General features: G+C 48.0%; 3 protein-coding genes across 8 annotated transcripts; 2 read left to right on the top strand and 1 right to left on the bottom strand.

Annotated features, from left to right (window-relative positions):
• The first annotated feature begins 53,609 nt into the window (after positions 1 to 53,609).
• On the top strand, positions 53,610 to 151,201 carry LOC144822046 (uncharacterized). Of its 3 annotated transcripts, XR_013608542.1 has the most exons (11): positions 53,610 to 53,792; positions 62,340 to 62,466; positions 66,972 to 67,082; positions 76,461 to 76,562; positions 86,680 to 86,793; positions 133,312 to 133,422; positions 136,338 to 136,448; positions 137,839 to 137,949; positions 145,828 to 149,055; positions 149,139 to 149,329; positions 149,427 to 151,201. XR_013608542.1 is itself a non-coding variant. In XM_078679114.1 (9 exons), exons 1-9 carry the CDS (start codon positions 53,751 to 53,753, stop codon positions 146,553 to 146,555), a joined length of 1,557 nt encoding a protein of 518 aa, XP_078535240.1. In that variant the 5' UTR covers positions 53,610 to 53,750; the 3' UTR covers positions 146,556 to 151,201. The 3 variants fall into 3 exon arrangements, 1 of the variants encoding a protein (XP_078535240.1); XR_013608541.1 differs by having other exon boundaries at positions 145,828 to 149,185; XM_078679114.1 differs by having other exon boundaries at positions 145,828 to 151,201.
• A 30,531-nt stretch (positions 151,202 to 181,732) lies between these two features.
• On the bottom strand, positions 181,733 to 196,642 carry LOC144822053 (uncharacterized). The gene is made up of 2 exons (XM_078679128.1): positions 196,505 to 196,642; positions 181,733 to 185,894 (listed from the first exon to the last, which is right to left on the bottom strand). Exon 2 carries the CDS (start codon positions 185,758 to 185,760, stop codon positions 184,735 to 184,737), a length of 1,026 nt encoding a protein of 341 aa, XP_078535254.1. The 5' UTR covers positions 185,761 to 185,894; positions 196,505 to 196,642; the 3' UTR covers positions 181,733 to 184,734.
• Positions 196,643 to 222,140: 25,498 nt separating this feature from the next.
• LOC144822051 (uncharacterized) lies at positions 222,141 to 287,069 on the top strand. 4 transcript variants are annotated; one of them, XM_078679122.1, is made up of 7 exons: positions 222,141 to 222,220; positions 233,053 to 233,179; positions 235,452 to 235,562; positions 240,545 to 240,658; positions 254,612 to 254,728; positions 265,431 to 265,529; positions 285,843 to 287,069. In XM_078679122.1, exons 1-7 carry the CDS (start codon positions 222,197 to 222,199, stop codon positions 286,502 to 286,504), a joined length of 1,254 nt encoding a protein of 417 aa, XP_078535248.1. In that variant the 5' UTR covers positions 222,141 to 222,196; the 3' UTR covers positions 286,505 to 287,069. The 4 variants fall into 4 exon arrangements, with proteins under 4 accessions (XP_078535248.1, XP_078535250.1, XP_078535251.1 ...); XM_078679123.1 differs by lacking the exon at positions 222,141 to 222,220 and adding an exon at positions 232,585 to 232,959; XM_078679124.1 differs by lacking the exon at positions 265,431 to 265,529 and having other exon boundaries at positions 222,147 to 222,220.
• Positions 287,070 to 288,358: the final 1,289 nt, after the last annotated feature.

Consider the following 288,358-nt stretch of genomic DNA (forward strand, 5'->3'; position numbering starts at 1 on the left):
TGAAACTAAATGCAAATTAAACTAATGTAGGGGACACATAGCAATGCATTAAGATGGTAGTGTATTATAGCTATCAAAAAGGGCCACGTTCATTAATTTACAAATAGCCACTTTCCTAAGTGATTGGGATAACTGTCACACGCTATTCTAAAGGGCAGCTTGCATTGGGAAAAATATTCTGTAGAAACATTCCTATTTTTAAAAAAAACACACGGTTGCAGTACACTAATTAAAAGCACATTCTCTAATGGGTCTATTCTATAATTTCTTCTCAACCGTGAAAAACATTAAAGCACTCTCCGTGTAAAAACCCTTATCTCAATAAGACTGGTTTATTTACAACTACCGACCTCTGAGCCAAACACATTAAATCAAGTGTTCCAAGGCAAACCCTTTACAAATACACTTCTTTACTCTCCATGCAAGTTTTTACCATTCAATCTGCAAGCTGACAAAGCACATAGGCAGACCCAGAATGAAAAGTCAAAGAAACCTTTATCTCAATTTTCAGAAATACGCCCATTGGATAACATGGCAAATCGCACCTCCACACAAAACATGCTTTTTCCACCACTTCCACAGCTCGGATCCCTTTCAAATTTTGCATCACAGTAGTCCAAGCTATTCCCTAAATCCTCACCAAAAAACAACCAAATCCCTCCACTGGAACGGGTACGAATTTCCGCTCAAAAACACGCCCCCCGCAAACACCAAAAAACGCCAAAATCCCTCAACACTTTGTTAAACAGCATGTTAAAACAAATTCTGCCCTCTCAGTACAAGATATTAACTCTTTGGCAGCTGAAGCACAATCATTCCCCAATGACTGCAGTACATGGGAAAGTCATGAACTCATCTCTCCACGTTATCACATAACACGTACGCACATCTTCAAAACATTTTCTCCAAGCACTTGAAAGAGATCCAGCTCTCTCCTGACTAACGTAATGATAACAAGCTCTGCACAAAACATAACCATATGGCGCTATTCACAAGCCATATTTACAAGCAACTCAACAAGTCACGAAAATGACACGCTATTCACAAGGCATATTTACAAGGCGCTATTTACAAGGAACTCCACAGTAAACTTATAGCTCCAACTCTAACTCTAGCTAGTTCTTCTGAGAGGACGTGATTCTTTTTCTTTGGCTTTTTCCTCTGCTAGTTTATTTCTCTCTACTTTGTTGAATTCTTTCTCTGTTCTTCTATGTGACTCTTTGCGCCATAACTCAATAGCGTCTTTCTGAGAGGGTCTTGACTTCTTGTATACATATCATGACCAGGTGTATCTCTTGGCGGGATGTTAACTGACTCTTCTAGTATACCTTTCCTGGTCCCTATCTGACGTAATTTTGAGAACAGTGGCATGTTTGAAATCAATACAATGAAAACACAATACACAAGAATAGACTGAAACAATCAACAATCATTCATACAAGAAACATTATAACACTAAAACAGACACAGTCTAACCTGATACATGGAATAAAACATGTACTTGAAAACAATAAACTTTGTGCACTGGAATACAGTACAACCATACCGGTCCCAAAAAATGAGACACGTCTTTACCGGGCCCACGTTTAACCGTGGACCCGTCTTGACCGTTCTCATTTAAAATGAGCCCGTCTTGAAACTTGATGCATTCCCCATAGTGGTACTCACCGGGAAAGCAGAACTTGAAACTTGAAGGCCTCGGAAACTTGACTTGACTACGCTTGCGCCTTGGAACAGGTGGACCTCTGGAGACCTCGGACCTTGCTCTCTCACGGGCTGGGCTCTGGTTGAGACGATCCGCGTTCCTCACCGCCTCGCATGGATGCCTGGTCGCAGTCCGTCCTCCTCCTGGGCCTGAGGGAGTAGCGGGAAATCCCGATGGCGTGCGCACTTTGAAGTCCGTCACGGCTGTAGAAGGGGGCAAAGACTAGACCCACAACTCCGGCGAGTGAGGAAAGGGATATGTACCTGTTCGGGCGCCAAATTATGTGGTAAATAAAATATTACCCTGGCAGAATTTCTAGGCATTAACAAAGTATCATGCATCAAATGAGAGACAGGATCCGTGGTGTCCAAGTTAAATGGGCTTTATTCTAATAACTCGAGTCAAAGGGAGAATCAGTTCCATCACCACAGAGGTTCAGGAAGGGTCATCTAACAATTATTTACTGAACATGGGTTATATACATTTTATCTTGTACATAGGACGTAGGAAGGAACGCTCGAGGCAGAGCAGAGAAAGAAAGAGATAAGAACATGTGGGTGTACACTTTGATGAGTCATAGGTAGGTGATAGGTAGGTGTCATAGGTGGGTGGGTACTTAGAGGAGGAGTTTGGATAGCTAGCTGGAACTATGCCCTAATTGTGCAACTTTGAGCATGACGTGCAATTGACGTGTAACTGGGAGGAAGCTGACTTTCAACCTAGTAGAGAGATCTCTTGTGTCAAGGCGACCAGCACATCTAGTACAACTGATATCTAGAGTCAAGGGATGTATTATCTGATTATTCGTTCATTGCATGAGCTTTCTATGGATGCAAGCACTGTAATCCACTTAAACAGAGACAGAATGGCTGGGCCCTATCTATGCAGATGGGTTCTGTGTACCTTCTTCACCAGACTGTAATGCGATTCTGTAAAGCAACAGATAACTGTTATTCATAATACTGTCTTGGCAGGCCTCTTGCTGGGCTTCTTGCGGCTTTCAGTGTGTCAGGAGTCATGAAATGCAAATACATGGGCCTTATGCTACCTTAACGTTTGGGAGACTTTGATGACTGGCATTTCTAATGCAGGACATGAATGCAGAGGCCTAGTGATTCAGGCCACTACAAGGAAATATGCATGGATGACATGCACACACATGTAACATAGGGTATACGTAGGAGGCATCTTGGTCAGGCAGAATTTCATTTTCCTCAGGGCTGGCCAGGGAGCGGCAACACAGTAAACTGGACTTGTGCTTCTTGGTGCCTGTAGACTGCAGGGGAGTAGCTCCTCTAGTCCAAGGAAGATTGCTGGCAATTTACTAAGTCACTTGGTAGAGGCTTAGCCACAGTACGAGGCGCTGGGCCATGATTGTCGGGGCTTGGTGCAGGCAGGTAGGGTTTGGCACCAAAAATTCACAGAAGTCTTTGGTTCTCACTTTTCACACAGCTCTTCTTTGTCCTTTTCTTTTGGATCTGTAGAATCTAAGTTGCTGGCATCGGAGGTGCCACCTAAATAAATATGTTTGGGGTATTGAGGAAAATAACAGGTACTAATTAATGGGGTACTTAACTTTAGGGTGTGTACACCCTCTATATGACCACTTCCTGTGGGAAGTGGGTATAACCCTGACTCAGTAAACCTAATCCCACCAAAACTAAGATGGTAGAACTCTACGTTTTGTATTCACTTCAGGCAGCCCACCTTAGGGGTGGAACTTGCTGGATGCGGAACATGCCCCTTGATTAGCTAATTTTCCCACCTGTCTTGGTGCCAAATTAGGAATATAAAGGGGGTCCGTGACAAATTTGTCATGAGTTAAATTCAGTTCTATGTACAGTTTGTATTGTGTACACTACTACAACACTGATACTTAATATCTCAATGAACATTGTAAATCATGCATTCAATACTAAATCAAGAATACATGTATTGAGAAACCACACACGTTGAGGTGCCAAAACAACAAAAAATACTTTCACAAAATATTTATTTGTTCACTAATAATTCTTCAAAGTCATCATTCAAAGAATCAAGGTTGCGCTCAGAAGAGGAAAGAAGGTTAGGGAGTGGTAGTGGTGGGTAGTAAAGGTGCAAATCAAAGGAATAAGGAACATAACAATTCAATGCTTTAGACACACTGGCAGTCAAGACCAGTTAAAGAAGACATGTCCGATGTACAACATTCATTTACATTTAATCTGTAAATTTTTCAATGTGCACACAATGCATGTTCAGGTAGGGAGCAGGTACAGGTCTTGTACAGTGGAAGGCGTCGACGTTTCGACTCGGCTGATGCAGGGATGGGAACTTGAGCCTCAGCTGAGAGTCTTCATCAGGACAGGGTATGGCAACCTACGGGTTGAAGGGCTAATTAGATGTGGCGTTAAGTGTGTGTTTATAAACGTGAGGTCAAATTGGGGAACACTGACCTATTCCTGGTGCCAGGCCTGGCTACTCAGGTAAGCTGTAAAATCGCGAAAACCAATGGCCAAGTTGCGCCAGAGGCCCAGAATTCCAAAGGTGTGCAGTCACTTCAACACCATTCACTAGGTGCATCCGTAAATGACGAGTGTGAAATTAATCACTGTCCTATGGAACAGATGGAAATGTGTGTCAGCCTATCATAGATACAGGGAATCAGTTACATGAGTAAACTATACAGTGCTGAAGGATTAAGGCTAGTGTGCTTGATCAGCGTGTTGTATTAACCGAGAGAGAGACTGCCCTCAAAGGAGTACTGAAAGGTGATCAGTCTCAGCCCAGTAACAAACGCGGGGCAATAGACTAGGAGCTCGTGAAGGAGCTCGGGCTGAGTGGTGGAGCCAAGTCAGCGTGTGGTGCTGCAGTAGTTAAAATAAGGATAGTCCGCTTCGTGACAAGCCCATGGTTGCAAAAGTTAAAAACTCAATAAGAATGGTCCGCTTCGTGACATGTAGCCTAATTTCACGAAGACCGCAGCGCGTGGTCTTAACAGGCGCCTAGCTCGGGAGGCCTATTTAGACATGGCTCATCTGCCGGGTACGAGGCATACCTTATTAGTGGAGACCGCCGTGAAGTCCATGTTGCCTCTGATACTCGCGGGCAAGGACTGAGGGAACTCACACGCCGGTAGATAAGCCGGTGCGAGAAACATGCATAACGTGCACATTGGCAGCGCGCTATCGTACAATCGAGCCCCGTGGCTCCGATCGGCATCGGGGTGTATGTGTGTCTCCAAGGGGATGGTGGTGTACAAGACCCATCTCTTCCGTGGCGCACATAACGCGATGTACGCTGTGAACAAGGATTATTCTTTAAACAGCCAGATTCGTTTGTACAGGGTTAGTGTGCATCCATATAACAGGCTTGTAGGCCGTGGTGTAACCAGATTAATTAGCACCATGTAAACAATACGGGCACACTTGTACTGATAACTGTGCAGTGCGGTAATGACCATCCTGTGTCAGCCATGATGACAACACTCGTTTCCAGCACAAGAACATAATTACATACAGTGTGGCGAAGTTTGCTGTACCGATAAAAACATATTTACGGAGTATATGACAGTGCCAACATATAAAAATCACATGTAAACAAGTGAAAATACATTCGCCAATATGTATAAAGCTACCCCCTTAACACATCATTGAAGGTCGTCATGTGTGTGCAAAAAAAGGGAGGTGTATCTGTGAATGACATATTTACAAGGTGGGAGACTATCCCAACAAATGAATACTGCATATATACAATACTATGTACACGTGGAACCACATTCGCCAATGTGTCATACAAGGTGCCCCTTTATGCTACATACAAGGTACTAATGTGTGTGCACAAGAATTCAAAGGAGAGGCGATTTGATCATATACAATTATATGTACAAGTATTTATAAGTTCTTGGAACTTGTGTGTTCCAAGAACACCCCTCTAATGCAACCTGGAAAAAGGGGTCCAGGGGTGACGAGGTATGGGATAGTATAGGAGGAAGGGGGCATTAAGATTTACCCAATGCACAGTCTTGCTGCCTGTCTGGCGATTTCCTCATACTCATTTAACCCCTTGTGTATTGTGTCGAAAGTGTGGATCCATTCACATTCACGGTAGTTGAGATCGTGGGAGAGGCAGCCTCCTCTTGGATTGGTGTGTACCTTCTCGATCATCCACCATCTAAGATTTTCTGCAGTGTGCCCAAATTTTGTCAAGTGTTCCACTAAAGGGGCTCCCTGTGTGGCACATCTTATTTTGCTGCAATGTTGCAAAATCCGGCATTTTATTCTCTGAGTAGTCTGACCTATGTATAGGAATCTGCAAGGACATTGAATGGCATATATGACTCCAGAAGAGTTACAATTAGTATGTTCTTTGACGGTGTGTGTGTGTGTGTGTGGTCATTGTGTGTGAAGGATTTAGTTTCTTTGGTCAAAGGGCATGCCTTGCAATTCCCACATTTATAGTGGCCCTTATTGGGCGGCATATTCCATAAATGGGTATGTGCATTTAATTCCATGGATGGAAGTAGGGATTTGGCCAATGCGTTTCTGAGACTCTTTCCTTTACGGAATGCATGCAGGGGAGTTTCATGCATATTGAGATCGTCTGCAACCATGTGCCAGTGTTTGTTGATCGTCTTCTTGATCTGGTTGCTCTTGGTGCAAAATGTGGTGACACAAGCGAGCCTATCTTGGGTAGTATGGGTCCTCTCTTTAAGTGTCAATAGAAATTCTCTGTGGTTGTACCAGGATCTCTTACGTGCTTTTTTAAGGAGCCTGATAGGATAGCCTCCATCTCTGAGTCTGTTGAGAAGATCTGCTGATTCAGAAAAATAATCTTCTCTTTTGGAGCAGTTGCGCCTAACCCTCAAAAATTGGCCATAGGGCAAATTATCTTTAAGGCTGCGCGGATCGTGTCTAGAGTATCTGAGTAGTGTGTTTCTTTCGCTAGCTTTCCTATAGAGTGTGGTATGGAATTTGTCTTCCTCAACTCTAATGGTAATATCTAGGAAGTGAATGTCATTGGTGCTGTGATCCAAGGAGAATTGGATGTCTGTAGATTGTGCATTGAGCCAGCAGTGAAAGTCATTGAGTTGTGTTTCCGTCCCCTGCCAGATCATCAGCACATCATCGATGTACCTGCGCCATAGAACGATGCTATTCCTGTATGGGTTATGAGTGTTAAGGACATATCATTTTTCGTAAGCGTCCATGAAAATAATAGCCAAATTAGGGGCAAAACTTGCTCCCATGGCCACGCCTTTGGTCTGATAGTAGTATCTGTCTTGGAACATAAAGACATTTCTGCTCATGGCAATGTCTAAGAGTGTAAGGATGAATTAATTGGGGACTCTGGTGGGTCTGGGTCTTTTCTCCAATACCTCCCTGATGACCTCCAAGGCTGCCTCTTGGGGGATGCTCGTATATAACGAGGAGATATCCATGGTCATCAATATTTCTTTACTGGGGTCGAATGAAAGGTTATCGGCTACGTTTATGGCTTCCTTAGTGTCCCTAATGTTGGTAGGGGGATCAATCGCAATGGGCTGAAGAAAATGGTCAATGAATTTGCACAACGGTTTTAACAATGAGCCACATCCTGATATGATGGGTCTCCCGGGGGGTTTGTTCGTCTGTTTATGGATTTTTGGCAAAGTATATATTGTTGACATGCGGGGTTGTTTGTTGTTCAGATATTCGTGCTCGTGTTTGCTCAAAAAACATTCGTTCAGGCCAATGCTTGTGGCATCTTTAATGAGTTGGTTGCCATACCCCGTCCTGATGAAGACTCGCAGCTGAGGCTCAAGTTTCCCTCTCTGCATCAGCCGAGTCGAAACGTCGATGCCTTCCACTGCACAAGACCTGTACCTGCTCCCTACCTGATATCCCTTGAACATGCATTATGTGCACATGTAAATGAATGTTACATCGGACAAGTCTTCTTTGACTGGTCTTGACTACCAGTGTGTCTAAAGCATTGAATTGTTATGTTCCTTATTCCTTTGATTTGCACCTTTACTACCCACCACTACCACTCCCTAACCTTCTTTCCTCTTCTGAGCGCAACCTTGATTCTTTGAATGATGACTTTGAAGAATTATTAGTGAACAAATAAATATTTGGTGAAAGTATTTTTTGTTGTTTTGGCACTTCTACGTGTGTGGTTTCTCAATACATGTATTCTTGATTTAGTATTGAATGCATGATTTAGAATGTTCATTGAGATGTTAAGTATCAGTGTTGTAGTAGTGTACACAATACAAACTGTTCATAGAACTGAATTTAACTCATGACAAATTTGTCACAGACCCCCATTATATTCCTGTACTGTACCCAGGTCTGTCTTGACTTATTGGGTTACCCCATTATCTATAATGATTATCTTGGTGCCAAATTAACCTGGGACAGGTGGTGGCTTTTCCCCGGTCTGTGGAAACCTTGAGTCACAGGGCAGTGGATGTGGCACAGTGGCCACAGCTCCTGACTTAGGAGCTGGGGATCCGGGTTCGAGTCTCGGCGTAACATCCTGCCATTCTGGGCAAATCACTTAATCTCTCTGTGCCAATGGACAGTGCCTGGATACCCTCACAATTCATAAGCCACGCTATATAAATCTAAAAAATAAAATAAAGGGTGGCAGAGGCTTTGAAGTATTCTGCCTTGATATGCAGATTACTTAGCCATCCTGCTTGGAGGAGGTTACAACACCTCTGTCCGAAGCAGGCATTGTTTCTGACCTGAGAGAGCCCGGGCTCTCACCTGCAGAGGGTCAGAAACCTGTCTGTGGTGGCAGGCTGGTCTATACCAGTCAGCCAGCACATTATTAGTTGGTAGATTTTTAGGGGGTACCTCTAAGGTGCTCTCTGGGTGCATGTATTAATCAACCCATCACTAGTATCAGTGTGGCTTATTAATACGAGATGTTTGATACTGAACATCTTGGTTGTCACTAAATCCCTCACGTAGCTGGGGAACTTGTCATTACCAGTGTCCAGCACATGTACTCTGTTCACTTATAATATCTAAGAATCGACTTAGACATCACAGGGGCATATCTGCCCATGCAGATATGTCCACACAAGTAGCATAGTGCACCTTGTCTTAGGACTGTAAGGCCCTCTGTAGGGGTGAATTACCTATATTGCATGTAGTGTTTGCAAGCATGGCACACACGAGGTGTGCCATGTCGTGTCACTTTTCTCTGCACCAAGACATGCAGTCTGCAATGGCAGGTAGTACGAGTGTGCTGAGGAGTGGCACAGTATGTGCTGCAGTCCTTAGGGACCCTCTTAAGAACCCCTGCCCTAGGAACCTGGGGTACCATTTACTAGGGTCTTCCAGGGTTTCTAGAGGTATTGCCAATTGGGGGAACAATTGTACAGTTTTAGGGAAAGAGATAGGCACTCTGGCTTGGATAGCAGGGATCCGGTGCACTTTTGGTCAAAATTGCATCCATTTTTTTTTTAAATGTATTTTATTCACAGGATACAATGTGTACAGAGCCGCTCGCCTACAACCCTTCTCAGGCCGGCATTACATCAAAACTTTACTGTAAAGTACACAACAGAAAGGCGAAAACCTTCCCTGATACACATTCAATTTGACTCTGCCGGCGTATTCCACCGTACCATCATATGGTTGAGAACATATATCATTTTATTTTAACTTTTTCAACCCCACCCCCCCCTCCCCCACAACAACTCCCTGCCCCAACACCCTGCTGTCCCTCTGGGATTCATTCATTGTGGCCGTCTATCAGTCCTGCGCGTTGTACCTAACCTTAACTAAGCGTACCAGATGTCTATTCGTGTGTTTCCCCAACCCAAACCTACCCTCCGTCGCTTCCTCCCCAGAAGTTGCCCCTATCCTGCACCTCTGTGTGTGTAGCACCACCCTCAGGGCCACCCACCGTGTTCCATACCAAGTCGACTCTACGGCTCTGCCCCACTACTCCTGCATTGCATGGTGATCTATATCTTCCTGGTCCGACTGCACTTCCTGTACCTGTTCCGGAGTCTCCACCCCCGAATCCTTTGTGTGTATGTAGGTTTGGTACAGACCCCAGAAGTTCTTAGGTCGGCTCCGGGGTGGCAGCAGCTCACCGAATGCTTCAGATTGCGTGTTACAAAATAACATGTCACTGGACCATCTTTTCAGAGTGGGCAAGGGGCCCCTCATCCAGTATATCGCCACAACCCTTTTTGCTATAAGCAGGCCCATGTCCACCAGCCTGCGCAGTGCTGCTGGCACCCTTTTCAAGTATCCCAGTAAGGCCAGTGCCGGGTCCGCTGACAGCTCAGTATCTACTATAGTGCTCAGTTTTGTGAATACCAATCGCCAGAATTTCTGTATGCCTGGGCAATCCCAGGCCATATGCATAAAGTCTGCTACTGGGGCATGACGCTTCTCACACTCCGGGCTTACACGGAGACCATATCTGTGCAGTCTCTCCGGCGTATAGTATACACGCTGTAGATATTTAAAGTGCACCAGACGATGTCTCCCGTTCAGCGAAATTCTTCTAGAGTTAGCACAGCAGTATGCCCACATGCTATCGTCTCTGTGTGTATTTAAGTTACTTTGCCATGCCAATCGTGCCTTGGTGTATCGTAGTGCTGTATGACTATGACCTATTTTGTATAGATTCGTGATAAGTTTTTGTGGCGCGGCTGTTTTAATGACATACGTCAGTTCCGGGATCTCTGGAGGCTCCTCCAGGTCCGTTCCTAATAGTTCCAGTAATGCACTACGTACCCTGTAGAACTGGAATTGCTGCAGCAATGTGGGGTACGCCCCCCCAGCTTGATTTGTTCCCAGGTCTTAACACGTCCTTGTTCAAACAAATCTCCCATATTGTGTATACCCAGCTTGCGGAGGGCTCTGAAGACCCCTGTTTCCACCAAGGTAGGCAGCCAGGTCACCTAGTTTATAGGCATGTGTGGAGAGTATAGCAGTTCTTTATCCTGCATCCGCAGTAGGCAGTGCCAGGCATGGTTAGTGGTCATTATAGAGTCAAGTGTCCCCACTCTGCGATCCATGGGGCCACATATCATGGCTGGGAGAGGAGTGGGGTCGGCAAAGAGCCGCTCCATTATCACATGCGGGATATCTGGGTTCCCATGTATCCAGGTGTGTAGGTGAGCCGCCTGCGCAATTCTGTAATATCTCTCCATGTCCGGGGCCCCCAGTCCCCCCTGCTCATACGGCAACTTTAGTACGTCCCACTTCACTCTGGGTTGTTTGCCGCCCAAGGCTAAGCGAATGAGCAGTGTGGTCAATGTATTGAAAAAGGTTTTAGATAACACTATCGGGATATTATTGAAGAGAAATAGAAAGCGGGGAAGTACTACCATTTTCATTATGGCAATTCGTCCCATTAGGGACAATGGTAGTTTGCACCAGGTCTCTACATCGTCGGCCAGTTTGCTGTAAGCCACCCCATAGTTCTCCCTGACCATAATTTCCGGGTCGGTGTGCAGCATGATGCCTAGGTAACGCACCGGCTCTGTAGACCACTGCAGAGGGTACTCCATTGCGAAATGCTCGGTAACAGGGGTCAGTGGGAACGCCACCGATTTCGACCAGTTCACCTTCAGCCCTGATAGCGCACCGAAGTGCACTACTTCCCTCAGTACCGAAGAGAGATTGTTAACCGGATCCCTGACATATAGCAGCGTGTCGTCGGCGTAGGTGGATATCCCGATCTTATACGTTGGGTAGCTGATGGCTTCGTATCTATGGTATTCTCTGATCGCACAGGCCAGAGGTTCAGCTATCAGTGCGTATAGTAGGGGCGAGAGCAGGCATCCCTGTCTAGTGCCTCTGCTAATGTCAAACGGTTCCGAAACCCTATCTCCCAGCCGAACCCGTGCCGTCTGTGGTATAGCGCTCCCAGCATCTGTAGATATGGTTCACCCAGACCCGATTTCTGGAGGACTCTCAGCATAAATGGCCACTCTACGGAATCAAAAGCTTTTTCCATGTCTAGGAAAACCGCTATTGCCTTGGTATCCTGGCGCGTATGTTGTATGGTCCCCATCACCATGCGTATATTATAAGTGAGGTTGCGCGCAGGGATAAACCCCGCTTGTTCTGGGGCTACCAGTTCCGGGGCTACCAACGCTAACCGTGTGGCCAGCACCTTAGCGTATATATTTTTTTCACAACAGATTTTATTGAGTGAATCAAGCAAAGCAATTAATGTGGCGCCCCACAGTCAGGAGAAACCACCAAACATGTTGATACAAGGTATATCTCAGGTTCTGAGTCCAAACTAGGACCGTGGCATAACATGTATATTGTAAACTACCCCCCCTCCACCCCTACCCCAACACCCACCACCCACAGCCCATCCCTCCCCGGTGTCCCTCCCTAACCCCGTGCACGTGTGTAAAGGAACAACTGTATGCGAGCATGGTGCGGCGGGCATGGTGTAAGTCATAGGCCCATGCACAAGTGGATGCCTAGAGCTCTTCCTCAGGTTCGACTGGGGGATCCAGCGTCAAATCTCTATAATCAGCCCACCTCTTCCATATCTTAAAGTGTTTGCGTGGGCACCCTCGTGCTTCGAATATAGGTCGCTCCAGCCCCATGCAAAAATCCAATCCTGCTTTCTATGCACACAAAGGAGGGGCCCTAACGTCCTTCCAAGCTCGTGCCAGGTCTCTTTTGGCTAGAACCAGCCCCAGTAGTAATAAATGACGTTTATAAACATTTCCCCCACCCCCTCAAGAATATGAAGCATGCCTAATCGATTGGTGCGCGGCAGGTCCCAATTCAACACTTCAGACAGGCAGCTCCACACACCTCTCCAAAACCCAGCTATCCTCGGACACATCCATACAGTATGGAGCAGTGAGCCTACCTCCACCCCACAGCGCAGGCATTCCGGCGACTCAATCAGTCCAGCCTTCCACAATCGCTCGCGGGTGTAGTAAGCCCTGTGGAGAATTTTAAATTGGATGAATCTGAGCCGCATTGCTATTGCAGTCCCACGTGGGGACTCCAGGGCTTCCCGCCAATCGTCCTCGTCCATGGGGCCAATGTCTGCCTCCCAAGCCGTCCGCAGGGGAAGGAGGTCAGAAGAGCAGTGGGTGACCACCGTTTGATATATGTGGCACACTTTTTTGTCTCCGAGATCTCCCATAAACAACTTCGCCTCAATGGGGCTAAATTCGGGGAGCGAGTCTAAGTTAGCAATGCTAGGTGTGAGCGCATGCCGAAGCTGCAGGTACCGAAAGAACTGGGTCCGTGGCATGTGGAACTCCGCACTGAGGTCCTGGAACGACCTGAGGGTAACCCCGGACATCAAATGTCCCAGCGACGAGATCCCAATCGCGTCCCAGCCATCGAAGCCCGATAGTGAGGCCAGTGCAGGCAGTCGACCATTGTGCCATAGTGGCGTCTCCGCCGTTAGCCTACCCCACCAGCCCATGCGCCGCAGCGCTTGTCGCCATACGACGAAGACAGTCTTCGTGACTCTAGGCAACCCCCGTCGTAGCCGAGCCGAGTAAAGGAGTGTGTGAAGCGTATTTTCACTCATCAAGACCCGCTCCAGAGCATAGGCCGGATCACTATGATCGCCATACCACCAGTCATGTAGGATGAGCAATTGAGCAGCTTGATAGTAGGACATGAGGTCCGAGGTGGCGAGCCCTCCACTATACGTAGATAGGAAGCACGTACGCAACGCCACCCTGGCGGAGCCCCCAGCCCACAGGAACCGTCCCAGGACGGAGTTTACCTGCCGAAACTATGAGGAGGGGACCGGATGGGGGTAGTTCTGTAGCTGATACAGAAGGCGCAGAAGCGCCACCATCTTGAAGATGGCAGACCGGCCAAAAATATTAAGGGGCATCCGAGTCCAGGTTTTCACATCAGCCTGCACCCTCTCCCAAACCGGCAGCACGGTGCGTTCCCACGTGAGGCTCAGCGATTCCGAAAGGAACACTCCTAGGTATTTCAACCCACCATCTGCTGCCCGCAGTTCCGACGTCCAGGGGTCAACCACTGTATCACCCCCAAGGACCCACAGGGTGGACTTGCGCAAGTTCAGGTACAGGCCCGAGACCTCTCCAAAGACCCGCATTATTTCCAATACCCGTGGCCCTGAGCGCCGCAGGTCGGTGAGGAAGAAAAGGACATCATCGGCGTATAACGCAATCCTATCAGAGAGGCCACCGGGCCACACAAATCCCCGCATCTGTGCATCTATACGCACCCAGGCTGCCAGAGGCTCCATGGCCAGGGCGATCAGGTACGGGGAGAAAGGGCATCCCTGTCGGGTTCCCCGACCAATGCGGAAGGTCCCCGATACCGCCCCGGCAATACGCACAGCAGCCGTGATATCGGTATAAAGCAGCTTAACATAAGACAGAAACACCGGGCCCAGATTAAGACGGGGCAGGAGCTCAAAGAGGTATGCCCAGCCTACCGAGTCGAATGCCCTATTGATATCGGCAAGCAACAAAGCCGCCTGTTCACCTGTGGCCCCCATAGCATCCACCGCCGCCCAAGCACGCCAAATATTATGGCGTGTGGCCCTGCGAGGCATAAATCCGGATTGGTCCGGGTGTACGAGATCCGTCATGTACGGAAGCAACCGATTCGCCAGGGCCTTGGCCAGTATTTTGGCTTCTATATTGAGTAATGAAATGGGACGATACGAGTCGTGTCTATCAGGGGGTCGACCTGGTTTCGGGAGAACCACCACCTCGGCATGACGCCAATCTGGAGGCATCTTACCCTGTGTACGTGCTGCCTCGAGCGCATGGCGATAGTGGGACCCTAGTTGCACATGAAACTTTTTATAAAATTCACATGGGAATCCACTCGGCCCGGGGGCCTTACCTACATTAAGCTGTCCCAGGGCCTCCCCCAGTTCCTCCGCCGTCAGGGGAGCCTCCAAGGAATCCCGGGTCTCATCCGACACTGCTTTAGGGGGCAAGTCGTCAAGGAATTTAGCCACCTCGTCCACCAACAAGCTGTCACACGGAGCATATTGTGTCTCAAAGTAGGTAGCGAAGTTCGCCGCTAACTCAGTAGGATCAGTGATAGCTACCCCGTCAGCGTCCAGTAGGCCAGGCAGCGTAATGGGTTGAACGCTATATTGACATAGTTTATGAAGCAGGGAACTCGATTTATCCCCCCACTGATATATCCTGCTCCGCGTGGCAAGCCACGCCTGTCTGGCCTCATCCAGTAAGACCGACGCATAGGATTGTTGTGCCTGGAGGAGCAGCCGTATGTCCACCGCACTCCCTCCCTCCCGACTCTGGCGCTCTAATGTTGCTACCATTGCCGCAGCTGCTGTGATCGCTTCGCGCCGACCACGACGGGCCGCAGTGCTCCATGCAATGTCTACCCCTCGCACCGTAGGCTTCAGCGCCTCCCACACCACCACTGCGTCAATGTCATCAACCAGGTTCTCCCGCCAATAATGGTCTATGGCCTCTCGAAGGTGCTTGACATAACCAGGTTGTTGGAGATGCCACGAGGACATCCTCCATCTGAAAGGTTGACGTTTCCTAATGAGTTCCACCTCAATTGACACTGGGGAGTGGTCAGATAGACCTCTCGGTAAAATCTCAGCTGCTCGCACCCTGCACATACATACCGTGGGAACAAACACATAATACAGCCGTGAAAAGGAACCATGTACAGCAGACACATATGTATATTCGCGCACTGTAGGGTGCATATGTCGCCAGGCATCGGTCCAGCCCATACCGTCACTCATCGCATGCAGCCTGGTAGGGGGGGGGAAAGGGGCCGGCCCACCCAGGTCCTGGCGCCTCTGACGGTCCATCCCCACGTCCATCACCTCATTGCAGTCTCCTCCAATCATCGCCAGGGATTCAGGGATATCCTCCCATATCTGGAACAGTTTCTCAGCCAGGGCCCACTGCAGAGGGGGGGGGAGCATATACACTCCCCAAGACCACGGGTTCTGTGCCCACTACGCCCTTGACAAATATATAGCGGCCCTGCGGGTCCGCCCACGTCTTCTCATGGACGTAGGCCACTCTACGATGAATTAACCGCATGCGTGCGGGCGGAATTCCGCCCGTACGCTGGGATTTACTCATTCCCATGTTTCATGACGAGCTGGGCTCGTCATGAGCGTGCGAGGAGGCTAACTCATGACGAGCCCAGCTCGTCATGAGCGTCGAAGGGGTTAAGACAGCCACCCCTCTGGATCCCCTGGAGAAGCCAGCGTGGAATACCTGCTGATAACCGAACCGCTGCATGCTGAGCACCTTTGAACCCATCATGTGGGTCTCCTGAAGCAGGAGCACGTCCGCAGCCGCTCCCTTTCCCCAACGGAGGACCGCCCCACGTTTCACCTTGTCCAGCATCCCCCTGACATTCCATGTAATCACTCGCAGAGACTCCGCTGGGAGTTTATGTACTATATCAGCCATAGTCAGGTGTATCCCACCACAAAGGCCTTCTGCACCCACACCACCCACCACGCCTCAGCATCTGCCGCTTTGTAAAGATCACGTGCATCCCCCCCATCTGCCCCAAAACCCAAAAACCTCAAGAAAAGCAACAGCTGTCTCTGCCCTCGTACCCCGAACCTCCCCAACCCCAACTCCCTCTATACCTACTACCCGCTCCCCCCAACCCCCCCCCACACCTCACAAAACTATGAAGCATCTGTCGCGGCATGGGCAGTCCCAAGCCCAAAATGGAGGGCCTAAGACCAACCATGCCAATGGATCCCAACACCCTCAAACCCATTTGTCACATCCCCCCCCCCAAAAAACAACTCCTACGAAGGTAGGAGAGGGATAGCCCCCAATCGGCTGTCCCCGAGCCATTTCCCACCACCCCCTTCAAATCCCAGAATACAGTCTCGAGCTGACGCTGAGGCATCAATAAAGCGTTCAGTTCGCTGGGCCACCGCCCTTACCGCTCCAGTCCCCGGGAGCCATACCATCAAAGAGTACCTGAAAGCATTAGTGTCACTTCCCAGATTGGTCCGAATCTTCGGTTCTGCCGCCACCCTGTGCCCCAGAGACAGAGGTCGACCGCTTTCGTGATCTGGATCTCCGGTGTCTCCTACTCTTGGTCGGTTGATCTCCTCGTTCCGGCGAGGAACCCCTCGAAGATCCCGGATTCAGTCCCGGCTGGGCATGTGGCCTGAGCGCCACTGTTTCATCCGTCCATTTAAACAAATCTTCTGGAGAGTCAAAAAACAGCGTCTTGGATTGGAAGATCACTCTCAGGCGAGCCGGGTACAGCAGGGAGTATTGGAGCCCCAAACCACGGAGCTTCGCCTTAGCATTCATGAAGGACTGTCGCCTCTGCTGCACGAGTTTGGTATAGTCTGGGAAAACCATGATCTTGTGGTTTTCATAGAGGATGGCATCCCTGGTCCTCGCTTCCCGCAGGATAACATCGCGGTCATGGTAGTTCAACAGTCTAGCGATCACCGCCCTGGGCCGCTCACCCTCCGGCGGCCTCTGGGTCAAGGCGCGATGTGCGCGTTCAATGACGAAGCAAGCGGACAGAATCCCCGGAGGCAGCCAGCTCTGCAGCCACTGAGCAAGGAACTGTTCCATGTTCCCCTTCTCACAGCGTTCCGGAAAGCCAACAAAGCGGAGATTATTACGACGAGCGCGTCCTTCCGCATCCTCAGCCCTAAGCGCCAGATTCTTCTGCACCGATTCCACTACCGCTAGGCGTTTCTTCAAGGATCCCACATCGTCTTCCACCACAGAGATTCTGGATTCCGCGTCGGTAATCCGCGCCACAGCATTCCGTAGGTCTTGGCGTATCAAGGTAACATCCGCGCCCACCGCGCCGATTTTGGCGTCCAGCATGTCCCTGGACTGGGTGATGGCGGCCATAAGAGCTGTATTATCCGGGGGGGGTGGTTGTTGCTGTCCCCCACCCGAGGTGCCTGGGCCTCCAGTAGGTCCCGTGAACTTGTCTATGGTCGGCTGCTTGGTTTGATTGCCGCCTCCACCTCGGGTCATGATCGCCACCTGCCCGTGGGCCACCGACAGTCAATACAGGCGTGGCAGTATGGGGTCTCCCACTCCGTCTGTCCAGCCCAACGGGGACCCCTTCCGCCGATCACTTCCCACTGCCAGACGTGCTCTCACGGGCACCCAATCCAGTATCGCAGTTCAAATGAGTCAAGGTAGGCCTCGGGATCCACCCCCACGTCACCAGTGGCCCGTAAATCACTCAATGTATAGGTTGGGCCGTGTTTCACCCTCTCTGCGCCCTTAGTTCTGCCGCCACCACTGGGAATGCCCTGGGTCCAGATGCGGGTACTCACTATGTGTCGTCCGCTGTATTCAGGCCGTCGTTTGTAGAGGAGCAGTGGTGAGGCGTCGTCCAGTCCCGGAAGCGGCCACAGCCTGCCGCAATCCCCGGGCGGGAGCCGCGAAACTCGAGGCCCCCGGCCCCGCTGGCTCCGCTAGGCCGCCGCAACCAATGGAGCGAGCCTCGCCCCTCCGGACCCGTAGATTAGTGGCTGGGCTCCCGGGGGGGGACAGCGTCAGTCGTTGCTCACCCCACCGGGTTGTCTCAACGCCGGAGAAGCGGCAAGGCGGCCGCGCCACGCAGATGCTCCCCGGACGGGGAGCGCCAAAATCGACGTCCCGGCTCTCGGCCGCACGTCAGGCCGCACTCCTCTCCCTGCCACCCAGCCGGGGGCAACGCACCAGAATCGCCGCCAACCACACCGGAGGAGGCCCGGTGCCCTCAGCTACAAACGCCTCACTTGGGGTGTGTTGGAGAGGCTCGGAGACCAGGATAATTGAACGGATGTATCGCGGGCAAGCGAGAGCTCTAGAAAGCTGCGACCGCCATTGCCGCTCTCGAAGCCACGCCCCCAGCGTATATTTTGGCATCCACGTTCAACAGTGACAGTGGCCTGTATGAACCGCAGTGTGTTGGGGGTTTTCCTGGTTTAAGTATGGCAACCAGTAGTGCCTCCCGCATAGATGGCGGCATGGAACCCACCTCACATATGTCATCGAAAAGTGTGGACAGGTGCGGGAGAAGCTTGTCTTTGAATGCCTTATAAAAGCTCACCGTCAGACCGTCTGCGCCAGGTGCACTTCCGGGTCTCATACTCTCCAGAGCGTCTGAGATCTCCTCCCTCTGTATGGGTGACTTCATGAACTCCCTCTGCCAATTCAATAGAAATGGCATCTTGATATTACTCAAGTAGTTATCTATCTGCTCCTCCCCCCCTGTGGACCTAGTTGTGTACAGACCTGAGTAAAAGTTTTTGAATTCTGCTAGTATCTCGTCTTCCTCTGTGAGTCGCAAACCTGCTTCCGACTCTAATTCGTCAATCGCGTGCCGTCGCCTGCTCCCTTTCACTATCTTGGCCAAAAAAGGGAGCCTGGACGCTCCCCCTCCCCATATGTATTGCGACTTATATAGCGCACGTATCACCCGAAGGTATCAAGGCGCTTGCTTAGGGAACCCGTCCTGGTATTCCCCTGTGAGATACCCCGGTAGGGTATCCACAAGGTGAAAGCCAGGCATCCCGCTGCGAGGGGCCGTAGTGGAGATTAAGCAAGCTACTGCCCAGAGTCGCAGAGTGTGACCCCGTGAGTTGAGTAGGCACCGGAGCGAGAATTGTTGAGTCCGTGGAATTTTTGAGCCCGAGACCCGCCGAGGCGGGGAATCGAACCCTGGTCCACGGCAGATCTCAGCTTCCGGGTCTGCCGCCTCTAACCACTGAGCCACGCTTCTCCACATATGTACGTGCAGTGGCGTACTTGCCCCTGTGGCACACTTCTCTGTCTGCCTCGTCATTAAATTCTTTGAGTAGCTCTTGGAGTTCCCTAGTGTCAACTGCAACTATGCTCTCCAGTTGTTGCTTCTCCAGGTCGGCTATCTGTCGTTCTAAGTGCGTCAGCCTCTGTCGTATAGATTTCAGCACACTGGAGTGCTTTGCCATTGCCACTCGCCTAATGCAAACCTTAAATGCTTCCCAGACAGTTTGGAAACTGTTTACCGTGCCTACATTTGCGTCAAAGAATATATCTATCTCCTCTCCCAGTTCCCCTCTAAACACCTCATCCAGCAGTGAGTAAGGGGGGAAGCGCCATGTGTATGGAGGAATTCTCCTACTCGGGGAAACAAGTGTCAGCAATATCGGGGAGTGGTCCGATAGGGTGCGTGGTAATATCTTGCAGGTCCGCACGTGTCTCAGGAGATAGCGCGTTGCCAGCCAGTAATCTATTCTCGTGTGTATATTGTGGTAAGCTGAGTAGTGAGTGTATCCCCCTCTGCCTTGGTGTTTATCCCTCCAGACGTCCACCAGATCCAGCGTTATCATTTCTGCCTGCATTTGTATGGCCGCCGCTGCCGGTCGTCGGGGGGGCCCCGCTGATCTGTCCAGTTCAGGGTTGAAGACCAGGTTAAAATCCCCCCCCCCCCAGAGCATCCTAGAGTAGTTACTCGCGCTGCAGTGTCTGGCCATCGCCGCGTAAAAGCCAGGGGAGTCATAATTGGGGCCATACACATTCATTAGTATGAAGTCATGTCCTTTACCCACACACCTGGAGAGCACATACCGCCCCTCTGGGTCAGCACTAAGTAGCGAGAGGTGCAATTTGGACCTAGGGTTCACCCATGTAAGAACGCCCCTGGAGTGTGTCGTGAAGCCTGCCTGTGTGATATTACCCACCAATCCCCTGGCAGAAAGCATCTTGCTCGTAGGGGGCAGATGCGTTTCCTGAAGAAGAGCCAAGTCTACATGATGTCTCTGTAAGTATTGTAACACTTTGCGCAGCTTGCGATAGTCATTGAGCCCCCTAACATTCCATGTCATAGCTGTGAAGGACTCTACTGCATCAACCGCGCCCCCTTGGTGCTCTTCAGCCATATTCACCGTGAGACTGTGTAATGGGAAGCGATGGAGCATCCGCCACAATGATAACGTATAAACTTGCTATACGCGCAGCAAAGGCCTCCTTTTTTAGGGAGAGAGTGAGTCATGCTGCGTCCTCATCCAGGGAAGCCTTTCTAGTGATGAAGGAGCTTCTTAAACCACAGGATCCCATTCTTGTCCACGACAGACCACAGGAAAAATGTCTGGAATTGGCCACTTACTTCAAAGATAAAATTGACACCATTATTAGTTCTCTCCCTCCGGTGATGGGAACCCCGACTCCGTCTGAGGACTTAAGCATGTCGGAAAATTTATTGACGTCTTTTGGCCCCGTAACCTCAGGCGAAGTACTGAAGGTCCTCGGGAGCTTGAAGAGTGGCTCGCCTCGAGATCCAGTCCCAATGCGGTATTTAAAGCAGGCTGCCCCATCGATAGGAGAGCCTTTGACCGATTTGGTCAATCTCTCCTTCGCTCATGGCACGGTACCGCCAGACTGGAAGAGCGCAGTCGTTAAAGCGCTTCTGAAGAAGCCTGGCTTAGATCCACAGAACTTAGCCAATTTCAGGCCCATCTCCTTGCTACCAGGGATTAGTAAGGTTGCCGAGAAACTGGTTAACCGCCAACTGTCCAACTTTCTCGAGGAGAATGGTCGGTTGAGAGACTCCCAGACGGGATTCCGACCGGGTCATGGAACCGACACGGCTCTGCTAGCAGTTGTAGAGGAGGCCAGAAGCACTTTGGATACAGGGGAGTCAGTGGCAGTGATCCTCCTGGACCTAAGTGCGGCCTGCGATACTGTCAACCATGGAGTGTTGACACAACGCCTAGCAGAGACAGGAGTCGCAGGAGCGGCCCTGGAATGGCTGGCCTCTTTTCTGGAGGGGCGTACCTTCGAGGTTTGGGAAGGCAACGCAAAATCTCCTCCCCTTCCACTTCACTGTGGGGTGCCTCAGGGCTCATCCTTGAGCCCTACGTTATTTAACGTGTATATGGCACCCCTGGAGGGTGTGGTGTCTCCGTTTGGCTTTAAGACCATAAGCTATGCGGACGACACTCAGCTAGTGGTGGGTCTGACACAGCTGGAGAAACAGCCTGAAACGCTCCATTCATGCCTAAGAGAGGTGTTTGACTGGATGACCAGGTCATCGCTCAAATTGAATGGCTCAAAAACTGAGCTGATGATCTTGGGCCACTCAAGCTTTGCCCTCTCGCCGAGCAGCTGGCCCAACTGTATGGGCACTCCGCCTGACCCAAAGAAGGAGATTAAGAGCCTGGGGGTCTGGCTGGAGCCTGATCTGTCCTTTAGGACACACGCCAAGAAGATCGCTGGCGTGTGTTATGGACTGCTCCGTTCGGCCCGTAAGGTTCTCCCCCTCTTACCTGAACTCTCCCGGAAGCTGTTAGTCCAAGGTCTAATCATCTCACGCCTGGACTACAGTAATGCACTCTTTCTCGGAGCACCGGAATCAACGTTCAAAATCCTGGAACAAGTGCAGAACGCGGCAGCCAGGCTGCTGCGGAACGTTCCGGCCAGGCAATCAGCCAGGCCCGCTCTAAAGGCACTCCATTGGCTCCCGGTCAAAGAGAGAGTGACCTTCAAAGCCCTCTGTATTGCTCACAAGAGCATGCAGGGGAAAGGACCTGCTATTCTGAAGGACATGATTCAGCCATATAAGCCCACCAGAGCCTTACGCTCCAATAATAAACACCTCCTTCAGATAAAGAGAATTAGGAGAGCCCGTTCAGGTGGCAGGAGCTTCTCTATTCATACTGCACACGCCTGGAACTCCCTCCCACTCTCACTACGCTCTGAACCAAACCTGCTCAGGTTCAGGAAACATTTGAAAACTTATCTATTTCCAGAATAATTCTAAATCTGTTCTGTTTCACATAGGCAACTTGCTCTGATTCTCTATAAGCGCTGGGATGCCTCTGGGTAACCGTGCGCGGTACAAAATTCGTTAATAATAATAATAATAATAATAATAACGTACAACCAAGACATCTCAATATGTACAGTCCCCCCAGAACCACTGCTAGTAGGTGCTGGTGTGTGCTGTGTGGTAAGGATTTCACTTGATTCTATAGGCCCCATAACCGCAGAGGTGGGGAGCACAACCACAGGCATAGTGTTCAACAAGCCTGTCGTCAGTAACCCCCTAGAGTCCCCAGTGCCCTGCAGTGTTACAGTGCGGACCCGATCGGCCTCCGACTCCACTACAACAACCAGCCATATCCTAGATCGCAATCGCGCATGCAAGGTAGACAAGACTATTTCCACGATAGGGAAAATTGCAGACATGGAGGCACCATACGGGCTCGCATTCATGTTAAGTCTTTTTCGATTAGTAGGTACTCGCACTCCAGCTTTCAAATGTCTTAGGGCACCCAACAAGAAAATAACAGCCAACAGTCCCTGAGTCTCCCACCCTCCCGCCGACTCCCCCTTGCCAAGAATAGGCAGCAACAGAACACCCAGTTCCCCCCTCCTCCCACAGCCGACCTCCCCCAACCTGGTCAGGCCGATACCTCTACCTCCCCCCCCCTCCTCCCCTTGCAGCACCCATAACCAATCCCCAAATAGGGTCTATAATGGACAACAAGTGCTAATAGCGCTAGGGCAGAGGTCGCCAAACATGTCCTGGAGTCGTGCTCTGTCAGTATGGCCCTCCGAAGGAAACTTATACACTTACCCCTGCACCATCACCCTTCCCATCCGTACTAATGTAGGCCATGAATGTTCCTTAGTAACTTGTAAAACAGAAACCTCTCTTACCCCACCCCTGCTCACAAGCGTATGAGAGTTCTATTCCATTGTAAGAGACACAGTGTACTGCAAGCGCCTCGTAGTCTCCAATTTTCGGATGTTGCGCCCCTTCAATAATGCTGCAACAGCACGAGACAGTCTCCCTCAGCCCTGTCACTGTTGACTGCCCCTTGATCCCCGGCTTGTAAGTGACGCACCACAGGCCGTCCTCCAGGTAGTCGCCAACAATAGGCCATTAGAGAAGCCCTCCCCCTCTGTATCGTGCTGATATGCATCTCCCTCCTAGTCGTCAAGGTCGTTGTTGGTGATCTCAGGCTCCACGGCCTGACTTTTCGGGCTGTTTCTCTGCTCCTTGGCCCATACCTTCAGCGATTTCTGAAGTTCTTTGGGATCTGGGAAGAAATGCGAGTACCCCTGTCTGTTTATACGCAGCCTCGCCGGGTACAGCATTGCATAGTCCAGACCAAGATCCCGGAGCTGTTTTTTGTACGGGGCGAAGTGTCTTCTCTCCTCTTGCACTTTTGCCGTGAAGTCTGGGTACAGCGAGATGTCCATGCCCTCGTACTGCAGCTTCCCCTTCTCCCGGGCCGTTCTCAGTGCCGCGTCCCTGTCCCTCAACAATTTCGCAATTATCGGCCTTGGGGGTGCCCCCGTGCGCGCGCGCGGGCCCAGCGTGTGGTGCGCTCGTTCCACAATGAACATCGGTGAAAAGACACCTTCCCCCAGTAGGGCGACTAGCAGTTTCTCGACAAACAGCTCCATCTTCCCAGTTTGAGTCGTTTCTGCCACCCCCGTGATTCGAATGTTCGAGCGCCTCAAGCGCGCTTCCAAGTCCTCAGACTTGTCCTGGATAACCTGGAGTAGCCTGCTGAATTGTTTACGATCCTTATCCCATTCTGTTTGGGCTTCCTCTACTTAGATATGCGGTCCATGCGGTATGTGAGTGCATCTATTTTGGAACCAATCGCCGTCATGCTTTCCTGTAGCCCTTTCTCCATCGTTGTCAGTATATCTTTAATCTCCGAGCACAGTGAACCCTCCGGTCCACCACCTCGCGGCGCGGTAGCTTCTGCCGGTGTCTCTGGCGTCTTCTGCCGGCGTTGGTCAAACATTAACTTTGTTTGGGTTCTGTCCCCCTTGCCCATAATTGCTCAGTCTTAGTAGGGGTGCCCTGTCTCCCGGTATCTCCACCGGAGGGTACAGCCTCAGTGATGCCTCTGTTCGTCTGGCGTTCGGTATTGTTGAATGACTCGCCCGTGGCAGCGTACCCCCTCACACTGCGCCACTCTCCGAAGGCCAACCACAATCCTCCACCCGGCGCCTACTTCAGGGAGTGCAGTGTGCCACCTTGCAATACTCCAGAAATGGCCCGCACGTGGCGCTCCCTCCCGCAGCTCTTACAAGGGTCTCCCGGGTGTCAGCATCGAGTCTAGGTCCAGGGTCACCCGATCACGCCGTTGGTCTGTGCGTACCAATTCTGGCTGGTGTCCCCACACACTGGCAGTCGCAACCGATGTGCTCCAGGCGAGAGCAGGCCTTGATGGTGTGCCGCCGCGACGGCGGGCCAGGCCCGCAGGTTCAGGCGTTCTAGTTTGGGCGCCCTCGCTCCAAGATTTCTCCTCACCTCCAATACAGGGTTAAGTCGTGCCTTGGATTCCCCCGGGAGCTTCCTACTCGCAATTCTGTTGGTCTCGTCCCGCTGGGCCGCGAGTCCGGGCCACAACTCCAAATGCAATTGAAGAGGGGGGGACCTCAGGTGCCGCTGCCACTCCGTCTAAGGGTGCACGTCTCCCCACACAACCACCGGGCGGCAGATATCACCAGGTCCTCTCTGCCTCACCGGTCCTGTGCGCCGCGCACTATGTGTCCGTTATTTATATACAGGGCCCACCGCACAGCAGGTCGTTCTTCGTGGCGCCTGCCCCCCCCCCCACCACAGCAGCGTGGGCGCAGTTCAGTCTAGGGCAAAAGTCCCGAACCCAGGGTCCGTCCCGCTTACCAGTCTGCACACCGTTCTGGAGGGACAGCGGGGGATCTCTGGCGCCGCACCGGTCCTTGGGCGCACACCCGGTCGCTGAGCCCGCGCCCCCTCTCCCGGGCGTTTCGAGCCGGTTTCCGAGTGTGTTGGTCCCTCAGTCAGTCGCTAGCGTCTTCACTTCTCAGTCGGATCAGTGCTCTTCAAAATCGCGCTGTTCCGGCGCCTCTTCGACAGGCCTTCGCGGTGACCCGGGCTCGGGCCCTATCACAGTCCGCACGCAGACTGACGCACGGCGGTTCTCTTTACAGGAAAGGCCGGGGACTGTGGCCTGGTCTGCCGCCTGACGGGTTCACCTTGTTGTGTCGGCTGTGGGTGTTACCGCTTCCCGCGGTCTTTACCGATGCAGCAGCGGGGCTTCCTGAGGCGTCTCCCGTTTCTTTCACTGCTCAGCCACGTTATAGGGAGGATAATTAACAGGATATTCTCTGGTGATGGTGCGGAGCCTCACGCTTACGCGTCCACCATCGACGCTGGCAAGCTCCGCCCATCCCAAAATTGCATCAATGTCTAGGCAAAAAGTGTGGGAGACCATTTCAAAAAGGGGCACTTCCCTACAACATCCCCCAAATATCTATAATGAGAGAAACACATATTTGAGAGTACAATTTAAAATGACATGCCAATTGAAGTAACTGAAAAGACAACTATAGTGTCTTGAATTAACTTACCCGATGGCTTGTGAGCAGTATAGTATTGCTTATTCCAAAACACAGATTTAAAAACAGGACGCCCCATGTGAGTTAAAAACGGTGATGGATCAAGCCCTGATCTTTTGACTGGGTATGAGTGTTCTGTTTAACTCAGATGCTCTGTCCATCACCGCCCCCTTTTCTGAATCATTTTGGTCACTATAGGAGTGGCAGGGTATGCTCAGATGTGAGTCCCTTGCTCACTGCACCATTAGGATTCAAGCAAGCCGGGCCGAAGACGGCTGCAATGCCAGAAACCGGTCCCCGGAAGCTTGTTTCCTTTCCAGTAAAGAATTGGCTTGGTAGTTTGGTCTGCCCTGTTCCCATGATGTACTGGGCCAGGGACAGACTAATTTGCAAGTAGCCAGGTTCTGAACTGGGATGGTGCAGTGAGCTAAAAAACGGTGATGGATCAAGCCCTGATCTTTTGACTGGGTATGAGTGTTCTGTTTAACTCAGATGCTCTGTCCATCACCACCCCCTTTTCTGAATTGTTTTGGCCACTATAGGAGTGGCAGGGTATGCTCAGATGTGAGTCCCTTTCTCACTGCACCATTAGGATTCAAGCAAGCCGGGCCGAAGACGGCTGCAATGCCAGAAACCGGTCCCCGGAAGCTTGTTTCCTTTCCAGTAAAGAATTGGCTTGGTAGTTTGGTCTGCCCTGTTCCCATGATGTACTGGGCCAGGGACAGACTAATTTGCATGTAGCCAGGTTCTGAACTGGGATGGTGCAGTGAGCTAAAAAACGGTGATGGATCAAGCCCTGATCTTTGGACTGGGTAAGAGTGGTCTGCTTAACTCAGATGCTCTGTCCATCACCACCCCCTTTTCTGAATCCCTGTGAGTTAAAGGCCTGTTCTTTGTAGTAAAACCACATGAGCAGCACATAATATGCCCATGTACTCACCAACCAAGGTGTGTATCGGGCCAACAACTCCCATGATAATTAGACAAATAGGGCCTGATTACAAGTTGGGTGGTTAATTCCGTCCCACGTGTAACTCCCTGTTTATGCATGAAACGGAATCATGAGTTTGGTTTTATTTTAAAACATTCAATAGTTATTGGATGTGTTAAATAACCCAACCTTCGTTACATTTAAGCAGGTTGAACCTGCCAAGATGTAACGGGGGGAAAGGAGACAGTATTTAGCGTAGCATGTGGATTTTGGTGTGTTAAACATCAAAATCCGTATGTTATTCCCCATAAACTTGTAATAGGTGGTATTTATCGCACCAGAGAAATAGCGTACACTGTGGAATTGTTCTTTTACCAGGGGCGATAAATAACACCTGAACTTGTGATCAGGCCCATAGAAGGGAATAGCCATGAGACGTAGGATCAATCGATGATCTAAAATACAGTGGATGAGGGTATAACATCCCGCACCTGTCTGAAAGGGTTCTGAATTGAGCTGCACCTGGCGCCCGTATGCACGGTACATCTTATAATGAACAAAGTGCTGTAGTGTGCACGCTTTTGCCAGCGCCACTATGTTTTTAAATAGAAATTATTAGAACAAGACCCGGAAAAAATACCTGTTATGAAGTAATCACTGCTAAATCTAACATTATTATTATCTTTTTTTAAACATGTTGATTTGAAAAAACGGAATAATTCTTGAGCATAGAAAATAATGATGTGATCATGACTAGGGATTCAACACACTAGAATGCTCACCCCAAATGGTATACATTGTTATAACAACCCTGTTGTCCTGGTGATAGGTAGGGGTCTGTTATCTTTTTTTCCTAGCTCTTAAAATCTTTTACCAGTATTCCTAGCTTCTTTTGTAGTGTATAGGTTTTAAAATCCTGTTCTGATTTTTCCAACTTAAGTCAAAGTTCTCTCGCATTCGTGAAACCTTGGTCACCAAGGTTCTGTTGTTTGAGTTCAGCAATCTCCTCTAGTTTACATATTTTTGCAGCTGGTGTCTATCCCTAACACCATACAGTGTCCAGAGCAATTGTTTGTGACAAAACTAAAGTTTTCCCTGCCAATCAGTTTCCATGCCAATTCAAAAACTTCAGTGGCTATTCCAGAGGACTTGGATATAGGCAGAAATAATCTCCCCAATGGGACTGCAGTCACCCTAGTCCTTTCTGGGTTGTGGACGGGGGTCTGGCAGACGACATAGGCCAGCAGGGGTGTAAGTCCTCCCATTCCTCTAACCTGCTGCAACAGCCACCAAACCGCTTTAGTTTGCACTTGGGGGCGCGTGCATATCCAGTGCAGGGTAGAATCCATGATGTCCTCCAAGGATGTCGATCTCTCACGTCTAACAGATGCATCTTACAAAACGTTTAACACTGTTATGCAGAGCCTTTTTGTTTTTCTGACCAATATTCCCCCCACATCAGAGTGAATTCCACACTAGCACCTGACCATTGTACTGCAATGAGTGTGAGCAATTCTATCTAAGGGTGTTACCTAGAGAGTACCAGACTTGGAAAGATGAGAAGGTTGTTACTATTGCTATTTCTTTGTCCTGAAGAAGGACAGGATTTCAGGCCTATTTTGGACCTTTGGCCTCTGAATTTCAGTTTCACAATTAACGAGCCGAAGTTGAACCTGACTCCTACCCAGAAACGTCAATTCATTAGAACTATCCCGAACGCAGTGCAGTTTAAAGCCTTCCCTCCGACGCACAGAGTCCAGGACATTCGGACAATGATTCTAATGCTTCAGCCTCGGTTCTGTATCTCTGTAAGAGCAGCTGTAAGGCATCTTAATCTTGTGCATCCTCTGTGTCGGCTACGCTATGTCGCACATGCAAAATCTGTAATGAAACCTGAAGTTCCGGTGGGCCCAACACCAAGAACATCTGATAGATGTCAATAACATCTTGAAGGAGGTGGCTCATGATCTGCAGGGGTGGCTTTGGTCCAGCGGCAAGCTCCTCTCACGTGCCCACCGAGCTGATGGTGGTGACAGACGTGTCCCTGCTCTGTTGATTTCAGCTAGGGAAGGTGGAGATCAGAGGATCTGGTCTCCGACAGAAGCCCTGCTCACCATCAATCTGTTTAAATTGTGAGCCATTCATCAGGCTATGAAGCCCTTCCTGGCATCCATCAAGGAGAGGCTGGTGCTGGTTCTCACAGACATCATCAATGATATGTGTTACTGCAACAAGTAGGGCGGAGTGGGGTCCTGGGTAACCATGCCATATGGCTGTGCCTCTTGAGATGGTTGGAGCACCAGAGCATTTCCTTGATCAAGAATCCCCTGGCAGGGGCCCTGCATGCTAGAGCGAACAAGCTGCGCAGGCTACATCTGGCAGATTACTTTACATCCAGAGGTGGTGCAGGGCATTTTCCAATAGTGGGAAGAACCGTGGCTAGATTGCCACACTCAACCACTAAAAATGTTCAATGTCGGACATTTTGTGTGTTGGAGTTTTCCCAACAATAATCCATATAAGATGCGCTCCAGCTGGAATGGAATATGGGACTTCTGTACGGCTTCCAGCCCCTGCCCCAAGTTCTGAAAAAGATTAAGAACGGCAAGGCCTAAGTCATCCTAGTAGCTCCATACTGGGCCATGAAAGTACAGTACCTGGAACTTCTGGGAATGACTATCTGTCATCCGATCAGCCTGCTGCTTTAGGAGGGTCTTTCATTGAAACAACAGGGCGGGGTCCTCCACATGAATCTGCACTGTCTACACCTACATGCATGGAGATTAAGCTGTGGTGAATTCCTGCATTTGATCTGCCGCCTGAGGTGGTGGATGTCATCCTTGTTGCCAGGCGCTCTTCCATGAAATTAGTTTATGTCTGGCGATGGGACAGATTTGTGGCCTGGTGTTGTGCTGGTAAAACTGACAAGAAATACACAGCACATATCCTCCTGCCACTGAGTCTCCACGCCTGCAAGTTCTTCTGCTCCTCCTATGGAGGCAAAGGGCTGTTGTGTTTTGACTTATGTAGCGCCTTGCGAGTTAACAATTATGAGCTCCGTAGAACTATGACATAATGGATAGAGTGTATTGCAGTGAAGGTTGCTTTGGAATGTTGAGACACATAAAGACGTGTGATACCAAGCTTCGTGTATGGCATAGTCATTTACGAGATGGGAATATGAAGATTGGTAGCTCCTTCTCAGAGAGTTTGCCGTGTGCTGTTGTCGAAGAACGAAATCAATGTTTAATGCATGTGGAGTCAAAGCACAGTTCCAGCCACTGTGAAGCAGTTGAAAATAAAAGCATTTACAGAAAATCTACACAATGTTGGTCTAGAACCTGGCGGTCAGGCCGTACATAAAGGTACTGCTCTTCTACGCAGCATAGAGCCATGCCTAGAACGGAGTGATAACGCTGCGATTACAAGTGCTGTCAGGAGAGATCAACCCAGGGTCAAAAAGTACAACGCAACAGCCAAGTGTGCAAGATAAGGCTATGGTTACAAGTGATGCGAGGCAGAGATCAACCAGGTGTAAGCAAGTGTATAGAGACGCCAAATGCAAAGCTGCCCAGATGCAAGAAAAGGATGTCTCCTTACCAGAGGTAATTAAAGAGAGTCTTCATACCGCAGAACTGTGCAAAGCAGCCCAAGGAACAGTGCCCAGGGTTGTGCTTACGGAGCTGTCCATACCTGGAGAGGCAAACCACCAAAGCCACTGAGTGTGGCACAGAACAACTCTACAGGTCGTTAAAGAGTGCAAATCTGCGAGGGGTTCGGAATAGTGGCAGGTTGTTGTTCCGATGGAGACCAAGAAGATCATGTTTCCAGTCACCATCAAGGAGGATCCAGAGGCCATTATGTCACAAGGTCTCAGAGAGACTGAACTAGAAACAATGGCTACAAGACCGCCACGTCTTGCCTCATTAGGTTCCATACTGGTCTACAACTCAGCTGCTTTCTTGAAACCACTATCATCATTCAATACCGCCAAAAAGCAAAATAATGGTGACAATGGACTATGGGGATAGAAACATTTGAAGACTTTGTTGATTCACTTCAAGAGACTGATAAAAAGATGGTCAAATACCTCAAAAATCTTGCTGGTAATGGTGTAAAGGAAGTTGTAAAGAATGTGCCATGAACTGACGAAGAAATCACATACCGTCAGATTAAAGAAACATTGAATATATTTTCAATGAAGAACGACAGAAAGTTGGCGAAACCATAGATGATTTTGTAGGAAGACTTGACACACTCATCAAACACTAAGTTCAATTAATTTAATGACAAAGTAGCCAAATATCACACTGTCATTGATGGATAGTTGTCCGATTCATCCAGACAGCGAATGCTGAAAGAAACTCTGAGTCTAGAATGAGTGTTAATGGCTGCTAGTGCTGAAGACCATGCCGATTGACAAGCTGCTGACATGGAGGCCAGAGGGGTCCAGAATGAATCAGTCATGAGTGTGAAAAGCAAGTCAAAGCAAAAGACTGAAGGGCAAAAGGTGATGTCCGCAAGTAAAACAAAGTTATGTTTTAGATGTGGATTTTCATTTCCATACAAAGACAAATGTCCGCCATTGGACAGATATGTAAGGGCTATGGGAAGGAGAACCATTTCCTGGAAGTTTACAAAGCAGAGGGAAGTGTCTCACTGTGCAAAGGCAAAATGATTGCTGGAACATTCCAAAAGCAATGTTTGACGCTCACACAGAAGGCCCAGCGGAGGCGTCAGATAAGACAAATCGACATTGAACGAAGACGATTGTCATCTAAATCTTTGTCAAACAGTTCCTCCATATCAGTATCAAGTGAAAGTGAAGAAGATGGTTGTGCCATGTCGATGTTTACTTCGGAAAAGTGTGTGCACGTTAGACTGGCCACATGTGAAGAAAAATGTCCATCAAAGAAAAGTCGGCATGCCAAAGCACCAAAGTCAGTTTCAGTTTACATTTTCAAAATTCTTTATTCGGTATATATACATATATAACCATATAGCAGCAAAATAACAAGTCATAAAATATTACATGTACCAAATATATTTAACCCGACAATATCAACATCAAATCCTAAATCATCAAATTCCATGTCCTAAACAAATATTGTGTCCTGAACAAATATTGCTCCTTCTTAAGCCAAAAGTACACATAGTAAAGTGCAGTTTATCTTTATGATGCATGTGCAAAGTCCGCAATAAAGTGACATGTGCTTGCAATCAATAAAGATATGTGCCAAATTAGCATTCAAAAGTGCAATCTTCGCCTTTCGGTGCATGTGCAAAGCTAGTAATGATCAAGTACGTATAGATTTGAGACACAAATTGAGAATTTAAAATTCACAATGTCACTAGTGCACCGAATCCATAATAAATTTAAAACACAGATTTAAAATTCATAATGTTATAGTGTACCGAACACATAATATGGCCCGAAACAGTTGTCATCTTTTCCAGTTACAATAACATAAAAATTATTTATACAGCTTATTCATACAATCATCGATTTCCGTGCGGATATGCATTTTAAAATATATGTAGCTACATAAAAACATATGTCTGGGCTCTGCAGGTTAAACATTATCTGCATAGCTGTCTTAGTACGTCGTAGCTCGTAATTTAAAAAGATGGGCTTTAAATAACATTTCCTAAATGGAATATAAAATTTGCAAAACAGCATAAAATGACAGCTACTCTGCTTAGAAGTACCATCACAAGGGCATGGGGAGGTGCTGTGCTGGTTAACCAAAGGGAATGCCACTAAGTAGTGCACAGTGCCCAAGCGTAAGCGAGTTAATACAAAACGATGTGAGCTTTTTGTAACTACTGTTAGGTACGGTTGAAAGCCTTCGCTTACGCTATACTCCTGATAAAGAGTAAACGTTCTTTGTTTCGAGCATTCAATGGTTCTAGTGTTTCTTTTATGTTTTAAAAAGGATTCTACAAGCTCTTTTTTAGGTATACAAGCCGCCAACTCAGGTTCATGAAAAGCATCGAATTCATAAAGTATTTTATACCAATGTGGGATGTGGCTAAGCCATGGTATACGCGAACAATAATCGAGCTCTAAACAGTCATTTATCACGTCCTGGGTAAATTTAGTTTCGGTTTTTGACCAAATTGATCGTCATAAGGCCAATGGGCACAGAGCTGTTAAATCCTTGAAATGATTTAGGCCTACTTCCCTATGGATTATCTCGGTAGAGGCTGAGGCCGGGGTACAGAGCAAGCGTTTCAGAAATGAGTTCTCCTCATTCTGAATTAGCTTGCCACTTTGTGTATGGTAACCCCATACCCCCGCCCCATATAAGGCTGATGACGGACACCTTGAATTACAGATCGACACCATCTCCTTCATTCTGCGGCCCCCTAATTTAGCAGCAAATCTAAAAACACTACTAGTGTTCCTCACCATTTTAAAACGTACTCTTTCCTGTTCGTTGTCCCACCTTCCGTCTCCAGAGAATGTAATGCCAAGGTAGCAGAACTTTTTGACGGTTTCTAATTTCTCCCCATCTAGAAAAAAAGTCCTGTTTTTTCTGGTCTTCTTCCCACATGACATTACAAATGTTTTGCCTTTATTTATTATCAATTTCCTACTAGTTGTTAAGGTCTGGAATTTATTATTAAGGCATTGCAGACCATTTTTGGTACGAGACAGGAGGACCGCGTCATCCGCGTACAGCAGTATTGGGATGGGGTTACCATTAATAATAGGGGCATCCGCTGGGGTTAATCTGAGGGTTTGGTCAATTTGATTTATAAATAGAGAAAATGAAAGGGGTGCCAAAACGCATCCTTGCCGGATGCCTCTATTAATCTTAAAAAACGGGGTACATTCACCAGCAGTACCAAATCGAACTTTACTGGACACATTTTCATAAAGTCTTGCCCGGAAATGAATGATCTCTGTTGGTGCTCCCATTTCCAAGAAAACTGGCCATAAAAGAGAATGTTCAACTAAATCAAATGCAGAACTTAAATCGGCGAAACATAAAAATAAGTTACCTTCCTTAGCTTTTGTGTATTTGCTCATAATAAGCTCGAGGTTTACGCACTGCTCCATCGTTCCCAACCCCCTTCTGAACCCGTACTGCACTGGTGATAAAATATTGTTTTCCTCAGCCCAGGTTTCTAATCTCTCTAAAAGTACTCTACTTAGAACCTTGATTGACGAGTCCAGGAGGGAGATGGGACGATAATTGCAGGCCTCTGACCTCGAGCCCTTCTTAAAAAGGGGGACAATGATCGACTGACCCCATGTCGGTGGTAACCTATCTTCAACAGCAGCATTAAATAAACGTGTCAATATGGGTGCCCATAAATCCATCTCATGCTTATAGGGGCCCGGAGCTTACCACCCTTGCTCTTTCTTAGTCCCTCATAAACCTCAGTCAAACCGATAGATAACTGCTTTTTCTGCCTTTTCGATTTATTTATTTATTTGCTTATAAAGCGCCTGATTCAATTCCCGAAGGGATATCTCTGCGCTTTTGCTTCCACTGTATAGTCACTATTAACTTTCCGCTGTAAGTAAGGAGGGTTAGTTTAGGGCAATGTGAAGAGATATGTTTTGAGTTTTTTCCTGAAAGATTCAAGGCTGGTTTTCCTTAGTTGTATCTAAAATCAACCCATCTGAGTTAAAAATCCTAGAAAAGTGAGCTATCCAACCACTACAACTTACATGGGAGGTGATATCGGGGAAATTTTCATTTTTTTAAAAAGGACAATTAATGGTTTCCCAGAATAACTTGTGATTTTTGGTAGCTGCCGCCATATCCAGGTTAGACCAAGCCTCGTTTTGTAATGTCTTTTTCCGCTTTGCTAACCAGGTCTTATAGTTATGGCGCTCCTCCCTGATTTTTACTGTATCTCTGGGCTTGATATCTAGGGCCAGTTTTAGTTTAGTTAATGCCAAAGCACAATTTTTGTCAAACCAAACCACCTGGGTTTTCCTCATCTTTCGACTCCTAGCAGTCAGTAAGTCCTCAATTACCATATTTTTTTTTTTTAAGTTGGTAAGCAAATTACCAGGAATCACCACGGTAACTAGACAGTAGCTTATTTCTGCAGTACATTTAGAATGAACATCTGCCAAAAGTTGGTCGGGTTAGTATTAGCCCATTTTATTCTCATGCCGTTCGGTCTTTCGTCTGTAATCCCTTGAATAGGTCTCCCATGAGTATAGGTTTTACGCCCCCATCCATACAATGTCAGTGAAATGCTGTTATGATCACTCACAGTCTGCTCGACTACCCAAAGTTTAGAGTAAGCTGAACCACAGGACACAAGAATATGGTCAATATTGGAATGGGCATCCCTTCCTTTGAATGATGGACACTCTCTGTTGTCACTAATTTTTGTGCAGTCCAGCAACTCCAAGTCCAATTTAGCAACTAAGTTGTTCAAGGCATTTCCATAGTGGGTGTGAGGGAAATGATTATGTGGAGTGCCGTCTCTACTATCCTGCTCACCTAGGTGACCACAAATCCCCTTTTGTGCATATTTACAGGCTTGTATATTGAAATCTCCTACCCAGACGATGACCGGTAAATCTCTAGATTGGGCTAAAGTTCCCTCTATTGCCCTCCCTATGTCTTGTATTATCAGTCCCCGATTAACTCCTAAAATATTATTATAAAAATGTATTATAACCAGGTCCCTACCTTTATCATGCTCCAAACGCAATATCTGTGCGTAAGGGGCAACCTCAGAACAACTCCCAAATTTAAACTCAGGTAGCATGGTTGACACCAATGTTAAAAGCCCCCCTTTTGCCCTGCCCGCTGCGGGGATTGCTGCATCTACACGATAAGATATATACCCCTCAACATGGATTTGTTCTCTATGCCATGTCTCCTGGAGACAAATTATATCATACCCTTGTGTAGTAAAGGTCTTCCAGAATGGGGTAATTAGTTTACCAGCAATACCCGCTATATTCCATGTGGTGATGTTAAGACCTTTGTCAGTTACGTCATATGGAATAATGTAAGGTTGAGCTATTACTAAGCGGTCAGTTGAGCTGGCATCTATAGCAGAGGTGGTATCGCGTTGTGCTGTCATTACAGTTGTGTGCATGCCATCTCTCGCTAACCCCTCTTTAGTGTCCCCACATGCCCTCTTTAAACCGGCCACCTCAGGGTCAATTTCGGATCTAAGCAATGTCTCCTTGGAGGCGGCTATGCATCCCTGATAGGCCTTTCCCCTGCTGTCAGCTGTTACATAGTCTGCATGCAGAGGTTCAGATTGGTCCCTAAGTCAATCAATCTCATCTATTGAATTAAATACCTGAAATCTATTATAAGTGGGAATTGAAAAGCTGTCCCAAAGCTTGGGTAAAGGGGTAAAGTTGTGGACTGTATTGTAATGGTTAGCTCTGGAGCGGTCGATCGTTCGCACTTTGTGTTGATTGCCTGACTGGCCCCTATAAAAATAATCTAACGGGAGTAAAGGTGTATTATATTCCCAGTTAGAAGGCAAAGGTGCATTAAGAATTGAGTCCCTGGCCCAGTCTGGTGTCCTGAAGTTGATAATGATGCAGTCACCATCTATTTCCTTTTTACTGGGGCCCAACCAACCTACTCTCTGAGTCATGATTATCTGATTTGCCCCGTGCATGGGGAAGCCACAGTTTCTTGAGAGCCAATATAATGTTTTGTTTTTTGAGTGTTTCTTGATTTTCGGGTTGAGTAGTCTTTAGCTTTGGTACATTAGCAAGAATAGCTACGTAAGCACTGCTTTCAGGGGGTAAATTTATCACCGCAGGAATTACATTATATGTTTTTTGCCCAGGAACAGGAACTGCCCTACTCATGTTTGTAAGTTCTAAGCTACCTTTCTTTATTTGTTCTACTAAACCTATATGCCCTGTGATCATAGTAGGGCCATTAGGGGCTACTTTTTCCGGGACTGTGGATGTGCTAGTTGGTGCTGGGTGACTGTTTTCTCTCGATCCGCCACTAGCCGGTTTATTTGTAGATTTTTCCTTGGGGACATTTACTTGAGCTGGCTTAACTTGTGTATTCATGTTTTTCAGCATATCTGAGTTGGCTATGCCCAACTTTTTTAGGTTCCCTACTTTATCTACTAGGACCTTTAGTCTTTCCACTATCGGCAAAGTGAGTGACTTCAGTAACTGCTCAAGTTGGGTCATGAGGTCTGCTACAATTGCGGATGATATTTCTTGTTGGGCAATGCACCTATCTTCATTAAGCTGCAGATCAGTACTATGATGTGGCTTACTCTTGTCACCTTTTTGTTTAGAAAAGATGGGTTCTATTTTCTTCTGTTTACCCCTTCGTTTCCCCCGATATTTATTTACAATCAGCAATTTCCTGCAAGGTGCCGGTTTACCTTTGGAACCTTTGCCACTTGGGCTTTGTGGGGGAATCATGTTATCTGTCTTGTCTGTTAAGTTAGTATTATTATTACTACATTCATCCAACCCCTCAATATCATCGGACACATTAATTAAGAGAGGGGATTCCTCATTTGACCGCATATTCGGGGTCAGTGACAACCTACTTTCCCGACATGTAAAATCGATGGGGGATGTTTGTTGTAGTATAGTGACACAGTTAGAATCTTTCCCCGGAAAATCCGCGTATGTTTCCATAAGAATGGAATCCTGTGAATATGCCGTTGCTGTAGATGTATTTACATGTATATTTATGTCTTGAGTGGGTTGATGTACATATAATACTACAGTTTGTTTTCAGTCTGATTTTTCAACACAATTTACCTGATACAAAGTCCCGACCAAAGAGCCTGGAGAGGTGGCCCTGCCCTGCCCCGGACGGCCACAGACGGCCCGCCCTTTGCCCGGGCTTAGCCCGGCGGCCGCCCGCGCGCATCCCGCGACGCGGGAGGAGCGGCTTAGTTTTATGCGCATCCGGACGCGGAAGTAGGGGGAAGCAGGCGGCGTCCCAGTTCCAGCAAAGGATGCTGGATGCTGGAGTTCCACACTCCCCACTCGGTGGCCGCGTTAACTGCATCGGCAGCGGGGGAGGGCAGCGACGTCCACGGGACCCCCGCAAGTAAGTGGCTGCTAGCGCTGCTAGCTCTGGTGCTGGGTCAATCTGGCCCCAAAAATGCTGGTAACCCCGCTCCACCGGAGGAGTGGCTTAGTTTTATGCGCCTCCGGGCGCGGAAGTAGGGGGAAGCAGGCGGAGTCCCGGTTCCAGCAAAGGATGCTGGATGCTGTAGTTCCACACTCCCCACTCGGTGGCCGCGTTGACTGCAGCGGCAGCGGGGGAGGGCAGCGACGTCCACGGGACCCCTGCAAGTAAGTGGCTGCTAGCGCTGCTAGCACTGGTGCTGGTTCAATCTGCCCCCAAAAATGCTGGTAACCCCAGCAAGCACCAAAGTCATTCTAATATTGTCTGAAAATGACATTGAAAGTAAATGGGTGTTCGAAACCTTTCAGCATTGACAATGGTGCATCAATAAACATTATGCATGAGAAGAAATATAATGAATTGCATCCCTTTCCACAACTTATGCTGTCGAAAACCTAAGTGTATATATGGGCTTCATCGACACCCATAAAAAGTCAAGGTTAATTTGTAACGACGATGAAACACTATTCATTTGCTTCAAGGGACAGCGTCAAGTACGTACAACATGAATGCTTACCATGAAATAGTAAGTCAGTTCAGTTCATTTAGTCTTTATTTCGAATAAAAAATTCATAAAAGACAATATACAAACCATTCACAATATAAAAATTCACTGATTATTCCCTGGTACAAATAAAATACAATACAACAAGCGCATAAATTAATACTGCTAATATCCACATTATGCTGAAGAACATGATACAAAAATACATCTGGATAAAACAATCAATGCAAAGGTATATTCAGTCTCTTAGTTCGAATCAACCAGGCCCAACCCAAAAATTTAGCAACACAAACCACAACTGTTTCTGTTCTAATTTCTTGTAGTTTTGTGAGTGCATCTCGGTAACCACTACAATTCAGGGATGTACATATGGGTTTTAGCCATTTGCTTCTAGGCGATCGATAAACAGGACAACCAAAGAAAAGATGGCCAACACTTTCTTCCTGATCAGGACACCAGAAGCATTTGTTTCCTGTCTTCGTGTCCCACTTTGCAGTAAAGGAATTGACAGGCAAGGTGCCAGTACGGAACTGATGATATAGTTTACGGTCTAACACCTTGGAAATCAAATCCCAGTACTGCTCAAGGGAAGGAATAACCTTGTGCATTAGAAATAAACCAGTTAAATTTGCATCCAGGGATTGGGTTACTAAAATAGATCGTTTCCAGGCCCAAAAAAGCGCCTTAAACTCAGATTTTGATGGAAAAATTGACCCCCCTGGGTTGGACCATAACTCTGGAAGGCCCATCATATGCAGGATGTTTTTAACTTCCCTAAGCCATGGTATTTTTTGCGCGCCCCACAGTGATTTTACCTCGTCTAATTCACGGGAGAAAAGACTAAGCTCTGGGGTAGTCCAGAGACGACGCCATAGTGCCACTAGGCGATACTGTGCCATCTCGTTGATAGGTCTACAACCAAGATCTAGTAACAAAGGTTTTATAGGTGCAGACTGCGGGAGACCTACCAGGTTCCGTAGGAACCTATTCTGCGCAATAGCCAAGCATGATAAATCCTTGTAGCCCCAGACATCAGCTCCATATAGGGTTGCAGCAATAACCTTGGCGTCATAGATCTTTAGGGCTGGAGTGATGCGTTTTGTTAGGGAATTTCTTTGTTCATGGACCAGACATCCAGCCAGTCGGTTAAATTTAAGTTTTGTTGTCTCCAGTTGGGGGTTCCAGTTGAGTTGGTGATCAAGGGTCACACCTAGATATGTCATGACCTTGACCTGCTCAACTAGAACACCGTTTAAAGTGACAGAACAATTAGGGGGGGGTTTCTTGCAAAAAACCATAAATTTGGTTTTCTCAACATTTATCTGCAAGTCATTTGTTTTACAAAACTCTGAGAATCTGTTCAGGGCTACCTGAAGCCCACCTCTTGTTTTCGAAAGGAGAAGGGTATCGTCCGCGAAGATTAACATGGGAAATTTAAAACCGCCCAGAGTGGGTGCGTCGGACTGTGTATTATTAAAATATTGGACCACCTGATTAATAAACAGAAGGAACAAGGTGGGGGCCAAGACGCAGCCTTGGCGCACCCCACGTTGAACAGGGAAGCTTTTGGTCACCTGTCCCTGGCTCCCCCACCTTACCTGAGCAAAATTATCCTCATGTAAGCGCTGGACTAAGCTCAATAGCTCTAATGGAAGAAACATTAGTCTAAGAGCCTCCCATAGTTTCTTCCTTGGGACTAGATCAAAAGCCGACTTGAGGTCGACAAATGCGGCGTATAAAACACCGCCACCCAAAAAAACCACCTTCCAAAAAAGCAGTGAAAAACGGAACACCTGATCTATAGTGCTGGTACCAAACCTAAACCCTGCCTGCATAGGGGAAAGTATGTTGTTTGATTCGATCCAACCCTGAATTCTTACTAAAACCATCCTAGATACTATTTTCTGGATCGAATCGATCAGACTAATGGGCCGGTAATTATTTGGGATGGAGCGGTCGCCTTTTTTGTATACTGGCAGAATTTCCGCCCCTTTCCAAGATTTGGGGATCTCAGCCCCAGCAGCGATGTTATTAGCCAGTAGCGTGATGTAGGGAACCCATAGGTCAGGGTTTAGTTTGAAGAGGTCTGCTGGTATAGCATCTAGGCCAGGAGCTTTACCAGACTGTACTGACTCAAGGGCGTGTACAGTATCAGATTCTAAGAATGTAAGTCTGTCTCCTATTTGTGGTAGGGTACACAGTGGCGTAATTGCAGTGGTTTGATCCAGTGCTACACTTGGATCTTTAAATTGTGCCGAAAAAAATTCCACCCAAGACTGAGCCGAGACGTGATTGTCCGGTGTTTGGGCAACTGGGTCCCTACCCCGCCTGACAATCAACCAAAATTCAGTTAGGTTAGAGGATTCACAGGCTCTGAGGAGATCAAGCCAGTAAGAATCATCCCAGTCCCGCTTGGCTGCCCAAAGAGTATGCTTATAGCGCTGCCTAGCTGTCCTAATATCATCAGTGTTCCGGGCCTTAACAGCAGCTATTAAGTTGCTGTGAGCGTTTCTGCAACTCTTGTTGTACCATTTTTTGTGCACCTTTGCAATATCAGACTTTGAGGGTTTGGTAAGAAGGTTTTTAAGGCCCAAAAAACACTCCTCGTGGAGATTGGTGATTATAGAATCAACGTCACCAGAGGGGGGTAATGGTGGCATCCTACTCCACACATTCAGAACCTGCTCCTCGATCTTAGAAATAAGCGCTGAGTCAACTAAAACCCTGGACCATTTTACTCGCCGTCTGTTGTCGCACAAAACTACATCAGACGTTAAGCAATTAGTTCCCATGACTGGAGCACCCAAACCGGGGACCAAGATCTCCAGGGAAAGAGGATTATGGTCACTCTCTGGTCTGGACTCTACCACCATATCTCTCACAATAGACCATGATTCGATATTAATCAATATATAGTCGATACGGCTAGAGCTCAGACCGTTGTCAAAGGTTTTAGTCCCTAAACTGTCAGAGCGTGCACGCCCATTAACTGCCCGAAGGCCCCATTCCAGACAGAGACCCAACCAATGTAAAGCTGCCTCGGTGCCCCTAACTCCCTTGGTAATGGTTAGCGGGGGGATATTCCAGGCTGTATCCTCCTCAGATCCCACATCCTCTGCCAAGGTAAGTATGGGCTCAAAAGATGTATTCATGTCACCCGCTACTATGACAGTCTGATCGACTTTAGAGTTCTTAAAAAGTTGATCGAGGTCATTCAGGACAGTTTGTTTCCTCCCACCCTGACAGCCACGGGCATAGACATCAATTAGGAGGAAATCCTTGGTGTTGGCTTTGCTCAAGATAATACATAAGAGGTCTGCACTCTCTACCAAAATTTCCTTAGCGTGAAAGCCCAGAATGTTTTTAATCCAAATGGTAAGGCCACCAGAGGCCCTACCCTTGGGACTCTGGATAGCAGGTTTGGTAAAGTTAAGATAACCCAATCTAAATAAGGGGACTGTTGACCATGTTTCCTGGAAAACAACGATATCATAAGAGTCAATGAAATTGACCCAATCATCGTTGTCCAAGCGTCCCCGTAACCCTGCAATGTTCCAGGAGGCCACTCTTAGTGGATTGTCCGGGCCGTTGGCGTGGGGTATCTGTGCCAGGCCCATTTCCCCTGTCCCAGTCTTAACTAAAGTATTAGTAGGATCTGAGATTGGACCTATATTTTTAGGAGGAATTAAGCCATTAGTAGGTGTTATTAAAGTAGTGGGTAAGACAATCCCCCGTAAGTGAAGAGAGTCCATAGTAGGCATTATATCACCAGGCCCCCCAAGTCAATCAACCTCCTCCAAACAGCCAAAACTGTTGGAGATGGGTGCCCCTTGCCACCAATTATGCTGGCTATGTCCATCAATCCTGTGAGTTGTCCGTCTAGCATTCTGGACAATTGACCATAAACCCTCCTTCGCGGGTTGGTGTCTTGGAGGATAGAAAAAAGTAAGGGGTCTCACAACTATTGTGGAGTTAGCTTCGTAGGATGGCCATGCACAAAGGTGCTGTGCTGTGTGGGGGTCTGCAAAAGATACCACAACACAGTCACCGGCTAAGGACTTGTGTGTGGGGCCTATCCAAGGCACTCTACGTACCATTAGTACACTGCTTCTTTGGTGGACGGGAAGCTGTTTGTTTGAATTAAGCCAATGAATGACTTTGTTTTTCAGAGAATGATGGTTCTCCTGAGAATGCAGGCCCAATTCAGGGACTCCAGTTAATATAATAACATAAGGCCCAGCTTCCGGTGGAAGGTCAATAAACCCTCCACGAAAGTTGGGACGACTAGCCGGCCGGTGAGAGTTATTCACAAAGTCTGGCCTTATGGCGTGGTGTGGTACAGCTTGTGAGTTGGGTTTCTGCCTGTGGTGGGCTGGATTTTGCGAAGGAAGAGAGTTTGGTGCAACAGAACTAGGGGTGGGTACAGTATGGTTTACAACAGTGGTGCGGGGCTTTGGTATGGGTTTGGGTATTGGTGGGGTCGCAGGAATATTTTGAGGTATTTGTGGGGGTAGTAATATGGGTTCTGGTGCCTTAGTCTGAAGGGTTGGGTCGATTTCACGTGGAAGCTTAGCTTCCATTTCCTTTAAACTCAGGCTAGCCAGGGTGACTATAGTCCTATCCATTTCTAACAAATTATTCTCTATACGAGAAAGCCTTAGTTCCAAGGGGGTGAGTAATTGTTTTAACGTACCCCAAACTATTTTAAGGAATTCCTCGTCACCCCCCCTATCTTTCTCAGATCCACTCAACCGACCCTCCTGTTGATTCGCTCTATTCGTCCCTGGGGAGGCAACCAAAATATTGTCATCCACAGGGCTATGTAAACCAAGAGCAACTTCCCCGCCCAAAGTGCAGGGATTAGTTTTAGAACTATCGTCCTTCAACCCAAGAGAACCCAAAGCCCTTCTACTGTTAAAAAACTGTGATCTGGCAATTTTAGCTTTTTTCCGTGCATGTATAGACCTAGCAAGGCATTTCTTTTTATAAATGGCAGCTTTCTTAACACTGCTTGATCTCGTGGGTAAATTAGTTTTGGAAGGAAAGGAGGTGCCTGTCACGCAGGTAGGTGGGACAGGATCCTTATTTGGTTTCACGGGAGTGGGTTGGGGGTTGGGAGGAAATATTGGAGAGGTAGTAGAAGGGGCAGGATGGATGGCTGCCGTTATTAACAATGGCCGAGGACCTACTGTATGCTCGGGGGTACGAGCAGAGGCAATGTTCCCCAGGGAAGATTTTTTTGTGCTCGCTAAGTGCTCAGATAACCTTCGTGCAGCTTCAAGATCCAAAGAGACCCTGTGCTGCATTTTACTAATTTCCTCGTCAATAGCCAAATTGGTTTTGATTAGGAATTCATCCAGGGTCCTATTGGAATTGCTCGCAGCCATAAGGGTTTTACTCCGACTACCCCGTGAGCACATTATACAGGATATATAAATAACAATAAATACAGAAACAATAAAACTGTATAATGCACCAGCAAGGGGGGGTGGCCCAGCCCAGCCCTCTTAGTCCTCGAACGGCCTCAAACGGCCCGCTCTTTGCCCGGTCTTCGCCCCGGGCTGCGTCCCGCGCTGCGGGAGGTTTTCTAAAAGATAAAGGGGCGTGTAGGGCGGTGGGCGGGCCAGCAGGGAGAGCGGACCGGAAGCTGATGGTTGGTCTCGCAGGGACTCCTGGTTCCTGGAGTCCCTGCACGCTCGCAGCCCCGCTAGCACCTCGCGCCTCAGACCGCCCTGCAGCTGTGGGTCCTCCTTGATTGCCCCCTGCGCCTCTCCAAACGAAGCGGCACCCGCGGAGCGGGTGCGGCGAGATGTAGAGTTCGGGCGGTGAAAGAAAAGGAGCCGCTGCTGTCCTGGTCAGTAAAAGTGCCTCCGTGCAATATAGTAACCCACAGAAAGGATAGCGAGGAACGTTCTTAAAGCCTCAGCAGGGCGGGGGGGCGGGCCAGCAGGGAGAGCGGACCGGAAGCTGATGGTTGGTCTCGCAGGGACTCCTGGTTCCTTGAGTGTTCTACTGGTCCACAGCAGTGGGTTTCTCCCATTGTGGTAGTGCCCAAAAAGGATAGTGAAGGAGCGGTACGCATATGCGTTGCCATGCGCCAGACAAACAAGGCAATTGAACGAGAACGAAATTCAGGTTCACATATTGCTGATATGATAACACAATTAAATGGCGCAAAGGTTTTCTCTCACTTTGATTTGAATAAAGATTATCATCAGTTGGAACTCAAAAGAAACTGCAGGTACATTACAGTCTTTTCTACACATGTTGGTCTGTTTCGATATGTGGTGTGTCAGCAGCCGCAAAACTTTTTTAAGATGTCATTTGACATATCATACAGGCTGCCGCGAATGGGTTCAATTATAGTGATGGCATATTGATTTTTTGGAGCTACCCAAAACGAGCATTTAAGGCTGATGCATGTTGGACTTTAAATGCGGATAAATGTGAGTTCCATAAGACAACGTAAAAAATATTTGGCCATATCTTTTCTGATGGGGCTATGACACCAATCTGCTAAAGTATATACACGTTTAAATGCTGATCCCCAGAAGATGTTTCAATGGTATGTTCATTTCTTGGCATGGCCAGCTACTTTTCTAGATATATACGAGCCTTTGCCACTGTACGTTCTCCATTAAGAGTATTGACAAAAAAGAATGTTTAATTTCAGTGGTGTCATGAATGTGAGAACAGTTTAATCGCATGCGCGCTAGCGGTTTTCCCGCTGCGCGCTGCGTTTTCGAAATTACCGTGTTACATGACGAGCTCAGCTCGTCATCAGCGTAGGGCACGTTACGCTCATGACGAGCACAAACCAGCCATTGCGAATGCTACTGAAATGGCTTATTTAAATCCAACATCTCATACAGAGGTTGTTGATGCTAGCCCCATTGGATTAGGTGCTATCCTGGCACAGCACGGCAGCCAATCGAATGCTCAAAGGCATATTGTGGCATATGCAAGTAGGATTTTTCCCCCAACCAGAACGTGCTTGCTCACAGCCTGAAAAAGAAACTTTAGCCATGATATGGGAGTCTGAACAATTCCATGTATTCCTGTATGGAAAGCCTTTTAAGCTGGTAACTGATCATCAAACTTTACTAACAATATTTGGCAATTCAAAGGCCAAAATACTTCCACGCATTGAACATTGAGGACTATGGCTACATGAGTACAATTATAACATTGTGCATCGTCTAGGAAAGGATAAGAACCCTGCTGACTACTTTTCTAGAGTGCCCATTCAAGGTCACGGCACTACAAGTCAGGTAAAGATTATATTAACTTCATTGTAAAATCAAACGCACCAGCTGCCATTTCGTGAGCCCAGATTACCACTGCCATGAGCCATGATAGTGACATGCTAAAGTTGAAAGATATAATATCTCATCTGTTGTGGAACCAGCACACTCGACCTCTCACCAGTGAGGGTGAATTTCAAAACTACAGAAATGTCAAAGGTGAACGGTCCATAACTCAATAGGAAGTTTTATGCGAGGGTCGAGAATCTTGATTCTAGAGAGTGTGCGACAGAAAATTATTGAAGTGACCCACGAATGATATAGGGGAATTGTTGCCACAAAACGATCTCTCTGAGACGAAGTCTGGTTTCCATATTGCGATAAGTAAGTTCCGAAGAAACTGCCTATCTACAAAAGTTACTCAACACACTCTAAACATGTCCGAACTCCCGAAGCATGCATGGGAGAGAACAGCCATTGACTTTTTCGGTTCACTAGACAATGGACATCACTTGACGGTGATTGTGAACAAATACTTGTGATTTCCATTAATTGAGGATGTAGGAAACTGGGTTTTTGTTGCGGCACCCCCCCCCCCACACACACACTTTTTGCCTGTTATTTGAATCAACTTTGATTGAAGTTTACTGGCTTCCTATCAGCCTGGTCCCCAGTACCAGTGTTCTTTCCCAAAACTGTACAATTGTTTTCCCCAATTATCAAAACCTTTAGCATCCTCTGTAAGTCCTTAGTAAATGGTTCCCTGGTACCTAGGGCCTGAGGTACTAAAGAGGGTCCGTAAGAGCTGCAGCACGGATTGTGCCACTCTCAGTAACCCCTCACCTAGCACATGCAGGACTGCCATTACAAGCTGCGTGTCTTAGTACACACAAAAGTGAAAACCCGACCTATCACAAATCCCTTTGTACCATGTCCCCTATCACTGCATGTAATATTAGTAAGTCACCTCTACAGCAGGCCTAACAGCCTTAAGACACGGTGCTGAATATTTCATGTGTGGGCATACCTGCATGAGCAGATATGACCCTGTGCTGGTCAATCCTATTACTGCCAGTACAAGTGACTAGGGAAGCCAGCTTAAGACATGTGCTGTCCACTGGTGAAAACGAGTTCCCAAGCTACGTGATGGCTTCACCGAAAATAGGGATGTTTGGTATCAAACATCTCATATTGGTAGACCTACACTGATGCCAGTGTTGGATTTACCAATACATGCACCCAGAGGGCACCTTAGAGGTGCTCCCTGAAAACCTACCAGCCTCTGGTGTATTTGCTCACTGGTTACTGCCACCCGAGACACTGTTCTGGTCTCCTAGGATGAGAGCCTCTGCGCTCAGGAGACCCAGAACAAAAGCCTATCTGGGAAGAGGGTGTGACATTCCCTCCCACAGGACAATCTGCTTATTAGTCTTCCTTGGACGGCAAGCCTCAAAGGGCTGCTGCCTTTGAAACGCGAATCTGGCTCCCCCTCACAGGAGAGGAAGCTGACTCCTTTGTGCAGAGCCCCCTTGGTACCGGGACAGGTGGGAAAATTAGCTTGTCAGGTAGGCGTGCCACCCCCAAGCTACTACCACCCATAAGAAGGGCTAAACTGAGGTAGACACCATTTTTCAGAAGTAGCCATCTCTGTGATGGCATACTTAGGAATTCTGAGAGGTATGCCCACTTCCTACAGGAAGTAGTCACATAGGGGGCGTACTGACCCCAAAGGTCAGTTGTCGGGTGGAGACTGATTCCCCAGGCTGAAGTACCCTTTCCCCAGGAGCGAAAAGGGAGCCCCTCTCTTCCCCAGAGATACAGCCCCCTCAGTGCCCTGCAAAACACACTAGAGGAACGCAAATATCTCCAGAAAATGAAGAGACCAAGGAGGACAAACAGAAAGCTCTCAAGTGCAACCACTTTAACATCTAGGTTAAGGGAGGCAGGGGTAGTAGGTCCGGCTCTGAGTCTCCTGAACTCCTTTTTACATCAGAGAGAGCAGCGAGTGATGCTTGGGGATTACCTCTCCCCTGTTAAGTCGTTGCAATGTGGGGTGCCACAGGGGTCGGCATTGAGTCCGACCCTGTTTAATATCTACGTGGCCCCCCTTGCAAGACTAGTAAGATCTCAGGGGATGGAGGTAGTGTCGTATGCCGACGACACGCAGATTATGGTGTCCCTGACCCACTCCGTGAATGTCACCTCGTCCAGCTTTAAAGCCTGTATGCAACTTGTTGCAGAATGGATGGTTTTCAACTCACTAAAGTTGAACGGTGACAAAACGGAGGTCCTGGTCTTCGGCAAAGACCAGGGTATGTGGTCAGGTGAGTGGTGGCCCTCATCGCTAGGCATCTGCCCCACACCCACACAATCTGCTAGGAACCTAGGCGTCATTTTTGACACTCGGCTCTCCATGGAGCTTCAGGTAAATAGGACAGTGGCCACCTGTTGGGGGGTCATTGGAATTCTGAAAAGAATTGCTCACTATCTGTCCCCACAGGCACGCAAACAGGTTGTGATTGCCCTTGTTGGCTCAAGGCTTGATTATTGTAATTCTCTCTATGCCGGGGCCAACAAGGGTATTCTACAACGCCTGCAGGTTGTTCAAAACGCCGCGGCACGTTTTGTTCTGGCTCTCCCGTGGCGGTCCTCTGCAACCCTGGCAAGGAAGAGTCTCCACTGGTTGCCCATCCCTTCCAGAGTGTTGTTTAAACTTCTCTGCCTTACCTACAGCGCCCTGAGGGCTGGCCCGAATGATGCTTTGGGGTCTTTGTTAACCAGGTATGTCCCAAATAGATGCCTCCGCTCTCTCGAGCTTAACCAACTGGTTGTCCCGCGCGCCAGGATGGCGAGATGGGGGAGCAAAGCCTTCTCCATTCTTGCACCACAACTGTGGAACACTCTCCCCTTAGAGATAAAATTACAGCCCTCACTGGATCTCTTCAGGAGAGCATTGAAAACTTGGTACTTTATTAAAGCCTACCAGTGAGCTCCTGGTTTCTGTTTGCCGTCAGCTAGTTTTGGAGTTAGGCGCCTTGACGCCCATTGGGCATAGTTGCGCGTAGACAAATAACAATTCATTCATTCATTCATTCAGTAGGGAGAAGGTCCAGCCCAATTAGACACTGAAATCCTACATAAAAACGACAAAGAGATAAAAAGGATACAATTAACCAAATGGACTTATATCTAGGGATTATACAGCACACTCAAGACTTAAACAAGGGACATAGGTTGTGTACTATCCCACACTTACTTGATTCAAGACTGGTTGTTGTCTCAGAAGACGATTCATAGATGTCCCAGAAGACGGTCTCTTGTTTAAAAATAAAAAAGGGGAAAGGCTGGAGGGTAGTCTTTCACTCATCCAGCTTTATAAAAAAAATGAAAACAATACTAGGGCATACTTCTGCCCATATTCCAAGGCGCAGTTCTTGAATAGAGAAATGAACACCAACAGATCCTGGGACTAGTGTAAAACAGAATGGTCCTTACTGACAGACTGGCCTTGGGCGGACAGTAAAAAATGTGGCAGCACAACAAAAGTTAGCGATATATATTGCGGTATAAAATCAGAGGATTTTTTAATGCTCTGGTGCTACAATATAACTTTATTGACATCAAACAAGGAAATGAAATAGAGAGGCTGACTCAGCGCTTAATAACGCTTCTGGGAAGGCGAGAAAGGTGGGGGAAGGTAGTGCGTCCTGAACTGGAGACGGCAGCGTGAAGGGAATCAACGCGTCCTTGCGTTGACTGAGAGTGAAATGGCTGCGCGTACAATTGGGAAAAGAAAAATGATACGATAAGGTTTGCAGCGCGTCCTCGCGCTGTTGAGAGGTATGAATTGAAGCGTAGTCTGCGTGCAGGAAAAAACAGCTGTGAAGAGAAGCGCGACAACAAACTTCTTGAAGCACCAGCACCAGCAGAACCGCTAGTGACTATCAGGGAACAGGAATCAAAAAAGGTAATCCAGACAAGGGGCAGGGCAAGGTTCAAACGCATGAAAGCCACGCACTGAGACACAGCAGCTGAAGGCTTAAGAACCTCCCAGTCACCTGACCAATCCTTAAGCAGTATGGGAGGGCACAGAACCAACACCTCTCTCTGAGTATTCTTGGAGATGTAGTTTAAACACGGTGCATGAAGCCTGACGCCTAACATCAGTAGCCCATTGGCTACTACACTACAGTGCCCTAACATCTCTGAATTCAGTACTTAGGGGCGCCCCTGGTACCAGAAAAACGGATCCTGATGCCCTAAGAAGAGTAAGGGCACCGAAGAGCCTTAAAAGTAGAGAGGGGCGAAGAAGCAGCCAACCTTGTACCAACCCTGCCGGCCTGTCTGCATCCCTCATCTGAAACTGTGCCAAAGTCAACTCGTCCAACAGCTGTTGACTCCAGAAACCTGGGAGGACTGCCTGCCTTTAATAAAGACCCAAGAACTCCTGTGAACCATGGACCTGATCTCTTGCATCCTTCAGAAACTCGGAAGTAAAGACTCTGAGGCTTCCAGAACCGCAAAAACCTGGAACCTGAAGCAACCACTGCACCCAACGCCCTCGGTCCGAGTTGAAGTGAGCCAATGCTGTCAACAAGGTCCCCCAGCACTCGAGTCTATTGTGGTTTCACCCCTCGTGGACTTCCCAATGTCGCCTGCATGCTTGCCCCTTGACTGCTCCCTGTAAGAAAACCCGGTGTCTAAAGTCATCTCTGTATATGTCGCCCCCGGGCCATGGAGAGGAGGACCCCAGGTGTCCCTACAATCCCGAGCATCGCAAGCCTTGAACCTCCCCCTGTTGGTTAAACACGATTGGCCTTCTGGCCAGAGCCTGCAGCCTCTTTTTGCAGTGACCGATCTCCATAGAAACCTTTTGGGTTCCTGACGGTGTTTTGCACCCTACACCTGCCCACCCGTGCCGCCGTGGTGTACTGCTGGTGCTGCCTGGGACCTTGCCCACCACTCACCTTAACTCCTGGAGATTGGTCCTGTAAATACCTGTACTGTACCTGTTTGCAGAACTTTTTCTTCCTTTCATAGCATAACATTACAGAACTAAAACATTGTACTGTCTACTTTTTTAAATGAAAATAATTTATATTTAAAAATGTACTTACCTGAACTGTTTGTATCTGATGCCTAAAGATACATGAAAATACTTGCTATTTTTTATAAATTGGTGTGGATCGCCTTCTTGAGTTGTGTGTGTCATTTATGAATCATTGTGTGTATTTGCAAATATCTTGCGATCCTCTGTGTTAAGCCTAAGGCTGCTCAACGACTATGGGATTGCCCAAGCAAGCCCCTAACCACTCATAAGGGAAACCCTTGACTCTTTACACAGTATATTAGATTTTTGATATATCACTTAAAAAAACAGTTTCCTATAGAAGATCTCTCATCCACCACTCAAGAACAAATCGTTGGGAAACTGAGAGTACCTTTAAAACATGGGGAGTTCCAGCCATCCTAAAATCCGGCAATGGCTGTCCTTTTAATAGTCTGGAGTCCAAAGCCTTCTGAGATCATCTTAGTATAAAGCATCAAAAGAGCAGTCTTCTGTGTCCGCAGGTGAATTGACTGGTTGCGAGATTTATGATTATGTTAAAGAAAGCTGAGCAGTGTGCTACACTTGAGATGCTCAACTTACAAACTGTGTTAAACTCTACATTGACAGCTCACCATTCACACCTCACTAGACCACCGGCGGAGGCGCATCCAGAACGCCTCCGCCCGACTCATCCTGGATGTCCCCCGACGCAGCCACATCTCCAGCCACCTGAGGAACCTGCACTGGCTCCCCGTCGACAAGAGGATCACGTTCCGGCTCCTCACCCACGCACACAAGTCTCTCCACGACCTGGGCCCCAAGTACCTCAACGACCGCCTGACCTTCTACACGCCCACCCGCCAGCTACGGTCCACCAGCCTCGCCCTCGCAGTCGCACCACGCATCCGAAGAGCCACCGCCGGAGGAAGATCCTTCTCTTACCTGGCTGCCAAGACTTGGAACTCCCTCCCCTTCCACCTTCGGCTGACCCAGGACCATCTCGCCTTCAGGAAACAACTCAAGACCTGGCTGTTCGAGCAGTAGCATACCCCTCCCCCCAAGCGCCTTGAGACCCTCCCGGGTGAGTAGTGCGCTATACAAATGGCATGATTGATTGATTGAAAGTCCAGCAACATTTATGTCCGGGAGAGCAATGACAACCAAGATATCCTAAATGACCAATCAGAGACAAAGAGATGAGAATGCAACTCGTACAAGGGACTTGGTTCAGAAACATAAGACAAACAGATATGGTGACCGAAACCGACTGACATGCAAAAACATAATCTTCCAGAGAAGAGACCGAGTGCTTGCATGTCAGATGCGGAAAAGTAAATGTAATGCCCCCTTTGATGCAGAAGCTTTTTAGGTGGTGTTGACCAAAGGGCACATGGTGACTGTCCAGCTTTGTGGGAAGTTTATTACCAGAGACTCTTCTCACTTTCTGCATTTGAGTCATAGATCACCAGATGTCCATGGTTTAGGAGAGACTGATTCTGGAGCACCAGTGACTGTTACTGCCTTTTCTCCATTTGAGTAGATCTTAAATCATGCTGCTGGCAGGTCTCAACTTTGTATAACACATTCAGGTCAAACAATTGCAGCGCCAAGGAGATTTAAATGTATACATATTTTATAAAACTGGTACGTTTTCAATTATCAAAGGGTCTTGCGAGTTAACAATGACGGAACCCTTTTGGCTCCTGCTGAACTCCGTAGAGCTATGACCTAATGGATAGAGAGTATTGCAGTGAAGGTTGCTTTCGAATGTTGAGTTCGCAGTTCCACGTAGACGAATAAAGACGTGTGGCGCAGTCATTTACAGGGACCGCGGCTGGAAGACGCTACGATTCCAGTGTGGGAACAGAACTCACGCTTCACCGCTCTGCATCAATCAGTGATAAGAATGACAAGGAGAGTGGGCACTGTGTGGCCTCCATAAAGACTGCTCCAGCCAGAACATCTCAAATCTCTTTTATTCCAAAGACACTTTCAGAACTAATTCCCTCCTTCTCAGACCCCGCCAGGAAGTTCTTTAGTCGTTGTAAATTTGCCACATATGTTTATTTTTTTTGCTTATACATCCTGTGCTTGCTGCGTTTGAAATTGTGTTCCTTTTGCCTGCGTTGTTTTGATTCTATGGCCTGCTATTGCTCACAAGAAAGTTCTTTAGTCATTGTAAAATTTGTCATATTTATTCTTACTTTTGCTTGTACAGTCTGTTCATGCTATTTTTGTTTGTTTTATTCCTGCAACAGTTCTCTCGTGTAACGTAACTGGTTCTATTGTACAGCGCTCTGACACCTTCCGCGCTTTATAAGAATGCATTAAATAAATAAATGAATAAAATAAAGTGCCCCTGCCCTTCACGCCCTGCAGTCTCTGTCACCACACTGGGGCGGGTCCCGCCTCTATGTCCTCCCAGTGTCCACGTCAGGGGCAGAAACGAAAATGAAACGCGCTGAAGGGATTTTCTTTTGTGCGCATGCGGTAATGTGCCGTTTGTGTTCGTGCGCATGCGCACCTTGGCCTTGAGCCCGTCCCGCCGTGGGCCGTCCGTGCGCATGCTCACTTTCTGTGGAAGGCCCTCCGCGCGCGGCCTCACCTGGAGTGCCCCATGTGGGGGCATGCTCGGCATCGGTGTGAGCCATCTCTGCGCATGCGCCACGCGGAAGCGCTCATCACTGCGCATGCTCAGCGTCGGAGTGACCCGCCAGTGCGCATGCGCATGCTCCTCGTCTCGGGTCAGGATGACCCCGCCCGCCCTTTGACCCGTGCAGCGAGCGCCTGGAGCTGAGGGCGGCGCTGTGGCGGGGCGTCTGTCTCCGGGCCTCGCACACCCTGCCCGTCCCCGCGGCCCCGGCTCTGACCCCGTCCGCGGAGCGAGAATGAAGTCCAGGCCGGAGATGTCCCAGCGGGACGCTGCCGAGGTGAGGGGGCGCCGGGGGTCACGGGGTCACTGCTGTGCGTGCTCTGAGAGCGCCCTCGTGTCTGTGCCTGAACGGAGGTCAGTCTCTGCACAGTACTGGTCTGAGGGCCGTCCGGTGCAGAGAGCGCGGGGGTCAAAGGTCACCACATGCAAAGTGCACGCGCCTTCCATTAGTGCCCACGGAGGGGCGCGTGCATCAGTGTACACGCCCCTCCAGGAGCTACTGCCCTTCTGATCTCAGCACCCCTCCCATGCAGAGCCCCCACTGGCCAACATGAGCCATTGGGACACTCATGCACCCCCTCACTCACTCACTCACTCACTCATAAACCCTTTCCATGCATCCCCCTCACTCACTCATAAACCCTTTCCATGCCCCCTCACTCATAAACCCTTTCCATGCCCCACTCACTCATAAACCCTTTCCATGCCCCACTCACTCATAAACCCTTTCCATGCACCCTCACTCACTCATAAACCCTTTCCATGCCCCCTCACTCACTCACTCATAAACCCTTTCCATGCCCCCTCACTCATAAACCCTTTCCATGCCCCACTCACTCATAAACCCTTTCCATGCCCCACTCACTCATAAACCCTTTCCATGCACCCTCACTCACTCACTCATAAACCCTTTCCATGCCCCCTCACTCATAAACCCTTTCCATGCACCCTCACTCATAAACCCTTTCCATGCCCCACTCACTCATAAACCCTTTCCATGCCCCACTCACTCATAAACCCTTTCCATGCACCCTCACTCACTCACTCATAAACCCTTTCCATGCCCCCTCACTCATAAACCCTTTCCATGCCCCACTCACTCATAAACCCTTTCCATGCCCCACTCACTCTTAAACCCTTTCCATGCACCCTCACTCACTCACTCATAAACCCTTTCCATGCCCCCTCACTCACTCACTCATAAACCCTTTCCATGCACCCTCACTCATAAACCCTTTCCATGCCCCCTCACTCACTCACTCATAAACCCTTTCCATGCCCCCTCACTCACTCACTCACTCACTTATAAACCCTATCCATGCCCCACTCACTCATAAACCCTTTCCATGCACCCTCACCCACTCACTCACTCATAAACCCTTTCCATGAACCCTCACTCACTCACTCATAAATCCTTTCCATGCCCCGTCACTCACTCATAAACCCTTTCCATGCACCCCGTTACTCACTCACTCATAAACCCTTTCCATGCCCCCCTCTCTCACTCACAAACCCTTTCCATGCATCCCCCTCACTCACTCACTCATAAACCCTTTCCATGCCCCACTCACTCATAAACCCTTTCCATGCCCCACTCACTCATAAACCCTTTCCATGCACCCACTCACTCACTCATAAACCCTTTCCATGAACCCTCACTCACTCACTCATAAATCCTTTCCATGTCCCGTCACTCACTCATAAACCCTTTCCATGCACCCCGTTACTCACTCACTCATAAACCCTTTCCATGCCCCCCCTCTCTCACTCATAAACCCTTTCCATGCCCCCCTCTCTCACTCACAAACCCTTTCCATGCCCCCTCACCCACTCACTCATAAATCCTTTCCATGCACCCACTCACTCACTCATAAACCCTTTCCATGAACCCTCACTCACTCACTCATAAATCCTTTCCATGCCCCGTCACTCACTCATAAACCCTTTCCATGCCCCGTCACTCACTCATAAATCCTTTCCATGCCCCCTCACTCACTCACTCACTCACTCATAAACCCTTTCCATGCCCCACTCACTCATAAACCCTTTCCATGCACCCACTCACTCACTCATAAACCCTTTCCATGAACCCTCACTCACTCACTCATAAATCCTTTCCATGCCCCGTCACTCACTCATAAACCCTTTCCATGCACCCCGTTACTCACTCACTCATAAACCCTTTCCATGCCCCCCTCTCTCACTCATAAACCCTTTCCATGCACCCCGTTACTCACTCACTCATAAACCCTTTCCATGCCCCCCTCTCTCACTCATAAACCCTTTCCATGCCCCCCTCTCTCACTCACAAACCCTTTCCATGCCCCCTCACTCACCCACTCACTTATAAACCCTATCCATGCCCCCCTCACTCACTCATAAACCCTTTCCATGCATCCCCCTCACTCACTCACTCATAAACTCTTTCCATGCCCCCCCGCTCACTCATAAACCCTTTCCATGCACCCACTCACTCACTCATAAACCCTTTCCATGAACCCTCACTCACTCATAAATCCTTTCCATGCCCCGTCACTCACTCATAAACCCTTTCCATGCACCCCGTTAGTCACTCACAAACCCTTTCCATGCCCCCTCTCTCACTCATAAACCCTTTCCATGCACCCCGTTACTCACTCATAAACCCTTTCCATGCCTACTCACTCACAAACCCTTTCCATGCACCTGTCACTCACTCATGAAGCCTTTCCATGCCCCCTCACTCACAAACCCTTTCCACGCAACCCGTCACGTACTCATAAACCCTTTCCATGCCCCGTCACTCACTCATAAACCCTTTCCATGCAACCCGTCACACTCATAAACCCTTTCCATGCAACCTGTCACGCACTCCTAAACCCTTTCCATGCACCTCATCATTCACTCACTCATAAACCCTTTCCATGCACCCCATCATTCACTCACTCATGACTCCTTTCCATGCACCCCGTCACTTACTCATAAACCCTTTCCATACACCCCATCACTCACTCACTCATAAACCCTTTCCATGCACCCCGTCACTCAGTCATGAAGCCTTTACATGCACCCTGTCACCCACTCACTCATAAACCCCTTTCCATGCACCCTGTCACTCACTCACAAACCCTTACCATGCACCCCGTTACTCGCTCACTCACTCATAAACCCTTTTCATGCACCAAATCACTCAGTCATGAAGCCTTTACATGCCCCGTCACTTAATTAATCAATCAGGGGTGTATATACAGCGCGCTACTCACCCGTGAGGGTCTCAAGGCACTGGGGGGGAGCGTCTCCGGATCAGTCGAAGAGCCAGGTCTTGAGATCCTTCACAAACGTGTGCAGGGTCGGGGAGCGTCTGATGTTCGCAGGGAGATCGTTCCAGGTCTTGGCTGCGATGTAGGAGAAGGCTCTCCCACAGTTTCTGCTGATGTGGGGGGTCTTTGCCAGGGTGAGGTCGGCAGAGCAAATGTTCCTCTTGGGTACTTGGAAGGATACTCTGTTGTTGAGGTATTTGGGTCCGATGTTGAGGGATTTGTAGGTGTGCGTTAGGAGTTTGAAGGTGATCCTCTTCTCGACGGGACGCCAGTGGAGGCCTCATAGGAGTTTGAAGGTGATCCTCTTCTCGACGGGACGCCAGTGGAGGCCTCATAGGTGTTGGGTCATGCGAAGGCAGTTGAAGCCGGTGGAGGCGACATCGTTGATCTGGCGGTTTATGGAGAGGGAGGAGTCAAGGATGATGCTGAAATTCCGAGCGTGGTCAGTTGGGGTGGGCGGGCTCCAGAGGGCCACCAGGTGTTGTCCCAGGCGGATGTGCAGGGCCCGTGGATGAGGACTGAGGTCTTCTCAGAGTTGAGCTTCAGACAGCTGTCCTCCATCCAAGCTGCCACGTTCTTCATTCCTTCCTGGTAGCAGAGTCTGGTGTCTTTGGGATTCTTCGTGAGCGAGAGGATGAGCTGGGTGTCGTCAGCGTAGGATACTATGCTGAGCCCATGCTGTCTAACGATGGCGGCGAGGGGGGCCATTTAGATGTTGAAGAACGTTGGGCTAAGCGATGATCTTTGGGGTACTCTGCAGTTGATGTCAGTGGGTTTCAAGAGGAAGGGAGGGAGTCTGATCCTCTGGGTTCTGCCGGAGAGGAAGGATTGGATCCAGTTGAGGGCTTTTCCTTGTATCCCAGCGACGTGGAGTCTGTCTGATGATGTGAGACAGTGTCGAAGGCTGCAGAGAGGTCTACAAGGATGAGGGCCGCGATGTGTCTCTAATCTAGTAGCATGCGGGTGTCGTCAGTGGCGGCGGCGGCGAGGAGGTGCTGTGGTGGCTGCCGAATCCAGACTGGGAGGTGTCTAAGGTGGAGTTCTCTTCGATGAAGGCGGTCAGCTGGACGTTCACGAGTCTCTCGGTAACTTTGGCTGCGAAGGGGAGGAGAGAGATGGGCTGGTAGTTTTTCAGGTCCGTTGGGTCGACCGTTGGTTTCTTGAGGAGGAAGAGGAGGAGGAGGACTCAGTCATAAAGCCTTTCCATGCACCCGTCACTCACTCGTTAACCCTTTCCATGCACCCCGTCACTCACTCATGAAGCCTTTCCATGCACCCCATCGCTTAGTCATGCAGCCTTTCCATGCACCCCCTCACTCACTCATGAAGCCTTTACATGCACCCACCACTCACTCATGAAGCCTTTACATGCACCCGTCACTCAGTCATGAAGCCTTTAAATGCACCTGTCACTCACTCATGAAGCCTTTACGTGCACCGGTCACTCACCCATGAACCCTTTCCATGCACCTGTCACTCACTCATGAAGCCTTTACATGCACCCACCACTCACTCATGAAGCCTTTACATGCACCGTCACTCACTCATGAAGCCTTTACGTGCACCGGTCACTCACCCATGAACCCTTTCCATGCACCTGTCACTCACTCATGAAGCCTTTACATGCACCCACCACTCACTCATGAAGCCTTTACATGCACCCGTCACTCACTCATGAAGCCTTTCCATGCACCCCTTCACTCACTCTTAAACCCTTTCTATGCACCCCCTCACTCACTCATACACCCTTTCCATGCACCCCTCACTCACTCATAAAACCTTTCCATGCACCCCTTCACTCACTCATGAAGCCTTTCCATGCACCCCCTCACTCACTCTTAAACCCTTTCCATGCAACCCCTCACTCACTCATAAACCCTTTACATGAACCTGTCACTCGCTCATAAAGCTTTTCCATGCACCCCCTCACTCACAAACCCTTTCCATGCACCCGGTCACTCAGTCATGAAGCCTTTCCATGCACCTGTCACTCAGTCATGAAGCCTTTCCATGCACCCGTCACTCACTCATGAAGCCTTTACATGCACCTGTCACTCACTCATAAACCCTTTCCAGGCACCCGGTCACTCAGTCATGAAGCCTTTCCATGCACCCTCAATCACTCATAAACCATTTCCATGTACCCCCTCACTCACTCATAAACCCTTTCCATGCACCCCCTCACTCACTCATAAACCCTTTCCATGCACCCCTCACTCACTCATAATCACTTTCCCTGCACCCCCTCACTCACTCATGACGCCTTTACATGTACCCTGTCACTCACTCATGACGCCTTTACATGCACCCGTCACTCACTCATGAAACCTATACGTGCACTGGTCACTCACTCATTAACCCTTTCCATTCACCCCGTCACTCAGTCATGAATCTTTTACATGCACCCCGTCACTCACGACGCCTTTACATGCACCCCGTCACTCACTCATGAAACCTATACATGCAGCGGTCACTCACTCATGAACCCTTTCCATGCACCCGTCACTCACTCATGAAGCCTTTACATGCACCGACACTCACTCATGAAGCCTTTACATGCACCCGTCACTCACTCATGAACAATTTCCATGCACCCCGTCACTCACTCATGAAGCCTTTCCATGCACCCGTCACTAAGTCATGAAGCCTTTCCATGCACCTTGTGATTCAGTCATGGAGCCTTTCCGTGCACACGTGACTCAGTCATGAAGCCTTTCCATGGATGGTTGCACTGTACTGCAGCATGTGTATATAGTGCTTGTCCTGTGGGGTGCTGACACGCTTGCCTGCGTGGGCAGAGGCGCACATGCTTTACTGTGCAAGGTGGGTGTCCTGAAGCGTGTTGTATGCGGATCCTGGGTGGTAAGTGATTCCATGTTGTGTGTGATGATCACAGAGGTGGGGTTATTGTGTTGTGTGAGGGACAGGCACTCAGTTTATTGTTTTCAGTCAGCTGGCAGCTTTGAGGCACTCTGCAGGCCCTGCACAGTATGGTTCATGATCCTGGTCCATGGAGCTGCTTACAGCGCTGGGTTCTCCATTCTGAGATATTTTGTTTAAAGTTTACGTCTCGAGGACACTTAAGATGGACTTAGTTATTATCAACCCATAATGATTGTTATTGTGAGATGTCAAAAAGTGACTGTGGTTTGTCGCTTCTCTGGACCTGCAGTGGTGACTCTGTTAGAGTCCTCCGTTAACTAGCGGTCTGTGGCAGACCTCTTCAGTTATCCCATGTCTGCTCAGTCAGTGATGGGTAACTGTTTATTGTTGTGAATTGGCGCATGAGTTACAGCAGTTCTGTCTTATGTGAGTGGACGGTGAAGCTCTCTTGGAACTAGCCACGTTTCAACTTTATTCTCAAGTGCATCGGCTTCTGAATGCTTACAATCTTGGTTGGTGGTGAACTTCAGAGCTTGGTGGCTTGAACTGAAAATGTGTTGTTGTCAGAGAATTTTATTGAGACAACAAGACTAAACCTAGACCTTTTTGTGATGTTACATTGATGATACGGATCCGCCTTGCGCTACTGCCGATTTACTCTCAGCTCCTGTAAACTGTGTGAATGAAGTGAAAGGGATAACACGTGGGCCCTTTAGCTCTTCCTCAATTTTCCAGTCCAAGTAGTTCTGGGATGGGTTCCAGAAGAATAGAAGAACACAATTACCCTTAGTCATTATCCTCTTTGGGAAGGATTGGAACGTATAATTTAAGTATATAGTGTCCATATATCTTTAAATTGAATTCTTTATGATTCAGTAACCATCAATAGTCCTCTGTCCAAAAATTAGATAATAAAATTACTCACTGTGTTGAGGATAATTTTATATTTCCTCTACACTAGGTTTGAGGTTGAATATAAAATATTAACCCCCTTTTCAATAACAACTTGAGACAGAAGTGTACTAAGAAACGTCCTCAAGTAGCAACTACTACTTTTGCCTCATTCAAGGTGGATTTTAAGAACTCCACGACTACTAGCACGCGCTGTATCCAATTTGGGTTGTTTTTTGAGTTCTATACTCAGCAAACACCTCGCTACGGAAAAGGCAGAGATATGACTAATGTGACCTTCTGATGCAGAAACACTTTACACCACATCTCTAGCTACATTACACCAAGCAGAACACCTCAGCACACAACACAGAGAACAAATGTACAGTTACACTCCTCCATCCTGCTCAGGCTTGTAGCAAAACCTGCACTCCAGGAACTCTATATCTCAGTCTGACATGAGCTACAACAGCACTTCTTAACGCGCCCCCTCTTAATTATCACTGGAACCCAGGTACCCCCACTGAGTCATTATTAGAAGCTGGGGACCCGGCCGAAGCATTTTCAATGATTTACAACACAAAACAATGCACCAAACATACAGACACCAACATCAAACAATTACACAATTGATCAAACATTTGATCTAATTTGCAAACAAATATAACATAATCAACATTTTAGTAGGATGGTTAGAGCTTTTCTAAATTCAATTGAAGCCAGTCATTGTCCATGCTATGTTCTGTTTAATGCACTTTCACTGCTCCTATGAATCAATCTGCGGATACTAATGGCATTTTTATCCTCCAATTTCTAATTCTTTCGTATTTACAGACCGTTTAAACTTTTTTGGTTGTACATTTTTCTTCTTTATTCATATACACTTTATTAAATCTTTTAATATTGAATCACCTGATAAGGCTTTTGGGACCCCCATGGCGCCCTGGACCCCAGGTTAAAAACTACTGAACTACATAACATCACAACAAATTATTTTGTTGTATGTTGCTCACACCTGCTTTGTAGTAGTGCATGTAAAAGGACTCTGTTCCTCAAATTAGCACAGCACAACATAAGTGTGCGGCCTCAGGGTTGCCACACCTCACTGGTCTGGGTCCTCCATAACCCTCCCAGCCTCATCTAATCCCAGTACAGATATTTAATTACAGAGACCACGGTACCCAAGCTAACATCACAAGAAAACATACATTAACTGAGACTCCTATCTCCACCACCCATCTCAAAGACGTAATCATATTATCACACCACCAGATGATACTCGACGTCCACTCAAGCTTCACACAGTCACGTTCACACCTCAACAAAAGAACTGTCAATTTGCACAGGCGCCACATGGTTGCAAGCACACACACATGCATTCGCTCAGTGTGGTGAAAATCACTGTGTGCACGTGTGGGTTGGTTATCTGTGTTCAGGTGCATGCGTGTTCTCCACAAACACAAGAGCAAATGGTCTCCCTGCGCCCACCTGCCCTTCCACTGACTCCTCCAGAGGACTCTTGGTGGGACATTCAGTCAGATCAAACCCTGTGCCAACAAACACTCCTTCACTTAGTAAAGGCCCCTTCCATACAGAGCCTGCAGATAGTACACAGAGCAATAGAGGCTTCACCCATCACCCCTGTGTCACTGTACAGATGAGCGTCTATCACATCCTGCTACCTTTGTTCCTTAGGATGTATCACAGTTACTGAAGTTATTAAATCAGTGTTTTCACATTTATTGTTGCAGGTTCCATTTACATTTTACGACGTTGCTGCCTGTTTCTCGGAAGAGGAGTGGAAACTCTTACACCAGTGGCAGAAAGAACTTTACAGAAGTGTCATGCAGGACATACACCAAGCGTTCAGTTCCCTGGGTAATGTCCTCTTTCTGTCCTTGTGTTGGTGATTAAATTGTCCAGTGTGGTCCATTCCCAGTTCTCTTACAATTACGTGTATTTATTATGTTTAAATGAGCGGTCAGATAAAGGCCTACACAGCATTTTTCAACTTAACGTAGCTTTCTTAACACAATTTGCCCCCTGTTCACTGATGACGCGAGCATTCAGATTTGGGCAGATCAGTGTAGTTCAGAGAGAACCAGTGCCCCCTAAAATGTCGGACTGCGGGCCCAGTTTTAAGTCCTTTGAAAGTAAGACCTGGCTCAGTGGATGTGTGCTTGGTTGCCCTATCTACCACGGGCTCATCCCTATTATTGTAACAACCCCTGTCTCCGAGACTTACCCGTGAGCGTGTTGAGCCTGCACAGTCGGGGCAATCACTCCGTCCGCTATCACAGGATGCCTGCAGGAAAACTAGCATGTGAACCGCGTGGTAGCCAAAATGTTACAGGGAGATATTTTGTGGTCCTAGGGCACTGGACCAAGGCAGGTTAATTTGAGGGGGAGCTTCTGGAAAGTTTGAGAAAATACATGTGTCAGAGACAGGTATTTGAGTCAGGCTTTGGTGCAGTTTATTACAAAGAAACCACTTCCAACATGAAGTGAAAAAGAAACACTTTAAAATTCAATAATGAGCCTGGAAGCCCTAGCAAAGACTTGCCATTTAAAGACACATTTCTGGAGGGAAGAACAAACTCATGCAATGCAAATGTAAATATATTTGAGATAAATGAAAATGCAGAGTAGAGAGAGAGACAATTTCAAAATATAATAAGCATTTATAGCTTCTGCCAAAGATGCTAGATAGATGGCTGAAGGGAACCACACATACGTCATGACCCGGGGTAGTTCGACGAGTGGACATTGGTCAGATGTTTTGTAGTGATTTAATGCAGAACCGTTAGACCACAAGTTCATGTTTTGACATCTCATATACGTAAAGGGTACGTCACTGATACGCAAATCCTGTCTCTATTTAGCTATTGTTTATCAAAATCGGTTAGTATAATTTCTCAGAATCCTTAAAAAAAGCAGAAGATGTACAAATGTTATTGGCACGCAGCTGTCGTAAGTTTCAATAAGGCAAGCTCGCGAAAACAATTACGATAAATTGAGAAATTTAGAAAATGTGAAAACAACTGTTGCCCCACGTTTTCCTCTTGCGCTAATAAGTTCCTATAGTTTCTATGGGTAAGCGCAAGACATGAGAGAGGATTATTTGGCCTGTTGTTGACCAAGATGAGCCGATTGGTACAAAGAGGGGGCGGGGGTAGGCATGGGGGGAGCTGCGCTTCGCTGAGGAGATGTCCTGTGAGAGAAACACTTTGAGGCCTAGCAAGAAAAGAACAGCTGGGACAGTATGGTCCACTTAACAGATTCCTATATGCTAGCTGGTTAGGCCTTATCTGGGCCTTATGCCCCAGGTGTGGGCAGAATGGGCCTGGGGTACTTTATGATAAAATAGACCCTGCTTCAGTTAGGAAGGGACAGAGTGCACTGCTGAGTAAATATATATAGTTGGCCAGTCCCTTGAGCTGATCGTCACAGGAGAATTGGTTACAGTTTGGTTAAAGTTTCTATGTGACCTAATAATAATCAGTTCACACAGGGCTTCCATTATGTGGAACTGGGCAAGGGGCCTACTATCTGCTCATGTCTGGACCTGTGTGGGCACAGACAGACAGACACACACCCGCACACACCACAGACAGACACACTAAAAGTAATAGAAGTAACTTAACACTGAGACAGTAAGGAACAGACTGGAAGGAAGGGATTAGAAGCAGCCGCAATAGGACATATATTTCCTAACCAGTGCATACTAATGTGCTTCCTTGTTGGAAGGGTAGGATTGTCATTCAAGCCCGGCTAAATTATGCTAAAGCAATTTGATTGACAGACACTTACTCGCACGCACAATCACATTTATTAGTTATTTGGAATATGATCAGCACATCAGGAACATGCCATTCGATCAAGATGAGACCAACAACATATGAAACTGCACAGATCCAAACACCAGATTTGCATCCCTGAGCAAAATAAATGCTGGCTGCTCGGGATCAATGCACAGTGAGCAGTGATGTCCGCTCCGTGGAACCTGCTCGGGTGTGTAAGACACATCAATTGACATCTTGTATTGGCAATGTGCTCCCTATCTCATGCAGAACCCCCCACGGTAAATACTAGAGGTTGGTGTCAAGATTCCAAATGTTAGGCATAATCCCAACAAACAGAGGGCATTCTGGCATCTGCATTATTAGTTAAGCATGGGATTTTCTAGATATTTCAGTGTTTATACAAAATCTCGAAGTCTGATGCATGGAGGGTGATTCTTTGTCTGGCTCTGACCACATTCTGGAAGTTTGGAATCATTGAATTTGTGGATCCCTAAATAAACACTGCCCTAGCCATAATTTGTAAGATTTGAAGATTAAAACCTAGGTCTATCAAACATTTCCCCCAGTAAAAAAACACACCCGCTGGTTTCGACAAACAAGGGTGCTCCAATTGTAGACTCAAAGCTGAAGTGATTTAGCAAACCCAGGTGAAAAAGTACGAAATGGCAAAGTTGAATGCCAGAAGTATCAATTTCAGTTTAGAACTGATTTAGCTTGTAATGTTGTATTTGTGATTACAGCATTAACCAGTTGGTGCAGAGTTATTGCTGGAAAGCTTACCTTTCTGAAGATCTGAAAAGGCAATTAAACGCACATAAGAAGATGACATATATAACGTGATACTGACATAAACATGGAGAGGCTTATAAAAGACTTGGGTGAAAGGCGGCACTAGGGCCGACTTGGTACCAGCATCTGAAGTCAGTAAATATGAAAGCCGCCTTATCTGACATGACACCGCGCTCTTTACACGCATGTAGTTGGTGCCCTGGGGATCCCAACGGCCTAAAGCCAAGGTATAGGTATCAGAATGTCCTAGGGGTCACTCACTAGGAGCCAACAAGTGTAAGCTGTAACTATTGAACCTGCCATCTCTGAGCGTGATCACAAACCTCCTTTTTAGGAAGAAAAGGCATTAATAGTTACTCACTGGTTTAATTTTTTTTGTTTTGAAGATATCTTTTCATTTGTAAGTATTGTGAAATATTTGAAACTTTCCATAATATACACTTTCACTTCATCATGGGTGAATTAGAAGCAACTCTATCCATTCCTAAGGCTCAAGAGACAAGTGCACTAAAGTTTGTGGCTCGGTTTAAACCCTTCAATGGGTGATTTAGTAATTAGCTAGAAAACCTTTCTGCGCAGATTGTCTTCACTGCTGAACTTGTTAACAATTTTTTTAAACTAATTTGTATTTGGATAAGATGTTCATTGAAGATGCTAGTCAGCATATATTCCACACTCCGCACCTCATATATTCTAAAATATGACCCCGCGTAAGGAATGTGATGATCTGATTATGCAAAAATGACCCTTTGAATAAGCTTTTTAACTGGTGGTGTCTGTGGTACACCTCAATGAAATTGATTCCTTAATATAGTCTAGCCAATTATGTCCAATCACCAATAGATTACTAAATGGTGTGAGGGGATATGCACTACTTTTAGGAGGCCCCAGTTCTCTGATAAGACAATTTCAGCGGATCCAGAATATGGCAGCCAAACTGGCTCTGTCACGTGCGCGTTCTGCATCATCATCTTTGGCACTTAAAGGACCTTCATTGGCTGCCTATTCATCAGCGGATCTGCTTCAAGGCTTCCTGCATTGTCTTCAGAGCACTTCACGGATTGGAACCTGTTGTTCTTCAGAATAAATTTAAAGGGTACTCGGCAGTTAGGCCTTTGCGCTCCTTTTGGTTGTGGTCCCTTGTATTCAGAGGATACGAATGGGCGGCCGTTCCTTCAGCTTTACTGCCGCTAAATTGTGGAATGCTCTTCCACTCTCTTTAAGGAAGATGAGTGAGCTGACTCCTTTTGAAAAGGGTCTGAAGTCCCACCTCTTTCCCAGGGCTGTGTGATCCTCCTCTGCTTGAGCCGTAATGTTGGAGTCAAAGCGCCAGGATACCCTAAGGGTGATAGTTCGCGCTATATAAGTATGCCATACATACATACATATGTGTTTTATGCAATCAATCACGGTGGGCATTATAATGCACTCTGATGCAATTTGGGACTTTTTGGACAAACATATTTATCCAGTACATGTTAATGAGGTGTCTCATGTAAATCATCCATGATTTATATTGCATCTCCCAGGTTTCCTTTTTTTGGGATTGACGCACTTGCTTTTTGTTAAGCTGCATCATACTTTTCTGGCAACAATCGATGAGCTAACGGTACAAGATCAGACCGCACCCCTGGAGGTACCACCTTCAAACCTCTACCTTGCTATCTGTCTCCAACACACACTGATTAGAGCTGAGTGGTCTCATGTGATTTTGTTCTTTAAGGATAATGTTGTTTCCGTATCATGTTTTCGCAGTGAATGATGTTGACGTTGGTTTATGTCCCACGGTAGGTCCTTTGATTGCCACCTCCATCTTTTCACTGAGACCAAAAGAGAAGGATGATCTGCTGTCGATGGAGAATCAGGACCTGGAGATCCACAGCAGGATCACCGCACGCTCAAGTGAGTATGAAACTAGGAGGGGCTCTTCGAGAGAGAAAAGAAGTAGTTCAGAGTTGTTTCCACGTTTATGTATCTATTAACAGTTTCATGGCGTGTGGACCAAAATATCCTGGGCAGCAGAGCTCTTTACTTATTTCACAAGAACACAGTGAGCTGTGTATATCAATAGCGTATCACATCTCACTCTAGGTCAACATAACCTTCACTATCCATGAAGTTATTGTTCTAACATCTAATAGGTAGATTTGATGCTGAAATCCTACAGTTGCCTTCAAAACATATCATCGAATCATGTGCTCCTAGCAGGAGGTTTGGAATCCCATTCTTTCCTTGCACTCTCTGTGAAAGCTTGCTTTAAAGTTCTTGATGTTTTGAAGAGTTTAAAGACCGAGTGTGTTAGGAGTTCGGTGTGAGCAAGAACCACGTGAGCACTGAAGCCTGAGTCAAAACAGGTGGTTCAAGCCACAGTGCACAGAAACGTTCGTTCGACCTCTCTTAAACAGCAGTTTTTCTTCCTCAAATGAACCACATTGTTGTTGCCTTTCTGCCCTCCCATGTTCTAACGGTTATCTGGCTTACCCGTCATTTTACCACTTGTAAAAATAATGGGCACATTAACACACTAATGGATCGCCACTAGCTTTCCTTGCTGGCCCGCAACATCTTCCAAACCAGCTGCTTTTTAGGTCGAGGACTGCGTCGCACTGTGTAGCAGTGTGGGCAGAGCCCGAAGATTTAATGTTTCTTCGAGGGCGCTTGGAACCCGCCCTCTTCTCCATTGGCTGGCTTCCTAAACGGAGGCCAGCCATTGGAGGAGAGGGGCGTCACTCGGTTCAAGCCCCGTCTTTTTCGGATTCGGGGGCGTTTTTTTAAGCTTTCTTGTTTTCTTTCTCTCCTCTTCCCATTGGCTGGAATTTTACCTTCCAGCCAATGGGAAGAGGAGAGAACGAAAACCACGCCCCCGAATCTGAAAAAGACGCTGGTTTCTCCGAGGCATTCCTGCCTCGCCTCGGAGAAACGTGGTCGTGTGGAGCGCTCCTCTCTCTTGAAGTAATTTCTGCCCTCTGTTCTCTCGTTTTTCTTGGTTTTTTTTAGTACCCATTTTCCAGCCCTCTCTAAAAAAGCAATCGAAAAAGTCAACTACGTGGAGTTTGAGTCCCGCTGCTGTCAGGAGGGCTTTATACCTGATCAACGTGTATGTGACAAAAGAAAGAACAACCATTGAGTTCCCCTTACTTAACGCTCGGCCCTTCAAAAACAGTGTTTCTCTGTTGGATAAAGAGCCCTGTTTATTTGTGGGCTGGCCCAGAACCTGCAGTGCAAAGTTTGTGACCGGTATTAATTTGGTTAATGCACGATTTACGGCGCGGTGGAACTCTTGTGGGCGGTTCAGACTGGAGAAAGGTTGAGTCACGAGGAGACTCATCAATGGCGGAAAGAAAGTTCTTAGATATATAGCACAATTCTATTAGGCGGCATGTAACCAATGGCTGCGGTTGTCTTTAGGGGGCAAGTTTCTGGCAAAATTGTTTGACGTGATGCTCCTGAATGCGCTTAAAATCACTGCGTCTCTGGGACAGTATCATAGATGAGTTGCCTCGGATCACACAGTGCACTTTAATGGCCGTCTGGATTTCGGCTCCGTTCGCCTGGGGCCAACGTTGAGAATTTAGCAGCAATGTGTTTCCCGCTGAGAAGATTGCAGCGCTGCACAGACAAACCAAATAGTTCCTTTCTCGCTAGGTCAGGTATGTCTATTGTATTATTATTGCTTTTACGTAGCGCTTCATGCCACCGACGAGGTATCGAAGCGTATCAGCAGATGGACCCTTTACACAATAAGAGAGTGCTTGCTGGCGGCAAAAGGTAACCGTTAAAACCCCGCTTCCTTCTGCAGATAACTGGTTGTTTCGGGGAATTAGAAGGATGCATTTGTACGGTTTCTTTAAAGAGCGGTAGACCCGAAGAAAGGAACTCGTAGAAAGTGTCCATTTGATAATGGCGCAGGCAGGCCTGTAGAGCAGGGCCCCGTTTGTCCCCTCCAACACAGGCTCTCATTTCACAAGAGGCGGTAATTTCCAGTTACGGTCATTTCTTTTACAAGGATGTCTCCCACAAGGTGCTAGTATTGCATTACAGTGACAAGTGAACATGACAAACGGTGTCCCCTTCACGGATCCCCTGGCTCAAATCTTCCTCACACAGGGGGACGGAGTCTGGGGTGAGGGTAGGGGGTTGCAGCTACTCAAGTCTGGAGAGAATCTGTGGCTGATGGGCACCCGAGGTAGGAGCATTGACTCACAGTAATGCAAAACTCATCGTTTCAGAATGGAACCATTTTCAATATTATATACAACAAAGCCACAGTTGTTGCTTATTTATTTTATGCAACTAACAAACATTGACAAAGCTATTAGTTCCGGCTTGTTGTAGCTATAATGTTTCGTGTGGTATCACATATCTGGATTCAATGACAGAAACAGCATAATACCAGTCAGGCAACACACTATACTAAAGTCAGATTTTTAGTTTGTGTTTTAAGCCACGCCCCTAATTACACCGGCCACGCCCCTTTGAAAGACCACTAGTTTTTCCTCCCACTTATAGCCCTGCACCTAGGCTCTGGCAAATGGCAGGAGATGGCTGCTTTGATACATTATCATTTCACTAAACAGCAGCGTGCATCTGTGCGCTCTTCTCTCTGAAAGGGAAAAGGAGGGGGTGTGGCGTCTCAGCTTGGTAGTTTAAATCTGCTCCTGACAGAGAGGAGCGTAGCTGTGAAATAAAATTGTTTACAATAGTGTGGGCAGCCGACTATTTCTAAGGCAGCACTAAAATGTGTACCTCTGCATTTCCACAGAACAGCGCTTTAGCATGCAGATTCCTTCTTATTAGCGCCAAGCAACCACATGGGTTTGACCACTACTCTTTACACCACTTCCCCAAAAACACAATATTTGTTCTTCCCCAGCACTGCTGGTTTGGTAGATGAGAAGTGTGAAGGGCGGGGCTGTAGTTTCTATTGCTCAGATGAAGAAGTTTTGAAGAAGTTTTTAGACAGGGCTTCTGTGTGTCTTGATTAGTGTTACAGGAAGGCTGAATGACGGCCAGATGCAGGATCTAATACTTAATTGTGGTATGTTGTAAGTGCGCTACATGAATGCTCTGTCACAGACACATTCTGCACTTTGGCTAGACAGGGTCTCTTTCTTAACGGACCGGACCTCTCCAGCCCATTTGAAGCCCCTCTCGACCCCGACACCTGCTTCTCTTCACAGGAGGACGCCGGCGCCTCGAAGCGGGTGTTCCTGTTGGCAGTGGTTGGGATGCTGGGCACAACTGGCAGCGTCCGGACAGGCTGTGTCGCGGGGGGCTCTGCCCATCGTCGTATGTAGGATGCAAATCAGAGGCCCCCTCACCTCTAAACACCTGAATTGTGAGGAGGGGTGAGGGATGCTCGGGTGGAATCCCATCCTCGTGACGTCACGGACGGGCCCCTCCTCCCGGGCCCGGCGGGGGTCCTCGTTGGCACGCGCGGGGGGATTCCCCCATCTGTTGCTTGTCAGCTTCCCAGGGTCGGAGCGCTGCAGGGGAGGAGGGTTGCAGATCCGCGGAGCGGACCACTGTGCGTCCCGCCGCGGGGGAGGAGTGCCCTGAGTCTGCCAGCGCTAGGTGCCAGCCTCTGCTCTTCGCCTCGGTGGCACACATCCCTCTGCCACCAGGTTCACCAGCTGCCTCTCTCCGCCTTCCCGGGGCCAATGTGAGTACAGAAAAGTTATGGAGCAGAAGTGATGGGAACTGAGGGTGGTGGGGAGGAGGTGAGGAAGAGGGGAGGGGAGGGGAGGGGGAGAGTGACCCGAGCATACTCCGAGTGCTTCCTGTGCAGGAGTGAGGGATATAGCTTAGCTGGGTCGTGAACACTGCTACTGCACACTGCATACCCCAGGTGGATATCCATTAGTGCAGCCGGTGCAGTGGCACCAGGGGCCAGAAGCCTGATTATTGGAAGGAGGCTGAGGAGGTTTGGCAATGGAACAAGTGTGTACCGAAGTTTAATACTTTGTATGCAGTGTCAGGTGAACAGTACCGTGCGCATACATGCGTACACTATGGAAAACGTATGCGCCTCTGAAAGGCAGGTGGGGGTCAGCGCATCACATGTCAAGGACAGACTGACCCTGCCCCAGCTCCGCCGCAGTGTCTCAGAGGCACCGCTCTCTTGTACAAACTCACCGTTAGCTCGCTTCTCCACCTCTGCTCTCTCCGTTCTTTTTTCGTGTACCCTCCATGACGTCCTACTCACTTGACTATAGAAATCCCCCTCCCACCTATAAAGGGCTGCACAACTTTTCTTTAATTCTGAGAAGTGCTGAAGCGGGAACTTGTGACCTCACAAAGAATACTAAACAATGCCGCCTGAAAGGAGGATCGGATCACTGCCCAGGACGCCAACGCCTCCTACGTGCAGCATTGACTTCTGTGGTCCAATTGACCTCACCATTCCACTCTTTAACCACACGTGCCCAGGCCTATAGGAAGCGGCCTTAACAAATGTCCGAGATATGATGAAGACCGAGGCCTGTGTGTGTCTGTGTGTGTGTGTGTGGGGCTCTGTGTGTGTGTGTGTGTGGGGGGGGCTCTGTGTGTGTGTGGGGGGCTCTGTGTGTGGGGGGGGGGCTCTGTGTGTGTGTGGGGGGCTCTGTGTGTGTGTGGGGGGCTCTGTGTGTGGGGGGGGCTCTGTGTGTGTGTGGGGGGCTCTGTGTGTGTGTGTGTGTCTGGGGCTCTGTGTGTGTGTGGGGGGCTCTGTGTGTGTGTGTGGGTGCAAATGCAATAGGTCTCGCATATGCAAGCGATTAACTTATTGGCAATATAAATGACAATCCCATTTATTTATGATTTAAAAAAAAAAATGTCATGAGCAATGCCAATAGCTCTACCTTTAGTAATGCAGAGACTATTGCATTGTAAATGCTTGTTTACAAAGCCATCAAAGCCTATTTTTCTGACAAGCTTACAATGTCCAGTCTAGTCAGGCACGCCTGCAGCCGGGACATCATCAGACCGGAGACAAAGAAGTGCGAAAAAGAAAATTAAGATGACGGACCTTATCAATTTATCTACCCAGGATCTAGAACAATATCCCTGTATCAATTGGGACTGCTACAGGCCTACTCCAATGGAGGAAAGCCGAAGTCCCCTTTCTCTGAAGAAAACAAAATATAGCAGTGTGAGAGGCTGGCTTAATATATTGTGCTCACTTATGTAAGTGTAGCACCCTGCACTAATCCATACAAACCTTGTGGTGATTTTAGTGGTCTTAGACAACCTTAGAAAGCTCTCTAAGTGTTAGCTGTGGAGAGCAGCCTTTCGGCTTAGTCCAGATAGAGTGTAAAGCAGCTTGTTTTATCAGTGATTAATCTTATGGTATAGGCTAAGTGAAAAAGAATCAGACAGTGTAGTTATAAAAATATAGATTTTTTTTTACAATCTAACACAATGTATTATGTCCTACCTAGAAATATAAACACAATGCACACAATACGTAGGAAATACCAGCACGTAAGTAGCACAAACCTGGACCAACTCCATGTCCACCAACACCACCGCCATCCCGGATAGATACAAGATCCAGAGGAAGGACAGCCCCAACAGCCCAGGAGGAGGACTTGCCATTGCACACGAGCACCCTCCGACTCACAACCTCCAGCGTGAGCGACAGCCTGCTCAACACCGAACAGCCCCATTTCCAGATCCAGACCACCCCCAGAACGACCCCAAGAGGCACCCTCGTCTACAGACTTCCCGTACCTCGAACCGCGTTCACCAGCATTGCCAACCTTATCGCACCCCACGCCATCGGCTCCATGGGCTACATACTCATCGAGACCTCAACTTCCACCTCGACAACCTCAGCGAGCCCCAACTCCGCCACCCTCCTGGGCAGCCTTGCCAACCTCTGCCTGAAACAACTTGTTGCCACCCCCACCCACAAGGTAGGACACACCCTCAACCCCGTCTTTGCAGGAGGTAACATCCACTTCTACCACACCACGCAACCCCATGGACGGACCACACCTGCGTACACTTCCACATCGCCATACCCACGGCACCCAAACCTGTACCCCACCCCCCACGAAGAAACTGGAGCAAAATCACAGAAGGGCAACTCAACTCCACCCTCAACTGCGACACCCCCGCTACCTCAGCTTATGCCAACTTCGCAGCCAAATAACTCCACAGATGGATGACCAACTGCGCAGACGAGCTCGCACCCCTACGTAACCCCGACAGACAGCGCCCCAGGAAGGCCGCCTGGTTCACCGCCGCCCTCCAAGAAGCCAGACGCACCTGCAGACGTCTCGAGAAGAACTGGAGAAACAACAAATCCTCAGAAGACCGGACCACCTACAAGAACGCCATGACAGAATACCACCAACGCATCAGATCAACCAAAAGGACCTTCATCCAAAACAATATCCTCGCCAACGCCAGCAACTCCAAGGAACTCTTCAGCGTCATCCAGGAATTCACCAGACACCCCTCCCCCCCAGCAAAACCACAGACATCACCCCCTCCCAGGACTTCTGCAAACAAGCTCAGCTCCTACTTCCATCTGACGATCAAGGGCCTCTACCACTCCATCCTCCAGCAACACCAGCCAACCCACCTCCTCCTGGACCCCAATCACAACTGAAGACACCGCATCAAGCATGAAAGGCATCCACTCAGGAGCCCCCATGGACCCCTGACCCCGCACATCTTCCACAGATCCTCCGCCACCATCTCTCGAGATCTACGATGAACCATCAACGCCACCTTTGAATCTGGCATCTTTCCCGACAACTGGAAACGTGAAGAAGTCAGACCTCTACTCAAGAAGCCCTCAGCTGATCCCATGGACCTCAAGAACTACCGACCCATCTCCCTCCTCCTCTTCGCGGCAAAGTCACCGAGAAGACCGTCAACGTCCAACTAATGAAATTCATCTAAGAAAGCTCCATCCTCGACCCCTCCCAATCAGGATTACGCAGCAACCACAGCACCGAGACTAGCCTACTCGCTGCCACAGATGACATCCGCACCCTCCTCAACCAAGGACAAGCCGTAGCCCTGATCCTACTCGACCTCTCTGCAGCCTTCGACACCATCTCCCTGCGCACACTCGCTGCCAGACTCCACGAAGCCAGCATACAGGGGACCGCTCTCGACTGGCTCTGCTCCTTCCTCGCCGACAGAACCCAAGAAATCACACTTCCAACCTTCCTTGCCGAACCCACGGAAATCAACTGCAGAGTACACCAAGAATTGTCACTCAGCCCCACGCTCTTCAACATCTACAAGGCCCCCCTCGCCGCCATCATCAGACAGCACGGACTCAGTATTATTTCCTACACCGACGACACACAGCTGATCCTCTCCCTCACCAAGCACCCCCATCATCACCAGACTCAACTTCCAGGAAGGAATGAAAGACGTCACATTCTGGATGAGCAGCAGCTGCCTGAAGCTCAACTCAGGGAAGACCGAGGTCCTCGTCCTCAGACCCTCCCCCTCTGCATGAGACAACACCTGGTTACTCACCGCCCTCTGCACCACCCTAACCCCACGGACCACGCCCGAAACCTCTGCATCATACTAGACTCCTCCCTCTCCACGACCCGATAGGTCAACACCGTCGCCTCGACCTGCTTCAAAACCCTCCACATCCTCCGAAAGGCCTTCAAATGGATCCCCCCGAATCAAGGAAAACCGTCACCCACGCACTCATAACCAGCTGACTGGTCTACGGAAACGCCCTCTATGCCGAGATCAACAAGTCTCTGCTCTCCAAACTCCAGACTATCGAGGACACCTCAACCAGACTCATCCTTGGCATTCTCCGACACAAACCCTTCACCCAGCACCTGCGTAACCTCCAATGTCTCCCCGTCGAGAAAAGAGTAACCTTCAAGATACTTGCCCACGCCTACAAATGCTTCCACCGGACTCCAATACCTCAATGACAGAATTTCCTTCCACGTACCCAAGAAGAACCTCCGATCCGCCGACCTCGCCCTCGCCAAACCCATACGCATTCGCAGAGCAAGAACGGGTGGAAGAACCTCTTCCTACATTGCGGCCAATACCTAGAACAGGCTGCCGATTAACATCAGATGATCCCCCACCCTGCACATCTTCAGGAAGACCCTCAAGACCTGGCTCTTCGACTGATCGAAGCTGTCCCAACCCCCCCAGTGCCTTGAGACCCTCACGGGTGAGTAGTGTGCTTATAATTTCCCTGATTGATTGGTTTTTGCCTGGGGATAGTCGTTCCCCCCTGATTGTGGCGGATATGTCGCTCGGCCGGCAGACCCCACTCAGGGTGCGGCCATCTTGCTGCCGGTGAGACCACGGCCCGTGATCTAATCTTTGTATATGGTTGGATCGAGCTCTTTCAATGTGTTATGTGAGATTAAAATAGTCTATGTACATTATTGATTTTGAATGAAGTATAGATGCATTATAGAAAAATGACCTGCAAAGATATTGGTTTTTAAATCACAGTTTATTGATGTATGTTTTTAATCTGTGTAGAATATATGATTTATGAAAGATATATTCTATTGTTTTTATGTAAATAAATATGAATTTCCTTGTATAATGAGAGTCAATGAGTTATTGAAATTAATTTGATGAGTTTATACGGTTATTGAATGCTTTTCCATTTAGCCTCAGGTAGTATAATTGGGGTTCCACGGAATTGAGTCCACACAAAAGGGAATTGTTTCTGGTTTAAGCATAAGACTACCCTGTCCCTTCCGGCAGTGAAGGGTGACTCAACAGACAGTGCCTGTTCATAATCACACACTCTCTCCCTCACACACTTTCACTCTTCCTCTCACACACAACCTGAAACTCACAACAATGTTCTACTACAAATGAAATAAGCCAGAGAAGACTGAGAGGTGATTTGGCGCCAGTAAAAGAAAACAAGCAGTTGTATTTTTTTCTTGCATTTTCCTGGATCCCAGGCCAGGGTTTTTGGGGTTATTCATGCGGTGGAAAGTGTTTCTAGCGCCATCTTTAGACCAAACCTTCTGACCAGGGCAGTGGGAATCAGCTGTGGTCTCCCTTCTAATAGACAAAGTATTCTGCAGCTGTAGCCTGTCTGCAATTGTGTTTCACTCAATATTTCACATTCTTCACTTCCTTTTGACATACTTCCCTTTTAATATATCTATGATGTACATTTTAGTTCATGCTTAATTACATTTGTGAATGTTAATGGTCTGTTTACAGTTCTATAGCCGTTGTTTGAGTATTTGTTATAAGCTGAATGCCAGCACCAATTCATACTCCTAAGAGTGAAAATGATGTAATCTGTTTGTTTAATAATAGGAACTGCGGCTGCAGAGTCCGAAGCATTGTCCGGCGGAAACCAGCATTTGAGGGATGCTGCGGAGAGGGGTGAAGCTGCAAGCAGTGATGGCCCCAGCACAGGTCAGGAAGAGTCCATTGCAACTGTTTTATTCTCTGATTTCTAAGTATGGTAACTAATCTAGCATGGCATGTTGACAGTAAAACCCTCTGGGGGCTTATCTGTGCCAGTAAGGTTGCATTCTCTCACATATATTTTCTGAGTGTGTTACTGAGGAAAGTGTGTGGGATGGTGACTTTTATTTGAAAATCAGAAACTAGATTCAACAGCATGGGGCTTGATCACAAAGATGGGACAGGGTTCTGGATCCTGTGCTAAAGCGTGCTTACACCGGGATTGAGTGTCGCGCCCTGCAGGGGTCACTTCACAGGGTGCTTACCAGATAGTGTAACTCTCGTGCCCCCACAGCGTCCCTTGGCCAATTTCACAGGAGGAAAAATTAATTACGGGGACAAGCAGTTAGTATTCAGTTCTTCAAGCACTGATTTCCACGTTATGCTCCATTTCCAAGAGAAAACCAAAATAGGAGGTATTTACCAGACCAATGTGTGTTCAAAAGTAAACTGCAGAGGTAAATGCTGAGTTGGACATGTCGTTTTTTTTTACTTCAAAGGGTGATGAGTATAGAAATAATACTTTAATAACCTGTTAGTATGACCCTATCTGAGTGGTGCAGTTCTCTCTCTCTCTCTCTCTCTCTCTCTCTCTCACCAATCTGACGCGTTTCGGCGGTCTGCCTTTTTCAAAGGTTAAAAAATTACATGTGCAAAGTCTCAGGTGTTTTAAGTTGCGATAAAGTCGCATGTCTGCATTCTGCCACACTACAGACACCATAATCCACTCCAAATTGCAGGAACTGCCAATTGACATGCTAAAAGAAAACAAAGCCCATGGCCTGAATGGCTTGGCGGGAAAATTCTACCAAACATTTTCCCAGTCACTCCAACCGACCATACTAAAACTGTTTAACCACTTCTCAAATGCTGGTGTAATTACAGGAACCACAGTAGAAGCCAACATTGTAGTAATCCCGAAGGGAGGGAAAGACCTAACATCACCCAAAAATTACAGGCCCATTTCTTTGATTAATTTGGACTGTAAAATCTACGCCAAGATCCTAGCCAAACGCCTTAACCTATTAATCAGTCATTCCCAAGTTGGCCTCCTTAAACATCACATGTCAAATGACGACACTCGTCTTCTGTGCCATGTCCTTCGGAAAGCTTCACCAGCTAACTCAGCCTCTGTCACGATCACAATATACGCCGAAAAAGCGTTTGACATAGCATCAAGGACTTTCCTCGAACATTCCCTTAACGCTTTTAACCTATGGGACGGATATATAAAAAATGACCATGGCTCTATATACTAAATCCAAGTGCCCGTATCTGCACCAATGGCTCCCTACACACCTGCTTAAGCTACACAAAGGCACCAAAGAGAGATGCCCGTTCTAACCACTACTAGCGTTGCAACCTTTTATTCTAAACATTAAAGGCAACCCTGGTATCTCTGGAATCAATTTCAATGGCAAAATAGTGAACATTTCAGCTCATGCAGACTATGTCTGATATATTTTCTGACATATACTGCAGGTATTTTGCACTCCGAATGCCCTTATTGGAGCGATGGTTCTGGTGATATTTGTATATTTGGTCCCTGGAGCTATTCCTCATTTAGCTTACTTATTATTTTTCTAGCTGATATCTACCTCGTTGCCCCGCCCCCTTCCACCACCTCCTTAGCCATAGTTACTTGTCCTCTTTTGATCTTTTAAAACTGGGTACACGTGTGATTTAGGTGTTCTCCCAGACGTTCAGTTGAATAATGGACAGATCATGAATGGACGAAGGAGCCTTTGTTCCCAGTGTCGACTCCTTTCTGTATTCTTTGCTCAATGAGACTCAGATCTGTGAATCCTCATTTGAAACTCGTAATACATTTTGCAAAAAAACCTCAGTAGAAGGGAACACCAAAAATGGCACATTACCTGTTCCCGCTTCTCTGTGCTCTCATTTAAAGAGGGGAAAACAGCTTTGTTTCTGACGAAGGGGCCTCATCTGACTTTGCTAGCCGAAGCACTGGCAGTTGCCAGTGAACCACCAACTATGTGGTATAATTCTTTTCCCTTCCTGGGACAGACCCTGCTGGGAAAAACATGAATGTAGGGGTATTGCTTTTTTTTTCTCCCAGAAGTGAATCCCAGATGTGGGGTTTTCTTTCCCAAAATCAGGAGTGCCGAACAGTAATCATGATATGACAGGCCAGTCGACATTGCCAAGTTTCTCCAGAAGTGATGCAGCTGTGTCGGTGGGAACACTTTAGCGAATACACCCCATTTATTCTACTGAGAAATCTAACTATGACAGATCAGGCAACTCTCCAGGATCTAAATGTGTTTCTTGATGTTTCAAGTACAGAAGACTCAAATATGAGGTAATGGTTTAAAACTAAAAAAGTAGATCTGGGTGAGTTGCTCCCGGTCCCCGTTACTAGCACCATCTCTTTCTCTCTCCAAACCGCTTATATTCTCTTCAATAACCTTCAGTGCCCCGGCCTCGATCTTGTTCTTATAACAAACTAGCAGCCCGTCCCGACCTTGTCCGGGAGCAATCAGGCTTCCCTGACCCCCGCCCGCCCCGACATTGTGCAGCAGCCTGGCCCGCCCCGACATTGTCAAGCAGCCCGGGCCCCCGCCCGCCCCGTCCCCCGCCTGCCCCAACCCCCGCCTGCCCCGACCCCTGCCCTGCCGGAGCCTTACCTCTGCCGCCGCTCCTCCACCGCGCTCCTCATTTCACCGCACATTGTGCAGCAGCCCGGCCCCCCGCCCGCCCCGACATTGTCAAGCAGCCCGGGCCCCTGCCCGCCCGCCCCGTCACCCGCCTGCCCAGACCCCCGCCTGCCCCGACCCCCGCCCTGCTGGAGCCTTACCTCAGCCGCCGCTCCTTCCCCGCGCTCCTCATTTCACCGCTCTGCCGCTCCTCGACGCTTACCGCTCCTCCCGCCTGTCCGCCGGTCCTCACCGCCATTCCGCCGTTCGTCACCGCTCCTCCCCCGCGCCATGTCCGCCGCTCCTCCTCGCGTTCCTGGACGCCGCTCCTCCCCGCGCTCCTGACATCAGCACGCAGGTCGCGGCCGGCGCTACTTCGAAGGGACTACTTTTTTTTAATGTTAATTTTTTAAATAACGTTTTTTTTTAAATTTATATAGCCTATAACCATCTACACACCCTGACGATTCCAACGGTGTATCGGGTGTGTGGATTGGCGCTGTGGTTCCCGAGTTTACCCGCCTCAAAGGTGCAAAGGTCTTCCTTTATAATAGTAGTATAGATAATTCCGTGGAGTTTCCCCCTAAGCCAGGCCTTGTAGGTGTCCCAGACTACATCAGGTGTTGTAGAGCCTGAGTTCAGTGAAAAAAACTCCGAGGACGGGGCCTGTACAGCGGCTATCACCTCTGGGTCCTGCAACTTGGCCCTATTAAGGGTCCATCTTGTTGATTGCCGCTGTATCTCCTTTATCTGATATAGGCAATGTAGAGGTGCATGGTCAGACAAGTGACTCGGGCAAACTAAAACTTCTCGTATATTGGCCATTGAGCCTCTATCAAAAAAAATATAATCAATCCTAGATGAATGACAGTTCTTCTTGCTATAGTAAGTAAAACCCTTCTCGTCTCCTTTTATTCCCCTCCACATATCGACTAAGTCCATATCGTGTAACATATTAACTAATGCCCGACGTACCTTTACCGCTCCTTTGCAATGGCTTAAGTTAGATCTATCCTTTAGGGGGTCAATCAGGACATTAAAATCTCCCCCTATCACATATGGTGGGGGGTCCAGCATCAACACTGATTGTAATTTGTGAATATAAGCTGGATCGTCCGTGTTTGGACCATAAAAAGAGGCGCAGATCATATTCTGGTTTTCAAATGTGGAGAAGTGTGGCTCAATGGTTAGAGCGGCAGACCCTGATGCAGAGGTCTAGCCTGGACCAGGGTTCAATTCCCCGCCTCGGCGGGTCTTGGGCTCAAAAATTCCACGGACCTGATAATTCACGCCTCGGTGCCTATTCCAATCATGGAGTCCCACTCTGCAACTCTGGGCAATAGCTTGCTTAATCTCCACAACGGCCCCCACAACGCTAAGGATGCCTGGCCTCCACCTTGGGGGTGCCCAGGAGTGGACACCTCACAGGGAAAGCCAGGATGGGTTCCACAGCGGTATCCGTACAAGCGCCTTGAGACCCTTGCGGGTGAGTAGTGCGCTATACAAGTATCAATTTACATTTACATTTTACAAATGCTAATGTAACGGTCAACCATCTCCCAGAGGAGTCAGACTGGACTTTTTTTATATTACAGGGCGTCCCTTGTTTAATTAGGATAGCGACCCCTCTGTTTTGGGCTGTTTGTTTTGAAACACCAAAACACTTTACCCACGCAGTCTTTGAGAAAACTGAGGTGCTTTCTTCGTAGCTCAGGTGTGTCTCCTGTAATAGGCAGATCTTGGGGAAGCTGGAAGAGGCGAGATCAGAATACAGAGGGAGATTAGAAGCTAAATGTAGGGTGCAGTGGGATACTAGTAGGATGCAGAACTACGAATATGGGGAGAAGGCTGGTGCCTTATTAGCATGGAAAGCCAGAACTGACCGAGCCAGGAATGACATAAAAGAACTTAAAATCAATGCTAGCGGTGATATTTCAAATAAGATCGAGGATATACAGACCTGTCTTCTCTCTATGTTCACAGAACTATACAGGGAAGACTTGGCTCCCTTGCCAAGTTCGATTCAGACATTTCTTAGCAACAAACAACTTCCCGTACTCTCAGAAGAAAGTAAAAACAACTTGGATGCCCCCTTTACGTTGGAGGAGATCGCGGCCCAGATAAATAAACCCAAGAATAAAAAAGCCGCTGGATCAGATGCACTCCGAGGGAAATATATAAACACCCTAAACCGGAGCTCTTAGAAGTGTTGGAAGACACCTTTAATTCCATCTTTAGTTTAACTGGGAAGGTCCCCAACACTTGGAAAAAGGCAATAATAGTTCTGTTATTAAAACCTGGCAAAGACCCAAAAAAGGCAGACTCTTACCGTCCAATCTCTCTGCTAAATGCTGATTATAAGATTTTTATGGGCATTTTAGCAGGGAGATTGGCCAAATTGACACCGAAGTTAATACATCCAGACCAGAAAGGGTTTGTCGCAGGTAGATATATCCAGGAACAAATACAGCTCCTTATAGGTAACATCGATCTGGCTATCCGGAGGACAGAACCCTTGGCCGTAGTCGCTGTCGACGCGGCCAAGGCCTTCGATAGAGTTTGCTGTGTATATCTATGGGAGGTTCTGAAGGCTATGGGTTTCGGTCCAATCTTTATACAGATCCTGCAGAACTGTTATCAGGGTGCCTCTGCTCGAATACTTCTAAATGGGTTTCTCACTGCGAGTTTTAATATTCAGCGGGGCACTAGGCAGGGGTGCCCGATATCACCTCTTTTGTTTAATTTGTATGTGGAACCATAAGCCCAGATGCTTAGATTGGAGGAATCAATCCACCCATTCAGATCAGAACAATATAGCTCAAAAATAGCTCTGTATGCTGACGACTAGATATTTTATACAAGCGACCCAGACACAGCTATCACGAGGGTGGAGGAGTGTATGTGCGAGTTCGGATCACTCTCTGGGTTTCTTGTTAATAGATCTAAGACGGAGGTGATGTGTTGGAACCTAGAGTGGCCAGGGACAGTAAGTGAAGAGATGAGATACTTTTTTTTTTTTTTGCAGAGTTTTATATAGCGCGAACTAGACCCGAACCGAATCAGGTATTAGAGCGCTTTACATAGCACCAGTTACGTTACATGAGGACACACTTTCATTTTAGGCACGGGAGATTAAGTGATTTGCCCAGAATCACAGGAGATTTTTGGCGTTGTTACCGAGACTCGAACCCAGATCCCCAGGTCCGAGGTCGAGCGCCTTAGTCGTTAGGCCAACCCCTCTCCCCACTTGGGGATCTATGTAGTGAAGGAAGTCGAAAAGATTCCCGAGCTGAACCTAAAGAGGATGGTAAAGGAAATTGATAGTTTGTTTAGCAGATGGAGAAATCTCCCACTGACCATCTATGGGAAAACTAACTTAGTAAAGATGGTTATCCTCCCCAAGTTGTCCTATCTCTTTTCTTCAATCCCATTAACATTTTCGAGTAAAAGTCTGACGAAAGTACAGAGTAAGATCAGCAGTTTTATTTGGGGTAATAAAGGGGTCCGCCTGGCGTGGAAAAAACTTAGGCGCAGATTGAAAAAAGGAGGGTTAGCACTCCCAGATGTAAGGCTATACGCAGCAGCTTTCCAGTTTAAAAGCATACGGATGCTGCTAGTGAAGCCAGGGGAGTCAGCTTGGGGGAGGCTGTTGGGTGAAATGGTGCAGGTGGAAGGGGGAGGAGATGGTGAGGCCTTTCTGTATAAATTTGGATCACCAAGGTTCTTCAAGAGGGTGCGACTGAAGATTATAAGGGCATCTCTGGAGATATGGTGCAGGCTCAGGCGCAGTTGGGGCATTTGTTACTACTCCGAAAACGCTCCTGTGTGGGATGCACCAGGAACCCCGGCTTGCCTGTAGGATAGCTTGGCATTACCGATAAAGAGGGCAGGTATCAGAAATTGGTCCGAATTATTGGACTCCGGGGGGATATATCCCTGGGAGTACCTGAGGGCAAAGATTGGTCCGGGGCTCTCAAGATTTAAGTACATACAGTTAACATCATGGTATGAGGCAGAAAAGCGGGAAATTAGCGGAAATAGAGAGATCGAAGACCTGTTGCAGGGGATACGCCCATTGAATAAGGAAATCTGTATGTGGTACAACAGTTTGTTGGAGGCCGAGGACCAGGAGACACCTGCCTCTGCTGCAGTGTGGACAGAAACCATATTTGGGCCCTCAGCAGACTCTTTGTATATATCTTCATTAAAGACCTTATACAGATCTGTCAAACCTGCCTGTTTAAAAAAAAAAAACACTTCTTCGTCATTAATAGACTCTACTATACCCCTGCAAAAATAGCAAAATTTGCCCCAGATCCTGCCCCCAAATGCCCTAGATGTGCCGCACCTCTTGCCAACGACCTACATATCTTCTATGAGTGCTTAACTCTGGCAAGATTTTGGACTGAGGTGGGTGACAATCTAAGGTACATCTTAAATACTAACAAAGAGATAAATATGCAACTGGTATTTTTTGGAGATGATGGTCGCCTCGGTCAGACTCTCTCGCAGAAAGACAAGGGTCTATTACTGTATTTGATTCTGCTGGCCAGAAGGGAAGTGTGTAAGAGGTGGAAAGACCCCATACCCCCGCAAAGGGAGGATTGGCTCAAAGCTGCATTTTCTATTCCGCGATTAGAGTACGATGGCGTAGAGGATAAGATCTCGAATATTTGGCACCCCCTTGTGAGCTGGGGTAAGAATCTAAGATTATGGTAACATCATTGGTCTTATGATTACACCAGGGTCCCTCACAAAATAAAAGGACTGGTCGGACGACCCAAGCGAGTGCGGTAAGCCATAGGGGCGACAGATATCGAAGGCAGCTTCATAAGACCCGCAGAGGCTTGTAAGGTGAGATGAGGACCAACAAACAAAATAAATAAATAAATAAATAAAACTAAAAAAGTAGTTCATTGTTAGTAATGGAAGAAACATTCTCCCTAGGAGACTAGCTCAGCATTGCATTTTCATCCTATGAATAGCTGTTGGTTTCAATTCAAAATGCCAGAACAATAATATTGATGAAGTAATTGTAACAGTAATATATCAACATTCTCTTTGACACAGAAGAGAGTTGGACTGTATGACCCAAGGGTCAAATCTATTGCTATAAGAATTTGTTAACTTGAAATCCCATCTCCTCTTCCTTAATGACACGGCCTGGCATTATGGAGGACGAGAGAATTGTATATACTCCACACTGCAGAATGCTTTTGCTTTTAGGTTCTTGTAAAGATTAAATTCTGAAGTGAGGATTCGGTAGAGAAGTGAAGGAGATCGGATATTCCAATTTCCTTTTGAAGGCAGGAAGGTTGCTGGAGTTGTTTGTGTCGGTTGCTCCGTAGCGTGAGACGGCTAGTGAGAAGCGAGACTCCTCTGGTGTTGCAGCTATGACGTCTATGCGTTTGTTTCCGCAGAGGGCTCTGGTTGCAGTGTATCTCTTGATTTTTGACTCTTTGTTATGTGGAGCATTCACTGGAAGGAAGTGAAGGGCTCTGTGGTTCTGCGTGATTTTTTGGGGGGTTTGTCAACCTGAAGAGGAGGCCTGCTGTATGCAGCATTTTGTGTTTTCTGGAGTCTGTTGTAGATGGAGTTGCTGAACTCAATGCAGGGCTAGAGCTCTAACTAAGAGCGTGTATTGTTCGGTGAGAGGCGTGAGGAGTACATGAAGGGTATTGTATTTTTTTATTTTAGATAAGTGGTGAAAAGAGTACCACTGGCTGAGTTTCCAACCTAAGTTTTGTTTTGGAAAGTTGGTGGGGGCAGCATGTCACTGTCTAGAAGTTGTGGGGTGGTCCCAAAGTCCAGTCACTATTCTTTTAGATTGTTCTGTCTCCTCCAAACCTCAGTTGCTTTGATGCCATGTAAGACCTGCTTTTCTTTGCCAGTGACTCGCAAGTATATTCACGTGTTTTCAGCATGTGAGTGCAGTAGGAGAAAGTGAGATCCTATGAGGTCCATGAGCAGTTTAACTTATATTTGCAACAAGGAGTATATTGAGGTATCTCGCGTGTCACTGCCCATAGAGGGCCGTAAACATGCCTCAACACCGCTTCATAAGACCATGCTTTGAGAAAGACTTTGAACCTTTTCAGTGACGGCTTGGTGATGTGGTCCACTGGTTGCAGTTGGTGCAGGACAATAGGTTTGCCCATTATATTGAGGCTGCGTATAACTTGAAGAGGATTAGCATACAATATCCATGTTCCACCGCCCCTAGCATTCTGTCCCAGACCTTCATGATGGCTGTTTCTGAGGTGTCTGTGGTGCCATCAGAAAGGCTAAGTTCTGTGGTGGTATTTCTTTAGTCCTTTTGGGAGGCTAGCCCGCGTGGTTGTGGAAGTGAGGAGCACTGTTGTCTTTGATGCTTTACACTTATTCATTGATAAAAAGTTTAGGGACTGGTACTGCTAAGAAGGGGGAGAGATGGTTCACTGAATATTGATGAATTTTTGGACCGCTTATGATAGGTCATCTGGTCTGTTGATTGAGTCTAGCATTTGACCAGAGTATTGTTAACTCCAGCTAAGACAGAGTATGGTAGGTGGACCCATCATGTTTCAGTACCAATCAGAAGGCTTGGAATTGTGATGTTTGCAGGGCAGATTGTAGGATGCTGCATTGTTTCTTGTGTTGCTTTTGGGAGTCTGAGAAGCAGGGATTGGTTATTTTCCTGATTAGGCCTGAAGGAGACAAACATGCCCACTGCGTTGGCAATAGCTGTGTGCAGGGATGCCAGGAGGAAGGTGTGTGGGTTTGACCTGAAGTAAGGCTTGCAGCCAGTTCGCCCATGAATGTGGGGTAAACTAATCAAATGACAGGTGGAATCATTAATTCATAGCACAACCCACTTGCTGGATGTAACATTAGTTATTTTCCAAAACTATACAATGTTTGTTCTTTCCCCCACAGCATTGTACTGCCTCCCAAATGGAGCACACATCTTGTAAAATTGACTCATAGTTTTAGACCCGTGTGTTCCAGTCATTCTAGCGTGGACCTCAACCGGCCCGCTCATGTTTGTTCAATTCTGCTTTAAAAGCCTTCTCAACACTGCATACATTATTGTTGTAAGGTACCAATATGCTATCTGCTGAGGTATAGAAATGGTAGTTAACATATATTAACAGTTGGTTTGAGCCTCTTGATGCCTGATCCATTGGACGTGGTCGCTCCACCTTTTAATATGGTTCCTCATCTCCGTCTGTGCCACTTTCAAACTCTTCTTTCTATAAAGACTTACCGTGTGTCCACTGTGTGTCCTGTCTGTTCCCTATCAGAAAATTATGAAGACAAATATATTCATTCTGTTTATCACCTGTCTTGTGTAGGTAATTTACATTTTAGGAAAGCTCTTTCAATTACAATCATTCGAATCTGAGGCTACTGGTCTGCTTTTAAAACAGGATATCACGTTGTCACTCCTGGCAGCTTGCTGAAGAAGGAAGAGGAGCTGAGGCCCACTCCAGTGGATCATCGTGACTCTGAAGGTGGAGAGTGTAGCCCTGGCCAACACTTGGGTAAGGTACTTGCTTGAATTGAGTGTGTGAGTAAAAGCATTTGTGGAGAGCTAAACATGAGCGGAGTCACAGGGCCAGATGTACCAATATTAGAAAAGGCGATGACCTAATTGCTTTTTCCTGCGAATCGCAATTAGGAAATCGGTATTCCTAATGTGTGCTTGTGAGTCCTAGTAGGGTTTAAATCAACCTACCTCATGAATTTTGATGAGGTAGGACTCAGTCTGCGACCCATTCGAAATCAACACCATCACGGGGATGGTGGCCTGCTTAAGTCAGCAGACCACCAAATCTGTGATTGCTATTAAATAAAACAGCCTTCTTTTCTTTTGCAACCCATTTCCTTACAGGAAAATGGGATGTGTTTAAAAAGAAATGTTTATTTTCTTAAATTTGTTTGTTTAAAAAGACGCAGTGGTTCCGTAGACCACAGCCTTCTCTTAAACAAACTTTTTTTTAAACATTTACAAATGAAAAAGGGTCCCAAGAGAACACCTTGCCATTTGCGAATGAATTACAACTACACTCTGGTAGTGGGTAAATTATTAATCTTTTGTTACCGGAATTTGGTTGCAAAACATTAGCGCATACCATTCCAATCCGGTATTTGGACGGGGCACCCATTCCAAATACTGAAACAATATTTGGTTGCAAACCGAAATTGAAATTCGTTAACATGAAAAAATGTCATGTTTTGTGGGAGGGTTTCCATTACCTGGAGATATGTAACAACTGAACAAGCACTCCGCTGGATTCCGAACTTGGCCTCTTAAATCGACAGATTGCACACACAGCGTAAGTACTGGCCTGACCTTCCTACTGGGAAGAGCAGCAATATTCAAGAGGTGTCATTATCCAGAAATCTTTTTCTAGCTACAAAACTATCTACATGATGTCTCTAAAGATTGCTCCTCCCTCTCTGGACCAAAATCATCAACAGCTCCCTGCAACAAGGCCTCATTCCAGACTCCCTCAAGGTGGGGCAAGTCACGCCTATACTCAAGAAACCTACAGCTGATCCGTCTGACCTAAACAATTACCGGCCCATCACCAATATCCCCACCCTGGCCAAACTGCTGGAGAAATGTGTCCAACTCCAACTAACAAAACACATTGACCAATTTGACCTCCTCAACCCTCATCAATCAGGCTTCCGAGCGAAACATAGCACGGAAACAGCTATGACTCACATAATTGATGACGCCCTCCAAATTCTTGATCGCAATGAGTCCTGCCTCCTCATCCTTCTTGACCTCTCGTCAGCTTTTGACACGGTCAAACATGAGAACTTGCTGGAGCTGCTAAGCACTAGAATGGGTCTTTCGGGAACTGTACTCAAATGGTTCTCGTCCTTCCTTCACAACCGGTCTCAGAAGTTCAAGATCGACAATGTGCTATCTACACCTGTGCCTGCAGATCTAGGTGTTCCACAAGGATCCTCCCTCTCCCCCACACTGTTCAACCTCGTCATGGAACCGCTCGCAACCTTGCTCCAAGCCTCCAATGTCCAATTCCATATGTACGCCGATGACACACAACTTTACCTAAAGCTACAATCCCCGGAAGATATCAAACATCTGAATTCCACGCTTATTAACACTCAATCTTGGCTGGCCGATAATCACCTCAAACTAAATGCTCTGAAAACTGAGTTCCTACTCATCTCACCCCCGGCGAAAATTTCCACCACCCAAACCTGGCTCAATAACCTAACAGCACTCAATATCCAACCTACCATCGTGGATTCGGCGAAATCCCTAGGCATCACACTCGACGCCAAGCTCAACATGCAGCAGCACGTTAGCAAAGCCACAAAAGCAGCTAATTTCCAAATCAACACACTGAGGAAAATTAAACCCTTCCTCCCTGCCGAAGACTTCCAAACTGCTGTAAAAGCTTTAGTCATCCCTCGAATAGACTACGGAATTGTGGCCCTCAGCGGACTCCAGCTATCCACAACAGCACCCTTAAGAGCCTCCCTGAACGCTGCCGCGAGACTCATTACTGGCTCAAGAAAACATTCGCATATATCCCCAGACTTAAAATCTCTAAAATGGCTGCCTTTTGAAGCCAGAATAAAGCTAAAAATTGCAGTTATGACACACGCGGCCGTGCACCACAATGCCCCCAACTACCTCGCTCAAAAGCTGTCTATATCAGGAGGTTCGAGATCCAATAGAAGTACACAAAATCTACTCCTGAAACCTCGTAGATTCTGGAAAGAGAAAACATACAAGCGCTCCTTCTCAGGAATGGCACCCAGGATCTGGAATGCGCTCCCTCCTGAAACCAGGCTGATCTCCTCCATTGCACTCTTCAAGAAAGAGGTGAAAACCATCCTTCTGGCCAAGATCTCCTGAACCTATAGGTGCTGAATCAGAGACTCTGCATTGCTTTGTAGCACTGTTCACCTTGTCCTTTGGCACTATACTTCTACTTGATGGGGACACTACTACGCTACTCCCTTACTACCGACCAATATATGATACACGTTGGTCTACTGATTCACTCTCCCGATGCCCCCACTCAGTGTTCTCTCTACACTAAGACATTGGTATAAGCCATCCACACACCCAAGGTGTACCTGAACACCTCTGTAGTGGGATCAATGACTGGTGCCGTCTTATATTACTTGTTTACCTGACTGTATATTGATATGTTTTATGTATGTTATTATTATCCTACCATGTTAGTGACTTTTATACTGCTCCCATTATCTCTGTTTCATTCCTACTGCCCCTGCCCTGTCTTTGTGAAGCGCTCTGATATCTGTAAGGATCTTGTTCGCGCTATATAAATTTGAATAAATAAATAAATAAATAAATAAATGTAGGCTTTTGCGATTCCTTAATTGTGATTATTAAGGAATCGCAATTAAGTAATTGCAAAAGCCTATGCATGTAGGAATCGCTATACAATTAGCTATTCCCAGACATTCCTTATTTGCGACAGGTGAGACCGGTGATGTAATGACAGGCTGAGGCCTGGACGACAACGCCACTCCACTGTCCTCCTGAGGCGGAAAGCCGGGAGATCGCTTGTCTGTCTGACAGCGTTTTTAAATTGCATTTGTTAACTGTGCTTTGAATTTTGTTTTGCGCCGCTAAGATTTGTAATTTTAAACTTGTGCCCATACCTGCAGCAGAGGTCTGATCCAAAAACTGCGGCCTTCTTAGGCGTACTACTAGCCCCAGCGCTCTAGCGCTTCAGGCACCAGCATAAAAGCAGACGGCTATGCCTCCGCGCAGCGAACGCGATCAGCGGGCGCGCCGAAGTCAAGTCAAAGTCCAGCCCATCTGCGCCCGTCCGTACCGAGGACGGGCCAAGGGCCATACATACTACTCAGGTAAACATTATGACCAGAGACGATATATTGTCCCTAAATAAAAACAATAGGCATTGTCGTCAAGCTCTTAATGTAGACACCTGGGTGGGCCGGATTAGTTGTCACGGGTGCAAACTTCTCCTGGAACCTTATCAAAGACCAAGAGGGACTGAGACAACCAAGAGCTTAAAGGGTGGTCTCATAAATGCACGGTCCATGTGTAAAAATACACTACATATATATGATCTTATTACAGAAAAAGAGCTGGATTGTTTGTTTATTACCGAAACATGGCTGAGAGAGTGGTCCAACCCAGATATTGTACATGCCTTACCTCCTGGTTTCGCTCTACAGAGGCAAGATAGACCAGTACAGCGGGGTGGTGGGCTGGCAATTATTTACAGAGAATCCTTAAAATGTACAATAACAGAGCTTACAGACATTAAAGGAGCCGAAAGCTTAAGCTTTTGCATTCAAGCGCGCGATACGTTCACTTTCGCTGGCGCATTGGTGTACCGCCCTCCGGGCCAACCCTCGCAGTTCTTGGAAAGCGTGGGGGAAGTCCTAGGTGACCTGACCATGAAGTACGCAAACTTCACACTATTTGGAGACTTAAACCTCCACTTGGATACTTTAAACGATCACTATGCTTCCTGTTTTAGAGAAATTATACATGTTTTGGGGCTGACAACGCAAATCTCAGAACCCACCCATATGGCAGGGCACACACTGGACTGTATTAGCTCCAATGTGGATACGATAAAGGTAGAGTCCCCTTTGACACAATCCTGGACAGACCATAAATTCATTGAGTTTAGTCTCAGGGTTGATAGCAACGAGATAAAGAAGAAGGGTGCATCTAACAATGGCAAATCCACTCCGTGCTGGGGCAAAATTATAGAACACCCGGACCTCTGTAACTGGGTGAAGGAGAGCAAACCCTTTTTCTCAGGGAACACCACCACGGATACCCAGAGATTTGAGGGATGGATGACTGCTATAAGGGATAGGATAAAACTCCCAGGTATAAGACAAGGCCAGGGACTGGTTAGTCTCCTACCTGGACAGCCGTCAGCAACGGGTTTCGCTACCTCCCTTCAGCTCAGAGGAGCGGAGAGTGGGACAAGGAGTACCCCAGGGCTCAGCCATCAGCCCCATACTCTTTAATATCTACCTCCGCCCTCTAGTCCAGCTCATTAAATCATTTGGTATCTCCGCATTTAATTATGCGGATGATACCCAGCTGGTCTTTTCCCTGGAGGGACAGGATGCAGTCCCATTGGAGTCTTTTCACCGGTGCATGCAGGCTACAGCGGAATGGCTCCGTTTGAATTTGTTACAGTTCAACGGAACCAAGACAGAGGTCTTGCACTGCTCCACTGACCGAGTTCCCCGAGATCTCCCTGATGATTTTTGGCCCCCGTCCTTTTTAGAGACGGTGTCAGCCGCACAATCGGCGCGCAATCTGGGCGTCATTTTTGGGCCTAACCTGCAGCTGGATCTGCACGTGAATAAGACCACCTCAACGTGTATGATGCTGATCCGCATGCTGCGCAAGGTTTTACCCCTTCTCCCTGAGCAAGCCAGACCAGAAGTAGTGCGAAGTACCATCTTAAGTCGACTCGACTACTGCAACGCACTGCTTCTGGAGGCCCCGTTAACACTTATGGGCAAGCTTCAAAGGGTGCAAAATATGGCTGCCAAACTCGCCCTTTCCCGCCCCTACCACAGCTCTTCCACGGCAGCGCTGCAGGAACTCCATTGGCTGCCGGTCCATTTACGCGTACGCTATAAAGCAGCGTGTATTGTGTTCAGGGCTATCCATGGCCTGGGCCCAATTCCTCTGCGGCGAATGTTTGCCTGGTATCTCCCATCTCGAGCTTTGCGTTCCTCGTCGTCCAGGCTACTTGTTGTCCCGCGCTTCCAGAGAGTGAGGATGGGTGGTCGTTCGTTCAGAGTAGCGGCGGCCAAACTTTGGAACTCCCTGCCTCTATCCCTGAGAGGTCTTGAGGATCTTTCAGCCTTTAGAAAGGATTTGAAAACTTACCTTTTCCCTAGGGCGGGTTGAGCTATTGCTTCTGCTTGGATCATGGGTCAAAAGCGCCAGGATGCCCTTGGTGGTGACAGGTTGCGCTATATAAGTATACCACAATACCAATACCAATAAGATATAGACCTGGGAAAGGGAGGGCATCTGCACCCTGGTTCTCGAGTGCATTAAAAGAAATGCTAGGAGAAGTTAGGGTCTTAGAACGCAGGTGGCGACGCCATTATGGCAATAATGAACATGAGGCGTATAAAACAGCCAGGAGGCACTATCATGCCTCGATCAAACTTGCGAAAGCCAATCATTATACGTCACTAATTGAAGCTACTAGTAACAAACAGAAGGACATCTTCAAAATTGTCAATAGCTTCAGAAATCCCAAGGTTTTATCTCAGGAGATCCCACCCTCCCAGACCCTATGTTACGAGATAGCAAACTACTTCGAACATAAAATAGAAAATCTCACGAAAGAATTCCCTCAGACTGAGTCAGTGGACTTGGAGGCAAGGGATAATATAGACACTCATAAGCCCTGTTGGGAGACCTTCATCCCGATTAGCTTGGAGGACACATATCAGGCGATATCCTCCAGTAAGTCAGGGTCTCCTTTTGATCCCTGCCCCCCAACGTTGCTAAAAGCTATAATAGAGGAGGCTAATCCCGAAATAAATTCCATTATCAACTCATCCCTTCTATCAGGTGAGATTCCATCGCAATGGAAAGTTGCAGCAGTAAGAACTCTGCAGAAGAAGGCACTGCAGGATCCCACCACCCTATCTAACTTACGACCTATTTCGCTCCTTCCAGCCCTATGTAAATTGACGGAATCCTGCGTAAACAAACAGCTAATGGCATTCCTAGAAGGGAATGATATTTTTCATCCCAAACAAGCAGGCTTTAGGGCCCAGCACTCAATGGAGTCTGCCTTGCTGTCCTCGACAGAGACCATTCGAGCTGCACTGGATCTGGGCAAGAAGGCTGTCCTGAGCCTGCTGGATCTTTCTGCAGCATTTGACATGGTGTCCCATGCTATCCTTCTACATCGCCTGGCAAATGCTGGCATAGCAGGCACCGTGTTAAAATGGTTCAGAAATTTCCTGACGCACAAGCGCCAGGTCATTACGCTGGGGCAATTTTGCTCGGAGGAGAAGGCTTTGAACACAGGGGTACCGCAGGGCTCGAGTTTGAGCCCCACACTTTTTAATCTGTATATGGTCCCCCTGATCAAACTGATCGCTTCTTTTGGCATCAGCACGATTGCGTATGCCGATGATACACAGCTGGTCCTTGTCCTTGACAAGGACTCGACCAATGCTGAACAGACTTTGCAAGAATGCCTATCTGCGACATTGACTTGGATGACCAACAACCATCTAAAGTGTAACTCCACTAAAACGGAAATTTTGCCATTTGGACCAAACAACTATTTCTCTCCTCAGTCATGGTGGCCAAAGGAGGCAGAGGCCCCGCCAAACACTATAAATGCAGCACGAAATTTGGGGATCAAATTTGACGATACCCGGTCCTTCAATCAGCAAACCAGGGAAGTGGCCGGTGCATGCTTCAACATCATTAAGGGCCTTAGAAAATTCTTTGATCTGCTCCCTCTGAGTGCCAGACGAACGGTTGCAGTTGCATTGATAACATCTAGACTGGACTACTGCAATAGCCTATATGCAGGATCCAATAAATCGGTCCTGCACAGACTTCAGATGGTCCAGCATGCAGCCGCCAGACTGGTACTCAGATGGCCGAGAAAATCCTCGGCCTCTGCTGCATTGGATGCCTTGCATTGGCTCCCGATTCATAAGCGCATCCTGTTTAAGGTCCTAACTATTACTTATAGGGCCTTTCATCATCAGGTTCCGCTGTATCTGCGCAAACACTTCACGCGATACCATCCATCTCGGGAACTCAGGTCATCCACAGCCAACCTGCTTATTGTCCCCAAATTCAAGCTGGCGACAAAGGGAGGTAAATCCCTAGCAGTGATTGGCGCAAAAGCCTGGTACAAGCTACCCCACCAGCTTGGTGAGGTTACTACTGAGGAAAGCTTCAGAAAATTGCTAAAAACGTGGATCTATACACTGTCAGACACAGGATGCAAAGCACTGATATGAATTTCATCCACAGCTAAGGACAGTCCAGCTGTACTCATCTGCTGGCAGGCGGGTAGTCAAAGCGCCAAGATACTCCCTGGAGTATTAGTGCGCTATATAAATATGTTCTCACATCACATCTCACATCCTAGGCCAGGTGATGTAATGACAGGCTGCGGCCTGGACAACATCGCCACTCCTAGGCCAGGTGATGTAATGACAGGCTGCGACCTGGACGACATCGCCACTCCTAGGCCAGGTGATGCAATGACAGGCTGCGGCCTGGACGACATTGCCACTCCTAGGCCAGGTGATGTAATGACAGGCTGCGACCTGGACGACATCGCCACTCCTAGGCCAGGTGATGTAATGACAGGCTGCGGCCTGGACGACATCGCCACTCCTAGGCCAGGTGATGTAATGACAGGCTGCGACCTGGACGACATCGCCACTCCTAGGCCAGGTGATGCAATGACAGGCTGCGGCCTGGACAACATCGCCACTCCTAGGCCAGGTGATGTAATGACAGGCTGCGACCTGGACGACATCGCCACTCCTAGGCCAGGTGATGTAATGACAGGCTGCGGCCTGGACGACATTGCCACTCCTAGGCCAGGTGATGTAATGACAGGCTGCGACCTGGACGACATCGCCACTCCTAGGCCAGGTGATGTAATGACAGGCTGCGGCCTGGACGACATCGCCACTCCTAGGCCAGGTGATGTAATGACAGGCTGCGGCCTGGACGACATCGCCACTCCTAGGCCAGGTGATGTAATGACAGGCTGCGGCCTGGACGACATCGCCACTCCTAGGCCAGGTGATGCAATGACAGGCTGCGGCCTGGACGACATCGCCACTCCTAGGCCAGGTGATGCAATGACAGGCTGCGGCCTGGACGACATCGCCACTCCTAGGCCAGGTGATGTAATGACAGGCTGCGGCCTGGACAACATCGCCACTCCTAGGCCAGGTGATGCAATGACAGGCTGCGGCCTGGACAACATCGCCACTCCTAGGCCAGGTGATGTAATAACAGGCTGCGGCCTGGACGACATCGCCCCTCCTAGGCCAGGTGATGTAATGACAGGCTGCGGCCTGGACGACATCGCCACTCCTAGGCCAGGTGATGTAATGACAGGCTGCGGCCTGGACGACATCGCCACTCCTAGGCCAGGTGATGTAATGACAGGCTGCGGCCTGGACCACATCGCCACTCCTAGGCCAGGTGATGTAATGACAGGCTGCGGCCTGGACGACATCGCCACTCCTAGGCCAGGTGATGTAATGACAGGCTGCGGCCTGGACGACATCGCCACTCCTAGGCCAGGTGATGTAATGACAGGCTGCGGCCTGGACGACATCGCCACTCCTAGGCCAGGTGATGCAATGACAGGCTGCGGCCTGGACGACATCGCCACTCCTAGGCCAGGTGATGCAATGACAGGCTGCGGCCTGGACGACATCGCCACTCCTAGGCCAGGTGATGCAATGACAGGCTGCGGCCTGGACGACATCGCCACTCCTAGGCCAGGTGATGTAATGGCAGGCTGCGGCCTGGACGACATCGCCACTCCTAGGCCAGGTGATGTAATGACAGGCTGCGGCCTGGACGACATCGCCACTCCTAGGCCAGGTGATGTAATGACAGGCTGCGGCCTGGACGACATCGCCACTCCTAGGCCAGGTGATGTAATGGCAGGCTGCGGCCTGGACGACATCGCCACTCCTAGGCCAGGTGATGTAATGGCAGGCTGCGGCCTGGACGACATCGCCACTCCTAGGCCAGGTGATGTAATGACAGGCTGCGACCTGGACGACATCGCCACTCCTAGGCCAGGTGATGTAATGGCAGGCTGCGGCCTGGACGACATCGCCACTCCTAGGCCAGGTGATGTAATGACAGGCTGCGGCCTGGACGACATCGCCACTCCTAGGCCAGGTGATGTAATGACAGGCTGCGGCCTGGACGACATCGCCAGTCCTAGGCCAGGTGATGCAATGACAGGCTGCGGCCTGGACGACATCGCCACTCCTAGGCCAGGTGATGCAATGACAGGCTGCGGCCTGGACGACATCGCCACTCCTAGGCCAGGTGATGCAATGACAGGCTGCGGCCTGGACGACATCGCCACTCCTAGGCCAGGTGATGCAATGACAGGCTGCGGCCTGGACGACATCGCCACTCCTAGGCCAGGTGATGCAATGGCAGGCTGCGGCCTGGACGACATCGCCACTCCTAGGCCAGGTGATGTAATGGCAGGCTGCGGCCTGGACGACATCGCCACTCCTAGGCCAGGTGATGTAATGGCAGGCTGCGGCCTGGACGACATCGCCACTCCTAGGCCAGGTGATGCAATGGCAGGCTGCGGCCTGGACGACATCGCCACTCCTAGGCCAGGTGATGCAATGACAGGCTGCGGCCTGGACGACATCGCCACTCCTAGGCCAGGTGATGCAATGACAGGCTGCGGCCTGGACGACATCGCCACTCCTTGGCCAGGTGATGCAATGACAGGCTGCGGCCTGGACGACATCGCCACTCCTAGGCCAGGTGATGCAATGACAGGCTGCGGCCTTGACGACATCGCCACTCCTAGGCCAGGTGATGTAATGACAGGCTGCGGCCTGGACGACATCGCCACTCCTAGGCCAGGTGATGTAATGACAGGCTGCGGCCTGGACGACATCGCCACTCCTAGGCCAGGTGATGTAATGGCAGGCTGCGGCCTGGACGACATCGCCACTCCTAGGCCAGGTGATGTAATGGCAGGCTGCGGCCTGGACGACATCGCCACTCCTAGGCCAGGTGATGTAATGACAGGCTGCGGCCTGGACGACATCGCCACTCCTAGGCCAGGTGATGTAATGACAGGCTGCGGCCTGGACGACATCGCCACTCCTAGGCCAGGTGATGTAATGACAGGCTGCGGCCTGGACGACATCGCCACTCCTCGGCCAGGTGATGTAACCATCGCCACTCCTCGGCCAGGTGATGTAATGACAGGCTGCGGCCTGGACGACATCGCCACTCCTAGGCCAGGTGATGTAATGACAGGCTGCGGCCTGGACGACATCGCCACTCCTAGGCCAGGTGATGTAATGACAGGCTGCGACCTGGACGACATCGCCACTCCTAGGCCAGGTGATGTAATGACAGGCTGCGGCCTGGACGACATCGCCACTCCTAGGCCAGGTGATGTAATGACAGGCTGCGGCCTGGACGACATCGCCACTCCTAGGCCAGGTGATGTAATGACAGGCTGCGGCCTGGACGACATCGCCACTCCTAGGCCAGGTGATGTAATGACAGGCTGCGGCCTGGACGACATCGCCACTCCTAGGCCAGGTGATGTAATGACAGGCTGCGGCCTGGACGACATCGCCACTCCTAGGCCAGGTGATGTAATGACAGGCTGCGGCCTGGACGACATCGCCACTCCTAGGCCAGGTGATGCAATGACAGGCTGCGACCTGGACGACATCGCCACTCCTAGGCCAGGTGATGCAATGACAGGCTGCGGCCTGGACGACATCGCCACTCCTAGGCCAGGTGATGTAATGACAGGCTGCGGCCTGGACGACATCGCCACTCCTAGGCCAGGTGATGTAATGACAGGCTGCGGCCTGGACGACATCTCCACTCCTAGGCCAGGTGATGTAATGACAGGCTGCGACCTGAACGACATCGCCACTCCTAGGCCAGGTGATGTAATGACAGGCTGCGGCCTGGACGACATCGCCACTCCTAGGCCAGGTGATGTAATGACAGGCTGCGACCTGGACGACATCGCCACTCCTAGGCCAGGTGATGTAATGACAGGCTGCGGCCTGGACGACATCGCCACTCCTAGGCCAGGTGATGTAATGACAGGCTGCGACCTGGACGACATCGCCACTCCTAGGCCAGGTGATGTAATGACAGGCTGCGGCCTGGACGACATCGCCACTCCTAGGCCAGGTGATGTGATGACAGGCTGCGGCCTGGACGACATCGCCACTCCTAGGCCAGGTGATGTAATGACAGGCTGCGGCCTGGACAACATCGCCACTCCTAGGCCAGGTGATGTAATGACAGGCTGCGGCCTGGACGACATCGCCACTCCTAGGCCAGGTGATGTAATGACAGGCTGCGGCCTGGACGACATCGCCACTCCTAGATCAGGTGATGTAATGACAGGCTGCGACCTGGACGACATCGCCACTCCTAGGCCAGGTGATGTAATGACAGGCTGCGGCCTGGACAACATCGCCACTCCTAGATCAGGTGATGCAATGACTGGCTGCGGCCTGGACGACATCGCCACTCCTAGGCCAGGTGATGTAATGACAGGCTGCGGCCTGGACAACATCGCCACTCCTAGGCCAGGTGATGTAATGACAGGCTGTGGCCTGTGCTTCTATTCACAAGTTAATTTTGAAATACACAAAACTATGTTTAGTCACTTGCATCTAACACACACTCTAGGACCTGTCATTAGAGATTTGACCGAGCTTTCCGAATTCAACCCACTGCAATGCAAGACACTGGTGGGAGACATGGCCAACACAATATTGTATTACTTGTTCTAACACTCATAACTCTTTTAAGGGATAGTTGGACAAACAATGTTGTGTCTCTAGATAGTGACTGGGTAGAGGCCAGGATAGCCCCTAGGGAGGTGGTTGTGACTTCTCAGGTCAGCATTATTCAGCTGCGCTATATCCTCAGAACATACTTCACCCAACATAGTCTGAGGCTGGGTGGAGGGGGGGGGGGGGGCGCTCTCTCCCACATGTCTCCACTGTATTAATCCTAAGGCTGAGCTCCTTCACAATGTAAGGGATTGCATGCGTATGAAACCGTTTTGGAAGATGGTTTCAAACACTCTTGAAATGGTTACTGCTTTGAAAAGTCACGAGAGTCCCAAATTCGCATCAAAACATATGACTAGTGCGATGGACTTGAAAAGATACAAGATGTCTCTCATTCAGTTGGGTTTGTTGGTGTTTAGGAGAGACCTGGCTAAACAGTGGAAGAACAGGGGTGAAGTCTTGGGCCAAAAGCATGGGCACATGATTGGCTTTGGGAGTACCTCTATGCAAGGCGTGCAGAGGCCTGTGTAAGCGTACTGAAACATGGGGTGCCTGAACCTTAGCCCTGGTAGGAAAAGACTACTCTGGAGCTTTTATATTTACTACTACCAATGATGATCGTACTGTTGGTGACTTTAAGTGGGATGAAAAAACTGGGGCGGGGGTCTCTCATAGGGGCGTGGCTGTTGTAATTAAGGGCGTGGTTTAAATCAAATAAATAAAAAATCAGTGCTTAGCATAGTGCGCCGCCCAACTGGTATTTTGTTGCTTCTGTCCTTGCATCCAGATATATGATACAACTAGTAGCATTACACCTACAACAGCCAGAACTATTGGCTTCAACAATGGTTTTTAGTTGCATAAAATAAATAAGCAACAACTATGGCTTTGTTGTATATAAATGGTGAGCCGTGAAAGAACTTTAACGAGTCTATTTGAAGTTAACTCTAAGGCACTGAAGTAGAACTGCTACAGAGTTAAGATTTATTTCTCACCATGAGGGCAGAAATAGAGAGGCCTATAGGGACCGGTCTCAGCACCTGATTTCTGAAACTGCCGGTGCTGAGCACTGGCAGGACCCGGCCCACTTAAAGGCCTGGCTGTATGTACCATTGGCATATGCTCACTTGACGAGTATTAAGATGTTATTTGTCAGTATTTGAATCGTACACTAAAAATTGGTTTTGTTTTTACAACTAGGATTGATAGAAACAACATATATTAATTTATCTTTAGCTTCATAATTTCTTCTACTAGGATCTTTCATTCTCTCTGTCCTTGTTCTAGCTTTTGAAAATATAAGTTTGAGGCATATGAGCTGCAGATCACACACTATGCATAGATCGCCATCTGGTGTTGGGCCAGGATGTTTGCAGTTGTTTATTGTTTTGTACAAGTCTTTGGAAGTCAGAAGATAGGTGACTCCTCCTTTGGACAATAGTGCGCATGGGCATCAACTCCATCTTCAGATTGTTTTTTTCCGGCATCGGGCTTGGATGTGTTCAACGCGTTCCAGTTCGATATCGTTACGGATTTAACTTTCGACGTGCAATCCTTACCTTTCTTTGATATTTTTTTCGATCGCGCTTTTCCTTTTGATGCGCATCTCTACAAGCTTCTACTTCGGTACCAGTCGTCGAAGCAGGCCTTCGGTCCATCAGGGCTTTTTGGCTCATGGAAAGAACTCCCTTCAAAAAGTGTCCTCAATGTGGATCCAAGTTTCCACACGCCGAACTTCATGAGATGTGTAACCTCTGCCTTTCACCTGAGCACGAGGCCAAAGACTGTCCGGCTTGCGCCTCTTTCAGCTCCAAGAAAACCAACAGAGAACATCGAGCTCGAAGACGCATGGCTCCTTCGCCGACATCGATACCGGATGACATCTTTTAGGAAGGCATCAATGTGCCGAAACAGGAGCGGATGGAAGAAGGCACCTTCAGCGCCTCCGAAGCTGAGGAATCTGACGTCGAAGACATCACCCCGGGGCAACGGTTCGTAAGTACTGACATCGACCCCTCCCCCCACCCACCGATTCAAAGGCTTCTGTAACGCCTTTGGGCCTAGGTTCACACTGGGATAAGACTTCCCACGCCCCGCCTACGGGCCCGGCAAGAAGTCTACACATAAGCCTTCAGGCCACTCGGAATCGAGCCAGCCTACCGTTGGTGCCAAAACCCCATCCTCTGCACCGACAAACGAGAAACCGAAAGAGAAACCATTGTCTTCGTCCGCTCCAAACCCTGGATCCACATCGGCGCATTCGGCACCAAACCTATAGAGACTGAACCTTCGGATCCCCTGAAAAAAATCCTCGGAACCAAGGAAGCCACCGGTTCCAAAAAACATGAATCAACCTTCAGATCCCAAAAAATCGTCGGAACCAGGTTCACAACCTTGCTGGAACTAGCAGTAATCCTGCACCAAAAACTACATCTCTCCCCACAACTGTTAACACAGAACCATGGAGAGATCAAACACCCAGATCCAGCACAGCTCAACCGGGCGATCTGGCTCCTAAAGTCCTAGAATTTGGTTATCTCAATCTTCCACCTGATTGTATGAATGTCATCAAAGAAGCTAGACCCCCCCACCTCTAGACCCTGCTACGCAGCCAACTGGAAAAGGTTTGTAATATTTTGTGCCAATAACACAATCGATCCTCTAGATGACGAAAAAATAACTGGTTCCAAAAACATCTGGCACACACACCTCGGATCACAAAAAATCATCGGAGCCGACCAAGCAACCGGGTCCAAAGAAACCAAAGGCGCATAAGGCAGCGCCAAAAACTGTGCCACACAAACATACGGACCCGAAAAAATCGGCACCGAAACACATACTTAATAGGAGGAGCTTTTTCAACCCGATCCTAAACAAGGAATTCTAGAAATAGACCCAGAAACAGGTCATCTTTGGATTATTCCTTCCAACAAAAGGAAAATGGACAAACCTACACCACCTCCAATTCCTTCAAATAATACCACTATTGATGAAGGGGATAATGAACCTCTAGGAGAACCTAGTCATCATTACATCCCAAATGACCCATGGGAAAATTATGGCACGCCAGTTTTTCTTAACACACCACAAGAGGATGTCTACCCATCTGGACCATCCCCTCCAGAGGACACTATAGGTTTCACTCAGCTAATACACAGGGCTGCAGAATACCATGGGGTACATTTACATACAGACCCCATAGAAGAAGACTTCCTCATGGACACTTTTAAAACATCCCAAAGGTCCACCTCCATTCTACCAATGTTAAAAGGGGTAATTAAACACGCTCCTGAAGTCTTTAAAGACCCTGTGAGAGCTAGCGTCATTAACCCTAGAATAGAAAAGAAGTACAAGGCTGCCCCAACTGGCCCTGCATACATTAAGAGACAGCTTCCCTTAGATTCCTTGGTTGTTTCCAGGAAAAGGGCCAACTCTCAAACCTCAGATGATGCTCCACCACCTTACAAGAAGTCAAAATTCTTGGACGCATCTGCCAAAAGAACAGTGTCACAAGCAGTCAACATATAGAGGATTGCCAACACACAGGCTTTACTAACTAGGTACGATAGGGCGCACTATGATGAACTAGAGACCCTACTACAACACCTTCAAGATCAGTATAAGACAAGAGCCCATGATCTCATACAAGAAGGTAAACTAGTAACCAATACCTCCATTCGATGTGCTCTAGATACCGCAGACACAGCCTCCCGAGCCATTAATACCAGTGTCCTTTTACGCAGACATGCCTGGCTAAGAATATCAGGGTTTAAACCTGAGGTTCAGACTACCATACTGAACCAACCCTTTGAACAAGAACACTTATTTGGACCTACGGTGGATTCATCTTTAGAAAAGAAGAAAAAAGATACTGATACCGCCAAATCAGTGGGAGTCTTGCAATAGCAAGCTCCCAGAAGTTCCTTTTGTCGCTCCTATTATAGGAGCACTTCTAGAGGCTTTTACACCGATAACTCCTCCACTTCATATAAAAGCCCTACACAGACCAGAGGCTATTACAGAGGAGGCTACAGAGGCAATAACAGCAAAGGTAACGGCAAAACTACCAATAGTCGTACTGCCACCACCTCCAAACAATGACTTCCCACCGCTCCCCCCGGACCATTATACTCCGGTCGGGGGAAGATTAACTCAGTTCCTACCTGTCTGGAACAATATCACCACGGACAGGTCGGTGAGACAAATCATCCAATCCGGTTATTGCCTACAGCTCACTGCGACAGCCCCCAACATACCACCCAAACAGCATCGAGTATCAACAGAACATTTAACGCTTCTAAAACAAGAGGTGCTTTCCCTACTGCGCAAACATGCAATAGAACCAGTTCCCCGTCACCATCAAAACACAGGAGTTTACTCCCCGTATTTTCTGATACCAAAGAGGGATGGAACCCTGAGACCCATCTTAGACCTCAGACCATTAAACCCATACATCCAATCAGACCATTTTCACATGGTCACTCTTCAACAGGTCCTTTCCCTACTCAAACAAGGCGATTTCCTTGCCACTTTAGATCTCAAGGATACCTACTTCCACATTCCCACTCACCCTGCTCACAGGAAATATCTTCGGTTTGTAGTAGGCGGTCAGCATTATCAATTCAAGGTTCTCCCATTCGGAGTTACCACAGCACCCAGAGTATTCACAAAATGTCTAGCAGTAGTCGCAGCCTACTTAAGAAGACACAAATTCACATCTTCATGTACTTGGACGACTGGCTGATAAAAGCCAAGTCACATACCCATGTGTAAATCACACGCACACCACAATCCACCTGCTTCACGACTTAGGGTTTACAATAAATCCCCCAAAGACTCACCTCCAACCATCCACATCCAACAATATCTAGGTGCCACAATAGACATCTCAAAAGGCCTTGCATATCCCAATCCAGCCAGGATAGCAAGTATGCAGGCCCTCTTAACAAAATTCCAACCGCAACATTCACTGACCGCTCGAGTGTTTATGCAACCAATAGGAATGATGGCCTCTCGCATATTCATAGTACCTCACGCAAAACTCCAGATGCGCCCCTTACAGGAATGCTTAGCCCTCCAGTGGAACCAAGCTCAAGGTCAGTTAACAGATCTGGTGTTGGTGGACGGCCTCACCCATTGCTCTCTGCTGTGGTGGAACATCCAAAACCTTTCCAATGGGCGACCGTTCTGTAGTGTAGTTCCTATTTCCCAATAGGCTCTGCGCATTGGAATAATACCTACAGCAGTAAAGGCCTAGGCCAGACGTTAACTAGGTCTACTACTGTCGATACTAGACTTAAAGTTTTGGGTTTGCCAGCTTAGCTCAGAGTTCACTAGAAACTTTCTCGAATGTTCAAGGAGGACTTAACTTCCCTGATTAGACAAGAAGGGATTTAGTTTCTGACAACCATAGAACATGACAACTTTGCTCTCCCCTAATCAAGAGTCAATCTCGAGAGTCGTGTGAACAAAAGGCAAATTATTTTACTCAGTCAGTACGTGCATTCTTAGTCTCATCAGAATGTAGAGAAAAGGAAGAGACGGGCGTGTTCAATAAAAAGGTGTTATTTATTGATCAGTCTCTTTTCTCATACAAGAGAAATGGATCGATATTATTGCAATACTTATAGTTAAGTAAAGTGCATACATTAAAAGCAATAGTATAAAATAATACTGTAAAAACATTGATATGGTTTCTAAGCCATATGATGTTTTAAAATGAATAAAATATATTACATACACATATACATTTGACTAAACGTACTCAACTGGTGTTTCTAGATACGCCTACCCCGTGTACCTGACCTAAGTCTAATACGAGGGCGGGAATAGATAGTTACAGTTTAAGTTAAGTTTGTTTTTGCCAAGTGAATAACTAAAGAATTCTCTGTGAGGGGTTATTCAGTTCTGTACCTGGAAGTTAGGATGAATGAGGAATGGTATCTCTCTCTCTGGTCTCGATATTCCAGGCTGCCTGCGAGGGCTACCCGGAAACGCCGGTGCTGGATTCTCGGCAGGAGAAAGCAGCTTCTCTCAGCGCGTCAGGAAGGCGGGGCTGCTGCCAGCGGGGTCTGCTCTGCTCTTGGCTTCGGCAAGTATGGCTGCTCCGTCTCGTCACCACGCGTGTGTTTGCATATGGCAAGATCGGTAATATTTATACCTTTAAGGTGCCGAGATTGACGTAAGGATGGACATAGATACGTCAATAAAGATGTCATACGATTTGCTCGTTAGCACATTCTTTTACTAAAGTTCTCGGTGAAATCAAAACAATGGCCGCAGGGTTTTGCCCAGGTTGTCATAGGTTTGATTTGTTATGAGAACTCCGTATGCCTTATCAGGGGCTGGAGGAATATCGCTTGTCTAATTAGATCGCAAGCGTTATGACCTAATCAGATAACACGTTCCTGTGCCGTAGTGTGACTGCGTCAGATAACGGTATCTGCATCATGGGGGTTTTCTGCCTCATGGGCTGACTGCTAGTTAACTTGTTGGTTTGTTTAACTAGAATAGGGTCAGGAATAGGGGGATCGATTCAGAACCTATAGGAATACATGACACCCACTCCACGCTAACTATGGACATATTTACTAATCTAGGCATAGTATAACATAGTACAACATACTATAGAGTAGTGTGTATACCTTACCACCCCAAAATACATAAATGCATTTTGAAATTCTTCAAATATACTGAAAAATTGCAGACATATATATTGTATGCACTCAAGCTGTAGAATAATGCCAAAGTAATCGCATTTGTATACATTATTGCTCGTTTGGTATATAAGAATTACACATGAAATGGTTTCTTAAATACAGAAAAAAGATTCGAGACCATTCCATCACAGAATAAAATATTTATGAACATACCAGCGGGCAGCTAAAGTCTATAAAGTATCTAAAAATAGAAATCTTAGTTCTTTAGGAATAGTTTCTTACTTTAAGCAGAAGATAAGTGTCCCGAAAAACCGAAAAAATGAATTGGGGCTTCTGAAAGAGTTGCTGTCCGTGAACTGGAGTGAAAAATAGTTCATGTGACTTTATTATTTAAAGTTGAAGGCCGAATTCAGGGAACGCCGTGTGCGGGCTTGTTCAAAAGTCTCTATTTCTGTTCGGGTGAGAACATCATATCATTTAGGCTTTCGAAAAAAACTGTCAACAGCTTCCTGGGAAAGTTCCACTAACTCGGAAATAGGTGTAATCATGCATTCTTGTGCATGATTGTCTCCATTGACATTCTGATTCGCATTGCTGACAGAAGGTCGTACCTGTTCGATGCTGCTTTCATCTTGAACTTCACTACCCATCAATCGTAGTGGTGAAGCTTCCACGAATGCCGTCATCAGGATTGGTAGCCTTTGAGGGCAGCACAAAGCATGAACCTTGATCGGGCTCAACAATGTTTCTGCATCCATCGGCGCATCCGATTGTAGCGTCAGACAGGTGTCTAACACGCATTCTTCTCCGCATAGCAGACACCTCAATACAGGTAAAACACATCTTTGCCACATTGGTCGAAATGATCGAAACCAAGTCATGTTCAGGTCTCTAAGCCGGGAGAGTCCCAGGATTTTTGATATCCGGTCCCGGTATCCAATGGCTAGGATTGTTTCTTCCCTTGTCGCAAGAGTTTTGTCTGTGACATGGGTTGCCATAACGAAAAATAAGGACTAAGAATAGGATTCCTGCAATTAGTCTCAAGATCAGGGGAAGTCCGCCAAAAATCGAATGGACGAAATCTGGAAAAATACCCAGTATGGCTTTGAATGGTGTTAATGCCATCGAAAATACTGTCTTAAATACCTTTGAGACCCCATTGGTATCAGAAATATTTAAGATTTCATTCAGGATTTCCGCGAAATGTACGGGGGAATTAGTTGATAATAATGTATGTATCTCTGCAGTCGTCCTTGCGACTTGTAGATCATACGTTTCTTTTGATGACGAGAGCCTGGTAGGCGTCTGAAGAAGCACTGTTTTCATTCTGCTTAAAGTATCTATTCAAATAGAAGTAATTTTCAAATCGGGCCATGCCCTTGCCTCCCTGTCTGGGAAGGAGCTGGGGAACAATGAGCGTCCACAGCACTTGACCTTCGCAGTCGTAGTTACTAGATAAGGAATCCCGGGCATAAGACTACAACATCTACGGTCTACAATAAGAATGTAACTCCCATTATAGAGTCTTTGAAAGAATGGTTCTATTTCTGTTGCAGGTGCGCCTTGCTGGTGACATGAAAGGTTGTATGAATTCCCTTCACAGGCTCCATGCAAACTAATTCCGTTACACAGAAGTGTGCCACTTAGTGACATCGCACAATTGTTGCCACTAAGAAACACTTTCTGTCCTTTATTACTGACACATGCATGTGAATAGGGCAGGTTCCATGTTGTTTTAAGGTACCCCTTTCCCAATTTCTCGTACATGCCAGCCTGTATATATTTTTGGCAGTATTGAAACCTGAAGGTTGAGATTGGAATATTTATTATCCCATGTATTATCCATTCACTGACAGGTCGTTCTGACATTGTCACTGGTAATCTTTCGAGTTTTTCAATGCTCAAGATTGTATAATCAGCACCCTTTTGTGCCATACTGATTTGTCTATCAGTAAGGTTAAAGATTTGGAATAGTGATGTTGTGTTGATTAAACGCCAAGGCACATAGCCTGAACGCGGATTTTGTAACGTCCAGCCAAGCTGTACAATAGAACGCAATTGAGACTGACCGTGTTGTAATAACAGTAAGTCTTGCGATAATATGTCGATTGCTGAAGACACAATGCTGTCCAAAGAAAAAATTCTGGAGGACAGAGTCATTAACCCATTGTCCACTACAGAAAGTGATTTTTCCAAATTAATACGGTCAATTTCCCGTATTCTCTCTGCTGTCTCAATTTGAGTAACCTTCCAGGCCTCATTATATGCTGCATATACAGAGGCTGCTATGAAACGCTTTTGACGCTGTTTGCGTGGTCCCAAAGTGAAATCACGCAAGTCAGCACCATCAGTAAGTAAAGTTAGGTGTTGCTTAATTTCTGCCAGTGTGGAAGTTTGTAGCCACTGAAGGCATAATTTGCCCACACTGTAGGTGGTTATTATCCCTGGGTGATGTCTTTGAGGATATCTAGGGTCTGGCCTGGTCATTTTGAACCCCTGTGTTTTGTTCAGGAATCTGTCTTGACAGTTATTAGTATCTGTGAGCCAGATCAACCACTGTTTCCAATCAGGATGTGTTCTGTTTTGGTTTAATATATGGTTTACGTCTATCTCTTCATCTGTATCAGAGTTATTGCTAAACATTGTTGGCTTTGGAATAGACGGTTTATTTAAATCTTTGATTTTGGCTAGGCCAAGACAGGTGGTTTGTTGAACAGTGTCATTTAAAAATATCATTTGTTCTGGGATCATGCAGGCTCTAAACAAAGCTTCTATACCCTGTACTTGCCATTCTTTTGTACCCCAAACACTTTTCAATTCAACATTTTTGTCCCAATATTCAAAACCAAAAGTATTCATCTTTTCAAAGAATGAGTCTGAATATAACAATTTTGTGTTGGTTATCATGGTCTTGGTCCCTGTTTTGTTTGACAATTTAAAATAAAATGTTTCAGCATTACTTGTGTTAAAACCTGAAAAATATGAATATTTGTCGTAAACGGTTCTTGAGCTCCCTTTTGGAGGTGTTGCACAATGTTCCCATTGATTATAATTTAAAACATTTCTAGGTTGTGCAGATCTATGTAAAAACTGGTTACCATAGTGGTTATAGCAATACATACTATCATAATTTGTAGAACCCTGCAAATAATCATGTTTGGTAAATTTAGCAGACATTACTAAGTCAGACATCATATTATTAATGCTTTCGAAGTCCCAATCATCAGCAAATGAGTTTGGTTTTGCAAAGTCACTCAATGAGATCTTAATTTGGTGTGGATATTTCAGGATCTCGACCGGACCATAAATTTCATAGTCAGTGTTGTCCCAGGCTACCCCACCCGGTATCGGATTGGCTGTGAAGTTGGCTGAAGAAAGTTCTCTTTTCTCGACGTGTGAGGATGTGTGTGGTTTGAGGATCAAGTTGATTTTCTGACTTGCTGTGTCCATTTTAGCATATTTTCCCTCAATGAAGCGTCCCAAAGTAAGTACCATGATGAGCCAAAGTATGAGGATAAATGCACCAAAACCCACCCAAAATTCAATCCATGGAGAAATCAGATATGTTTCTTTCAGTTGTTTCAAAAGTTCCTTAGCTTTATCTTTAAAGGTTTTTGATGATGGCTGTGTCTTTGATTCACTGAAGCCTTCAGAGGAATCATCGAAGTTTATGAAGTAGCCGGATGCAGTTCTGTCAATTGTTCCAATTGGTTCAGGATTTCTGTTTCTTGCATTTTCACTTGTTACTTCATTATAGATTGGTGTGTCTTTGCTAAATGTTTTTATTTGTGTTTTCAGAGGTCTGAGTTCTATTGCATTGCTGCATAGTCCTTGTTGTTCTTCTGTAGGCGTTTCGAATGTGATGAGCCTCTTAGTTAGGACCTCTGTACTGGTAGCAAACCTTGGTGTTCTGCTACTTATTGGGAGTCCACTTGGCCTACTGTTTGTTATCGGCCACATGTTGTGGTTTTACCAGGTCGATTGATACAACTCGGTTCTCCTTTTTTCCAGCAAGTGGCGGTAGTACAACTGATCTTGTCCCGTTGACAGACAAGACAGGAACTGCTTTTCTGTAAGAAGGCCCAAATTCCTTCTTTACCGCGATCTTTTCCCTGACTAGATCCCCGACTTTTGGAATCCAGACAGGTCTTGCTGGGACAGGTGGTGGTTCTTCAGTGGTTGTTGGCTGTTGTTTCAACTTTATGTTGCTCAGGTCTTTTCTTGTTTTGTTTAAGTCCTGCAAAATAGCCAAACGGTCTTTGATATCAAAGGTTTTTTCTTTCACCACTGAAGTCTGACTATCAATGTCAGAGATCATCATCCTAGTTCCAAATAATAATTCGTACGCACTGAATCCCTTCAGAGAATTTCTTGGCAAGTTATTGAGACTACGTTGGACACTTATTAGATGTTTGACCCACCCAGCTCCCGAACCTAATATCCTTTCCGTTATAGATTGCTTTATGCCTTGGTTTTTTCTTTACACCGTCCCGTACCCTCAGGAAGGAAGTGAGAAGATTTCCGCTGGACTATGCTCATTTGGCCATGTTTCCCCCCAGGCTGGAGGGCTTGAGTGAAAACAATAGTCAAACGTAGCATGCGCTTAGCGTATATGCCATTTAGACCCGCAAATCTTTGTATAACAGTCCGGACGTCAGCCGAGTGCTGGTGATCTACATTATAAGTGGAACTAGCCTGTATATGTTAATCGCAACCCTTCCTTTTTACTCCTGATTTTTCCTGGAGTAGAACGACGAGATATTAAACTGTTTCTCTCCCCACTGCGATCTCTGTTGCAGTTTGGGCAGTTTTTTACAAACATGGTATGACGCAGGCTCATGCCTGGCCACCAGTACCGTGATTGTAATTCTTCCAGAGAATCTTTTAGTTTGAGGTGTCTGAGACCCTCGCCCATATGTGCGTCTGCTATTAACAATGTTCTCCTGTCCTTGTTTGGAATCACTCTATCCCCCACTCCAGGGATTCGAGCAAAAGGGACGGAGTTTGCATCGATTATGTATGTATAATTGAGTGGATAGTTGATCGGTAACGCTGAGCAGTCGCCTTTTGATGACGTTTTCACCGCCAGCACTGTTTCACCGTCAATGTATTTTAATGTACGCTTTTTTCGAACTACGGGAGCCGATTTAGTGGCTGCCGCTGCGGCTGTTTCAGCCAATGAATTCCCTACAACGTGAACGCCATCACGCTGATGACTCAGTGAGTGAGTCACGTGAGTCTTTGGTAGTTCTTTTTGTAAAAGAGCTATTTGTTCCCAGAGCAGTTTCTGCTTTATTGGTGCATCTGTGTCATCTTTGTAACCGTTTTGAATCCATGTCTGCAAATCGCTGTTATATGATTTGACGCAGTAATATGAATCTGACACTATAAAGGTCGGGAATTCGCGATCCGCATTATCTAGTGCCATTTTCAATGCTATTATTTCAGTTTGTTGTTCTGAATTAGTTTCTACTGAGTGTGTTTTTGTTAATAGAGGTTTTAGTTTACCTCCGCGCCACACTTCTTTTGTAATCTCACATGTGGGGTTGTATGCTTGTTCTCCCCAAACGGACGGTTGAGCATGTCCGTCTGTATAGATTACACAGGCGTAATGTCGTAAAGGCAGAATGTCGATTGGCAGAGGATATGTTTCTTCATATACTAGATTTTTCAATTCTTCTAGTTCTTAGAAAATTGTCAACCAGGCTATACTTGATAAATCATATCCTTCGTATAGGACTGTCAGATGGGCAATTCTGGATTTTTTAAAGTTGAATTTGTAACCCTCTGCAGCGAACCCAAGTATTATGGTGTTCACTCTTTTCAAGTGAGTCTCCAAGTCATCATCTGTTAAGTAAATGTCATCGACATAAGATAATGCTTCATCATCATATAGATGAAGTAATTCTGTTACTCTCGCTGAGAATACCCCCGGGCTGTTCTTGTACCCCTGGGCTAACCGACAGAATTGTTTTTGAGTGCCATTTACTGAGAATGCAGTTAAATATCTGCTCTCTGGTGCTATGTTTTGACAAAAGAATCCATTGGAGATGTCTAAGGTTGTTTTGTATTTTTTGCGCACTATGTTATTCATTAGTGCAGCACTGTGTGAGTTTTGCACTGCAAAAGTTTTGCAACATGTGTTACGGTGTCGGTAATCCAAAACTAGACGATAAGAATTGTCTGGTTTGGAGACCGGAAACAAAGGGTTGTTCATTTGTGAGGTGCAAGTTTCAATCACCCCCTGGTATTCTAGCTGATCTAGTATTTCATTTACCTGTTTTTTAGCTTCTTGCTTAATTGGGTACTGCCTTTGTGCAGTAGGTTGTGATTTTAACTGGATTTTGTGAGGAGGGGAGTCCTCATCCCATCCTACATGATTTTTATATAAAGCAGGTGCTAGAGCCACTGCCCACTTTCTGGCAAGTGTGTATTTTTTATTAATTGGAATTTGATTTGAGAAGGCAGGCATAATTACTTCTTCGCCATGAGGGCACTCCCTGACAAACTCTGGTGGCCAGTCTTTTTCAGCTAGAAGGATGTCATAACCCTTGGAGAGGTTATCCCAAAATAGTCCCCTTATTTTCCTAGTCTTATCTCCCTCTATACGTAATGTTATCTCGTATATCTTGTGAGGTTTGCTAACCCTGGTGTCTGCAGTTTCCACTTGAAGATATTCATTCGTGTCCACTGTCTCCAGATGATTCATAAGGACTTTGCGAGCTATGCTCACTTCTGCTGCGCTGTCTAGCATTGTCTGAGCCCACTCTCCGTTTTTCAGTTGTGTCCTCAGTATTCTCGGCATTGTTAACTACCTTGATACTGGCTACCTTCTTTTTTGGAAATTGTAATTTCTTTTTTAGTTGAGCAGGTTCCTTGTCTTTGGACTTGGCGTGCTCTTCTCTTTGTTCTGATCGTCCTCTTCTTTCCGATTTCTGCGAGGAAGTCTGAAAAGATTGAGAGGGACGTGTATCAATGTCTTGATATCTCTCAGGCTTTTTTATATTATCCCTATTTCTAAGGTGATATCTTTTCCCAGAGGGGTCACTCTGGGGTGACCTGTGTCTTTGGTTCGGAGATTTCTCTCTTCGCCTAGGAGACCTTCCTCTGGACTGGAATTTCTTTTCTTTAGGATTGGATTGTTTGTTTCCATCCCAGTTCTTTTTTGGTGAATTATTATTAAAAAATATTTTTTCTGGACTTTCAGTCAGTTGCGGTTTTACTGGTATTCCACCTAAACTATCTCTACCTAGTTCCTCATAGGATTTTTCTATGATTCTGGCAATTTCAGCTGGTTGGTCTGCTATATCTGTCTCTTTTAACCTCTGGCGGATCGCCACGTTTGCTGCTTCACCTTTTATGTTGGCTAATAATATAGCCGAGACCTGCTTGAAGTCTTTCAGTAATTTCATACCAAGAGTTAAAGCAGGTTCTGGACCGTATTCGTCTTGAATTTGTTTTAGCACATCTGGTATCACCGAAATGGATGGAACACCGTGCGTTTTTGTGTAGATGGAAGCAAAGACTGTACCCCAAGTGTCACAGTCCTCTATGTGTGGTGCGATTCCCATTGGGAGACAGATAGTCAGAATCCTGTGTTTTTCTAGCGGGGTGGTGTCAGGAAACACCGCCTCTATTTGGGTAATTTTCTGTGCCAACCAGAATGGTATTTGTTCCCGTTTAGCCGGTACTTTACCTAGGCAGGATTGGATGTTCTGTGGTGTAATTTTATTTGTGTTCCCCTGGTGAGGGGTCAGCTGTGGAAGTTTAATCGCTGGCTGAATTGTTGAAGTCCGCATCACATACTGAACTAATTGTCTATGAATTTTTATTAATTGTTTTAGCTGTGTTAAAAGGTTTGGTGCAGACATCCCATCGATGTCTGGATGTGGTGTGTATCCGGCTAGGACCGGCCACGTTGCTCCTGGTCTACCTAAAGGACCGAGCCTGGTGATGTGATTATTATGTTTTAGGGCGCCATCAAATAAGAGCAAATGCTCTTGGAATTTGAGTGGTACTTCCACCTCCTCAAAAGGAGTGTACTCATTAGGAGGTTCCTCTATTTTGTAATAGTGGAAGTACTTTGTTACAGCATTTGCTGCTGGAAAATGTATCCATGAATAGTATACCTCTGTCTGCCGATATTCGTGTGCCTCAATTACGAATATGACTGTACCACCTCTAGGTGTCAGTCCATTTTCTATAAGTTTTAAGGTTATAGATTTTCTTTTAATGACCGGGATGAGTATTATCTCCGGGTCTGCATTTTGTAGTGCAGTATCAGCTTCTGCTATGTCAGCTGCTAATCTAACTGCCTCTCTTTCTTCATCACTTTCTGCCATTTTACCGACAGGATGGTTATTTTGTTTGTTTGCAGATCAGGTTTCTTATGGAAACAAAGATTAGATGCACAATATTTTGGAACTGTTTATCCTTCAACGTTGACTATACCAAGAACCATACATAGGAGTTCCCTCCTGCGAGGTCTGGCGGATATAACCTTTCACCCACTCCAGACGTCTTTGGAGTATTTTGGGAAAAGGGGTCTGAGTGAGAAAGCACGACTGAGTTACTCTAAATGTCTTACGTTAGTTTTATCGCCCTTTCCAAACGCGTTGGGCGCCATGTAGTGTAGTTCCTATCTTCCCAATAGGCTCTGCGCATTGGAATAATACCTACAGCAGTAAAGGCCTAGGCCAGACGTTAACTAGGTCTACTACTGTCGATACTAGACTTAAAGTTTTGGGTTTGCCAGCTTAGCTCAGAGTTCACTAGAAACTTTCTCGAATGTTCAAGGAGGACTTAACTTCCCTGATTAGACAAGAAGGGATTTAGTTTCTGACAACCATAGAACATGACAACTTTGCTCTCCCCTAATCAAGAGTCAATCTCGAGAGTCGTGTGAACAAAAGGCAAATTATTTTACTCAGTCAGTACGTGCTTTCTTAGTCTCATCAGAATGTAGAGAAAAGGAAGAGACGGGCGTGTTCAATAAAAAGGTGTTATTTATTGATCAGTCTCTTTTCTCATACAAGAGAAATGGATCGATATTATTGCAATACTTATAGTTAAGTAAAGTGCATACATTAAAAGCAATAGTATAAAATACTGTAAAAACATTGATATGGTTTCTAAGCCATATGATGTTTTAAAATGAATAAAATATATTACATACACATATACATTTGACTAAACGTACTCAACTGGTGTTTCTAGATACGCCTACCCCGTGTACCTGACCTAAGTCTAATACGAGGGCTGGAATAGATAGTTACAGTTTAAGTTAAGTTTGTTTTTGCCAAGTGAATAACTAAAGAATTCTCTGTGAGGGGTTATTCAGTTCTGTACCTGGAAGTTAGGATGAATGAGGAATGGTATCTCTCTCTCTGGTCTCGATATTCCAGGCTGCCTGCGAGGGCTACCCGGAAACGCCGGTGCTGGATTCTCGGCAGGAGAAAGCAGCTTCTCTCAGCGCGTCAGGAAGGCGGGGCTGCTGCCAGCGGGGTCTGCTCTGCTCTTGGCTTCGGCAAGTATGGCTGCTCCGTCTCGTCACCACGCGTGTGTTTGCATATGGCAAGATCGGTAATATTTATACCTTTAAGGTGCCGAGATTGACGTAAGGATGGACATAGATACGTCAATAAAGATGTCATACGATTTGCTCGTTAGCACATTCTTTTACTAAAGTTCTCGGTGAAATCAAAACAATGGCCGCAGGGTTTTGCCCAGGTTGTCATAGGTTTGATTTGTTATGAGAACTCCGTATGCCTTATCAGGGGCTGGAGGAATATCGCTTGTCTAATTAGATCGCAAGCGTTATGACCTAATCAGATAACACGTTCCTGTGCCGTAGTGTGACTGCGTCAGATAACGGTATCTGCATCATGGGGGTTTTCTGCCTCATGGGCTGACTGCTAGTTAACTTGTTGGTTTGTTTAACTAGAATAGGGTCAGGAATAGGGGGATCGATTCAGAACCGATAGGAATACATGACAGTTCCTAGAGGCTGTTCCACAAATCATGTTAACAGCAGACGCATCACTCACCGGCTGGGGAGCTCATCTACTACATCACACCATACAGGGCAGGTGGACACCACAGCAAATGCTACTCCACATCAATCATTTGGAGCTACTAGCAATATTTCTGGCTTTAAAAGCATTCCAGAAACACGTATCAAATAAAGCCGTATTAGACGGACAGTATAGCAGCAATGTATTATCTACAAAAACAAGGGGGGGGAAGCACTCTCTGCATCTCTCTCAACTAGCTCAGAGCATGTGGAGATGGGCAATTCCTCAAACCATATTCCTCGTAGCCCAACATCTTCCAGGAATACAGAGTCAGATGGCAGATCTGTTAAGTCGTCAGACACAACAGATTCACGAGTGGTAACTTCATCCACAGGTCCTTCAACCGTTTTTCTAAATGTGGGGGCATCCAGAGGTAGATCTCTTCGCCACACATTTAAACACAAAATGCCCAAGATATCCACACCTATTGTCCAAAGGCAATGCGATATGGATGAATTTGTCAGGTAGATTTGCCTACGCTTTTCCACTTGTTCCACTAGTGGTCCGCGAGCTGCAACAACAGTCATTAACACTGATCCTAGTTGCTCCAACATGGGCCAGACAACCCTGGTACACAACCTTGCTGGAACTAGCAGTAATCCTGCACCAAAAACTACATCTCTCCCCACAACTGTTAACACAGAACCATGGAGAGATCAAACACCCAGATCCAGCACAGCTCAACCGGGCGATCTGGCTCCTAAAGTCCTAGAATTTGGTTATCTCAATCTTCCACCTGATTGTATGAATGTCATCAAAGAAGCTAGACCCCCCCACCACTAGACCCTGCTACGCAGCCAACTGGAAAAGGTTTGTAATATTTTGTGCCAATAACACAATCATTCCTCTAGATGCGTCTATTCAACACATCATATGTTACCTACTACATCTTCAATGATGTAATCTAGCATACACGTCAATCAGATTAATCTCGCTGCCATAGCAGCCTATATCCAAAATAGACAACAGCTTGCATTATTCAGGGTACCTGCCATTAAAGCATTTATGGAAGGCCTCAAAAGAATAATTCCTCCCAGAGTACCACCCTCTCCAGTGTGGAATCTAAACATCGTCCTCACTAGGTTAATGGGTCCTCCATTTGAACCTCTGCATAAATGTAAGCTACAATTTCTTACATGCAAAGTCGCTTTCCTTGTCGCTTTCACATCTTTCGGGAGAGTCCGTGAGCTACAGGCACTTAACTATTCAAGAACCATTTTTAAAACTCCATCAGAACAAAGTGGTTCTTTTAAAAAAAAAAAAAATTTTTATTGGAAATTAACAACAACAATAACATGGTACACAAGGCAAAAATGGATTGGAAATACAGTCATGGGTCCACGTACTCGGCGCTTCAGCAATGTAGCACACATAATACAGCACAGTGTTTCAAGGGGAGGGGGCAGCGAGGAAACCAGCAGCAATACAATGTAATTAATATTAGGAATGTCAATCAGGGGGACAAGGTGGCATCAGGAAACAAATCTTGAGGAGGGGTACATATATTGCCACAATATGAGTTCCATTGCGACCAGATTCTACCCCACTTTTTGGGCCGTCCAAGCGACAGATAAACAGTCTTCTCACGAAACATGCACCAGTCCATATTCTCCGCCCACAATGCTGCAGTCGGAGACCTATGGGAACCCCAGAGCTGTGCAGTATCTCTTTTGGCGATAATGTTACCAAGGGTCGCCCAGGTGATCTGTGCCGCATTGTAGTCGTTGGGCTCCCAGACATTCAGGAGGCAGCGCCTAGCCTCTGGCAGCAGCGCCACCCCAGTGACTCTCTCCATTACAACATGCACACGGGACCAAAACTCAACCATCTCCGGGCATTCCCACAGAATATGAAGAAACGTACCAGTCATACCACAGCCACGCTTACACAAATCATCAGAAGAATATCCCATGCGTACCAGACTCGGGCCAGTGACATACACACGGTGGAGGATCTTAAATTGAACAAATCTAAGGCGTGCAGGTATGGCAACTTCTTTTGGCGAGGACAGGGCGGACTGCCAGTCCTCATCATCTAATTCCAGACCGTCGGCAACCCACGAGGCCCTCAGGCGCACGAGCAGGTCAGCCCTGTTATAGATCAGCTTCTTGTAAATTAAGGAAATAGTGCTGTCGGGCACATGTCCATCAAGAATACGATCCTCAAGGGGTGAGGATTCAGGGATAGCCGTACCCACAGCAAAGATCGACAGTAGGGCATGTCGGACCTGAGCGTACCTGAAGAATTCCCTGTCCCCGAGTTCATACTCCGCCTTAAGCGAAGCAAAAGTCTTAACATCACCTTTGGACCAAAGATCCCCCACCTTAGTGATTCCGATCATATCCCATTTGTCAAATCCTTTCGTTCGCCATAAATTACCCAGACATTCAGAGTCATACAAGGGGGTCGCTCGAGTGAATCGATCCTTCCATCCCAAGGCCGCATTCGCATCATGCCACACACGTACCGTGACTTTAGTTGGGCCAGTCAGTGATGTACAGAGCCTCCTGGAATACAGCGCCCTATTGAAGTTCCCCCCTGGCAGAAGGTGTTTATCCATTGCGAAGGCAGGGGCGGGACCGGGAACATACGTTGCGTGGTTGACCGCACTCAATTGGGAGGCCATATAATAGCGCCTGATGTCAGGAAGGGCGATGCCACCATCATACCACGGTAGCGTGAGTTTAGACAGAGCAAAGCGTGCACGGCCATCCCAGATCAGTTGCCGTTGTAGACTCTCCACCTCCCGAAAGTAACGAGAGGGAACGGGGTCAAACGAGTTCTGGAGCGCATACAAAAATCTAGGCAGCGACATCATCTTAAAGAGAGCCGCACGACCTAGCGGTGACAGTGGCAAATGACGCCAACGTGTAACATCCAACTTCAGCCGTCGAAGAGGGGGCAGCAAGTTGCGCTCATACCGAACGGTGGGGTCTAAGGAAACATATATCCCCAGGTACTTAAAACCGGACTCAGTGACTTGAATCGAGAATCTACGAGGCAATGGGGGGAGACCACCGGCCAAAACATAGACACAGGACTTAGTCCAATTAATAACGAGTCCCGAGTTCTTCCCGAAGGAGGTAAGAACATCGAAGAGCGCGTTTAAGGATTTCTGAGGGGAAGTTAGATATAGGAGAATGTCATCCGCGTATAGCGAGACACGATCCTCGAAATCGGGAGACCATCGAATGCCTTTTATGGAAGGCTCCCAACGGAGCCACTCTGCCAATGGTTCCAATGCGAGGGCGAAGAGCAGAGGAGACAGCGGGCAACCCTCCCGAGTGCCACGTCCGAGTGTGAAAACACCGGACGCCTTCCCGTTAACCACCACCTGGGCAAGGGGCCTCTCAAAGAGAAGCTTCACCCAAGCGATGAACACGGGGCGGAATCCAAATTTTGAGAGGGCCGCTCAAGGATAAGGCCATTCGATAGTGTCGAAAGCCATGGTAGCATCAAGGGAAGCCAAAATGGCCGACTCAGTGAGAGTCCCAGCCCTCGCGAGAACTCCATGGAGTCTCCGAAGATTAAGGGCGATGTTCCGATGAGGAATGAAACCGGACTGATCCGGATGGATCAGGTCCCCGATTACCTTAATCAAACGATTATCTAACAATTTAGCTAAAATTTTGGGTTCGGCGTTAAGCAAAGATATAGGCCTATATGAGGCACAGCGATCCCGAGGCTTTCCCTCCTTGTGAATTACCACAATCGTGGCAAGTCTCTGATCAGCGGGAAGGGAACCCGAGTCCAGAGCCTCAAGGAACATAGCCTTCAAGTGGGGCGCCATTTTGTCGGGTCGCAGTTTGTAAAGTTCAATGGGTAGTCCATTGGGGCCCATTGCTTTGCCTGAGCGGAGGGAACGTATAGCCTCCGCTACTTCATCCACCGTGAGGGGTGCATCCATGAGGTCTCTGTCATCGTCGGAAAGGCAGGGCAACGAAATATCACGAAGCAACAACCGGAAGTCTTCCTCGTCCCTGTCGCAGACAGAGGCATACACCGTTTGAAAGTGATCAACAAAACACTCAACAATCCCAACAGGGTCAGTAACACACTCACCATTCAGCCTCTCAATCACGGGGACAACACGATTCGCTCTTTCCTTCTTGTCAAGCCAAGCAATCAATTTACCAGCCTTGTCACCCACATCATACATCCTGCCCTGTTGCTCCCTGTTCATCACCTTGGCCGCGTCTGTGACGACGGACCTATAATCGGCCTGCTTCAGGGAATGCATTTTTAAACGTGTTACTCCTGTATCAAGGTCACTCTCTAGTGCAGTTATCTCAGTTTCCATGCGCACAAGCTCCTCATTTTTAGTCTTTTTGGCAGCGGCAATCAGTGAAAGAGAATGCCCACGAATGACAGCCTTAAAAGCTTCCCACAAAGACACAGAAGAAGAAACAGATCCCACATTGTCATTAAAGTAGTGATCCACGGCTTTAACGAGTTCAGAACGGGTTTTTGGGTCACGAAAATACCAGGGGTTAATATGAGCCACTCTGCCCGCGCTGCCCACACCCATCGCAAGCCGGAGCCACAAGGGGGAGTGATCAGAAATACCCCTGGGAAAATGGCGAACCTCATTGATGGAGAAGGATTGAGCCGATGGCATTAGAAAATAGTCCAACCTAGAAAGACTACCATGTGCCCCAGAATGGAAGGTGTACTGAAGCTGTGTAGGGTGCAACAACCGGCAGCTATCGACGAGCCCAAAGGTATCAAGGAAGTCACTCAGCCACATCTGGGAGCTGGCCAAATCCCTGGGGGGAAAACGGTCAGATGTACCAGAGACAACGGAGTTAAAATCCCCTCCGAGGATGAGAAGGCCCTCAGGCAACCCCAGTAGGACCCCACCCAAGTCGGCATACGTGGAGGCCTGAAGACCCGGGGGGATATATACCGAAAGTATGGAGAGTGTCTTCCCTTCCCATCTACCCGTGATCGCAGCATAGCGCCCTCTATCATCAAGTATAACTTCATCAATTTCGAGGGGGAGAGAAGACCGGATAAGAATGCCAACCCCCTGGAACCAGAGGTGAAACCAGAGTGAGCAACTAGGCGGTATCCACGTCTGTTCATGGCTCGACACGTATTCCCTATAAGATGCGTCTCCTGAAGGAGAACGACATCGGGAGTATGGCGCCTAAGGAACTGCAACACCACCCCTCGCTTTATCCTGTCTCCCAAACCATTAACATTCCATGACAGTAGTTTCAACTCACCACCCCCCTTCCCCAAGAAGAAGCAGAGCGCCCCCAACACAGAACCCGAAGACCGGGACAATTAAAAAAACAGTTGAATGCCTTGTGAACTAAAACAACCACACACACACACCCCCACACCCCACAACTGAAACCCGTTACAACACCCCCCACCCTGCACCCCTGCGTTAGACTCAAAATCCACCCCAACTTGCAGTGTGCCTGTCGCCCCATGAAGAAACTAATCTACACAAAGAACCCCAGAGGAGAAAGAGACCCCTTCACCCCCGCCACCCTCAGGCCAATGTGAAGGAAGAACTAAAGAATCATTGTCCAAACTCAGCTGGAGAAGTTGAAAAGTTCAGACGTCGGGATCCACCAGTCACTCCTGCTCCGGCAAGCCACCGTCAGCTCCGCCGGGGTGCTCAGTTCGATCATCCTTTTTTGGCAAAGAATCAAGCCAGTCACTGACACTGTCCGGGCGATCGAAGAAAAACGTTCGTTCCCCATACTCAATACGAAGTCTGGTCGGGAACAGCATGGCGTACTTGAGGCCCGAGTCCCGTAGTCGTCTCTTGACTCCCTGGAATCCCATTCTCTGCCTCTGAACGAATGGGGTAAAGTCTGGATAAAAGTTCACGGTGGCATTCTCGAACTTCACAGGGCCCTTGTCCCGCGAGGCTTTCAGGATGGCATCTCTATCCCTGAAGTGGAACAGTTTAGCAACGATAGGTCTCGGGGGGGCACCCGGCTAGGCCTTTCCGCCAGGAATTCGATGTGCGCGCTCGACCGCAAAGAACTTAGTGAGTCCGGCGGGAGCAAGATAATTGGTGATCAGATCTTCCACCAGGAGGTCGGTTGCAGAAGCCTCGGGATTTTCAGGGACCCCAATAATGCGCACGTTGTTGCGACGGGCCCTGTTTTCATAGTCCTCCAGACGACGGGCCAGCACATCCCGGGAAGAACGCAGATTCCCAATCTCGGTCTGAATGTCCGTGACATCAGTGGTCAGGCTGGAGGTCTTCAGATCTAACACCTTGACCCTCTCATTAGCCTTTGCCAGGTCCGCTCTAATCAGCGTAACATCCACGGCCACCGTGTCGATCTTGGAGGCAAGAGCCTCATACTGTTGGTGATAGCACTCATCACGTCTTTTAGCGACACTCCTGGTGTCGTACCGGAGGCAGCCTTAGGGTCACCAGGCGTACGGCCAACACTACTGGGGGAACCCTTCAATAGGGAGTAATGATCCATGATATTCGTCTGGGTCTGTCCCCCTCGGTGAGGCGTCTTGATCTTGCGTCTCTCCGTCTCAGGTCTGGCGGCCATATTGGAGATAGGACCCCTCAGGGGTCCGCGCGACCTGGTGAAAATGGCCGCCCGGATGTGGTCAAAAACAGTGAAATCGGCAAAAATCAAAGTAAATTCCAATAGCGCAGACTAAATGGCAAAACGCCAGGAGGACACACCACGGTGCGAGGGCATCAGGCAGGGCCATGGGTAGATCCAAGCAGCGTTTCAGCCGATCATTGCCGGGAGTAGGAAAATGAAACTGAAAGTCAGACAGGAGACCGCTGGAGGGGAGACCCCTCCGGCCGATGTTATTCAACTACTCCCCGGCTGGCAAAGTGGCCGAGCCCCCGGTCTGGCCACGGGGCGGGCTGCAAAGTTTGAGACGGCGTAAAAGTGGACCCCAACGTCCGATTTCAATTCGTCAAAGAATGTCGGGATCAGCAAGAGTTCGTCTTCAAAAGCCCATCTTCAAAATCAGGATGTTATAAGGATATTGTTAGACGGGGACCCTGAGGGTCGGCCGAATACTGAGGGAGAGGTCCCCGATGAGGACCGTCTCCGGCGATCGTACAGACAAGTCACCTCCCTCCCCACAAATAGGCACCACACCAGGTCGAGTTCAATGCTTTATATAAGGTACGTAAGGCAAGGATAGTAGCGATACAGGATATCTCGGACCGGAGGGTCCTCTCTCTTCTAGTCTCTGTAAGGAAAAGGGGGTAGCGGGACAGTCTTGGTACCGGGTCGGTACAGGGGGTGGCAAGAGGCGAGCTCACAATCCTCGAGCTGGAGAGTCTGTGAGTCGGGCCGCGGCAGCGCCAGCAGGCCAAGGCGATGGTGTCACGAGGCAGAGGGCCGCGGCAGCGCCAGCAGGCCAAGACGATGGTTTCACGAGGCAGAGGGCCGCGGCAGCGCCAGCAGGCCAAGACGATGGTTTCACGAGGCAGAGGGCCGCGGCAGCGCCAGCAGGCCAAGACGATGGTTTCACGAGGCAGAGGGCCGCGGCAGCGCCAGCAGGCCAAGACGATGGTTTCACGAGGCAGAGGGCCGCGGCAGCGCCAGCAGGCCAAGACGATGGTTTCACGAGGCAGAGGGCCGCGGCAGCGCCAGCAGGCCAGTCACGGATGAGTTCTTCTCGGGTCTCTCGACTCCAGGATACAACTGCCCTCCTGGTCCGGCCCTGCCCCAGTTATAGGTCTGGACCCCTTTGATGTCCGGACCCTCGCGCCTGGGGGGCCGGGAGGTCCGGGATGAGGGAGTCCAGACACCCAGCAGGGGGGTGGAGCCAGCGCCCAGGGCGGCCTGGGGTGATCGACACCTGGCGGAGGAGAGCCGTTTGACGATTCCTTCTCCCATTGACTCGCCAAGTGGTCACTCTGCCTCCTGGGCGGAGGTTGGTGCCTCGATGTCGGGGCCGGCCGGGCCCAGGGTTAGGGTCGAGTTGAGGCCACGCGGCCTCGTGCTGTAGTACCCAAAATGGCGGCTGGGCCGAGGCCGGGGTGTGGATGGTGACCCGGGCCAGCTGGGTCCGGGGCTGGTGTCTTGTGGTGGAGGGATTGCAGGGTACTTCGGGTGGTCGCCGGGGACCCTGGTTGGGGATTCAGGGAGAGCCAGGGTCCGGGTCCCGTTGCGGGGAGGGGGGGGACAGCCCGACCATGCGGCCTGTCCAACATGCGTCCCCCCCAGCTGAAGGCGGGGAGAGTCAGCCATCTTCCTGGGGACTCTCCTCGCTGAGGCGGAAAAAGCGTGACAGGCCGTCGGCGTTGGCGTGGTCCTGGCCTGGACGATGTTCCACCGTGAAGTCCATCCCCTGCAGGGAGATGGACCAGCGCAACAGCTTCGGGTTCTCCCCCCGCATTTGCATCAGCCATTGCAGGGGTCGGTGGTCCGTTTGCACCCGGAAGTGGGTGCCGAAGAGGTAGGGCCGGAGCTTCTTGAGTGCCCAGACTACGGCGAAGGCCTCCCTCTCAATGGTGCTCCAGCGCTGTTCTCGGGGCAGTAGGCGTCTGCTGATGAAGGCCACTGGTTGGTCGACCCCTTCGGGGTTGAGTTGGGAGAGGACGGCCCCCACACCATGATCGGAGGCGTCCGTCTGCACAATGAATTCCCGGCTGTAGTCGGGAGCCTGGAGCACGGGGGCCGTGCACATGGCGGTCTTTAATTTCTCGAAGGCCGATTGGCAGTCCGGGGTCCAGTTGACTGTTTTGGGGCTCTTCTTGGAGGTGAGCTCTGTGAGGGGCCCCACGATGCTGCCATAGTCCTTCACGAACCGCCGGTAGTATCCGGTGAGCCCCAGGAAGGCCCGGACCTCCGTTTGGGTCGTGGGGGGTTGCCAGGCCTGGATGGCAGCAATCTTGAGCTGGAGAGGGGCCACCAGCCCGCTTCCCACTTGGTGTCCTAGGTAGGTCACGGACCCTTGGCCAACCTGGCACTTGCTGGCCTTGATGGTGAGCCCGGCTTGCTGGAGGGCGTGTAGAACCTCCCGCAGGTGGCGGAGGTGGTCGGTCCACTGATGGCTGTACACAGCAATGTCGTCCAGGTAGGCGGCGCTGAAGTCTTCCAGGCCCGCCAGTACCTGGTTCACCAGCCGTTGGAACGTTGCCGGAGCGTTTTTCATGCCGAAGGGCATTACTTTAAAGTGGTAGTGCCCGTCCGGGGTAGAGAAGGCGGAACGTTCTTGGGCCCTAGGGGTGAGGGCGATCTGCCAGTAGCCCGCTGTTAGGTCGAAGATGCTCAGGTAGCGGGCGGCCCCCATCCGGTCAATTAGCTCATCTGCCCGGGGGATGGGGTGAGCGTCGGTCCTGGTAACTGCATTCAGCCCCCGATAGTCCACGCAGAACCGGAGCTCGGGGGCAACGCCCGGGGCGGCCGCCTTGGGAACCAGGACGACCGGGCTTGCCCAGGGGCTGTCTGAGGGTTCGATCACTCCTAGGGCCAGCATTTTGGACACCTCGGTCTGGATGCAGGCGCGCACCCGGTCTGGTACGCGGTACGCCCGGTGTCGAATAGGAGGGCTGTCCCCGGTGTCCACGTCGTGAAGGCACCAGGGGGTGACTCCGGGTGTGAGGGAGAACAGGGAGGCGAACCGTCTCAGGAGGGCTTGGCAGTCCTGGCGTTGCTCCGGGGACAGGGCCTCGGAGAGCTGGACCCCTTCCACTGAGCCATCCCGCTCGAGGGTCCTCAGTAAGTCCGGAAGGGGTTCGGAGTCTTCTTCCGTCCCGTTATCGGTAGCCATCAGGAGGCTGAGTTCGGATCGCACAAAATGGGGTTTGAACCTGTTGGCATGGAGGACTTGTAGAGGGTTCCGGGCAGTCTCCATGTCGATTAAATAGGTGACGGGCCCCTTGCGTTCGATCACCTTGAAGGGTCCGGACCATTTGTCTTGGAGTGCACAGGGTTCAACCGGGGACATCACCCAGAACCCGTTGTCCCGGTTCGAACTCAATGGGGGATGCGTGCTGATCGTACCATCTCTTCATGTCCTCCTGACTGGCCTCGAGATTGGCTTTGGCGGTTTCTCGGAACCGCCGGGTCTGGTTGCGGAGAGCCAGGAGATACCTGTAGATGTCTGGGGGAGTTTTCTGGGGAGGCTGCTCCCAACCTTCCTTGACTAGGCTGAGGGGGCCCCGGACGGGGTGCCCGTACAGGAGTTCAAACGGGCTGAAGCCGAGGGATTTCTGCGGGACCTCCCGATAGGCAAACAGGAGGCATGGAAGTAGCACGTCCCACTGGCGTCGAAGGGGTTCCTCTAGGCCCATAATCATTCCCTTGAGGGTGCGGTTGAACCTCTCGACCAGTCCGTTTCCTTGCGGGTGATAGGGGGTCGTGAATTTGTAGGTGACCCCGCATTGTTGCCAGAGAGACTTCATATATCTGGAGATAAAGTTCGTGCCCCTGTCGCTGACGACCTCCCGGGGGAACCCCACCCGGGAGAAGATCCCCATCAGGGCTCGGCCCACCACGGGGGCCGTCACAGTCCGAAGAGGGATGGCCTCGGGATAGCGGGTGGCGTGGTCTACTAGGACCAGGATGAACCGGTGTCCTTGGGCTGTTCGGGGGTCGAGGGGCCCCACAATGTCTATTCCCACTCGTTCGAACGGGGTGGTGACGACAGGAAAGGGTTGTAAAGGTGCTTTGATTTTTCGGCCACTTTTTCCGCTGGCCTGGCAGGTGGGGCAGGCCCTGCAGTGGTTGGTGACATCCTTTCGCATTTGGGGCCAGAAAAAATGGGTCACCAGGCGGTCGTAGGTTTTATCCTGTCCCAGGTGTCCGGCAAGGGGGACATCGTGGGCTAAGTTCAGGAGAAAGTCTCGGAAGCGAAGGGGCACCACCAGTACCCGACTGGCTCCTAGTTCTGCAATTTTCTGCTCGCTGTAGAGCAGGTCTTGGTCCCAGTAGATCCAGTGGGCCCCCGAGGTATCCCCTGTGCTTTGGGCCAGGGCTTGCTGCCGAAGTCCTTCGAGAGAGGGACATGTTTTCTGTTCGGCCCGGAATTGTTCCTGAGTGGGGCCTTCCTCCTGATGCCATTGTGCCAGGTCAGGGACGTCCCGAAGCTGGTCGGATCCTTCTTCTGTTTGGGTCGAGGGACTGGCTTCTGGGGCGGCCTCCTCTGGGATGAGCGCGGGAGGAGGTTCCGGCCACTCGGGCTCTTCTAGACTGGGGACCGCGCGGGCGGTCATGGACCGGGTCGTGACGCAGACCCATTCGGGGAGGCCGAGCATCCCCAGGTGTTCCCTTCGTTCGACAGCTGCCCAGGGAGAGCTTTCGAGGTCGTTTCCTAGGAGGCAATCCACGGGGGCATCATCGCGGACAGTTACCCTTAACATCCCTGTTACTCCTCCCCACTCGAAGGGGACGCAGGCCATGTGGCATAGACTTTCGGAATTGTCTGCTGATCGGACAGGGCAAAGAATGTTCGGCAGGATTTGGTCTGGGGTGATGAGGTGGCGTCGGACCGCCGTTACACTGGCCCCGGTGTCGCGGAGGGCTTCCGCCCGGCGGCCATTAATGTTGACCCACTGACTGTACTTCTGCGTGTTGGCGGGAAGGGGGGCCCGCGGAACCATCTCTCTCTCCCCCAAGCAGACCAGCGCCATGGCGGCTGGTGCCCACTCAGAGGGGTCGGTCTCGTACTCTTCTTGGTCTTCCGGGATTAGTTCTTCCCCTAGGGCGGCCGCTGCGACCTGGCGGGGGGTAGTGTTCGGATTCTTTGGGCAGTTGGGATCACTGGCGTAGTGGCCGGGTCGCTGGCATCTGTGGCACATAACGTTGGCCCGGAAACCGGCCCGGATGGCTGGGCTCCCTCGGCCGACCGGGGTCGAGGGGCTGCTTGTGGGTGACAAGGGGCCGGGGTCTCTCCCCCGACCCTGGCCTCCTCCTCCTCCTCCCCGGGGGCGATGGGGCCCGGGGTACGGTCTGGATGATTCGCTGGGTCCGTTCCGGCCAACTCGGGTGCTTTCCCACCGGTCAGCTTCGGCGGCGAGTTGTCGAGGTTCGGTTAGTTTACTGTCCAAGAGGTGTTGCCGGAGTTCCACGAAACAGTTGTTAGACAGGTGCTCCCATACGATAAGGTCAAAAAGTTGTTCGTAGGTGGTCACTTTGTTGCCCTTGATCCACCCTTCGAAGGCTCGACTAAAGAAGTTCACGTACTCCACCCAGGTTGTACCCGGAATCCGCTTGCAGTCGCGGAACCGCTGGCGGTACATCTCGGGTGTGAGCCCGTATCGAGTGAGGAGGGCGGCCTTCATGTGGTCGTAGGATGTCATCAGATGGTCCGGGAGTTGCAGCAGGGCGTCCCGCCCTTCGTTGACAAACCTCCCCCATAACCCGGCTCCCCAGTCGCTCCGTGGAATCCGGTGGGAGGTCATGGCCACCTCATAGGCTTTAAACCACTGCTGTATATCATCGTTCTTGTGGTATTCCCGGATGACATCTTTGGGGATGTGAACCTTGGGCTCGGTAGAGGCAGGCAGGGTCGGTCGTTCGGGGAACCCGAGTTCTTTATTCTGTTTCTGGATTTCCAGTTCCTTGAGGTTGCGCTCATGTTCGTACGCTAGTTTCTTGTCCTCTAGCTCTCTCTGTTTTTGCTTCTCTTCTCGCTCCTCTCGGAGCCGTAAGTGTTCCAGAGTTATTTTTTGTTCCGCCAGCTTGAGTTCTCCATCCAAGCGAAGTCGGGCCAGTTCTAATTCGTGGAGTCTGCTTTTTTCTCTTTCTCGGATCTCTTCCAGGGAGAGACCCGCTCTTCTTTCTTCAGTTGGTGCGGGGCTCGTCTCGGTTGTTCGTGTTCGGGGTATGGCCGTACCCGTTTCTGCCCAAGCTTCTAGGGCTCGTTTGAAGTCTTCCTTTGTGCTAAGACCTGTGGTTGGAAGGCCAAGTTCTATGCAATATTGCTTCAGTTCCCGGTGGTTGTAGTCTTCCAATTTTTCCATCTGGAATGTTTCCGTTGTTCCGCTCTCTGTTGTCATGGTGGTTGTGTGTCGTGGGGCGAGTGACTTTCTGTACGATTATGCGTAGGTTCGGATCCCGTCGCTGGCCACCAATGTTAGACGGGGACCCTGAGGGTCGGCCGAATACTGAGGGAGAGGTCCCCGATGAGGACCGTCTCCGGCGATCGTACAGACAAGTCACCTCCCTCCCCACAAATAGGCACCACACCAGGTCGAGTTCAATGCTTTATATAAGGTACGTAAGGCAAGGATAGTAGCGATACAGGATATCTCGGACCGGAGGGTCCTCTCTCTTCTAGTCTCTGTAAGGAAAAGGGGGTAGCGGGACAGTCTTGGTACCGGGTCGGTACAGGGGGTGGCAAGAGGCGAGCTCACAATCCTCGAGCTGGAGAGTCTGTGAGTCGGGCCGCGGCAGCGCCAGCAGGCCAAGGCGATGGTGTCACGAGGCAGAGGGCCGCGGCAGCGCCAGCAGGCCAAGACGATGGTTTCACGAGGCAGAGGGCCGCGGCAGCGCCAGCAGGCCGAGACGATGGTTTCACGAGGCAGAGGGCCGCGGCAGCGCCAGCAGGCCAAGACGATGGTTTCACGAGGCAGAGGGCCGCGGCAGCGCCAGCAGGCCAAGACGATGGTTTCACGAGGCAGAGGGCCGCGGCAGCGCCAGCAGGCCAGTCACGGATGAGTTCTTCTCGGGTCTCTCGACTCCAGGATACAACTGCCCTCCTGGTCCGGCCCTGCCCCAGTTATAGGTCTGGACCCCTTTGATGTCCGGACCCTCGCGCCTGGGGGGCCGGGAGGTCCGGGATGAGGGAGTCCAGACACCCAGCAGGGGGGTGGAGCCAGCGCCCAGGGCGGCCTGGGGTGATCGACACCTGGCGGAGGAGAGCCGTTGACGATTCCTTCTCCCATTGACTCGCCAAGTGGTCACTCTGCCTCCTGGGCGGAGGTTGGTGCCTCGATGTCGGGGCCGGCCGGGCCCAGGGTTAGGGTCGAGTTGAGGCCACGCGGCCTCGTGCTGTAGTACCCAAAATGGCGGCTGGGCCGAGGCCGGGGTGTGGATGGTGACCCGGGCCAGCTGGGTCCGGGGCTGGTGTCTTGTGGTGGAGGGATTGCAGGGTACTTCGGGTGGTCGCCGGGGACCCTGGTTGGGGATTCAGGGAGAGCCAGGGTCCGGGTCCCGTTGCGGGGAGGGGGGGACAGCCCGACCATGCGGCCTGTCCAACAGATATGTGCGAAGGGCGGCGCGGGTCTCGGGAGCCCTCTGCTCACACGACCATCTTGGATGCCCGCGAAGCTCCTCCGATTAACACACAAAGTGGTTCTTAGAACAAATCCCAAATTCCTTCCAAAAGTGATTACTCTCTTCCATCTCAACCAGTCTATAGAGTTGCCAGTATTCTTCTCGCAACCACAAACAGTTGCAGAAAGAGCTCTTCATTCACTAGACATTAAAAGAGCACTTTTCTACTACATTGATAGAACAAAACCTTTTCGCATAACAAAACAACTTTTTGTTTCCTTCTCACCACCACATAAAGGCAATATCATATAAAAGTCTGGAATTGCAAGGTGGATCGTCAAATGTATACAAATTTGTTATCATAAAGCAAAACGGACACTTTCTATTCCCCCTAAAGCTCATTCCTCTCGCAAAAATCCCCCAAAAATGGTTGACCAGTAAAAAAGACGGGCACTGTTTAGCCTGGTATTCTCCCAAGCTCAGAGAGTTAAAACAACTATATAAGCGCCTGGATAGAAGCTGCAGAAAGGACTTCTCTATTACTGAGAAAACTAAATATAGAGGAGCCATTAAAGCCAGAAATTAGAAATGCCCAATCTGGGTACTATGAAAAAAAGATTATCTGAACCTCTTACTCCCCACGCAAACATTTTTAAATTGCAAAATCCCTCCTTAAGCCTCCTACGGCCCCTTTGCCATCTGATAACACCTTAGGATGTTGTAATAATTTGGTAAAATTCTTTTATAAGAAAATTGAAGAGATCTATTCTACTGTGCCTTACACCCCCCGCAGTTCCCTTCGCTCAGGTGCCAAACACCTTCTGGTGGTACCACGAATCAGAAAGGCCAGACATGGTGGGAAAGCTCTTTCCTACTGTGGTCCTCGTCTGTGGAATGAACTCCCACTGCACCTGAGACAATGCGACGAACATCTGCAGTTCAGAAAAATGCTTAAGACATTCCTATTCTGCCATGACTGATCTGTCTTCCTCTTTCTTCCGGAATATACAGTTATCCCCTCACAGTTCCAAAAAAGCGCAGAGATACCCCTCAGGGGGTCGATTCTAGCGCTATACAAACAAACACAAATACAAAATACAAATACAAAATACCTTCCCCCCCTCTATCAGTTCCTGTAAATACCCTCCCTGCAGATGACTAACCTCGATTATTAGATCCTCTCATTGAGACAATCCCCCCTATGGATATGAAATCTTTAAAAATATACCTCGACTGTCTGAAATCCGTCTCCCCAAGTGATGTTGTACCCCCCACCACTCTAAAACAGGTTTACGATTCTGTCGCTCCAGTTATTCTGGACCTCATCAACATCTCATCTTCTTCTGGGCTCGTTCCCTCCCCATGGAAACTGGCCATGGTCAGAGCTCTTCTAAAGAAACCCACCCCAGACCCTGAAGTTTTTGCCAACTATCGACTGATCTCGCTCCTGCCAGGCATTGCGAAAATAAGTGAAAAGTATGTCAACTGCGTTCTCTTTGCTTTTTTGGAGGAGAATGAACACCTCCACCTTTCCCAAACTGGTTTTAGACCTCAACAAGGCACGAGACAGCCTTATTAGTGGTGGTTGAAGAAGCTAGAAAAATTCTGGATGTCAGTGGGTCCGCGGCTATTGTACTGCTTGACCCTAGGGCGGCCTTCAACGCGGTCAATCACCAACGATTGATTGCAAGACTCCAAGAGATAGGAGTCACAGGAACTCTACTTAAATGGCTGGAGTCTTTCCTGGTAGATAGGTCATTTGAAGTCTTTGAGGACAAATTAATCTCAGGAAAGGATGCCTTTGTGATGTGGGGTGCCTCAGGGCTCTACACTGAGCCCTACGCTCTTCAATGTTTATCTGCACCCTCTGGCCGAGGTGGTTAAGCCCTTTGGTGGTCTCATACGCTGATGACACTCAGTTGATTGCGTCTCTTAATTATTTGGACAACACAACGAGTAATGTGGCCAATTGCTTGGAAAGGGTCTCCGTTGGATGGATGGCTCTTTCCTAAAGCTGAACGCAGCCAAAACCGAGCTGATGTTTTTGGGTAAGACCACCAACATTAATACCAGCGTTCTCTGGCCAAATGGTCTGGGTGTTATGCCCCCACCCAAAGATCAATTAAAAAGTCTCAGGGTGTGACTGGATCACAACCTGAATTTTAAGGAGCAGGCGCGTAGGGTGGCAGGTACCTGTTATCCTGAAAATGATTAGGAAAATTCTACCCCTTCTGCCCTTCAATGCTAGGAAATTATTCGTGCAAGCCCTGATTCTCTCTCGGCTTGACTATGCTAATGTGCTTTACTTAGGCTCTCCTTGCTCTACCATTAAAAAATTGCAAACGGTCCAAAATTGTGCTGCACGACTCCTTATGCAAGCTCATAATCTGGAATCTGCTAAACCTCATATCCTCTCTCTGCACTGACTGCCGGTCGCCGAAAGAATCCAGTTTAAGGCTTTGTGCATTGCACATAAGTAGCTCTCGGTTAAGGCCCCACCGATTCTTGGATCAATCATTTCCCCCACCTTCCAAAAAGATCACTGCGCTCTGAAAAGAAACATCTAGCAGCCGACCGTGTTCGGAGTGGTGGACATCTGTTCTCCTTCATTACGGCGAAATGCTGGAATCAGCTGCCAGACCACATTCGGCTTGAGGCCAATTATCTTTCCTTCCGCAGTCTCCTGAAGACTCTGCTGTTCCCCTGAATCTTCGGCTCCGTCTCGGTTGAGTACTCTGTCTCTAGCGCTGGGAGGCCTTTGGTAGCCATGCGCTCTATAAGTGTAAATTCATTCATTCATTCAAAATAGGGGCTTCCATGGCTTTTCTAGGAAACATCCCCATAAATGATATCTGCAAAGCAGCTACATGGTCTACACCGCACATATTCACAAAACACTATTGTGTAGATGTGCAAGCAAAACAAGCTAGTGTGGGCCAGGCTGTACTCAAAACACTATTTCAGACCACTGCAACAGATACTGGTGGTTGCCGCTAAGGGGACAGTACTGCTATGCAATCTATGCATAGTGTGTGATCTGCAGCTCGTATGCCTCGAACGGAAAATGCTACTTACCAAGAATGCATCTGTTCTTGGCATGTAGAGCTGCAGATATACACACACCCACCCACCTCCCCGGCTACCTTTATCTGTTCCAATATTATCTTAATTAGATACAACATACATAGACATCTCTCTCTGTTCTCACAAGACTCCATCATTTCCCTTCTTGGCGAAAAAACTATCTGAAGATGGAGCCGATGCCCATGCGCACTATTTTCCAAAGGAGGAGCCCCCTATCTCGTGACTTCAAAAGACTTGTACAAGACAATAACAAACTTCAAACATCCGGGCCCAACACCAGATGGCGATCTATGCATAGTGTGTGAATCTGCAGCTCTACATGCCAAGAACAGATGCATACTGGTAAGTAGCATTTTCCTTTCTCTTAAATTCACCTATTTTAATTGAAAGGCTTTCTGTGTGGGGTAGTTAAACATACCACTTTGGTTATTAAGGAGATTTCTTGATTTTTGTCTTGTATTGTTTTATAACAGGAGCTTTGGATCTTGCACCAGGCGTTTCATTCAACATTAAATCAGAAAACAAGTCTCGTTCTGAAGGTCTCGTCAGCTCTGAAAGAAGAGAAAGGGACTCCAGTCCCACAGGTCAGTGAGTAGTACTCACCTGTATTTCTGGCAAACACACCTACAAGGTGCTTGTCGAAACGCCAGCGTACTGGGGCAACTGCGTAAAGGGCTACCACTTATCAAGCGTCAGCCCTTTCCCGGAAGTTGCTCCGTTTTCTTGGTGTATTATGAGTTCAGAAACGTGCAAATATTTGAAATGCCGCTATTTACCCAGTTTCTCCCACATACTTTGCACTTCACTTCTTACATTCCTCTGTGTATCACAGCAAAGGCTGTCATCATCTTGGTCTAGACTTAGGCAAATGCCGAGTAGCACTGAATCTCCCATGGCACAAACTCCCTGAATATTGTTTGGCACTAGAAATCATTATGTGGGGTATGTATGTAACCATGTGGATAGCAATGTACAGTCTTGGTTTCTGACGCAAGGGCTCACTGCTACTAGTTGCGTAAGAGGGAACAAAGAGGAGTGAGTGCAGAAAAAATTGAAAAGACCCACAGCCATATTTCCGAAACTTCATTCAGGGACCTTCACAGTGAAGGTGAACTCTGTCCAAGAGGATAGTCATCAGGACGTTAGAGCTCAACGCCTTTCCTTAAGGCATTGAAAGTGGACAACTCAAAATTATGGTGGTAAACCCTAAAGACCGTGGCAGGCCGCATTCTGAAACACTTGTGGGTTCTGAACTAAAGCATCCTGACATGTCTGGTAACTTTAACTGGTCAGTACCAAGTGGACTAATTCAGCCGGATAAAAGTCTAATCGTATGATTGGCAAGATTGGCAGTGGGTCAAATAGTCATCCTTAGAATACCAGACTGATAAAAAAAACACCTGTTATCAAATCTATAATTATTTGCCTACCATACAACCTCATGTTAGACCCAGCCAAATTCGGCTCAGTCGTGGTGTTGCTCCAAATAGGAACAGTCCAGCCTGAACTACCCAGCCAGGACCTCTGTAAACCGGATTACAAGCATCCGAACAGCAATTTACACATCAGTGGGTCTAACTCGAGGCGGCATAGTGGGCAAAAGAATGATGGATTGTAATTCTACCGCAAGGGATTGCCATTAGTTACACTTATTAGAGGCATTCCTCTCTACATCTTTTGTGTGTTTGACATATTGTTTCAAGTGGCCACGGGTGTGTGTAAAGATGGGTCCCTTGCTTACTATGCCCCTGGAACCAAGCTATGCCCAACTGAAGAGACTCAATCAGGCAGAAACCACTTTTGGGTTGCTTGTGTGCTGGTTCGTGGGGGACTTGGCTTGGTGGCTCAGGGTGGACTGTCCTGTTGGAGCAGAACAAAAACTGATTTATATCTGGCTTGGTCTAATTTGAGATGTCACAGTGGGCAAAAGAACGATGGTCTTGAATATTACCCAGAGCCGATGCCAGTGGTCAGTCACATTTATTGCAAGCCTTCATCATGTATTCGATGTACTGCCCTAAGTGGCCGCGCGTAAGCCCAGATGTGGGTCCTTGCTCACAGTGGCACTGGAATCAAGGCCCAATCGGGCCAAACCTGTCTTGGGTGCTTGTGTTCTGGTTCGGAGAGGACCTGATATGACGGTTTGAGCTGGACTGTTCCTGGTGGAGTAGGGTCAAGACTGATTTGCACATGGCTTGGTCTAATCTGAGGTCGGGTGGTGAGCAAAAGAACAGTGGGTTGCAATGCTACCCCTGGCGATTGGCAGTGGTTATACTTATTGCAAGCATTCCTCCCATCACATTTTGTGTGTTTGATGATGCTGAAGCCTATTGGCGTATGATGCTGGGTGTCATATGTGCTGTAGGTTTGCTTCCCTCGCTGACTCAGTCCCTAGGGCGCTATGGAAAGAAGGAGCATGTAATGAAGGTCGTTCGAGGTCAGTGTAGTCAGTCAGAGACCTGTGCATCCTTCTGGTCAGCTTGGAATCCCACCGCAGGTCAAGAGTGAGCCTCCAGCAGGAGGACGACTCAGCTTTGCACCGCTGCTGAGTTTACGCAGTGGCTTCTCCCCATCATTAGCTGTCATACATAAGATGACACTGGGCCAAATAAGGCAAGTAGTTGTGGTATGGTGGAGGGGAGCTGCTGAGGTCAGGTAGTGCATGAAGTCTGATGCAAGCATGCTGTTATGAACTGAACCAGACATTACTTTTTTATCGTAGAATGTAGTGATGGGATAAGTCTGGCTTAAATCCGCGTACTTGCTTTGGGGTTGCTCATGCCTGCCATAAGACCGCAGGAATTAGGTTGTCGTGGGGTGGGTATGAGTAATCGATCCAGTCCATTTTTGTCTATATGTTTCGGTACATTTACTCCCCCCCCCCCCCCCCCCTCATTTTAAATTCAAATTTTAAAGGCAAAAGAGGATCCGGCATGTTATTCCCTCTTGACGGGGCAACTTGGAACGTCTCTAGAAATGTGGAATTCTGTATTAGTGAAATTTGAAACGTGACGAAATGCTGCCATTGTGTGTTATTTAAAAAAGAGGTCACAGTTTTGCTTTCACGGTAGCCGTGGTAGATTTTTCACTGCATGCCAGCCGTCCTCACCCTCACCTGCCACATCAAATTGTTTAGTCCAAGAAAACACAACTACAGACAGTCATGCCTGCAGCTATGACCCGGTCACATGAGTGATTTACTTATTGTGCGCAGCATTCTGCTGAGGGCAGTTTATGGCGCTTGAACTGAAAGAAAAAGAAAGCAAACCAAACATTTATAAGATAATCAATAAACAAATCAGTTTGAAATGCCTTTCAAAATGTTCCATGCTTTTCAGTTTAACATAGAGTCAGGTAAAGTCTGTTACAGAGCAGTGGGACACGGTCTGGCTGATGGACCGTTTAAAGCTGTATCCCTTAACGTAACAATGAATCACAAAATGAATATCGTTGAGACTGATCATGATCTGATTACGTTTAATAATGTGTTCCATAACAGGGTCTAAAGCTGCTGGATCAGTTTCATCGATTGGTATTAATGAAGAGGGTGAAACCTACACAATCGACATCCAAGACTACCAGAGAAGGGGCCATTTTAACAGTCCTACAGGTGTGTAACTTACCCGCGGCTTAGAAGCATTTATCGAAAAAGAGTTTGTGGTCCTCTGTAATCAAGCAGTGGTTTCTATGGTATAATGAGCTATTGCTTACTCATTCATTCTAACTTTAGTAGACCGTATTATTGATTGTATCGTAGTTGTATTTATATAGCAGTACATAATCCTAGCCAAGCACCAACACGCTTTGGTAGATGGTCGCGCGGTACTCCATAGATAGTTCTTGGATGGTAGGATGTGGGTTTGTAGTGTTATTTACAAGTGAAGTGTTTTGGGGAAGAGTTGGACCTCCATATGTACGTCGTCACATAGGAGCTGTGAAGATGGGTTGTTGCCACGGCCTACTGGTCCCAGCACCTGGTGACAGTCCAGTTCATTGTGGTGCTGTTGAGTGCCTGGATGTTGGGAGCTGTTGGGCTCTTAAGTAGATGGGGCATGCTAACTCTCTGAATTCTTCCGTCAGGTAGTTTGTGCATGGCACCCATGCTTTGTCGAATTTGGAATCTTGTTTTCAAGAGAACCCGTTAGTTTCTCCATAGCCACCAGATCCCATAGCTTATGGAGCCACTCTAGATGGGTTTGTACTCTGTCCTTGTCCCAGTTGGCCAGAACTACCTGTTTGACCGCACGTAGGGCCACCACTTTTCCTTTAAGGGAGTGTAGCGGGTATGTCAGTATGTTGGACATGCCTAGCAAAATGTAACCTGAGAAGCAAGGAAGGGTGTGTCGAAGATTCCATCAATGTCCCCTAGTACTCCCTCCCAGTAGCGTTTCAATTCAAGGCAGCACCAGAGGAAATGAGTTAGCGTTCCAATCTCGTCACTGTTACGTCAGCTTTTAACATATGAGCCCGCCCTCCATTTTGCCACCCTGGTGGGATTGTAAGACCAATAGTGGGTGTTCTTGAGAAGGGTCTCTTTGCAAGTTGCACTTGAGCGAAGGTACTGGCATGCCCGAGGATGTCTGACTTCTTTGTCAATGAAGGGGCGGTCCATCTCTGAGTCCCATCGCTTTTGCGCCAGCGACTTGGTCGGAGAAAGGGCTGGGTTCAGAAAGCTGTAGTTGTCCGACAAGAGCCTCTTATCGTCCAATCATGTGATGGTCCATTTCCCTAAGGGCGTCAGGTGTTTACTGGTGTGATGGCGAGCGCTGGGGTTGGTCGCTCTGTGTGACCTCTTTTTGATAGATTGTTTTTGGCTCTGTTGGGAAAGAACCTGCTCTTTGTTTCTTTCTTAAATTTCAAGCATACTTGTATGTTCTTTGTCTTTGCTAAAGATAATTCCATTATTTTGCTCCTCTTGCACGGGTTTCTTCCACCCATGCATGAGTTCTTGAAGGATGGGGCGGTCTGTATTTGTGCCTAAAAATTTATTTTTAAAACAGAGCCTGACATTTCCACACCTGTGGCATCGATCGGATTTACTGAAGAAGAAAAGTCCTATTCCACGGCCGTCCGAGGCCTTCAGAGGAGTGAAATGTTTTACTGCCCTACAGGTATGTAAACCGCTTACATTGCTGATAAATGGTGACAGTGGCTTAGATATTGTTTAAGACATTTATTTACTTTGTCATTTGTGTATGGAGGTGCAGATGTATTTCCCGCATTCATATATGATTCCTGTCATGGTCGGGTTCTGTCTCAGTATCAATGTCCTTCTGTATTGAAAGCTTGTGGAAGCTTCCATGGACGAGGATCAGGGACTGACACACAAAGCAGGCTGAACACTATGCAGATCCGTTTCTTTTGAAAGGCAGCTGAGGATGTTGTGCCGTCTCCAGGTGCAAACCTTTGGCACTTAGTGCAGCAAAGGCCGACGGACACCCTGGAAGTTCAGTACACGGTACAAGTAAATATTGTAAATTTCGTGGTAAGAGTTTGTTCTTTCAAGAAAACAGGTGAGTATATTGGTAGGATTTAATTTACAATTACTTGGACATATTTTACTACACAGGTGGTATTCTGCCTTAGTGGAGACTGCGCCACCAACTCTGAGCAACTCAGTTGCATGCCTGCTGCTATTATGAACGTGCAGGAGTAAGATTGGATTAGGCAATGTGACTTTGGATCAGCCTTTTAGCACAGGAATTGGACTCATGCCCGGGCCCAGTAGTACGATAGAGGAGACTAACCTTTTATGAGAGACAAAAACCTGGCATGCGCCACCCAATGTGGAAAGGGTGGCGAAAGTAGATGCCTTTCACCTGCATAGTCTTAAGATAGTTTCACCTTAGCTGATAGTGCACCAGAAATTTCTAGCAGGCGTGGCACCTGTGCCCAGATTAGAGTATCCAGTGGCGCATATGTGAATCTACTCAGTACTGCCTCATTAATCAATAAATTATGTGTGGAGGGTTCATCTTGCACCAGCCCATTGCATGATAGTGTGTTGTCCATTCCACCAAACTGAGGTCCTGCAAGAAAATTAATAATATTCAGAGGCTTCTGCATAAGATATAGGGCAATCTGAAAGAAGATCTCTCTCAGAAGAACGTTGAGATCTGATTAGTTATTTCTGTCTGCTCTGCACAGTCAGGCAGGTGATGATGGGGTAAGGTGTTCTTGTTCAATATTGAGGATGTTGGAAACCTTTAGACTTCTATCCAATTGCAAATTATCTGCATTTCTGATAGTGCCTAAATGCGTGGTTATTCCATGCATAAATTAGAGTTCGAGGCATGTGGGCTGCTGAATTCATATCTATAGCATAGATCGCCGCCTAGTGTTGGGTCCGGATGATTGCACATTGTTGTCCTGGAAGAGTATTCGAAGTATCACGAGATAGGTGGCTCCTCCCCTGGACTACAGTGCGCATGGGCATCGACTCCATCCCCAGATTGTTTTTTTCCGCCATTGGGTTCGGATGTACTTTCGTTCTCTCCAGTTCGGAATCGACAATATTCTCGAGGCCAAAAGGCCTTTTTCTCTTATCGTCGGTATTGTTTGCGTTCGGTGCCCGGTTCTGTTCGGACTCGCCTCCCGAGTTTGACATCCAGGGAGTCGCGTGACTCTTTGGTGCTCGTGGCCCAGTCGGTGCAGCAAGACCCTCGACGACGTGACATGGAACGGAGCCCGTTCAAAAAGTGTCCCGTGTGCGGATCGAAGTACCCACACATCGACGTCCACCCGGTGTGCAACAAGTGCCTATCGCCGGACCACGATGAAGCCAACTGTATGGCTTGTTCCCGATTTCGTTAGAAGAAAACGATTCGGCTTCGGCGCGTGGCGCGCATGGAGACCCGGCAGTCGGCCCCGGCACCGGTGGAAATCTTCGACAGCGAGGAAGCAGACGAACACGACGTTCAGCTGCAGATTTCACCTCCAGCGGAAGAAGTCGACTACGACTATCAAGTGGATGTCGAAGGCCTACCCGTACAAGAAGTCGTCGACGAGGTAGGAGAAGACGATGAGGCCTATGGGGCCATGGAAGATAGCTCAGAGGACGAGCTATGCCCCGTTCGAACACTTACGAAAGCTCAGGTCGAGGGATCGCCTATCGGCCTTACCCAAGACCTTCTACCAAAATCCACGGCCCCGCCTCCCGGCCCGGCTACGGACACTTCGACGGAGCCGCCATTATAGAAAATGAAACCTTCGGTGTCCACACTACCTAAAGTGGTTCAGGCGCCTTCGAAACCGAAACCTTCTGCTCCACTGTCGGCACCCTCGTCTTCCGAGGTGTCGGGACAGCCCAGGCCGAAGAAGCCTGTCGACCCGGCAAAGTCGGTGAAATCCGTCCAGCCGAAGCAGACCAAAGGCGTCGAGCAGAAGCCCAAGAAGGCCGTCCAGACTCAGTCGAGCAAGGGCGTCGAGCCGAAGTCCGGGTCGGGCGTCGAGCCGAAGCCAAGCAAGGGCGCGCAGAGCCGAAGGCCGCAAAGGGCGTCGAGCCGAAGACCAGCAAGGGCATCGAGCCAAAGATTGGTGCCCCTAAAGCGGTTGCCCAGGACGCCAACACAGTCAAGCCTCAGACCGAACATCCCAAGTCATCGACACTCGAGTCTTCCCACGTTGCTGGACCGAGGTCGTCTGTCATATCGGCGAAGCCGTCCGCTTCCTTCACAAAGCAGGTCTCGGACTCCCTCAAGCGTATCAGGGACAAGGCTTCGGCAGAAGACCCCAAAGCGCCTTCCGCACTGAAGCAGTCGGTCCCCACCTCCAAGTCATCGACGCCACTCCTCTTCACGTTGCCGCCGAAGGTGCCACCGAAGGCCTTTGCACCACGGGCGGCGCCCGAAGCGAAATCGCAGAGTGCTGTGGGGTCGACGCCTACTCTCCCGGCTGGGGGCTTGACGCATCGACCACCATTAATGGAGGAACAGTCGGAACGTTTCATCGATGCCGACACTGGGAAGCTTACGCTTTACAAGCGGAAAATTACAGCGACGACGCCTTTGGAATTACGACGACGACGCCTTTGGAGTCGTATACCATTCCTTTGAAGCGCAAAAGACCTGCTTCTGATTCACCGGTCTTGGTCGAACCACTGACTCCTCGGACTCAAAGAGTTGCCACGCCCTCGCCAACTTATTCCGATGCCGAGGATGCTGGGGATCAAGATGAGGAATACAGCTTCCCGGCCCACACAGATCCTGATGCACAGCAGGACGCATGGGTGGACACAGGTGACCAGGGGGATCAGCAACCCGCCCTTGACCCTCAGATATACAATATCAAAACATCTCCCACTGAGGATTCTGCGGCATTCAATGCCTTGATTGAAAGGGCGGCTAAGAACCACGACGTTGAACTGCATGCTGACCCTGTGGAGGTGGACTTCCTCTTTGACACTTTTTCAACAGCTGAAAAAACTGTGAAAACACTCCCAATGCTGAAAGGGGTCCTCAAACATGCTGCGGACATTTTCAAAGAGCCCACACGGGCAAGGGTGGTCAACCCTAGAATTGAGAAAAAATACCGACCGGCATCAAGGGCCAGTTGCCATTGGACTCCCTGGTCGTTTCTAATGCACGCAAGAGGGCGAATTCGCAAACCACTGGTGAAGCTCCTCCCCCGGACAAAGAGTCCAAAGTGCTAGAAGCATCGGGAAAGAGAGTAGCAGCTCAGGCGGCCAATATCTGGCGTATCTCTAACACGCAGGCGCTCTTGGCACGGTACGACAGGGCACACTACGACACACTGGAGACCCTGTTGCAACATCTCCCAGACCAATATAAGGAGGCTGCGGAGATGCTTATCCAGGAAGGGAAGCTCATCTCCAACGCTTCAATTAAGTGTTCACTAGACGTTGCGGACACTGCAGCCAGGGCAATTAACACCAGTGTGATGTTAAGACGACAAGCATGGCTCAGAATCTCTGGATTTAAGCCTGAGATCCAAACTACCATCCTCAACCAGCCAGTTAACCCTGACAGATTATTTGGTCCTGAGGTGGACACCACCTTGGAAAAAATAAAAAAGGATACCGAGACTGCCAAGTCCATGGGAGCTCTCCAATCCCAACAGTTTCGGGGGAGCACTTTTCGTCGCTCAGGCAATAGGGGTGTTTCCAGAGGCCAAATGTCCCAGCAAACACAATTCAATAAAGGTGGGGCGCAATCCTCTTACCCCAAACAAAATAGAGGAGGTTATCGGGGCAACAACGCCAAGGGCAGAGGCAAGGGCAACAACAACTCCCGTTCCTCCGCCTCCAATAAACAGTGACGCCCTGTCACTGCCCCCGACCATTCCACATCTGTCGGGGGGAGACTCCAGCAGTTCCTGCCAGTCTGGAAATCCATCACCACAGACAGGTGGGTCAGGAAACTTATCCAGTTCGGTTATTGTTTGGAGCTCACACCCACTCCACCCAACATACCACCAAAACACCGTCCTATGTCCACAGAGCATTTGCACTTATTGCAGCAGGAGGTTCTTGTCATGCTGCAAAAGGGCGCTATAGAGCTCGTGCCAGTGGAGGAGGAAGGCACAGGGGTGTACTCCCTGTACTTCTTAATCCCAAAGAAGGGCGGGTCCCTCAGGCCTATTCTCGACCTCTGGCCCCTAAACCAATACGTTCTCTCGGAACACTTCCACATGCTAACGCTGCAGCAAGTTCTTCCGTTACTCACTCAGGGGGACTTCCTCGCAACCTTGGACCTCAAGGATGCTTACTTCGACATTCCACTCCATCCATCACACAAAAAATACCTCAGATTCACCATTCAAAATCGGCATTATCAATTCAAGGTCCTTCCTTTCGGAGTGACCACGGCCCCCAGAGTGTTCACCAAATGTCTAGCGACAGTGGCAGCGCACCTCAGGAGACAACACATCCATGTCTACCCTTATCTGGACGACTGGCTGGTTCAGGCACAGTCGGCCCAGCAGTGCGCCGCCGACATGTCCCACACCATTCACCTTCTTCACAGTCTGGGCTTCTCCCTGAACTATCCAAAGTCGCACCTTCAGCCGGCCCATGTGCGGCAATATCTAGGTGCAACAATCAATACTCTGGCAGCCACGGCTCAGCCAACTTCAGCGCGGATCAACAACATCCAGTCGCTAATCCAACAGTTCCAACTGCAACACTCGCTTCCTGCGAGAGTGTTCATGCAGTTGATAGGCATGATGGCCTCCTGCATTTTCATAGTCCTGCACGCGAGGTTACATATGCGTCCGCTCCAGGAATGCTTAGCGCATCAGTGGAATCAGGCTCAGGGACAGTTGAAAGACCTAGTGTTGGTCACCGGTCGGGCATACACCTCTCTGCATTGGTGGAATCCACACAACCTTTGCAAGGGCCGACCGTTCCAAGAGCCTGTCCCACAGATAATCCTGACGGCGGACACGTCTCTCCAGGGATGGGGAGCTCATGTACTCCACTACACAGTGCAGGGACTATGGACAATACAGCAAAAGAAGATGCACATCAACTACCTAGAACTGATGGCAATCTTCATGGCACTAAAAGCATTCAAAGTACATCTGTGCAACAAGGTCGTGTTGATCCGGACGGACAACATGACGACCATGTACTACATCCAGAAGCAGGGAGGTACGCACTCTCCACAGTTGTCTCATCTGGCTCAGAGCATGTGGAAGTGGGCCATTCAGAGGAACATCTTCCTCATGGCAGAACACCTCCCAGGCACGGACAATCAGATGGCGGACCTGCTCAGCAGGTACAGCCACCAGATGCACGAGTGGGAGATACATCCATCAGTACTCCCATCAGTACTCCGCCCGTACTTCCAGCAGTGGGGTCATCCACAGATAGACCTGTTCGCCACAAGGGAAAACGCAAAATGCCAAAGCTTTGCCGCCAGGTTCCCTCACCCACAGTCGCAGGGCAATGCGATATGGATGAACTGGTCAGGCAGATTTGCGTACGCTTTTCCCCCAGCACCCCTCATACCGCTGGTGGCAAGAAAGCTAAAGCAGCACTCCATGACTCTCATCCTGGTTGCTCCAACGTGGGCCCGCCAGCCATGGTACACCAAATTTCTAGAACTCTCCGTGGTACCGCATCAAAGGCTACACCTCACGCCCAAGCTTTTGACGCAGAGCCATGGCGACATTCAGCATCCAGATCCGCAACAGCTCAACCTGGCGATCTGGCTCCTGAAGTCTTAGAGTTTGGCTACCTTGACTTGCCTCCTGAATGCATGGATATCATACGGGAGGCAAGAAAGCCCACCACCAGAGCCTGCTATGCAGCAAAATGGAAGCGGTTCGTCATTTACTGTGCTACACACAACATCAACCCGCTAGATGCATCCACTCCCAACATCATCTGCTATTTGTTACATCTTTACAAATGCAATCTAGCATACGCTTCCATCAGGATACACTTATCCGCCATAGCGGCTTATCTCCAGAACAGGCAGCATCTCTCCGTTTTCAGAGTGCCTGCCATTAAAGCCTTCCTGGAAGGCCTGAAGCGGGTCATCCCTCCCAGGACCCCACCAGCTCCTGTATGGAACCTCAATGTGGTCCTCACCAGGTTGATGGGCCCACCTTTTGAGCCTCTACATTCCTGTGAGATTCAGTTCTTAACATGGAAAGTGGCTTTTCTCATTGCCATTACGTCTCTAGGACGTGTTAGTGAGCTACAGGCGCTCACTGTACAGGAGCCATTCATTCAAATTCGCTCCAACAGGGTGGTGCTGCGCACTAACCCTAAATTTCTTCCTAAAGTGGTTTCGCAGTTCCATGTCAATCAGACCATTGAACTGCCCGCATTCTTTCAAAACCCAGAAACAGTTGCCGAAAGAATGCTCCACACTCTTGATGTCAAACGCGCCTTGATGTACTACATCAATAGGACCAAAGACTTTAGGAAAACACAACAACTCTTTGTTGCCTTCTCAGCCCCGCACAAAGGCAACCCCATTTCCAAAGCAGGTATAGCCAGGTGGATCGTTAAGTGCATTCAGATTTGCTATCACAAAGCTAAGCGCACTTTAACAGTCCCTCCAAAAGCCCAGTCCACCTGAAAGTTGGGGGCCACTATGGCTTTCCTTGGTAATATCCCTTTGGAAGATATTTGTAGAGCAGCCACATGGTCTACACCACACACATTTACTAAACATTACTGTGTAGATGTGCACTCCAAACAGGAGGCAGCTGTAGGGCAGGCTGTTCTTAAAACACTTTTTCAGACTTCTGCAGCTGGCACAGGCGGCCGCCGTTAATGGAGGGACTGCTATGTATTCTATGCTATTATATGAATTCAGCAGCCCACATGCCTCGAACTGAATATGCTACTTACCAGTATGCATCTGTTCTTGGCATGTAGGGCTGCTGACATTCATATCGCCCGCCCTCCTCCCCGGCGCCTGTAGCGGCTGCAGACTTTTTAACACTTACTCTTAGCATGGCCATCGCTTACACTATTACACTCCATCTTTGCCACAATGGCTAAAAACAATCTGGGGATGGAGTCGATGCCCATGCGCACTGTAGTCCAGGGGAGGAGCCACCTATCTCGTGATACTTCGAAGACTCTTCCAGGACAACAATGTGCAATCATCCGGACCCAACACTAGGCGGCGATCTATGCTATAGATATGAATGTCAGCAGCCCTACATGCCAAGAAGAGATGCATACTGGTAAGTAGCATATTCATTATTGGAAGGGTGTATTCTTCCCATCTGATTGGATTAATATTTCTTTGATCACATGCTACTATTGACTGGAAAGACCATCAGATGGTGGATGAATTCGTTTTAAATGATGATGCCTATGTAATGCACAGAAGTGTGGACATTAATTGCATGTTGCAGCAGAGTAAATTAAATCTTAGATTATTTTAAGGGATATTCATGATATAACATATGGAATGCTTAAGTAAATATGAACGAATCATGTGCTTTAAGTGTGCATTTGTTTTTTAAAGAAAGATAATGCTCTTATTTTAAATATGATCCAACAGGTAACAGAAGCATGAACAGAAAGAGAATCACGGGTAATTCCTTGAAATGTCCCGATAGATCAACATTCTACAGACCCATGGCAAAACGTCTTAAAGGAAGCACGGTCAAGAACATGTTTGAAAACCCTACTTCTATGCACCAGTTGTGGTCCGGAAGTGAGGAAGAACTAAGGGGAGAAGAAACTCAGCTGCTGCAAGGTGACTGCAGCCAAAAAACTCACTCCGGGGCACATCAAGTATCACCTGACGTACATAGACCAGAAACATACAATATTCATGAGAGTGCAATAAGAAATTACAACTTTATCCAGTGTGGACCAAATCCAGCACAAAGTTCCAGACAACATGTTCCTCCTGAGACTGAGCAAACCAGCCAGAAGAAAAGCCACCCTAGAGATCAACGTACACATGAAGTGAAAGGAAAATACACATGTAGTGAATGTGGGAAAAGCTTCTCTGCAATGTCAAATCTTATTACACATGAAAGAATACACACAGGAGAGAGACCTTTTCATTGCACTATCTGTGGAAAAAGCTTCAACCAAACAGGGGTTCTTCATAGACACCTGAAAATGCACACTGGTGAAAGACCTTACCAATGCAACACGTGCGGGAAAAAATTCAATCAAAAGCACCATCTTCTTGGACACCAGAAAATACATAAAAAAGTGCAGCAGCACTGTGAGACTGGTCCCTTGGGAGCTGAGAGCACTACAGTATTTCAGTAACAGATGAGGACATTAAAAGCAACATGAAATTGCAAAAGATAAAGACGTTAGTTAAGCAAGTACCAACTAAAACGGAAGTTACTATACAGTGTGACCTGGGAGAAGCAGACGGTCATTGGTCTCCAATGAATACAATATCCTCGATTCTAAGAGACAAACTAGTGAAATATGTCAGTGTCACTCCTTTTAGCGGCAGAAGATATACAAAGTTGAATTTCCAAGCGACTCCAGATCACTAGCCTGTGAAAATTTCACAATGTGAACTTCAGAATGAAAGCATTTTTGGCATTATAACGATGATGAGAGGAAAACATGACTACTAATAAATGAGCACAATAAACCAAAAGGTTTACCTAACACACTATAGTACTTGAATTGGGTTCACTTTTAACATTCTGTAGGTGCAGAAGCAGAGACAACACTAGTCCAGAACGAGGCAACCTAACAACAGTCATATCACAGTCGCAAGAGGGAACTGCGCAGGTCTTGCCATGCCAGGCTTGCGGATGTTCCTTCCAACACCAAATAAAAAATTATCTCCCTGGAGTAGTTCCATGGCTTTAAAACATCTTCTCATAGCGCAGAACATCTTTGACAGCCGAATGTGTGCAGTGCCCATGCTTTGTACATCAACTGCTGTAGTGCAGAGCAGCCAGAGAGTTAATCATTATTTACATTATCAGGTCGGGCCTTTGAGGTTTATTGCCCTGGGCAGTGAGGTCAGACAGGGGACTCCTTGGGACCGCAGCCTTTATGTTCTTAGAATCCGTGATATACTTTTTGGTAGAGTTCCTTTCTTAAGAGCGAAAGAGAGTTTGAAATGAAACAATAGACTACTGACTTTATCCCTCTAATTTGGGCAGGAATAAAAAAATCTATCATGGACAGTCAACATTTGCATTTTTCATTTATTAGATAAAATGTTGCCAATAAATAATACACTAATACAAATATATTATAATAATTGTAAATGATTTTCTTTCAAATTTCAAAATGTCACTGGCAGTAAAAAAAAACAAGTTATACCCAATATTATTCTTACAAGATAATTGAAAAGTAAGGTATCCTTAGTTGTCTGTGGTGCGTATTTGGAAAAAATTGTCCTAGCAGCCATTGCTTTAGAGCTAATGAACAGCACACAGGGAATATGTTCAATAAAGTTCAAATAGAGCTGACGCAGACCATGTTTACAAGAGATCTTTTTTCTAACCTGCCTCCACTGAAGGTATAATCATTTGATTTGAATTCCATCAGGCACCGTGTGGATAATGACGCCGAGTATCGTTCTGTGCATCATTATTGCATCAGTCGTCTTGTGCTGCTCCACCCCGACTGGCCGACAGCAATCCATGCCGCATTCACAACAGCCAAACCTGGTCTATTGCTGGGCTTGATTTTAAAGATATATTTAGTTCACAACAAGATATAAATGGCCCCTTCTGTATGGATGTTCCACCGAAATGACTGCTGTGCAGGCGATTGTAAAGTGCAGCATTGGGGCCACGCCCCACTCCCCTGACTATTTTTAACAGGTCATTTATGTGCCATTTTCAACAAGTGTGGATTGTCTCAGTGGTAACTTGCTATCTTGTGACCAGTGTTTGCACTGGAACAAACTCTCCGACATGGATCTGTCACCTGTACTCCAAGACAGGTGATTAATGCACTTTGATGCACAGCTGCGGCGGAAACGCAGCCAAGCTGCGGGACTCTGAGCTCAGAGTGGCCATTAATAGCCACGAGATTGCGAATTGTGGTCTCAAATGTTTCAGACACACCCAAGAGATTTTCATAAGAGTACTTGCAGAAAACTCAAGTTATCAAGACAGTGGATGATTTACCCAATGCTCAAAATACAACTGGATGTCGTACCTGCATGAGGATTCTGTGATCAGCTGACAAACAATCACTCTATTACTCTATCAAGAGAGGAAATTGATTCAGGAACTTTCCCTCAAGAGTAAGTTCAGATGTAATCCAGAACGCCCATCTCTTAATTACTTTCCCGAGCTATCAGTTGATGAGCCAATGGTTCTTGTCCATTGGGATAGACCGGTCTTGCTATTAGATCCATGAGCTGTTTCCATGTTTAAACAGCGAGGCCAGGCCATACGTCTTCCTTTACTGTCCCCTCTTAATTCATGCTTGAAAAGTGGACTTGTTCCTTTCTCCTTTAAAGATATTACCACCATTCCCTTATTGAGGAAACCTGGAGCTGATCCATCAGTATTGAAAAATGATCCTCAAAGTTATCATTCTGGAGCAGATCCATCAGTATTGAAAAATGATCCTCAAAGTTATCATTCTGGAGCAGATCCATCAGTATTGAAGTTATAATCCTGGGGCTGATCCATCAGTATTGAAAAATGACCCTCAAAGTTATCATTGTGGAGCTGATCCATTAGTATTGAAAAATGATCCTCAAAGTTATCATTCTGTAGCTGATCCATCAGTATTGAAAAATGATCCTCAAAGTTATCATTCTGGAGCAGATCCATCAGTATTGAAGTTATCATTCTGGAGCTGATCCATCAGTATTGAAGAATGATCCTCAAAGTTATCATTCTGAAGCTGATCCATCAGTCTTAAAAAATGATCCTCAAAGTTATCATTCTGGAGCTGATCCATCAGTATTAAAAAATGATCCTCAAAGTTATCATTCTGGAGCTGATCCATCAGTCTTAAAAAATGATCCTCAAAGTTATCATTCTGGAGCTGATCCATCAGTATTAAAAAATGATCCTCAAAGTTATCATTCTGGAGCTGATACATCAGTATTGAAAAATAATCCTCAAAGTTATAATTCTGGAGCTGATCCATCAGTATTGAAAAATAATCCTCAAAGTTATCATTCTGGAGCTGATACATCAGTATTGAAAAATAATCCTCAAAGTTATAATTCTGGAGCTGATCCATCAGTATTGAAAAATAATCCTCAAAGTTATCATTCTGGAGCTGATACATCAGTATTGAAAAATAATCCTCAAAGTTATAATTCCAGGAGTCTCCTTCCCTCCTGGCCTTGCTTGTTCAGCAAATTAATCGGTTTAGCCTAGCTTTTTGATCAGGCCTTTTTCTCTGCTTCCCACATCTTCCTGATTAACTTTCCTTTCAATAAAGTACCAATGGAGATTTGTGAACGTGTGCTCAATAAATGTAAGTGAACATAACATATCTTGGCCAAAGCTACTCCTAAATCACCCAATCTAAGGAATTTAGAGTAAAATCCAGTTAATTCAACCAGTGCCTCAAAGTGTAATGTGTATAACAAAGTAGCATTATTGGTTGAGTGTCCGCAGCCACCACTCAGACTAAATGAGGTCCAATAGGAGCAATCTGGTGCCTATTGCTGGGTAGGAGCCAGTTAATAAAGCAACATTCTTTGACAGAATGGGATTTGCGTTGGTTATATACTTCAGCTCAGGGAGACATTATTGTTATTATATACGCAAGCGTAGCCCCCTAGCTTCGAGTTATTAGTCAGTGGAGATAAAATTATGTCAGGGTTAGCTGTCAAGTTATTGTATTATTCTGAAGAGGTTATATCTTGCATAAGTTAAAAAAAAAAGACTTAGACATCCTTCCTCTGTCAAGCGATGCTGACACGTTTATTGTTTGTCTTATGTCTTGATCAGAACTGCAGTTTTATTCTTACCTTGTTTGAAATCAGTTCGTACATAAATACTAAAGGTTATTTATTTAAGACTTCACTGGCATCAGAATCTGATGTGATCCTTTGAATCCATGGCAAAGAGAATGTCCCAGAGCGAAAGATTGATAACTGTGCATTGTGTTCCTCAGGAGGCTCAAGTTGCAACTTGGGCTACTTCAGCTCGCATGGATTCAAAAGAAAACACGTATTGATGCCTGGAATCGGAGTTAATTTTTGGGAGCTGTTCTGTCCTACAAAGGAGAAAAGGATGCGCTACCAACGCATCAGACTAAAGCAAATCAAACATGCGCGAAACACACAAGCTCTCACTTTCTTGAGATTTAGTAGACTGAACAAATTAAATGTTTGAGGCACGAAAAGAAGAACAACTCACATCAGTGGCACCATGAGATCTAGAGAAAGAAGCCACAGGTGGCACAATACGTGCCTGAAGTACAGCACATGGTGTTACTTGCTAGAACAGTGAGGCATAACATCGAGCACGCTGCATAACACGTGACAAAGGATGCAAAAATATTGTAAAGCTTGAAACCTTCAGTATTTCTCTTTAAGGTGATTTAAGTGCTTACTTGAGTAATTGGACCGTAAAGTTACACGTGCTTCTCAATTTTCCAGAAAGGCTACTTATGTGTCTTAAATGAAGCTCTGTTAGTGTACATTTGTGCGGCACTGAAGCTTCACAAGACACATCGCACAATAACACAAACCTGGGTTTTCACAAATGTGTTAATTTACATTTTGTACTATATGATATGACTGTTTAGCAATCATGTGCTTTTTTATGAACCTGCTTTTGTAATAGAAGTGAATTGAGCTTTAGTGTTAATTTATGGATCGCAGATACCCAGCAGTATATTGTGGTGCAGAATAGGCATCTGTTAAAAATGGAGTTACTGTTTGTGAGAATGTTGTACAAAGCTTAACTTGTATACTTATACCTACTGCACCTCTAAAAATAAATGACATCACCTGCTTCTGTCTGTGGCATGGTTCCTGCTGAGGGCCTTTTCTGTTTCAGGCAATTAGTTGTGTTTAATTCCCATGAAGTACTCTGGTATGTGTACTATGGCTCACTTGCCACCCAAACTCCCACTGCATCCCAGCATCTTGGGCTGCCTGACGGTTCTGACGGAGTCTCCAAACAGGTACAGGACGACCTGGGGGGGGGGTGCAGGGAGGACGGTAAGAGTGCAGCTCTTTTTGAAGCTGAAACAGGGATATAGCGCTGTTGGAGGAGTGTGATGATTGGCCTCGCCGCTTTAAAAAATCCCCGACTAAGAAAGTGGGCAGAAAGAAATCTAGACGAGGCAAGGGCACACACATTTCACAGGCAACACAGGAGGCAACACAGGAGGCTGATACTGGCGGGGCTGGATGTGCTGTAGGGATTGTGTGTGCTGATAGTGCTCTAGGGGGTGCTTTGGCTAGTGGTACAAGTACAGGTTCGCAGAAGGGGGCCAGCTTAAGCCAGGAGTCCCAAGTAAAGGGGGCAGCTACGAAGGCGGCAGAAATACAGATCTCATAAAAGCACAGAGAGAGCAGAGAGCAGTAAAAAACAACAACGCTGCACGTATTACACCCTCCTCGCGCTCGTTTTTTAAGGTTCTGCTCCAGGTACTAAATATCCACTCCACTGACTCCACATGTCATTCGGACTTTTCCTCCCTTAACACGTCCCCCTCAGCATCCAAGGGCGCTCCAGCTATACCCACCGATACTCTGGTAAAGTTGGTCGAACCCACAGGACAGATGGAAGTTCCTGTTGCACCAGCTGTATTAGCTAGGTTACCCAACCATCCGGTCACCCTAAACAGTATTAGCCACCCCGAGGAGGCATTGTCACATGCTGTGGGTGTCCTTCCTTCCCCATCGGTGTCTTCCCGGGTAGAGGAAGAGGAAGAGGATTGCGCCTTAGGTGGGGCGGAGGGCTTGCCTAGGCTCTCCATTGAGGGCCTTCTTACATCTACATCTTCAGACATAGAAAATGGTTTAATGGTTTCAGCTGAGAATCAATCAGAGATAAGGGCAGCCTGTGAGATCCTCGAGAAAAAGGTTGACCTACTCAATAAAAGAACTGAAACTTTGGAGGGTTCAGTGGAGGAGCTCAAAGCAAACTTGGGGTCTGCTGAAGTAAAAATCCAAGCCCTACGAAGAGATGGCGATGCCATGCGGGAGAGTGGAAAGCTTAGAGAACTACTCCCGGAGGAACAATCTTCGACTACTGAAGGATCCGGAAGGAAAAGAAGGGAGTGAAATCAAGTCCTTTGTGGTAAAAATATTAAAAGATTCTCTAAATCTCGAGGAATCGTCCGATCTCTTGGAGAAAGACATGCAGAGGGTGCACAGAGACCCTTTACGTTTAAATCCCGGTAGGGTGAAACCTAGGAAATTTTTAGTTAATTTCCTTACCTACACGTTAAAGGAAAAGATTTTGAATTTGGCGCTAAAAGCGAAATCACTAAAAGGATGAGATTTTCCATTCTAAGTTCGTTCAGATCTATCTAAAACTACACTGGATCGACAATGGGAATTAGGCCAAAGGATGGAGACATTTAGATCGCTCTGTGCTACCGTGCAAATGAGATTCCCTGCCTTTTTGTGGATCATGTACAACAACAAAATGTATAATATTAGATCCCCCCTTGAGACTGACGAGCTGCTGGAATCCTTAGGGGATGTTTCACGAGGGAGAGGGGGGTAGTCCGACATGAAGATACCCGGATGTTAGATAAAAGCGCAGATACTAAAGGGGGAAAATAGCGAGTCAAAAGGGAAAGGGAAATTAAACAGGGGGAAAAAAAAATAAAACAAGAGTACGGTTGGGAAAATATAAAATATATATATATATATATATATATTATCGCTCCAAAGTTCGCCCCAGCTGGCGAAGGTGCACTCAGGGGTCAGCAATGCCAAATAGATTACACAGCGCAAAGGTAGCAGCCTGACGCGTTTCGCTATGATAGCTTCTTCAGAGGCCGTTTCTCTCCGTATCTCGGCAATAAGCGCAGCTCCACATATACAGTTTTAGCCGCCTTCTGATAGGCTGTTCCACACACAAGGTTAGGATGCAGTCACCCACAGGATTGTGGGATATGTAGTTCTACGCTATCTTCCCTGGATGGGTGCCGATAGCAGAAGTCCACCGATGCCTGCCGTGGATGGGCCCGATACGCTGGGGAATCTTCATTCCGGTACTGGCACCCTCGAACACAAGCCAGGCTCGGATCCATGCTCTCGACCGCCCCTCTCTAGCGGTGGTGCACCTTCCGTGGCAGGGCCTGCCACGTAAATATTATCGCTCCAAAGTTCGCCCCAGCTGGCGAAGGTGCACTCAGGGGTCAGCAATGCCAAATAGATTACACAGCGCAAAGGTAGCAGCCTGACGCGTTTCGCTATGATAGCTTCTTCAGAGGCCGTTTCTCTCCGTATCTCGGCAATAAGCGCAGCTCCACATATACAGTTTTAGCCGCCTTCTGATAGGCTGTTCCACACACAAGGTTAGGATGCAGTCACCCACAGGATTGTGGGATATGTAGTTCTACGCTATCTTCCCTGGATGGGTGCCGATAGCAGAAGTCCACCGATGCCTGCCCTGGATGGGCCCGCTACGCTGGGGAATCTTCATTCCGGTACTGGCACCCTCGAACACAAGCCAGGCTCGGATCCATGCTCTCGACCGCCCCTCTCTAGCGGTGGTGCACCTTCCGTGGCAGGGCCTGCCACGTAAATATTATCGCTCCAAAGTTCGCCCCAGCTGGCGAAGGTGCACTCAGGGGTCAGCAATGCCAAATAGATTACACAGCGCAAAGGTAGCAGCCTGACGCGTTTCGCTATGATAGCTTCTTCAGAGGCCGTTTCTCTCCGTATCTCGGCAATAAGCGCAGCTCCACATATACAGTTTTAGCCGCCTTCTGATAGGCTGTTCCACACACAAGGTTAGGATGCAGTCACCCACAGGATTGTGGGATATGTAGTTCTACGCTATCTTCCCTGGATGGGTGCCGATAGCAGAAGTCCACCGATGCCTGCCCTGGATGGGCCCGATACGCTGGGGAATCTTCATTCCGGTACTGGCACCCTCGAACACAAGCCAGGCTCGGATCCATGCTCTCGACCGCCCCTCTCTAGCGGTGGTGCACCTTCCGTGGCAGGGCCTGCCACGTAAATATTATCGCTCCAAAGTTCGCCCCAGCTGGCGAAGGTGCACTCAGGGGTCAGCAATGCCAAATAGATTACACAGCGCAAAGGTAGCAGCCTGACGCGTTTCGCTATGATAGCTTCTTCAGAGGCCGTTTCTCTCCGTATCTCGGCAATAAGCGCAGCTCCACATATACAGTTTTAGCCGCCTTCTGATAGGCTGTTCCACACACAAGGTTAGGATGCAGTCACCCACAGGATTGTGGGATATGTAGTTCTACGCTATCTTCCCTGGATGGGTGCCGATAGCAGAAGTCCACCGATGCCTGCCCTGGATGGGCCCGATACGCTGGGGAATCTTCATTCCGGTACTGGCACCCTCGAACACAAGCCAGGCTCGGATCCATGCTCTCGACCGCCCCTCTCTAGCGGTGGTGCACCTTCCGTGGCAGGGCCTGCCACGTAAATATTATCGCTCCAAAGTTCGCCCCAGCTGGCGAAGGTGCACTCAGGGGTCAGCAATGCCAAATAGATTACACAGCGCAAAGGTAGCAGCCTGACGCGTTTCGCTATGATAGCTTCTTCAGAGGCCGTTTCTCTCCGTATCTCGGCAATAAGCGCAGCTCCACATATACAGTTTTAGCCGCCTTCTGATAGGCTGTTCCACACACAAGGTTAGGATGCAGTCACCCACAGGATTGTGGGATATGTAGTTCTACGCTATCTTCCCTGGATGGGTGCCGATAGCAGAAGTCCACCGATGCCTGCCCTGGATGGGCCCGATACGCTGGGGAATCTTCATTCCGGTACTGGCACCCTCGAACACAAGCCAGGCTCGGATCCATGCTCTCGACCGCCCCTCTCTAGCGGTGGTGCACCTTCCGTGGCAGGGCCTGCCACGTAAATATTATCGCTCCAAAGTTCGCCCCAGCTGGCGAAGGTGCACTCAGGGGTCAGCAATGCCAAATAGATTACACAGCGCAAAGGTAGCAGCCTGACGCGTTTCGCTATGATAGCTTCTTCAGAGGCCGTTTCTCTCCGTATCTCGGCAATAAGCGCAGCTCCACATATACAGTTTTAGCCGCCTTCTGATAGGCTGTTCCACACACAAGGTTAGGATGCAGTCACCCACAGGATTGTGGGATATGTAGTTCTACGCTATCTTCCCTGGATGGGTGCCGATAGCAGAAGTCCACCGATGCCTGCCCTGGATGGGCCCGATACGCTGGGGAATCTTCATTCCGGTACTGGCACCCTCGAACACAAGCCAGGCTCAGATCCATGCTCTCGACCGCCCCTCTCTAGCGGTGGTGCACCTTCCGTGGCAGGGCCTGCCACGTAAATATTATCGCTCCAAAGTTCGCCCCAGCTGGCGAAGGTGCACTCAGGGGTCAGCAATGCCAAATAGATTACACAGCGCAAAGGTAGCAGCCTGACGCGTTTCGCTATGATAGCTTCTTCAGAGGCCGTTTCTCTCCGTATCTCGGCAATAAGCGCAGCTCCACATATACAGTTTTAGCCGCCTTCTGATAGGCTGTTCCACACACAAGGTTAGGATGCAGTCACCCACAGGATTGTGGGATATGTAGTTCTACGCTATCTTCCCTGGATGGGTGCCGATAGCAGAAGTCCACCGATGCCTGCCCTGGATGGGCCCGATACGCTGGGGAATCTTCATTCCGGTACTGGCACCCTCGAACACAAGCCAGGCTCGGATCCATGCTCTCGACCGCCCCTCTCTAGCGGTGGTGCACCTTCCGTGGCAGGGCCTGCCACGTAAATATTATCGCTCCAAAGTTCGCCCCAGCTGGCGAAGGTGCACTCAGGGGCCAGCAATGCCAAATAGATTACACAGCGCAAAGGTAGCAGCCTGACGCGTTTCGCTATGATAGCTTCTTCAGAGGCCGTTTCTCTCCGTATCTCGGCAATAAGCGCAGCTCCACATATACAGTTTTAGCCGCCTTCTGATAGGCTGTTCCACACACAAGGTTAGGATGCAGTCACCCACAGGATTGTGGGATATGTAGTTCTACGCTATCTTCCCTGGATGGGTGCCGATAGCAGAAGTCCACCGATGCCTGCCCTGGATGGGCCCGATACGCTGGGGAATCTTCATTCCGGTACTGGCACCCTCGAACACAAGCCAGGCTCGGATCCATGCTCTCGACCGCCCCTCTCTAGCGGTGGTGCACCTTCCGTGGCAGGGCCTGCCACGTAAATATTATCGCTCCAAAGTTCGCTATCAGAAGGCGGCTAAAACTGTATATGTGGAGCTGCGCTTATTGCCGAGATACGGAGAGAAACGGCCTCTGAAGAAGCTATCATAGCAAAACGCGTCAGGCTGCTACCTTTGCGCTGTGTAATCTATTTGGCATTGCTGACCCCTGAGTGCACCTTCGCCAGCTGGGGCGAACTTTGGAGCGATAATATTTACGTGGCAGGCCCTGCCACGGAAGGTGCACCACCGCTAGAGAGGGGCGGTCGAGAGCATGGATCCGAGCCTGGCTTGTGTTCGAGGGTGCCAGTACCGGAATGAAGATTCCCCAGCGTATCGGGCCCATCCAGGGCAGGCATCGGTGGACTTCTGCTATCGGCACCCATCCAGGGAAGATAGCGTAGAACTACATATCCCACAATCCTGTGGGTGACTGCATCCTAACCTTGTGTGTGGAACAGCCTATCAGAAGGCGGCTAAAACTGTATATGTGGAGCTGCGCTTATTGCCGAGATACGGAGAGAAACGGCCTCTGAAGAAGCTATCATAGCGAAACGCGTCAGGCTGCTACCTTTGCGCTGTGTAATCTATTTGGCATTGCTGACCCCTGAGTGCACCTTCGCCAGCTGGGGCGAACTTTGGAGCGATAATATTTACGTGGCAGGCCCTGCCACGGAAGGTGCACCACCGCTAGAGAGGGGCGGTCGAGAGCATGGATCCGAGCCTGGCTTGTGTTCGAGGGTGCCAGTACCGGAATGAAGATTCCCCAGCGTATCGGGCCCATCCAGGGCAGGCATCGGTGGACTTCTGCTATCGGCACCCATCCAGGGAAGATAGCGTAGAACTACATATCCCACAATCCTGTGGGTGACTGCATCCTAACCTTGTGTGTGGAACAGCCTATCAGAAGGCGGCTAAAACTGTATATGTGGAGCTGCGCTTATTGCCGAGATACGGAGAGAAACGGCCTCTGAAGAAGCTATCATAGCGAAACGCGTCAGGCTGCTACCTTTGCGCTGTGTAATCTATTTGGCATTGCTGACCCCTGAGTGCACCTTCGCCAGCTGGGGCGAACTTTGGAGCGATAATATTTACGTGGCAGGCCCTGCCACGGAAGGTGCACCACCGCTAGAGAGGGGCGGTCGAGAGCATGGATCCGAGCCTGGCTTGTGTTCGAGGGTGCCAGTACCGGAATGAAGATTCCCCAGCGTATCGGGCCCATCCAGGGCAGGCATCGGTGGACTTCTGCTATCGGCACCCATCCAGGGAAGATAGCGTAGAACTACATATCCCACAATCCTGTGGGTGACTGCATCCTAACCTTGTGTGTGGAACAGCCTATCAGAAGGCGGCTAAAACTGTATATGGGGAGCTGCGCTTATTGCCGAGATACGGAGAGAAACGGCCTCTGAAGAAGCTATCATAGCGAAACGCGTCAGGCTGCTACCTTTGCGCTGTGTAATCTATTTGGCATTGCTGACCCCTGAGTGCACCTTCGCCAGCTGGGGCGAACTTTGGAGCGATAATATTTACGTGGCAGGCCCTGCCACGGAAGGTGCACCACCGCTAGAGAGGGGCGGTCGAGAGCATGGATCCGAGCCTGGCTTGTGTTCGAGGGTGCCAGTACTGGAATGAAGATTCCCCAGCGTATCGGGCCCATCCAGGGCAGGCATCGGTGGACTTCTGCTATCGGCACCCATCCAGGGAAGATAGCGTAGAACTACATATCCCACAATCCTGTGGGTGACTGCATCCTAACCTTGTGTGTGGAACAGCCTATCAGAAGGCGGCTAAAACTGTATATGTGGAGCTGCGCTTATTGCCGAGATACGGAGAGAAACGGCCTCTGAAGAAGCTATCATAGCGAAACGCGTCAGGCTGCTACCTTTGCGCTGTGTAATCTATTTGGCATTGCTGACCCCTGAGTGCACCTTCGCCAGCTGGGGCGAACTTTGGAGCGATAATATTTACGTGGCAGGCCCTGCCACGGAAGGTGCACCACCGCTAGAGAGGGGCGGTCGAGAGCATGGATCCGAGCCTGGCTTGTGTTCGAGGGTGCCAGTACCGGAATGAAGATTCCCCAGCGTATCGGGCCCATCCAGGGCAGGCATCGGTGGACTTCTGCTATCGGCACCCATCCAGGGAAGATAGCGTAGAACTACATATCCCACAATCCTGTGGGTGACTGCATCCTAACCTTGTGTGTGGAACAGCCTATCAGAAGGCGGCTAAAACTGTATATGTGGAGCTGCGCTTATTGCCGAGATACGGAGAGAAACGGCCTCTGAAGAAGCTATCATAGCGAAACGCGTCAGGCTGCTACCTTTGCGCTGTGTAATCTATTTGGCATTGCTGACCCCTGAGTGCACCTTCGCCAGCTGGGGCGAACTTTGGAGCGATAATATTTACGTGGCAGGCCCTGCCACGGAAGGTGCACCACCGCTAGAGAGGGGCGGTCGAGAGCATGGATCCGAGCCTGGCTTGTGTTCGAGGGTGCCAGTACCGGAATGAAGATTCCCCAGCGTATCGGGCCCATCCAGGGCAGGCATCGGTGGACTTCTGCTATCGGCACCCATCCAGGGAAGATAGCGTAGAACTACATATCCCACAATCCTGTGGGTGACTGCATCCTAACCTTGTGTGTGGAACAGCCTATCAGAAGGCGGCTAAAACTGTATATGTGGAGCTGCGCTTATTGCCGAGATACGGAGAGAAACGGCCTCTGAAGAAGCTATCATAGCGAAACGCGTCAGGCTGCTACCTTTGCGCTGTGTAATCTATTTGGCATTGCTGACCCCTGAGTGCACCTTCGCCAGCTGGGGCGAACTTTGGAGCGATAATATTTACGTGGCAGGCCCTGCCACGGAAGGTGCACCACCGCTAGAGAGGGGCGGTCGAGAGCATGGATCCGAGCCTGGCTTGTGTTCGAGGGTGCCAGTACCGGAATGAAGATTCCCCAGCGTATCGGGCCCATCCAGGGCAGGCATCGGTGGACTTCTGCTATCGGCACCCATCCAGGGAAGATAGCGTAGAACTACATATCCCACAATCCTGTGGGTGACTGCATCCTAACCTTGTGTGTGGAACAGCCTATCAGAAGGTGGCTAAAACTGTATATGTGGAGCTGCGCTTATTGCCGAGATACGGAGAGAAACGGCCTCTGAAGAAGCTATCATAGCGAAACGCGTCAGGCTGCTACCTTTGCGCTGTGTAATCTATTTGGCATTGCTGACCCCTGAGTGCACCTTCGCCAGCTGGGGCGAACTTTGGAGCGATAATATTTACGTGGCAGGCCCTGCCACGGAAGGTGCACCACCGCTAGAGAGGGGCGGTCGAGAGCATGGATCCGAGCCTGGCTTGTGTTCGAGGGTGCCAGTACCGGAATGAAGATTCCCCAGCGTATCGGGCCCATCCAGGGCAGGCATCGGTGGACTTCTGCTATCGGCACCCATCCAGGGAAGATAGCGTAGAACTACATATCCCACAATCCTGTGGGTGACTGCATCCTAACCTTGTGTGTGGAACAGCCTATCAGAAGGCGGCTAAAACTGTATATGTGGAGCTGCGCTTATTGCCGAGATACGGAGAGAAACGGCCTCTGAAGAAGCTATCATAGCGAAACGCGTCAGGCTGCTACCTTTGCGCTGTGTAATCTATTTGGCATTGCTGACCCCTGAGTGCACCTTCGCCAGCTGGGGCGAACTTTGGAGCGATAATATTTACGTGGCAGGCCCTGCCACGGAAGGTGCACCACCGCTAGAGAGGGGCGGTCGAGAGCATGGATCCGAGCCTGGCTTGTGTTCGAGGGTGCCAGTACCGGAATGAAGATTCCCCAGCGTATCGGGCCCATCCAGGGCAGGCATCGGTGGACTTCTGCTATCGGCACCCATCCAGGGAAGATAGCGTAGAACTACATATCCCACAATCCTGTGGGTGACTGCATCCTAACCTTGTGTGTGGAACAGCCTATCAGAAGGCGGCTAAAACTGTATATGTGGAGCTGCGCTTATTGCCGAGATACGGAGAGAAACGGCCTCTGAAGAAGCTATCATAGCGAAACGCGTCAGGCTGCTACCTTTGCGCTGTGTAATCTATTTGGCATTGCTGACCCCTGAGTGCACCTTCGCCAGCTGGGGCGAACTTTGGAGCGATAATATTTACGTGGCAGGCCCTGCCACGGAAGGTGCACCACCGCTAGAGAGGGGCGGGCGGTCGAGAGCATGGATCCGAGCCTGGCTTGTGTTCGAGGGTGCCAGTACCGGAATGAAGATTCCCCAGCGTATCGGGCCCATCCAGGGCAGGCATCGGTGGACTTCTGCTATCGGCACCCATCCAGGGAAGATAGCGTAGAACTACATATCCCACAATCCTGTGGGTGACTGCATCCTAACCTTGTGTGTGGAACAGCCTATCAGAAGGCGGCTAAAACTGTATATGTGGAGCTGCGCTTATTGCCGAGATACGGAGAGAAACGGCCTCTGAAGAAGCTATCATAGCGAAACGCGTCAGGCTGCTACCTTTGCGCTGTGTAATCTATTTGGCATTGCTGACCCCTGAGTGCACCTTCGCCAGCTGGGGCGAACTTTGGAGCGATAATATATATATATATATATATATATATACATATACATATAAACACAAACAAAAAGAAAATAGGGGAAAGAGGAATTGGGAAATAAAAAATAAATAAAAAGAGAGGAAAGAATTGAATAAGGAAAGGGTAAGGGCATGATTCTTTATTTTTTCCCCTATTTCCTTAGCACCACCACATAGTATTAGGGGGTAGAGTAGAGAGGGACAGCCAGAGGGCGCAAATACTGGTCATACATCTGGCCAGTGTAAGTAGGGATGGGTTTCCCAAGGGTTGGGGCGGGGACACGGGCACAGGGGGTGGTGCGGTGAAATTTTAAAAATTCCTCATTTGCTGGTACCCTTTTGGTATCATTCAATCTTTAATTGCATCCACATCTTTTGTCATGGAGTTCAGAAGTCTCCTCTGGTCAGGCCAGAGATGTATCGAGGGCTTCTTAATAAGTGGTCTACGGGGAGGGTGGTGGTGGCTGAGGTGGAGGTTGGGATCCCATGATGTCACTCCAGTTCTTATCCTGGAATGTCAATGGCCTGCGTACGAAGGGTAGAAGAGACCGAATACTCCAAAATCTGAGAGATTCCCCGGCGCAGGTCATTGCCATACAGGAAACTCATCTTCTCAAATCCGAGACTACAGCTCTATTGAAAAAATCAGAGATGGATTGACACTTTTGTATGTACGGACCAAACTGCTAATATTAGAGGGATTTTGGTGGTATTTAAAAAAACAAACCAAGGCTCAAAATAGTCGAATGTAGGGAAGACCATAGTGGAAGATTGCTTTTACTAAGAGTCTCTTTGGGGGGTGTGCTGTTCTCCCTGGTGGGATATTACATGATTTGATTTGATTTGTCAATTTATAGAGCGCAACGATTGCCCATGGGCGTCTTGGCGCTAAGATAAGTCCTTTCCAGCTCTGTAGCAGTGTCTGGTGTTATTCGGAGAAAAGCCATGTTTTTACTTCCTTTCTAAAGGTTTCCAGAGATGGGCAGGTTTATATGTTAAAAGGCAGTTGATTCCATGCACGTGCAGCATGTATCAGGAAACTTCTCCCTCCCCAGTTGGCTCTTTTAAATCTGGGGACAGCAATTAGTTTCATCTGGCCCGATCTCAAAGATCTCATGGGTTCATACTGTTTCAAATGGTACCTCAAAAATTGTGATCCTTTTCCCTGTAGTGCCTTATAGGTTAGACAGAGTGATTTAAATTTCACCCTCTTTTGGATTGGCAGCCTATGAAGACTTTTCAGTCTGTGTCTGATTGGCTCAAACCTGGGTATGTCTAGACCCAGTCTAGCTGCAGCATTTTGCAGGCGTTGTAATTTATCTATGATCTTTTTTCTGGCTCCGGCATATAGACCATTTCCATAGTCCAGTCTTGCTAATGCTGTTACTACTGTTTTGCGAGAATCCTGTGGTAAATATGGAAATAGTTTTTTTGATCATTTTTAAAATGTACCAGAGTGATGATGACAGTTTATTGGCTTGAGCTTCAAATGATAAATTCATATCAAGGGTAAAGCTCAAACCGGGATGACCCCTCTATTCCATCCGCTGCCACCTATTGGACTTTCAAGACCCGGTAATCTGGGTAGGGGATTTTAATATTGTATTAAACCCCAAGCTTTATAAATCACCCAACTCTAGAGCCTGTGTCCCTGTTAAATCCAGGCAATCTCTTTTGCTAATTATGGCTCAGCTAGGGTTGGCAGATATATGGAGGGAAAGGGTGGGTGAACAATTGGGGGTTTCCTTTAAGAAATTAAAGTACAAGCACAAGTCCAGAATAGATTATGCATTGTTCAGTCACAGTTTTAGAGAATCGGTGGAAGATATAGAATATCTGCCATCTCACCTTTCTGATCATTCGGCAATCTCTTTTAGCCTAACTCCTGTCCAACAACATCGGCACAGTTAATGGTCCTTCGATCGCACTATTTTATTAGTGGAGGATGAAATTAATTTCTTTCAGCCTGAGACCAAACACTTCCTTGAGGTAAATCTAAATTCAGCAAACATCCCCATGGTTTGGGATGCGCTGAAAGCCTTCTGGAGAGGATGTATCACCAGCAGAGCCTCCCATAGAAGAAGGTTATTTAGGGACACCATCAAGGGTCTAGAGGTAGAAATGAATACTATAGAGCTTAAACTAGGGGCCCATATAGGCTCAAGGAAAACTAGTCTCTCCTAAAAACCAACTTGAAACTATTCTCCAAGATAGGGTTGCCAGAAGGTGGGAGGCGAGTAAAATCTCTCGCTTCGAATTTGGGGAGGCAGCAGGCAAGATACTCGCTTGGAAAATAAAAACAGACCAAGCGAGAAATCATATTAGAGAGATTAGGGTCGAGGGAGAGTCAGCTTCTCACCTTTCGAACTCAGAAATTGGGAGTGCATTTCAGGAATTTTTTCAGACCATATATAGGGAAGATATGAGAGAAGACTGTGCAGATAAAAACATCTGGCTTGAAGGGGTCTCTTTGCCCAGACTTTCAAAGACTGGGTTTGGAGGTAGAAATCTCTGAGGAAGAAGTAAGGAAGGCCATTGCTCAGTCTAAATGAGGGAAGGCGGCTGGCCCAGATGGGTTGCCAGGGGAGCTGTACCGCTCTCTTAGTGAGCCCATCATTCCAACTTTGGCGAAAGTCTTTAATAGTATTCTCCTGAAGGGAGAGACCCTCCAATTTCATGGAGTGAGGCGACGGTAGTTTTGATCCTTAAACCTGGGAAAGACCCGACTGAGTGTGGATCCTACCGCCCGATCTCACTCCTTAATAATGATTATAAAATCTTTGCTGCAATCTTGTCTAAACGGTTGGGGGGTGTAGTAGATTCCATCATACACCAAGATCAAAAGGGCTTTGTAAAAGGGCGACAATTAGCGGACCTCACGTACGATCTAGTGGGGGCCCTTGATATCGCATCGGCCTTTTCTCTCCCCCTGGCCGCTCTTACCCTGGATGCGACCAAAGCCTCTGATAGAGTGAACTGGGCCTATCTGGCCGTGGTAATGAAAAATTTTAATTTAGGTGACAGATTCTGCCGAGTGATAGAACTCTTATATAAGGCACCAACAGCTAGACTCCTTGTTAATAGCGCACTGACTGAGGCTTTTAAGATTACAAGGGGTACAAGGCAGGGTTGCCTGCTTTCCCCCCTCCTCTTTAATCTATATATTGAACCCTTCGCTCAGGTCCTTAGAGAGGACCCCAATATTCCTTCTTTTAAAATTGCGGGGTGGGAAAGGCGGGTGGCCTTATATGCAGACAACATCCTCATATTGACTGCTGATCCCGACCGTGCTTTCCCAACAGTTATCAAGAGGGCGGAGGAGTTCGGCAAGGTTTCGGGATATGAAATAAATGCAAATAAAACCGAAATTATGGTCTGGAACATTAGTAACACACAGTTGAATGTCGTCTCCACCTTGCATTATCTAGGGATCAATATTATACAGGAGCTAGGGAAAATCCCCGAATACAGTCTTGATCGGGTGTTTAAAGCATGTCAGAAGCAGCTAAAGGCTTGGGCTTACCTCCCCTTATCCATCTTGGGGAGGACAAATTTAGTGAAGATGTCCATCCTGCCCAAATTCACATTCCTCTTCAATTCCATCCCTCTGGCTTTTGACACCAAGCAATTAGATAAGTGTCAACGTGAGATTAACTCTTTTATTTGGAAATATAGAGCCACCAGATTGGCGTGTAAAAAGCTCTGGCGGAGGAGGGAAAAAGGAGGGTTGACATTACCCGACCTTCAATACTATGCATGGGCTTTTCAGCTCTCGCATTCAAGAATGCTTTTAAAAAAAAAACTCTTTTACACCAAGAGGTGAAATGTTTCGGGCCATGTTAGAAGGGGCCGATTTACCAGCTGAGGGCCTCTTGTTTAAATTTGGGGACCAAAAATTCTTCAAAAAAGTCAAATTAAAAATTCTTCAATCTTTGGCTAGAAGCTGGGTAACAATTAGAAAGAAAACAGGACTTAGCTATTTTTCTAATCTTGCACCACTGTGGGAATCACCAGGTACTCCATCTTGCCTACAGGATCGCTTGGCTACTCCCCTGAAGGATTCTGGAATTATGAAGTGGGGAGAATTGTTGGTAGGGGGTGCACGGCAGTCTTGGGAAGAGCTACTGGGGAGAGTGGGCTCTGGCTTATCTCGATTTAAATATATGCAGTTGAATAGTTGCGCGCAGGCACAGCTCAGACAGGGGGTCCCCTTAGGGAAAGACAGCAATTTGGAAGAACTACTGGTGGCAAGGCCAGGGGGTAGTAAAGAGGTCTCACTTTGGTATTGGGCAATTTTGGAGGAGGTCGATGGCGATTTTAAACTCGCCAATGAGTTATGGGGAACTGAGCTAGATATCCAGTGCGAGCAGGTGTGGATAGATTCATTCTCTCTCCTGCATAAATTAGTGAAACCTGCATGGTTGAAGCGAAACCACCTCTTCACAGCTCATCGAGCGTATCTCTCTCCTTTAAGGCTATCAAAATTCCAACCAGGGAAAATATGTAACAAATGCGGTTTGTCAGAAGCATCTGATGTGCACATGTTTCAAGACTGCCCCCCCCCATCCGGTCTTTTTTGGGAGGAAGTGAAGGTGACGCTGGATTCTATTTTCAATGTCTCTCTGGGCATCAGTCTCCCACTAATCATTTTTGGTTTCGATGACAACATCTCCGGCCATACAAGATCTTTTCTTTTCTATGCTATCCTTTTGGCAAGAAGACAAATTTGTAAGTTCTGGGTAGACGCCGCCGCACCAACACACTCCGGCTGGCTGACATCCCTGTATGAAACATCTAGAGTCGATTTGGCTAGGTCCTGTAGCAGGAAAAAACTTGCATTTTAGGACCTATTGGTACAGTGGAGATAGGACTTTCGGGGGGGGGGGGGGGGGGGGGTTCCCCCCGGGTCCTATGATTATGCCTTCCCTGCTCCATGGATCATTGTTACGGGTCGCCCAGGTAGATAATATGGTCCAACAGGTTGAAAGTTACCTTGGTGGAGTTAATCAATCACCCCTCTAACCTGGACGCTTCTTCCGCCAATAACTATTTCGGGTCTCGGTGTGAGATCTAAAATGATCTTAAAAAGATCTCTTGAACTCGCCCAGGTAGGACACGCAAGGTGGTCGGTGTTTCCTAATTGGGGGTTAAGGCAAATGAGGACAAAAAAAATAAATGATTTTTATTACCATTTTATTTTGTGTGCTTCCTGCGCAGCAGTGTGTTGGTGGGAGTGGGCGACAGTCGTCCGCTCCCATGGAGGAACTATTGCGGTTTGCTTGTTGTTGTGGGCTGATGTGAGTAGTTTTCACTGAAGTGGTTTTCTGAAGGGTGGAAAGGGCTGACGGGTTGTTGATGTAAGATGTCAGATTGTTTTCTTGGTGCGTAGTGATGTGTCAATGTACAGAGGTATAAAGGAACAGAGGGCATATTTATGAGCCCCTTTGCGCCACTCTTGCAGCTCGCATCGTGGTGCAAGCGCGATGCAAATGTAAAAGAGATTTATGAAGTCGCGCATGGCCTCCTACATCTCGAGTGTGTAACGCAGTAAAAATGGTTGTCTTGCATTACTCTGCGTTCAGGGGGACATTCCCATGGGTGTTGTGTGAGTGTTCCCATGCAACGTCCATAGAATTTGACGCAATCCCAGATTTACACGAACAGGTAAACCGGGGAATGCACCACAAAAAAAGATCCGAATCACCAGGAGAAGCTCAACGAGGAGAAATATTTCTCCTTGTTTCTTCCTCTTTCTACATTTGCTGCATTCTGCGGCACCCTTGCACCATGTTGCAAACTAGGCTGGTCTTATACCTTGTATTCATTCAGCAGCACACATAGAAAGGAAACAAGCATTGGCATAGCCAATAGGTCTCACCTTTGGGATCTTATAAGTGTTTAGCCATGCAACAGTTGATGTTGTTGCACCAAGGATATTGTGCTGCATAACTAAATACCTATAAGTCCCCAAAAGCGAGACGTATTGGCTATGCCAATGCGTGCTAAAATAGTTACTTGCGGTTCACCTCCCTGATCGCACCTCTGCAACAGAGGTCTTTCCTGCTGCTTTATAACTCACTGCAACATTCTAAAGATTTTTTGCAAGGCCAGTGCTGTCCTGGCTACAGAATTTCTGCAACCTCCAGCCACTCTGGAACTCTTGACTGTGGAACCTGCTGATTGACTCTTCGAAGTAAACCGTTGCGGAGCTTGTGCCGTAAGACTTGTAGCCTAAGAGCTGAGCAGGAATGATAGACCAGAGTGACTCGGACGCATTGTGTAGCTTGGCCCACAGATTATCAAAGTCCCCTTTCAATTGAAAGGTGGAAATGTCTATTTATTTCCTTTATGCAAAGGTGTTTTTGGTGATATCCGGAATCATAAGAGCTAGAACAGCGAGTATTGCACCATTGTATCTGGAGTATTATTCATTTGCATAGCAAAGATTTCAAGGCAGTGCCCCCTGTGGTTCAATGTATTAGATGCCAACATTCAAATCCCCTCACAGGAGTAATTCCTGAATCATTGACTATAGGGATAGTCACTTAAGCTGTGGAAGTCTAGGTTCACTATTGCAGTCCAGAATCGTGGGCCATGAGCCGGAACAGTCAGTTCCACCGTTGACACGACTAAGCTCACTATACAACCCACAGGTTCCCATGGATGAGCCTCAAAGAAGAAGAAAAGTGTCAAGGGCGGGATTGCACACATCAGGATAGATGCACAAAGAAAATGGAGAGGGGTGTGGGGGCACAACAAAAGGAAAGGATTGGGGCGACGAGATGGTGGAGTGCATAGAGACACAAAAAAGGCGAAAAGAAGGATAGCTAAATTCATACAGATAGAAAGAGTAAAGAGAGCCCAACAGTACACCCCAGAAACAAAGAAGAGAAGTACAGCAATGAAGGGAAACAAAGAGGATAGATCAGAGAGGAAATCTGGCGTTCAGGGAAACAGAGAGAAGTACTCTGAAGAGGCCATGAAGGAGAGAGGCTGTGCGATTAGGAAGAATTAAGAAGAGCATAGGATGGACACCAAATGAAAGGGAGAGGAGAGATGGGTATTATTGTTTAACCAAAAACTATATGTTGTAATTATCAAGTTGGAAAACATACAGTTTCTTCAAGCAATTTATTGGCAGGAGAAACACAGGGCGATCCCTACCAGACGCAGCTGGTTTAAACAGGAACAGTCTACAGTATGATGACCTCACAGGTGGAATGTGAGTACATCATAAATACGATGACACAGGTAGATTAAAGCAAGCTAGTACATTATAACACTATAGTATATGTGAGGCGGACTCGGCAAAAAAAAGAAGTATGGAGGGGAAGAAAGGTAAACCGAAAAGGGCCGTAGGCTCACAGGTAAACTGTTAGACCCTACCTATGGCTCTATGCATCATTAGCGCTGCTTTGTGAAACGTTTCTGATCTAGATGTTGCTTCTAAGTAAAAAAAAACGTATATTCCGTGCAGTCAAGCGGATGCTGAAGTGGACAAGTTGAGTCCATTTGAGCATCAGCTCGACTGCACGGCTTGGGGCATTGAGGACCCCTTCCGGCCACCACACCCGGTTACTATCCCCTGACTCGCTGCAATTCTATCCTTGTGGTTTTAAACCCACACTTCCCTATTCCGGTCTCCACTCATGACTGATGCTCCCGTATTTTCCGCAGAGAAATATAAAATTAGGCATGAATTGCAATGTCCTGATGATGATCCTAATACTGTTAAATAAGGATCGAAACGTCGACGACACCCTACACTATATGTGCTTGACCTTAATATATGAAAAGCCACAATAGTGTATTTTTGTCTCATTAATCTGCGAATATTGGATTATATGCAGATTGCCTCCACTTGCCTGATACCCACCTTCTATGTAGGTCACACTTGTCTATATGTGGTAGTAGGACACAGGTTGTGTCCACTTGATATTGTATAGAATTCTGACTACATTCCTATTTGCATTATTAAACCCTGTCTGGCTGAACAGACGATATAGAATCCATCTCTGATCTATACTTACTTGTCATGACTATCCCTGAATGTCTAGGGACCACTGTTCTTTGAAATAATATATGTACCCACGGTCCCTGACCAACTGCTCAAATTGGGTTTCCCGTATACTCTATAACATAGTGTTGGGGGTATGTCGAAACCGCGCCAGCACAAAGGAAAATGCCAGGAAAGCGCCGTACTGTATAAATATGGTGCATTCTTGCCCTTTCCCTGTGACTTGCTGCACTGCAATGTGCCACAATAGTAATACATCTATCCCCAGGTACTTTGAAGGATGTTGTTCGAGGGAGAAATGTTGTGGTCCTGGGGCACTGGACCAGGGCAGCTTAATTTGTGGGGGTGCTTCAACAAAATATGAGAAAATACACGTGTAAACGATAGATGTTGAATTAGGTTTGATTGCACTTTATTGCCAGGAAACCAACCAACATGAAGTGAAAAAGAAACTCTTTAAAATTCAATAATGAGCCTGAAAGTCTTAGCAAAGACTTGGCATTTAAAGACACATTTCTGGAGTGAGGAACAACCTCATGCACTGCATTGTAAATATATTGTAGATCAATGGAAATGCAGAGAAGAGAGCAAGAGACAGTTTTAAAATACACTAAGCATAATAGCCTCAACCAAGGATGCTAGATAAATGGCTTTAGGGGAACCATACAGTTCATTTCAGCGAGGAAGTCCCACGAATGGACTGTGGGCAGATCATTTATACTCTTTCAATGATGAACCATTGACCACAAAATCACAACATTATCAGGTGTTTTGACCGCATGACGCACTTTGGTCACTTCTCGAAAATATTGAGGGACAGAGAACTGACATCCACACTACTTGATGTTTGACCATGAATGATAATGAAATCAAACATCTATTGAACAGGATTTGCGTCATTTCAGGGAAATGTTTAAAAGTTCCTCTTAGCTTGAGGAGTTCCCTGTTCTTGCAGTATCTACGTGGGTGTAAGAGAAGGGCACATCGAGAGAGTGGGGACCCGGGGGAGCTAGGCCTCGCTGAGGAGATGTCTTGTGAGAGAGTCACTTCGGGGGCCTATTCATAGAAAAACAAGCATTGGCATAGCCAATAGGTCTTGCCTTTGGGACCTTATAAGTGTTTAGCCAGATATATTGACTTATGCTGTAGCTAAGTGTGACTGCTGTGCATCAGGCAGAAAAGTTATAATAAAAAAGTGTCACCTATGATGAACCACCTGCTAAAAATCACATCCATTCGAGAGATGTGAAGTGTTAACGGATCGCGAAGTTTCCTAGAGATCCCCGAATGCTTTGGTGAATCGGGTGAGAGCAGGACACAAGAACACAGCCTGTGCAGCGGACTCGGTTTCTGTCCTCTAGTAACTCTTCCTATTCTTGGCTCCTGGAGGTGTAGAACACGGTAATAATGATCTATAGCTCCCCGCGTTGATCTGACTGCTCATTGGCCCTATCCGGCGGCGGTGCGCCCAGGCCAGTTCATGTAATGACTACATGGGAATCGCCAGCAGTGGGCATTGTGCGGAATACGTCCAGGCCAGGCCGTGTGCTGGGGGTTCATTAAAGAGCGAGTGTGAAGGTCAGAGTTTTGGCCTCCCTCGGGTGTCATCTTTCCACCTCGCTCTGTGAGGTGTGACTGTCTCTAGGCATTGCCCAGACACATGCGTGCACATTTGGCAGGGGACAGCAGCAGAGACACAAAGCACAATGAGCCGTGTTCACCGCTTTTGGCCGCCATGAGTGTGGCAGGGTATGCTCAGACGTGAGTCCCTTGCTCACTTTGCCACTGGATTCAAGCAAGCCAGGCTGAAGACGGCTGTAATGCCAGAAACCGGTCCTCGGAAGCTTGTTTCCGGTCCAGGGAAGCATGACTTGGCAGTTCGGGCTGGACTGTTCCCATGAGGCACAGGGTCAGACTGATTTGCATATAGCCATGTCTGAACTGGGGTGGCAGAGTGGGCTAAAGAACGGTAATGGATTAAACCCAGATCTTTTGACTGGGTGACTCGCTCTTCGCTCTGGCCGGAGTGGTCGCTCCCAGTGCTCCCTGGCGTGTACTGGTATCGTTGAAGCAGCGCTTTTGTGGATTCTGCCTCCTATCTGTCTCATATAGCTCTGCCTGACTGCCGCTCTGCTTATAACGCGCTTTGGCTTGTAATTTTACATTTCTGCAGCTGTGTTAGCGCGTTCTCCCCAAGCGCTCTGTTGTGCTCCCCCCTCCTCCATTTTGTTGGTTGTTGTTGTCTTGGTCAGCCCGCCCCGCCTCCCAGCTGAGTCGCCCTCCCACAGAATACAAACTGCGCCTCCCTACCTGGAAGCGCTGTGACTCGCTCTTCGCTCTGGCCGGAGTGGTCGCTCCCAGTGCTCCCTGGCGTGTACTGGTATCGTTGAAGCAGCGCTTTTGTGGATTCTGCCTCCTATCTGTCTCATATAGCTCTGCCTGACTGCCGCTCTGCTTATAACGCGCTTTGGCTTGTAATTTTACATTTCTGCAGCTGTGTTAGCGCGTTCTCCCCAAGCGCTCTGTTGTGCTCCCCCCTCCTCCATTTTGTTGGTTGTTGTTGTCTTGGTCAGCCCGGCGCCCGCCCCGCCTCCCAGCTGAGTCGCCCTCCCACAGAATACAAACTGCGCCTCCCTACCTGGAAGCGCTGTGACTCGCTCTTCGCTCTGGCCGGAGTGGTCGCTCCCAGTGCTCCCTGGCGTGTACTGGTATCGTTGAAGCAGCGCTTTTGTGGATTCTGCCTCCTATCTGTCTCATATAGCTCTGCCTGACTGCCGCTCTGCTTATAACGCGCTTTGGCTTGTAATTTTACATTTCTGCAGCTGTGTTAGCGCGTTCTCCCCAAGCGCTCTGTTGTGCTCCCCCCTCCTCCATTTTGTTGGTTGTTGTTGTCTTGGTCAGCCCGCCCCGCCTCCCAGCTGAGTCGCCCTCGCCCCTCCCCCTCCACTATCCATATATGACAGTAGTTCCCGCGCACAGCGTTCACGCGCAGCGACCGCGCCCAATCCGCGCCGAAGGTGCGCCAAAGATAAGCCCGTCTACGCCCGTCCGCGCCTGGACCGCGCCCAGCGCCAGTCCCCCTGGCCCCCCTCCCTCCCACCCCGCCCGCATTACCTACGATGCCACCACGCTCCTAGCCCTTAACCCCGGTCGCGCCCCTAACTGCGTCCAAGCCGCTCCCGGACATACCCATGGACCTTTCTCCTGCTACTCCTGCAAATTCAGCGGCACCGACAACATCTCCGCTACGACCACACCACAGACTCCCGACCCCAACCACCTACAATGCATCCTTCTCAACACCCGCTCGGTCCACAGACACGCCATTGACCTATGGAATATACTAGACACCATCTCTCCAGACGTCGCCTTCCTAACGGAAACTTGGATGAACGCCTCCTCCGCCCCTGACATCACCATTGCCATCCCTGAAGACTATAAGATCACTTGCAAGGACCGTACCGGCCACACAGGAGGAGGAATCGCTATCGTCCATAAGAAATCAATCCGCATCTCAACCAGCTCTGACACCAACCTCGCCAACTCCGAACACCTTCACTTCCAGATCCACATCGACCCCAAGACCACACTCAGAGGCACCCTCCTCTACAGACCACCAGGACCCCGCGCAAAATTCAGTGAAGACATCACGGACTTCATCACTCCACACGCGCTCCCCTCCAAAGACTACATCCTTCTGGGAGACCTCAACTTTCACCTTGAAAAGATCAACGACCGAAACACCACCACCCTCCTGGACAACCTCGCCAACCTCGGACTTAAACAACTGGTCACTTCCCCCACCCACATCGCAGGTCACACACTCGACCCCATCTTCACCTCCAGCAATCATGTCTCCTTCAGCCACACTACAGATCTCCTCTGGACTGACCACAGCTGCGTTCACTTCACCTTCAACAAGCCAAAACCCATCAACCACCTCCAACCAACTCTGCAAAGACACTGGAACAAAATCACCATCGACCAGATCTCCTCATCGCTCCTTCTAAACGCCCCAGCCCACTCTTCTAACCCAGACCAAGCCGCCGCTAACTTCACCCTATGGTTATCCAACACCGCCGACACCTTAGCACCACTGAAAAAACGTCAAAGCAAACCTGGCAACAAGAAGGCCTCATGGTTCAACGATGATCTTAAGAAGTCCAAGAAACTCTGCCGCTCCCTTGAAAAGGCCTGGAAAAAAGACCCAACCACTAGCACCAAGGACGCCTTCAAAAACGCCACCCGCACACACCACCAACTAATCCGAAAGGCCAAGAAAACAGCATTCAAGGATCGACTTGACAACAACGCCCACAACAGCAAGGAACTTTTCAACATCGTCAAGGAATATTCCAATCCCTCGGCCAACTCCAACGACATCACCCCCTCTCAAGCCCTCTGCGACTCCCTAGCCTCATTCTTCCACAAGAAGATTGCAGACATCCACAACAGCTTCGACAACCAACCCGGAGACCAACCCGCCCAACCATATGCTGAACATTCTCCCCCCGTGAACACCCTTAACGACTGGAACCCAATCTCCACTGAGGACACCATCCGCCTGATGAACTCCATCCACTCAGGATCCCCCACAGACCCATGTCCTCACCACATCTTCAACAAAGCAGACTCCGTCATAGCACCGCACCTCCGAGACGTCATCAACTGCTCCTTCAACTCCGCAACCTTCCCTGAGAGCTGGAAACACGCTGAACTCACCGCCCTTCTGAAAAAACCCACAGCGGACCCCACCGAACTCAAAAATTACCGCCCCATCTCGCTCCTTCCATTCCCGGCAAAAGTAATCGAGAAAGCTGTCAACAACCAGCTCGCCGCTTTCCTCGAAGCCAACAAATCCCTCGACTCCTCACAATCTGGCTTCCGAGCTAAACACAGCACTGAGACCGCCCTCATCGCAGCAACAGACGACATTCGAACTCTACTGGACAATGGAGACACAGTCGCCCTCATCCTCCTCGACCTCTCTGCAGCCTTCGACACAGTCTGCCACAGCACCCTTTTACAACGCCTCAGTAACATCGGAATACAAGGAAAAGCACTTGAATGGATCACCTCGTTCCTCTCCGGAAGAACCCAGAGAGTCCGCCTTCCACCTTTCAAGTCCGAGGCCACTGAAGTCATCTGTGGCGTACCACAAGGATCCTCACTCAGCCCCACCCTCTTCAACGTATACATGAGCCCCCTCGCAACCATCGCCCGCCAACACAACCTCAACATCATCTCTTACGCGGATGACACTCAACTAATCCTTTCTCTCACCAATGACCCCAGCACCGCCAAAACTAACCTACACGAAGGAATGAAAGAAGTCGCCGAATGGATGAAACACAGCCGTCTGAAACTGAACTCAGATAAAACAGAAGTCCTCATATTAGGTACATCCCCCTCTGCATGGGACGACTCTTGGAGGCCGGAAGCCCTTGGAAAAGCACCCATACCGACAGACCACGCACGGAACCTAGGCGTCATCCTGGATTCTTCACTCTCAATGAACAGACAAGTCAGTGCCGTATCCTCATCCTGCTTCAACATTCTCCGCATGCTCAAAAAAACATTTCGCTGGATCCCCACCGAAACCAGGAAAACTGTCACCCATGCTCTGGTAACGAGCCGACTGGACTACGGAAACACCCTCTACGCAGGTACTACCGCTAAACTCCAGAAGAAACTCCAACGAATCCAAAACGCCTCAGCCAGAATCATATTAGACATCCCGCGCAACGAACACATCTCTGGTCACCTGAAAGACCTCCACTGGCTACCCGTCAACAAGAGAATCACTTTCCGACTACTAACCCACGCACACAAATCACTTTACGACATCGGACCAGAATGCCTCAACTCACGACTGTCCTTCTACACCCGCTCCCGCCAACTACGTTCTTCCAGCCAAGCCCTCGCCACTGTACCTCGCATCAACAAGACCACCATGGGAGGCAGATCCTTCTCATACCTGGCTGCTAAAACATGGAACTCACTCCCTACTCACCTTCGCCTTACCTAGAACCACCTAGCATTCAGAAAGCAACTTAAAACGTGGATATTTGACAAATAATCCTCCTCCCCTTCCTAAGCGCCTTGAGACCCTCTGGGTATGTAGTGCGCTATATAAATTCTTTGACTTGACTTGACTTGGTGTGAATGTTTGATTTGTTCGGATGCTCCGTCCATTGCCACCCCCTTTTGTACTGCTTTTGGCCGCCATGAGTGTGGCAGGGTATGCTGAGACGTGAGTGCCTTGCTCACTTTGCCACTGGATTCAAGCAAGCCGGGCTGAAGACGGCTGTAATGCCAGAAACCGGTCCTCGGAAGCTTGTTTCCGGTCCAGGGAAGGCATGGCTTGGCAGTTTGGGCTGGACTGTTCCCATGAGGCACAGGGTCAGACTGATTTGCATAGAGCCATGTCTGAACTGGGGTGGCAGAGAGGGCTAAAGAACGGTGATGGATCAAACCCAGATCTTTTGACTGGGTGTGAGTGTTTGATTGGTTCAGATGCTCCATCCATCACCACCCCCTTTTGTACCACTTTGGCCGCCATAAGTGTGGCAGGGTATGCTCAGACGTGAGTCCCTTGCTCACTTTGCCACTGGATTCAAGCAAGCCGGGCTGAAGACGGCTGTAATGCCAGAAACCGGTCCTCGGAAGCTTGTTTCCGGTCCAGGGAAGGCATGACTTGGCAGTTCGGGCTGGACTGTTCCCATGAGGCACAGGGTCAGACTGATTTGCATATAGCCATGTCTGAACTGGGGTGGCAGAGTGGGCTAAAGAACGGTAATGGATTAAACCCAGATCTTTTGAGTGGGTGTGTTTGATTGGTTCGGATGCTCCGTCCATTGCCAGCCCCTTTTTTGCCACCCCCTTTTGTACCGTGTTCACTGGCGCGGCGTGCAGTGCAGGTGTGCACAACCGACGCTGTAGGCTGGGAGAGGGTGTGGGGGCTGTGTGGCGAGGCCCCCAGCCCTGAAGACACCCACGGCGAAGTGGCCACCACTGGCCCTGGTTCTCGTGCAGCTGTCATGATAGAGAAGCTTTCGATCTGCGACACGCAGGGCTCGGCCAGCCCACATACAAACTACATAGTGTCGCCTGTTAAGTACAGTGTGCGTGGGAGAGGGACGAGTTGCGTTATGTCTTGAGAAACGTGCTTTGTCATGGTGCACTCTGCATGCACCAACCTAGATTAATGAAGCACCATGACAGTCTCGGAAAAGGTCGCATGCGCGCTGCGATGGCTCGACCTAAAGAACAGCTGGCATAGTTTGGTCAACTTAACAGTTTCCTATATGCTAGCTGGTGGGGCCTTATCAGGGTCTCATGCCTCAGGTGTCGGCAGAATGGGCCTGGCGTACTTTATGATACAATAGACCCTGCTTCAATGTGAATTTAAGGGCTCATTTACAAGGAGCTTGCGCCGCCAATGCATCATTGGCAGCGCTGTCAGTACTCCATATTTACAGGGACTTATTGTGCAACATTTCTTTACTTGATCTACATGTTTGGGAATGGAACATTAACCAACATACTATAAAGGTGCAAAATGACAATACATTTTTGAAACCATTACGTGTCTTCGCGTTTATGTCACAGTGCCAGGAAACATCTACTTACACACATCTCATCAACTAAAAGTAGCCCTCAGAAGTTTACAATCAGGTCTGAAGCCAGGTATCAATGTCAAAGTGTTAGAAACAATCAATGCACTGTGCATTGTCATGTGTTGTTTGTCACTTGTCCCTTGCCCATTTCCCAAGGAATATGTCTGAAAACAAACACACCCGTAGGAAAGGTGACACTTTTGTAGGTAAGGGCACTTTTTAGTAATGAACGTGACGCTTTAGTAGGAAAAATTAACATTTAACCACAAAACGCCTTGCTTGAGTAGGAAAGCTGATACTTTAGCTGGAAAGGTGACACTTTTATAGGAAGGGTGACTTTTTAGAGTAAACATGGCGCTTTCGTAGGAAAAGTGACGCTTTAACACAAAATGTGACGCTTTAGTGGAAAGAGCATTGGGCGGAAGACACGCATCAATGGCAAAGCGTCAAAAACAATGCATTGACATTATGTAACTTGCGACTTGTCTATTTCTCTAGTGAAGCGTCAGAAAAAAATGATGCTTTAGTAGGAAACGTGACACATACATCACAAACATGACGCATAGACACAGGAAATGATGCAATGGCTCAGCCATGCCACAAAGCAGGAAGTGTGAACTTCTTTTCATTTTCACTTACTGTTTTTGGGTCTGTGCTGGCTGGTGAAGGTGTTTGTTGTTGAGTTTGGTGCTGTTTCTTGGTCTTGTTGGTGTCTGTGCTTTCTGTGTTGTGTCCCTAAATTGTCACTGTATTTGTATTTTGTGATGATTTGTGTACTGTATTATAGGGTGTTTGTCTAAATAGGGGTTATTAGTAATGGGACAGGATAGTGTTTCTGTGGTTGGGTTTAGGGTGACTAGCCGCTTCGCTGCGGCACACATTCCACAGCCGTGCGGGCAGATTCTACACGTGCGCACATCGGACGGGCCACACGCCCTCTGTGACGTCAGCCGGCCGGGGGCCGTCCGATGCACGGAAGAGGCTAGTGGGGGTAGGGAGATTTTGGGTAGGGGCAGGACCAAGAAACTGACAGAGAGGAGCTTGGGGGCCTGCTGTGGCTGCTGGTGTAGTACCTACCCGACATGCTCGGAAGTAGAGGCAGGTTTATCCAAGACTACCCTGCCCATGAGAGGCGGTACCAGGGGGAGATGGTGCGGTTCCAGGTGAGCTGAGTATTTGGTGTCCTGTTGAAAGTCCACCAATACAAGCACCGCTGGGCAGATATCGTCAGCCGGTGCTCCTGGATCACCTGGGGATAGAAATTGGTGGGTCTGTCGGTAAGTACCATGAGCTTGTAGCTGTAGCAAAATGCTCTTAACGAGTTTCATTCTGGAAGGGCCAGATATGTATTAGGGTTACTATGGCATGATATGGGATAACTCCATTACATACACTGAACACGCCACAGGGGCCTGATCACTGCGGCATTACAATAGCCAAACTCGACCATGCAGTACAGGGGAGGCCCATAGGTGGTGTGTGACTTATCCCGCACTGTGCATGGAGTATTGTCACCCGGCCTCCTAGGTCATTACTGATTCAGAACTGTGGTGACCACCCACCATGTATGTAGTATGGGAGCCCACTCATATGTCATCAGACCACAGGTTGAAGAGGGTGTTTGTTCCACCCCCCAATGGTCACACATACGTCTCTGTTACATAAAAACATCATCATACCTGTATGTTTGCGAGCGATGGCGGCGAGGGGGCTCCTGTAGATATTGAAGAGGGTCCGGCTGAGCGAGGAGCCTTGGGGTACGCTGCAGACGATCTTGGTGGCCGCTGAGCGGAACGGAGGTAGGCGGACTCTCTGGGTTCTGTCGGAGAGGAACGAGATGATCCAGTCCAGGGCCTTTCCTTGGATCCCTGTGTTGATGAGGCGGGATATCAGGGTGCAGTGGCATACGGTGTTGAAGGCGGCCGAGAGGTCTAGGAGGATGAGAGCAGTTGTTTCTCCGTTGTCCATCAGGGTCCTGATGTCGTCGGTGGCTGCAATGAGGGCGGTCTCGGTGCTGTGGTTGGCTCGAAATCCAGACTGGGACGGGTCGAGCGAGTTGTTTACCTCGATGAGAGCAGTCAGCTGTTTATTGACAGTCTTTTCGATGACTTTGGCCGGAAAGGGAAGAAGCGATGGGGCGGAAGTTCTTGTGGTCTTCGGGGTCCGCTGTGGGTTTCTTCAGAAGGGCGTTGATCTCTGCGTGCTTCCAGCTCTCTGGGAAGGTGACGGACGTGAAGGAGTTGTTTATGATGTTCCGGAGGTGGGGGGCGATGATGATGTCGGCTTTGTTGAATATGTGATGGGGGCAAGGTTCAGAGGGGGAGCCCGAGTGGATGGTGTTCATGATGTGGGTGGTGTCTTCAGTGCTGATTGGGGTCCAGGCGCTGAGGATGGTGGTGGGGGTCGGTGGCTGGAGGCGGAGTCTGGGGTCCGAAGCTGTCGTGTATGTCTGTGATTTTGCAGTGGAAGAACGTGGCGAGGGAGTTGCAGAGGTCTTGTGATGGTGTGATGTCGTTGTTGCTGGCGTTGGGGTTGGAGAGCTCTTTGACGATGGTGAAGAGTTCCTTGCTCCTGTGGGTGTCGCTGTCTAGTGGTGTTCGCGAGTGGCGTTCTTGAGGGCAGTCATGTTTTCGGTGGTCTGATCGTGAACCATGAGGATTTCCTGTTGCGGGACTCGCCTGGCGGTTTCTTCAGTGGCGCGAGGTCGTCGGCGCAATTGGTGATCCACTGTGTGAGGTTGCGGGCTGCGTTGTTGGTATCCGCTGTGTCGGCTGGCGGGTTCTGGCTCAGTGATGAGAGGAGCTGGTCTGTGGTGATTTTGCTCCAGCATCTGCGGGGAATTTGTTGCGTGCGGAGGTGAGATGTCGTTTGGAGGTGAAGTGGATGCATCTGTGGTCGGTCCAATGTAGCCCGGTGGAGTGGCTGAAGGAGATGTGGTTGCTGGTGGTGAAGATGGGGTCGAGCGTGTGGCCAGCTAGGTGGGTGAGGGTGTTCGCCAGTTGCTTGAGACCGAGGTTGGCGAGGTTGTCGAGCAGGGTGGTTGTGTTGTTGTCGTTGTTTTTCTCCAGGTGGAAGTTGAGGTCCCCTAGGAGGATGTATTCTGGTGAGGCTAGGTCATGTGGGCTGATAAAGTCGGCAATGGTTTCGCTGAATTGTGTGCGCGTGCCCGGGGGTCTGCAGATAAGTGTTCCTCTAAGGGTGGTCTTGGGGTCGGTGTGAATCTGGAAGTGTAGGTGTTCGGCGGCAGAGAGCGTGTCTTCGTCGTTGGTCGTGATGTTGACGGTGTTCCTGTGGATGATGGCGATTCCTCCTCCGGTTTGGTTGACACGGTCCTTCGGGGTGATCTTGTAGCCGCCCGGGATGGCTATGGCGATGTCTGGGGCCGAGGAGGCGTTCATCCAGGTTTCAGTGAGGAAGGCGACGTCTGGAGCTGTTGTGTCGAGGTCTCAGAGTTCGACGGCGTGCTTGTGGACGGAGCGGGTGTTGAGGAGGATGGACTTGAGGTGGTTGTTGTCGCTGTTAGGTCCAGGGGGAGGTCTGCAGGTTCGGAGGCAGGTAAATTTGCAGGCTTGACCGGTGAAGGGTCCCTGGGTTCGCTTCGGGGTTGCTCTGTAGCAGGCGGGTTGGCGTCTGGTGTTGAGTGCGTTGAGGGCGGAGGAGTCGTATCTCAGTCGGGTTCCTTGGCTCGGGGGGAAGGGGCAGGGGTTCTGGCGCTGGACGGGCGCAGACGGGTTGCATTTGGCGCGCCTTTCGGCGCCCCTGCGGCGCACCCACTACGCCGCCTCCATAGGAGGGGCTGAGGGAGGGAGGGCAGCTGGGAGGCGGGTGGCAAATGGGAATGGCGGGGGCGTGGCCGCAGGGACGCAGCGGTGAGGAAAAGACACAGGGGGGACCGAGGGAGCAGGGGACTGGGCATGGGGCGAAACGGGGCACGAGGGGGTACAGAAGGCAAAAGGGGGGTGCAGGCACAATCAGGGAACCACAAAGCGGCAACAAAATACAGTGGCACAAGTCAAAACACAGCGGTCAGCAGAGGGACAAAATACAGTGGCAAAAGTCAAAAACACAGCGGGCAGCAGGGGGACTCATGCGGCAGAAGCGACAGCGTCACCAGAGGACCGTGTGGCGGCTGGGGGACGACCTACCTGAGGACAGGGTCAAAGGTCGCTCCCTTCACCGCCGCGCGGCCTCCATAAGAGGGGCTGAGGGAGAGAGGGGCAGCTATGAGGCAGGAGTGGGGCGGCAAATGGGAATGGCGGGGGCGGGGCCGCAGGGACGCGGGGGCGGGGCCGCAGCGGCAGGGAGAAGGCACAGGGGGAACCGGGGGACTGGGCACGAAACGGGGAACGAGGGGGTACAGAAGGCAAAAGGGGGTGGTGCAGGCACAATCAGGGAACCACAAAGCGGCAACAAAAAAGTGGCACGGGTCAAAACACAGTGGTCAGCAGGGGGACAAAATACAGTGGCACAAGTCAAAAACACAGCGGGCAGCAGGGGGACTCACGCGGCAGAGGCGACAGCGGAGGCAGCGTCACCGGAGGAGTGTGCCGGCTGGGGTGCGACCTACCTGAGGACAGGGTCAAAAAGTCACTCGTGCTGGGCTCGTCTACCTCTACACAGCTAAGAGAAGGGGGAAAGAAAATTGGAGGGCATACCCAATACAAAAATGTAGATGTGGTACTTGTCAATACACAGAGCTTTTCTCCTCACATTCCTGGTCTATTTGGTGTCAGTTAACACCCCATGGCGGAAAGCAATTCCATTATTGAGAGCTATGCACCTATAATTCTGCATGTTTTTTGGTCAGAACAATGCAACCCCAGGTTTTGAAAAAGTAGAAGCACTTGATAGTGATGTGACATGTGTGTGAATATAACCATCTCTGATTTCTCCCCAATGAAGAGAGGCAACACAAAGTTGGTGAAGAACCTTTATATTTATTCGAAACAAATTATTATAAGTATAATTGCATTACAGTCTCATTTCATCCTTTGTCCCCACAAGATTGTTAGCTTATGTCCTTGAGACATTCCTGTTACCACAACACTGCCTTGCTTGCTACCTGCAGCTTGAAATTTCAGCCCCCACAGAGGGCCGGTGTGAAGGACAGACCATTTCTGCATGGAACACTGTTCACCGAGTCTGCAATGACGCCACAGGGGAGTTGGCACCTCTTCTCCAACCTTGAATAGGATCAGGTCCATAATTTGCCTAGAAGTTCATGCGTGCCAGTTATAGTCCACCTGGTCAGCGGTGCCCAATGTACATAGGTGAACCCATTGTAATAGGGAGAGGCTGTGGTACTCTTTGTGTCCCTAGACTTTGCACGATTTGCTTAGAAAGCCATTTCCTGGATTGACCGCACTTTAACCACCAACATTTCTCCACTTCTGACCTCACATCTGCACCAGCTAAACTAAATGGAAATGCCCTCTGATCAGATAGTTTTAATCTAATTTTGCTGAAGGATACCTCATAGTCCTTTGAGCGATTAGACCCTTGCACTACTATATTTGCACTCCCAAACTCTCAAGCTAATGTGGATTGGCTCAGATGTGGCGGGAATGCCGTCACACTACATTGAATACTCAACACCACACCCATGGGAGCACAGCGACAGATTTCTTATATGACCAGTGAACAGAGTGACATACAGCGAATCCTGCTTGAAATGTTGCTACAGCCAGCCCTCCACTAGAGCCTCGCCTTTGCCCAGTAGTACCAATGACTAACTCTTTCCTATCGGAGACAATATCCCATTCGACTCCTGAGGATATCTCTCTATCTTCTAATCTCTCAGCCAAAGGGCTCGCCTCCTAAGAATCATCCAGAAAACATACAGGACCCTGCAACAGTGTCTACTTAGTAAACATTTAACACAGAAATACATGTAAAACAGATAATCGGCGATCTAATTTAAATAACTGGCAAATTGGACAGCAATTTTTGTTGGCAGTTAAGTGGTCAGCGAATTCAGTGCTATTTTGCAGATTGACAGAAAATATGTTTTTTAACCCCAGCAACACATTTAATTTAAAATAGAGCAGTGTTCTTATTAACATTTGGGGGGGGGAATTGAACTAAATACTAATAAAGAGTTCACCAAAATTAGAAAAGGCAGCTAATGCAACAATGAGTTCAAAGATGTATCTGCGGATGCATTTCTCCAAGATTCAAAAACAGACAATAAATATTTCCAAATTATTTTCAAATCAGGTGGTTTTCTTGAACCATTAGATACTTAAATACTAGAGTTTATCATTGGTTATGCTCCTGATGTTCTCCGACAGGTAGTTACATTACGTTTTTCATTACATTCTCATCAGCTAGACCAAGGGCCTAATTTAGACATTGGCGGACGTGTACCCTGTCACGTGACGGAGGTCATGTTTGCCTTATTACAAGTACCTACAGGTTATAATGCACATGACCTAAAGCAGACTGGATATCCATCATATGTGCGACGGATTAACTCATCCGCCAAACTAATTAAGGCTCTAAATTCTGTGCTTTGACTTTCAAATATGTGCATTGTTAGCTTTTGGAACAGTTTGAAAAATAAACATCATAGAATATTTACAAGATTGTGGTAGACAGATGAAATATTGGTGGGTATTAAGTGAACACAATTGAACTCAGACAAACCTACATTTATTTCAAACAGTTTTGATAACTAAAATGGATAGTCAGAAAAAAGAAAGTTAGAAGTAAATACTTTATACGCCCACTTTAATGAGTTATGGGATTACATCTGACACCTTTTATATCTAATTAGATGTTTGCTCATGGGTTCGCTTCTAAATGAAGCCACATTCCTTTATATGCTGTAATGAATCTGGATACAATTTCGAAAGTGAAAGAACAAGTATAGATAAACATGGTCATTACATTGCCCCTAAAATACAACATGAATATGAGTGGGTGTGCAAAGTAGCCAGACTTTTCAGTGTATGAAAGATTAAATGTCCATATCGCTTATAAGTAACACGTGTGCATAACTCTTTACACTCTGGGCATGGAAATACAAGGTGACAAAAGTGAGGCCCAGAGCATGCTATGCACACTGTGTGAGATCACTCACAAAACCAAGATTTCTAGGGAGAAATGCTACACACACAGTTACAGCACTCTGTATATTGAACCTTGCAAATATGATGTCACATATGCAGTGCCAATTATGACAGAGAATGGTATTGCTCTTGCACACTGCTCACTCTCCATGCTAAAAAGGTGTTTTGGAGGATGCATTTTCCGCTACTACTTAAACACAATTAAGAAGTGTCCCATTGTATTAAAAGATACCAGATTGCTATATCCTGACCATGATGGCTCTTTTAACAAGATGTACATTCTTGTGATGTGTCCAACTGCTTGCATTTCAGTATTGGCTAGTAACAGGGGATTCTTTGGTCTATCATCTAATGGTGGTTATTAAAGTGTGGCAACCCCCTCATTGGTGTTAGCAAATAGAGGTGATCAGCTTTTACAGCTAGATAACCGATGACAATGTGTTTCAACTGTTACATGGCCCACGATCTCATCCTACTCATTAATGAGCATACTACAGATTTTACAGGTTAAAGGTTGTAGTTTCAGTTTGTTTATTTATTGTTTTTACTTGCATTAGTGTTTCATACCACATTCCCGTTCTCTGTGTGTTCGGAAGATATTTAGTGTTTCATACCACATTCCCGTTCTCTATGTTTCGGCAAGATATTTAGTGTTTCATACCACATTCCCGTTCTCTATGTGTCGGCAAGATATTTAGTGTTTCATACCACATTCCCGTTCTCTACGTGTCGGCAAGATATTTTGTATTCTATTGTATTTCATAGAATTACAGCTTTGCCAAAAGCAGGATACGTTGTTGAGAAGTGCAGTGGCTTCTCCTGAATGCTGCATAATCATTTTACTGTCAATCAGGAGAGGTGCGGAATGAAGTACTCATTAGGGACAGAGACTTGTAAGAGCTTAGCCATAATTGTGTGTGTTTTCACAGTACTCCGGTCTGTGTGTCTTGTCTCTTGGAAAATATGATGACTATGTTTAGCAAAGCTCTTCTCACATTCATCTGGTTGCTCCCTGTTAGCTGTTCTGTGATCTTGGAGATGATTAGTGATCTGCACTAAAGTGTCTTCGCAGGCATTGCACTGGCCCTCACTTTTTGTCCAATGTGATTTCTGGCGCTCAGTTAAATAACCTTGTACACCATTGGTCTCTTTCTTAGGATGCTGATATTGTCCATTAGTCGTGGCTGCTGCCTCTGTGTGCATTCTCTGATGGCCAATAAGACGCCTCTTCTGGGTAAAGACTTTCTTACATTTAATGCAGTGATAGGACTTTGCTTTGAAACAAACATTTTCTGTGTGCACTGCCTGATGACTAATAAGATATTGCTTCCGAGTATAGCTTTTTCCACATGTAGTACAAACAAATGGTTTCTCTCCTGAATGCATCCTCTGGTGTCTTTTAAAGTTTCCCTTGTGAGTGAAGCTTTTGTCACACTCCGTACAATGAAATTCTATTTCTTGACATTTGCTTTTCAGGTGTATATTAAGTCGTCCCTTTGTATGAAATCGTTTCTCACAATTGTTACATTTCCACAGTCCCTCGACTGAATGCGTTTTCTGGTGATCAATAAGTTGGCTCCGTGTACGGAATCTTTTCTCACATTCAGTACATTGATGTAGTTTTTGAGTCTTATGTCTATGTATATGTCTCAAGAAACTTGCCTTGATACTGTAAGATTTATTGCATTCAGAACATGCATATTGCTCTGTAGTTGGATGTGTTCTCTGATCTATTGGAACTTTAGGATTACCTAGGCTGTGTTCACGTTCTATTGGTAAAGCCTGCTGAAAACTCAAACACACTGACTTACTAAAATCACTCTGGCCTGGAGAGGTCTTGTCTTCTTTAAGCTTTGTATTACTCTCTGACCACATTGTCCTTAGGCCACCAGTGTCCTTGTGTTGGAGACCATTAAATGTTACTGTTCCTGACGAAGCTCTAAATTTAGTGTCTTCTCTGTATATTTTTCAAAAGTTGAACCAATTTTCCAGACTCGCTGTTTCAGTACCTGCAAGATGAAAAGAAGAATTAAATCAAAAACATTTTGACCATACAGTGTATAAACTAATCAATTACTACATTGAAACGCTACTATCAACAAACATGGTATTAGCACAAATAGAAGTAATTAGAGCACTGTGTGGGCTACAAAGAAGTAGCTTTTGGAAGATTCATAGGGAATTCTGCTTATTTTAAGATGAATCAATTATTATGTAAAGTGTGTATGAGAGAAGGAGCACTACCGAGAATACCATGTGGACAAGGTAGCTTAGGTGGCATGATTAGTTTCTCAAAGGCAAACCTATGCTTAGCTATGCTGTAAGGTGCGAAAGAACACAATTATGTAAAGCCTTGTACATCGAGCAAAAAACATTTATAATAACCAAAAAGTATTGTTTTTAAGACAAAAAAAAACAACACTAAACACCCTGATCCTCTCCTCCAGCAGAGCACATTTGTCCCACATGCTTATACCTATAGGGTGGAAGCTCACACGTTTTAATATGAAATTGGTGCATTTTGATAGCACCACCCTTGCTCCATGGTGGACCAGATTGCTGGCTTTTGGGGTGCATCGATTACATCACTGTGTGTAGGGGACACTTTAGCCTAATTTGTAGTCTGTGTCCTCATAAAACAGTTTTCAAACCACTCGTGGCGCAAAAAAGTATTGAGGAACATTGGTGTGAGAAGTTGGACTGGCATATGATTTCCACTATTCTAGTGGGCACCTTACACCAGTCCAAACCACCCTTATTGATGGTAGGTTTAAAGTCAACATCATAGAAAGCTTTCCTAGTGGTAGCTGTGGTGAGCAGCCTTCAGGCTAAGACTTAGAGGGGAGTTAAGCAAGTTCTTTTACCAGTCTATAATCTCTTGAATTATCAAATGAAAGCACGCCCCACAAGGTATATATCAAATAAATATGTATTTATTCTTAACACAACCCCTCTGGTCTTTTTATGACGTCAGAGGTAAAAGTACAATACAAGGAACTTAATTAGCATAGATAAGTTGCACAGTATACGTTATGCCCTAGGGGCTTCACAAACCATATACTAAAATAGTGGTATAAGAACCACGAGGGTTAGAAAGCAGGCCTAGGGCCTGTAGAACCGCTGGGGCAACCAGGAACCACCCAAGGTACCGACACAGGAGGCCCACGGGGGACGCGTGCAGTGTCTAAACACAGCCGTGGATCACCATTGACTTTCAATGGAGAACAAACAAGTTATAATTTTAAAGATTAATGACACTTGGGGGTGAACTATGATGGAACCCTGTTAGACTTACACACTTCGAGAGTCAAGACCCACGGGAGCACCGGAGTACTCAAGTTACCGCACCCATGGAAGTCAGGTGCATAGGTGTCTTATGGTGTCGGGTTTCGTCGTCAATTCCAATGGAGAGCTGCAAAGAAGTGCTGCAGGCGATCAGAGGAAAAGTGTCCGGGTGGATCCAAGGGTGGATCGGAGATCTGAAGAATCTGAAAGCAGAGGGCACAGAGTCAGGGTCACTAGCCATTGGCGAAGATGGCGATAGGAAGATGCCAACCAATGTCGGGTGTTTTCAGGTGAAAGAGGTGAAGCTTGACTCTACAGCCACGAGGTCCAGGAGGCGTCGACGACAACCAGGAGCTGGATTTGAGCTGTCCCACGAAGGATCTCGAGTGCTCCAGCGTCAGAATCCGGATTAGACCCAACAGGCCTTGGCAAAAGCAATCCACGCAAGATGACAAGATTGGCTTCGGTTAAGACCAGCAAGGTCTGAGGGACACCTCCTTTGGAGAGCAGTGAGAGCACATCTGGGGCAACCAGGAAAGCTTAAGAAACAAAGGATTGTCCTTCGTGGGGGCTCACTAGCCAACAGACTAGGAACCACGAAGGGGCCTCGAGCAGAAATGCACAAAGCGGGCCCACGGAACACTTGTGGAGTGTAGGCCTCTGTGCTTCGGTGCAAAAGGTGCTCGGGGCAGGGGCTTCAAATACCCCAATGCACAACTTCGGGAAGAAGGTGCAGTTGCAAAAATGCAGAATGTCCAGGAGTTCCAGTCCCACGTCTCTCGTGTCAGGCTGTGGTCCTGATTAGCAGGGCCACAGCCAGATTAAAGTCGAAAAACCAGTGAAACACAGCAAAAAGGGGGGTAACCATAGGAAGCAGATCCTACTCTCCTACAATTGGCATTAGCGTATATACAGCTGTTTTATAGGGGGCATCCCTTCTAAAGCAGGAGGTACAAAATCCCTTGCATAATTACTTCACTAGCTGACTCTTTTGTAATGTACAAATATTTCCATGAGTACTCTGAAATAATCTCCAAAGTGAGATGTTTCACTAAAGATAGTCTATGCTCAAAGCACAGTACAAGATAAACTCTGTGGACAAATGGCAAGATGCCAGTAACTGGAAAATCCTCCAAAAGTGGATTCACTAATATACTGCAGAACCAAGGATATAATAAGAATGTTCACAACAAAGGTATTCAGCAGGAAAGTGGCAGGCCTTCAAATCAATCTAAACATAACTCCCCTTTTCAATAATCCAAAAGTACGCAATAAATATTACCACAACCACACATTACACCTGCTCAGTTCAATTAAACTTACTGTAGTTGCCCTCAGAACTTTCCAAACTTCTTCGCTGCCAAGGAATTTTCATTATTAATCATAAGCACTGAATTTGTCAAGCCCATGTGTGCAATTTTTTTCTTCTTTTTTAACAAATCAGAATATACATTTATTTACGAATTCCGTTCCTTCTCAATTAAAAAAGCGGCATTTGTGCTCACGGTTTCATTATTGTTACTTCATGCTCGCGTCTGGAACGTGTTTTGGACAATTTCCACGTCCTTGATCACACAGTGTTACAACGCCATTTCTGGGCTTACAATATCACATAATTTATAAAGTGTGAGAACATAATACACCGTGCAGGTATGTAGGCTTATAAACAGTGAAAAGGTATATAGATATATACACAATCATACAGATTTCTCTTCCTTTTGATTTATCCCAAATTGTCAACATATTTCATCTATTAAAACTGGGCTTTTATCTCTTGTATTCATACCTTAATTTACTAAACTACAACAGTCCAGCCTAAGCGGCCATAGTAGATTGTCAATCACAAACAGTATTTAAGCACAGTTCTTGCATTACCAATGGTAACTATACCGTGAAAATGATCTCATTTGAGCAACCTTCCTCCCTTCGTGGCTATCTTTATCATTTAAGACTTAGAAGCAAACCAATACTCTGCTTGTTCAAACTGAGAATTTAATGGTGACAACCAAACACAAATCATAAAACCATAATTAAATAACAAAGGAACAGATGGTTGTAATTCCATAATAATGTCCCCAGTATAAAGACCATTGGTAACACAAGACGGTTGAACTGGTGCTTGAACTCGGTTTGTGATTAATAATCTACTATGCCCATTTGGGCTGGAGTGTTGTAGTTTGGTAAAACAGTATCATGGAACATTAGCTATAAATATATAATAGATAAAATCCCAGTTTTAATAGATGAAAGATGGTGACAATTTGGAATAAATCAAAAGGCAGAGAAAATCAAGCATGTGTAAATTATGAATTGAAAACGCCTGCATGAAGTAGTATGTTCACTGTGATGAAGCAAGGATTCGCACATGAAGCGCCTTGCTTGTACTCATGAACCTCGAATAACGTTAATAAAGTAACCAACATGTTTGTTTTACTAATTTTGCATATTTTACATTAATATTGGGTGTCCGAGTCAAGCTTGCTTATGTGTTTACTAATCCTAATACGCTTGCATCTAAGATGGCGGCTGCTACGCGGGGGTTTCTATTGCGCATGCGTCTGTCATACTCACGTGATATGACGTATTCTTTGCTCTGGAGGGAAACTTTTAGATTCTGCGCACTAGTGTTAATATGGCTGCTCTATGTTCTCACATGCGAGAAGCTTTCCCTGCTGCTTTCGCCAAGCTGTTCGTTCTGCCTAATCCTAATGCTATCGTTAAAATTAAGATCATGGGTATAGAGTAGAAATACACGGTATACAGTGTATTAATTTATTCTGTGTTCTAATAATGTTTCTTTCTACTTTTCATATATCGTAATCTTTGGGCCTGGGGGACGTTGTTACTCCATTTTGAAAGTCCTTCTGCGCATGACAAGCTCCAGAGAAAAGCTGAAGTCATTTGTCATTGAAACCAAGCCAAAGACAGTCGCAGCCAAGATGTGCCTGGGAAACTGAACCCTCACCTTTCTAGAGGAAGTTAAACTGTACCCGTTATATTACAATGTATTCAATGTTAAATTCTCCATTGTTGGGTGGAATAAAGATTGCATGAGAATATAAATTAATGGGCAGGAACATAAAATTAATATTCAACACTGAAGTATCAAAATTTGGTGTGGTGTGACGACCTCTCCTCCTTTCTCCAATCGAAATTGGGGATCCTTACACTTGCAACATTGGGGGGTGGTACACTGACCTGGAAAATAGTATAACTAGCGTAGGTTTACCTAGAGAAATTGTCCGACTTGTCCGAATAGCTGACCTGTCACTGACCCAATGCACTCAATAGGTGACTAAGAGCAGTGGGCTGCAGAGCACTCCGTCAGAAGATTCGCTGACCCAATCAAGGTCCGGGAAGCTGAAGTGCTGACGGAGCACTTTGTCGGTGAAATCGATAACCCAATCGGGGTTCTGACTGTTAGCTGCAGAGAGGGAGTAGCGCAGGCATTGCAACTGAACTGCAGGTGCTGGTCTTAACCTTTGGTGGTCCGGTCTTGATCCAAATCTGGTTTATCCTGTCCTGATTCTGATCTGCACCAGCTGGCCTACTGGCAACTGCAACTTTCGGGGTTTCTGTCCTTAACTGACCCGTGGCCAGGGTTGGTCTTCACACCATTCTAGGTAAATATAAATCTGTGTGGGTATCGTCGTTATATTACTGTGTGTCCTTTTCTTTACCTTCCCTAAATTGATAAAAGCTTTGATTGCATATGTTCCCTTTTTTTACCCTTCCCTTTTAATGATCAAATCGTCATTTGATTTAATAGTGTGTTCCGTTTTTTACCTTCCCAATAGTTATATGCTCAAATTATTTTTCGTGATTGCATATTATGTTCCCTCTTCTTACCCATCCTTTGATAATTGCTTAAAGCTGTGTAATTTAACCTGTTTAATTTCTTTACCTACCCATAGACAAATGATGCAAGTCTGTTTGAATTTAAATAGCATGTTTCCTTTTCTTACCTTCCCTTTACATTGCTAAATGATTAGCATAATATATCTTTTGCATAGCTATACATTATTTCTGATTTTCGTTATTGAGAGTCTTATTGTGTTCAATCTGTGGATCATGACCATTGATGAAGTTTAGATAAAGAGTTTAAAACTTTCCCGAGTCTGTGGTTATTATATGAGTGCATATGTTATTTGCTACCTAATTTAAACTAACTCCCTGATCCAATAGGTTACCGGTACCAGTGACGAGGATTGGTAAGTCAAAGGTATAGGACCTAGTAGGTAAAATATTTGGTAGTTAGAGCATAGGTTACCTGATTTTAGAAATGTGTAATTGATTATGGGCCCAGGTGAGTATGGTAGATTTATAGTCGGGTGACCTGCGCACTCTATCAGTATATTTCTTTAGTAGCAGAGGAAAGGTTAGGGGTTAGTTAAAGATAGGTAGCTAGTTAGTTGGTTATAAATTGTATTATTATTGATCGATCAAATGAGATATTGTTTGAAATGTTTTGAAATTATATTGACTGTTGATATTCATGAATTTTATGTATCAACCAAAATCGTTCGTACCAGTTATATGTTTGTCTGGAATCTCCGGGGGCAGAATAGCGGGTGGTACATGGAAGCCACATAGCAGTGAGGTCACTTACTGGCAGGAAGTTAGTGCATGGTTAAGTAAAACCGGAAGCACTATTTAGGGTTTTCTGTATGAATAAATGATAGCAAAGAGTTTGCTAGCAAAACTATTAGTGTGATATCACCTAGAAAGGGTCACACGGAAGGAGTAGCAGGTTCGTCTGAGCTTGATTGATAGCAAAGGGGTTCGCTGGTGAAACTTTGGCCTTAGTATATATATCCCGGAGTGGATGAGCCCGAAGGAGTAGCAAGTTCTCTAATGCTTGTGTGAAGGGTAGGCAGAAGGGATCTACTCGTAGTACATGAAAAATAAACGGAAGGGATTTACTTGCAGTGAAAAATATCTTTCCTTTCTAGTCACTCGAGTACAGTGGCGAATGTTTTTACGTTGTTGATTAAAAAAGAATTGCACTTTAACATTAAAGAATTGAGATTTTGCATTACCTTGTAAAGGAGGGAGTCAGTTGCGGCGCTGCCCTGGCATTACTCAGAGCAGCGCTGGTATTGGTTGAGACAGCGGGTGTGTAGCTGAGATAGTATTGTAAAGGAAGGGTGAGCACAGGAGCGTGGGAACTCATCTAACAAGAAAAGCCGCGCAATCATTGGTTAAAATTATTTGAAACGACATTGTTGATTGGTTGAAGAAAATAAAAGACGTGCTAGTATTGGAAGTATTTTGTAAACAAATCTGAGAGTTATCGTACGATTTCAAAATTTTCTCGAAATATATGTGGTATTAAAATCTAGGGCATCCAGAAACTCGACCTGATAGAAGATACCTAGGGTTTGCTAGCGAGCAAATGCAAAGAGGCAGACCTTACAAAATGTAAGGAGGTGAAAGAAAAATGTCATTTGTAAACCGAGTTAAGAATTTCTTTAAAAAAGATAAACCAATTAAAACTAGAGAAGGAGTTATTATTCCACCACCAAATACGCCTGCATCATTTATGATCTTTGACAGGGGTTACCACACTTGTGTATGGTTAGAGAATTGGGTGGAATACACTAAAGATGACGGAATTTTGGTATTTCCCTTTGATGGCATGTTTAATGGCTCAATTTTGTTCAATTTAAGGACACGAATGAATGATTTGCATCCTAGACCTAGACTAACGCAATATGAGGCACTAGAAGAATGGGAGATTGAGGCTTTTGAGCGAGACAGACCTAGAACAGACGAAGGATTGAGTAAGTTCTATCCTAAATTCCCACGAGAAACCAGAGATAAACAAATGAAACAATGGAGACAGAACATGGTAGTGGAAGTATTATATCCTGTGTTAACGTTAGAAGAGTCCACTGGAAGTAAAAGGATGGAGAAAAAGCATTTAATGACTAGTGGTGATTCAGACGATGATTATATGGCGGATTTGTTAATGAAAAATCCACCACCTTATAATGAGGAACCGAGTACAGTAAATCCAAATGCCCCGTTTTTAAAACCACCTTTAATTCCGCAAGTGGTACATGAGACCTCAATCGAGAGGGTATAACAAGAAAGAGAAGCATTAAATAAACAGAGAAGTGAATTGATTCAGAAAATTTCTCAATTAAATACAAGTCCCGAAGCTCTGACAATTCCAGTAACTATTGGCCTAGTTGTTCCTTTGTATGGAGATAAGCAAGCTAGTCCAAAAGCTCCAGATATAACTACATCGGTAGTACAGCCAAGAAAAGAACCCTTGATAGTAGACGATCAGGCAGGTGAATGTGAGTCAGTAATCTCCTTAATGGATTTACCAGCAAGAGAACCAGAGAGTAGTTTGATTAGAAAAACCACTCCTTTAAATGTAAGAGAAGTACAGTTGGAGACATCCTCAGGCACTGTTTATGAATTACATGATATTTTAAGCCCAGTAATGGCGTTGCAACTCTATGCGTCAAGGCTGTGGAAACCAGCCGTAAAGCATAATAGAGACACAAGCACACAATGAACAGCCAGACATGCAAACCACAGAAGTCTTCAAGCTCATTAAGAAACCTTTATGGATGTGCATCCTGAATTAACCATCACCACTGAACACACTGGAATGCCATTTGCCACTGCCAGGCCAGTACAAAAGTCACCTTCCTTCTGATCTGTAGATCTCCTTCCACAACACCATCTAGCACCAAATGTCTTGAACCAGTCAGTGCCTCCACACAATAAGTTAACTATCACTCCATCAAAGCCATAGAATGAATATGCTAAACAAAGAAGAGAGAGAAGTGAACAAAGTAGGCTCGTTCGGCTCTACAAAATTCTATAAATAAACACTAAGAACGAGCTAATGGTAGTCTCAAACGACTAGCCTTTCATCAGTCACAAAAGTAGTTGCCCTTACAAAACAAATATGTATATTTAAAAGAATCCTCACCCACCAACCTAGTTGGTGGCATGCCTCATCAATGGGTTCCACCTAGGTGGCTAAGTGCCTCCTACGTGTGCTCTGGCACCTGACTACAGCGGAGTTGGATTTTTTGGGAGTGAATAGGTGAGTATAGTGAGCAGTAAGTGCGGACCTTAAAACTACCTACTGGATACTAAATAAAAATTGTGAGAGGCATTTTTATTAGAGAAGTCTTGGGGCAGTGTTAAAAACAATGATGGGTGTGAAGGAGGAGAAATTATCTCATACATCTCAAAGAAGTGCAATGGACTACATGTTTCAGGCAAATCATCCATTGTAAATTGGCTTTCTTCAGGACCAGTGGTCCCAGAGCAGATATCGTGTATGCACACACCCTAAAATGTGCAGAAATATCAAATGGTTCTGTAACTTATCCCCATATAGTAGAATTATATGAAAATGAAATCAAAGACAACACAAGACAAACATATGATCGTGACTTGTATTAGGCAGTTTAAGGTGGTTGCAGAGTTGGGTTTTCACTGATGGGATCTTTAGTTTGGTTAATAAAATGTCTTCAATTTTAACAACTGTTTTATTCTTTGAGATTTCTCTGGAGAATCTTCTCCTTTTCTGTAATTTTTCTATTAGATCTTAGTTATAAACACATATCCAGTCACATGTCAATTTTCACTTCTACTTCTGAAATTCAGTTTACCTAGTTTGTAGCATATTCAAACTGTTGCAGTCTACAATGTTTTGGGGTTAGAAAATTATGACTCACTACAAAAAGTGCCAGATTCCCTATTCAATCTTTAATTCTGTATTTTCATCAAGGAAAATATTTCTGTAGAGGCTAGATGTGATCATATTTCTTCAGGCCCTGTATAAGACATGTTGCAGTTTATGGGAGTGTTCCAGTGTGGAGTTTGAACAGTGAGGTAGCAGGGCGTAACCACCATCCAGATACAAGTGCTTGAAGAGCAGTTATGAAGTTTTTTTCTGGGAAAAACCGTTTCACTTTCTTTAGAAAAGAGAACTGGTACCAACCTGTGATTGTTCTTTGTGCTGTTATCAGTGAGCAGTGCTCCAAGCGGCTCCTTGCAGAGTTTGAAGATTATAGGGGATGGTGTGGAACCATAGGGGATTTGCAGAGGATATGGATTTTTGGGGTAGTGGAGGCACTCGTGAACAAACTGGTATTGCTTAAAGAGAGTAGAAGAACCAGTAAAGGGCATTAGCTGTAAATCAGCTGTCATGGCTTGGGTGGTGGGCTGTGTTGAAGTCAGCTGGCGAGAGTCCTCTTCATTTGTGCTCGAGAGGGCCTTCTCTGTGATGTTTACAGTAATGGACTCCGTGTTGCAGCGTGACCTGGAGCCAGAGTACTGCTCATGCCGGAGACGGTAAGCAGTGATGTGATCTGAGAGTGTAACATGGGTTGTTAAACAGTTGGTGAGTGATGGCTGGGAGCTGGTAAGCTCATAAAGATGAAGAGCATATATGTATGCTTCATAGTAATATATTTAGCTTTTTGGTAGTATAAGATATTATATTTTTTTTATCTCATATTACGCTGTTGATTCGCCTCATTTGCATGTTTGCTCCTTATTTCATAGGAACCAAATGTTTCTGACTGTTGTATTTTTATGTTATTTATTCTCAATAAAAACTATTTGACAAAAAAAAAAAAGAAGATGAAGAGCAGGTTTCTGTGGGAGTGGGGAGATCTGGCCTAGACATGTCGGTCTGTGCGGCTGCTGTGCATGTTTTCGGGGTTCGTGAGGTGGGGGGCTGGCTCTACCGTGTGTGATCGGTGGTCTGGGGTTGGAGGCCGCAGTGACGCTGTTAGTGATAAACTCTGTGAACCTTTCATAGGGTCGAGGCGCTCCCTCCCACCCCAGGCGCTCCGGCCCCGCGGCTCCTTCCTTCACAGGCCTGGGGGAGGCTTCTTCCTCCTGCTCCTCCTCAGTTGTTTCTGTCCCCGCTCTTTTCGCGCCTTCCACTGGTTCTCTCTCCATTGAGCTCCACAGATGTCACTGACTCTTGTCATCCTAACAGAGGGGCTCGGGTCGGCCGTGGACACGCCGGGCCCGGCCTCCGCCGGGCGGTGTGGAAACCCGCTCTGGAGCCGCCCGAGGCTGAGCGCGGACGGGGGCCGGCGCTTCGAGGGGCCCTGAGGCGCGCGGGGCATCGCCCCTCTGCTTCGACGAGCCCCTCGGAGCCGAGCTCGTGACAGGGAGGAGGCCCGGCCCAGGCAGCGGCCCCGAGGGTGGACCCAGGGAGCGCACGGGGGGGCACCGAGGCCGCAGCCGGGCCCCGCTCACGGCCGCCGCCGCGGAGGGACGCACCGCAGCGCCTCACGAACTACTACAGGGAGGAGGGGGCTCGGCCGGGAGGGAGGACACTTACCGTGCTGAGGCGGCCGCCGGGCAGCGAGGGCGCGGACACGCGGGCCTGCGGGGGAGGGCCTCCCTGCTCATGGCGACGCTTCAAGCGCACTGCGCATGCTCCGGTGGCCGATGCGACACACTGCGCATGCGCAGGAGGCCGATGCCACACACTGCGCATGCTCCGGAGGCAGAAGCGGAGAACGCGCATGCTCGAGAGCCCTGTAGTCACCTGCATGCTCCGGAGACAGTTGCAGCACAATGCGCATGCTCCAGAAACAGCTACCACTCACTGCGCATGCTCCGGAGGCAGAGAGTGAGAACCAGCATGCTCCGGAAGCAGGTGCGCGCCAATACGCATGCTCAGGAGACACGTATTCAACACGGCATGCTCCTGAGACTTCAGCCCACTGCGCATGCGCAATAGACAGGAGCGCACTGCGCATGCTCCGAACACGGTGACTAATCCCCATGCAGCGGAAACAGACCCTCCACACTGTAGCATGGGCATTCAACTTTATTCAATGTGTCTTTATATAGCGCAGACTTTACACAAAGATTTCAGAGCGCTTCAAACTGTGGTATCCTGCTCGACACGTTCTAATGTTCCACTGATGGTGTGACCCACACTATTCACCCGCCCAGGATTTGCGTGGCCCTGGGCTAAAAGGCAGCGTGCGAGGCCCCCTCTAATTTAGATAAGTGGCCCCCTGCAAGGAGATTCAGAGACACTGTGGGAGGCCCATTGTCCAGCATTTTTGCGCCCCCACAGTTTTAACTTTTACTCCACAAGCATTTCTCACACCTTCAGCCTGATAGGTGTGAGAATTGATTGTGGTCTAAAAGTTAAAACTGTGGGGGCGCCAAAATGCTGGACAATGGGCCCCCCACAGTGTCTGTGAATGGTCTCCTTGCAATTGAGGGAGCTTCTCCCTCCCCTATGCCACCAGACAGACACCATCCCTGAGAGGCCCAGGGAGGGGGCCCCCTCCAATGGACCTTAATTGCAAGGCGACACCTTTTTTTTAAATAGATCGCCAAGGAAACAACAGCACACATCAGTAGTGCGTGGCCCCATGCTGGTGGGCTGAGCGCGAGGCCCTGTGCAGCCGCCCACGCTGCCCATGCCTAGCGCCGGCCCTGCACCCGCCCACCGCAGACGTCACCGGTCAGGTGACCCTGTCAATAAAAGGGCCGGGCGCACGTGCCCTGGGCCTCTTACTGCACCACACGACCTTACGTCCGTGGCAGTCACTCCTCACCATGTGGGCCTGAGGCCCGACTCCACAATGGCGACAAGACGGGTCTGACCCCGCATACCTATGCGTCTAGCACCTATTGCAGTATTCTACCTCAAATTATGCTTATTATACTTTGTTTTCTCTTGTAACTGTGCACTTTTTACTACCTCATGTATTTTGTTTGCTCACAATTGTCACTATTACCTTATGTAAGTAACGTTTGCTTTTGTAATCTGTTAATGTGTAATGTTTCTCATTATGTGAAGCGCTCTGACGCCTTCGGGTAAAGTCCGCGCTATATAAAAATGCATAAATAAAAATAAATAAAATAAATACCTACAGAGCGGCATCCCATTATCCCTCATGGGGAGGAAATGAGCCGGCGGATGCGGCATTCCACACTTAGCTGCCTCCAGAACCCCGAACTATGAAGACGATCGAGCTCGGCAACTGATGCGGGCCATGGCGTTAAAAAAGGGGGGTGAATGGGGTCTGGACATCTCGTACCTCATCGGTTCCTGAAGAAATAAGAGACGTAAAGCACTCCCCATGAAGTACAGACCAGGGCGCAAGAGCTATTCGAATCCGGTGAGAGATAGTTGCCCCCACTATGCCGCTATGCCAGCAATGACGCTACTGCCGGGCTCAGGTGGTCACCACTGCAACCATGAAGCCCTGTGACCCTTACCGTGAGGCGATACGGAGAGCCGTCCCCCACCTCTGAACAGGACGAAGAACTGCCAACTGCAGCGCCCGCCCGCAGGAGAAATGAGCATAGCATTAGCGAGACGGTGCTGTACCGCCTTGGGGCCGTAAATGGAACTGCCAGTGAAGCGGCCTCCATCTCTGGAAAATATAGGCCCGGCATGCTCCTGGCATCAAGAATCTACAGTGCCCCGCGACTTAGCCCCAAATAACGGCAGAAAAGCTAGCTGCTGCGCCTGTCAGCCACTGTGAAAGTGTGTTGCGCACCATACAAATACTGCACCGATCATTTATTTGAAGTTTTCTATAGCGCTGGCTCCACCCAAGGGAATCAGAGCGCTTAACATTGTTGGTATGATATTCATAAGAATACAAAACAATCGTATCAAAAGCAAACAAGTATAGTACACACAAATAACATAATGAATGGAATAGTTATTGGAGAAAAATAGAAAAAAACATCAGCTAAGAAGAAATATCATTTAAAGGATGTCGTACAAATTATTCTACTATAAGCATCTGATAGTTTAAATTAACGGACTCAAGCTGGTAGGTAGGGTGCATGATTACGGTGGGATGAGGGTTGAATTGGCTTGAGGAGAATATTTAGGCAAGAGGTATAAGGGGGAGGGAGGTGGGATGTGTGGTGAGAAATTGAGATAGGAGGGGTTTTCTCATAGATTTTTAGGCAGGGCATTCCAGATGCTGGGGGCCTTTCCAGAGAAGGAACAGGATTTTGAGGTTTGTTTTTTCAAAAGAGGGGGGATGAGGAGAAGAGAGTAGGTGCAACACGCTTTGTTGAGTTTATTAGAGAGGTAAGGTGGGGTCTTTTGGTAGAGGGCTTTGTGCATAATGCAGGCTATTTTATAGGAGGATCATGCTTCAATGAGAAGCCATTTAGGGCCTTGAGGACAGGTGAGATGTGATCAGAGCATTTGCAGTCTGTTGTGAGCCTAGCCGCTAGGTTGAGAACGGATTTGAGGGGGCTAAGGTGAATTTTGGGAGTTCCGGAGATTAAAGCATTTCCGTAGTCAATTTTCGAATGGACTAAAGATTTGACAATCGATTTGAAATCTTCAGCAGGGTTAAAAGGTTTGATTATTTTAAGATGTCGAATTTTGAGAATTACTCCCTTTGCCACGTTTTTTATATGGGAATTAAGCGTTAGCTCTCTGTTGATGGTGATGCCAAGAGTTTTAACTGATTCAGCGAGGGAGAGAGAGCAGTTAAGGGCATTAAGGTCAGTGACCCGAGACTGAATGGGGAGAGGATTGTTTTTAGGAGTGAAGAGAATGATTTCAGTATTGCTAGGATTGAGTTTAAGGTTATTGGAGTAGAACCAAACTTGTATCTTGATTAGGGCAGAGTTGAGGTAAAGAATATCGGAATGGGATTTCATTTTATAGTACAGTTGGGTGTCATCGGCATACAGGAGGTAATTTATTCCGGCTTGCTTGAGTATGAGGGTAAGGGGTTCCATAAAGTTGTTGAAAAGTGTAGGAGAGAGAATTGATCCTTGAGGGACACCGAGAGAGACAGGTGTGGGGCAAGAGAGGTGGTTTTGTATTTTAATTTGTTGGGTTCTGTGTTGGAAGTAGGAGGTGAACCAGTTAAGGACAGCGCCATTTAAGCCGAAACAAACATGGAGCACATTTAGTAAGTGTAACAAGGTCGGGAAGGGTGGCCGGGAGGACTGGTGGACACCTGATGGTATTTCCCCTTCTACTCTACAGACTGGAAGAACGAGGGATGCATGGGAGCTTCAGGAGGAGGAGAGCGAAGAAGCGTCCTCGGGCTCCTTTAAGTGGGCGTATTGCAACGAAGAGGAATCCCCGCCTCCTGATGACGTCTCCTCTCCCGGATGGATGAATACGGGGGAAGTCCTCTACACGGCGTGTGACGACACCGGGACAGGAAGGACCGGCGCAGGCGAGGCAAGGAGAACGGAGACGCGAGCTGAGGACAGAGAAACCGAAGGGACCGACTGTGGAGGAAAGCCAGGAGGCCAACGGTTTCACGCTCCGCCGTGCCATACTCCCGAGGGAGGAGTATGGCTTAGCCAGGTACGCCGGCGTTTGGCGGGCTGGTTGGGGAAGGGTCCCCCTGTTGCTAGCGTAAAAGATTCTTAAGTCTGTGCGCGTCTGGCCACAACTTTTCCCCCCCCTCTTTCCGCTACCCGTACCTGCTACCCTGTTTCCCGTACCCCTGTACCTCACACGTATCCTCCCTCCTCAGAGCACGTTAGTTAGTACGGGTGTCCCTGCACAAACACCGGGTTCCTTTTGGGCAAACGCGATAAGGACAGTAGTAGCTAACGGCGTCCCTCTCTCCTTCTTCTCTTTCCATGACCGGAGTCCTGAGACCTCACGGCGGTGAGAGACGATCCAGGAGGGAGACCAGTAACCCGGGACACTAGAAAGACCAAGAAGACCAACAACACGGATAACTCAGTGTTTGCGAGGGAGAGACTTACGTATAGAACACGTCGTACCATAAAAATAAAACCCAGTTTAAAGAAGTACACTGGTCAGCCTCTTACTGCTGTAACCCCTGTTCCGATACCGGAAACTGCTCCTAGTACCCCTCCCACGCTTACAGTAAGGTTTTAAAAAATATATTTTTATTTGCATTTTTAACCAACAAAAACACAGCTGGCAAGTCACAAGTGAATACCCACTTAACTTGGCTCCCCCTGGACCCCCATCCATATTGACAACATCAAAATTATCAGCACAACAAGATCTCGCCTCCACCTGCAGGGCGACGTTCTGTAGTGCCCTTTCAGTGTCCAACGACTCCCCACAGGCCCAGGGCCCGTAATCCTCCCCCGCCATCCTGGAACATAGCCCCGTTCAGTAGGACCCTCAGTGTATCAGTCTGATCCCAGGCCCCCATCCAGACCATGGTACCTTCTCCATTTTTCCCAAACTCTGCAGAATTTCCGGGGACAACCTCTTGCTTTATAGGTGACCCTTTTGTCCGTCATATACAAGTCCAGCCCCCTGCTCCATTCTCCCAATTGTGGAGATGAGGGCGCTCCCCACACCATTGCCACATCCCTTTTTGCCACCACCAGGGCCAGCATTGCAAAGATCAAGTGTGGGCGGCTCAGGTCTACATCGTTAGTTATCCCTAGTAAAACAAACTTTGGTTCCACCATAAGCTTCGTCTCTAACACCTCACTCAACTCTCCCAGTACCTGTGTCCAATAGGTGTGAAACATGGAGCAGTCCCAAATAATATGATAGAAATCCCCCTGTGGGTGACCACACCAAAGATAACCGGAGTCACTGGCTCGACCCATACGGTGTAGCCTAACCCTGTCATAATAAACCCGGTGTAATAATATCTTATATTGAATAAGTCGTAGTCAGGATTTAATCGCAACTTCTCTGTGGTGCATCAGGGCTGCTTCCCAGTCTACTGTGTCCATCTCGCTTAAGTCTTGTTCCCAGGTGGCCTTCAACTTCCCTAATCTATCTGTTATGTTATTATTCAGGGTCTTGTAAGCCAGGGACATTAGTTCATTGGGTATCTGTTCTTGCAGCAGCCAAGGGAGAGGACAGCGCGGCCTCACCCCTCCATGCATGACGCAGTTGCGCATACTTAAGAAACTGTGTGGGACGCAGCCCATATTCTGTCACCAAGGTCCCATAGGTTTTAAGGTCCCCCCCTTGCCACCAAATCCTCCAACCTCCAAAACCCCTAAGTTTGTGTAGTTCCTTCAGCCATGAGCAGGACCATATCGGCGTCTACTTTGTTGGTTTATGTGTCCATCCCATCATCTTCGTTGCCCTGTCCCATACCTCTATGGTTAATTGTGTGGCCGGGAGTAACCGTCTCTTTCCAGTGCCCCCATATAAATAGTGCATACTGGTGCGGTGTGCCATGGTGTCCCTTTCTATTCTATATGTAGGGTGGTCAGCTGAAGCATGGAGCCATTCATTTATCGGGGCCAAATGCTCAGCACAGTAGTATGCCTCCACATCTGGCAAGGAGATCCCTCCGTTATACTGATTTCTCTGTAGCGTGTCAAGGGCTATTCTCGGTTGTTTTCCCAGCCATAGCAGAGAGTGCAGTTCTGCATTTAACACTTTGAACGTCCGTCTAGGGAGGGGAATGTATTAGTTTTGTAGGGCATACAAAAAACGTGGTAGCGTAATCATTTTAAACATGGCAGCTAGGCCCAGGATCATGAGGGGAAGAGCCTTCCATCTAAGGGCGTCATCCGCAAAGTTCGTAATCACTCGCTGTATGTTATTTTGATAGGATACGTTTCTATCTGTGGTCAGGTAGATCCCCAGGTACGTGAACCCCGTCTGTGTGACCTGGAGGGCCCCAGGCAGAGGGGGCCACGTTTCCTCCTATCGCAGGCTGTACAGGAGTGATTTATGCCAATTTATCTTGTATCCCGAAAAGGCGCGATACCTGCCCAGGAGCCTAAACAGTGCGGAGACTGTAGGGGCCGGTCGTGTAACATAGAGCAGAATATCATCCGCATATAGCTCTTCCTGAGTGTCGGTCTGTGAGATTTGAAATCCCCGTATCTCCTCCGTCTGTCGGACCTCACACGCCACTATTTCAACGGTAAGGGCGAAGAACAGTGGAGACAGAGGGCATCCCTGCCGGCCCCCCCCCTCCTAATGGGAAAGTCTTTCGATAGAATCCCGTTCACCTTAACCCGGGCTCTGGGATCTGCATATAGGAGTCCCACCCACTTCCTGAAGTTAGGGCCGACGCCAAATTTGATTAGAGCTGCTTCTAGGAAGGGTCAATGAACCGCATCAAACGCTTTTTCAGCATCGAGGGAGAGGAATATATGTGGGTCCTCCTGCCCCCTCACTTCCAGGAGCCAATTATGAGCTTGACGTAAATTTTGCCTAGTTGCCCTGTCTAGTCCTGATGTACCAGGCCAGAAATTGCCTGGCGCAGTCGGAGGGCCAAGATGGTCGCCAACAGCTTGGCCTCCACATTCAGGAGGGAGATTGGTCAATAAGACGCACGGTCCTCGGGGGGTTTGCCTTGTTTATATATGGGTATGATTGTGGCCATCCGAAGGTCCAGTGGGAGGATGCCTTCCTGAGCCGCATCCTTGAATAGCGATAACAGGTGGACCACCAGTAGATCGGCTCCTTTTAAAAAAAATTCAGCTGGCAGTCCATTGGGACCTGGGGACTTCCCTGGGCGGAGTTTGGCTATCGCCTCTCTATTTCAGTAGCTGATTTATCGGATTCAAGGGTCTCCTTGTCTTCATCCGTTAAGATCGAGGTTTGAACAGTGGTCAGGTAGGCCATGATCTCTTCTGAGTCACCCAACTCCCTGGCTTTATAAAACTTCCTGAAGTAGGAAGCAAAGGTCTGAACAATCTGGGCATCCCCCCGTTGCATCTGGCCCTGCCCATCAAGCAAGCCCTCTATCCACCTGGCATCACTTTCTTTGCGGCTTAGCCATGCTAGCAATTTACCTGGCTTGTCCCCCACATCATATAACCTGTGTAGGGTCGCTAGTGTCTGTGCCTTGGCTTCATCCATTGCTAGGGTTTTATAGTGCTGTTGGATATCAGTCAGGTGTCGAAGCACCTGCGGGTCCCTTTCCGACAAGTATTGCCGCTCTAACTCTAATATTTGGGTTTCCAGGGAGGTAAGTTCCTCTTGCGTTTTCCACTTCTCCCATGATATTCGATTCTGGGCTCTGTCTCGGAGTACTATTTTATATGCCTCCCACACTACAACACCTGACTGCACAAACCCACATTGTCTGCAAAATATACTTTTGTGTCGGCCCCACAGCACCTCACTATTCTGTAGATCCCATGCCGTCAGTTGCCAACCCCCACCCCTGACCCTATCCATCCTACCCAGCCAGACCAAAAGGGCAGAGTGGTGTGAGATCCCCCTTGCCAGGTACTCGGCGTCAGCATCTGCCCCAAGTACATGTCAGGGGAGGAAGACATAGTCCAGTCTCGAGTGTACCTTATGGGCCCCTGAGTAGTATGAGTAGCCTCTGGTGTTCGGGTGTAGCCAGCACCAAACATCTTTCAGGCCTAGTGTGGTCACCATCCTAGCTAGAGATGTAGTCGGGGGTTGTTAGTACGATTCCCTGATCGGTCCGTGGGGATGGACATAACGTCATTGAAGTTACCTCCTATGATGTGTAATGTGTCTGGTGTGTCCAGCAGGATGTCAGCCAACCAGATAGGGTCCTGGCCTGGAGTTTCGGGGAGTGTAAACCGAGGCTACCATGACCCTCCGTCGCCCCCATGTCCCTGTTACTCCTACATGTGTGCCCTGGGAGTCTGTCCAGGTTCGGGTTACCGTAAAGGGAGGGGATTTTTTAATCAAAATAGCTACCCCCCCGTGAGCCCGCAGTGTACCCTGCGTGTGCCAATACTTTGTAAGAGATTCACACTTCATCCTTTCAGGTTGGTCTCCTGGAGTAGGACTATATCAGGGTGCACCCTTTTAATATATGCCATCACGAGTACTCTCTTAATTTTGTGAATTTTTAAGAACTTTGTATGGGCCAGCTACCAGTCCCTCTCCGGGGGGTCTATTATCATTCGAGGCAGCCATGGAGCGGTGAAATGCGAATGTATCCCTAGCGGAGGGTGGGCAGTGAGTGTGCCTACCAATACACCCTTGAGATCAGTGTGCCACCGAAACATAAGGTAAAACCTGAAACAAATAAAACAAAACCTCCCAAACCATAACACAATTGACACCCCCTCCCCCACCCTTCCCACCCCACCTCCCGCTCCTTCACGACTCATCCCCGGCCAAATGCTGGGGAGTGGACTGCAAGACAGGCGGAGGTCTGTCGCCCTCCCACGCCCAACTTACGCCGCCGGTTCCAACTTCTGCGGCTGTCCCAAAACCAACAAAACTAAGTTCAGAAGGAGTAAAAGTAGAGACTAAAGACGGAGAACCCCGTAGAGCCAAAAGAAACACAGCCACCCGGCTATTTCCAGTCCACCGCAGCACAGTTATCGAAAGGAAAAGAGAAAAAGAGAAAAAGAGTAAAGAAAGAGGCGAGTAAGGTTAGAAAGTAGAAAAGAAGAGGGGAAGTGTGTCCAGCATGCATGCTCCAGCATAGTAATCCAAACCACGGGTAACCCAGCTGGCCCATGTTCACGAGTTGGAGTCCGGGGGTCACCCTGGGACACTCCCGCCGCTGCCAATGCTTCTTGTTCCATCGCCAGGATCTCAGCCGCCAAGGGGTGCATTGAGGGGTCCACCACCTCCTCCTCTCCTCCAGATGATGAGTGTCCATCTATGTAAGAACTGGGACCTCCAGTTCCCCGGGGGGTAACTTGGCTCGAGCAGGTAGGCAGCCAGGGGCTTACGTGTAAAGTAGCTACACAACACACTCATCCACTGAGACAATAATGGAGACCACACCAGTACTTTTGATTAAAATCAATAGTTTTTATATAGGATTAAGATCAGGGCAATCAATTCATCACCATTTCCTAGAATATTCCACTAAAGCATTTTCATCATGGGAGCAAAGGTAGCAATTCAGCAAATAACATAGCCTGTCGCAATAACCTTTTCATCAGGCAAAGTGGATACCTTCATGAATCATGGACTAGCATTTCAGGTAGTAAGCATGAACATTTCATCTTATTAAAATAAACAGTTCATTAAAGGTAACTCATTTCAGCAAGGCTGACAACGCCCTTGTGCAGGGCTAAACCACTTTGGGGTACTTCAACATGTCTTCAGGCATATACAGGTAATCGGGCCCTGAACCAATTCGTTATCAATCAGGGCCTAACAGTTAGTTAGTGGTAACTATGGCTCCAGGCATAACAGCTAATTAGGCGTTAGCCTGTCACCCGACATGAACAGTTAATTAGGCCGAGCAACCTAGATGTTTAGCAGGGCCTCGCAGTCACTGGAGGCTCATTGGGGCCCAACGGGGCCCAGTCACAGTTTTCCCGGGGGAGGGGCGAACTCGGGGCCTTCCCCGGCCTTTCGCCCTCCTTCCCTGGGGGTTACCTTGTGTCTTCGGCCCTCCGGGGCCCTTGCGATGGCTCTTGGCAGGGGGGAAGGGCTCCGGCCCTCCCGTAGCCCTAACTCGGCCCAGCACAGCAATGGGGGCAGTTGCGGGGCCCCAGCGCCAGTGGAGGGGCAGGCCCAGCGTGTTCGGCAGATCGGAAGGGGCTCTCGTGCTCCATGGCCCCCTCCGCGACGAGTTTGGGCTAGGCTGGGCTCTCTCCGGGTGCCGGGCCTCGCTGTGAGGGGCGCGATGCTTGCAGCCAATGGCTGCGTGGCTCTGGCGGGGGCGCGGCCGATGACGCGGCTGGCATCCCCCGTCACGTGATGCAGGCAGGGTGACTTCAGGCCTAGCGCGGCCTGGTGCGCGCGGTGCGGCGGCCCTCTCCTGTCACACGGGGGCCGCCGAGGGGAGCACGATGACGGCGCTGGCTCCGCAGCGGGCGCTGGGCACAGCGCGGAGGCGGGCAGCGGTGCTGGAAGGCAGGATGCGTCCCAGGGGTGTGGTACGCGCGGCGCTGGAGCCGCGATCACAGGGGGAGTTTCTTCAGGCACCTCAGGAGGGCGCGAACAGCTCCAGGCCGTGGCGGTGAGTCGGCCTGCCAACAACTCGGGCCTCAGAGCGCTGCAAGGACAGTCTCAGTAAGCGCTTCACACGGGGCATATATGTGGGACATATTACAGCGCTCGGGTGAGGCATGACATGGGGGCACACCCAGCCATTTTGACAGGAAAGGCAGTTTATGTCACAGCGCTTGTCAGGGCAGCAGATTACAGCGCTTCTCAGGCAATTCGGCGGGGGGATGAGGCAGGACAGAGATTCAGACAGTTCAGTCAGGGGGAGGCAGGCAGGACAGCGCAGGCACAGGGAGAAGCAGGGGGGGTGCGCAGGGCAGCACAGTCCAGTACCTGGTCGATCCCCCAGTAGTCTCTGTATGAAGGGCAAGTAGTCTTCTTGGCGCTTAGTTAGTTCTGCGCCCTTATAAGATGCTTTCTTGAAGAGGGGGGGGCTTGAGTTGGAGGCTTGGCAAGTTTCCTCAGGTCAATGAAGATGGTCCCTGGGTTCCCCTACCGCCGGGCCAGATCAGTGGGCTAGCCTAGGATACCTCACTCAACTTAAGAGGCTGCACCTAAGTCCTGTCACTCCCAGTGGCATAAATCCCTGACTAGGCCCTACCGCCTAAATCTCCTGCGTGGGTCCCCCAGGTCAGTGATGCCCCAACTGACTACAAAAAGTTCCCTCCCTTGCTTATGTATGCCCAGGTCAGGTGACCACTCTCTAAGGCGGCAAAAATAGGCTCCGCCTTTCTTCTGGAAGGTTCCAGGAGCTTCCCCGCTCTACCTATGGACAGGGGATGGCAGGCTGGTATTGCAACAATGTATGGGGTCCCAGCCAGCTCCTGGCAACTAGGGTGCTACACTAAAAGACCATGCTGCAGTAGCAGGGGCCAGTGGCAGCCATGTTTGTAGTAGAGAGCACCTGCACCCTAACATGGATTAGCCACGGAAAGGTGCCCGGAGACCTAAGGGCCAACAAAAAGAAGGTGGGAAAAATGAGGCAAGGGTGAAAAAAGTAGGGAAAGACCACCCTATGGCTGACAGGTCTAACATGCGTCCCCCCAGCCGAAAGATGGGAGAGCTACCCAACCTCTAGGGAGTTCTCGTCACTAAGGCAGAAAAACCATTTTTCTATATCGCAAGATACCCAGGTCCAGTACCTTTTGGGTCACCCCTTTATTGTAATGTTTTACCATTGTGCAGTTTTTTCTGCGAGGGTTTTGTTGTGTTAAATATATGGTTTGTTAAATATATGTTGTATTGTGATGGTTAGTTTATTTGTTTAGACTGGTTCATAAATAAGTCTCCTATATAGGATGTCTGAAAAGGAGACTTTAACATACAGTGAAGATTACATAGATAAACTTCTACAGGAAGAGGGAGGGGGCACCTTTTTGCCCGATAACGCTACAACGAATGATTTATCATTAAATGGCAAAATCCTGAAACTAGAAAGATTAGAGAAGAAATTAATAAGAACTAGACTTCATGGTCACACACTAGCCAAGTATTTGAGGTCCAATGTAATCCCGGTTGGATTACAAGTGCGGAACGAACCGGCGATCTTTCTAGAAAATCCAAAATTCAAAGAAAACTTCAGTTTTGTGTCGAACACTTGCTCAAGACATTGGATGGTCTTGGGCATTGAAACAGTTGTAGAGGAAGTTGAGCGCCTAATCAAAGAAATAACCGATTTGAGAAAAGAAATCATCGATGACAAAGCCCTAGTTAACGCTAAGGAGGCTTTGGAAAGGTTAGAGAAAACTATACGTGAATTTGACGTATACACTCAAGGGACTAAACTGGATAAAGTGGCACGTGACATAAAGGTATATGACAAAAAATCAACATACCCCTACCTCCAAGAAGGCTACTACGTTAGAGATCAGAGAGGAGGTTTAGCTAGTAGAGGCAGAGGAGGGTACAAGAGGTATAGCACCTTCTCCGGCTCCTCGTATGGTAGTAGCTCTGACAGTGACTCAGAACGTCCCGGGACCAGCACAGGGGCTGGTAATAACACTACCAACCAAAGTTATCCAGAACAACAACCTTTTTTAGTCGAGGACCAATGGTGGGGGCCGCGAGGCAGGGGCCGCCCCTGGGGGAGACCCAGGGGAGGACGCAGTGTGACCTGGAACCAAGGTACAGGCAGAGGGAAGAAACAGCCGAATTATCAACCGGACACACACGGCGAGATCAGGACCAGACGGAATTACTACAGATGGTAGTATATAGACCGGAGAATCCGGTAATCAACTTATCAGAGTATCAGTTGACTGTAGAAGAACAAAACGTCCTATCAAAAGGTTTATCCTTTGTCCCCGCGACATTGCCTGATAGTTTCAATTTGAAAATTGAACTTCAACAATTATTTAGAAAGTTGAGATTGAAACATTATTTCCTAATGGTCCCATATCACCCAATGTTTTCAGGCAGTGGGCTAAGGCCCCCCTCGCAATTTAATCCTCCTTCACATTTAATGGATAGCAAAATACGAGCCTATGAACAGGTGGTCTTGCTGGATGTTGACCAGGCTCTGACTAGTCGACAATATGTGGCATATAATATAACCAAGGAGGAGAAGACTGCCCTACACACCCTTAAGAATAACACCGGGATTGTAATAAAGCCCGCAGGCAAGGGTGGGGCTATCGGGGTCCAAGATACCAGCAAGTACAAAGATGAGATTTTCTCACAACTGCAAGTGGTAGGCAACTATACCCCTCTAAGAGCTGATCCTACAAAGGGAATTATGATACAGATCAATAGACTAACCAGCAAAGCTCTAGAGGATGGCATCATTAACAAACATGAGTTTGAATTTTTGAATAATAAACACCCTCGGATGCCAACCATTTACACCCTTCCAAAAGTCCACAAACGGCTAACCGACCCCCCGGGAAGACCAATTATATCGGGTTGCGGGTCATTGATTGAGCCTTTATGCAAATATGTAGATGTTTTTCTGAAACCTATAGCAACATCTACACCTACCTATTTGCGAGACACGACTCACACGATCCAATTGGTTGAAGGACGAATGTACAACCCTGTAAAATGTCTTCTGGTAACCATGGACATCACGTCCTTATACACTAATATCCCCCAACAAGCTGCCTTAGTCTGCATAGAGACTGTTTTGAACCGTAGGCCAACCCCACATAGGGTCCCAACTGAGTTCATTATTCAACTATTGACAGTTGCCATGACTCAAAACTTTTTTATGTTTCAAGGAAAGTACTTTGTACAAACAAAAGGTGTGGCAATGGGGGCAAGTTTTGCCCCAAATTTGGCAATCATATTCATGAGCGAATATGAACAGGACTATGTATTAAACCAGAATAATCCATACCAGAATCAGATATTGCTATGGGCCAGGTACATAGACGATGTCTTAATGATCTGGGATGGAGGTAGAGAGAGCTTGGTCCAATTTCACGGTTGGCTCAACACGTGTCTAGAAGATATCCAACTCACGTTAGAGTACGACAACATCCTAATCAATTTTTTGGATATTCAAATAAAAGCTGACGCAGGTAGTCTCTACACAAGTTTATACAGAAAAAGTAGTGAACGAAATACCCTTCTTCGGTACACAAGTCATCATCCCCGTAACCTCAGGGACAATCTGCCCTTCGGGCAGTTCCTGAGGTTGCGTCGGAACTGTACAAAGAAGGAAGATTTCTTTGATGAATCTTCGCTACTAATCGCACGGCTGATTGAACGAGGGTACCCGATATGTCTACTCAAACAGGCTCGTAAACGGGCATGGTACAATCATCGCGAACATCTGTTGAATGTACAACAAAAAACGAACAGTGAAGAAAGACTGGTGTGTGTTACCACATTTAACACAAAGAGTAATATCATCAAAAAGGTTGTGAATCGACATTGGCATTTAGTCAAGGAAGAAGTAGGTGGATTGGGACCCCCACTACATGCCTTCCGAAAAGGGAAAAACATCCGGGACTATCTGATTAAATCCCTTTTACCATTTGCCCAGACAGGTCAGCAAACAACATTATGGGGTTTTCCTCCATTGATAGGCCACACAAAATGTAGCATATGCAAAGCATGCCCTTTGACCACAGAATGTACATCATTTACTCACAATGAACAAACATATGTGTTGAAAGATCATAGTAATTGTAATACAACTAGGGTTATTTATGCCATTTTGTGCCCCTGTGGACTGATGTATGTGGGCCAGACAATACAGAGAGTCAAATGCCGGATTCTACAACATACCAGTCGAATCCGTTGTAACACTACGGGTGCCCCTTTGGTCGAACATTTCACCACTCTTAAACATGAGGCAAACAGTTTGAGATGGTGGGTAATCAAGAAGGTTAAGGCCAACCCTAGAGGTGGGGATCTGAGTGTCATTTTGAACAGAAGAGAATGTAAATGGATACATCAATTGGACACAGTAAACAGAGGACTAAATGAATCAGAGGAGATTAATCGACAGGTGTCACTATTAAGGGTATGAGACTATGTTGAAAGATTGTACTGATCCATATTTTAGCGACATATTACAAGTGTTCAACAATGTTTGCTTTATATTTTGTATTGATAAAGAGGTTAATTAGAAACTTGATACACTCCAGCAGACCCTACTTTTGTTGACTGTATTGTACATTTATATAACCCCTTTTGTTGAAGAACATAATACAATTTATTGTTCTCTCTCTTTTTCCTCCTTCTGTGCAATAGTTTCTACACTTAGATGAACAATTCTTGCAATATGTGTAATATGTAATACTTTAAAAGAACTTTTGAGTTAGAACAAAATGAATCCATAATGCAATTGGTTGTACATCTAGAGTAATAATTTAGCAAAAATGCACTTTCAGTTTCTACTATGCAATATCAATAAGCCCTTAACATGCTTATTAATGTGGGAGTTGAGCTATATACGAAGGTGTTGATAGACATAATAGTATGTTCCAATAGGCAACTAAGAACCGGATCATTCACACATAATATGGCGGCGGCACTCATATTAAGGAAATGAATGAGTTTTTCGCACACTATCCCACTCTAAGATGGCGGACCCGCTAATTTGCTTAAAACACTCGAGAATTCCTTGTTCATTAATAATTCTTGGTTTACTATTTATGAACTTTTATGTTTCACAATAAGTCCTCTGTGATTACAAATTGGACGCATTTACAAAATCCCCAGCAATACCGATCGGGTGTAACAATAGTCCGTTGTTGATGTTTATTACAGCGGATTGCGGAAGTTAATAAACAATCGAGGTGGTTTCGGTGTGAGGTTCATGCCGATACCGAGACGCTTGAGTAAAGATACTTGGTAAGTGTTTGGCCGACCCCTCTGCCCTCTGTAAGGATCAGACTGCGTAGTTGGAATAATACTGACTCGCATGTCGCTCTTATTACTTTTAGAACATCCGGGTGGGACAGATTGTCCACATTCACAATATGGAGACCTAACTAAAAACTGAGGCTTCCAGACACGGGCTGATAAAATATCAAGAACATCTTAGCAGAGCTCAACGCTGATATTAGGTAAGCGTTTTTTGCTCATGGGTGATTAATAGGCTCATATCTTGAGTCGGGTACAATAGATATCGATTATAATATTGTCCCATTAACTTTAGAACCAACAATTGGGACAGATGGTACACATTTTTGGATGGTGCATACAGAGTGCGGAGGACACCTACCAGAATTGTAAAACAGGTATGATCTGATGTTGGTGATACTAGATTGAATTAATAACAAAGAGGAGGAAGATAACATATAGTGTCTCTGCACGATTATCTTTGCAGGAGTCTACATTAAAAAAGTGGCCCGAGTCAGAAACAGTGGTCCCTTCAGGTTATACAGAACCTCGTTTTTGAAGATTGAGCCCTGATTGAATCAAGGTATATCAACCAAAATATTCCTGCGAGTCGTAGTTTAATAGAAGTATTACTAGTACACACAGGCACTGATCGATATAAATTTCTTTGCAGTGGCTTTCCGTGTTTCTTGCTATTGCTCGCCATTCCATGTCTACTATCAACTCCGTGAGGAGTAACGTATTGGTAAATATTGAATTTGAAGTTCCCAACTGTCTATTAATTCTGTTTTGGGAGCCAAAAAATATATATATTTTTTGCATGTTTTTATTGTTATAGGATTCAAACATCCCTGGGTAAGTGGGAATAAGCACCACCCCCATCGTTGTGGAAGGGTAAGCATATTAGTTTGGTCTTACCACATAATAAAAATGAAATTTCGTGGCAGCAGTCTATAGAACTATTATCTCTTGTCTTGTAGGGACATCCATGATCCCAAGTTACCCCTTTTATCTCTTTCGTCCTGAAGAAGACTCGCATGGCTCAGGCTCAAATAACCGTCAGGCCTTAAAGACGAGTCGAAACGTTGACGTATCTTATTATAAAAAACCTGGACCCCCTCTCCCCCTTCTTGTGTCCCCATATATTGATGTGCGGATAATTTTGACACTGATGAGTCATGAACATTTGTTAAGATTTGAAAAAGAAATGGTGTTTTTCGTGGCCAGGTTGAACAGCATGGTCAATTGATTTGTCGCCTGCTGTATAGTCAATCATTAATGAATATATTTTGTCACAATTTTTTCTGTGAATTCCTTTCTCTCTTAAATTGCACACACTTTCTCTAACTTTTTTATGTATAATTTAAATTAATGTACGAAATGATGAATTTGTCAAGGTTATTTAATCAGTCCTGCCAAGCGTCAGGCAACAGGTGTGAGACTCACGCATTTCAGTGCGGTGATCCGCATCACCGCACTGAAATGCAATGTCACGCATACCAGCGGCGCCTGTCACTGACTGTGCCCGGGCTCTCTCTGCTGCTCCCTCCGACCGGCTATACTTCAGCCAATCACCGACGACCGTGTCACCAGGGGGGCCGGGAATGATTAATCCGGATGTGCGGCGGCGGTACTGGCGTCACGTCTGGCCCGAAACTTAAAGCCGGCGGCGGGGGAAATAATTGCAGCCTGCCACAGCCTCTCTCATGCCATGATGGCGCGGCCGAGGGGGCCGCAAATCGATTGCCTGCGCCCGCACCTGAAAGTCAGGTCTGGGCTATACTGTCATCGGCTGCATCAGCATGGTGCCTGAGAGGCTCAGGCCTCAGGCGCGGCAGAGTGCGACGGTGGTGCGGCCCACCTACGGACAGAACTCGCTCAGAGACCAGTGGAGGAGTCACTATCCCCAGGTGCATGCTTCCGAACTAGTGTACAACCGAGACAGTAAGTTACTTGGCCAGGCAACCTGCCTGCCACTTTAGTAGCACTGTGTTGTCAAACTCACACTGTACACTACATGATGAAGTCCCTTACAGCGTATTTATTGTTCATGATGCAGCCGCGCTTTAATTAGGGCACGAGCCAGTAAGTAATATGTTTGCCGGCATCGGTGGAGCTTGTGTGTGCTCTGCTGCACAGCACTGCAAGAAGACATACTTTATCTGTGGCATAACGTCGCTCGACTGGGAGTAGAAGTGGGCAGGGCTTTAATTATGCTTAAGGTTGATCGAGCGTTTGGATCTTATTTTAGCTTTGCGTGTTTTGAGTAAATGCATTTAACCTGGGCTTTTATGTAGTTGTCTACGGACTGCTTTTGCTCAGTGGAACATTATAGGCAGAGAGAGCAACTTTAGGCCAGTAAAGCAGCAATGGAGGGCCACATTATGAAGTAAAGTTTACTAGATTGTGCTGCATGAAACGCAAATTACGTGGCATAATGCTGCACATTGTGGGGCAGTATTATTTTGCTATTTTGACTCAAATTAATACTACTTGGGTAAAAGATTTACATTGGTAGGACTAGTTTAACATTAACAAGTACTCTGCAGCAGGAAGAGAAGCTCCGCTGAAGGGTGAACCAGTAAAGCATGTATGCTGTAAGTGAGTCTGTGTTTTTAAAATGACATTTACAGTTTATGTTTATACCGAGTACGCGTTGTTCTCTTAGTTTAGTAAATTGTGCAAGTAAGTGTTAACTAAACTCATAGTAGTAGTAGGCAGCGCACCGGACCCCAGGGCCACTCACTTAATTATACTGCTGTGACATTTTAAAAATAATTTTTGAAATATATATAAAACTTTATAAATAAATAATCAGCCTGCTTGACTGTAACCGCAATGTGTGTAACAGGCTCTCCTGAGGCTTCAACAGCATGGTATCACAGAAGTGCAGACTGTTGGGGCCGGAGTCATCTGATTTATTAATTTCTGGCATCAGACCTGAGTCAGCCTTATAGTCTAGGCCCATGTCGCGTGTGGGAGAGCGTAATGGAGTTTAGTGAAGCTCCTCGCCTGGTTTATTTATTTTTATTATTTGGGCTCTCTCTAAACAGCCTTAGTCCATCAGTTCACAGACTCTTCAGCGTGCGTACTGACTGTCACTCGAGACAGACTACATTTGCACTTACCTGTGTGTGCCTGAATCGGAAGGCGAGGTGTTGGATTCAGGGGACTTTTGACACTTGCTGTTCTCCAGGCTTCAAGCAGCATTACAGGGCATACACAATACCCGACTTAAGACAATGCTGCTTTTGTGCCGTTTCAATGTTTTCACTTCTTGCCCATGGACAGAAAACACATTTCAATTTTTGCCAGAAGTGTCATCTGGTGTATTTATGCTTGGTGTTGCTTGTCACTCGCAGGATCACGCAGACACACTGTGTGACACTAGAGATATTTATGCCAGGACATCAGGACAGGCTCTTGTGATGCTCAGGTCCACCACACCTCTGAATGCCTCATGTGCACCCATCAATACCCCTTCTACATTGGTGGGACATGTTCCAGTAAAGAGCTGTGTTCTCTACTAAACTGTTGTCTTGCCAGTGGGACTTATTGCACAGCTTCGCTCCAGTGGTTCTACAGCCTAAACGCAGGTCTTTGCTCCTTTTGGTGTTAATTCTTAGCGGAGCCATGTGACCTGCTTTCTAGATGCGCATAGCTGCCAAGGTTTTAGATTGCTATGTGTAACATTTTCATAATTTCATTTTAAATATGAGTCAGCTGCCACAGGCGTTTGCAGTAAGTAGTCCCTTGCTCAATTGGGTCTAATTTCTAATATTTATATGATTCCCTCGTCTAAATTGCTAGATTTTTGCTCGCAAGACAGTGTCACTCATAATCATTGAAATGTCACTCATAATTACACAAAAAGTCTGAAAATGTCACACATAGCAATCTGGAACCTTGGCAGCTGTAATGATGTAGGCAGACTCCAATGATGACTCTGAGCCCTTACTGTAGTTAACAATTATTTATTAGCTATAACTCTGATAATCCCAAAGAGCACCGAGCCTCTCGCTCCAGCGCCCGCTCTTTCTGTTCTGCTTTCGCGCTCTCGCCCTCAGCCACGCCCCCAACACCAGCAGCCAATCCTGGCCGCCTGCACGTCACGTCCGCCGACGTGCCGTGCAACATCTAGAGCGTCTCTACATATCTCCCCTTTTTCACACAAACATTTCAACTTACAGTCCGTCGCTCAAATCATAGTCTCTGAATCTCGTTGGCCTCACCACGGCTCTACCACTCCGTGTTCGTCTCGCAGGGGTGGTGTTGTTCTCTTCTTCACCTTGTCTGACTCTGTTATCGCCATTCTCCTCAACTCTTATCTCCTGCTCTCTGTCCCTTGCTTCTCCTTGACCTTGCTCTCCTTCATTCAATGTGATCCCGTTCTCCTGATGTTCTCGCTTCTCACTCTCGCATTCTTCTGATTCTCCGCCTGCCCTTTCACAGTCCCACACTAGGATCTTGTTACATCTGGCCATGCGGTCTTGTGACCATATGTTTCCGTCACTCAGCCTGGCCGCTCTTCCCTTAATTTCCTTCACCTGCAGGGGCTTGCTGTATTTGCTCTCTCCTTTTCTTTGTAGAGTGGGCAGCTTGACTCTAACCCATTCTCCTTCTTTGAGTTCTGTGTCTCGCACGTTCCTCCGGGCATTATAATGTCTGGTGTATACTGCCTTGGCCTTCTCAATGTTGGCCCGCACCACAGCAGGGGACCATTCACTTACTACTGTCTTTTCCTTCCACACCCGGTTGTCCTGAGTGAACGGTTCTCGGCCGCGCAGCAGCTGGAAGGGGCTGTATCCCGTACTTGTAGGAGTGATCCTGTACGCCCACAACATGTGCCATATGTCCTTCTCCCAGTCTTTGTGGTCTGAGATGGCTGCTTGGATCGACCCCATCACCACCCTATTGAAGCGTTCGACTTGGCCGTTTCCCGCGGGGTGGTATATTGATGTGTGCTTCGCTTGGATGCCGTTCCTTCCTATGAAGTTGTCCCACTTTTCCGATCGGAACTGGGGTCCATTATCGCTGAGGATAGACTTGGGTATGCCTTCCCTTACAAAAGTGTCTGCCAGGAACTTCACTATGGTGTCCGTGTCCATGGTTTCCTCGATCTTGATCTCTGGCCATTTCGAGAACCTGTCCACAAGGACACACACGTACTTCTGGACCCCTTGGGTGTCTAAGACGGGGCCTAAGATGTCGACAGACAACTCTTCCCAGGGGTTCTTTGGAGTTTCGAATGCACCCAATGCAGGACGCAGGGGTTTGAGTGTCTTGTCTGCGCCCTGGCACCTCCCGCACTCTCTCACATGTCGTTCCGCTCTTATGTCCATTCCCGGCCACCAATAGTTCTGCTTGGACCTCAGTTTGAGTTTCCCTATGCCCAGGTGCCCTTCGTGCAGCATGTCCAGCAGTCGGGGTATGATGTTCGTTGGAGGGACAACTTTCTCTCCTCTATATACAAATGTTCCTTGATTGTCCAGGGAGAGTTCCTCCCTCACTTCAAAATAGGGGTTGAGTTCCTTCCGAACCCGTCTCTTATCCGGCCATCCATGAGTGATGTAAGTTTTCACCTCTTCCAACGTCAGGTCCTCTGCATACGCTTGTGTCCATTCCTGGAGGCTGATAACACTTTCATGATCCTCCATCAGTGCCACCCATTCTTCCGTGCATGCCTTGTCCTCTTCACTGGGTTCCATAGCCGCCGCTCGGCTCAGGTAGTCTGCTACCTTGTTCTTGCTGCCTGGTATGTGTTCCACATCATACCTAAACTCTAAGAGCTTTAGCGACATCTTCGATATCCGGGGTGTCGCCTCTGCGTGGCCACTCGATGTCAGCACTCTCAGTAGTGGTTTGTGGTCGGTCCGTAGCTGAAATCTGGTGCCCCACAGGAATTGTCGGAAGCGCGTGGTGGCCCACACCACCGCCAGCATCTCCTTTTCTATCACACTGTACTTCCTTTCCGTCTCACTCAGTGTGCGCGAGGCGAAGCAGATCGTCTCCAGCTGACCTCGCCCTCGGTCTTGCATGAGGACTGCACCCAGTCCCTTGTCGCTGGCGTCCGTTGTGAGGACGGTGTTGCCTTGAGGGTCGAACCCTTGAAGGGGTATGGCCCCTGCCACTTCCTTTTTGATAATCTCGAATTCCCTTTGTGTGTCCTCCGACCACTTGAATTCCGTGTTCTCTTTCGTTAGTTGTCTCATATGATGAGTCTTAGAGGCAAAGTGCTGTACAAATTTCCCATAATACTCTGCCATCCCCAGGAATGACCTGACCTCTTCCTTGGTGGAGGGGGGTGGTGCTTCGCAAATCGCCCTGACATTGTCGGCCTTGGGGGTCACGCCTTGCGCCCCTATCTCATGCCCCAGGTAGGTTACCGAGTCCATCCCTATCTTGCATTTGGACCATTCAGCCGTGAGTCCTTTACCTTCTAGGATCTTCAAGACTACTGCCAACTTCCTGTCGTGGTCTGGTATGTCTCTGCCCATCACCAGGATGTCATCTTGGAAGTATTGGACTTCCTTGATGTCCTTGAATAATTGGTGCATCATCCTCTGGAACACCGCCGCTGCAGAAGCTAAACCGAATGGCATCCTGCGAAATTGATAGCACCCAAACGGAGTGATGAAAGATGTTAATTTGCGGCTGTCCGGATGCAGAGCAATCTGATGATATGCAGAGGTCAAGTCTATTGTTGAGTACCACTTAATCCCCCTGGTGCTGGCTAGCATCTCCTCTATCCTGGGCAAGGGGAATCTTTCCACCACAATGTTTTTATTTAGTTCCCTCAGGTCAACGCACAACCGGACCCTACCGTTGGGTTTCTTGACCACTACCAGGGGCGCCAGCCACTCGGCGCACGTGATGGGTTCTATGATGCCCTTGTTTTCCAGGTCTTGTAGTTCTGTTCTCACAGCGTCTCTCACTGCCAACGGAACATTCCTGGCCTTGTGGGCCACCGGGACAGCATTCTCCTTCAGGATGATCTTGTGGGCGAATTTTTCCAGCTTCCCCACTGTGCCCCCAAATACCTTTGGATATTCGGTTTTCCATTTGTCCAGACTTGGCCCGGCCACCTGGTCCGTCAGGAGAATTTGCTCCTTGCCACCCGGATCCAGCTTGATTCCTAGGTCGCCCTGATCCAGCCAACCCAAGACTGACGGGCCCCTCTCCGACACGTAGAGTTTACAGTGTGCTGACCGGCCTCGAAATTCGAAGGTCAAGGGTCTGAATCCTGCCATGGGGATCCGATCTCCGTTGTACGTGACCGGGCGGATGTCTAGCTTTTCAAGCTCTGGCCCGAGCCGTGGCACAAATTTCTCCTCCCACACTGCTCTCTGGATGATGGTGAAGGGAGACCCTGTATCTGCCACCACGTTGATCTTGACGCCGCCTATGGCCATCTCCAACACCGGTTTCATCGTGCGTCTACCTTCTCTGTCTAGAACTTTTCCCTCCGTGCTTAGTACCTGATCCTCAATGTAGATCACCGTGACTTCTTCTGGCTCCGAATCGCCGTCCGGATGGTCATCGCTTTGATCCACGCATCTCACCATGCTCTTGGAGGCCTTCCTCCTGCAAACCTTCTCGTAGTGGCCGATTATTCCACAGAACGCACACTTGGCGCGAAACGCAGGGCACTTCCGATCGTGCGCCTCGTGCGACCAGCTTCCACACCTGTAGCATGACTTCCTGTTGCTTCCCGCTTGTTTACTCGACGTGTTCGTGCTGTTTTGCCACTTGCTGGGCCCTCTTTCTGTTGGTTTTCTGTTTCGGTATTCTCTGCTAGTCCCCTCATCATCCACTTTGTTCACCATCGTGCTGGACGCCATATCCTTTTTTGTCACTTCAGCGCATCGCCGTGCTAATTCCGCTCTCTTCACGATGACCAATACCTCCTTCAGTGTGGTGTCTCCACTAGCCCACAGCTTGTCTTGCACATTCGAGCACGTGGTATGCATCACCACCTGGTCCTTGATGAATTCCTCTTCCCAGTTGGCGTACCTGCACGTGGCTGCCAGTCGTTTCAGTGCCGCCACATACTCCTCCACTGTTTCTCCTTGTTTCTGCTTCCTCTGTTGGAAATTAAACCTATCCACCGACACGCACATCGCCGGCCTGAAGTGTTCGTTGAGGTCTTCGAGCGCCTGTGCGTATACATCGTCGTCTGTGGATGTTCTCTGTTTCGGGACTAAGCTCTTGTAAATCCGGAGTCCTTCTGGGCCTAAGTTCAATAGTAAAATACGTTTCTTCCTCTGGGGTTTGAATGCCTCCTCGTTCTCATCTTCGAGTACACCAATGAAATTGTCGATGTATTCCCTCCAGTCCTCCCATTTCATGAGGGGTTCTCCCGGGCGCGGTAAGAACTGTACCGGAGCCATCGCATAGCCTGCTTGCGCGCTCATTTTCTCGCTCTTCACTGCAGGTAGCGATCTTACTTGGCCACGGGGACTCCCTGGTGCGTCGTCTTGTTCTTCTCCACTTGCTGGGGTTCGGGGACTGTCCTTGTCAGCCCCCTCGGCTCCTTCTGAACCCTCCAGCGCGTGCTCACTGGTCTGCTGCTCGCTGGGTGGGCTGGCGCTCTCCTCCTGCCTTACTTCTAGGGTTCCTGGGTTTTTTCCTCCCTTTTTCCTTCCTCTGCGCCACACCCTCCTGTGTGCCGGGCTCTGCCGCGCTCTTTGGGGTACCTGTTCTCCTGCACCAGGTAGTCGCGCTCCTCTGTACCTTGTGGGGTGGATCTGAAGCTTCTGGTGCTTGCTTGTCGCTTAGGGCTGAGTCTGCGGTTCTGCCTTGCTGGGGGGTCTTCAATCCCACTCTCGTCGCCACTGTAATGATGTAGGCAGACTCCAATGATGACTCTGAGCCCTTACTGTAGTTAACAATTATTTATTAGCTATAACTCTGATAATCCCAAAGAGCACCGAGCCTCTCGCTCCAGCGCCCGCTCTTTCTGTTCTGCTTTCGCGCTCTCGCCCTCAGCCACGCCCCCAACACCAGCAGCCAATCCTGGCCGCCTGCACGTCACGTCCGCCGACGTGCCGTGCAACATCTAGAGCGTCTCTACAGCAGCTATGTTAAATATTTCTCAAGGTTAGATATTTTGTGTTGCCTCTGCCTTGCTTCTACTATTTGTTGTTATGAAAAATTAGAAACATTTATTTGAATAGAGCGGATCCTGAATGACGTGCTCCTAACTTTGTTGATTCCAAAAACCAACTGATTAATTGAGTCATTATAAAATATAGAGGTCTTGGACCATTTTTCTATATCGCAAGATACCCAGGTCCAGTACCTTTTGGGTCACCCCATTATTCTAATGGACTACAGACGGCCTGCAGCTGCTCTGTTTGGTTTCTGTCTCTAGAAATGTTTTCACTCTGAGTGTAAGAAGTTGCTATTACTGACTTTGATTTGTAAAAGTGGCTGCTCCTGCGGTTTGGCTGCACTCCCAGGCTAGTCATTTGAGACACTCTTCATTCACTCAAGGAGAGGGTGAGATACAATGATATTACTACATATCAGGTGAGGTTTTAAGTCAATAATCGCTGCAGCTCTTTGCATCAGAGTGCCTTTCTGCTGGTGGGCTGAACTGGGTGTGCCATGACGTCTGCGCATGCGCAGGGTGAGCGGTGGCTACCCGTTCACGCATGCGCACTACGAAAGGAACAGATCCTATTCATCATGCTGCTGAACGTTCTTTCCAATAAAGCCGAACGGACTCCTCGCAGTAAAGTGTTTCCTCACAATAGAGTGACTCGCCTTCGCGCATGCGCAGTGGCGTCTGATCGTCTACGCATGCGCACTATAGTGTCTCCGGCTCCGCACATGCGCAGTGGCGTGCGTCGGTCTGTATTTCCTGCTCCCTTCCAGCCCCCGGTCTCTCGCTCTGTCAACATGTCCCGGCAGCACCCGCAGACGGTGAGGGGGGGGGACGGGGGTGCTCGCTGGCCCGGCTCTAGGGGCCACGACACGGCTCCGGGGCGCAGCTGTCCTGCCTGCGAGGGGCGCAGGGGACGCGGCCTGCGGTCCTGCTTCACCCCGGGGCAGTGCAGCCGCTGGAGGTGGCGTCGATGGGGGGGGGGGGGAGGAGGCCACATTCAGGGTTCATGACCCCAAGCCAGGCCCCGCCCCCAGAGCTGCTGTTGACACCCCCCCAGGGCCCCCTCGCTCTATGTGCCGGTAGGATGTCAGTGTCAATGTCAAAGGTTCTTATATAGCGCCTTATCACCGCAAGGTCTCAAAGCGCTTTGCCTTGGGAACCCGTCCTGGCTTTTTCCCTGTGAGATAACCCGTACTGGGCATCCCCAAGGTGAAAGGTGGAGGCCTGGCATCCCGCCGCGGGGGGGCCGTAGTGGAGATTAAGCAAGCTAATGCCCAGAGTTGCAGAGTGTGAACCCGTGATTCGAGCAGGGACCGAAGCGAGAATGATCGAGTCCGTGGACATTTGAGCTCAAGACCCGCCGCGTCGGGTATTGAACCCTGGTCCCGGGCTAGACCACTGCTTCAGGGTCTGTTGCTCTAACCTTTGAGCCACACTTCTCCACGGATGGAGGGGGCTCGACGGTGGCATGCTGTTCCGAGGGCACAGTGAGAATATTAACTTTTTTTTAAACGTAAACTTTATTGCAGTTTATTAATACCTACAGACCACGTCATCATCCACGAGTATGCAACAGCATGTACTACATCCATCCGAACATTACACTTCTCATATTGCTTCGCCACACTATAGTTGGCCCAATAGCGCGAGCCCGTCCGCACACGGCCCGTGCTCAGCGCCAGGACCCCTGCCACTCCGAGGTCAGTTACATCTATTCGTATTAACTATTCTAGAACAGCGTTGCTAGGAGTGAACAGGGTGGAAAAGGATGTGGATTGCATGTGCCTTTCTTTTAACTCTAAGCGCAATTCCCAGCTGGTGGTTTGTTCCAAATGTAAAATCCCTCTCCCAAAGATCCAATACCTAGTGACTAAGGATTTGAGGGATATCAGGGCAGAGACAGTGGGGCACCAAAACTTAGGTTTTAAGTGCATTCTGATAATTGCAAGATCACTGTTTAAACATAGCACTGAGTGTGCAAGGCTTATTGAGGTAAAGGACATAAATATGGCATGGACTGATGAATCCTCAGGGCCGGACCTGGTGAAGGCTACTCCACCAGGATTTGCTTTCCACACCATGAATACGTCTGGTAAAAAAGGGGGAGGACTGCTACTCTTTTACCCCAGTTCTTTTCCACCCAATACCTTACACAGTTTGCGAGGCTCTGTCGTTCAATTTCAGCCTATCCCATCATCATACTTTCAAAGACATCTTACTATACATGCCACCAAGAATTAGACACCCCTTTTCTACATCCATTGGAAACTTGTTGGAAGATAACATCTGCTCGAACGTTTATACCATCATGGGCAATTTCAATTATCACTTGGTGGCTCTCTCCGAATTGGATACCATCACTCTCTTGATACGATGAATCGTGTAGATCTCCGGCAGCAGGTCATAGGCCCCACTCATGTGGCTGGACATACCCTGGATGTTTTTTTTTACGAATCACCCAGGTATCCAGTTCACTTGGTTATTGCCTCTTGTTTGTACAGACCATGCGGCTGTTCAGTTTGAGTTAGCCCTCAGGGACCAGCACACAGGTGACACATGTACTAAGAAGCAGATTGATTTTAGACCTTGGAATAAAACGGATGGGAATGCGCTACATGAACTTCTCACCTGAATTGCAACCCTAATGTATTTGGGTGTGGAGGAAGGGACGCTTGCATATACCAAATGGGTTGAGAAAACCTGCTGTAAACTAGCTCAAGCTATTCGTATTATTCCTAAGAGATCATTCCCTTCCGCTCCATGGTTTACAAAAGAATTAAAAAATGAAAAACTCAAGTGTAAATGTCTTGCACTTGGAGGAAAGAATATAAGGAAACAGAAAAGAAGGCCTATAAAAATAGCATACTGAACTATAAGCAACTTCTGATTACCATTAAACAAAAATTCTTCACCAGCAAAATTGATTTGGCTAAAAACTCGGCCAAAGAACTGTTCAGAACAATTTTAAATTTGGCGTCTTCGCACCCAGCTACAGTTCAGTCCAATCAGGAACTTTGCGAAAATATTGCCAATTTCTTCTTGAACTAAGTGGAAGTTATCTTCTCACCGCTTAATGGCTCTAGTGCAGTAGGTAGTATCATAGGGAAGAAGGACCATAAGCTCCCCAAAGTATCCTTCTGCATCCTTGACAGATTTGAGGCCTTATCCACGGACCAAACGTGCAGCCTTCTCGAAGCAGCTAGATCAGGGTCACCGTATGACCCCTGCCAAATTAGGTGTGGAACCTATCGCCCTGGCACTCACGTCTATTTTCAATGATATGATCGATACTAGACATTTTCCCAAGCTTTGGAAGGTGGCATCGATTTTACCACTACTGAAAAAGCATAATCTGGACCCGAATGACCCCAACAGTTTCCGCCCTGTTTCACGGCTCCCTCTACCAGCAAAATTGATAGAAAAAGCATTATACACACAACTTAGCGCCCTTTTTCAACAGACCCAAGCTCTGGATCCGACTCAATATGACCAGAGGAGTCAGTCCTTATAAAGTCAGTGTGGAGTCAGTCCTTATAAAAACAATACATGAGATTAGGAAAGCAGTTGACCGAGGCGGAAAAGCTTCCTTGATCCTATTGGATTTATCCGCGGCCTTTGATACGGTCCATCATTATCTTTTGATGGACCAATTAAGGTCATGCGGACTCCAGGACAAGGCATGAAAACTCTTGAAATCCTTCCTTACGGATAGAGTGCAAGTGGTATCCCTTGGCGAATATCATCAAACCCTTTGCTCTGCCCTGCGGTGTTCCGCAGGGGTCGTAATTGAGCCCTTCTTTGTTCAATGTTTATGTTTCTTCCCTGGCCCCTATTATTAACACCTTTGGCTTTGATCTCACCTCCTATGCAGAAGACACCCAAATTGTGGTGTCTCTGCTGCCAGGACAGGAGGTGGGCATGGACAATCGTTTCCACAACTGCATGGAAGCAGTGGGCGGTTGGATGGCGGAAAACTACCTAAAGCTTAATTCAGGTAAAACAGAAGTTTATTATTCGGGAATGGTCCCAACTTCTGGAACCCAAGCTGGTAGCCGTCAACAATGGGATCACTTCCTGTTGCCATGAACAAAGTAAAAAACCTTGGAGTATTGATAGACGACAAACTAAACCTGGGCGACCAAGTCAATGCAGTCTAATCCTCAACTGCCTTTATTCTTAAAACTGTGAAAAAAATACTGCCGTTCTTGCCAGCTGGGAGCCGGCAAATGGTGGTCAACGCACTTTTTTTGTCGAGGTTTGACTACTGCAACAGCCTTTACTTAAACATTCAAGAACATTTTCTAAATAAACTCCAAAGGATTCAAAACGCAGCCGCCAGATTACTCAATGGGACGCCCAAGTTTGCGGCGATCTCCAATGAAATAAAAAAACTACATCGGCTCCTGGTGGGGAATCGAGAGCTTTTCAAATCTCTGTGTACTGTATTTAAAGCACTCCAAGGTACTGGACCTGATTACTTACAGAAACCGTTTAATTGGTACATACCCAAAAGAAATCTGCGCTCGTCAGAAGCCAAAATGGTCATAGTCCCGTCCACAAAAAAAGTATCATGGGTAGGACGAAGATTTGTCTTCGGAGCTGCTAAGGCCTGGAATGATCTCCCGGCCCATATCAGAAATGCCACAGATCTTCTGGCTTTCAGAAGGACCTTGAAAACATGGCTGTTTAATAATTCATGTTTTCTGTTGGTGATAGCTGAAAGGACAGGTAACTAGCGCCAGGACAACCTCGGGTAACCGTTGCGCTCTAGAAATAAACTTAACATAAAATAACATACGGAATTGAATGGTGTCATTTTTCATCAAACATTCGAGTCCTTGAATTGTAAACTAACCACCCCCCAACTATCTGTCATTACCTAAGTGTGAATGAGATGGTGTGGGGACGTGGTCATCGCAAACCAATGGTCCAGTGTAAAACACGTACTGGGGGACTACTATTGTCCGCTGGAGAGTGAAATCCTTTTGTTATAGGGGCTTACAACTTATCTCACCTGGGATGTGGGTAAGAGCAAGTGTCCTTAAGTGAGGAAATAGGGTACACAGCTGAGGGGGCAGAGACCCCAGAGCGGTCGTATTATTCAGACATGTGGTCATTGTGTACTGTTAGTGCTCACCATCGTCCTCCCCATACCGTGCCAGGAATGCTTCCAGTAGGACCTCCCATTCTAGTGATATTGGTCTCTTGCAAACCCTCTATATTCCTCATGCCGAATTGCACCACTTTCCGCTAATCCCCAGTGTGTAACTTCTTCCTGCCACAGAATGCCTGGGGGGACCAGGGGACCTCTAGTGTTTCATCAACAGCCATTTCACTAACAGCAAAGTTAAGTCCTCAAACCAGGAAGTCACCTTAGAGCCCTTAGGTCCGGGATATAAGCATAGAATACACTGTTCTAGTGTACACCAGTGGTCCGCACCTGTCAGTCTCGATAGTGTCGCCCCCAACGTCAATCCAATGGGCCGCCAGTGAGGGGCAATCCCAAAACATATGCGTGAAATCTACGTCCGGTGTGTGGCATCAGGGTTGACCTTAGGAGGCCATGAAGACATCACATTAATTTTGTGGGGTGTAAAATAGGTCCTATGGAATATGGAAAATTGTATACATTTAAATCAAATTGGGGGAGATCTTTTTTGGGTTTCTGTAAAAGAAAGGGGGTCCATTCCCTGTCGTTATCTCCCTGTTAATATCTGCCTCCCATCTGTCCATGAGATGGTCCAGTGGTAGCATAAGATGAGTACGGAGCCCCTGATACAACCATCTGACGCGGTGTCTACCGTGACCCATGGTGTGCAGCGCTTGTAGTAACTCATGCGTTCCCGGTTCTTTCCCAACTGGTGCCCAATGTTGGTTGACATAGCCAGGCATACTAGCATGCATTAAAATCTGGTCTGGAGCTCCCATGCCGCCCCTGTCCGTTGGAAATTGCATCTTAGCCGGGCTAATTCTGCGACGACCGCCAAGCACTGAGGTCTACCGCTGAAACAGCCACGTTTTTAGAGATTTCCTGAACCCCAGGAAATCCTGAGTTAACCTTAGATCGATAGGTAGATTGTTCCACAACTTGGCTGTTTGTACCTGGAAAGAGCGACCCCCGATACGTGCCTTAAAGTATCTGGGGGACGAGCCAGTTGCAGTGCTGCTGACCTGAGGGCACGGTGTGGATGATGAAATTGAACTCTTTTTGTAATGTACCCAGCACCTAAACCGTGAAGGGCCTTAAAAGCCAGGACCATGGCTTTAAAATGAATCCTTTTGCGGACAGGGAGCCAATGAAGAGACTTCAACTTTGCAGCCATACGGGCTCTGGGACCCAGCATGAGTATGGCTCTGGCTGCGGCGTTCTGAGTCACCTGTAGTCTAGTCAGTAGATACTCCGGCAGACCCAGATAGAGTATATTCACGTAATCCAACCTGGAGATTATGAATGCCTAGACCACTGTTTTTCTGTGGGTGATAGATAAGAGGTGCAGGAACTGTTTCAGCATCTTAAGCAGGCCAAAACACGACCCAGTCACAGATTGGATCTGTGCCTGCATGGAGAGATTTTCATCGAGCTTCACCCCTAGATTTTTTACTGTCTTTACGGGAGACGTGGGAGGGGACATGTCAGCGGGCCACCAACTGCGCCAGAGGTTGCTGGGGCGGTGCCCGAAGAAGATGATCTCCGATTTACCAGGATTGCATTTAAGCTGGTTGTGCTGGAGCCAGGAGAATACCTCTGTAAGTCAGTTGCTAATCGTGTCGCCCTTGAAGTCCATGTCTTTGCCGCTGGTAAAGAGCAGCTTCGTATCATCGGCATACGATACAATTTTTGCGCCGTGGTTCTCAGCTAGAGTTGCGAGGGGTGTCATGTACAGATTAAAGAGGATGGGGCTCCGAATAGAGCCCTGGGGCACACCCACCTCAAGAGGTGGAATCTGGGCAGCAAAAGGTGGAGCCCATACTGTTTGCTAGCGGTCCTTTAAAAAGGAGGTGAACCAGTTGAGTAAGGTACCCCCAAACCCGCACTCCCAGAGTCTCTGCAGGAGGCGATCGTGGGGGACAGTAACAAACGCCGCTGATAAGTCCAGGAGTATCAGTATGGCTTTGCCACCTCTGTCCACTTCCTCTTTTATAGCTTCAGATACTTCCAGGAGTGCAGTCTCAGTACTGAAGTTGGCCCTGAACCCTGACTGACTCTGATGGAGTAAGGAGTTGGTTTCGATAAACTCTATGGTGACCTTGTTTACCACTTTTTCCAGGGCTTTGGACATGAAGAGAAGCAGTGATATGGGTCTGTAGTTAGACGCTAGTTCAGGGTCCAGGGTAGGTTTCTTTAGGAGAGGCAGGATTTTGGCTCTCTTCCATCTGTCAGGGATCTGGCCCATCTTCAAGGAGAGATTTAAGATCTGATTGAATGCTGGATTAATGATATCCGCAATAGATGACAATGTGTGCGCAGGGTAAGGGTCAGAGGGAGAGCCGAATTTGAGGCCCTTCATGACTTCAAGAGTTTGCCCCCTTGAGATCCGTGGGAACTGTTCCAAAGAAGGACCCTTAACTTGATTTTGAGGGGGACTAGGCGCACACTTGTCACTCTGAGCCCGGGGAGAGGTCAGGAAGCATTCCTGAATGCTTACGATTTTATCATGGAAATAGGACGCCATGCCTCAGTGGGAGTAAATGACTTGGCTTTTATTGCCGGAGAGGAAAAATCGCTGACAATTAAAAAAATGTCCTTGTTTTTGTTCGACGCACGTTCGATGTTAGCAGCTAAGAAAGGTTTTTTTGCCTCCAGGACTTGTTTGAAATAAGTCTTTAATGCCTGTTTGTACGTGGTTTATCATTAAGGTCAAAGTTTTTCCGTCAGACCCTTTCGAGATGCTTACATGATCTCTTACTTTCTTTGAGAGCAGTGGTGAACCAGGCGGCGGATGGCCTGGCCGTATTACCAGAGTGAGAGGCAGGGGGGGCAAGTTCCCCAGCCCGGCACAAAAGCCAGTCATCTAGGTCAGTGGTTCCCAAACTTTTTTGACCTGTGGCTCCCTTGACTGGGTTGGCGGTTGGTCGTGGCTCCCCACCATTTTTTTGCCGGTGGGTCAGGCAGCGCACTGCGCCGCGGCACCCCTGGCTTCTCATCACGGCGCACCGGGGTGCCGCAGCGCACATTTGGGAACCACTGTAGATAATCCACGTCAGCTATTGGCTCATTCCACTGTGAGTGACAGTATTCTGTTCTTTCACAAGGAACACACCCGCACACAAAGTAGTCTTTCAGTGTCAGGGTGTCAATGTCTCCTATTTGAGGCCAGAAACTCTTTCTCTGCTGGCTGCTGAGATAGTCATAACAAACGAATCAATCCACTGATAATCTGAAATGTCATTACAAATGTTCCCTTGTAGAAACAAAAATAAATGGTGGAAATACTTGTTATCCTAAATTGGCCAGAGCATGAAAAGGAATTGTATTGCAATTGCATTTGTATAGCGCTTACTACCTCTCACAAGGCGCTATTCCGAGACCCATAGAGGATTTGTGATGAATAAGTATAGTGAAACATGCAAGTAAATGTGAAGTGGTGGAATAGTGTGCTTATGAAATAATGGCAGTCTTTATCAGTTGCCATGCCTCCAGCAAACAAATGTGATTTTTTCAGATAAGACATTCCGTGACTTTTTTTTTCCTCCAGGCCTCCAAGATTCACCCAGTCATAAAAAATAAATGCCTATGGCACATGGGGAGCAAACTCAAAAGCTGAGAGGGAGGAAGGAGTACAGTGAACGGCAAAATTGCGAGTTCCAAGAAACCTTCTTAATTGTTTTTTATTTTATTTTGGTAAATTGTTGGATTGTCTGAATCGGAAGTGCTCGCTAGGCACCCGCCTGGCTGGCTTGCTCACATGCCATCTGGGATTGTGTTCTTCCATTTCCCAGGGCTAATGATGATCACCCCCACCCCCCACACATGTGAAGGGCTACAAAGGAAATCTCAGGCTAGGATTACGGCTGTTGCCTGACACCTCGAGTTCCTGCATTGAGTACTCCTTAACGTAAATGCATCTTGCCCCTCCCTCCCGCCGGCCACCCTGACAGGATCGACGTTCAATTTCCAGGGTAATTTACAGACAGGGTTTAGTCATAACTGCTTCTCCGGACCCGGAAGCCCCTTTCCCCACTATCACAGAATATATTTCGGTGCATTTCTTTCAAGTCCCCCACATCCTGCTCGGCGCCGCGGCGCCCCTGACTTCTCATCACGGCGCACCGGGGCGCCGCGGCGCACACTTTGGGAACCACTGATCTAGGTTCTCAACATCTTTCTCGAGGTCCCCGCTGAGAATGATCGGGTGCTTTTAAGGGCCTTAAGAAGTGCTTCCGGTGTGATTAAGTGAAAGGGTCTGTAGTTAATGCTTTTACAATTCCCTGGAGCCTTGGTAGGGTTAGAAACCTTTTCACACGAGAACTCAAGAAGAAAATGGTCAGACCAAACAAGAGGAAGGGGTTGACTCATGCATAGTGTGATTGTAGAAAAGATCTGGTCTATGGTATGGCCTTTTTCATGAGTAGGAGAAGAGACATAAGGATCCAAGTCTAGCGCCTCCAGTGTGTCTAGTAATCTGTCTGAGTCAGCATCTTCCGGAACATCCATATGTAGATTAAAGTCACCCAGCTCCAGGCAATGCTTATATTTGAGGACAAATGGTGAAACAGTGTCGCCGATTGCCGCTAGAAACCTGCCAGCATGCCCCGGAGGTCTATAAATTAGGATACCCGCTATGGACTGGTGGGGTGATATCACAAGGTGAAAGCCGAGGCATTCCGTGTCCTCCACTTCAACCTCGGGCATAGTAGAGCAGGAGTAGTGGTTTTTAAAGATAATGGCGATGCCACCCCCTGTGCCTACTTGGCGGTCTTTCCTGATAATCTGGTAACCCGTAGGGATAGCCAATGCTTAGGTAGGATTAGATGTCTCGCTCAGCCATGTCTCATTTAAAAATAGAATATCCGGCAATCTATCCACTAGTAGATCGTGGATATTGAGAGCGTGTTTTTTCAGAGACCGGGTATTGAGAAGTAGGGCGCAAAGTTGTTTTTTGCTGTGGTCGTAGGTGGAATCACCAGAGCCTAGGTTTCCCCCAGTCCCTTTATTTGAAGGCTGCTGGGTATTAGATGTAAAGCCCTCCCAACCACATAAGGGGCATGTCTTCCTAGGTTGCTGCCAGAAACCAGATATAGGAAAAGGGGGGCATACGCACGGTTCCCTCCTCATAGCTAAGAGTGCATCTTTTGTGTAGTTTATACACTGGCCGTGCAAAATCTTGCCGGCAGCGTTGTCTGCGCCGGTCGCCTCCGGGGCGCGGATGGGCACAGACGAGCTTGCCTTTGGCGCGCCAGCTGCGTGCGTCCGGCTCAGCATAATCCTAAATAGCTTGCCGGAGACAGGAAAGCCCTGTGTTCTGCTCTCCCCGCCGGAAGTCAGGCGGGTTCAGCCGGGACAGATAGTGGTATCTGGTTCCCTCCAATCAATTGGCAAACGCTGTGTTGGACCGGGGAATCGGAGACACAGGAGGCGGGACAGTTGCCAGTAAGGATAGGTAAGATTTAAAATACAATTAGACAAGTGCAAATAGCAAAATTTAAAAATCCTATTGACAGTGCAGGCAGAGTTAAAATCAGAGTATTAAATAGTTCATGCTAATCGGTAATTCAGCAGCGATAGGTATTTCAAAGTGCAACAAGAGATCACAATTGGCATATAGCAGTAAATCACAAAGCAGGGCTGCAGAGTACAGACTCGTCACCACTTACTGCACCAGCCCTTTTGTGTCCCGCATGATACCCAGTACAGGGCCAAAATGTATGGTCCCGTCTTGGCTGTCACCGTGGGTTCTGAGTACAGCAGCCACACCCAAAGAACGTATGCTCGGGGTATCCCAAAGATTGTAAGTGCCATTAGCATAACTTCCCAGCCAATGGAGTCAAATGCTGGTCAGATATGGAAGGAGAGGCATCGGCACATGGGGAGCGCTCTTTCACTGCATCCATTATGTGGAATAAGCAGCGTATGTTTAAGGAGGTACTGCGATGGGGATGAAGCCGCATCGATCCACGTGTAGTAAGTGGGGGAGTAGTGGGAGCGGTCGGCGCACCAGAACCTTGCTGAGGATCTTATACTCTGTGTTCAGTAATGACAGGGGCCTATAAGAGGACATGTCATCAAATGTTTGAGGCCGCAGGTGCAGTGGCGGCCAGGAGAGCGTTTCCAGGGTTGGTGCAGCATGGGGCTAGGACACATGCTTGGTCAGGAGTGTTTGAGTCTGTAGGTGCAGTCGCGGCAAGGTGAACGTTTCAGGGTCTTGTATCTACAGATATATTCGTATCACGTCAATGTTGTTGAAAGCCCACAGGGTACCTGGTGCTTCATTCACCGTATTGGGGAAGGATGGGAATAATGGTTTACCAGTCGCTTACGCTTTGCATGAAGGCACACGTCAACACGTGAACATACTCCCACACACGCAAGGAAGGCGGGTTAGTGGTTACTACAAAAGTGAGAACCCATTCCTAAATCACAATAAATATAAATGTCGTCTCTCGTTGAATGAACATTCCTGAGTGCGCCTCGTTCCTTTTTCTCCTGCAGGTCCCGGTTACAATGCTTGATGTATCTGCGTATTTCTCCGGGGAGGAGTGGAAGCTCTTGCACGATTGGCAGAAGGACCTTTACAAGAACGTGATGAAGGAAATCCACCAGGCTCTGGTCTCCCTGGGTAATGTACACAGCTTTAAACGTGGTAAAGGTTTTACAAAGCTCGTGCTTTGTTATGCACACAATACACAGTTATTTTACTCATGTAAATGGGTATAATATGTGATTTTAGTGCTTTATTCCCAGCTCCGAAATATACTCCTATTGAGAAAAAATGTCTAATTGTATACCCGCACCATGACTCCAGTCTGAACCAGGGTATTTTAACATCACTTATGTGGGGACGAGTGGAGCTGTGACATCTACGCCAACTGTGATTCCTAATAATTGTATTGGTATTGCACGTTCTTATAGGCACTTCAACGCCACCATGTTATTCAGGTATTACCGTGGCACATGAGACACCTACCGCAATGGAATGGTATTTATTTAATCAACCACAAGGGATGAAATGGAGAGTCAACCAGCTGTCATTTAAACTTTTATGTATGTGGGGCCTTCTGAACCGGATGTCTAGCGCAATAACCCACTAAGTTAACTTCCCATAATGACTCAGTAACATTTGCAACTTGTTTTGCATTGCAACAAATGTTAACGCGTCTGAGGGGCTTTCCCACAAAATCCATAGGAATTGAACTAATACATGTACGTCTGAGTCACAAACATTAGAATAATTAAGGAGCATAGACATACATTGTTTTTTTTTGTCCTAGTTTTATTTTTGCTTTGATGTTTACAGCCTTCTAAATGCTTGGCAAATATATTTCTGAAAAAACAGTTCCGTTAGCTAGTTTTGACGAAAGTCCATCCACGGATCCACAGTAGCACTTTTAGCAGGGACGGGGGAGGAGGGCGAAGAGGTTCCAGGGCCATTGTGTATTCTCCCTGCTCGGGTCCACCATGTAGTGCTTTGTAACAAGAGAGGAGCTGGGATGTGGATGCAGATAGACTTCTGGTCTCATAATGCATAGCAAGGGAAGTTTGTTACCTGATATTTCATGCGCTTCCTCCTTTGAAGTATCTTGATGCTGCTACAGCATGCTTTGCGTATGCCTACAGAGCTTTAATCTTGGCCATGGGAGATTGTTGGTCCACAGAGTTGATGCCTTGCTAGTGTTGCAGCAAATCCTGAATGTGATGTGGGATTCTCTATAAGTTGGTGTGATTCTCTCCTACTTTCATAAGAAAGGCTGCTGTATACAGGACACTTGGCAGGAGCTCTGCCGAGCTCGCAAGCTGAGTATTGCCTCCATCGATCTAGGCTAGCGTCCGTGCTGGAATGGCAGTTCTGAAGCCCACGTCATATAAAAAGACCTTCTCACTGTGGTGATGGACCCGGTGAGGCTGATCTCTACGATTGAGTCCATCCAGTTTATATACAAGTATGGTGGACGACACTGTGCCTACGAGCTCGCTTCAAAATCCTCATGGCTCGTCAGTGGTTACTACCTCGGGGGCCGCCATACTGGCTTTATTCAACAGGGATGAACCCAGAAATATGACTTTGACCTCAACCAGTACAACAAGTTAATGCTGAATGTCAATTTGAGTCCCACTGTGTCAATATAAGTACAACACAATCGCATCAGAGCTGTAACAGATCTGCATCGATGCAGTAATGTTCACCTTTCTATCTGGCTCCAAATATGGTCACAACTCTGATAGCTGAGTGGGCAAAACTATAAATAAAATGCTGAGTAAGGGCTTCATCTCCCCTTTCTGTCGTTGTGCCCATTGTTTTCTTCTTCGTATGAAGGATGAGGGCCGGTTAGGTCTAGCACAAGGACTTATTCATAAGAAATCATGTTTAAGTGGGCTAGTTAAAACGACCATTCTATTCCGGGTAGTGACCTTGTACCTGGTAGATACCAACACAACCAAGTGCAGTACCTACTGGGGATTTACCTTTCTGATTTATTTGGGATGGCGAGGGCTAACATGACAAGACTGCAGGTTGTTCCGCATTCCAAGTGCCCAAATTCAGAATGTGTGGGTTTTACCCTCAAGGTTTGCACCGTGTTTAACTACGTGAAAGGGATGTAGGGAAAAAATTGGAGTTTGGAAATTTCCCCAAATCTTGGGAATTCGCTTTACACCCAAATCGGGATTTCGATGACCGGTGGAATGAGTGTAAGTCAGTAAATGACAAGAGAATTCCTAATAATATGCCTTTAGGGTGTAGAACTGACATTGGTTGATAACCTTTGAGTTTAGATTAATAACGCCTGTGATTCCTGTCATTGCCCTGCATGATTCTTCATTATACTGCATTCACACTGAATAATCGCAATACTTGCTGCATAGTAACAACTTTTAAAAACTTTTAATACTAGGTCCTCTGATTGCGACTACTGTCTTTTCATTAAGAGCTAATGAAAAGGAAGATCGGTGCCCTCTGGCCACTCGAGAGTCCGAGGGAACGCCCGTGGATAATCATTCCGCAGGTGAGTACAGAAGAGTTTCAGTTGGGTGGCTCCTACTGGGCAGAGCGCAGGAGATCATTGTAAACAAAGTATTTATTACTGGGCATTATAGCATTTATTGTCCCCACTCCGATTTATTCACTACGACATTCAATGTTTGGTATTATCCACTTCAGGCGATTAATAATTGTGTGTTGTTAATTGGAACCTGACTCCAAAAGGAGGGTTTTCCCCCTCTCAGCTATCCTGCATCCACTCTGCATCATTCCAGAAATACTGACTCCGCGTTACACGTCTGAGAGCATTCGTATGGGCCAGTCTGGTAGAGTCTATCAATCAGTAGATTTGTAGAGCGCTACTTGTCACCGTTGAGGGTATCCAGGCACTGGCAGCGTTCAGTTGAATAGCCAGGTCTTCAGGGACCTTTGAAACTTTGGAAGAGATGGTGAGGTCCGTAGATGAAAGGGTAGAGCTTGTTCCGTGTTTTCACTGCTAAGCAGGAGAAGGAGCAACCTTCGCAACTACTACGTTGGATGCAGGGGGTGAGGGTTAGAGAAAGGGACGCAGAGAGGAGGTGTCTGGTGGGCTGATGGAAGTTCAGGTGGTGGACATGTCGGATTAGCCATCTGTGCCTGGCAAGAGCAGTCCCAATTCATGGGCCCACAGAAGGCATTTTTCACCCACACCCTCCTCAGACATGTCATCCCACTACCTTGGCTTGCAAACAGTTGCCAGAACATAACATTCTCCAGAGGTTAGCTCAGATACAAACATGGTGGACCGTCCATGCCCACCGCCCTGCTTTAACATCCTCACGGATCCTCTGTGGTATACTCCCTTGTGGGGGCCGCCATGCACACTTTAGTCAACAGGCCCTTTCTCTTTGTGCTCCTCGTCAGGACTCTGCTCCTCCGCTCCTTCCACCCTCGGGGAGCTCATATCCAGAGTTCAAGTCCTGTTCTTGTCCTTGAGAGAAAGGTTGGGGGTTTGTTTTTAGCAAATACATCTGCTGGGGCGGTGCGTTGCAGAAACGTTCCTTCAGAAGACCAGACAAACAGGGTAGCCATAGTTTTGTTATAAATTGTTGCAGGGACGTGAGAAAAAGCTGGCAAAATGGCCGATATTCAGGGCATGCCTTCTAGTTGCCACGTGCGGCTTTGCAGACCACAAAGGTGGCGGCCAAGGGGGATGAGATCTCGATTAATGTAGCAGTTGAAAACTGGCCTGAAAGAAAGTAAATGTATATTCTCCCATTTATCGCCTTTATCTTGCCTTGCCTTTATCTTGCCTCCAAGCGGGGCGTGGAGCACTGCACAAAAAGCAGCCCCTTTTGCTAAGAAGCACCAGATGTTATCTTGGTAAAAGCTTTTTGTTTAAGGTGTGTTTTGATCTCTGAACCAAAATACATGAAAATAACAAAGCTGTCGAATACCCTGCCTCTGCAGTAAGAAGGCCAGTTCTTGAAATAGTGGCCTTGTGAAGTCCTTGTTCCAGCGTGGACTGAGGCCAGCAGTGTTACACTCTGTCTGTCAATCGTCCCTGCAAGCATCAGCCCCATCTGCTTCCTTACTCCTGCCTCAGCCTCACCCCTCACCAGGCTCCCACACAGCCAGTCCATCGCATGCTGATGATGCTGCTGCTGTTCGTCCTCTGATATTGTGCAAAGTGCTACTCCGAAGACCATGCCAATATCTGAGAGGCATCGGGCAGCTGATCCCTCAGGTGATAAAAGCTTCTTCCCAGAGTAGGTGACCGCCTCATCCCTCAGTACCCGCCCACCCTGAGAGCTCACGAGTACGAGATATGCTGCCCTGCGTCTTTCTTTGTCTCTTGCCCACTTTTCTGTGTTACTGAAAGAGAGAGACGAAATATGAGCAGGAGAAGAGGGCAGCAAGAACACACCTTCCTCCTTATCATAACACATGTCAGCCCTGGTGAGCATCACTCCGGCCTCTCACACTGAGGTCACCTCGAAGCGCCTTCCTCGCAGACTTGTTTCCCCGCTTGGCTGATGCTGTATTCTCGCTGCATGCGTGTGCACCTCAAAAATAAACCAGGTCATCACAAAACACGTGTCCAGGAGAAAACATACTCTATTTTATTTACTTGTAATTTTTTTTACCGGTTGTTCTTCACACTTACTTAAGAATTATAATACCCCAGAGTCAAGGCCAAATACGGGCCTTATAACGCTGGTGCCTTTCTTACCCGATTCTCTTATTGGTGAACGTTGGGAGCGCCAACTGTTTTTAAATTGCGAACATTGTTGCTCCTGAATTTCAAAGCTGTTCAGTCATACCCGCTGCTCCATTTTTTAATGTATTTCTAGAATTCAAGACATCTCTCAGTGATTTTTATTGTAGTTTGACAAAAAACATTCTCATGTGACTGCCCATGTGTCTAGACACGTGTATTGGCAGCCCGCTTGAAATCCTGGTCCCTAGAGTATCCCAAGGCAAACCAGCACCAGAAAAGACACTAGGTTATGCGCCTGTATATCAAAGGTGGGAGCTGTTGGCTTTGCCAGTGCTTGTTTTATGAAATAGCCAGCAAATATAGCATTTCCATGCCCAGGGCATGTGCGTGAGAAGGTGCACATTTTTAAGCATGGGTGGGGTGTAGAAATGCTGTAACTTGCCATCTTGCGCTGGATGGAAATAGCTGCTCAGGGGGTGGGGGGCGCGGGACTCTTAGACATTCGACCACCTGACAGGACCCCAAAGAAAGCTCCATTCAAGTTGCCAAAGCCAAATGTAAGGACAAAAACCAAGCTGAAGGCAAACCACAGTCATTTGCAAGATGTAACTCTGTGCCCTCAGTCAGACAGCAGTCAAGTTGCCCATCTTTTAAGAGTCACACAGTACCTGTGCGGTGTGCTGCACGTAAAGTTTACGACCCATGCTTCATGGCGAAACTAAGGACCCCAAATATGGGGACAGCACAGATAGCGCCAGAGAGGGACAGTGGGCTTCCTGATGCAGGTAACAAGCCTGAGCTCATGAAATATTAACAATTGCTCTCTGCCTCCTCCATGCCTTATATGAGGGAGTAGCCACCCGACTAAGGTTGGGTACACACTTTGAAGGCACCCCCAATACAGCAGAGCCTAAAGCATTTCCATCCGATGTCAGCAACGCTTATCGCGTGCCACGAGGCAACCCTCATATTGTCAAATCTGCTGGTAGATAAACACAAGACTGTACTAAGTAAGGGCAGCAAAAAAAGAGCAGCTCTTCGAACTTTAGATGTGCTGGTCCAGTGTAAGGAGAAGGAGGGGCCTGGCAGCCCTGTTTTATTGGCCCTCTCTAAAACCTTCAACACCTTTTGCAAATGTGTATCTTGCAAAGGCAAATTCTCTTGCTTGGTGTATTTTTGCTTTTTTATAAATGTTGATCATTGGGCTTTGTAGAGCTTTTCCGAAACAACAGTTGATGGACAGAATGCAGAACAATGTCATACATTCACCCCGGTACAGAGATCTGGGCCTGAATCCATCGTTTTATTGTTCCCCATGCCATTCCAGTTTGAACCCAGCCATATGCAAATCAGCCGTGACCCTGCACCCAGATCTGTGGGGCTGAGTGTCTGAAAAGTCTCAGCGCTCCGTCCATCATCTCCTTGTGTGAACTTTTCTCCTATATAGAAGATTATCTGTGGTTAGCTACAGGGTGCACATTTCTTCTTCACAACATCAGAAGCATGAGAGTGTGCTACCACTACTAAAGAAACCGTCTGCAAATCCACTTGGCCAATCCAATTACTCTGTCCCAAATCTTTTCCTTCATTTTCAGCAAAAATAATGGAAAACAACTGATCAATCAACAGTTATCACCATATGTTTTTTTAATTTCCTTGAAATAAGTGGACGGTGTGCAACAGGTTGTAAAGAGGGATAATGGTTTGTAGGCACCTAGAGGAGAACAATCTTTTCGATCCTTGTCAGTCAAGCTTCAGCAAACGGTTTAAAACACCGACACAAGGCTGGTTTGTCGCCTACTTCCAACATCGGCCTCTCTTCCCTTTAAGAAAGCCTTTTATTGGTTGCCACGCCATAAGCTTATCATTTTCACATTTTTTTGTCTCGTTCATAGAGCTCTCTACAGTAAATGTCTGCGCTACCTTCATAGTAGAGCCAGCTTCTGCAATCCAGCCAAGGTGCATGTTGCTATTTCTGGCTCGTGTCTCACCACGGCCTATCGTCCGATCAGGAAGGGGAGGTAGATCTTTCTCCTGTCTAGTGGCATGGCACTGGAACAAGCCTCCAGATAACGTACATCTAATGTCTAATTTAGGAATTCCGGATTAGCTGCTTTAGATTAGCCAGCACCATTTCTACTTTCATTGCTCTCCGTAAGGTGCACCAGGGAGACCCTGTTCAGATATCGTTTTACCTTCACTCCTGGTTACTCTTCCGGAAGTGAGAAGGTGCGGTCTAAGAGTCATTGACGTAATATAACGTGATGGTTTTCAATGTATATGTTCCTCAGTTGTAATCTCAGGACAACCTCAGGGCTTCTGCAGATGGTTCTCTGAGGTGACACAGTTGTTGCCTCACATCACAGGGATTTCGTAAAATCGCTTTCAGTGTGAGTATTAGGGATGCGGATCATTGTTTGTGGAAGGTGCTTTAATGCAAACTTTATAACCAATAAGACTGTCCTGTCCACTTGGCCCTCGGTCACTCAGTGAGGGATCTGGCCTGAGCTAGTGTTGTAGCTGCAGACGTCACTTTTTACTGCTTGCACTACTGGAAATAAAATCTGCGACCCAACATGGATTTGTGTACCTCTGTGCAAGTCTCTGCTGGACAGGCCAGCTGCAGCACTTAATGTGAAGCAATGTAGAACTTCCTTGTCAATATTTATGAAGTGCTTCAGACTGTGATTTAATTCCACTCCCTGAAGGGAAACAAGCATTTCTTCACTGTATGACCAGAAATAAAATGCCACATTTACTGCTTCGTCTGAAATGTAATGTATCTGTTTTTTGACTTTCATCGACAGGCGGTGTGGTTGCCCGCTCCGATGCTCCATTCTGCACGACAAGTGAGGGGAGCCCGTATCGGAGGACACCTCAAGGCATTGGCCCCAGGGGGAGCGATGATTATTACAGCACAGGTCAGGCACAGGTGTTGTCGTGTTTACAATAAAGATGTTCTTGGTCATTTTGTCCCATTATGAACAGGACAAGAGCTGGAAGTAAAGCGTGAATATCCAGTCCTCTACGTTTAAATGATACACACCCACCTGTAAAGATTGACAGGAGCCTATACCAAAGTGCAAACATTCTATCATCTATGTTTATAAGATAAATCACCCCCTGCGTGGAATGACAGGAGCAGAGAGTAAAGTGTAAACATGCTGTCCTGTACTTTTACAAGACACATCACCCTGTGCATAGAATGGCGGGAGCAGGAAGTAAAGTGTAAACATGCTGTCCTGTACTTTTACAAGACACATCACCCCCTGCGTAGAATGACAGGAGCGCATAGAAAAGTGTAAACATGCTGTCCTGTACTTTTACAAGACACATCACCCCATGCGTTGAATGACAGGAGCAGGAAGTAAAGTGTAAACATGCCGTCCTGTACTTTTATAAGACACATCACCCCCTGCATAGAAGGACAGGAGCAGGAAGTAAAGTGTAAACATACTGTCCTGTTCTATTACAAGACACATCACCCCCTGCGTAGAATGACAGGAGCAGAGAGTAAAGTGTAAACATGCTGTCCTGTACTTTTACAAGACACATCACCCTCTGCGTAGAATGACAGGAGCGCATAGAAAAGTGTAAACATGGTGTCCTGTACTTTTACAAGACACATCACCCTCTGCGTAGAATGGCGGGAGCAGGAAGTAAAGTGTAAACATGGTGTCCTGTACTTTTACAAGACACATCACCCTCTGCGTAGAATGGCGGGAGCAGGAAGTAAAGTGTAAACATGCTGTCCTGTACTTTTACAAGACACATCACCCCCTGCGTAGAATGACAGGAGCGCATAGAAAAGTGTAAACATGCTGTCCTGTACTTTTACAAGACACATCACCCCATGCGTTGAATGATAGGAGCAGGAAGTAAAGTGTAAACATACTGTCCTGTTCTTTTACAAGACACTTCACCCCCGACATAGAAGGACAGGAGCAGGAAGTAAAGTGTAAACATGCTGTCCTGTTCTTTTACAAGACACATCACCCCTTTCGTTGAAGGACAGGAGCAGGAATTAAAGTGTAAACATGCTGTCCTGTTCTTTTACAAGACACATCATCCCCTGCATAGAAGGACAGGAGCAGGAAGTAAAGTGTAAACATGCCGTCCTGTACTTTTACAAGACACATCACCCCCTGCACCCCCAGGAGCAGGAAGTAAAGTGTAAACATGCCGTCCTGTACTTTTACAAGACACATCACCCCCTGCACCCCCAGGAGCAGGAAGTAAAGTGTAAACATGCTGTCCTGTACTTTTACAAGACACATCACCCCCTGCATAGAAGGACAGGAGCAGGAAGTAAAGTGGTGGGGGATTTTAATATCCACAGTGAGATCACCACGTGCACTGATGCACAGACTGTGTTAACAGACCTGGCCACACTTGGACTTACTAAAAAGAATCAGGGGCCGACTCATTCTGCGGGCCATACCCTCGACCTAGTGCTCTGCAACTCAGTAGCTATTAATTGTCTTACCCCCAACCAAGTTGATTGGACTGACCACTCAGTCATTGTGTTTTACACTCGTGCCAACAGCAAAGCCAAAGCTATCCATAGGAAGATGGCCAATGTTAGAAGGCCCTGGCACAGATTAACCCCTGACAAATTCAGGGCTAATTACGCGGAACCCAAGTGGGAAGCATTTGGTGATGACGCCACCTTAGCTCTAAAGGCTTTCAGTGACGCTGTATCAACAACTATCAACCATGTGGCCCCACTAAGAACCTATAAACCACGACCGGCCCCCAAACAAGAAGTCTGGTTTACTGGAGATCTCAGGCAGCAAAAAAAGACCATGAGAGGGTTGGAGAAAAAATGGAGAGTCACACATAAGGCAGACGATAAGGAGAACTTCAGGAGGTCGTCTAAAAACTATCATAGGGCTATCCGAGCTGCCAGGAAACAACACATAGCAGCTCAGTTATCAGCTGCTGGCTCCAATGCAAAAACCCTGTATACAATTCTGCAGACATTCACCAAGCCCACGGCCTGTGACACTGATGGGGTCGAATCCCAAGAAATCTGTGACAACATCTCACAGTTTTTCGTAAGGAAAATCGACGCCATTTACAATAAAATACTAACATCCAAATCCCTCTCTGATGACCCAGTGTCAACAACTGACCGTCAAACCCCGCTATATACCATGACTTCAGACAACGAGGCTAAGACGCTTATCGCCTTCCCATCTATCTCTATGGAAGAGCTGACTGCCCTTGTCATGCAAACAAAGAGTGGGTGCCAGTCTGACATCATCCCAGCACATATTATGCCAACTTTGCTGGAGGTTTTGGGGGCTGGAATACGGCAGATAGTTAACTTGTCTTTGCTTACTGGGGAAGTACCGTTGGAGTGGAAACAGGCACTTGTGAGACCTCTGCGGAAGAACAACTCGATCCCTTGGTCTGAGTTGACAAATCTGAGACCGATCTCTCTTCTCCCTTTTATAGGGAAGCTTGCTGAGAGGCATGTGAATCAGTATTTGTCAAAATTTATTGAACACGCAGGTGTACTGGATCCCTCCCAGTCGGGCTTCAGGCCCAGGCACAGTACTGAGACTGCCTTGCTGTCTGTCGCTGACAATCTCCGGAGGCTACAGGACAAGGGCTATTCCGTTGTTCTGGTGCTTCTGGATTTGTCAGCGGCGTTTGACACTGTGTCACACGACATCATGACCTCCAGACTAGTTGACATCGGTCTGGAAGGCAAGGCCCTGGCTTGGCTCAGGAGTTTTTTTCAGCGAACGCACCCAGAGAGTCATCTTGGGACCATACCAATCAGAGGAGGTGGTGATCTCAAAGGGGGTGCCACAGGGCTCTTGTTTGAGCCCTACGTTATTTAACATCTACGTGGCCCCCCTAGCTAACATCATGAGGTCCCACGGATTCATTCCAGTATCATACGCGGATGATACTCAACTCCTCTTCCCTTTTAAAACGATGACTCCTGAGGTGCGGGACTCCTTCGCTCGAGGGATGAAGGAGGTGGCCCGCTGGATGGCAGCTAATTATTTGCAGTGCAACGTCTCCAAAACGGAGGTTATGCTATTCGGAGAGGCAAAACGGTTGTGGACCCCGGACTGGTGGCCTCAAGATCTTGGCCCGGTCCCTGTGCCCAAAACCGTGGTAAAAGACCTGGGAGTCAAACTGGACCATGAGCTTACCCTCACACAACAAACTAATCAAGTGGTGGGCTCATGCTTCCATGTCATCGGGCTTCTCAGGAGAGTATTCCCCCTGCTACCAGATACCACCAGGAGAACGTTGGTCCAGTCGCTAGTTTTAAGCCGGCTGGACTACTGCAACGGGTTAATGCTAGCTGCCAATGAGGGCATCTTTGCTAGATTGCAGGTTGTGCAAAACACGGCTGCACGACTGGTTCTGAATGTCCCGCCCCGCACTCCCTCAAAACCACTGTTGGCCAAACTGCACTGGCTTCCGGTTAAGCAGAGGGTGATGTTTAAGATCTGTTGCGTCATCCACAAATGCTTGACTGGAACTGGTCCTGGTTACCTCACTGAGAAATTTATCCCGTATGTACCGTCCAGATTCCTGAGATCAGGAGATCAGGAATTACTATGTGTTCCCAGGGCCATGAAGGCAAGAAAGGGGGGAAGAGCCCTATCGGTAGCGGGTCCAAAGTTGTGGAACCTACTCCCGAAGGAAATCAGAGTATGTAGGGAACATTTCCCTTTTAGGAAAAAACTTAAAACATTCCTCTTCAAATCTCTAATTGACTGATCCCTTGCCTATTTCATTAAAATGTTGACGAGTTTTTTGTTCTCTGGTTGTGGCCTAAGGCGCGGAGATATTCCTTCGGGAATCGATTCACAGCGCCATACAAACCTGAAATAAAATAAATAAATAAATAAATAAAATAAAGTGTAAACATGCTGTCCTGTACTTTTACAAGACACATCCCCCTGCGTAGAATGGCGGGAGTAGGAAGTAAAGTGTAAACATGCTGTCCTGTACTTTTACAAGACACATCCCCCTGCGTAGAATGGCGGGAGTAGTAAGTAAAGTGTAAACATGCTGTCCTGTTCGTTTACAAGACTCATCACCCCCTGCAAAGAATGACAGGAGCGCATAGAAAAGTGTAAACATTCTATGCTGTACTTTTGCTAGAGCTCTCCAACCTCGCGTAGAATGACAGGAGCACAGAGTAAAGTGTAAACATTCTACATTTGCAAGATGTATCACCACTAGTGTCGAATGACAGGACCAGAGAACAAAGGGTAAACATTCTGTACATTACTTTTTGCAGAAATAAATTAAAATGGTAGTGATGTGTTTTCCATGTTTAATTAAATGCAATATGTAAAGAATAACTAGTAGAGAAGCAACAATGAGGGTCGTGTGAGGGTTTGAGACTGGCCCAGACGTAGATGTAGTCTTGATGTTCGATCTGCAGGTCTTACAAACCAAAGGCAACTCACTTTCAATCTCAGCACGTCCAGTTATTCGAGTTGGTTGGTTTTAAGTTGCTTGTAAGAATCAACGTGGCTTAATTAGCAGTTTCTGCATAAACTGCCAAGATGCAACTCTGCCCTCGTCTGCGCCTTAACAAATGAATAACTAAAACAAGCCTTTCCAATGATAAATACTCACAGATGAAACCCCCACACACCTGAAGTTTTTCTCAAGATTAGAAGGCGAGCTTTCTAATTCACTGCAAGCAAGTCATCGCCGGTATTTATGGACACACTGTCTAGATGCTACGTTGGTGTTATTCAGCAATCTAGATTGTAGCATTTATATGGCACTTTTCTCCCCCTGATGACGTGCACCTCTACTAATTCATTCACCAACTCACCCCCCTAGTGGATCAGACTCTCGATTGTGCAGGAAAGGACACGGGTGGTCCTTGTTAAGTACAGGGTAGTTCCCCAGCCCCATTCCTGATGCCTTGTGCCTGGAAGGGCAACCACCACATATCAGCAGGTAGATAAATGGGGCAGTGACTCCCTCTTTTGTGCCCCTGGCTTGGATCTCGCATGACATCAGACGATAAAGACGATGGCGGAAGCAGTCTGGGACGAAAAAGAAAAACTCGATCAATAGGGAGCTACAGAGGGAAAGGCCGCCCTCCACTCAACACACAATATAAATGCAAAGACCTGTTCGTCAAAGGCTCCTCGTCTTGAGGATAGTTATACAGGTGGAGGAGGTCGTTCCATCACGCTTTTTCTCATAAACACTCCTCACTTTCACCAAAGGTAGTGTCCTCTCTCTTTACTGCCTAAATTTCCTTTAAAGAAAACTTTTACATATGACAGGCACTATATCTATGTACCCCCTGTACATATAGGGATGTACCTTTGATAATGAAAGGTTACATCAATCTATGTGTGAACCCTAAGAAAAAATGTGAAAGGACAAGATGGCACCTCACGTGCGCACCACCAATAGAGCTTGCTGATTGGCACTCACCAGCTATGCCCACTTATCTCATCATAGGTAGCCATCTTGCCTTAAATAAAGTTGTGTCCCAAAAATTAGTGCGGAAAAATAACAGTGTGATGTATATAAACCAAGACCCCGTGGAAAATAAAATTGAAATAAGTAGCACAAATACCAACTTTATTATTCACGTGTGCACTTATTCAAATTTAAAACGGGCTGCATTTATGCAGACCACTCCGTACTAGGCCGACATGTTTAATTGCCAACACTGTTTTGAGGCAATTTCGTCAGGTCAGTAGAGTCATCAATCACCAATCATGGACACTGGTGTTGTTCTGTACAGTGACATGTGGGAGCCAAAGTCACTCGTACCAGCTCTCCACTTCGTCACAATGAGGCTAACTCCAACCGCGAGTCCCTCTTGTGGGTGTGTACGCTACTGTAGTGTAGTACAAGGTCGCCTTCTCCAAACGGAGCGCGTTTTCTCATCCCGCGCTCAAAAAGCAAAAGCCAGGCCCTGCCTGAAGCTGACTCTTGACGGGCACAAACACTGCCTGCAACTCTAGTTTAAAAACAGGCAGAAACATCCAGGCAATGGGCCATGATTCCACTCCCTGAATTTGGGGTCCGTGTTGACTGAGAAACTCGTATTTCAGGGTTGAGGTATGGACCACCAACGCTCCATGCCATATTCAGAACCTGAGCCAGAGGGTGAAATAAGCCGTAGATTTGTGTTTGTGACCACGAATGCGACTCAGTGGCGGTATCTTATAGGTTCTTTCCACTTAGCCACCTTGCAACCCACTGTAGGCGCGGCTAAGTAATACAATTCTAGGTGAGGAACTGCCAAACCCCCACATTTCGGTGGTGCATACAATTTCTGCAGCGCTATTCTGGGCCTCCGCGTATTCCATATTAGACCTCTGATTAACCCTTCCAGCTCCCGAAACAGTCGCACCGGGACATATACCGGAAGATTTGCAAAATAGTACAGTAGCCCGGGTTATACTATCACCTTAGTTAGGGTGACGCGACTCATCGCATTAAGGGACAGAGTCTTCCAAAATCGTATCTGTGCCTGTATGGAGGAGATGGCACGCACCAAGTTGCCCTCCAGTATATCCGCAGGGGATCTATAGATGTATATGCCCAGATATCTAAACATTGTCGGGTACCAGGCAAGCGACGTACCATTTATCGTTATATCAGTCTCATCCATATTCTCACGAAAAGAATAAGTGCCCGATTTGGCCCAATTTACCTTCCAGGCAATGGGCTACGATTCCACTCCCTGAATTTGGGGTCCGTGGTGACTGAGAAACTCGTATTTCATGGTTGAGGTGTGGACCACCAACGCTCCATGCCATATTCAGAACCTGAAACCTGTGAGTTCACCAGGAGGGCTAAGAGAAGCCACATTGGGTCCTGCCATGAAGGAAGGAGCTGGCCAACAGCTCGGAAAGGCATTGAGCGTGCTCTTGCAAGAGGAAGATGCCCTCTAGAAGAGGGCCAAGTGAAGGAGCCGTGGCAGGACGAACTGAAGCTGCCACTGGGACTCGAGGAAGGCCTGTGGCACTCAGCGGAAGGTAAAGCAATCTGAAAGGGATCACCCAGCGTGCATTGAAGCTGAGCGTCCACGGCTGCAGGCACTACAAGATTTCACAGCCATCTTCACTGGCTTTCCAGCCTAAGATCCTTAGCTCAAGAAGTGCAAAGCACTAAAAGTACTGTAGATGCATTTGGCAAATTCTACTTACAAGCCTGAGTGTCAGAGGAAGTGCTATGAAAGGAAGGGAGGCTGCTTTCCACCTTTACCCCTCCGCCACCCATTCCCCCATCACAGAAGACCTTCAACAGTTAGCCAGCTCTGCTGCAACCCAGTGTGGGCTCATAGCTCAGGGGGTTAGTTGTTTGGGACTGGGGAAGAGCCAGTGGACAAGGCAGTCACTGGACCACAAGCAGCGTGATCTGAGCCTGGCCTCTTCACCAGTGGCCACCTGGCTGGGCACGAGCAAGCGCACTTGATGTCGACCACGAAGAAGATTGTTGGCTGGAGCCTAATCAAGGCGATCTCTGATGTGTGAGCCATGCAAGGGTGCCCACCGCATGGAGCAGCTCTGCTTCTACATCCATTTGACAGGCCTAGCCTGTATCACACTGACAACCACGAAGGGGGCTGAAAGGTGCTGTGCGCGTGGGAAACTATTGCTTTGGGGACTAAGAATTCCACAACTCTTGGGAGCTGACTTGGCGGCCTCCCAAGCCATCGCGATTATTAGTTAAGAACTGCAGAGCCACAGGTTACGCATTGTATTGTGTTGTCCGTTCAGAGTAAAGTTCATTTTTTTATGAGTACCAGCACTGCCTGGACTCTGAATTATCGATTAGGATTAGTTTAGTATTGAAGCTCAGAGTCTCTAACCCTGCGTCACCTCCCGGCGTGGGCTGCTCAGCCTGGGTCTGCTATCTGTGCTTAGTACGAGTGATTATACCGCAAGCCTCAGATCAGCAGTCTTTACTTAGCAAGTGCGTTTTCCTTATTTTACTTTGCAGGTAAGTTACCTCCTTATTGTTTTAAGTAACAATACGTGTGTGTGTGTGTATATACATGTATGTATGAAGATAGATATGTATATACGTGTGTATATATAGGTACTTAAAACATATGTATTTACCTAAAACAATAAAAGTAAAATCAAATTAATTAGAATTGTTTTTTGCTTAAGAAATAACGTTATACATAGTTAAATTACATTATCATTTACGTATATTATTAAATTTATACCTTTATTATTTTGAATATACATTTATTTTAATATCTCAAAAATATAACGTAAAATATAGGTACACAGTTTGAAGTTTTTCATGTTTTTGGGAGGGATTGTAAGGACATTTAGAGTTCAGGGATGTGCAATATACAGAGGAGTTTTTAGGGTTCAGAGATAGGCATATAGGGGAAGCGAGGAGTGATTAGGGTTCACAAATGGGTAGTGTTTAGGGATAGTGATGCGTTTTTAGGGTTCAAGGATGGTTCGAGTTTAGGGGTAGTGAGGACTATTTAGAGTTGCTTAAAATGACTTTACTTAAAATCAAATAGAAATACATACATTAAATGAAAATTAATAATGTTTATATTTAAGATAATATTTTTTGTTTAATATCTATGTATTTTTAATGAATTTTCTTTGTTGAATATCTTTATTGCATTTTTATCATTTCCTCAGTATAAACAAATCAAGCACAGATATATATTGTACTTACATACAAAATCAAAATCGCTGTATCATTACATATATATTTCCAAATGTTACCACACGGTAAGTACTGCGCAATTTACCTCTGTTTGGCAGTAGGTAACGTGTATTGGCAATTTGGTATGGGTATCTGACTCCCATGTATACCGTCGCCTCCAGTCGAGGGGCAGGACCTGTCTATCATATACATCTTCTCCTTACAGTGATTAGTCAAATGCGGACATGTCTATTAGCACAATTATGTTTAACTAGTTTGCAATACAAACGTTGAATAACTGTTGATAATAAAGCATGGCTGATAAGAAGTGAGCAACGTCTCTGATTGCAAGATATCTTCATTTATTAACATTGAAATAATAACTAATCGACTTAAAACAAATGCAAAAGTAAAAGAGATATCAAGTACACAAAGGAACATGTATCTATTGTATTGAGTGCCTTCGAGTAAGGTCATGCCGAGAGTCGCGCACTTTTTAACAGATTTGGGTTGCTTTACCTGGCCAATCTGTGATTGCGTGGATGCCAAGGTGTCATACGTCTAAGGTTACGTCCATGTAGTGACATGAAGGAATGTGGGGTCATTGCCTAACCTAACAGTCCAGTCCAAGAGTGTCTTGTGCACACGGCCTATGCGCGCCACCCGGGCAGCACTTCAGGCATCATCTCCTACTCGCTGTGCGGGGGGGGAGGGGGAAACAATGCAGCGCTAGTTTGTAAGAAAGCCTTCAAAATGTCATCCCAGGCTTGTGCGATGGGAAACTTGCATAGTCCAGCCGTTTCTTCTCTATGAAGAATGGTGCTCTCCGCCTGTGTCCAATTTTCTAGGGATTTTAGCCAGTGGGGTATCTCCGGAGGGTCTTTGTATTTCCATCTCTTGGTTATTAATCGTTTTACGGTGATGAAACCTAAGTCATAGAATCTAGAGCTTACTTTGCTAGCTTTCGTACACCTGTAAAACCTCATGATGCAAACCTCCCATGTGTGTGGCACCTTCGTGTCGGTGCTGCTGGCGAGAGTAGTCGTTATTGTGTGCCAGTAGGAGTGGAGTCGGGGGCAGGACCACAGCATGTGTAGTAGGTCAACGTCTAATAAATGGCATCTTCCGCAAGCGGAGGTAGTGATGTTAAAATATTTATTAATCTTGTCCGTCGAGAGATACGCTCTGTGCATTATATACGTTTGTATGAGTTGAAACGTGAATTACACGGTATGTGTGTGGCACTGGCCAGGACACGTTCCCAGTCCCTATCTGTCCATGGTTGTCCTCTGTCTTCAGCCCATCTCGCCTGGAGTTTCTGTGGTGGCTTTAACACGTGCGTGAGTAGGGCCTGCACTAACCAATGGATCACATGTGTCCCCTCCCCCCATCACATATAGATACTGCAACAACTGGTGTGTTTGCGGTTCAAGTGCCAAACCCCCCCACGCTAGTGTCAATGTCCGCATGATGGCTGCATGTTGGAGGAACTGACCCACCAGCAAGCCAGTGTCCGCTGTCAGAGTTGTGAAAGATAACAAGGCACCATCCGCGTACAGATCCCCCAATGTCTCCACTCCTGCCTCAGTCCAGGGCGTCAGCGCTACTTCCGGTACAAAGTCCCTGCCACGAGGCGTACCACCCAGAGGCAGTATTGGGGCATAGGGAATAGTATCTTTCGTAAGTTGGAGGCACCTTCGGTAGCATCTATGGGCTAGCTCAATATGTAGCTGTGTCGGGCGGGGAAGTTTCGCAAGAGGGTGAAATAAGCCGTAGATTTGTGTTTGTGACCACTAATGCGACTCAGTGGCGGTATCTTATAGGTTCTTTCCACTTAGCCACCTTGCAACCCACTGTAGGCGCGGCTAAGTAATACAATTCTAGGTGAGGAACTGCCAAACCCCCACATTTCGGTGGTGCATACAATTTCTGCAGCGCTATTCTGGGCCTCCCCGTATTCCATATTAGACCTCTGATTAACCCTTCCAGCTCCCGAAACAGTCGCACCGGGACATATACCGGACGATTTGCAAAATAGTACAGTAGCCCAGGTTATACTATCATCTTAGGGTGACGCGACTCATCGCATTAAGGGACAGAGTCTTCCAAAATTGTTTCTGTGCCTGTATGGAGGAGCTGGCACGCACCAAGTTGCCCTCCAGTATATCCGCAGGGGATCTATAGATGTATATGCCCAGATATCTAAACATTGTCGGGTACCAGGCAAGCGACGCACCATTTATCGTTATATCAGTCTCATCCACATTCTCACGAAAAGAATAAGCGCCCGATTTGGCCCAATTTACCTTAAGGCCTGAGATTTCCTCAAACCTACGGAATATGTTGGATATAGCTGGCGGCATATCATGTAAGTCCCTCCTGTACAGCAACAGGTCATCGGCATATAGGAACACCGTGTGGAGACAGTCTTCTAGGGGTATGCCCCAGTCTACTCCACTTTCTTGCAGCTGAGCCACCAGGGGCTCCATGGCAAGGGAAAAAAGCAATGGGGGCAAAGGGCCTCCCTGTCTAGTTCCACGCCTGACTCTGATTGCATCTGACATGAGCTTACCTGTGCGGGCCCGTACCATAGGCCGCTGGTACAAAAGCTGCACCATTTGTAGGGACCCGTCTCCCAACTAGTATTTACGCAGCACCACTGCGAGATAGGGCCACTCCACGGAATCAAAGGCCTTCTCCAGGTCTAGTACTAAGCACTCAGATCGCGGCCAATGCTCCGTTACATATTTCTGAACTCTAAACAACCTATGGATGTTAAGAGAGGTGCTCCTAGTTGGGACTAATCCATTTTGATTGCTATGGACCAGGGTCGGTACAAACGGGGATATACGCCTAGCTAGGGTGGAGGCAAGGATTTTATAGTTTGTATTCAGCAAAGCCAGTGGACGATATGAACCAAGATTTTCAGGGTCCCTGCCTGGTTTCAGGAGGGAAATCAGCGTTGCTTCATTTTGCGTAAGTGTATGGGTAGAGTCATTTAGGGCCGCTGTGTATACCCACAGCAGCTCCGGTATTAATATCTCGGAGAAGGCTTTGAAAAATTCCGCCGGTAGCCCATCCGGACCCGGGGATTTGCCATACGAGCGGGAAAAAATACTATCTTGCAGTTCATTTGGCAGTAAAGGAGCGCGCAGTTCGTCTTGCTGATGCTCTGCCAGTCGCGGTAATGTCAGAGCAGAAAGGAACTCCTGTATAGCGCTATCTGTAGCTCGCAAGCAGGACCGATACATCATAGTGTAGTGCTCTACAAAGGCGTTGTGTATGTCTCTCTGGGTATGTAGCATATCGCCATTTGTGTTTTGTATAGATGTTACGGACGTGGTAACCATATCCTGTCGTATTAGCCATGACAACAACTTGCCAGGCTTGTCTCCCATATGGTGGGTGCGCGCCGAATAAATGCTCCCCCCGATTCGCGCCAGTGCTCCATCATCACTTCCCACAGCCTCCCCCTCCCTCTGGAGCAGGTCATTTTCAGGACGTGTAATTTCAGTCCCTAGCTGTCTGCGCATACCCGCCTGCATACCAAGGCATTCACATCTAACCACTACTTTAAACGCATCCCATTCTACTTGGGGCGTTGTAGCGGTGCCAGTATTCTCTTCAAAGTAGTGTGTTATATGTGTGGCCAGCAGGCTCCGAAAGGGTGCATCTAGCAACATGTCTGGCTGCATCCGCCAGGTTGGGAGCGGTGGCCGGGGGCGCTCCCACAATATCAATATATATAAGGGGTGGAAAGGATCGGTCTAGTGTGGCGTCAAGTACGCTATTGTAATCTCCCCCCAGAAGCATAGGTATATCATGCCACTGCGCCAGGACGTGTGACATATCTTCAAAAAAGTTTGCCTGGTCAGTGTTGGGGGCATACAGTGATGCAATCACAACCTGCCTGCCATCCAGCGTACCCCTCACCACCACGTATCTGTCATCTGCGTCTATCTGCGTTTGTGTAATTTTAAGTGGAAACCCAGGCTGTACCCAAATCAGCGCGCCTCGTGCATATGTTGAATATCCCGTGGCATATAATTTGCCTCCCCAGCGGCGGTGTAAGCGTTGGATTTCTGATTTGGCCAAATGCGTCTCTTGCAAGAGAGCTATTCGTATGCGATGTCTCTTGAGGTATGAGTATATCTGATACCTATGTGACTGTGTGTGCATGCCCCGTACATTCCATGTGCCAATTTTAACTGCAGACATATTTTCTAAAATGCACGAACCTACCATGTGTCCCTAGCAACCCATCAGTTTTACACAGTATATATGACCTCACGGAGCATAACTTCCCCTACATGATAATTCACAGCATTTTTCGTCGGGTGAGCGAGGTGCACAATAAAGGATATCTCATAACAAACCAATACAATGACATAAACATAAAAAAAATTCAAAAAAGCGATGATGCAACCAGCAATCGTCCAAACCCTCAATAGAGGCAACAGTCAAAACGACCTGGTGGGGTGCGCTGTGAGTTACGTACAGGTGATTAACAATATATGTTTTTCATATTCCAGAGGCTGCATGTATTTTTAATTAATTAAAATAAAAAGTGTATGTATATTTATATACCGATGTGTGTGTACACACACACATACATTTAAGATTACAATTATACTTACCTGCAAAGTTTGCACTTCTGATGTAAACAACTGTGATGTAAAGGCACTGCAGATGTAATGACAGCAATAAATGACTCCTGTTGTAATACCTGTGAAGTAACGACTGATCTCAACTTCGCTGTCCCGAGAATAGGCTCATAAAGGGGTGTATTTGACCTTCAGTTTTGGGTTCAGTAGGAGGGTAAAGCTAAACCGAAAGACAATAGAACTGCTCAGCCTGTTATATCAAGACCGTTGTTTCCTTTATACATTGCTTGTACAGCATATGTTTGAAATGTACTTAATACATGTTTATGGGAACGTGTGAGTTACCTGAACATATCGGGCAGACTATACGATTATCTTTTCTTTAATGGCAGGATGTCAAACTGCTAATAATGACATGTCAGTCATGTTCAATAAGATGAAGAGGCTTATATTTCTGACCCTGAGAGAAGGACAGCCAGCAGTGATTCCCTCTTTGGTAAGTTCACATGTTCACGTCTGTAGCGGAGGGAACAGATATGTTTATCGAGCTTGTAAAGATTGTTATCCTCTGTGTATCCGTCACGTTAGAAGGGAACTGAAGTCTCATGTGTGTTCTCCTCACAGACTGTTCGCTCGCTCTCCACACTGACGGCTTGCATTGGACTCCTCAAAAGGAAGATCTGAATTGGAGAAATCTGTCTGGCTCAGAAGACTCCAAAACCAGTCACCGCTCTAACACAGGTGAGTAAAGTGGTGTTAAAATGGAAGTAAAGGGCAAAAGATGTTTGGCTGATTTGTGCCATAAGCCTTGCTTAAGTCGCAGTAAGTTTGATCAGGGCTTCAGGTCTTAATCTCGCAAGCGTGAACAAAAGTTGTAGCAATTAACAAATGCTTTCAGGTGGGAACATTTTGTGCAGGTCTGATCCACCGAACACATTATTGGGTAATGATTTCGCTGAAAATCCGGAAAACCATTTGTGAGGGGCAGATGGATGTTGGTGAAAACAAATAATGAGCGAGATGATGTGGCCAGTCGTGCATTGACACTCCAAACTGGCATGAAAGTCAGGAGTTTAGACTCGTAGGACTGTGCCTAAGATTTGCATTCATTTTGGATTTCCTGGAAATAATAAAGAATTTCAGGTCTACTCTTGGCAGAGACTAATCTAGACTAGCCCCTCGTTGAACTTAATCAGAACCTCTGCAGTTGGATGTAATTGCAGGGCTACAGCTCAAGAAAAACTGCTCTTTTGGAGCAGATTGTTATTGACCTAGTGGTTTCACAAGTTTTATGGTATCATTTGTGTATATGGTGGGCGTAGGAAGCGGTAGGCTTAAACTCTGATCTCCACCATAACGCAGCTTGAGCCTACCATCCTATGGTTAGTTTTTACTGCAGTCTACAAGTTATTTTGTTCACTATGTGCTGCCCTCACACAGCCTATTTAAGGAGAACGACTGCAAGCCCGTCTGCACCTGTCCGGTCATCAGGTGCCGGGCACGTTTCACCCTCCTCTGTGCAGTAGTCCAGGGGCGAAGTAGCATTTCGGGACAATAACAGCCTTGGGCCTTCTTGTATCTCGACCGCTTGGCACTGCTACTAACTTCAGGACTTCCCTTGGCGTGTTTAATGCACCGTATGTGCTTGAATCTTCTACGATCTTGACTTTAGGCTTCTTCACTATCTGACTTGGATTAGCCGAGAAGACAGCTACTAGTTATCAGAGCAAATCTTTCAACGTATTGGAGCTCAGTCAGTTAGTTTGTCCGTCTACACATGAGACCCGACATACTGTTGATGCTGTTGTTTCCTTGACAGTTGTTACTCCTGTTACCTTTATTCACAACCTGATACCTGTCAGAATTGGGGCCAGTCAAAGAGATCGCAGTACTTGGGCCATGATTAGACCTATCCAGCTTAATAGGGCAAGACATTACGGCCTCAGCCCGACATATGGAGAAGCGTGGCTCAATGGTTAGAGCGGCAGACCCTGATGCAGAGGTCTGGCCCGGGACCCGGGTTCGATCCCCGCCTCGGCGGGTCTTGGACTCAATTGCCCCGGACCTGACAATTCTCGCCTCGGTGCCTATTCTAATTATGGGTCCCACTCTGCAACTCTGGGCAATAGTTTGCTTAATCTCCACAACGGCCCCAACATCGCTGGGATGCCTGGCTTCACCTTGGGGGTGCCCAGGAGTGGACACTTCACAGGGAAAAGCCAGGAAGGGCTCCTAAGCGGTAAGCATACAAGCGCCTGAGATACCCCTTCGGGGGTCGATTCGGGCGCTATACAAATACTACTACATTTACATTTACATATCTAGTGCTGATATGAATAGCAATGCTATATATTTTATTGTCTGAATTACCTCTGCTTTAAATAAAGTTACACCCTTCAAGTAAAGCGGGCCTGGTAGGCCCTCCCTCTCTGCACCATGACATTCAGAGGACCTTTCAGCTTCCAAACACCACTGCAGGGTGTTTGAAAGACAATGGGACGATGCCTATCGTGTCACGTATAAAAAGGCTTACACCAGAGACCTTCAAGTTTATCAAAAAAACTCTGTTGAAAAGCTAGAGCCACTTATCTATCTTTTGCCTTCCATGCTGATCACTCAAACAGTGAAACATATTTTCTCTCCTCCGTCACTTATTCCCTCGACTCCTCCCTACGTCTGATGTATTCCCATTTTGAGGAGAAAAGATGTAAAATAAATCTATCTAACAATAAGGAAATTATTAAATTGACGATATCAGAATTGCAGTCAATATCAACACTTGTATAACTACTCTTCCTTCTTCAGATTGGGCCCATCTAATGAAATATTGAAATGATCAAGTTAGGCTCTTCTAACGCCCCTTGTCCTGCTCATGGTTTGAAGAAGGGATTCGACCCCGTAGTGCCAATGCTCTTCTCCCTCTGTAGTGCCTCTCTTGAAACGGTGGTAGTCGCACCCGCAATGAAAAGAAGCAATGGTAGTTCCTTTATTAGACGAGCCTACAACTAATGCATCTCTCCTGAGTAACTTCCATCCTGTTTCTTTTCTTCCTTTTCGTTCTAAGATCTTGGGAGAGAAGTAACCGGAAATCTCCAGTTGTTTTCCTTTACTGAGGGTAGTGAAGTTCTTGACACTTCACGGGCGGGTTTTTGATCTTTACTTTGAAGTAAGGTAGCTGTACTTGCTGTCACCGATGATGTTCGCCTGGTACCAGACATGGTTTTGGGGCGATGCTGCACTCATGCCAGCAGCACTGCCTTCGATGCTGTTTCTCCTGCCCTCTCTTGCTGAAGGACTCGCTCTGTAGGGATTCAGTACCGAGTACTGCAGTGGCTCACCTCCCTTCGTTGTTCATTCTCATCGGTTCTACTAGCACCTTCCTGCTCAGAACCTACGCCTTTAGAGTGCTGGGAAGTGTCAGGCTCCTCGTTGAACCCACACATCTCAATATTTATCTTACGCCATCAGCTCCCTCAGCCTGTAGCTGTGGCTCCGCTCCGATGTCTTACGCAGGTGACACACAGATAAGCCTTTCATTTGCAGACAGATCCACGCCTTAGCTTGTAACTTCAAATCTTTCCTAATGGTGTCCTGGATAAAAGTATCCTCTCAAGCTAAATGCTGATATGGCTGATCTGCACTTTGGAGGGGACTCTGGGATCTGGTCCCCTTCATGGTGACCGCTGCAAACGGGCAGTGACCAAAAGAGCTGTCGAATTAGGGATGAACCCCTTACTTTCACAAACCAGTCCACACCCTGCTCACTTCTTGTTTGCTTTCTGTGCTACACTGTGCAGAATACTCCCTCAGATTCCTGTCAGTTTGTGCTGCACAGCAGTACAAGTTCTCACCCTGTCTTACATCGACGACTGTAACTCCGTGTGTTCGGGGCTCCATCATTCAACAACAGCAGTGGTGCTGCTCAGTCTGCCCTGCACAGCTCCATGTCATCTTAGCTTAAAGATCCATACTGTCTGTCAATGCAGCAGTGTTTGGTTTTTTTAAATTCCATGCATCTCTCGTAGGACATTTGGGCCACTCGAATTACGCAATTTTATGGCTGCTGTCTGTTGGCATAACTTCATATTTTCTGCATGTGTTACATAATCCATTATCTTCTGCATAATCTGCTAATTTTAACAAAAACGATTTTGTTCCTAACTCAAACGGATCAAAAGCTACCAAAACGCAGGTGCATGCTTTTCGTGCAGTGTTGGGTTCATCACAAAAATTGATTGGTCTCCTTTCTGTTGCTTGTTGCTATATTTGGGTGTTCAACTGGTACAAATGAGGTGTAACCTATGCCCAGACAGTATTAAGTATAAAGATGTTAAAACTAATGAAGTTATGCGTCTCATTATGCAACATAATTTGCCTTTGCATACCACATAATTTAATCAACGCTGTCGCGTAATTTGTCCTGAATGATTCCAGTGGCCCTGAGGGTATTTCACAAATATGGTCCTTCATTCATAAGATCAAGAAGTCATCATTACGTTCATCAGCAGAAACTGCGTTCTGGGCAAGCGTTGTTATGAGTAGTTCCCCACATGTCGCAAGCTCGATAAGGGGTCGGGGGAGCTTTCCATCAGCATGTGCCCAAGCGGTGTATGGCCTGCCTTCCCATCTTCGCTCAGAAATGGACTATCTGAAGTATTGTTGGGGCATAAACTTGGTTTTTCCTCTACTCGAACTGTGATTCTACCACAATATGCCATGACACTCATTTTGTTAACTGTTCGTCCTTTAAGTGCCTAGAGAGTAGCTTCTCAACTGGCCACTATGCAGAAGGCTGGTAAGTAGCCAAAAACAATGGAATGCTCCATCTGAACGTGCTGACGAGGGTTGTTTTGGTGCACATTTGGCAAAAAAAGGCAGGGGACTGAGAGGGTGGTCTGGCAGTATTACAATTCAAAGTTAAGGGGAACATCTGTGTGCGTACTACACAGCATTACCACTCAAGGGAAAGGGGTCATTTAGAGCTTGATGGAAGCTGGCCAAAATAGGGCAGGTGCCGTGTCTGCCCTCCAAAAGGTTCCTCTGCCCCCATTTAGAAGTGTGGGACCTGCTGGTGGAGCCTGAGATGACTGTGATGGCAGAAGCCCTTCATCTGGCAGACCTCTCCACACATCTATTTTAATGATGGGTCGCCCTCACTAGATTTCCTGGCCTCGGTTCACTATGTACAGCATTGCACGTACGCTCAGGGGGTCGAAGGCATTTCCATTGACAAGAACACTTGAGGCATGTCAGGACCACTGTTTCTTTTGTATTTCTTAAACCAAGTTCTGCATCAGGAGCTGGCATAGCCAAAAGGTCCCGCCTGTGGGACCTCACAATTGTTCAGCCATGCAGCTATTATCCTGGGTGCTGTTCGGCCAGCTCTATACAGTTACTACACACTGTGTCATGCAGTGGGATTCAGGAATACATGTTTGAAATCTGTGCTAGATGCTTTATTGTTGGTAGCCTGAGCTAAGCTGATCCTGCTAAGTTTCTATTCTAGTTGGTTCAGCCAAACATTCCAAGCAGATTGTAAATTCACAGCTACTAAAAGGGGCACACAAATCCCAGAAAGAAATCAATAGTTGTTGCAATTGCCTGACGCTATAGGCCTTCCTCCGTTGTGGCGGTAAGGGAAGCAGATCGTACAGCGAAAACTTAGTAAAAGTAGAGTGAATCCTATCTAAGGACGGGTGCATTGTGGGAACACCTATAATGAAACTGTTTCCACGAATAGGAAACATGCTATTATAACACAGATGAGGGATAATCTTTCTGTTAGGTAGCTTTCATGCTTTTGGTCAGTACTATAGCTGTTTAGGCACGGCCCTCCTGTGGTACATTTCCGTTATTTTCAATGAAGTAATGGAACCAGTACAGTTAAATCCATGTCCTTCTATATGAAAAAGTTTGAAAGCTGCCACCACACCGCAAACTCTTCTTCACATAAAAGGGTGTCATACACTGCTACTGCTACAAACAATCCAAAAACACGCGCTTCCTCAAATAAAGTTTAAGGTAAACTGATCAAAAGTAATGTTGAATCTCAACAATGGTTCAAATAACAAGCCCTGTCACCTCTCATTAAGTGTGGTGTAATGCTCCTTCGTTACTCATGTCGGTGCCTGTAGATCGCTCCCTGTCAACATATTACCTCTTTTAATATGTATTGTGCGTATTTTGTGAGGGCTGGCAGCGAGTGAGACTCAGGATCCAAGGCCCTGTACATTTAAAGTGAAAGTGCTTGTCCTACACTTATGTGGACTGAAGGGAACGCTCTTACCATGCACTCACAGTGGCGCTCAGGGAAACAGATGGGAGGAGGGGGTATAGGGTGGGTGCATGATCGGAGGGTGACTCAGTGAGGGAAACGGAGGCATATCCCCCAAATAAAACTGATTGCCTTGGAACGAGGATGTGGCATAACATCCAGTGCCGCCGACTTTGGAACTGTGGAACCGGGTTTGAGTCATGGCAATGGCAGCATTGCCATTTTTAAAGTGCACCGAATGTAACTGTCCAGGACAGAAGTGTACATGTAATAGGGGCAGTTCCATGGGATGGAACCAAGCACACAAAGAAGGGACAAACACAGCCCAAGCACCACTAAAAAGCCAACATTTCTAGCGGCACATAAAGGAACGAATGGGAATCAATGGCCGTGCTCGAAGCCCAAAGAAGAGCTACAGCATGTCTTGCAGACGGCGCATGCACACTGCCCAGGCTCAACCTACAAATGAAAGAAATGGAAATTACTCGTGAAATTTAAATGTAAATACAATGGGCCCAATTCACAAACAAAGTAGTAAATCTGCTCTTGCAGATTTACGCCTGTATGCAAGAATAGATTTACTACTTTCTGGAATTTACAGGCATTTGCAGGGATGCAAACTGAAAGCAATGCCAGGTTTCCATACAAATTCCTGCAAAGGTCATGTGACCTTGCTGCAGGATCCTAGTTCTGCTGGATAGAATTCTTCAAAACGATTAACTCCGCACAGGGGCATAAGACACTCTGCAAACACACACGTCTGATCAAAACCCTGTGAATCGGGGCAAATCACTTAGAGCTAGATTCATGAACGAAAAATAGGCTCGGAAAGGGCCAGATTCTCAGAATCTGGCCCTTTGCGAGTGCAATTTTTGCATTTGGGATTCATCATTCCAAATGCAAAAATCGCCATTTGCGAACTCGCATATTTGCGAGGAATTGCATTTAAGGAATCTCTATTTGAGATTCCTTAAATGCAATTCATTAACCATTTTTAATTTGCGAATTCGCAATTTTTGGCCGCTATTTACCACAAAGTCTGACTTCGTGGTAAATAGCGAAAAAAAGAAAAAAACACTTTAGTGCATTTTTCTCAGTTGCATGTTACACACACACATGTCCTTTGGACATGTGTGTGCGCAACACCTGTGTAAATTTGCATTTCAGGGGTGCTATAGTGTGTCCTTTGTACACCCCTGGCACCCTTGAAATGGCATCATTATTTGCGATTAGCAAATTGCTAATCGCAAATAAGGATGATGTAGGAATCTCTGTGCCTAAAAATGAATGTGCCCATCTGTAATGCAACTGGTGCTGGTACAAAGCGCTCTGATATCTTCGGGTCGAGTTTGCGCTGTATAAAGCTACAACAATACAAAAAAAAGAGTTTGTTCAGGGGAGAAATCCCGTTCCCCTCCAATTCCAACATGTGTGGGTGATCCACCCCTTCCCAAAAGGGAGTTATGCCTGCCCTTCACCATAGTAAATCTTTGACCCTTTCTAGAGTGGAAAGGAGAAAGAGAAGAGTTTGTGGATGCCAACAGACAGCTATCTTACAAATCTTTACAAACAAATTTACCTTTGTGATGAATAGGCTTAACTTTTGCATTATAATGGACGTCCAGTACCAGAACGCTCTGGAATTACAACGGTGTGAATACTTCTTCAATATGAGCAAAGCTTGTGCACTGGAGAGAGTGCGGCAACATCCCCCAGTAATTTGTGTTGAATTGTAGTTTCTGGGGTCATTTCAACTGCACCCTTGTAGTCGTTCTCTCCTCATAAGAATTCTTTGAAGATTTAACACAATTATTTACCTGTAAAATAAAAAAATATACACTGATATTAAAAGATCCCACACTGTACATCCTTCTCCACCTATTCAGTACTTAACCCTGCCTCTCCTTTAGAAGCCTGGGTTACTTGGGTCCTAGAAATCTTGAAGAAGTAACTGACATTTTATAACTAGTAAATTAAGGATCCCTGGACAATCCATGCCCTTTGTCCTTCCTCCAGTCCTGAGCAGCAGTATTTGTGCCAACTCTTGACAACATAACCAGCCTGCCTTTCTTATCTGGCATTGTGCCATTTGGGTCTGTGGTTTATTCACCCTCTTTCAGAACAGGCTTATTCCAGATGGTCTGCTGACCGAAAACTATTGACCTGGTGAGCTGATACTTGCTTTTGGAAGCAATTAGTTCAACATCTGGAAGATTTTAATTGCCCTGTTCCTTGGCACTTAGGCTTAAAAAAAAAGTGCCAGAGAAACATTTTTCTTTAGATGAAGGAAGATTGATTCTGGACCTGGGGGATTCAGCCGCCTTGATTCTTCTTAACGTTTCTGCGGCATTTGAGACTGTGGGCCATGCCATCTCTTTGGACCCCTGACTGAAGTTGGAATCACTGGGTCTGTCACAGTTTGGTTTTCTTCGTGACATAAGGGTCGAACTTTAGGGACTTTCCACCTCATTGTTTGGCCTCATCAGTCATCATATGTGGATATCCTCATGGCTCCTTGCTTTCTCCAGTGCTGTGTGAAAGCAGCCCACTGGCCCAGCTGAGGAAATTGCTTGGCTGTATGTCTGTTTCTTATGGAGACAACACATACCTAACTGTGCGTCTTGATCACGAAGCGCTCAAAGCGACAGTTGATTGTAGTAAGTGCTTGTTTATAGTCCAGACATAAATGGCACCGGATTTACTCAAGCTCAATGCCAATAAAATTGAGATTGTGTTAGTAGGCAACAACATTGAGCTAAAGCAAAATAACCTTTCACCAGCGGCCACAATATCGGCTCCCTCGCTTGCAACTAAAGTTAAATCCTTATGAGTCATTTTGTATAAAGGAGTAATCTTTCTCTTGAAGCCGGTTTAATGCAGTCTACTCTGATTGCATCTGCTCACTAAGACTTATGAGAACTCCATCCGTTCGTTCCACATCATCTTCATTCTCCGGTAGTCTCAGAATTGAGAATTGATTATTGTTGCATTCTATATCCAGGCTTACTCGAGTCCACTCTGCTGCCCAGCAGAGTATACTGAACTTTGCGTTATGTAACACCGTTATATGGATCCTATTATGCAAAGCACAACTGTGTATTTAGAAGAGAGACCGTCAGGATGTAGGCACCGTGTCTGTCTACTCCTTCCGAACCTGCCTGCCCAATTCCTGACTCGCTCATATTGCCTCACCTGAACTTCTAACCTTCCCAGAGTAACACGTGAGTTTAGCAACCTCGAACATAACACACTGATCCCCGAGGGAATCTTGGAAACAGATCTTTCCCCTTTCGTTGTTCATTCATGCATGCCCTCGGTAAACATAAGAAAGACACAATGAGAGTTTACAATACATTTGTTGCAACTATCGTATTCTTGCATACAAGGTGTGAGCTACGATTGTTAGGCACATGGAGCAGAATAATATAACCAGCATTATGAACATGGTAAAGAGAATAAATATTCTAACCATGGTAGTACTTATTTCCCTATCTATAGCTACCTCTACTCTGAGAGCGTGGTGATTCTGCGTGATCTCTGAGATTAACTTTAGAGGTAATCCCTCGTCTGAGATGTAAGCTCAGCCTATGCAGGGCTGCGGGTCGAGTACTCTAGGTGTCTCAAGTATGGTCATCCCAGTCGGAATGCTCCTCTCTGACCCAAAATGGGACAGGACCCTTTTCATAAAACAAAATCGACTGCGTTAAAAATACAGCCCTGGCACAATGTTGCTGTCTAAATGCTAGAAGTGGTGCGGTCTTCGAGCAATCAACATAACCGAGCACTATCTTGTTTTGTACGCTCTGACCCTGTACTAAATATTCAGACTACATGAGGAAAAAGGCTGGTGAAAACCAAGAAGCATGTACTGTGCATTCCTAGAACAATATTGTGCAAACAAAATGTAAAAAATAAGTCCTTGCTAAATAAATTCAGTCTAAAATGTCTAAAACTTGAAGCTAGGGGCAGAACAAAAGGGGGTCCAAACGAGAAATCTCTACAACACAAGCTACCTTTGAAACCTCAATCATGCGTATGAAGCCAAAATTGAAGTCTGACGGCTTCTGATCAAGAGGCCCATCACTTTCAAGGCACGCTGAGAACTGGCTTCAAGGCACGCAGCCTTATGCAGAAGGTTTTCTGTGAAGCTGAGATGTCACCTCCCTTTGAATTATTCAATCCAAAACATCCCTGGAAGCAATCATCGTTTCCCAGGATTAGTTTTTTGTTCTTAGTTCAAAAGATCCCGACTGGGTTGGTGTTCTTTTGCACTACTTGACCTTCCGCATTGAAAAAAATCATCTGCCTTTGTATGTACTCACATTTTCCATTTAGAAACCCCCTAAAAAGCTTCCTAATTCTGCTTTTCACCCCTCTACCTTTGATTTGCGCTTTTTTAAAAAAAGATAACCAGCATCAACAACAAAAATCAATTCAATCAAAATGCACTTCAGCTGTCGACATGGATTCTACCAATCCAAAAGCCTGTATTGGCATTGAAGAACTAGCATGAAGAGATTGCTAGGGAGATGTTAAGGTGACGTCGATGAACTACAGTTTTGTTACATCCAGCCTGTCTAGACCCGGAATGTAATGGGGCTGCTCAGGTTATCATTCCCTGCTTAGTGTTGGGAACGCCTCCTACGTGTGACGTTGTGCTGTCTCAACTACTAGTAGCGCTTCTAGGGGAATCCAAAAACGAAGCATTGTAGCCAAATGGCACTTTTCACATGTTTTGCTCCACAGGATTTCCGCTGCTAAATGCAGACGTGTACGGATGGAAAGAAGGATGGGCCAAAATCTCTTTTAATGGATAATTCTGATGTAGAAAGAGGAGCCAATCACATCAGCCCCAGCCCAGGTGCGCTTAATAGGCATTGAAAGCATTGCAAGGGCTTGATGGCCTTGGGCAATTAGGGCTCCTTGTTATTCTGATAATTGAATCAAAACCTTCACCCGCGTTATACCCTTGCTATGGTGGTTTCTCAGATCTTTGCAGCTTCCATGGCAGTCTTACCTCTTCACAGATCTGTTCCCAGAACCTTCCTCCCATCAACTAAAATAAAATGGTTCTTATTTTATCCTTTCACAAAAGGAAGATCTCACTTCGATTATGAGACCTTTCCAGGTTGAAATGTAACTTAACTTGGACTTTCCTTTTCACGACAGATGCTGCTGTTATATCGATCATCATAAAAGATGAGGACGAGCTCAGTCCCTTCGACTCCTGGGACAGCAAGACAAAAGGAATCACTGCTGCCCCAACAGGTGAGCTAACAGCCGCAGATCGAAAACCTAGGAACATTTACCCTGTCTGAGAACGTTTAACATTCAGCCGCAAGGCTTCTAAAGTGGAAAAATCTTCAAAATGTTGGTCTTCAAACAGTATTTGAACCTTGGTGTTTCATGTGGATTCTGCATCGAATGTAGGGGGCGTGAGAAGATTTATTCTCTCTAACAATGTTTTGCAGCGGTATTTGTGATGTTTTACTGTGTCTCGTGATAAGATTTTCACTGCACAGGACCGTGCAGAGCACATTGTCATTGTAGGAAAGTGCCTCTTTTTGTGTGGTTAGCCCCCACTTTTTGTACCATGATTGGTACAACTCCAGCTCCCCTGTCAGTCTCTAGTAAGTGGTACCGCTGGTAGCTAGGGCACGGGTACTGAAGAGAGTCCTCTGGGGCTGCAGCACTGGTTGTGCCACCCCAGGGCCCCTCACCAAGGCTTTGCCACTGCAGCCTGTGTGGTGCAGGAATATTTGAAGAGCCGACATGACACACAGCCCCGTGTTCCATGCCAACTGTAGACTGCACACGATATAGATAAGTCACCCCTACTGCAGGCCTTCAGCCCTACGACAGGGTGCACTATAACCTATGTGAGAGCATATCCGCATGAGCAGATATGCCCCCACAATGTCCATTCTGTGATGTTCTAAATGGACAGGGAAGCCATAGAGGGTCCAAGGGCTGGATTCTTGTCAACACGAGTTCCCAGCTCCATGATGGCTGAACTGATTTCTAAGATGTTTGGTTCCAAACATCTTGTCTTAATAAACCCTCTCCGATACCAGTGGAGGATTGTTGGAAATGGGGGTTGCCCAAGTCTCAAAGGGGGTAGCATGGCATCAAGCGGGCAGGCCAAACTTGGAGGACATGTGAAGCATTCACGCAGTACACACAGACGACCCACCAATCACACCACAAAAGAGTCACGACACCACCTTTGGTTGGAAAAAGATTAAGTTTAGTTATGTCTCCAACCTGCAAGGTAAAAAGAAATAGAATAGTGGTAGTCACAACAAGGCGCCAACTGGCGCCAGAGCCAAGTACATCATGGGGAATTATTTACATGGGACAAAAAGGGTGGAGTCCAAAGTCCATGCTGTAAGGGAAAAGGTTAGTTAAATGACCAGTAGCCCTAGAACCAATCTGGCGGGGCCAACTCGGGCTCTCATCCTTAGGAGGTTGGCTGAAATTGTAAGTTGCAACATTAGCGTAAGTACACCTCATGTGTGACAACACCAACCCAACCCCTGTAAGGGAAAAACATCATATAACACCAAACAGGAACACCTGTGATGGATCAGCGCAGCTGGCTCCTTAACATGGGGCATACACATTTCATCAGGGTAAACGCAATTACTTTACACCTTGTTCATGAATCTCAAATCACACTTCAATACTTTTCCCGGTTAGATTATAAGAATCAAAGGTACATTTGTGGTCAGTTGCTGTTCAGGTCACAATACACTTCATTACTATAAGATTACAGAAAGGAAAGTGCAGTCTACAATGTCAATATGTCTTTCAACAACTCATAAACAAGTACATTACCCCACAGCTCTTGAGTATCTGCTCAACTCAACAGACCTCTACTGGATGTAAATCTTCACAACATAACCCTCCCGGTATGTGACTAAAAGGAGGACACAGTAGTATTAACACGCTCCCCTCTAGTTAAGTTACAGACTACACCTCTCTAGTGGAGGATCCACTCCCTCAGTTACCAATAGACTATTAGGGTCTTGTCGCAGGAACCCTGTTGTCCCCTTCACACCTTCCTCCTCTCTCCTCTGAGGTAAATATTAATGGTTTTGCTGTGGTTGTTTGAGTCACTAACCCACTTTCCCAATTCAGTTTTCCAGGTATCAAACAGTTAAACTCCTGGGGCTTAGCCCCGATGTCCCGGTTCTCAGGCAATTGACGCTGCCGCCTCCCGCTCCCTCTCTACCCGGCTTACTTGTGGGTTTGAAAGTGTCCCAGCGGTTGTGTTCTCCACGCTCGATGGAGCTTGGCAGCAGTCGGGCTGAAGGGGGAAGGCAGGGAAGGTTTTCCCGGCCCAGGGCTCCCTACCGCGACGTCCGCTGTGGCGCTTCTGCCTCTTCTGAGGGAATCGACGACTGGCTCTCCAACGCGGCGCTCCTCGGCTGACGCGATGACTTTCCCTCGGATGGCACTTCTCCGCCGGGCATGCGCGGAAGCGCTCGCTCTTCTCCCGCCTCTGCGCTCGCTCACAGGAAGGACGCTACTCTTTGCGGCGACGCTGCTCTCCTGGGCCTGCCCGACCCTAGGCCCCTCCTGCTTTCAATAGCGGACACACCGAGGACATGCGCGGAAGCGCTTCCTGCTCCGAGTGACGCGGCTGGTGCCCCCGGGGTCCCGCAATCAGCTAACACAGCGCCGCTGCTTCTCCTCAGACACTTCCCACTCCGGCCTCTCAGGAAGGATGTGCACACACGGCGCCCTCGCGCTTCAGGTCGCTATGGTGCCACAGACACCCGCCTTCACCACAGCTGCTCCACAACACCGGTAAGCGCAGCGCTGAGTATGGGAAGTCAGGGATACCCTCAGTTAAGGGTGTCCTGAGAGGATTCACTGGGGCTCCAATATAGAAGGGTCTTCTTCCTCAAGTAGCTTAATGTTCTTATCAGCAATTGTTGGATTGAGAGGGATCGGTCAAAGGTTGAAGGGGGAACAACCCTCTGAAGAAACTGTCAGCCTCAGAGACAAACTAGCTGCTCTCAGTGTGTCCACCTCCTCTCACCACTGCCTCACTCCTCTACTCTGGGGTCAGCACCCATATGTACAGCGCCTCATAACTTCACAGCGCTTCGCAGGGGCACCCAAGATAGCGCTAAGAGACACTAATACAGCGCTTCTCCTCCCACAGTGCTGGGTAGTCAGTCCAGGGCTTCTAAGGACACGCAGCTCCTCCCAATCCATCGCTTAAGGCAATGCAGCAGCAGCACTTCCAAAGGGGCCACAGCTTCCTGGGGGCACCAACCTCCCCAAACAGCGTCTGACAGGCGCACCTCACGGAGGGGGCGAACAGTTCCACAGCCAGCTCCAGGGGCACACTCCTCACCTCCTGGGGGGGTTCAAGCCCACAGCATTCCTCCTCATGTGGGCACCTCTTTCCCTCAGCGCTGGCGTAGTTCAAGGTCCCACAGCGTCAGTGTCCTGGGTAGGGGCCCTCCCTTGTCAGGGGCCCATGGGGACAGGAGCGGGGGGGTTTATAGGGGTGCAGGGCCCAGCTCACAGGCCCATGTGGCGGTAGCACCTCACAACAGGTCCCCTTCCTTCCTTGTCCCAGCGCTGACTGACTCTCTGGTGACACTTCACCCTATTTATACCCTCCTCCCAGGCAGTGCCAGGACCTTCTAGAATGTTGGCACATCTAGCCTAAACTGGTTCTAGGGGAGGGGGTGAGCACCCTGGGTGCCAGGCTTTCCCTCCAAAAGCTAGGGGTAGCTGGGTAATATTATCTAGACCGCTGACCTATGTCAGTCCAGTGGCAAAACCCATGGCCATGGCATCCATTTTAAAAGCAATACATTTCAGTCAGGTGCAGTTTTAAAATGGGGGTGCAGTTTTAAAATGGGGGATTTTACAAGTGCTCACATTATGTCAGGTAATTACATTTTCACAAGGTGTCTCACACCACTCATGGCCTATACAGGTTTAATCCCATGGGGGAGACAATCTAGATGAGGGGGTCAAAAGCGAAAATTTTTTGGGGGAAAAGGCCAAGTCCAACACGACTCCCCCCCAGCCAAAAGCCAGGGTAGACATATCAATGCCTTGATGGGCTTCCCTGCTTGGGGCGGAAAAAGGTGGACGCAGGCCTGCAACTACAGGAGCACCTGCAGTCTCTCCTCCACTCTGGAACCCAATGGTTCTCTTTCGCAACCCTCCCTTCACCAACAAAACCACCCCACTGGTGTTCCCTAGTGGGATGTTTTTCCTTCTTAGAGTGGGAGGCTCTAGCCTCAGGCTTGTAATTCTCCTGGACCACTCTCTTCTCTCCAAACTGCCACTGGTCCACCCATCTGGGGTCTACACCCTCAGACGGACCAGCCCTTAGGGGCGAGGCTCTCCTCCCCCTACTTCTCCTCCTAGGGTTCCTCCATCTCCTACGCTGGGGGACACCCTCACACAACTCTCTCCCCAACCTGGAGCCGAAACCCACAGGCTGAACCGGTGACAGGGGCGAGTCCTCCCTCTCCCTGCACCCCCTCCCAGAGTTCCGCACCCTCCTAACTGGAGTAGTACCCCTGAGAGTCAACTTTGGGGGGACCCTGATTACAGAGGTCCCTCCCACCAGGGCAGGCAAACCCTGTCCCTGGCCACCCAACCCAGGATCTGCGCCCTGTGGCTGAGCTGGTGACAGAGAAGAGACCTTCCTCCCTCTGCACCCCCTCCCAGAGTTCCGCACCCTCCCACTGGGAGTAGTACCCCTGGGAGTCAAATTGGTAGGGACCTGAATTACAGGTACCCCACCCTCCAGGTCAGGCAACCCCTTAACCTGGAACCCCAGTCCAGGATCTAAACCCTGTGACTGGTCAAACCCCCGAACCCCTGGAGCTCTGATTAATGATGCTCCGTGTCCTCCTGACATGAGGGGATCCCTTCCTCTGGATGACACATCGGGACAGCCTAGACTCCCAGCCTGGGGTTCTCTAAAAGAACTCTCCAGGCCCTGTGACTGCAGTTGGGGCATCTCGGGACACCTCCCCGTCTCACTCCCTCCTTTAGATGGGATGTGAGGCCCTACAACCCGCTCACTATCCTGGGACCTAGCTGGGCTTCTCACCTCTCCCGCCACGCTGGGTCGGAAATTCCCTGCACCACTCCTTTCTGGATCACTCCCCAATGTCTTCCCAGACGCTCTGGCACTTACCCAGAGGTCTTCCTCCCGTGCAAGTTCCCTGGGGTCTGAGAACCCGCACCGCAACAGATGGTGACGCAGTCTTGGGAAACAACTTCTCAGCATGTGCTCCCGGATAACGGCATGGCACAGCCCTTCCCAATCCTCCACTGCTCTCCTCACCACCCAATCCTCCAGTACAGTCCAACACTCCTCCTCGAACTCTCCCCAGGACTGATGGAACAGCTTTCCCCTGCCCCTAAACACTAACCCGTCCTCCTCTTCCGGGGAATCAGGCACAGTCTCTTGGGTCTCGGGAGTGGGACTCCTTGCACTGGACCTACACTCGCTGCCACCACTGGATCCCACCCTCTTCGGTGAATCCAGACTCCTAAAACCACTCTCAGGGGACAACCTACCCACCTGAGCTGATCTCTCCCTGGCGAAGGCCCTCTCCGCCTCCGCCATCCTCTCCAGCGCTAGGACTTTTTCAGTCTCTAGTCGCTGCTCTTCTACCCTCAGCTGTGCTAAGCCCTCGGCATGCCTGAGCTTTGCCAGCGCCAGCTGATGCTCCCTTTCCTCCCTCTTATCTACCCACTCTTCTGGGGACAGGGAAAGGGATGGGGCAGTGCCCCCGGGACTGGACCCAGAGCGAGACTCCCTATCTTCGGTGTCCTCCACAGCTACTGGCGTCTCTGCCCTGCTAAACTCTTCCTCCTCCTCATCGGAGTAATTTCCTCCCAGGGTTCTGGATGGGGAGCCCTCCCTCTGGTCTCTAACCCACTGACCCTTCAAAACTTCGGGAGGGTAGTCAGACAAGTCCCCATCAATCTCTAAGGGCTCTCCCCTCTTGAGGGCCTCATAGAGAAACAAATTCCTCCTAATGTTCCCTACTGGGGGTATCCCTCTCTCCAGGAGGAAGTCTATCACCTCCTGTTCGGTGTACTCCATCAGTTCCACTTCCTGGTAAATCAACCCCATCGTGGCGAGGTACACCCGGGACACACCCTCCCAGTGGAACAAGGGGACAATTCGGAATACTCTTCAGGAGGAAGCAATCAAAAACAATATTCAAACAATAATCCCCACCACAAGGCTCTACTTGTGGTGTAACCTGTGGCCGCTGTGGTACTGCGCAAACACAAGTCCTATCCCACCGCTCTGCCACCAAATGTTGGAAATGGGGGTTGCCCAAGTCTCAAAGGGGGTAGCATGGCATCAAGCGGGCAGGCCAAACTTGGAGGACATGTGAAGCATTCACGCAGTACACACAGACGACCCACCAATCACACCACAAAAGAGTCACGACACCACCTTTGGTTGGAAAAAGATTAAGTTTAGTTATGTCTCCAACCTGCAAGGTAAAAAGAAATAGAATAGTGGTAGTCACAACAAGGCGCCAACTGGCGCCAGAGCCAAGTACATCATGGGGAATTATTTACATGGGACAAAAAGGGTGGAGTCCAAAGTCCATGCTGTAAGGGAAAAGGTTAGTTAAATGACCAGTAGCCCTAGAACCAATCTGGCGGGGCCAACTCGGGCTCTCATCCTTAGGAGGTTGGCTGAAATTGTAAGTTGCAACATTAGCGTAAGTACACCTCATGTGTGACAACACCAACCCAACCCCTGTAAGGGAAAAACATCATATAACACCAGACAGGAACACCTGTGATGGATCAGCGCAGCTGGCTCCTTAACATGGGGCATACACATTTCATCAGGGTAAACGCAATTACTTTACACCTTGTTCATGAATCTCAAATCACACTTCAATACTTTTCCCGGTTAGATTATAAGAATCAAAGGTACATTTGTGGTCAGTTGCTGTTCAGGTCACAATACACTTCATTACTATAAGATTACAGAAAGGAAAGTGCAGTCTACAATGTCAATATGTCTTTCAACAACTCATAAACAAGTACATTACCCCACAGCTCTTGAGTATCTGCTCAACTCAACAGACCTCTACTGGATGTAAATCTTCACAACATAACCCTCCCGGTATGTGACTAAAAGGAGGACACAGTAGTATTAACACGCTCCCCTCTAGTTAAGTTACAGACTACACCTCTCTAGTGGAGGATCCACTCCCTCAGTTACCAATAGACTATTAGGGTCTTGTCGCAGGAACCCTGTTGTCCCCTTCACACCTTCCTCCTCTCTCCTCTGAGGTAAATATTAATGGTTTTGCTGTGGTTGTTTGAGTCACTAACCCACTTTCCCAATTCAGTTTTCCAGGTATCAAACAGTTAAACTCCTGGGGCTTAGCCCCGATGTCCCGGTTCTCAGGCAATTGACGCTGCCGCCTCCCGCTCCCTCTCTACCCGGCTTACTTGTGGGTTTGAAAGTGTCCCAGCGGTTGTGTTCTCCACGCTCGATGGAGCTTGGCAGCAGTCGGGCTGAAGGGGGAAGGCAGGGAAGGTTTTCCCGGCCCAGGGCTCCCTACCGCGACGTCCGCTGTGGCGCTTCTGCCTCTTCTGAGGGAATCGACGACTGGCTCTCCAACGCGGCGCTCCTCGGCTGACGCGATGACTTTCCCTCGGATGGCACTTCTCCGCCGGGCATGCGCGGAAGCGCTCGCTCTTCTCCCGCCTCTGCGCTCGCTCACAGGAAGGACGCTACTCTTTGCGGCGACGCTGCTCTCCTGGGCCTGCCCGACCCTAGGCCCCTCCTGCTTTCAATAGCGGACACACCGAGGACATGCGCGGAAGCGCTTCCTGCTCCGAGTGACGCGGCTGGTGCCCCCGGGGTCCCGCAATCAGCTAACACAGCGCCGCTGCTTCTCCTCAGACACTTCCCACTCCGGCCTCTCAGGAAGGATGTGCACACACGGCGCCCTCGCGCTTCAGGTCGCTATGGTGCCACAGACACCCGCCTTCACCACAGCTGCTCCACAACACCGGTAAGCGCAGCGCTGAGTATGGGAAGTCAGGGATACCCTCAGTTAAGGGTGTCCTGAGAGGATTCACTGGGGCTCCAATATAGAAGGGTCTTCTTCCTCAAGTAGCTTAATGTTCTTATCAGCAATTGTTGGATTGAGAGGGATCGGTCAAAGGTTGAAGGGGGAACAACCCTCTGAAGAAACTGTCAGCCTCAGAGACAAACTAGCTGCTCTCAGTGTGTCCACCTCCTCTCACCACTGCCTCACTCCTCTACTCTGGGGTCAGCACCCATATGTACAGCGCCTCATAACTTCACAGCGCTTCGCAGGGGCACCCAAGATAGCGCTAAGAGACACTAATACAGCGCTTCTCCTCCCACAGTGCTGGGTAGTCAGTCCAGGGCTTCTAAGGACACGCAGCTCCTCCCAATCCAGCGCTTAAGGCAATGCAGCAGCAGCACTTCCAAAGGGGCCACAGCTTCCTGGGGGCACCAACCTCCCCAAACAGCGTCTGACAGGCGCACCTCACGGAGGGGGCGAACAGTTCCACAGCCAGCTCCAGGGGCACACTCCTCACCTCCTGGGGGGTTCAAGCCCACAGCATTCCTCCTCATGTGGGCACCTCTTTCCCTCAGCGCTGGCGTAGTTCAAGGTCCCACAGCGTCAGTGTCCTGTGTAGGGGCCCTCCCTTGTCAGGGGCCCATGGGGACAGCAGCGGGGGGGTTTATAGGGGTGCAGGGCCCAGCTCACAGGCCCATGTGGCGGTAGCACCTCACAACAGGTCCCCTTCCTTCCTTGTCCCAGCGCTGACTGACTCTCTGGTGACACTTCACCCTATTTATACCCTCCTCCCAGGCAGTGCCAGGACCTTCTAGAATGTTGGCACATCTAGCCTAAACTGGTTCTAGGGGAGGGGGTGAGCACCCTGGGTGCCAGGCTTTCCCTCCAAAAGCTAGGGGTAGCTGGGTAATATTATCTAGACCGCTGACCTATGTCAGTCCAGTGGCAAAACCCATGGCCATGGCATCCATTTTAAAAGCAATACATTTCAGTCAGGTGCAGTTTTAAAATGGGGGTGCAGTTTTAAAATGGGGGATTTTACAAGTGCTCACATTATGTCAGGTAATTACATTTTCACAAGGTGTCTCACACCACTCATGGCCTATACAGGTTTAATCCCATGGGGGAGACAATCTAGATGAGGGGGTCAAAAGCGAAAAATTTTGGGGGGAAAAGGCCAAGTCCAACAAGGATTTATTAATAACTTCACAGAGGAGACCCTTCTAGTGGGTCTCCTGAAACTAACCAAACACTAGCGGGGTCTCTGGCGGGTTTTCACCAGCCTGCCACCACCAGACATGTTTCTGACCTCCTGGGGTGAGAGCCAGCGCTCTCAAAGGACAGAGACCCAGCCTGCTCTGGGCGGAGGCGCTTCACACCTCCTCCAGACAGGTTGGCTTTTCTGGGCAGGAAGCTTTTAAGGCAATGCTGCCTTTTAGACCCAACCCAGGAACCTCCAGCCAGTGGGGGAGGACAAGCACTCTTTGCCGCTACACTTTTGGCGGGGAGATAGGTGGGAAAATTAGTTAGATGAGGAGAAGGGTCCCCCATCAGCCTGCACCACCGCTGGAGGGTGAGGGGGGGGCAGGCAAGGTGTACCCCTCTCCTGAAATTCCACTATCTTGAGATGGTGGAAAAACCTCCAATCCTGGCTAGGTTAGTGCCTCTTCCGACAGGAGGTGGTCACTAGAGGGTATGGATACCCTAAAGGTAGATAGCCCAGAAGCCCCTCCTGTGGAAATAAAAGGTGCCAAACCCTGCCAGGCTGCAAGAAGGACTCCATATTTGTTTCTGCTATGTTGTCCTGAGACCTAAGAGGACTCCAAGAACCCCGGAGCGCCTCCACCCTTTAAGAGATTGCATAGAAGCTCCCTTGGCGTTAAGGTGTCACTCCCCTGCACACCACATGCACTCATCCCATGAAGTCTGGTTTGTTGGCTTGCTGCTCCCCGACGACCTTGACTTAGCACCGAAGCAAGAAGAGGTACAACAGCTCTGGAGAGTCAGATCTGCCTCTCAACCCAGTTTGGAGGCACCAGGACCAACTGGAGCTGCGGCATACCTATTCTTGGAGAGAGTAATCAGCCTCCAGCGGTAAAAACCAAGAACAAGAGCCCACCCCGGAATCCCAAAGCCCCAGAAGCAAGCACCCATCGAGTGACGTTAAGCCACCTGAGGCCTACTTCCTAAGTGACTCACGTGTCCCAAGACTGCGTCTCCACGTTGCCTGCTCGTGATCACGAGGATCCTAAAGACGCACACCGCCTTGTTGACTTGTTTGCTCTGCACTCAACCCCACCAGCCCCATCCTGACCAACCAATCAGTCCTGCCCCCATTGCCCCCAGGCCCTTGCGACCTCCTCTCTCCAAGGAGACTCACCGGGCATACCTGTGTGTCCACTTGTGCAGACCATTTTCAAGCGGCCCTCCTTGTCTTTGCGCACCAGCTTCCAAGACCCTCAACACTCTGCCCGATCCAGGGTGCTCCCGAACTTCTCCTGCTGGGACTTTGGACCTTGTCCTGACATCGACCTAAAACATGAAGGTGAACTTTGTGAAAGCATTGCTTGATTTAAAAAAACAACATTATGGAATTTTTTCTAGTGCGCGATATAAAGAGCCAGTATGCTACAATCATCATCTTCACTATAGTAAAACCCTGGGATTTTGGGAATGTATGCAGATTTCACTGCAGGATTACCATGTACAGTATTTGTCTGTGCCCAATTGTGTATAAAACAACACTACACAGATATTTATCCAGCCAAACAGTTTGGAGTGTGGGGCACCGTTAACTCCAGCTAAGGTGCCCTTGCCCACGAAATTTAAAGATTCTTGCTGTACCCATAAGCTTTTATACCTATGTAGGTAAATGTACTATTTGCACGGTCGCCCCTACACTTTTTGGCTCAAGGCTGATGGTCAGGGCATGAGTTAAAGGGGGTCACCAGTGCCTGAAGCTCTATTTGTGCCACCCTGAATGACCCCAAGTAAACCGATGACAGCAATCCTGTCATTGCAGACTGCAGGAGCAGTGCAAACTGCGCTAACTCAACTTTACCCTCACCATGTGCGGCACGGTCAAAGCACTATCTTTAATATATGTCAGTCAGCCCTGAGGTAGGTATCCTAAGCCCGGGAGGCAGGTGCAGTAAATTGAATGCAAGTTTATATGTCCTCGTAGTAGTGCTTTCAATAAAGGACTATTAGAAGTAATTAGCGGTCCATAGGATCGCATGGGCTGGCACCTGGGCACCCTCTGAGGTTGCTAGCTCTATTATGGTACCGCCAACTGTGGTCATGCTTGGTATCAAGCAATGTGCCTCCTCGCCCCTGACATGATTCCTATGTCAGACTTGATTTGCACCCAGATGGCGACCTTGGAGTTTGACTACCTGGTTCCCCCATGGCGATACAAAAGGGGACGATGGACGGAGCAAATCAAACACTCACCCCCAGTCAACTGATCTGGATTTAATCCATCACCATTCTTTAGCCCACTCTGCCACCCCATTTCAGACATGGCTATATGCAAATCAGTCTGACCCTGTGCCTCATGGGAACTGTCCAGCCCGAACTGCCAAAAACGATAGATTTAGGCCCAGATCTCTGTACTGGGGTGAATGTATGACATTGTTCTGCATTCTGTCCTGTTAGAAATGGGATCCATGGCTGGCCAGGGCTTGCGCCAAAGGCAGTCAGAGACCACCACTTCCACGTCAGGGCAAGGGAGTTACACACCAAGATAACCCCTGCTCACCCCCTTGGTAACGTAGCACGAGCAGTAAGGCTAAACTTGGAGGCAATGTGAGTTAAGTGTTTGCGCACGCACCCCAGCAACAACACCCAAGGCCCACCACAAAGGAAACTCCACACAAGGTTATATATAAAAATAGCCTTTGTATTACACCAAAACACATTAGATGAAAACACACACTTTACAATGTGCCAACAGGCACGGGCAGAATCTACAGGGGATATGTACAAGACAGGGCCCCCTGGACCACTGTCAGGAATCAGCACTTTTAGAACTAGAAATATTGTTAGAATTAGCACTTAGAACATAGCGTATAAATCACTTTAGTACACAACCAGTAACTACTGGTAACCAGGTAAGTACCACCTATGCAATCCTAACCACCTTAGGAAAATGTCACGCAGGGAACTAGGACCTCACTAGCAACACCTGTACTAGGAGAAAAACAACCACCTAAGTATCACCATACATTTAGGGGTATAGGCATATTACACATGATGCATCACAACACATTCAGAGGTGTAGGGAAGGAAAACACATGATGCAGAACCTACATTCAGCGGTATAAGAACAAGGCACATGACGCATAAAAACACATTCAGAGGTGCAGGAAAAGAACACAATTGCGCAGAAATTACATTAGTCACCACCTGTGACTGTCCCTAGGCCAACTGGCCTTGTTGGGGCTAGGACGCCCTGTGTCCCAAAGTCAGGGGCCTAAACGTAGCAGCTGCCCACGAAGTGCTGTACAAAAGGGGGTGGTGATGGACGGAGCATCTGAACCAATCAAACACTCACACCCAGTCAAAAGATCTGGGTTTGATCCATCACCGTTCATTAGCCCACTCTGCCACCCCAGTTCAGACCTGGCTATATGCAAATCAGTCTGACCCTGTGCCTCATGGGAACAGGCCAGCCCGAACTGCCAAGCCATGCTTTCCCTGGACCGGAAACAGGCTTCCAAGGACCGATTTCTGGCATTACAGCCGTCTTCAGCCCGGCTTGCTTGAATCCAGTGGCAAAGTGAGCAAGGGACTCACGTCTGAGCATACCCTGCCACACTTATGGCGGCCAAAGCGGCACAAAAGGGGGTGGTGATGGACGGAGCATCTGAACCAATCAAACACTCACACCCAGTCAAAAGATCTGGGTTTGATCCATCACCGTCCTTTAGTCCACTCTGCCACCCCAGTTCAGACACGGCTATATGCAAATCAGTCTGACCCTGTGCCTCATGGGAACAGTCTAGCCCGAACTGCCAAGCCATGCCTTCCCTAGACCGGAAACAAGCTTCCGAGGACTGGTTTCTGGCATTACAGCCGTCTTCAGCCCGGCTTGCTTGAATCCAGTGGCAAAGTGAGCAAGGGACTCACGTCTAAACATACCCTGCCAAACACCCAGGCCTCCTCCCCAGCACAGTCTATGCCATAAACCCAGCTCTCCTGTGGCTCCCGCTTCAACACCAAGGGCCACCAGCACAGCTCTGCACCCAGGCCTCCTCCCCAGCACAGTCGATGCCATAAACCCAGCTCTCCTGTGGCTCCCGCTTCAGCACCAAGGGCCACCAGCACAGCTCTGCACCCAGGCCTCCTCCCCAGCACAGTCTATGCCATAAACCCAGCTCTCCTGTGGCTCCCGCTTCAACACCAAGGGCCACCAGCACAGCTCTGCACCCAGGCCTCCTCCCCAGCACAGTCGATGCCATAAACCCAGCTCTCCTGTGGCTCCCGCTTCAGCACCAAGGGCCACCAGCACAGCTCTGCACCCAGGCCTCCTCCCCAGCACAGTCTATGCCATAAACCCAGCTCTCCTGTGGCGCCCGCTTCAGCACCAAGGGCCACCTGCACAGCTCTGCACCCAGGCCTCCTCCCCAGCACAGTCTATGCCATAAACCCAGCTCTCCTGTGGCTCCCGCTTCAGCACCAAGGGCCACCAGCACAGCTCTGCACCCAGGCCTCCTCCCCAGCACAGTCTATGCCATAAACCCAGCTCTCCTGTGGCTCCCGCTTCAGCACCAAGGGCCACCAGCACAGCTCTGCACCCAGGCCTCCTTCCCAGCACAGTCTATGCCATAAACCCAGCTCTCCTGTGGCTCCCGCTTCAGCACCAAGGGCCACCTGCACAGCTCTGCACCCAGGCCTCCTCCCCAGCACAGTCTATGCCATAAACCCAGCTCTCCTGTGGCTCCCGCTTCAGCACCAAGGGCCACCTGCACAGCTCTGCACCCAGGCCTCCTCCCCAGCACAGTCTATGCCATAAACCCAGCTCTCCTGTGGCTCCCGCTTCAGCACCAAGGGCCACCAGCACAGCTCTGCACCCAGGCCTCCTCCCCAGCACAGTCTATGCCATAAACCCAGCTCTCCTGTGGCTCCCGCTTCAGCACCAAGGGCCACCTGCACAGCTCTGCACCCAGGCCTCCTCCCCAGCACAGTCTATGCCATAAACCCAGCTCTCCTGTGGCTCCCGCTTCAGCACCAAGGGCCACCTGCACAGCTCTGCACCCAGGCCTCCTCCCCAGCACAGTCTATGCCATAAACCCAGCTCTCCTGTGGCTCCCGCTTCAGCACCAAGGGCCACCAGCACAGCTCTGCACCCAGGCCTCCTTCCCAGCACAGTCTATGCCATAAACCCAGCTCTCCTGTGGCTCCCGCTTCAGCACCAAGGGCCACCTGCACAGCTCTGCACCCAGGCCTCCTCCCCAGCACAGTCTATGCCATAAACCCAGCTCTCCTGTGGCTCCCGCTTCAGCACCAAGGGCCACCAGCACAGCTCTGCACCCAGGCCTCCTCCCCAGCACAGTCTATGCCATAAACCCAGCTCTCCTGTGGCTCCCGCTTCAGCACCAAGGGCCACCTGCACAGCTCTGCACCCAGGCCTCCTCCCCAGCACAGTCTATGCCATAAACCCAGCTCTCCTGTGGCTCCCGCTTCAGCACCAAGGGCCACCAGCACAGCTCTGCACCCAGGCCTCCTCCCCAGCACAGTCTATGCCATAAACCCAGCTCTCCTGTGGCTCCCGCTTCAGCACCAAGGGCTACCTGCACAGCTCTGCACCCAGGCCTCCTCCCCAGCACAGTCTATGCCATAAACCCAGCTCTCCTGTGGCTCCCGCTGCAGCACCAAGGGCCACCTGCCTAGCTCTGCACCCAGGCCTCCTCCCCAGCACAGTCTATGCCATAAACCCAGCTCTCCTGTGGCTCCCGCTTCAGCACCAAGGGCCACCTGCACAGCTCTGCACCCAGGCCTCCTCCCCAGCACAGTCTATGCCATAAACCCAGCTCTCCTGTGGCTCCCGCTTCAGCACCAAGGGCCACCAGCACAGCTCTGCACCCAGGCCTCCTCCCCAGCACAGTCTATGCCATAAACCCAGCTCTCCTGTGGCTCCCGCTTCAGCACCAAGGGCCACCTGCACAGCTCTGCACCCAGGCCTCCTCCCCAGCACAGTCTATGCCATAAACCCAGCTCTCCTGTGGCTCCCGCTTCAGCACCAAGGGCCACCAGCACAGCTCTGCACCCAGGCCTCCTCCCCAGCACAGTCTATGCCATAAACCCAGCTCTCCTGTGGCTCCCGCTTCAGCACCAAGGGCCACCTGCACAGCTCTGCACCCAGGCCTCCTCCCCAGCACAGTCTATGCCATAAACCCAGCTCTCCTGTGGCTCCCGCTTCAGCACCAAGGGCCACCTGCACAGCTCTGCACCCAGGCCTCCTCCCCAGCACAGTCTATGCCATAAACCCAGCTCTCCTGTGGCTCCCGCTTCAGCACCAAGGGCCACCAGCACAGCTCTGCACCCAGGCCTCCTCCCCAGCACAGTCTATGCCATAAACCCAGCTCTCCTGTGGCTCCCGCTTCAGCACCAAGGGCCACCTGCACAGCTCTGCACCCAGGCCTGCTCCGCAGCACAGTCTATGCCATAAACCCAGCTCTCCTGTGGCTCCCGCTTCAGCACCAAGGGCCACCTGCACAGCTCTGCACCCAGGCCTCCTCCCCAGCACAGTCTATGCCATAAACCCAGCTCTCCTGTGGCTCCCGCTTCAGCACCAAGGGCCACCAGCACAGCTCTGCACCCAGGCCTCCTCCCCAGCACAGTCTATGCCATAAACCCAGCTCTCCTGTGGCTCCCACTTCAGCACCATGGGCCACCAGCACAGCTCTGCACCCAGGCCTCCTCCCCAGCACAGTCTATGCCATAAACCCAGCTCTCCTGTGGCTCCCGCTTCAGCACCAAGGACCACCAGCACAGCTCTGCACCCAGGCCTCCTTCCCAGCACAGACTATGCCATAAACCCAGCTCTCCTTTGGCTCCCGCTTCAGCACCAAGGGCCACCAGCAAAGCTCTGCACCCAGGCCTCCTCGGCCAGTACAATTCAACTGACTGATGTGGCTCGGTCCTGGGGCCAGCATCACCATGACCCCCCCCCCCGTTGGTTTCACCTAACTCAATCTGAAAGTGACCAATTGTTACTAGTGCTTTCCCCCATTCACTGCAGTTATAAAGTTTTGCTGGAGTGAAATAAGCTGATTCATGTTTTCTTCTAAAATCCAGAACTCCGGTTATACTCATCTGATTATGTTTGTTTTGGTGCATATTTAATATAAAAATCTGCTTTACTTTTATAAATTGGTGTCAGATTTCATTCAAGTTTTGTCAATTACTTATTGTCCTTGTTGGTTCTCTGAATGCTTGAGACATGTTCCCCTAGTAAAGCCCGACTGCTCTTTGCTGTTCTGCCAGGACTGAACGAAGGATCTATCATTGTGAATGCAAGGGCCACCTTTGTGGTATTGTGAGAGTATCGAGGTCGAACTAACATCTCTACGTAATACTCCGCTTTCTTACCACTCCATCCGCTTACAGCAGACCCACCATGCCATGGTAGTATGTCTGGGGAGCGCCCTTTTCATTGATAGAAACTATTTTAATTGTAACCTCATTTGAATATATGAGATGCAGTAAGTTATACAGACCCATGTGTGCTTTGTGTTTTCTTGTTTATTGATTTTGGGATTTATTTCTGCAAATACATTAACTAGACAAATGTATGCGTACTAAGTTTGCTCCTACAGAACCATTTATGTTTACGTTCTCAATGATACCTGGGTTCTGAGGAATACAGACCGTTTAAGAAAATGGCAAACAAAATACTCCAGCCAGGTGAAGGGTCATTTAATTCTGATTTGTTCATGGTTAGTAGATTCATGTATGCCTGAGCATCCTTCTCCACAGCGAGGCCTCTAGTGTGTTTGGCTCGATATTACAACTGGGAAACCGATAAAAAGTAGGAAAAGAAGCAAATAAGGTGTCCTGCACCACTTAACTTTAGGAAGACATTACTTTTTACAGACTTCTTGCAACAAACGTGAAAACTATGATAAAGTTTCTTCAGAATTCAAAGAAGCGTATTTCAAAAACATGGAGAAGCCGATCACCTTAGTACATCAGATTGTATCAGTGCATTAAGAAGTATTTTTTTTAAAGTGATCGTTTATTTTTATTTTTAAATAGAAACATTCATGCCTCCTTTCACCCTGACATTAGTGAACAAGAGCAAGTCCGTTGTCACATAGACCCCTCTGGGTGGCCTGGGTTGTAACATGGACAACATTATAGTTTATTAAACCAAACACAAGAGAAGGTTCAGTACAGCGCAGATCCTGAACGCCTGTATTTCAAGGCGCTCTGATATGTGATAATGAAGAAAAAGGAGGCAAATGGAAATTAAACACTTGCCAAGGATCACACAATTTGGTCGAGTGGGATTCTCTTTCATTCCAATTCAGAGATCTAGTTACCTCCTTTTTTTTACACGTGACTCTCCTAAAGGAGTGTTAGCAGCAGAGACTGCTTAACCCGAGATGCAGTAGAGGGAATCGATTCAGATGCAGCAGAACACGTATTGTGAAACCTGTGACTCTTCTACAGACTAGGGACTTGATGTATATAGCAATATGAAATGAAACCCTCAAAATAACTCTACGACTCACTGTCCACACCATGTACATTCTTCGCTTCCCTTACGCCCACCATACACCACACTCCTGCTCTCTTAAAGCCCCACTCCCACCCTTCTGATATCAAGGTGGCCCTCGGGCAGAATACAGGCCATACTTTTCAACCCCTGGGAAAATGTTTACAAGTCCCCATGCTGTATATGATAGATTCCACTACCTTGAGCAGATACATCCTCTTAAATGCTGGGGTTGAAAGGCCACTTCAGTTGTGGTTTAACAGGGCTACGCCCCAGATGAAGGCCCTGAGTAATCATTTCTTAAAGGCATACAGCTTCCTCCAGCCTAAATCTGGGGATAAGACGGAGGAAGGTTTTGATTCAGTTATCAGAATAACAAGGAGCCCAATTGCCCAAGGTCATCAAACCCATCCAATGTTTTCAAAGCCTCCGAAGCTCACCTGAGCTGGGGCTGAGCCGTAGTCCATGTTAACAACCGCTGCCTTTTCATACCCCAACTGTCTCCATCTATTCGTATCCGTCTGTCAATGCAGAGATCCTCTTGAAATGGTTTGCTTTGGGGTGCTCGTCTAGACGGCTCAGCCCCCTTCTTCCGAGCAACTCTACCTTACCAAGGAGTATCATGTTATTGTTCTAGAACAGTAAAATTGATACTTGTATAGCGCACTACTCACCTGCAAGGGTCTCAAGGTGCTTGTACGAATACCGCTGTGGAACAGGACACCAACATGCTCAAGCCTCAGCCTTGGAGAGAATCAGACCTTCTTCTCCTCCTTAGCTGAAATACTGAAGGATATACGAAGAAACAGAGGCCAGCACACTGCCCTGGCTAACACCTGTTTTGACTTGTTATCGGGTCATTATGAGCAGCTGCAGCTTTTGTGAACTTTAACATAATCCACGTAGCACATTTACTAGCCACCTCCCTACCTCCAGCTTAGCATCATTAATAAGTAACTAGAACGAGTGCTGAATTACGACTGCTAATAAAGATCGAATTAGAGACGGCTATGTGTCTCGCACGGTAATGTTCCTCCATTCCTACATACCCGTACAGATTTATAGGGTTACAGTGGAAAAAACGATGATCCTGAAAAGGTGACCCCTGCAGCCTGTGAGATCATTTCTAGGGCGTCACAGTCGTTAGGTTTTTTTGTTTTTCAATAATAAACTCCTGAAATGAAAGTTTGTTTTTGTGAAATGAAAGCTTTGCTAAGCGGTTCCATGAACCATGATGGGCGCTCAGCGATCTTTCAGTGCCTTCAGAGGAGCATCCGGCAGGTGAAGGGGTCTATAAATGGCGAGTTGAAGTGAGCCAGGCTCAATTGTATTTAAAACAAATGATAAACAATGTGACTGCACAGTGCATGTGTGGTGAGAAACCTACTCGATGCACACGTGACATTACGTGATCAAGAGTATGTAACAAGAAACATACAGCCCATTGCATTCTTATGTACAATCAAATTGGAACCATCAAACTAGTCAACACCGTTTCAATCCTTTAGACAGATACAAGGTTCATCATCAGGACTCTAAGAATACGTGAGCCCAAGAATAACAGTCCATCTTCTATTTGGTTTCTATAAGGCACCAATGGGCTCAATGCAGCTGCACCTTTGCAAGGTTCCTATACCGTCCCAGAGCCGTCATATACTGCCAGAGTAGTTAAGATGGGGTCCAGGAGGATCTGGTCATATGAGAGGGGCAGAGCGGGCGCTTCTAGAACATAAGCCGGCCTCCAGAGGAGTAGTGCAAGATCTTCTTGGCCAGCAGACGATACTGTTTGAGAGGAGAGTTGAGTGAAGGTGGCTGGACGTGCTCCCCAAAAATTGACTGTATCTCCCGGGTTCTTCCTTCTGGGCAGGCAAATTACATAGTGTCTAGCATCTGTTGTTTCGTATTTGCAATCTGCACCATGGAGATTCCTACCTGAGTGCAGAGACTCCCCCAAGCCTGCCGGTCCTCCACCACGAGTGCAGACACTACCCCACGACAGCGGGGCTCCGACACAAGTGCGAAGACTCCCCCATTACTGCAGGACCTCTTTCACGAGTGCAGAGATTCCCCCCGCGACTGTGGGGCCTCTGGCACGAGTGCGAAGGCCCTTTATGTATCGGGCCCGGAGTCTTTCGGCTGGACACATTCTTGTAGTGCCGGGGTACCAGAGATTAGATTATGCATTGAGAGATCCCACTAAATAGATCTCATGACTATCAGAGTTTTTTCCTTTGGAAAGTTATTTTAACATGTCTGAGAAAATAAGTAGTGTTTTCCTTTGTCATTTATGCTTTATTATTGAAATTATCAATACATTAATCAGTATGCATTTGAGTATATTTGCTCTAAATAAAATGTGTTATTGGCCAACATTAATTTGTGCTGGTATACTGGGCGCACACACACCCACGCTTCTTCTCAATCACTCCTTTCTTTTGTCTCTCTCCTTTCTCTCCCATATTTCTCACACAGATCCCTATCTATCCCTCTTACTGTCATATCTCCCTCACGCTTGCTTTCTTGCATTCGTTCTCTCCTCCCGCTCTCTTTCCTTCCAGCTCCTTCCCTCTCTCCGCAAACACGTGTTTCGGAATTTTAAATGGAAAGAACTAACTCACAGAAATCTAGTCTGGAGCATTTCAATAAAAGATTGGCATCATGAGTATCTACCCTGTTGTCTGTACTTGTACTTTGTAATGAAGCTGTTTGTTCTTAGTAACTGTCTTATGAGTAAAACTGTAACGGCTGAACTTTGTTTTAATCTAGGCTGTGAGAAAAGCATGAACAGAGATAAGACCGGTGGGGAGCCTTTGCAGTCTACCAACAAAATGCAAACCTGTAAATCCTTTCCTGGAAGAACCAGTACCAAGGCGCTACAGAGCTCTCGCAATGGAAGCAACTCAGGAATACCGTTGTGGTCAGAAAACTACCAGGAACAGGGCGTAAAAGAACAAAGTGGCTTCATCAACTTGAAACATTCAAGGTTACCCACGGGAAGGTCCAGAGGATCTCTACTGAAGAAATCCAGCGAGTCTGAAAGTACTCTGGGGAACTCCCCGCTTCTCAGTGCTCTACAAGGCCCACCTCAAAAGCAACCAATGTACAAATGTTCTCAGTGTGATCAAAGTTTCAGCCTGAAGGGAGAGCTCATCAGACACATGCGAGCACACTCGAGAGCAAGGCCCTTTTCATGTACTAACTGTGACAAAAGCTTCTTTGAGAAGGGAAGTCTTCTGAAACATTATATTACACACACGGGTGAAAAGCCGTACAAGTGCACCTACTGCCAGAAAAGTTTCAACCGGAAAGATAATCTCAATGGACATATGAGGATCCACACTGGGGAGAGGCCGTACAAATGTACTGAATGCGGAAAAAGCTTCACTTGGAAAGGAGATTTTAATCTGCATCGAAAGAAGCACATGTAAGTGAACCACCCACAAGGAAGCACACTGTCAAACAGAAAGAGAATATAAGGGCAGTGCTCTTTTAAGGACCAGTGACCAAATCTAAGGATCATTGTGATTTTTTAATAATCTGAGAACAGAGCGGGAAGCAAGCAGAAAGCCAATGTATAACAATGCAAACACAAAGGGTTCAGGAACTCAAGAAAAGAAATACACACACAAGTCTACTGCTTACATATCAACCACCACAAACAAATGTGATGCCTGAAGCCCCCGTGTGAAACAAATTAGTGTTACTGCATCAACGGCCATCAGATGAAATAAGAGAAGCGCCCAGAAATGTGTAAATAGTCATGTGTGTGTGATTGTAAATCATTAGCCTAAAGGGAAGGGCAAATTTAAACATATCTTCACAGTTCACGTTGCCGGAATAGAATTGTATGGACTAGTGTCCATCCACCCCTCGGGCTTTGGGTCTGAACATTACTCTTCTTCATGAAGGTGGCCCAGTATGTGTTTTCACTTTTCTAGTGATTAGCGTTACGCTCAATGCCAATATAATCAAAATAAACCGTGTACTGATGAACATCTCTCTTCTCATTTTCTCTCCTTTTAATTACAGCAGCCGCATAAGAGGTTTTGTACAAGGGGTACGCTATACTTAATTAAACTGCGGGAAATAACGGACACTTCCCAACTTGGAGATAAACAACCACATCAAACAAAGATATCTCAGAAATATCACACGCACAAGCTGTAAAATAGCCAAAGTACGAGAAGAACTAGTAGTTTGGTTGAACAGATGAATCTTTCGAGCTCCCTTTTCCCCTTTCTGAATACTTTTATTTACTTGTATTTAATGAGCTTTTTTCAATCCTTTGCTCCACCTTGCTGGTCCTGCTCTACGCCTGAAGCAGCTGTTCCAGAAGAGATTTCGCTGTTTCCAGGGTCCCTCCTTTGTACAGACCCTCTTCCATTTAAGAAGCCCCCCAGTGCTGTAGCGATGGCAGCCTGAACCTGGGATTGCCTGACTGCAAATATGCCTCCCTGTTTTTCTGCCCTTGTAATGAACCTCACATGAACCTCTCTGTTTGAGAAGGCAGTCGTGGAGGGCTGGGGAGGTGGGACTGAAAACATTCTGAAATCCAAATCATGAACTCTACCATACAGCGGTGCAGCTCTCGGGGATTTTCCCATGTGACTAGGATAACGCTCCCACGGTCACAGTAACTCTCTGGACCTCACTAACCCAAGTGTCTGCTTCCAATGCTCTGGAAATACCAGTGTACAACAGAGAGTTCATTTCTACAGACCCTTTTAGCCCCGGTAGAGATCTCTGCTTTGCCGTATCCAGTTCTGAGCCCTCGTGCACTCTACCTAACTCTGTCCCTGACATCTCCTAATACTTTCATGTGAGGACTGTTTTTTACTACAGCAGGGCTCCTTTTGTGTCTCTGGAGCTTGAGGTGGTTTTAGGTCCTGCAAATTCTTTTTTTACTCTGTGGTTCCATTTCTCGGCAGCAAAGGATGCTCCTGCGGTGTTGCTTGTTCTAATAATTTGGGCGTTCAAAAAGTGTATTTTATATGTGTTTGGTAAATCGGAGCATATTTGCCTTTCGTAAAGGTCTGTGAAAGTGTACGGAAACTGCAAGGTCTCATGTTGGAGATGGCTAGAGATATTGTACCCACGTGCAAGATCTCTGATGTAAATCAAATATGGATTATTGGTCACCCAAATAAAAAGGTTGAAGAAGAATGCAAAGACCTGCTGCATAATCAAGTCAGTTGGGTACCTCAGTGGATTCATGCCTCCATTATAGAGAAATATGTGCCGCTTTATGGTCACCGGTTTGAATCCCCGTGGGTCCACTCCAG

This window comes from Lissotriton helveticus, chromosome 3_1 (assembly GCF_964261635.1).
Source record: "Lissotriton helveticus chromosome 3_1, aLisHel1.1, whole genome shotgun sequence".
NCBI classification, from domain to species: Eukaryota; Metazoa; Chordata; class Amphibia; order Caudata; family Salamandridae; genus Lissotriton; species Lissotriton helveticus.

Bases quoted from the DNA above. Each gene is read 5' to 3' on its own strand.
- LOC144822046 (XM_078679114.1), top strand. From the start codon at position 53,751: ATGAAGTCCAGGCCGGAGATGTCCCAGCGGGACGCTGCCGAG. The intron at 76,563-86,679 runs GTCAGGAAGAGT...CTTTTAAAACAG, and splicing joins CAGTGATGGCCCCAGCACAG to GATATCACGTTGTCACTCCT. The intron at 133,423-136,337 runs GTCAGTGAGTAG...GTTCCATAACAG, and splicing joins AAGGGACTCCAGTCCCACAG to GGTCTAAAGCTGCTGGATCA.
- LOC144822053 (XM_078679128.1), bottom strand. From the start codon at position 185,760: ATGTGGTCAGAGAGTAATACAAAGCTTAAAGAAGACAAGACCTCTCCA.
- LOC144822051 (XM_078679122.1), top strand. From the start codon at position 222,197: ATGTCCCGGCAGCACCCGCAGACG. The intron at 222,221-233,052 runs GTGAGGGGGGGG...TTTCTCCTGCAG, and splicing joins CCCGGCAGCACCCGCAGACG to GTCCCGGTTACAATGCTTGA. The intron at 240,659-254,611 runs GTCAGGCACAGG...TTCTCCTCACAG, and splicing joins CGATGATTATTACAGCACAG to ACTGTTCGCTCGCTCTCCAC.